Source organism: Scyliorhinus torazame, chromosome 15 (genome assembly GCF_047496885.1).
Source record: "Scyliorhinus torazame isolate Kashiwa2021f chromosome 15, sScyTor2.1, whole genome shotgun sequence".
In the NCBI taxonomy this organism is placed as follows: Eukaryota; Metazoa; Chordata; class Chondrichthyes; order Carcharhiniformes; family Scyliorhinidae; genus Scyliorhinus; species Scyliorhinus torazame.
Genome location: NC_092721.1, coordinates 207,176,884 through 207,455,570, shown reverse-complemented (window position 1 = coordinate 207,455,570; position 278,687 = coordinate 207,176,884). Strand labels below are relative to the sequence as shown.

The window sequence follows — 278,687 nt, the reverse complement described above, 5'->3', positions numbered from 1 at the left end:
ATAAGCAGCAAGTAATAGACAGAGCATGGGGCGGCACGGTGGCACAGTGGTTAGCACCGCTGCCCCAGGGTCACTGTCCGTGTGGAGTTTGCACATTCTCCCCGTGTCTGCGTGGGCCTCACCCTCACAACCCAATGATGTGCAGGGTAGATGGATTGGCCACGCTAAATTGTCCCTTCCCTCAGTTGCCGGTTACGAACAGGTCCTTGGAAAGGTTGGCCAACCTTGTCCACGCGTGGTGGAATCTCCTCGGACACCCTGATTGTCAGGCTTTTTCCCGCGAGCGTCAGGAATTCAGCCAGGTGCGAGAGCCATTTCGAGCCTCTGGGGGGGGGGGGGGGGGGGGGGCGCAGCCAACTTCTATCTTGGAACAGGTCTCCGGCAGACGATCAGAGAGGCGAAGGCTGGGGCATTCTGCCCCTTTCCCGATGAAGGGCTCTGGGTGCTCTGACAGCCCGAAGACCGCCACAAGCGGGCATGACTCCATCCTAACCCCACAACCCTGGACATGGTCTGGAAGACAACTGTCCAGAACCCAATGAATCTGTGGTTGGCCGGGCCTCCCTGACAGCACTCGCACTTGTCCTCCACCTCCGGGAAGAATCCACTCATGCGTTCCTTGGTGAGGTGCGCTCGGTGCACCACCTTGACCTGCACCAGGCTGAGCCCTGCGCATCCCAGCCCCTCCCCAATCTCCAGTCCCAGCCTCTCCCCCAATCTCCAGTCCCAGCCCCTCCCCCAATCTCCAGTCCCAGCCCCTCCCCCGATCTCCAGTCCCAGCCCCTCCCCAATCTCCAGTCCCAGCCTCTCCCCCAATCTCCAGTCCCAGCCCCTCCCCCAATCTCCAGTCCCAGCCCCTCCCCCAATCTCCAGTCCCAGCCCCTCCCCCAATCTCCAGTCCCAGCCCCTCCCCCAATCTCCAATCCCAGCCCTCCCCAATCTCCAGTCCCAGCCCCTCCCCCAATCTCCAGTCCCAGCCCCTCCCCCAATCTCCAGTCCCAGCCCCTCCCCCAATCTCCAGTCCCAGCTCCTCCCACAACCCCCAGTCCCAGCCCCTCCCCCAATCTCTAGTCCCAGCCCCTCCCCCAATCTCCAGTCCCAGCCCCTCCCCCAATCTCCTTCCCAGCCCCTCCCCCAATCTCCAGTCCCAGCCCCTCCCCAATCTCCAGTCCCAGCCCCTCCCCCAATCTCCAGTCCCAGCCCCTCCCCAATCTCCAGTCCCAGCCCCTCCCCCAATCTCCAGTCCCAGCCCCTCCCCCAATCTCCAGTCCCAGCCCCTCCCCCAATCTCCAGTCCCAGCCCCTCCCCCAATATCCAGTCCCAGCCCCTCCCCCAATCTCCAGTCCCAGCCCCTCCCCCAATCTCCAGTCCCAGCCCCTCCCCCAATCTCCAATCCCAGCCCTCCCCAATCTCCAGTCCCAGCCCCTCCCCCAATCTCCAGTCCCAGCCCCTCCCCCAATCTCCAGTCCCAGCCCCTCCCCCAATCCCTAGTCCCAGCTCCTCCCACAACCCCCAGTCCCAGCCCCTCCCCCAATCTCCAGTCCCAGCCCCTCCCCCAATCTCCAGTCCCAGCCCCTCCCCCAATCTCCTTCCCAGCCCCTCCCCCAATCTCCAGTCCCAGCCCCTCCCCCAATCTCCTTCCCAGCCCCTCCCCCAATCTCCTTCCCAGCCCCTCCCCCAATCTCCAGTCCCAGCCCCTCCCCCAATCTCCAGTCCCAGCCCCTCTCCCAATCTCCAGTCCCAGCCCCTCCCCCAATCTCCAGTCCCAGCCCCTCCCCCAATCTCCAGTCCCAGCCCCTCCCCAATCTCCAGTCCCAGCCCCTCCCCCAATCTCCAATCCCAGCCCTCCCAATCTCCAGTCCCAGCCCCTCCCCCAATCTCCAGTCCCAGCCCCTCCCCCAATCTCCAGTCCCAGCCCCTCCCCCAATCCCTAGTCCCAGCTCCTCCCACAACCCCCAGTCCCAGCCCCTCCCCCAATCTCCAGTCCCAGCCCCTCCCCCAATCTCCAGTCCCAGCCCCTCCCCCAATCTCCTTCCCAGCCCCTCCCCCAATCTCCAGTCCCAGCCCCTCCCCCAATCTCCTTCCCAGCCCCTCCCCCAATCTCCTTCCCAGCCCCTCCCCCAATCTCCAGTCCCAGCCCCTCCCCCAATCTCCAGTCCCAGCCCCTCCCCCAGTTCCATTGTGTTTTGTCTCGTGGAGTTTTAAAGGTATTTTATTCCAAACATGGCAACAGAGTATATAGTTGTACATTTTCCCCATTTACCCCCCCCCCCCCCATCCCACGACAAACAGCTCCTCAAACATAGTTATGAACGGCTTTCACCGTGATCAAAACCGCCCTCTGACCCTCTGATTTTCTCTAACCTGAGAAACGTACACAGGTCTCCCGACCACACCGCGACCCTGGGCGGCGTAGCCGACCTCCAATTCAGAAGTATCGGTCACTTGGCGACCAGAGGGGTGAAGGTGGCAACATCGGCCGCGTTCCCCTCCAGCCGCTCCGACCCCTCCCACGCCCCAAAGATCGGCACCATAAGCTCCGGTTTCATCTCCAACCCTACAATCCTCGATAGGTTCCTAAACACCGGAGTTCCACAAAGTTCCACAGAGTTCCACCCCTAGAGCATATGGGCATGTCCCTCCCACACCCCTCCCGTCCACTACCTCCGGGGAAAACCCAACTCATCCGGGCCGGAGTCATGTGGACCACTTTAAACTGGATCAGACTCATCGAGGAGGTTGAGGTCACTCGGTGCACTACTTTGCACCAAAGCCCCCATCCTATCTCCATCCCCAGCCCCTCCTCCCATGTCCGCTTGTAAGATCATGCCCTCCTCTCCCAACTACCCATCTGTCCCCAATCCCACCATCCCGCTTCATCCAGGGAGCAACATTTTCTCCAAAAGTGTAAATTCCGGTACTTGAGGGACTATCCTGATCTTTTCTATGAGTCGGCTGTGTATGTCGCCACATTTGTCTCCCCCTAGCCATTCCAGCCCCACCCATCGCGTCCAAAAGTGTGTGTCCGGGAAACTGGGCGAACTTCTTTGTCCCTCTTCAGAAAAAAATTGCACAGCTGCCGAAGCCCGTTGCCTTTCGGGAGTTGGGACGTCTCCGTTAGTTCCCCCAGGGCTGCTGCTTGACCGTCCACATTCTGGTCCCTCACCCTCAAGGCCCATCTGTCCTCTTTCCATGTCCTAACGCGGCGTCAATCCCAGGCGGTGTGAACATATGGCTGTTGCAGAATGGGACCTCTATAGACATACTGCCAAGCTTGGCACGGCGCCTGAACTGCGACCAGCTCTTTATTGTGCCCACTGCCACCGGGCACCTAGAGTATGTGTTAAGGTTAAGAAACTGCATGTAATCTGCTCGTGTTAGAGCTGAAGTACAAGTTTAAATATTGTTTTCTTTTCTTTTCTTTTTTAAAAATAAAGTTTGTTTGTAAAATAACCAAGCCCGGTTTCTTATATCATCACTCCTGGAATGAATTGATCTTCCGACATAAAACTTTTTAAAAGTTCTAGCTCTGGTCTAGTCTCTTAGCCTCTGCTGAGAGCTGACCAGGCGTCCGTAACATCAGATGTGTTGCTGACCCTGCACTCTGTCTCCCTCTGTTCCAGATGTGTTCCTGACCCTGTACTCTGCCTCTCTCTATTCCAGATGTGTTCCTGATCCTGTACTCTGTCTCTCTCTATTCCAGATGTGTTCCTGACCCTGTACTCTGCCTCTCTCTATTCCAGATGTGTTCCTGACCCTGTACTCTGTCTCTCTCTATTCCAGATGTGTTGCTGACCCTGTACTCTGTCTCCCTCTATTCCAGATGTGTTCCTGACCCTGTACTCTGCCCCTCTCTATTCCAGATGTGTTCCTGATCTTGTACTCTGTCTCTCTCTATTCCAGATGTGTTCCTGACCCTGTACTCTGCCTCTCTCTATTCCAGATGTGTTCCTGACCCTGTACTCTGCCTCTCTCTATTCCAGGTGTGTTCCTGACCCTGCACTCTGTCTCTCTATTCCAGATGTGTTCCTGATCCTGTACGCTGCCTCTCTCTATTCCAGATGTGTTCCTGGCCCTGTACTCGGTCTCTCTCTATTCCAGACGCGTTCCTGATCCTGTACTCTGTCTCTCTCTATTCCAGATGTGTTCCTGACCCTGTACTCTGTCTCTCTCTATTCCAGATTGGTTGCTGATCCTGTACTCTGTCTCTCTCTATTCCAGATGTGTTCCTGGCCCTGTACTCTGCCTCTCTCTATTCCAGATGTGTTCCTGACCCTGTACTCTGTCTCTCTCTATTCCAGATTGGTTGCTGATCCTGTACTCTGTCTCTATTCCAGATGTGTTCCTGGCCCTGTACTCTGCCTCTCTCTATTCCAGATGTGTTGCTGATCCTGTACTCTGCCTCTCTCTATTCCAGATGTGTTCCTGATCCTAGACACTCCCTCTCTCTATTCCAGATGTGATCTTGATTCCATACTCTGTCTCCCTTTATTCCAGGTGTTTTCCTACCCTGTGTTCTGCCTCTCTCTATTCCAGATGTGTTCCTGATCCTGTACTCTGTCTCTCTCGATTCCAGGTGTGTTCCTGATCCCATACTGCATCATGATGCTGTTCACGGGACTGCCACTCTTCCTGATGGAGCTGAGCCTGGGACAGTATGGAGGAGCTGGACCCATACAAGTGTGGAAATGCTGCCCCCTGCTGAAAGGTTCTATATATTGCAATCTATCAATCTTCATCCCAGTGTTGATGTTGCCTTCCAGATTTTTAAACCCTGAATTGTGAAGGAGCTGCCTCCTACTGAAGGCCAGGCAGAACCCCATCAGTAATGACAGGGCCAGGAGAAAGTCAGCTCAAGGTTCACTCCAGAGCCTTCAGTACTTAACCTGGACTGACACACCTCCTGTTGTACTGAGGGAGTGCTGCATTTTCAGAGAGTCAGTACTGAGCGAGTGCTGCACTGTCAGAGGGTCAGTACTGAGGGAGCGCTGCACTGTAAGAGGGTCAGTACTGAGGGAGTGCTGCGCTGTCAGAGGGTCAGTATTGAGAGAGTGCTGCACTGTCCGAGGGTCAGTACTGAGGGAGTGCTGCACTGTCAGAGGGTCAGTACTGAGGGAGTGCTGCACTGTCAGAGGGCCAGTACTGAGGGAGTGCTGCACTGTCAGAGGGTCAGTACTGAGGGAGTGCTGCACTGTCAGAGGGTCAGTACTAAGGGAGTGCCGCACTGTCAGAGGGTCAGTACTGAGGGAGTGCCGCACTGTCAGAGTGTCAGTACTGAGGGAGTGCTGCACTGTCAGAGGGTTAGTACTGAGGGAGTGCTGCACTGTCAGAGGGTCAGTGCTGAGGGAGTGCTGCACTGTCAGAGGGTCAGTACTGAGGGAGTGCCGCACTGTCAGAGGGTCAGTATTGAGGGAGTGCCGCACTGTCAGAGGGTCAGTACTGAGGGAGTGCTGCATTGTCAGAGGGTCAGTACTGAGGGAGTGCCGCACTGTCAGAGGGTCAGTACTGAGGGAGTGCCGCACTGTCAGAGGGTGGAGTTTGTACATTCTTCCTGTGTCTGCGTGGGTCTCACCCCCCCCACAACCCAAAGAGGTGCAGAGTAGGTAAATTGGCCATGATAAATTGCCCCTTAATGGGAATTTAAAAAAAAAGATTGATAATGACCAATTGCCCTCAGAAGATGGTGTTATCCAGTGTAGTTTTGAAGATGGTGTTATCCAGTGCAGTTTTGAAGACAGTGTTATCCAGTGTAGTTTTGAAGATGGTGGTATCCAGTGTAGTTTTGAAGACGGTGTTATCCAGTGTAGTTTTGAAGATGGTGATATCCAGTGTAGTTTTGAAGACAGTGTTATCCAGTGTAGTTTTGAAGACGGTGTTATCCAGTGTAGTTTTGAAGATGATGGTATCCAGTGTAGTTTTGATGATGGTGTTATCCAGTGTAGTTTTGAAGATGGTGATATCCTGTGTAGTTTTGAAGACAGTGTTATCCAGTGTAGTTTTGAAGATGGTGGTATCCAGTGTAGATTTGAAGACGGTGATATCCAGTGTAGTTTTGATGATGGTGTTATCCAGTGTAGTTTTGAAGACGGTGTTATCCAGTGTAGTTTTGAAGATGGTGGTATCCAGTGTAGTTTTGATGATGGTGTTATCCAGTGTAGTTTTGAAGACGGTGATATCCTGTGTAGTTTTGAAGATGGTGGTATCCAGTGTAGTTTTGAAGACGGTGTTATCCAGTGTAGTTTTGAAGACGGTGTTATCCAGTGTAGTTTTGAAGATGGTGTTATCCAGTGTAGTTTTGATGATGGTGGTATCCAGTGTAATTTTGAAGACAGTGTTCTCCAGTGTAGTTTTGAAGACGGTGTTATCCAGTGTAGTTTTGAAGATGGTGGTATCCAGTGTAGATTTGAAGATGGTGATATCCAGTGTAGTTTTGATGATGGTGTTATCCAGTGTAGTTTTGAAGATGGTGATATCCTGTGTAGTTTTGATGATGGTGTTATCCAGTGTAGTTTTGAAGATGGTGGTATCCAGTGTAGTTTTGATGATGGTGGTATCCAGTGTAGTTTTGAAGATGGTGTTATCCAGTGTAGTTTTGATGAAGGTGTTATCCAGTGTAGTTTTGAAGATGGTGGTATCCAGTGTAGTTTTGAAGATGGTGTTATCCAGTGTAGTTTTGAAGTCAGTGTTATCCAGTGTAGTTTTGATGATGGTGTTAACCAGTGTAGATTTGATGAAGGTGTTATCCAGTGTAGTTTTGAAGTCAGTGTTATCCAGTGTAGTTTTGATGATGGTGTTAACCAGTGTAGTTTTGATGAAGGTGTTATCCAGTGTAGTTTTGAAGATGGTGATAGCCAGTGTAGTTTTTCAGATGGTGTTATCCAGTGTAGTTTTGAAGATGGTGATATCCAGTGTAGTTTTGAAGATGGTGTTATCCAGTGTAGTTTTGATGAAGGTGTTATCCAGTGTAGTTTTGAAAATGGTGGTATCCAGTGTAGTTTTGAAAATGGTGTTATCCAGTGTAGTTTTGAAGTCAGTGTTATCCAGTGTAGTTTTGATGATGGTGTTAACCAGTGTAGTTTTGATGATGGTGTTATACAGTGTAGTTTTGAAGACAGTGTTATCCAGTGTAGTTTTGATGATGGTGTTATCCAGTGTAATTTTGAAGACAGTGTTATCCAATGTAGTTTTGAAGACAGTGTTATCCAGTGTAGTTTTGAAGACAGTGTTATCCAGTGTAGTTTTGATGATGGTGGTATCCAGTGTAGTTTTGAAGATGGTGTTATCCAGTGTAGTTTTGAAGATGGTAGTGTCCAGTGTAGTTTTGAAGACAGTGTTATCCAGTGTTGTTTTGAAGATGGTGTTATCCAGTGTAGTTTTGATGATGGTGTTATCCAGTGTAGTTTTGAAGATGGTGGTATCCAGTGTAGTTTTGAAGACAGTGTTATCCAGTGTAGTTTTGAAGACAGTGTTATCCAGTGTAGTTTTGAAGACAGTGTTATCCAGTGCAGTTTTGAAGATGGTGGTATCCAGTGTAGTTTTGAAGACAGTGTTATCCAATGTAGTTTTGAAGATGGTGTTATCCAGTGTAGTTTTGAAGTCAGTGTTATCCAGTGTAGTTTTGATGATGGTGTTATCCAGTGTAGTTTTGATGATGGTGTTATCCAGTGTAGTTTTAAAGACAGTGTTATCCAGTGTAGTTTTGATGATGGTGTTATCCAGTGTAGTTTTGAAGACAATGTTATCCAGTGCAGTTTTGAAGACAGTGTTATCCAGTGTAGCTTTGAAGACAATGTTATCCAGTGCAGTTTTGAAGATGGTGGTATCCAGTGTAGTTTTGAAGACAGTGTTATCCAGTGTAGCTTTGAAGATGGTGGTATCCAGTGTAGTTTTGAAGACAGTGTTATCCAGTGTAGTTTTGAAGATGGTGTTATCCAGTGTAGTTTTGAAGACAGTGTTATCCAGTGTAGTTTTGAAGATGGTGTTATCCAGTGCAGTTTTGAAGATGGTGGTATCCAGTGTAGTTTTGAAGATGGTGGTATCCAGTGTAGTTTTGAAGATGGTGGTATCCAGTGTAGTTTTGAAGATGGTGTTATCCAGTGTAGTTTTGAAGACAGTGTTATCCAGTGCAGTTTTGAAGATGGTGGTATCCAGTGTAGTTTTGAAGACAGTGTTATCCAGTGCAGTTTTGAAGATGGTGGTATCCAGTGTAGTTTTGAAGACAGTGTTATCCAGTGCAGTTTTGAAGATGGTGGTATCCAGTGTAGTTTTGAAGACAGTGTTATCCAGTGTAGTTTTGAAGACAGTGTTATCCAGTGTAGTTTTGAAGATGGTGGTATCCAGTGTAGTTTTGAAGACAGTGTTATCCAGTGTAGTTTTGAAGACAGTGTTATCCAGTGTAGTTTTGAAGACAGTGTTATCCAGTGTAGTTTTGAAGACAGTGTTATCCAGTGTAGTTTTGAAGACAGTGTTATCCAGTGTAGTTTTGAAGACAGTGTTATCCAGTGTAGTTTTGAAGATGGTGTTATCCAGTGTAGTTTTGAAGACGGTGTTATCCAGTGTAGTTTTGAAGATGGTGGTATCCAGTGTAGTTTTGAAGACGGTGTTATCCAGTGTAGTTTTGAAGATGGTGGTATCCAGTGTAGTTTTGAAGACAGTGTTATCCAGTGCAGTTTTGAAGATGGTGGTATCCAGTGTAGTTTTGAAGACGGTGTTATCCAGTGTAGTTTTGAAGACAGTGTTATCCAGTGTAGTTTTGAAGACAGTGTTATCCAGTGTAGTTTTGAAGACAGTGTTATCCAGTGTAGTTTTGAAGACAGTGTTATCCAGTGTAGTTTTGAAGACAGTGTTATCCAGTGTAGTTTTGAAGACAGTGTTATCCAGTGCAGTTTTTTCTTCTCAGGGATTGGGATCGGAATGCTTGTTGTCGCCTCTTTGGTTTCGCTTTACTACAACGTGATTATTGCGTGGACATTCTTCTACCTTGGAAACTCCTTCCAGAACCCTCTGCCTTGGTCCTGTGAGGCCCCAGCAAACTTTCACCTCTGTCAGGTAAGGGGAATTCCCTCTCAATCGATCCCAGGGGATTGGGATTATTTGTGGATGGTTGGGGTGCAATGAGGAACAGAGAGAACTTCTATCAATGGAGGCAGCACCCCTACACGGCACAGTCCTCACACAGCGATGGCGGCCATGGCCGTTCAACTTGCTTCTGTTGGTCGAAGGACAAATGTGAGCCAGGATACTGAGAGAGCTCCCAGTTTATGAAAAACACAGCTCTGGGATTGTTAATAATCACCAGGTCGTTCACAACTATTCACAATTAACATAGATGATTTGGAGTTGGGGACCAAGGGCAATGTGTCCAAGTTTGCAGACGACACTAAGATAAGTGGTAAAGCAAAAAGTGCAGAGGATACTGGAAGTCTGCAGAGGGATTTGGATAGGCTAAGTGAATGGGCTAGGGTCTGGCAGATGGAATACACTGTTGACAAATGTGAGGTTATCCATTTTGGTAGGAATAACAGCAAAAGGGATTATTATTTAAATGATAAAATATTAAAACATGCTGCTGTGCAGAGAGACCTGGGTGTGCTAGTGCATGAGTCGCAAAACGTTGGTTTACAGGTGCAACAGGTGATTAAGAAAGCAAATGGAATTGTGTCCTTCATTGCTAGAGGGATGGAGTTTAAGACTAGGGAGGTAATGCTGCAATTGTATAAGGTGTTAGTGAGGCCACACCTGGAGTATTGTGTTCAGTTTTGGTCTCCTTACTTGAGAAAGGACGTACTGGCACTGGAGGGTGTGCAGAGGAGATTCACTAGGTTAATCCCAGAGCTGAATGGGTTGGATTACGAGGAGAGGTTGAGTAGACTGGGACTGTACTTGTTGGAATTTAGAAGGATGAGAGGGCATCTTATAGAAACATATAAGATTATGAAGGGAATAGATAGGATAGATGCGGGCAGGTTGTTTCCACTGGCGGGTGAAAGCAGAACTAGGGGGCATAGCCTCAAAATAAGAGGAAGTAGATTTAGGACTGAGTTTAGGAGGAACTTCTTCACCCAAAGGGTTGTGAATCTATGGAATTCCTTGCCCAGTGAAGCAGTTGAGGCTCCTTCATTAAATGTTTTTAAGATAAAGAGAGATAGTTTTTTGAAGAATAAAGGGATTAAGGGGATTAAGGTGTTCGGGCTGGAAAGTGGAGCTGAGTCCACAAAAGATTAGCCATGATCTCATTGAATGGAGGAGCAGGCTCGAGGGGCCAGATGGCCGACTCCTGCTCCTAGTTTTTATGTTCTTATGTAGGTCATGTCGCTGAGATTACTGTTTAACTTCATATTAATGCCACATCCAGCAATGCGGGATGGAGACCTGGGTCAAAGTGCAGGAAATGGCCAAGGGTCACAGCGCAGGATAGGGCAAGGGTCACAGTGCAGGATATGGCCAAGGGTCACAGTGCAGGATAGGGCCAAGTGCCACAGCGCAGGATAGGGCCAAGGGTCACAGCGCAGCATAGGGCCAAGGGTCACAGCGCAGGATAGGACCAAGGGTCACAGCGCAGGATAGGGCCAAGGGTCACAGTGCAGGATAGGGCCAAGGGCCACAGCGCAGGATAGGGCCAAGGGTCACAGCGCAGAATAGGGCCAAGGGTCACAGCGCAGCATAGGGCCAAGGGTCACAGCGCAGGATAGGGCCAAGGGTCACAGTGCAGGATAGGGCCAAGGGCCACAGCGCAGGATAGGGCCAAGGGTCACAGCGCAGGACAAGGCCAAGGGTCACAGTGCAGGATAGGGCCAAGGGTCACAGTGCAGGATAGGGCCAAGGGTCACAGTGCAGGATAGGGCCAAGGGTCACAGCGCAGGACAGGGCCAAGGGTCACAGTGCAGGATAGGGCCAATGGTCACAGCGCAGGACAGGGCCAAGGGTCACAGTGCAGGACCGGTCTGAAATTCAGGGTAAACTAACCCTTTAACACTAACCTCAAGTTCTGAAATGATTTGAAGTGATACCTTTATTGGTGACAGTGATTTATTCAGTGGAAGCTGCTCCTGACACATACTGATGTGTGAGTGGCCCGCGTGTGTGTGACCCGCGGATGGAAAAGGCTAGCACGAGGGAACATAGCCTTAAACTGAGGGGTAATAGATATAGGACAGAGGTCAGAGGTAGGTTCTTTACGCAAAGAGTAGTGAGGCCGTGGAATGCCCTACCTGCTACAGTAGTGAACTCGCCAACATAGAGGGCATTTAAAAGTTTATTGGATAAACATATGGATGATAATGGCATAGTGTAGGTTAGATGGCTTTTGTTTTTTGACTTCCCATGTCGGTGCAACATTGTGGGCCGAAGGGCCTGTACTGCGCTGTATCGTTCTATGTTCTATGAGTCAGTAGTATCACAGTGACAACCGACGTCCTGGGTTGGAGCATGATCCCTGGTCGTGCCTCACGTAGTTAGCGGTGTGATACGCAAAATCTCAACCACTTCTGTCCTCATGCGACCCTTCCCTTCCATCCTTCACACAGTGAACATAGAACATACCGTGCCGAAGGAGGCCATTCGGCCCATCGAGTCTGCACCGACTCACTTAAGCCCTCACTTCCACCTTATCCCCTATCCCAATAACCCATCCTAACCTTTTTGGTCACTAAGGGCAATTTAGCACGGCCAATCCACCTAACCTGCACGTCTTTGGACTGTGGGAGGAAACCGGAGCACCCGGAGGAAACCCACGCACACACGGGGAGGACGTGCAGACTCCGCACAGACAGTGACCCAAGCCGGGAATCGAACCTGGGACCCTGGAGCTGTGAAACCACAGTGCTAACCACTGTGCTGCCGTGCCGCCCATGGTGCCATCCCACGGCATTCCGGGATCTGCGTTGCAACTGAAGGGGTGAGACAATCTCTCGGACAGGTCCCACATCTGAGATTGGCTGGGATGGCTGCCCAGTGGAGACCGATTCAACCCAATCATTACCTTGCTGTCATTGGAACTGCCCAATTCTAAAAGACCTTGGCCAGAATTCTCTATTCCCCGCCGCTAAAATCGGGATTCACGCCGGAAGGCAAACCAGATGCGGGACTCTGTGCCACCCCACCGGAGAGAGCGGATGCCCCAACATCCCAGACAGACGTACTGCCCCAACCTGGCAGGTTCATGCAGAGAGCTCATTCCAGCTGAGGGGTCTGAAAGCGGGAGGGGGGAATGAAGGTAGGGGGGCCCTAGGGCGGCGGGTGGTGAGGAGGGGCCTGAATGGGGATGCTGAAGGGGGGAGTCGGGGGCTGGAGTGGGGGGCTGGGGGCTGAATGGGGGAGGCCTTGCCGGTGGTTAGGGTGGTGCCCTGCCTGCGATCCAGGGTGGGGGTGGGGGTGGGGGGGGGGGGGGGGGGGGGGGGGGCTGCATCAGCTGATGGAGATTGGAACGCCCGATAAAAACGTCGCTCCAATCTCAGATGTGGGACCTGTCCGAGAGATTGTCTCACCCCTTCGAGTAGCAACGCTGATCCCGGAATGGGGTGGCACCGAAAACCCGATTTGCAGCAGATGTTTTTCTAAGTGCCGTGTAATGGCACGTTGAGGTCACTCAGAGCGCCAAGGGAGAACCAGTCCCCATTCTCCGCTGGCCGGAGCACTTAAACTCCCGATGGCTTACCCATCTGAACAAAGAACAAAGAAATGTATAGCACAGGAACAGGCCCTTCGGCCCTCAAAGACTGCGCCGACCATGCTGCCCGACTAAACTACAATCTTCTACACTTCCTGGGTCCGTATCCCTCTATTCCCATCCTATTCATGTATTTGTCAAGATGCCCCTTAAATGTCACTATCGTCCCTGCTTCCACCACCTCCTCCGGTAGCGAGTTCCAGGCACCCACTACCCTCTGTGTAAAAAACTTGCCTCGTACATCTACTCTAAACCTTGCCCCTCTCACCTTAAACCTATGCCCCCTAGTAATTGACCCCTCTACCCTGGGGAAAAGCCTCTGACTATCCACTCTGTCTATGCCCCTCATAATTTTGTAGACCTCTATCAGGTCGCCCCTCAACCTCCGTCGTTCCAGTGAGAACAAACCGAGTTTATTCAACTGCTGGGTGGAAATCAGGAATAGTAAGGCGAAAAGGTCACTGATAGGAGGAGTCTACAGGCCACCAAATAGTAACAGGATGGTAGGGCAGGCAATAAGCAAAGAAATAACGGATGCATGTAGAAATGGTACAGCGGTTATCATGGGAGATTTTAATCTGCATATCGATTGGTTTAACCAGGTTGGTAAAGGCAGCCTTGAGGAGGAGTTTATAGAATGTGCCCGGGATAATTTCCTGGAACAGTATGTAATGGAACCTACGAGGGAACAAGCGGTCCTAGATCTGGTCCTGTGTAATGAGGCAGGATTGATTAATGATCTCATAGTTCGGGATCCTCTTGGAAGGAGCGACCACAATATGGTGGAATTTAAAATACAGTTGGAGAATGACAAGGTAAAATCAAACACTAGTGTTTTGTGCTTAAACAAAGGCGATTACAATGGGATGAGAGAAGAACTAGCTAAGGTAGACTGGGAGCAAAGACTTCATGGTGAAGCAGTTGAGGAACAGTGGAGAACCTTCCGAGCGATCTTTCACAGTGTTCAGGAAAGGTTCATACCGACAAAAGAGAAAGACGGTAGAAAGGGGGAAAATCGACCGTGGATATCTAAGGAGGTGAGGGAGAGTATCAAATTGAAGGAAAAAACATACAAAGTGGCAAAAATTAGTGGGAGACTAGAGGACTGGGAAGTCTTTAGGGGACAACAGAAAGCTACTAAAAAAGCCATAAAGAAGAGTAAGGTAGACTATGAAAGTAAACTGGCTCAGAACATAAAAGCAGATAGTAAAAGCTTCTACAAATATATAAGACAAAAAAGAGTGGCTAAGGTAAATATTGGTCCTTTGGAAGAGGAGAAGGGAGATTTAATAATAGGAGACAGGGAAATGGCTGAGGAGCTGAACAGGTTTTTTGGGTCAGTCTTCACAGTGGAGGACACAAATAACATGCCAGTGAAAGATGGAAATAAGGATTTGATAGGTGAGGTCCTTGAGATGATTGTAATCACTAAGGAGGCAGTATTGGGCAAGCTAATGAGGCTAAAGGTAGACAAGTCTCCTGGCCCTGATGGGATGCATCCCAGAGTGTTAAAAGAGATGGTTAGGGAAATTGTAAACGCACTAGTGATAATTTATCAAAATTCACTAGACTCTGGGGTGGTCCCAGAGGATTGGAAAGTAGCAAACGTGACGCCACTGTTTAAAAAAGGAGACCGGCAGAAAGCGGGTAATTATAGGCCGGTAAGCTTAACTTCGGCTGTAGGGAAAATGCTGGAATCTATCATTAAGGAGGAAATAGCGGGGCACCTGGAGGGAAATTGTCTCATTGAGCAGACGCAGCATGGGTTCACAAAGGGTAGGTCGTGTCTGACTAATTTGGTAGAATTTTTTGAGGCCGTTACCAGTGCAGTAGATAACGGGGAGCCAATGGATGTGGTATATCTGGATTTCCAGAAAGCTTTTGACAAGGTGCCACACAAAAGGTTGCTGCATAAACTAAAGATGCATGGCATTGAGGGTAAAGTGGTAGCATGGGTAGAGGATTGGTTAACTAACAGAAAGCAGAGAGTGGGGATAAATGGGCGTTTCTCTGGTTGGCAACCTGTAACTAGTGGGGTCCCTCAAGGATCAGTGTTGGGCCCGCAGTTGTTCACAATTTACATAGACGATTTGGAGTTGGGGACCAAGTGCAATGTGTCAAAGTTTGCAGACGACACTAAGATGAGTAGTCAAGCAAAAAGTGCAGAGGATACCGGAAGTCTGCAGAAGGATTTGGATAGGTTAGGTGAATGGGCTAGGGTCTGGCAGATGGAATTCAATGTTGCCAAGTGTGAGGCTATCCATTTTGGGAGGAATAACAGCAGAATGGATTATTATTTAAACGGTAAGATGTTAAAACATGCTGCTGTGCAGAGGGACCTGGGTGTGCTGGTGCACGAGTCGCAAAAAGTTGGTGTGCAGGTGCAACAGGTGATTAAGAAGGCTAATCGAGTTTTGTCTTTCATTGCAAGAGGGATGGAGTTCAAGACTAATGAGGTTATGCTGCAATTGTATAGGGTGTTGGTGAGGCCGCATCTGGAGTATTGTGTTCAGTTTTGGTCTCCTTACCTGAGAAAGGACATATTGGCACTGGAGGGAGTGCAGAGGAGATTCACTAGGTTGATCCCAGAGTTGAGGGGATTAGATTATGACGAGAGGTTGAGTAGACTGGGACTGTACTGATTGGAGTTTAGATGGATGCGGGGGGATCTTATTGAGACATATAAAATTATGAAGGGAATAGATAGGATAGATGCAGGCAGGTTGTTTCCACTGGTCGGGGAAAGCAGAACTAGGGGGCATAGCCTCAAAATAAGGGGAGGTAGATTTAGGACGGAGTGTAGGAGGAACTTCTTCACCCAAAGGGTTGTGAATCTCTGGAATTCCTTGCCCAGTGAAGCAGTTGAGGCTCCTTCTTTAAACGTTTTTAAGAAAAAGATAGATGCCTTTCTAAAGAATAAAGGGATTCGGGGATATGGTGTACGGGCAGGAGAGTGGAGCTGAGTCCACAAAGATCAGCCATGATCTCATTAAATGGCGGAGCAGGCTCGAGGGGCCAGATGGCCTACTCCTGTTCCTAATTCTTATGTTCTTATGCTCCTCATAGCTAATGCCCTCCATACCAGGCAACATTCTGGTAAACCTCTTCTGCACCCTCTCTAAAGCCTCCCCATCCTTCTGGTAGTGTGGCGACCAGAATTGAACACTATACTCCAAGTGTGGCCTAACTAAGGTTCTATACAGATGCAACATGACTTGCCAATTCTTTTCTCAATGCTCCAGCCAATGAAGGCAAGCATGCCGTATGCCTTCTTGACTACCTTCTCCACCTGTGTTGCCCCTTTCAGTGACCTGTGGACCTGTACTCCTAGATCTCTCTGACTTTCAATACTCTTGAGGGTTCTACCATTCACTGTATATTCCCTACCTGCATTAGACCTTCCAAAATGCATTACCTCACATTTGTCCGGATTAAACTCCATCTGCCATCTCTCCGCCCAAGTCTCCAAACAATCTAAATCCTGCTGTATCCTCTGACAGTCCTCATCGCTATCCGCAATTCCACCAACCTTTGTGTCGTCTGCAAACTTACTAATCAGACCAGTTACATTTTCCTCCAAATCATTTATATATACTACAAACAGCAACGGTCCCAGCACTGATCCCAGCGGAACACCACTGGTCACAGCTCTCCAATTAGAAAAGCATCCTTCCATTGCTACTCTCTGCCTTCTATGACCTAGCCAGTTCTGTATCCACCTTGCCAGCTCACCCCTGATCCCGTGTGACTTCACCTTTTGTACTAGTCTACCATGAGGGACCTTGACAAAGGCCTTACTGAAGTCCATATAGACAACATCCACTGCCCTACCTGCATCAATCATCTTTGTGACCTCCTCGAAAAACTCTATCAAGTTAGTGAGACACGACCTCCCCTTCACAAAACCGTGCTGCCTCTCACTAATACGTCCATTTGCTTCCAAATGGGAGTAGATCCTGTCTCGAAGAATTCTCTCCAGTAATTTCCCTACCACTGAAGTAAGGCTCACCGGCCTGCAGTTCCCTGGATTATCCTTGCTACCCTTCTTAAACAGAGGAACAACGTTGGCTATTCTCCAGTCCTCCGGGACATCACCTGAAGTCAGTGAGGATCCAAAGATTTCTGTCAAGGCCTCAGCAATTTCCTCTCGAGCCTCCTTCAGTATTCTGGGGTAGATCCCATCAGGCCCTGGGGACTTATCTACCTTAATATTTTTTAATACGCCCAACACCTCGTCTTTTTGGATCTCAATGTGATCCAGGTTATCTACACACCCTTCTCCAGACTCAACATCTACCAATTTCTTCTCTTTGGTGAATACTGATGCAAAGTATTCATTTAGTACCTCGCCCATTTCCTCTGGCTCCACATATAGATTCCCTTGCCTATCCTTCAGTGGGCCAACCCTTTCCCTGGCTACCCTCTTGCTTTTTATGTATGTGTAAAAAGCCTTGGGATTTTCCTTACCCTATTTGCCAATGACTTTTCGTGACCCCTTCTAGCCCTCCTGACTCCTTGCTTAAGTTCCTTCCTACTTTCCTTATATACCACACAGGCTTCATCTGTTCCCAGCCTTTTAGCCCTGACAAATGCCTCCTTTTCTTTTTGACGAGGCCTACAATATCTCTCGTTATCCAAGGTTCCCAAAAATCGCCGTATTTATCCTTCTTCCTCACAGGAACATGCCGGTCCTGAATTCCTTTCAACTGACACTTGAACGCCTCCCACATGTCAGATGTTGATTTGCCCTCAAACATCCGCCCCCAATCTATGTTCTTCAGTTCCTGCCTAATATTGTTATAATTAGCCTTCCCCCAATTTAGCACATTCATCCTAGGACCACTCTTATCCTTGTCCACCAGCACTTTAAAACTTACTGAATTGTGGTCACTGTTCCCGAAATGCTCCCCTACTGAAACTTCTACCACCTGGCCGGGCTCATTCCCCAATACTAGGTCCTTTCCGCCCCTTCCCTAGTTGGACTGTCTACATATTGTTTTAAGAAGCCCTCCTGGATGCTCCTTACAAACTCTGCCCCGTCTAAGCCCCTGGCACAAAGTGAGTCCCAGTCAATATTGGGGAAGTTGAAGTCTCCCATCACCACAACCCTGTTGTTTTTACTCTTTTCCAAAATCTGTCTACCTGTCTGCTCCTCTATCTCCCTCTGGCTGTTGGGAGGCCTGTAGTAAACCCCCAACATTGTGACTGCACCCTTCTTATTCCTGATCTCTACCCATATAGCCTCACTGCCCTCTGAGGTGTCCTCCCGTAGTACAGCTGTGATATTCTCCCTAACCAGTAACGCAACTCCGCCACCCCATTTACATCCCCCTCTATCCCGCCTGAAACATCTAAATCCTGGAATGTTTAGCTGCCAATCCTGCCCTTCCCTCAACTAGGTCTCTGTAATGGCAACAACATCATAGTTCCAAGTACTAATCCAAGCTCTAAGTTCATCTGCCTTACCCGTAATACTTCTTGCATTAAAACATATGCACTTCAGGCCACCAGACCCGCTGTGTTCAGCAACTTCTCCCTGTCTGCTCTGCCTCAGAGCCACACTGTCCCTATTCCCTAGTTCTCCCTCAATGCTCTCACCTTCTGACCTATTGCTCCCGTGCCCACCCCCCTGCCATACTAGTTTAAACCCTCCCGTGTGACACTAGCACACCTCGCGGCCAGGATATTTATGCCTCTCCAGTTTAGATGCAACCCGTCCTTATATAGGTCACACCAGCCCCGGAAGAGCTCCCAGTGGTTCAGATAACGGAAACCCTCCCTCCTACACCAGCTGTTTAGCCACGTGTTTAGCTGCTCTATCTTCCTATTTCTAGCCTCACTGGCGCGTGGCACAGGGAGTAATCCCGAGATTACAACCCTCGAGGTCCTGTCTTTTAAATTTCTGCCTAGCTCCCTGAAATCCTGCTGCAGGACCTCATGCCCCTTCCTGCCTATGTCGTTAGTACCAATATGTACAACGACCTCTGCCTGTTTGCCCTCCACCTTCAGGATGCCCTCTACCCGTTCGGAGACATCCTGGACCCTGGCACCAGGGAGGCAACATACCATCCTGGAGTCTCTTTCACGTCCACAGAAGCGCCTATCTGTGCCCCTGACTATAGAGTCCCCTATTACTATTACTCTTCTGCGCTTTGACCCTCCCTTCTGAACATCAGAGCCAGCCGTGGTGCCACTGCTCTGGCTGCTGCTGTTTTCCCCTGATAGGCTATCCCTCCTGACAATATCCAAAGGGGTATACCTGTTCAAGAGGGGGACAACCACAGGGGATTCTTGCACTGACTGCCTGCCCTTTCTGGTGGTCACCCATTTCTCTGCCTGCACCTTGGGCGTGACCACATTTCTATAACTGCGATCTATGATGCTTTCCGCCACCTGCATGCTCCTAAGTGCATCCAATTGCTGCTCCAACCGAACCATGCGGTCTGTGAGGAGCTCCAGTTGGGTGCACTTTCTGCAGATGAAACCACCCGGGACGCTGGAAGCCTCCCGGACCTGCCACATCTCACAGTCAGTGCACTGCATCCCTCTAACTGACATTGCATCAATTAATTAGTAAATTAAAATTAAAAGTTAAAACATTTTTAAAAAAAAATGTTACTGTTAACTATCTGTTTCCTAGCACTAGATTTCTACTATCAATGTGAAAGCTAAATATAGTACTCTCCGATCTCTGGCTTAGATACCCCTCTAAATTATAATTAAGTAATGCTTTATTTTTTAAATTTAGTGTAGATTCCCAACCTTCTTACCTTCTGAGTGTCTTAGATGTTCTCAGGTTCTCTCCCTGACAGAGACTGCTCCTCCTCCTCCGAACGGCTCCCAAAACTAGGCTGCGATCTTTTTAAATCTCCGCTCCGACTCGCAGCTCCTGCTCTTTTTAAATCTCCGCTCCGACTCGCAGCTCCCGCTCTTTTTAAATCTCCGCTCGGACTCGCAGCTCCCGCTCTTTTTCAATCTCTGCTCCGACTCGCTGCTCCCGCGCTTTTTAAATCTCCGCTCCGACTCGCAGCTCCCGCTCTTTTTAAATCTCCGCTCCGACTCGCAGCTCCTGCTCTTTTTAAATCTCCGCTCCGACTCGCAGCTCCCGCTCTTTTTAAATCTCCGCTCCGACTCGCAGCTCCTGCTCTTTTTAAATCTCCGCTCCGACTCGCAGCTCCCGCTCTTTTTAAATCTCCGCTCGGACTCGCAGCTCCCGCTCTTTTTCAATCTCTGCTCCGACTCGCTGCTCCCGCGCTTTTTAAATCTCCGCTCCGACTCGCAGCTCCCGCTCTTTTTAAATCTCCCCTCCGACTCGCAGCTCCCGCTCTTTTTAAATCTCTGCTCCGACTCCCTGCTCCCGCGCTTTTTAAATCTCCGCTCCGACTCGCAGCTCCTGCTCTTTTTAAATCTCCGCTCCGACTCGCAGCTCCTGCTCTTTTTAAATCTCCGCTCCGACTCGCAGCTCCTGCTCTTTTTAAATCTCCGCTCCGACTCGCAGCTCCTGCTCTTTTTAAATCTCCGCTCCGACTCGCAGCTCCCGCTCTTTTTAAATCTCCCCTCCGACTCGCAGCTCCCGCTCTTTTTAAATCTCCCCTCCGACTCGCAGCTCCCGCGCTTTTTAAATCTCCGCTCCGACTCGCAGCTCCTGCTCTTTTTAAATCTCCGCTCCGACTCGCAGCTCCTGCTCTTTTTAAATCTCCGCTCCGACTCGCAGCTCCCGCTCTTTTTAAATCTCCCCTCCGACTCGCAGCTCCCGCTCTTTTTAAATCTCTGCTCCGACTCCCTGCTCCCGCGCTTTTTAAATCTCCGCTCCGACTCGCAGCTCCTGCTCTTTTTAAATCTCTGCTCCGACTCGCAGCTCCCGCTCTTTTTAAATCTCTGCTCCGACTCCCTGCTCCCGCGCTTTTTAAATCTCCGCTCCGACTCGCAGCTCCTGCTCTTTTTAAATCTCCCCTCCGACTCGCAGCTCCCGCTCTTTTTAAATCTCTGCTCCGACTCCCTGCTCCCGCGCTTTTTAAATCTCCGCTCCGACTCGCAGCTCCTGCTCTTTTTAAATCTCCGCTCCGACTCGCAGCTCCCGCGCTTTTTAAATCTCCGCTTCGACTCGCAGCTCCCGCTCTTTTTAAATCTCCACTCCGACTCGCAGCTCCCGCTCTTTTTAAATCTCCTGCCTCTACTGCCCTCTGCTGGATGTTTGTCTTCATTCGAACAGCTAGGGTCACTAGCTCAGGTACACCTTCAAATTAGGGTGACCACAACGGAGGTATGCAATTTCCCTTGCAACACCAATCAGCAGCTCCGCTCGACTGCCCTCTGCTGGATCTGCCTGCCCAGAGTCTCCACGATTGGACCCACACCAAATGTAAACATTCCATGCCAAGTCTGACTAAAGCAAAAATAAAAATAATCTTTATTGTCACAAGTATGCTTACATTAACCCTGCAATGAAGTTACTGTGAAAAGCCCCGAGTCGCCACATTCCGGCGCCTGTTTGGGTACACAGAGGGAGAATTCAGAATGTCCAATTCACCTAACAAGCACGTCTTTCGGGACTTGTGGGAGGAAACCGGAGCACCCGGAGGAAACCCACGCAGACACGGGGAGAACGTGCGGACTCCGCACAGTGACTCAAGTGGGAATCGAACCCGGGACCCTGGCGCTGTGAAGCAACAGTGCTAACCACTGTGCTACCCTGCTGCTCAAATCACATCCTCCGTCAAGCCACCTCTCAGCTGCACTTACGCAGGGCCTATCCCAAACAGGATTAAAGAAATAGTGCAGTATCAGATTCACCATCACAATAGGATTGAAGAAGTGTTTAGTCAGTCATGGTGTACAAGTTAATTTTTAATAATGAGCAAGAAAACTTGATGGAGTGATTCACCAAGATTCTTACAACGGGGAAGAATAAAAGTGTTGGGGTGAGCCGGATCAATGGCAATAAGCTTGGAATGTAAAACAAAGCTTTTCCTCCATCGTCATTGGGCCAAGATATTTGAACTGTTGACCTACCAGCACCGCGGGAACATCTTCACACACGGACACACACAGACACATTGCTGATTTAACTGCTGTCTCTCACTCCCTGCAGAATCGAACCGCTAACCGCACTCAGCAGGGCGCCAGTGAAGTTTTCTGGAAGTAAGTTGGCTCTCTCCTTCCGTTTTTTGCTCCAGTTTTATTGCCGATGGTGTTGTTGCCTGATTTCTAGGTCAGTGAATCCAACAAACCTGTTGGGCTTTAACCTGTTGTTGTAAAACTTCTTACTGTGCCCACCCCAGTCCAACGCCGGCATCTCCACATCACGATTTTTAGGTAGATAGATAGAGAGCCCGGCGTAAATCAGGACCTTCCAACATCTCAGAAACATCTGGGGTCCATAAGGATCCTCAGCAGCGACACAGGCCATTCAGCCCAACAGGTTTATACTAGCATTTTGCCCCACAAGAGGCTACATTAGCATGTCACAGGATGTTGGAACAGTAATGGTTGTGCATGATCCTGGCTCAGTGACTCTCTGTAAACATTGTGATTCTTTGCCTGTCTCCTGGAGCCGTTCCCTGCTGGGGGGGTCATGGCGCTGGGGGGGGGGGTCATGGCGCTGGCGGGGGTCATGTTGCTGGGGGGGTCATGGTGCTGGGGGGGTCATGGCGCTGGGGGGGTCATGTTGCTGGGGGGGTCATGGTGCTGGGGGGGTCATGGCGCTGGGGGGGGTCATGGCGCTGGGGGGGGTCATGGCGCTGGGGGGGGTCATGGTGCTGGGGGGGTCATGGTGCTGGGGGGGTCATGGCGCTGGGGGGATCATGGCGCTGGGGGGGTCATGGTTCTGGGGGGGTCATAGTGCTGGGGGGGTCATGGCGCTGGGGGGGGTCATGGCGCTGGGGGGGGTCATGGCGCTGGGGGGGTCATGGCGCTGGGGGGGGTCATGGTGTTGGGGGGATCATGGCGCTGGGGGGGTCATGGCCCTGGGGGGGTCATGGTGCTGGGGGGGGTCATGGCGCTGGGGGGGGGGGGGGGGGGGGGGTCATGGCACAAGCGTCTAATGCAGTGGGTTCCTTGTTCTGCAGTGAGCGGGTACTGGGATTGTCGAGGAGCTCAGGCCTACATGACCCAGGCCCTGTCCGTTGGGAGCTGGCGATTTGCCTTCTGGCTGCCTGGGCCATTATCTTCTTATGCTGCCTGAAAGGAATCCGCAGTTCAGGCAAGGTAAGGTGATCACAGAGGGTATTGATTCCCTGCAATTCATCCCAGTCACAGAACAAAAGATAAACATCGGATGAGAAAAGACCATTTGAATCATCAACGATTAACCCTTCCATCCAATCCCGATCCCACATTAACCCTTCCATCCAATCCCGATCCCACATTAACCCTTCCATCCAATCCCAATCCCACATTAACCCTTCTATCCAATCCCGATCCCACATTAACCCTTCCATCCAATCCCGATCCCACATTAACCCTTCCATCCAATCCCGATCCCACATTAACCCTTCCATCCAATCCCAATCCCACATTAACCCTTCTATCCAATCCCGATCCCACATTAACCCTTCCATCCAATCCCGATCCCACATTAGCCCTTCCATCCAATCCCGATCCCACATTAACCCTTCCATCCAATCCCGATCCCACATTAACCCTTCCATCCAATCCCGATCCCACATTAACCCTTCCATCCAATCCCGATCCCACATTAACCCTTCTATCCAATCCCGATCCCACATTAACCCTTCCATCCAATCCCGATCCCACATTAGCCCTTCCATCCAATCCCGATCCCACATTAACCCTTCCATCCAATCCCGATCCCACATTAACCCTTCCATCCAATCCCGATCCCACATTAACCCTTCCATCCAATCCCGATCCCACATTAGCCCTTCCATCCAATCCCGATCCCACATTAACCCCCCCCCCCACCCAGCCCCCAACTCCCATAAAACACAGGAGTAGAATTAGGCCACTCGGCCCATCGAGTCTGCTCCGCCATTCAATCATGGCTGATATTTTCTCATCCCCATTCTCCTGCCTTCTCCCCATAACCCCTGACCCCTTATTGATCAAGAACCTATCTATCTCTGTCTGAAAGACACTCAGTGATTTGGCCTCCACAGCCTTCTGCGGCAAAGAGTTCCACAGATTCACCGCCCTCTGGCTGAAGAAATTCCTCCTCATCTCTGTTTTAAAGGATCCCTTCAGTCTGAGATGGTGTCCTCTGCTTCTAGTCTTTCCTACAAGTGGAAACATCCTCTCCACGTCCACTCTATCCAGGCCTCGCAGTACCCTGTAAGTTTCAATAAGATCCCCCCTCATCCTTCTAAACTCCAACGAGTACAGACTCAGAGTCCTCAAACGTTCCTCAAACGACAAACTCCCGACCTTTCAAAGCAGTCAGCTGCTGTTTTAGGGTAATCTACCTCCATTCTTACCTCACAACGCGACATCCCCTACTATATCAGTGAGATTGTCAATTTAGTGCCAATTGGAGTTAGATTGTGCTGTGGGATTGAACGCAGTAAGAATTGGTTTGTGGTTGTCGTAAAGAGATTCTATGCAGACTTCTCACACTTTGCAAAACGACAAGACATTCATTCAGTCAGCCTGAGCTGGTTTGAACACTGCCCCCAGGTGTGAAAGGCTCACTCTGGGCTCCAGTTTCTGCGTACAGTGTAAACTGTGGGAGACACCCTCACCATGACCACGCGTGTTTGGGCAGACACCCTCACCCTGACCACGCGTGTTTGGGCAGACTCGCTCACCATGGCCACGCGTGTTTGGGCAGACACCCTCACCATGACCACGCGTGTTTGGGCAGATTCGCTCACCATGAACACAGGGGCTGGTTTAGTACAGGGCTAAATCGCTGGCTTTGAAAGCAGACCAAGGCAGGCCAGCAGCACGGTTCAATTCCCGTACCAGCCTCCCCGAACAGGCGCCGGAATGTGGCGACTAGGGGCTTTTCACAGTAACTTCATTTGAAGCCTACTTGTGACAATAAGCGATTTTCATTTTCATTTCATTTGGACAGACACCCTCACCCTGACCACGCGTGTTTGGGCAGACACCCTCACCATGACCACGCGTGTTTGGGCAGATTCGCTCACCATGACCACGCGTGTTTGGGCAGACACCCTCACCCTGACCACGCGTGTTTGGGCAGACACCCTCACCATGACCACGCGTGTTTGGGCAGACACCCTCACCATGACCACGCGTGTTTGGGCAGACTCGCTCACCATGACCACGCGTGTTTGGGCAGACACCCTCACCATGACCACGCGTGTTTGGGCAGACACCCTCACCATGACCACGTGTGTTTGGGCAGCCACCCTCACCCTGACCACGCGTGTTTGGGCAGATTCGCTCACCATGACCACGCGTGTTTGGGCAGACACCCTCACCATGACCACGCGTGTTTGGGCAGACACCCTCACCATGACCACGCGTGTTTGGGCAGACTCGCTCACCATGACCACGCGTGTTTGGGCAGACATCCTCACCATGATCACGCGTGTTTGGGCAGACTCGCTCACCATGACCACGCGTGTTTGGGCAGACGCCCTCACCATGACCACACATGTTTGGGCAGACTCGCTCACCATGACCACACGTGTTTGGGCAGACACCCTCACCATGACCACGCATGTTTGGGCAGACACCCTCACCATGACCACGCGTGTTTGGGCAGACGCCCTCACCATGACCACGCGTGTTTGGGCAGACGCCCTCACCATGACCACACATGTTTGGGCAGACTCGCTCACCATGACCACGCGTGTTTGGGCAGACTCGCTCACCATGACCACACGTGTTTGGGCAGACACCCTCACCATGACCACACATGTTTGGGCAGACTCGCTCACCATGACCACACGTGTTTGGGCAGACACCCTCACCATGACCACGCATGTTTGGGCAGACACCCTCACCATGACCACGCGTGTTTGGGCAGACGCCCTCACCATGACCACGCGTGTTTGGGCAGACGCCCTCACCATGACCACACGTGTTTGGGCAGACACCCTCACCATGACCACGCGTGTTTGGGCAGATTCGCTCACCATGACCACGCATGTTTGGGCAGACACCCTCACCATGACCACGCGTGTTTGGGCAGATTCGCTCACCATGACCACGCGTGTTTGGGCAGACACGCTCACCATGGCCACGCGTGTTTGACTTTCTGATGTTGGTTTCTCCTGACATGTTGCAATCTCTCTGTGCTTTCCAGATTGTTTATGTGACGGCGACATTCCCCTACCTGGTTCTCGTTGTGCTGATTATCCGGGGTGCGACTCTCAAAGGCTCCTTACAGGGAGTCCAGTTCTACCTCAGCACCAACTGGAAGCGCCTGGGTAGTGCTCAGGTACAGAGCGGATCACAACTTTACACAACTTTACACAACTTTACACACTTCCTCCTCCCCAACAGCACCACCCTGTCTTTTATCCAGACACTTTCTTCACCAAAGCTTGAAGAACAAAGAATCCTAACCCTGCCCGCTCTTCCCACTGGAATCCTCCCCTACCCGCTCTTCCCACTGGAATCCTCCCCCTACCCGCTCTTGCCACTGGAATCAGGAATCCTCCCCCTGCCCGCTCTTCCCACTGGAATCCTCCCCCCCCTGCCCGCTCTTCCTACTGGAATCAGTAATCCTCCCCCTGCCCGCACTTCCCACTGGAATCATGAATCCTCCCCCTTGCCCGCTCTTCCCACTGGAATCCTCCACCCTGCCCGCTCTTCCCACTGGAATGAGGAATCCTCCCCTTGCCCGCTCTTCCCACTGGAATCAGGAATCCTCCCCCCTGCCTGCTCTTCCCACTGGAATCAGGAATCCTCCCCCAGCCCGCTCTTCCCACTGGAATCCTCCCCCTTGCCCGCTCTTCCCACTGGAATCCTCCCCCTTGCCCGCTCTTCCCACTGGAATCAGGAATCCTCCCCCTTGCCCGCTCTTCCCACTGGAATCCTCCCCCTTGCCCGCTCTTCCCACTGGAATCAGGAATCCTCCCCTTGCCCACTCTTCCCACTGGAATCAGGAATCCTCCCCCCTGCCCGCTCTTCCCACTGGAATCAGGAATCCTCCCCTTGCCCGCTCTTCCCACTGGAATCCTCCCCTTGCCCGCTCTTCCCACTGGAATCAGGAATCTTCCCCGCTGCCCACTCTTCCCACTGGAATCAGGAATCCTGCCCCCTGCCAGCTCTTCCCACTGGAATCAGAAATGCTCTCCCTGCCCACTCTTCCCACTGGAATCAGAAATCCTCCCCCCTGCCCGCTCTTCCCACTGGAATCAGGAATCCTGCCCCCTGCCAGCTCTTCCCACTGGTATCAGGAATCCTCCCCCTGCCCACTCTTCCCACTGGAATCAGGAATCCTCCTCCTGCCCACTCTTACCACTGGAATCAGGAATCCTCCCCCTGCCCACTCTTCCCACTGGAATCAGGAAACCTCCCCCTACCCGCTCTTCCCCCTGGAATCCTCCCCCTGCTCGCTCTTCCCACTGGAATCAGGAATCTTTCCCCTGCCCACTCTTCCTACTGGAATCAGGAATCCTCCCCTGCCCACTCTTCCTACTGGAATCAGGAATCCTCCACCTGCCCACTCTTCCCACTGGAATCAGGAATCCTCCCCCTGCCCGCTCTTCCCACTGGAATCAGGAACCCTCCCCCTTGCCCACTCTTCCTAGTGGAATCAGGAATCCTAGCCCCTCCCGCTCTTCCCACTGGAATCAGGATTCCTCCCCCTGCCCACTCTTTTACTATCGGAATCAGGAATCCTGCCCCTCCTGCCCGCTCTTCCCACTGGAATTAGGAATCCTCCCCTTGCGCACTCTTCCCACTGGAATTAGGAATCCTCCCCCTGCCCGCTCTTCCCACTGGAATCCTCCCCCTGCCCGCTCTTCCCACTGGAATCAGGAATCCTCCCCCCGCCCGCTCTTTCTACAGGAATCAGGAATCCTCCCCCATCCCGCTCTTCCCACTGGAATCAGGAATCCTCCCCGTTCCCGCTTTTCCTATCGGAATCAGGAATCCTCCCCCTGCCCACTCTTTTAACTGGAATCAGTAATCCTCCCCTTCCCGCTTTTCCTATCAGAATCAGGAATCCTCCCCCTGTCCGCTCTTCCTACTGGAATCAGGAATCCCCCCCTTCCCGCTCTTCCCACTGGAATCAGGAATCCTCCCCTTCCCACTCTTCCTATCGGAATCAGGAATCCTCCCCCTTCCCACTCTTCCTATCGGAATCAGGAATCCTCCCCCTGCCCGCTCTTCCCACTGGAATCTGGAATCCCCCCCCTTCCTGCTTTTTCTATCGGAATCAGGACTCCTCCCCTTCCCACTCTTCCTACTGGAATCAGGAATCCTCCCCCTGCCCGCTCTTCCTACTGGAATCAGGAATCCTCCACCTTCCCGCTCTTCCCACTGGAATCAGAAATCCTCCCCCTTCCCGCTCTTCCCACTGGAATCAGGATTCCTCCCCCTTGCCCGCTCTTCCCACTGGAATCAGGAATCCTCCCCTCGACCGCTCTTCCCACTGGAACCAGGAATCCTCCCCCTTGCCCGCTCTTCCCACTGGAATCAGGAATCCTCCCCCTGCCCGCTCCTCCCACTGGAATCAGGAATCCTCCCCCTTCCCGCTCTTCCTACTTGAATCAGGAATCCTCCCCTTCCCGCTCTTCCCACTGGAATCAGGAATCTTCCCCCTTCCCGCTCTTCCTATCGGAATCCTCCCCCTGCCCGCTCTTCCTATCGGAATCAGGAATCCTCCCCCTGCCCGCTCTTCCTACTGGAATCAGGAATCCTCCCCCTGCCCACTCTTCCCACTGGAATTAGGAATCCTCCCCCTTCCCGCTCTTCCCACTGGAATCAGGAATCCTCCCCCCTGCCCGCTCTTCCCACTGGAATCAGGAATTCTCCCCCTGCCCGCTCTTCCCACTGGAATCAGGAATCCTCCCCCTGCCCGCTCTTCCCACTGGAATCAGGAATACTCCCCCTTGCCCACTCTTCCTATCGGAATCAGGAATCCTCCCCCTGCACGCTCTTCCCACTGGAATCAGGAATCCTCCCCCTGTCCGCTCTTCCCACTGGAATCAGGAATCCTCCCCCATCCCGCTCTTCCCACTGGAATCAGGAATCCTCCCCCCTGCCCGCTCTTCCCACTGGAATCAGGAATCCTCCCCCATCCCGCTCTTCCCACTGGAATCAGGAATCCTCCCTGTTCCCGCTTTTCCTATCGGAATCAGGAATCCTCCCCCTGCCCACTCTTTTAACTGGAATCAGTAATCCTCCCCTTCCCGCTTTTCCTATCAGAATCAGGAATCCTCCCCCTGTCCGCTCTTCCTACTGGAATCAGGAATCCCCCCCTTCCCGCTCTTCCCACTGGAATCAGGAATCCTCCCCTTCCCACTCTTCCTATCGGAATCAGGAATCCTCCCCCTTCCCACTCTTCCTATCGGAATCAGGAATCCTCTCCCTGTCCGCTCTTCCCACTGGAATCTGGAATCCCCCCCCTTCCTGCTTTTTCTATCGGAATCAGGACTCCTCCCCTTCCCACTCTTCCTACTGGAATCAGGAATCCTCCCCCTGCCCGCTCTTCCTACTGGAATCAGGAATCCTCCCCCTGCCCGCTCTTCCTACTGGAATCAGGAATCCTCCACCTTCCCGCTCTTCCCACTGGAATCAGAAATCCTCCCCTTCCCGCTCTTCCTACTGGAATCAGGAATCCTCCCCCTGCCCGCTCTTTCCACTGGAATCAGGAATCCTCCCCCTGCCCGCTCTTCCCACTGGAATCATGAATCCTCCCCCTTCCCGCTCTTCCTATCGGAATCAGGAAACCTCCCCCTTCCAGCTCTTCCCACTGGAATCAGGAATCCTCCCCCTTCCCGCTCTTCCCACTGGAATCAGGATTCCTCCCCCTTGCCCGCTCTTCCCACTGGAATCAGGAATCCTCCCCTCGACCGCTCTTCCCACTGGAACCAGGAATCCTCCCCCTTGCCCGCTCTTCCCACTGGAATCAGGAATCCTCCCCCTGCCCGCTCCTCCCACTGGAATCAGGAATCCTCCCCCTTCCCGCTCTTCCTACTTGAATCAGGAATCCTCCCCTTCCCGCTCTTCCCACTGGAATCAGGAATCTTCCCCCTTCCCGCTCTTCCTATCGGAATCCTCCCCCTGCCCGCTCTTCCTATCGGAATCAGGAATCCTCCCCCTGCCCGCTCTTCCTACTGGAATCAGGAATCCTCCCCCTGCCCACTCTTCCCACTGGAATCAGGAATCCTCCCGCTTCTCGCTCTTCCCACTGGAATCAGGAATCCTCCCTCCTGCACGCTCTTCCCACTGGAATCAGGAATCCTCCGCCTGCCCACTCTTCCCACTGGAATTAGGAATCCTCCCCTTGCCCACTCTTCCGACTGGAATCAGGAATCCTCCCCCCTGCCCGCTCTTCCCACTGGAATCAGGAATTCTCCCCCTGCCCGCTCTTCCCACTGGAATCAGGAATCCTCCCCCTGCCCGCTCTTCCCACTGGAATCAGGAATACTCCCCCTTGCCCGCTCTTCCTATCGGAATCAGGAATCCTCCCCCTGCCCGCTCTTCCCACTGGAATCAGGAATCCTCCCCCTGTCCGCTCTTCCCACTGGAATCAGGAATCCTCCCCCTGCCCGCTCTTCCCACTGGAATCAGGAATCCGCCCCCTGCCCGCTCTTCCCACTGGAATCAGGAATCCTCCCCCTGCCCGCTCTTCCACTGGAATCAGGAATACTCCCCCTTGCCCGCTCTTCCCACTGGAATCAGGAATACTCCCCCTTGCCCGCTCTTCCCACTGGAATCCTCCCCCTGCCCGCTCTTCCCACTGGAATCAGGAATACTCCCCCTTGCCCGCTCTTCCTATCGGAATCAGGAATCCTCCCCCTTGCCCACTCTTCCTATCGGAACCTCCTGGCTACAATTTAGCCATGGGTGAAATTCCCACGATGGCTGTAAAATCTCGCGTGATGCCGAAAGCGTGATTCTCGACGGTGATTTTTCAGTCTGCAATCCTCCCAGGCTCCTCCAATGACGGGATCAGGTTGACCTCTGATTTGCATGTATTACCGTCTCATTAACGGGCGTCCCGACTCATTGTCTGCCCTCAATGTCTCTTCCACTCAGCGTACATGATGATGTTTGTTCAAAACCCCCGTCTTGGAGGGGGGGAGGGGGGAATCGCCGACTGAAGATGAGGATTTGCTATCCAGTGATGTTTATTATGGGGCGTTGACAGCAGTGAGCTCCCTGATGGCTGCTGCTTGAGTTACCAGGGTGCCTATTGGCACAACCTGGCACCGAGTGAGAAACCACCCATGCCCAGTTAGTAAACTGAGATTTATGCCTGTGACAGAGATTGGCCCTCAGGAATTAACCCTTTGCATCATCAGCTCCTCACAGCTTTTGGCGAGAGGGCTGGCAGACCGAGTGCTTCGGAAAGAAGGGGTTCACCTCCCCCCCCCGCTACCCATCTTCCCAACACCCACCTCACCGTCCAAACGTGAGTGTTGAGGTGCACCCAAGAAACCCAAGTGCCACCTGAACGAGCCTTCAGTGGTCCCATGTACAAGGGCAGGAGGGCGAGAGATGCCCTCTTCGCAACTCAGATCCAGAAGGTCCAGGATTAGGGAGGACACTTGGGTGACCCTCCTGTGACCCCCTCCTATGCGCTCGGGGGGGAGGGGTCTCGCGAGGGCTAACACCTCGGGGAGGTGCCCATTCGACACAGGAAGGTGATGGCGACTGGCAGTGAGGAAAAGGCAGTGATGCTCCTCAGAGAGACTGCGAATGTCTGAATCCTGCCCCATCCTTGATGTGTTGGGTGTTCTGGATCACGTACAGGTCACCAAGACTTGAAATAGTGCAACACTATTTTATTGAATCATTAACTGTTTAAACATACTCAGACTGTGGGTAAATACGATACCAGCTTTAACTAAAGACCTTTGCCTTGTCCTAACCAGTCGATGCACTCAGCACATGGTGAATGTCTGTGTTGCAGGCTGTGAGCTCTGTGCTCCTAGCTAGCTGCAACTCGAATGAGCGGGAACTCTGATGCCCCCTGCCTTTATAGTGCGTGTGCTCTCACTGGTGATTGGCTGCGGTGTTGTGTATGTTGATTGGTCCCACTGCATGTCCATCAGCGTGTGTGTGTGTGTGTCTGCACCATGATATACTGGTGTATATTAGACAAGCCTGAAATACATTCGACGATGGATCCACAACGCCCCGGGGTCGGGAATTCCAAAGATTCACAACCCTCCGAGTGAGGAAATGTCTCCCCATCTCGGTCCTAAATGATCGGCCCCCAATCCTGAGACTGTGACCCCGTGTTTTCGATTCCCCGGCCAGCGAGAACAATCTCTCAGCCTCCCCCCTCTGTCAAACCCCCTCAGAATCCGGAATGTTCCACTCAGATCATCATCATTCTTCTAAACTCCACAGAATCTAAACCCCATTTACTCAGCCTCTCATCAAAGGACACCCCCCCTCACCCCAGGGTCCAACCTCGTGAACCTTATTGTCCTCCAATCACCCTGCAATAGAAGCCAAAATGCTGTTAGCCTCAGATTGTCGGGTTGGCAGTCTCTGCTGGGACTGTGCATTCACTCAGTTGTCAACACAAACCAGATGACCAGATCATAACATGCACCCCAATGTCTCAATATTATCAAACTTCCTTCTCCACAGGTAATGATGCGATTAGAATGTGTGCTGGAGCCTGCTCTACAGCTCGACAGCGACACGGTAGCACAGTGGTTAGCACTGCTCCTTCACAGCGCCAGGGTCCCGGGTTCGATTCCCGGCTTGGGTCACTGTCTGTGCGGAGTCTGCACGTTCTCCTCGTGTCTGCGTGGGTTTCCTCCGGGTGCTCCGGTTTCCCCCCACAAGTCCCGAAAGACGTGCTGTCAGGTGAATTGGACATTCTGAATTCTCCCTCTGTCTACCCGAACAGGCGCCGGAGTGTGGCGACTAGGGGCTTTTCACAGTAACCTCATGGCAGTGTTAATGTCAGCCTACTTCTGACAATAATAAAGATTATTATGCATAGAAAGACAGAGATATTACAACATCAAAACAGGCCATTCAGACAACCCCGTTCTCCTCCACATAAGCAGCACCTCAATCCATGGTCCCATATCCCCTTTATTCATCATTCCTTCAAGCTCCTATCTGAATGTACATGGGCATGTTGAGGTGCTCTTACAGACAGCCAGAATGGACTCTTTCTGTGCTGTAACCATCCTAGAATTGACATCGGCTCTGCTTCGAGGACGAAGAAGATGGAAGCCCTCTATAAAGAGAGTCCTCCTGCTCTGTGGACAATAATCTTGCATCAGCCTCCCCTTGTTCTAGGATCACCATCATCAGAACCAATTGGGTCTTTCTGTAAAACAAGTGAAGCAACACTCGATCAAACTTTTCTTTGGTCAGATTTACAACCGCTCTTGTTGCTTTGTTTGTTGTCCTGTCTAACTTATTCCTCATTCCGTTATCTTGCTCTCTCCCAATGTCTAAGTTATCAGTTTGATGTTTTCCCTTCATTCCTTCTGCACACGATCCTTTTTTGCTTCATTCTTCATCTGCCTGTCTGTCTTCCCTCTAGTTTTACCTTCGTAATTGCTGTTTTAATTTGATATATTTTTACTTTGCAATGGGAATGCTGGGTGAAAGGCAGATGGGACATCACGGTAGCATTGTGGATAGCACAATTGCTTCACAGCTCCAGGGTCCCAGGTTCGATTCCCGGCTTGGGACACTGTCTGTGCGGAGTCTGCACGTTCTCCCCGTGTCTGCGTGGGTTTCCTCCGGGTGCTCCGGTTTCCTCCCACAGTCCAAAGATGTGCAGGTTAGGTAGATTGGCCATGATAAATTCCCCTTAGTGTCCAAAATTGCCCTTAGTGTTGGGTGGGGTTACTGGGTTATGGGGATTGGATGGAGGTGTTGACCTTGGGTAGGGTGCTCTTTCCAAGAGCCGGTGCAGACTCGATGGGCCGAATGGCCTCCTTCTGCACTGTAAATTCTATGATAATTCTATGAAAATGACACAGGTCAGGATGAACGCTCATACACTGTGGCCCCGATTCTGTGACGTGGACCCACCAGTGAGTGCACTCGCTAGGTGTGAGAATGGCACCTGGATATTGCCATTGCTGCCAACCTGCTGCTGGTGCCCAGCCCCTGATGTTCAATCCGAGAATTGAATCTATGCTAATTTTCTCACTTTGCCCTAGGTGTGGAATGATGCAGCCTCCCAGATATTCTACTCCCTGGGGATCGGGTTTGGAGGTTTGCTGTCAATGGCATCTTACAACAAATTCGACAACAACGTTGTCAGGTAATACAGGCACAGGCTGAGGAAGGCACAGCCTCGCACAACACAGTTACTTAAAGATACGGGATTTGATGCAGAGTAAAGCTCCCTATACACTGTCTCAGCACTGACCCTCTGACAGAGCGGCACTCCCTCAGTACTGACCCTCTGACAGAGCGGCACTTCCTCAGTACTGACCCTCTGACAGGGCAGCACTCCCTCAGTACTGACCCTCTGACAGGGCAGCACTCCCTCAGTACTGACCCTCTGACAGGGCAGCACTCCCTCAGTACTGACCCTCTGACAGGGCAGCACTCTCTCAGTACTGACCCTCTGACAGTGCAGCGCTCCCTCAGCACTGACCCTCTGACAGGGCAGCACTCCCTCAGTACTGACCCTCTGACAAGGCAGCACTCCCTCAGTACTGACCCTCTGACAGTGCAGCACTCCCTCAGTACTGACTCTCTGACAGTGCAGCGCTCCCTCAGTACTGACCCTCTGACAGTGCAGCACTCTCTCAGTACTGACACTCTGACAGTGCGGCACTCCCTCAGTACTGACCCTCTGACAGTGCAGCACTCCCTCAGTACTGACTCTCTGACAGTGCAGCGCTCCCTCAGCACTGACCCTCTGACAGTGCAGCACTCCCTCAGTACTGACCCTCTGACAGTGCGGCACTCTCTCAGTACTGACCCTCTGACAGTGCAGCGCTCCCTCAGTACTGACCCTCTGACAGTGCGGCACTCCCTCAGTACTGACCCTCTGACAGAGTAGCACTCTCTCAGTACTGACCCTCTGACAGTGCAGCGCTCCCTCAGTACTGACCCTCTGACAGTGCAGCACTCCCTCAGTACTGTCCCTCTGACAGTGCAGCACTCCCTCAGTACTGACCCTCTGACAGTGCAGCACTCCCTCAGTACTTACCCTTTGACAGTGCAGCTCTCCCTCAGTAGTGACCCTCCGACAGTGCAGCACTCTCTCAGCACTGACCCTCTGACAATGCAGCACTCCCTCAGTACTGACCCTCTGACAGTGCAGCAGTCCCTCAGCACTGACCCTCTGACAGTGCAGCACTCCCTCAGTACTGACCCTCTGACAGTACAGCACTCCCTCAGTTCTGACCCTCTGACAGTGCAGCACTCCCTTAGTACTGACCCTCTGACAGTGCAGCACTCCCTCAGTACTGACCCTCTCACAGTGCAGCACTCCCTCAGTACTGACCCTCTGACAGTGAAGCATTCCATCAGTACTGACCCTCTGACAGTGTAGCGCTCCCTCAGTACTGACCCTCTCACAGTGCAGCACTCCCTCAGTACTGATCCTCTGACAGTGCAGCACTCACTCAGTACTGACCCTCTGACAGTGCAGCATTCCATCAGTACTGACCCTCTGACAGTGTAGCGCTCCCTCAGTACTGACCCTCTCACAGTGCAGCGCTCCCTCAGTACTGACCCTCTGACAGTGCAGCACTCCCTCAGTACTGACCCTCTGACAGAGCGGCACTCCCTCAGTACTGACCCTCTGACAGTGCAGCGCTCCCTCAGCACTGACCCTCTGACAGTGCAGCACTCCCTCAGTACTGACCCACTGACAGTGCGGCACTCCCTCAATACTGACCCTCTGACAGTGCAGCACTCCCTCAGTACTGACCCTCTGACAGTGCAGCGCTCCCTCAGTACTGACCCTCTGACAGTGCAGCACTCCCTCAGTACTGACCCTCTGACAGTGCAGCACTCTCTCAGTACTGACCCTCTGACAGTGTAGCGCTCCCTCAGTACTGACCCTCTGACAGTGCAGCACTCCCTCAGTACTGACCCTCTGACAGTGCAGCACTCTCTCAGTACTGACCCTCTGACAGTGAAGCATTCCATCAGTACTGACCCTCTGACAGTGTCGCGCTCCCTCAGTACTGACCCTCTGACAGTGCAGCACTCCCTCAGTACTGACCCTCTGACAGTGCAGCGCTGGCTCAGTACTTACCCTCTGACAGTGCGGCACTCCCTCAGTACTGACCCTCTGACAGTGCAGCGCTCCCTCAGTGCTGACCCTCTGACAGTGCAGCAATCCCTCAGTACTGACCCTCCGACAGTGCAGCAATCCCTCAGTACTGACCCTCCGACAGTGCAGCACTCCCTCAGTACTGACCCTCTGACAGTGCAGCACTCCCTCAGTACTGACCCTCTGACAGTGCAGCACTCCCTCAGTACTGACCCTCTGACAGTGCAGCAGTCCCTCAGCACTGACCCTCTGACAGTGCGGCACTCCCTCAGTACTGACCCTCTGACAGTGCGGCACTCCCTCAGTACTGACCCTCTGACAGTGCAGCACTCCCTCAGTACTGACCCTCTGACAGTACAGCACTCCCTCAGTTCTGACCCTCTGACAGTGCAGCACTCCCTTAGTACTGACCCTCTGACAGTGCAGCACTCCCTCAGTACTGACCCTCTCACAGTGCAGCACTCCCTCAGTACTGACCCTCTGACAGTGAAGCATTCCATCAGTACTGACCCTCTGACAGTGTAGCGCTCCCTCAGTACTGACCCTCTCACAGTGCAGCACTCCCTCAGTACTGACCCTCTGACAGGGCAGCACTCTCTCAGTACTGACCCTCTGACAGTGCAGCGCTCCCTCAGCACTGACCCTCTGACAGGGCAGCACTCCCTCAGTACTGACCCTCTGACAAGGCAGCACTCCCTCAGTACTGACCCTCTGACAGTGCAGCACTCCCTCAGTACTGACTCTCTGACAGTGCAGCGCTCCCTCAGTACTGACCCTCTGACAGTGCAGCACTCTCTCAGTACTGACACTCTGACAGTGCGGCACTCCCTCAGTACTGACCCTCTGACAGTGCAGCACTCCCTCAGTACTGACTCTCTGACAGTGCAGCGCTCCCTCAGCACTGACCCTCTGACAGTGCAGCACTCCCTCAGTACTGACCCTCTGACAGTGCGGCACTCTCTCAGTACTGACCCTCTGACAGTGCAGCGCTCCCTCAGTACTGACCCTCTGACAGTGCGGCACTCCCTCAGTACTGACCCTCTGACAGAGTAGCACTCTCTCAGTACTGACCCTCTGACAGTGCAGCGCTCCCTCAGTACTGACCCTCTGACAGTGCAGCACTCCCTCAGTACTGTCCCTCTGACAGTGCAGCACTCCCTCAGTACTGACCCTCTGACAGTGCAGCACTCCCTCAGTACTTACCCTTTGACAGTGCAGCTCTCCCTCAGTAGTGACCCTCCGACAGTGCAGCACTCTCTCAGCACTGACCCTCTGACAATGCAGCACTCCCTCAGTACTGACCCTCTGACAGTGCAGCAGTCCCTCAGCACTGACCCTCTGACAGTGCAGCACTCCCTCAGTACTGACCCTCTGACAGTACAGCACTCCCTCAGTTCTGACCCTCTGACAGTGCAGCACTCCCTTAGTACTGACCCTCTGACAGTGCAGCACTCCCTCAGTACTGACCCTCTCACAGTGCAGCACTCCCTCAGTACTGACCCTCTGACAGTGAAGCATTCCATCAGTACTGACCCTCTGACAGTGTAGCGCTCCCTCAGTACTGACCCTCTCACAGTGCAGCACTCCCTCAGTACTGATCCTCTGACAGTGCAGCACTCACTCAGTACTGACCCTCTGACAGTGCAGCATTCCATCAGTACTGACCCTCTGACAGTGTAGCGCTCCCTCAGTACTGACCCTCTCACAGTGCAGCGCTCCCTCAGTACTGACCCTCTGACAGTGCAGCACTCCCTCAGTACTGACCCTCTGACAGAGCGGCACTCCCTCAGTACTGACCCTCTGACAGTGCAGCGCTCCCTCAGCACTGACCCTCTGACAGTGCAGCACTCCCTCAGTACTGACCCACTGACAGTGCGGCACTCCCTCAATACTGACCCTCTGACAGTGCAGCACTCCCTCAGTACTGACCCTCTGACAGTGCAGCGCTCCCTCAGTACTGACCCTCTGACAGTGCAGCACTCCCTCAGTACTGACCCTCTGACAGTGCAGCACTCTCTCAGTACTGACCCTCTGACAGTGTAGCGCTCCCTCAGTACTGACCCTCTGACAGTGCAGCACTCCCTCAGTACTGACCCTCTGACAGTGCAGCACTCTCTCAGTACTGACCCTCTGACAGTGAAGCATTCCATCAGTACTGACCCTCTGACAGTGTAGCGCTCCCTCAGTACTGACCCTCTGACAGTGCAGCACTCCCTCAGTACTGACCCTCTGACAGTGCAGCGCTGGCTCAGTACTTACCCTCTGACAGTGCGGCACTCCCTCAGTACTGACCCTCTGACAGTGCAGCGCTCCCTCAGTGCTGACCCTCTGACAGTGCAGCAATCCCTCAGTACTGACCCTCCGACAGTGCAGCAATCCCTCAGTACTGACCCTCCGACAGTGCAGCACTCCCTCAGTACTGACCCTCTGACAGTGCAGCACTCCCTCAGTACTGACCCTCTGACAGTGCAGCACTCCCTCAGTACTGACCCTCTGACAGTGCAGCAGTCCCTCAGCACTGACCCTCTGACAGTGCGGCACTCCCTCAGTACTGACCCTCTGACAGTGCGGCACTCCCTCAGTACTGACCCTCTGACAGTGCAGCACTCCCTCAGTACTGACCCTCTGACAGTACAGCACTCCCTCAGTTCTGACCCTCTGACAGTGCAGCACTCCCTTAGTACTGACCCTCTGACAGTGCAGCGCTCCCTCAGTACTGACCCTCTCACAGTGCAGCACTCCCTCAGTACTGACCCTCTGACAGTGAAGCATTCCATCAGTACTGACCCTCTGACAGTGTAGCGCTCCCTCAGTTCTGACCCTCTCACAGTGCAGCACTCCCTCAGTACTGATCCTCTGACAGTGCAGCACTCCCTCAGTACTGATCCTCTGACAGTGCAGCACTCACTCAGTACTGACCCTCTGACAGTGCAGCATTCCATCAGTACTGACCCTCTGACAGTGTAGCGCTCCCTCAGTACTGACCCTCTCACAGTGCAGCGCTCCCTCAGTACTGACCCTCTGACAGTGCAGCACTCCCTCAGTACTGACCCTCTGACAGAGCGGCACTCCCTCAGTACTGACCCTCTGACAGTGCAGCGCTCCCTCAGCACTGACCCTCTGACAGTGCAGCACTCCCTCAGTACTGACCCACTGACAGTGCGGCACTCCCTCAATACTGACCCTCTGACAGTGCAGCACTCCCTCAGTACTGACCCTCTGACAGTGCAGCGCTCCCTCAGTACTGACCCTCTGACAGTGCAGCACTCCCTCAGTACTGACCCTCTGACAGTGCAGCACTCTCTCAGTACTGACCCTCTGACAGTGTAGCGCTCCCTCAGTACTGACCCTCTGACAGTGCAGCACTCCCTCAGTACTGACCCTCTGACAGTGCAGCACTCTCTCAGTACTGACCCTCTGACAGTGAAGCATTCCATCAGTACTGACCCTCTGACAGTGTAGCGCTCCCTCAGTACTGACCCTCTGACAGTGCAGCACTCCCTCAGTACTGACCCTCTGACAGTGCAGCGCTGGCTCAGTACTTACCCTCTGACAGTGCGGCACTCCCTCAGTACTGACCCTCTGACAGTGCAGCGCTCCCTCAGTGCTGACCCTCTGACAGTGCAGCAATCCCTCAGTACTGACCCTCCGACAGTGCAGCAATCCCTCAGTACTGACCCTCCGACAGTGCAGCACTCCCTCAGTACTGACCCTCTGACAGTGCAGCACTCCCTCAGTACTGACCCTCTGACAGTGCAGCACTCCCTCAGTACTGACCCTCTGACAGTGCAGCAGTCCCTCAGCACTGACCCTCTGACAGTGCGGCACTCCCTCAGTACTGACCCTCTGACAGTGCGGCACTCCCTCAGTACTGACCCTCTGACAGTGCAGCACTCCCTCAGTACTGACCCTCTGACAGTACAGCACTCCCTCAGTTCTGACCCTCTGACAGTGCAGCACTCCCTTAGTACTGACCCTCTGACAGTGCAGCACTCCCTCAGTACTGACCCTCTCACAGTGCAGCACTCCCTCAGTACTGACCCTCTGACAGTGAAGCATTCCATCAGTACTGACCCTCTGACAGTGTAGCGCTCCCTCAGTACTGACCCTCTCACAGTGCAGCACTCCCTCAGTACTGATCCTCTGACAGTGCAGCACTCACTCAGTACTGACCCTCTGACAGTGCAGCATTCCATCAGTACTGACCCTCTGACAGTGTAGCGCTCCCTCAGTACTGACCCTCTCACAGTGCAGCGCTCCCTCAGTACTGACCCTCTGACAGTGCAGCACTCCCTCAGTACTGACCCTCTGACAGAGCGGCACTCCCTCAGTACTGACCCTCTGACAGTGCAGCGCTCCCTCAGCACTGACCCTCTGACAGTGCAGCACTCCCTCAGTACTGACCCACTGACAGTGCGGCACTCCCTCAATACTGACCCTCTGACAGTGCAGCACTCCCTCAGTACTGACCCTCTGACAGTGCAGCGCTCCCTCAGTACTGACCCTCTGACAGTGCAGCACTCCCTCAGTACTGACCCTCTGACAGTGCAGCACTCTCTCAGTACTGACCCTCTGACAGTGTAGCGCTCCCTCAGTACTGACCCTCTGACAGTGCAGCACTCCCTCAGTACTGACCCTCTGACAGTGCAGCACTCTCTCAGTACTGACCCTCTGACAGTGAAGCATTCCATCAGTACTGACCCTCTGACAGTGTAGCGCTCCCTCAGTACTGACCCTCTGACAGTGCAGCACTCCCTCAGTACTGACCCTCTGACAGTGCAGCGCTGGCTCAGTACTTACCCTCTGACAGTGCGGCACTCCCTCAGTACTGACCCTCTGACAGTGCAGCGCTCCCTCAGTGCTGACCCTCTGACAGTGCAGCAATCCCTCAGTACTGACCCTCCGACAGTGCAGCAATCCCTCAGTACTGACCCTCCGACAGTGCAGCACTCCCTCAGTACTGACCCTCTGACAGTGCAGCACTCCCTCAGTACTGACCCTCTGACAGTGCAGCGCTCCCTCAGTACTGACCCTCTGACAGTGCGGCACTCCCTCAGTACTGACCCTCTGACAGTGCAGCAGTCCCTCAGTACTGACCCTCTGGCAGTGCAGCACTCCCTCAGTACTGACCCTCTGACAGTGCAGCACTTCCTCATTACTGACCCTCTGACAGTGCAGCACTCCCTCAGTACTGACCCACTGACAGCGCAGCACTCCCTCAGTACTGACCCTCTGACAGTGTAGCACTCCCTCAGTACTGACCCTCTGACAGTGCAGCACTCCCTCAGTACTGACCCTCTGACAGTGCAGCACTCCCTCAGTACTGACCCTCTGACAGTGCAGCACTCCCTCAGTACTGACCCTCTGACTGTGCGGCACTCCCTCAGTACTGACCCTCTGACAGTGCAGCACTCCCTCAGTACTGACCCTCTGACTGTGCGGCACTCCCTCAGTACTGACCCCCTGTCAGTGCGGCACTCCCTCAGTACTGACCCCCTGACAGTGCGGCACTCCCTCAGTACTGACCCCCTGACAGTGCAGCACTCCCTCAGTACTGACCCACTGACAGTGCAGCACTCCCTCAGTACTGACCCTCTGACAGTGCGGCTGGTATATACAAACTTTCAGATGATACGTTACACTGAGATCCTGCAACTCTGACTGCTGGACGTTTAATATTCGCGGACCACTGTTCGAAGAGTAGGGTAGTGTCCTGGTGCTTGCATTTCCAGATATTATGGAAACCATGTCTGCGGCCGTTATCATATTGCTGATTGTTGCATCTTGCTGTGCACACATTGGCAGCTGCCAAACAGAGACTACGCTGGCCGGACACACTCTGGGACGAAGTTCCTGTTCTCTGACTCACACTGCTTTGTAAATCTGCCCATGTGACAAATTGGGGGCAAAGACGTTTCCTGCGCAGTGCGGGAGATTTCTCCGTCAGTAACCGAGGTTTTCTCTCCTAGAGATACGCTGATCATAGTGACAGGCAACTGCATTACCAGCTTCTTCGCTGGATTCGCCATATTTTCAATCCTGGGTCACATGGCCTGGAAGAAGGGTGTCGCGGTGGAGGACGTCGCCGATTCTGGTGAGGCTACTGCACTACGGTTATCTGAAATCATCCGGGTAGTCACTCAGCTCAGCACTCAGGGCATTCCTCTCAGGGGCTTTTCGTTTCAACACTCCATCGCGGGGTTAGATACAGAGTAAAACTCCCTCTACACTGTCCCCATCAAACAATCCCAGGACAGGTACAGCACGGGGTTAGATACAGAGTAAAGCTCCCTCTAAGCTGTCCCCTCAAACACTCCCAGGACAGGTACAGCACGGGGTTAGACACAGAGTAAAGCTCCCTCTACACTGTCCCCATCAAACAATCCCAGGACAGGTACAGCACGGGGTTAGATACAGAGTAAAGCTCCCTCTACAGTGTCCCCATCAAACACTCCCAGGACAGGTACAGCACGGGGTTAGACACAGAGTAAAGCTCCCTCTACACTGTCCCCATCAAACACTCCCAGGACAGGTACAGCACGGGGTTAGATACAGAGTAAAGCTCCCTCTACACTGTCCCCATCAAACACTCCCAGGACAGGTACAGCACGGGGTTAGATACAGAGTAAAGCTCCCTCTACACTATCCCCATCAAACACTCCCAGGACAGGTACAGCACGGGGTTAGATACAGAGTAATGCTCCCTCTACACTGTCCCCACCAAACACTCCCTGGACAGGTACAGCACGGGGTTAGATACAGAGTAAAGCTCCCTCTACAGTGTCCCCATCAAACACTCCCAGGACAGGTACAGCACGGGGTTAGATACAGAGTAAAGCTCCCTCTACACTAACCCATCAAACACTCCCAGGACAGGTACAGCACGGGGTTAGATACAGAGTAATGCTCCCTCTACACTGTCCCCACCAAACACTCCCTGGACAGGTACAGCACGGGGTTAGATACAGAGTAAAGCTCCCTCTACAGTGTCCCCATCAAACACTCCCAGGACAGGTACAGCACGGGGTTAGATACAGAGTAAAGCTCCCTCTACACTGTCCCCAGCAAACACTCCCAGGACAGGTACAGCACGGGGTTAGATACAGAGTAAAGCTCCCTCTACACTGTCCCCAGCAAACACTCCCAGGACAGGTACAGCACGGGGTTAGATAAAGAGTAAAGCTCCCTCTACACTGTCCACATCAAACACTCCCAGGACAGGTACAGCACGGGGTTAGATACAGAGTAAAGCTCCCTCTACACTGTCCCCATCAAACACTCACAGGACAGGTACAGCACTGGGTTAGATACAGAGTGAAGCTCCCTCTACACTGTCCCCATCGAACACTCCCAGGACAGGTACAGCACGGGGTTAGATACAGAGTAAAGCTCCCTCTACACTGTCCCCATCAAACATTCCCAGGACAGGTACAGCACGGGGTTAGATACAGAGTAAAGCTCCCTCTACACTGTCCCCAGCAAACACTCCCAGGACAGGTACAGCACGTGGTTAGATACAGAGTAAAGCTCCCTCTACACTGTCCCCATCAAACATTCCCAGGACAGGTACAGCACGGGGTTAGATACAGAGTAAAGCTCCCTCTACACTGTCCCCAGCAAACACTCCCAGGACAGGTACAGCACGTGGTTAGATACAGAGTAAAGCTCCCTCTACACTGTCCCCAGCAAACACTCCCAGGACAGGTACAGCACGGGATTAGATACAGAGTAAAGCTCCCTCTACACTGTCCCCATCAAACACTCCCAGGACAGGTACAGCACTGGGTTAGATACAGAGTGAAGCTCCCTCTACACTGTCCCCATCGAACACTCCCAGGACAGGTACAGCACAGGGTTAGATACAGAGTAAAGATCCCTCTACACTATCCCCATCAAACACTCCCAGGACAGGTACAGCACGGGATTAGATACAGAGTAAAGCTCCCTCTACACTGTCCCCATCAAACACTCCCAGGACAGGTACAGCACTGGGTTAGATACAGAGTAAAGCTCCCTCTACACTGTCCCCAGCAAACACTCCCAGGACAGGTACAGCACGGGGTTAGATAAAGAGTAAAGCTCCCTCTACACTGTCCCCATCAAACACTCCCAGGACAGGTGCAGCACGGGGTTAGATACAGAGTAAAGCTCCCTCTACACTGTCCCCATCAAACACTCCCTCAGTCACTGAGTCTGTTCAACACTTAGATCAATTGATTTTGTTTGGATTTGAGTAGAATTAAGGGATTCCGGATAGAGCAGGAATGTGGAGGTGTGGTGGAGGGTTAGTCTTTTGAAAAGCGTGGCAGGATCGATGGGGCAAATGACCCATTCCTGCTCGTATTTCTCAAGTTCTTACATTCTTCGATCTACACCCTCTCCTGCGATCTCTTTCTGGATTTGAACTGTGTCCTTGAGGTGACGAGACAGAGTGTGACCAGCATCACTCAGCTCCTGTCTCTGGCTGGATATCCCGATAGCATGGCCAAGTGGGATGGGAGAAGTCTGGTTGTGAAGTCTAAAGATTGGAATGAGCTGAATGGGCCTAGTGAGCTGTCCTTGTGCTGTACTCTGGCTGTAACCCACTGTTTGTTCACTGTAGGTCCCGGGTTGGCGTTTGTTGCTTACCCAGAAGCCCTTGCCCTGCTGCCTGGTTCGTTTTTCTGGTCGATCCTGTTTTTCCTGATGCTCTTCACCCTGGGGATCGACACACTGGTAATTATGGCCTTCAGCACTGGCTGAAGGGGAGCTCCAACTCCCCACTGCCAATTGCAGTTGCCCACACAGCCACAGTTCCTGCAAGTCGGTGATTGATACGATGGTCCAGGAAATCATGGTGACGGCTGGGATGGTCTGGGAGCCATGGTGATTGCATGTCACCAATCTGACCATTGGTCACTGCAGAACTTGGCTTGTTGAGTGCAGACCCAGTTACACCACCGTTTCAAACTATTTCTGTGTATCCTTGTACTTTGGATTGGATTGTTTATTGTCACGTGTACCGAGGTACAGTGAAAAGTATTTTTCTGCGAGCAGCTCAACAGATCATTAAGTACATGGAAATAAAAGAAAATACATAATAGGACAACACAAGGTACACAATGTAACGACATAAACACCGGCATTGGGTGAAGCATACAGGGTGTAGTGTTAATGAGGTCAGTCCATAAGAGGGTCATTTAGGAGTCTGGTGACAGTGGGGAAGAAGCTGTATTTGAGTCTGTTCGTGCGTGTTCTCAGACTTCTGTATCTCCTGCCCGATGGAAGAAGTTGGAAGAGTGAGTAAGCCGGGTGGGAGGGATCTTTGATTATGCTGCCCGCTTTCCCCAGGCAGCGGGAGGTGTAGATGGAGTCAATGGATGGGAGGCAGATTCGTGTGATGGACTGGGCGGTGTTCACGACTCTCTGAAGTTTCTTGCGGTCCTGGGCCGAGCAGTTGCCATACCAGGCTGAGATGCAGACCGATAGGATGCTTTCTATGGTGCATCTGTAAAAGTTGGTAAGGGTTAATGTGGACATGCCGAATTTCCTTAGTTTCCTGAGGAAGTATAGGCGCTGTTGTGCTTTCTTGGTGGTAGCGTCAACGTGGGTGGACCAGGAGAGATTTTTGGAGATGTGCACCCCTAGGAATTTGAAACTGCTAACCATCTCCACCTCGGCCCCGTTGATGCTGACAGGGGTGTGTACAGTACTTTGCTTCCTGAAGCCAATGACCAGCTCCTTAGTTTTGCTGGCATTGAGGGAGAGATTGTCAGCTGGGTTTCCAACTGGGTTATTGGATAGCCATGGGAAGCAAAAACTGATTTTTCCTCCTCCATCACCCAGAGAGACTATTGCATGGTTATTATTGAAGCCACCAAAAGTCCTGTCAACAAGGTCAGTGTCTGAATAGCACTGTTGCTTCACAGCGCCAGGGTCCCAGGTTCGATTCCTGGCTTGGGTCATATGACAAGCACGGTAGCACAGTGGGTAGCACAGTTGCTTCACAGCTCCAGGGTCCCAGGTTCGATTCCCGGCTTGGGTCACTGTCTGTGCGGAGTCTGCACGCTCTCCCCGTGTCTGCGTGGGTTTCCTCCGGGTGCTCCGGTTTCCTCCCACAAGTCCCGAAAGACGTGCTGTTAGGTGAATTGGACATTCTGAATTCTCCCTCGGTGTACCCGAACAGGCGGCGGAATGTGGCGACTAGGGGATTTTCACAGTAACTTCATTGCAGTGTTAATGTAAGCCTACTTGTGACAATAAAGATTGTTTTAAAGATTATTATTATGGTGTGTGGGGGTGGGGACAGGAACACACACATTTATAGGTAATAACAAAGTTTCAGCAGAAGAGTTAATAATAATAATAACAAGATCAAAATCCGACATGGTCCATTCAACTCAACATCTTGTTTGAAATGGAGATTTTCCCAAAGTTCTGATTTCTTTGGGTGAACTGTTCCCTCTACCGGTGAGTCATTTCTAAAAAATGAATTTACGAGATGTGGGCATCGCCCTGCCCACCCCCTGCCCACCCCCTGCCCACCCCCTGCCCACCCCCTGCCCACCCCCTGGGCAGTCCGGGCTGCCAATGCCCAATACGAGGACTGTTCACCCTGACTCTGAGCAAATTCACCATCATCAGGCTGATTCCATAGAATAGAAAGAGGAGGAGAGCGCTCAGCCCCTCGGGCTTGTTCCATTCAATTAGATCAAGGCCGACCTGAATCTTAAGCACAAACTTTCTCTTTGGCATCTTTATTCGACAAAAATCTATTATTCTCAGTCTTCTAAGCTCCAATTGGCCCCAGCGAGCAAAGCTGTTTTGGAGGAAAGAATTGCAGATTTGCACTCCGCTCTGTATGGGGAAGTGCTCCTTGAAATCCCCTCCCCAAACAGCCTGTCCCCTTCATAGATTATCATAGAATTTACAGGGCAGAAGGAGGCCATTCGGCCCATCGAGTCTGCATCGACTCTTGGAAAGAGCACCCTACCCAAGCCCACACCTCCACCCTATCCCCATAACCCAATAACCCCATCCAACACTAAGGGCAATTTTGGACACTAAGGGCAATTTATCATGGCCAATCCACCTAACCTGCACATCTTTGGACTGTGGGAGGAAACCGGAGCACCCGGAGGAAACCCACGCACACACGGGGAGGACGTGCAGACTCCGCACAGACAGTGACCCAAGCCGGAATTGAACCTGGGATCCTGGAGCTGTGAAGCAATTGTGCTATCCACTATGCTACCGTGCTGCCCCTTGACCTGGCCTCCCCGCATCAGAGGAGATAGCTTCTCTCCATTGACCCTCTTGAATCCTTTCATCATCATTAACACCATTAGTGAGATCATCCTTTAATCTTCTTCAAGTGAATCCAAACCAAGCAACAAATATAAGTAGTTTAAGTAACTCGCTAACCTAGCAAGGGTTATATATTGTTATGTTATTTGAGTAACATAAGTTGCTACTAACCGTAGACAATGTTGAAAAATACTCCAGTCCTCGAAGTAAGTTATTTATTTAGTAACGAGAAAGCTATTAGTTGAGTTCGACACTCTGCTGATCTAACTCTAGTAACACAGTAAACCTGACTAGCTGTCCAAACTGTATCTCAGCCACATGTGGTGGCGTGATTGAGATCTATGCTACACTCCTGTTGTTACTCCAGTCTCTGCTGGGAGTGAGGCGGAGAGCCTGTGTGTGATGTGTTTTATAGTGGTTGTGTAATGCCCTCTAGTGGTGATGCCACAGCTGGCTGTTCTGATTACCCATTGGTTACATGTCTACATATCGCTCCAAGTAGTTGGACCGTGCCGTACCACCTGTCCCTCGTGGAAAGGTTTTTGAAGAAAAACACCTTTGACCACAAGGCAATGAAGCAGTGGTCAGCACGTAATGTCCTCGAGGCCCTCGGAAAAGGAGACTGTGGAGGACGTTGGATGGTTCCCTGAGCAGACTGTCCGAGTCATCTGGCAGAACGCCTCATCACCAGAACTGTCAAACAAGCACCAAGACCTAGCTTGGCTGGTGGTGAGAAGGGCCCTCCCTGTCAGATTCTTCATGCACACCCGAATGCTCAGCGCCAATGCACGCTGCCCTCGGAGTGGCTGCGGGGGAAATGAGACGGTCACCCACCTCCTTGTGGAATGTGCCTTTGCAAAGAAGGTCTGGAGAGAGATGCAGTGGTATTTGTCAAGGTTCATCCCGAACAGCTCTGTGACACAGGACTCTGTGCTCTACGGACTGTTTCCAGGGACACACATCAACTGCTGCTGGAAGGTCATCAACTCGGTGAAAGACGCTCTTTGGTCTGCCTGAAACTTGATGAACTTCGAGCGCAAAGAATTGTCCTCGACCGAGTGTTGCAGACTGGCACATTCCAAGGTCCAGGACTACGTGCTGAGGGACGCACTCAAGCTTGGGGCAGCTGCCGCCAAGGCGCAATGGGGAAAGACCACTGTGTAAGGTCTTTCCAGCAAATGCTTTTGGCTGGTTTGTGTGATTCTGGGAAGACTGTCCTGTGCTGCCGGTTATTGTCCGGGAGATTTAAGGTGTTACACACATCCATTAGCAGTAACTCTGCATTGTATAGGGTTAGAAGTGACAAGGGCCCCACTGTTGCTTTGTACGACCTTCCTGGGCATGAGAGTCTGCGTCTTAAGTATTTGGAGAAACACAAGGGCCATACCAGAGGCATTGTCTTTGTAGTGGACAGCGTGTCATTTCAAAAGAAGTGAAGGATGTAGCTGAGTTCCTCTACATGTTGCTAACCGATGCTGTGATCGCGAAGAATGCTCCTCCTCTCCTTATAGCCTGCAACAAACCAGATGTGACCATGGCCAAATCTGCAAAATTAATTCAGCAGCAGTTGGAAAAGGAACTAAGCACCCTGAGGATGATTCGCTCTGGAGCACCAAAGTCACTGGATGGACCTAGCACTGGGGCTGTGGGGCCTTTAGGGAAGAAGGGAAAGGAGTTTGATTTCTCCCAGGCACCGGTGAAAATTGAATTTGTCGAGTGCAGTGCACGAGGGAGCAAAGGGGACAAAGGCGAAGCAGACCTTGGAACTGTGGAAAGGTGGCCTGTCAAAGTAGCGTGAGCGATCAGACGGTGTAACAATGGAAGTCATGGTGCTGCCAATAGAAGGGAATTGATTCACATACATGATGGCAACAAAAGTGAGACTGGGACCAAAGATTATTAACGCTGAAGGTTCAAACAAATGCAAGAACCTTGGCTGCACAATGTTTGCTAAGAGCTGAGCCAGCGTGAAACCTTTGACGTTTACCTGTTCATGTTCCACAGCGAGCATGTTGTGTGACCAGTGCTTTTTCTGTTGTTTGTGTTGCTGACCTGGCAGGGCAGAACTTTGTCTGTTCCTGGGGAAATAAAATAATGGATCAAAATCAATCTTTATAGCAGTACAGGCTCTCTGTGGTGGTGCTGTTATTTATATGGAATATGTTGTATATTGTGGTAGATATTGAAAATGTAGCCCAATCTTTTTGTCCTGTGTGTTGCTGTATTATATCGCAAACAATTTTTTGGGTGCTATTTTGTGTGGTTCATTGAAAACAATTCCTCACTACAAATTGTCTGGTCATATGATAAGAAGTTGCATTTCCAAAAATGAATGTAAACTTGATTTGTTTATTGATTGCCTGTGCTCTGTCCTCTTGCGGGCTGAATGGTGATCAGGCGCTTCCCGCTCAAGGTGAGATGAAGCTATTCATAATCCCAGGCCTTCTGAAACTCCCATGATGGTCAATGTCACTAGTTTTAAATGGTGGGGTTAAAAAGAGAATTTTTAAAAATGTAACTACAAAAAAAAAAATAATAATTAACATTCCAATGTATAAAAGAAACATGACAATATAAATGTTTAAGAAGGAATTGTAACGTAAAGAGCGATATGTGTGTAAGGTTATCAAAATTGAATGGAAGTCAAGGCAATGTGTAACTCTGATGGAAATGTACAGTCAAGGCAACTCAAAATGTTCTGTAATGTTTATGATAGATTTTATGAATAAAGTATATTTTTTGGAAAAAAAAAAATATCATTACAGGTTATGGGGGACTAACCTTTCCCAGTCTGATTGGGGATGGGGGTCGGGCCAGCCACGCCCGCATCCCGTAAATGAATTTAACAAAAGGTCTAAAAGTTGGTGTTCAGGTCAGCAGTTCGTATCCCAGTTTCCGCAGCAGTGAGGGGTTTGCTGGAACACTGCACCTTGTCCTGTAGGTGGCAGCAAAGCTCCTCGTTCAATCGACAGTTGGGCGAATTGCACTTTTGACAAGACACAGAGAGATTTATTTTGTGACTTTAATTTATAGCCTTGGGCAGCACCTCAACCTTCTTACCAAAAGGAGGCACAGAAAGACTGGTTAACATTTTCAGGATTGGAGACGTCAGAGGAGAAATGTGTAGAACGTCTGAATGGGTCTGTGAGGAGAAAAGAGCACAGGCGTAGTGAGATGGCAGAAACATTTATTTGTTCTGAACGGACTGGTGAGATTTGGAATGGACAATTCTGCGCTTTCCCTCCATCAGGAGCTGGATTAGTGTCCCGCTGGAAATGGAAACTGAGTTTACAGGAAAAGGGGCCATACCGTCTGTACAGATCGGGGCAGGAAAAACAGGGTCATTCCGGAAGGAATGCTGGTCACAAGTGTGGGAGTGGGGAGGGAGGATCAATCAACGTTCCGATGGGTTCCTCAATTGCCTTTAGGGATCAATCAATATTCCTAACAGGACGTTTACTGAGATGATTAAATGAGGGGGGCGGGGGGGGTAGAGTCAGTGATAGGGGAGAGTGTACACGGGGGTGTGGGAGGGGAGTGAATGGGGGGTAGAGTCAGTGATAGGGGAGAGTGTACATGGGGGTGTGGGAGGGGAGTGAATGGGGGGGGTAGAGTCAGTGATAGGGGAGAGTGTCCATGGGGGTGTGGGAGGGGAGTGAATGGGGGGTAGAGTCAGTGATAGGGGAGAGTGTACATGGGGGTGAGGGAGGGGAGTGAATGGGGGGTAGAGTCAGTGATAGGGGAGAGTGTATATGGGGGTGTGGGAGGGGAGTGAATGGGGGGTAGAGTCAGTGATGGGGGAGAGTGTGAATGGGGGGTGTGGGAGGGGAGTGAATGGGGGTAGAGTCAGTGATAGGGGAGAGTGTACATGGGGGTGTGGGAGGGCAGTGAATGGGGGGTAGAGTCAGTGATAGGGGAGAGTGTACATGGGGGTGTGGGAGGGGAGTGAATGGGGGGTAGAGTCAGTGATGGGGGAGAGTGTGAATGGGGGGTAAAGTCAGTGATAGGGGAGAGTGTACATGGGGGTGCGGGAGGGGAGCGAATGGGGGTTAGAGTCAGTGATAGGGGAGAGTGTACATGGGGGTGTGGGAGGGGAGTGAATGGGGGGTAGAGTCAGTGATAGGGGAGAGTGTACATGGGATTGTGGGAGGGGAGTGAATGGGGGTTAGAGTCAGTGATAGGGGAGAGTGTACATGGGGGTGTGGGAGGGGAGTGAATGGGGGGTAGAGTCAGTGATAGGGGAGAGTGTACATGGGGGTGTGTACATGGGGGTGTGGGTGGGGAGTGAATGGGGGGTAGAATCAGTGATAGGGGAGAGTGTACATGGGGGTGTGTCCATGGGGGTGTGGGAGGGGAGTGAATGGGGGGTAGAGTCAGTGATAGGGGAGAGTGTACATGGGGGTGTGTACATGGGGGTGTGGGAGGGGAGTGAATGGGGGGTAGAATCAGTGATAGGGGAGAGTGTACATGGGGGTGTGGGAGGGGAGTGAATGGGGGGTAGAGTCAGTGATAGGGGAGAGTGTACATGGGGGTGTGGGAGGGGAGTGAATGGGGGGTAGAGTCAGTGATAGGGGAGAGTGTACATGGGGGGAGTGTACATGGGGGTGTGGGAGGGGAGTGAATGGGGGGTAGAGTCAGTGATAGGGGAGAGTGTACATGGGGGTGTGTACATGGGGGTGTGGGAGGGGAGTGAATGGGGGGTAGAGTCAGTGATAGGGGAGAGTGTACATGGGGGTGTGGGAGGGGAGTGAATGGGGGGTAGAGTCAGTGATAGGGGAGAGTGTACATGGGGGTGTGTACATGGGGGTGTGGGAGGGGAGTGAATGGGGGGTAGAGTCAGTGATAGGGGAGAGTGTACATGGGGGTGTGGGAGGGGAGTGAATGGGGGATAGAGTCAGTGATAGGGGAGAGTGTACATGGGGGTGTGGGAGGGGAGTGAATGGGGGATAGGGTCAGTGATAGGGGAGAGTGTACATGGGGATGTGGGAGGGGAGTGAATGGGGGGTAGAGTCAGTGATAGGGGAGAGTGTACATGGGGGTGTGGGAGGGGAGTGAATGGGGGGTAGAGTCAGTGAGAGGGGAGAGTGTACATGGGGGTGTGGAGGGGAGTGAATGGTGGGTAGAGTCAGTGATAGGGGAGAGTGTACATGGGGGTGTGGGAGGGGAGTGAATGGGGGGTAGAGTCAGTGATAGGGGAGAGTGTACATGGGGGTGTGAGAGGGGAGTGAATGGGGGGGAGAGTCAGTGATAGGGGAGAGTGTACATGGGGGTGTGGGAGGGGAGTGAATGGGGGGTAGAGTCAGTGATAGGGGAGAGTGTACATGGGGAGAGTGTACATGGGGGTGTGGGAGGGGAGTGAATGGGGGGTAGAGTCAGTGATAGGGGAGAGTGTACATGGGGGGAGTGTACATGGGGGTGTGGGAGGGGAGTGAATGGGGGGTAGAGTCAGTGATAGGGGAGAGTGTACATGGGGGTGTGTACATGGGGGTGTGGGAGGGGAGTGAATGGGGGGGTAGAGTCAGTGATGGGGGAGAGTGTACATGGGGGTGTGGGAGGGGAGTGAATGGGGGGTAGAGTCAGTGATAGGGGAGAGTGTACATGGGGATATGGGAGGGGAGTGAATGGGGGGTAGAGTCAGTGATAGGGGAGAGTGTACATGGGGGTGTGGGAGGGGAGTGAATGGGGGGGTAGAGTCAGTGATAGGGGAGAGTGTACATGGGGGTGTGGGAGGGGAGTGAATGGGGGGGTAGAGTCAGTGATAGGGGAGAGTGTACATGGGGGTGTGGGAGGGGAGTGAATGGGGGGTAGAGTCAGTGATAGGGGAGAGTGTATATGGGGGTGTGGGAGGGGAGTGAATGGGGGGTAGAGTCAGTGATAGGGGAAAGTGTACATGGGGGTGTGGGAGGGGAGTGAATGGGGGGTAGAGTCAGTGATAGGGGAGGGTGTACATGGGGGTGTGGGAGGGGAGCGAATGGGGGGTAGAGTCAGTGACAGGGGAGAGTGTACATGGGGGTGTGGGGGGGAGTGAATGGGGTGTTAGAGTCAGTGATAGGGGAGAGTGTACATGGGGATGTGGGAGGGGAGTGAATGGGGGGTAGAGTCAGTGACAGGGGAGAGTGTACATGGGGGTGTGGGGGGGAGTGAATGGGGGGTAAAGTCAGTGATAGGGGAGAGTGTACATGGGGATGTGGGAGGGGAGCGAATGGGGGGTAGAGTCAGTGACAGGGGAGAGTGTACATGGGGGTGTGGGGGGGAGTGAATGGGGGGTTAGAGTCAGTGATAGGGGAGAGTGTACATGGGGGTGTGGGAGGGGAGTGAATGGGGGGTAGAGTCAGTGATAGGGGAGAGTGTACATGGGGGTGTGGGAGGGGAGTGAATGGGGGGTAGAGTCAGTGATAGGGGAGAGTGTACATGGGGGTGTGGGAGGGGAGTGAATGGGGGGTAGAGTCAGTGATAGGGGAGAGTGTACATGGGGGTGTGGGAGGGGAGTGAATGGGGGGGAGAGTCAGTGATGGCGGAGAGTGTACATGGGGAGAGTGTACATGGGGGTGTGGGAGGGGAGTGAATGGGGGGGAGAGTCAGTGATGGCGGAGAGTGTACATGGGGGTGTGGGAGGGGAGTGAATGGGGGGGAGAGTCAGTGATGGGGGAGAGTGTACATGGGGAGAGTGTACATGGGAGTGTGGGAGGGGAGTGAAGGGGGGGTAGAGTCAGTGATAGGGGAGAGTGTACATGGGGGTGTGGGAGGGGAGTGAATGGGGAGTACAGTCAGTGATAGGGGAGAGTGTACACGGGGGTGTGGGAGGGGAGTGAATGGGTGGGTAGAGTCAGTGATAGGGGAGAGTGTACATTGGGGTGTGGGAGGGGAGTGAATGGGGGGTAGAGTCAGTGATAGGGGAGAGTGTACATGGGGAGAGTGTACATGGGGGTGTGGGAGGGGAGTGAATGGGGGGTAGAGTCAGTGATAGGGGAGAGTGTACATGGGGGGAGTGTACATGGGGGTGTGGGAGGGGAGTGAATGGGGGGTAGAGCCAGTGATAAGGGAGAGTGTACATGGGATGTGTACATGGGGGTGTGGGAGGGGAGTGAATGGGGGGGGTAGAGTCAGTGATGGGGAGAGTGTACATGGGGGTGTGGGAGGGGAGTGAATGGGGGGTAGAGTCAGTGATAGGGGAGAGTGTACATGGGGATGTGGGAGGGGAGTGAATGGGGGGTAGAGTCAGTGATAGGGGAGAGTGTACATGGGGGTGTGGGAGGGGAGTGAATGGGGGGTAGAATCAGTGATAGGGGAGAGTGTACATGGGGGTGTGGGAGGGGAGTGAATGGTGGGTAGAGTCAGTGATAGGGGAGAGTGTACATGGGGGTGTGGGAGGGGAGTGAATGGGGGGTAGAGTCAGTGATAGGGGAGAGTGTACATGGGGGTGTGGGAGGGGAGTGAATGGGGGGTAGAATCAGTGATAGGGGAGAGTGTACATGGGGGTGTGGGAGGGGAGTGAATGGTGGGTAGAGTCAGTGATAGGGGAGTGTGTACATGGGGGTGTGGGAGGGGAGTGAATGGGGGATAGAGTCAGTGATGGGGGAGAGTGTACATGGGGTTGTGGGAGGGGAGTGAATGGGGGGGAGAGTCAGTGATAGGGGAGAGTGTACATGGGGGTGTGGGAGGGGAGTGAATGGGGGGGAGAGTCAGTGATGGCGGAGAGTGTACATGGGGAGAGTGTACATGGGGGTGTGGAGGGGAGTGAATGGGGGGTAGAGTCAGTGATAGGGGAGAGTGTACATGGGGGTGTGGGAGGGGAGTGAATGGGGGGTAGAGTCAGTGATAGGGGAGAGTGTACATGGGGGTGTGGGAGGGGAGTGAATGGGGGGTAGAGTCAGTGATAGGGGAGAGTGTACATGGGGGTGTGGGAGGGGAGTGAATGGGGGGTAGAGTCAGTGATAGGGGAGAGTGTACATGGGGGTGTGGGAGGGGAGTGAATGGGGGGTAGAGTCAGTGATAGGGGAGAGTGTACATGGGGGTCTGGGAGGGGAGTAAATGGGGGGTAGAGTCAGTGATAGGGGAGAGTGTACATGGGGGTGTGGGAGGGGAGTGAATGGGGGGTAGAGTCAGTGATAGGGGAGAGTGTACATGGGGGTGTGGGAGGGGAGTGAATGGGGGGTAGAGTCAGTGATAGGGGAGAGTGTACATGGGGGTGTGGGAGGGGAGTGAATGGGGGGTAGAGTCAGTGATAGGGGAGAGTGTACATGGGGGTGTGGGAGGGGAGTGAATGGGGGGTAGAGTCAGTGATAGGGGAGAGTGTACATGGGGGTGTGGGAGGGGAGTGAATGGGGGGGAGAGTCAGTGATAGGGGAGGGTGTACATGGGGGTGTGGGAGGGGAGTGAATGGGGGGTAGAGTCAGTGATAGGGGAGAGTGTACATGGGGGTGTGGGAGGGGAGTGAATGGGGGGTAGAGTCAGTGATAGGGGAGAGTGTACATGGGGGTGTGGGAGGGGAGTGAATGGGGGGTAGAGTCAGTGATAGGGGAGAGTGTACATGGGGGTGTGGGAGGGGAGTGAATGGGGGGTAGAGTCGGTGATAGGGGAGAGTGTACATGGGGATGTGGGAGGGGAGTGAATGGGGGGTAGAGTCAGTGATAGGGGAAAGTGTACATGGGGGTGTGGGAGGGGAGTGAATGGGGGTAGAGTCAGTGATAGGGGAGAGTGTACATGGGGGTGTGGGAGGGGAGTGAATGGGGGGGAGAGTCAGTGATGGCGGAGAGTGTACATGGGGAGAGTGTACATGGGGGTGTGGAGGGGAGTGAATGGGGGGTAGAGTCAGTGATAGGGGAGAGTGTACATGGGGGTGTGGGAGGGGAGTGAATGGGGGGTAGAGTCAGTGATAGGGGAGAGTGTACATGGGGGTGTGGGAGGGGAGTGAATGGGGGGTAGAGTCAGTGATAGGGGAGAGTGTACATGGGGGTGTGGGAGGGGAGTGAATGGGGGGAAGAGTCAGTGATAGGGGAGAGTGTACATGGGGGTGTGGGAGGGGAGTGAATGGGGGGTAGAGTCAGTGATAGGGGAGAGTGTACATGGGGGTCTGGGAGGGGAGTAAATGGGGGGTAGAGTCAGTGATAGGGGAGAGTGTACATGGGGGTGTGGGAGGGGAGTGAATGGGGGGTAGAGTCAGTGATAGGGGAGAGTGTACATGGGGGTGTGGGAGGGGAGTGAATGGGGGGTAGAGTCAGTGATAGGGGAGAGTGTACATGGGGGTGTGGGAGGGGAGTGAATGGGGGGTAGAGTCAGTGATAGGGGAGAGTGTACATGGGGGTGTGGGAGGGGAGTGAATGGGGGGTAGAGTCAGTGATAGGGGAGAGTGTACATGGGGGTGTGGGAGGGGAGTGAATGGGGGGGAGAGTCAGTGATAGGGGAGGGTGTACATGGGGGTGTGGGAGGGGAGTGAATGGGGGGTAGAGTCAGTGATAGGGGAGAGTGTACATGGGGGTGTGGGAGGGGAGTGAATGGGGGGTAGAGTCAGTGATAGGGGAGAGTGTACATGGGGGTGTGGGAGGGGAGTGAATGGGGGGTAGAGTCAGTGATAGGGGAGAGTGTACATGGGGGTGTGGGAGGGGAGTGAATGGGGGGTAGAGTCGGTGATAGGGGAGAGTGTACATGGGGATGTGGGAGGGGAGTGAATGGGAGGTAGAGTCAGTGATAGGGGAAAGTGTACATGGGGGTGTGGGAGGGGAGTGAATGGGGGTAGAGTCAGTGATAGGGGAGAGTGTACATGGGGGTGTGGGAGGGGAGTGAATGGGGGGGAGAGTCAATGATGGCGGAGAGTGTACATGGGGGTGTGGGAGGGGAGTGAATGGGGGGGAGAGTCAGTGATGGGGGAGAGTGTACAAGGGGAGAGTGTACATGGGGTTGTGGGAGGGGAGTGAATGGGGGGAGAGTCAGTGATGGGGGAGAGTGTATATGGGGGTGTGGGAGGGGAGTGAATGGGGGGATTGTCAGTGATGGGGGAGGGTGTACATGGGGATGGGGAGGGGAGTGAATGGGGGGAGAGTCAGTGATGGGGGAGAGTGTACATGGAGTTGGCAATTCACATGGACATGTCGGTGTGTGAGTCAGTACCTGGGACCTAGCTTCCAGACTATTCCTGCTGAATTGTGGACCGTTGCTGTGTTTATTTCCTCTAGTTTGGCAACATGGAGGGAATCACCACAGCGTTCCTCGATGAGTTCCCAGTGTTACGGAACGGCAAGTGGAAAGTGATGTTCCTGGCTGCACTCTGCTTCGGATTCTACCTGCTGGGCCTGCTGCTTATTACTGAGGTACGGCACAGGGTGATCCCTCAACCGCTGGTCACATCCCAACCATCAGCAATGGAGGACCAAGCCCAATAGAGGAACCAATGGGAATGCAGGGGTAAAGCCCAACGTAGCAACCAATAAGAATATGAATAAGAGTTAGTCCAAAATAAAGATAAGCTATAGGATGAAAGGGGAGAGGACACAAACGCTACATCCCACAGAGACACAGAGATATTCCCAACAATATCACCTATCAAAATAAGAGTTTGATTCCAGCATAGAATCATAGAATTTACAGTGCCAAAGGAGGCCATTTAGCCCTCTGAAAGAGCACTACTTTCCAATTTAGAGTACCCAATTATTTGTTTTCCAATTAAGGGGCAGTTTAGCGTGGCCAATCCACCTAATCTTTGGGTTGTGGGGGTGAAACCCACACAGACACGGGGAGAATGTGCAAACTCTACACGGACAGTGACCCAGGGCCGGGATTCGAACCCTGGTCCTCAGTGCCATAGGCAGCAGTGCTAACCACTGTGCCATGTGCCGCCCTAGAGCACCCTACTCAAGCCCCCGCCTCCGCCCTATCCCTGTGACCAAGCAACCCCACATAACCTTTTTGGACATTGAGGGCAATTTATCATGGCCAACCCACCTAACCTGCACGTCTGTGGACTGTGGGAGGAAACCGGAGCACCCGGAGGAAACCCACGCACACACGGGGAGGATGTGCAGATTCCGCACAGACAGTGACCCAAGCCGGAATCGAACCTGGGACCCTGGCGCTGTGAAGCAACTGTGATAACCACTGCGCCACTGTGCTGCCCAATGGAACTGGGGCTGTTTAGCACAGGGCTAAATTGCTGGCTTTGAAAGCAGACCAAGGCAGGCCAGCAGCACGGTTCAATTCCCGTAACAGCCTCCCCGAACAGGCGCCGGAATGTGGCGTCTAGGGGCTTTTCACAGTAACTTCACTTGAAGCCTACTTGTGACAATAAGCGATTTTCATTTCATTTCATCTCATGGGAGATCGTTAATCACTCAGAACCCAGTGTGTCTCCCTGTTTGCCCACACTTGCTGACCACCTCGATCTTTGCTCTTTTACTAGGGTGGCATCTACTGGTTCACTCTGATCGATTCGTACAGCACCAGCTTCGGGCTCATCATTATCACTCTCTTCATGTGCCTGGGCATTGCGTTTTTCTACGGTAAGGCCCCCGCCACGTTTCCCAGCAACCGAGAGCGGCGGTGTTAGGTTTGGGGAAGGCCGAGCGTCAAGTCTGTCGAGCCGTTTATTCATTGTCCCTGTTGGGGGAAGGATGTTAGTGAGGAGGGAACAATATCCCTTACTGTGGTCTGGAAGGCACTGCCGGGGATGTGGTGGAAGCAGATTCAACAGGAACTTGCAAAAGAAATTTCGATAAATATTCGGAAGGGAAAACTGTTCAGGGCCCTGGGCAAGTACAAGGGAGTGGGATTAATTGGATAGCTCTGCCAGAGAGCTAGCACAGGTATGATGGGAAGAATGGCCTCCTATGTCGTGCTTTCCCACCCCTGCAGGAATCAACATTGAGAATTTGCAATTATTCAGAGCCTTTTTAAAAATCAATTTAAGAATACCCAATTCTATTTTTTCCAATTAAGGGGCACTATAGCGTGGCCAATCCACCTGCCCTGCACATCTTTGGGTTGTGGGGGCGAAACCCACACGGGGAAAATGTGCAAACTCCACACGGACAGTGACCCAGAGCCGGGATTGAACCTGGGACCACAGCGCAGTGAGGCAGTAGTGGTAACCACTGCGCCACCGCGCTGCCCCTTTATTCTGAGCCTTTGATGCCCCCCCCCCCCCCCCCCCGGCATTCTGCTTCTGCTGACATTTTAATTTTCCCCAAGAAAGTCGACGGACGGCTGCCCCCTCCGGGTGATCCCGACCATTGACCCTCTTAAGGCGAACTCTATTTTCTCGAGACTGAGAAACCCAGGTCTCCACACTCGGGGGCTTCGAGTCCCTCCACAGTAACAAGATCCGTCTCCGGGCTACCAGGGAGGCAAAGGCCAGGACGTCAGCCTCTTTCACCCCTGAACTCCCGGATCTTCCGACACCCCAAAGATGGGAACCGAGTTTTCGATGATCCCAATTGATGGAGAGTAGGTGATGCGAGGATGGGGTTTATACGACATTGTTTGGCTCGATTGATGTTAACCGTTGAGGGGCTTCCGTCGGCATGTTGCAGCACACTGGCACTGCGCCTGGAGGCTGCTGTTTCAAGCCCCACTCCAGAGAATTCACAACCTAAGCTGACACTCCCAGCGTGACACTGAGGAAGTGCCGCACTGTGGGAATGGCTGACTTTCTGGTTGCGGTGTTAAATCAAGGCCCTGCCTGCCCTCCCAGGTGGATGTGAACGGTCGCAGGGAGTCAGGAAGAATGCTCAGCCCAGTGTCCCGGGTGAATGTCTGTCCCTCAAACTCAAGTCAGTAATTTCTCTGGTCATTTATCACCTGGCTGGGATCTTGCTGTGCGCGGATTGGCTGCTCTGTTTGCTACATCCCAACACTTTGGATGTAAAGCACTTTGACGCACCGTGAGAGGGTGAAAGGTGCTAAAGAAATGAATGTTTTTTTCGATCTCCTCAATCTGCTGTCTCTCCCCCAGGTGTTAACCAGTTCTGTAATGACATTATCGACATGATCCAACTCTGCCCTCCCTGGTGCAGCAAGCTCTTGCTCTATTTCAAGGCATGTTGGGCCCTCTTTACACCCCTGCTGCTCCTGGTAAGTGTAGCTACTTACGTACCTACTTTTTAAAACGAGCCGTTCCCTTTCTTCACCCCCCCCCTCCTTCACCCTCCGTTCCTGACCACCTTGATGGGGCTCTGTCCTAATGACACTAGTCACTCTCCTCGTCTTTGAATAATCAGCCATTCTCAGTGTGCAGACCCAGCCAGCCAGTGCATTTATTCTCTGTCTGTCACAAACTCACACGAGCAGCAATGCTCACTGACTGGCAGTAATGAGTAACCCGGCCAGATTGTGTGAGTCCCCCCTTGTATTGAGAGCACGTTAATTCAGGCACAGCGGTCGCTGGGCTAGTAAACCAGAGGTGTTGACTTCCAATCCTGCCACAAAATCCAATTTGATGCCGTGCCAAGGAAAGCCTCATGCAACATCTGCCAATCGGGTGAAGTTGTTGGTAGGACTGGGCCGCACATACACAGCCTGGACCAACACGGGACCAGCCTGCGTTATCCTCTTACCCTTCAGAAGTGGCAAGCAAGCCGCTCAGTTGTCAGTGCTGGGCAATAAATGTGTTCACATTCAAAGAAAAGATTTTAAAGGACAACTTCCCTCCACTGCTGCCCCCGCTCAGACCTGTTAACTCAACAGAATCAAGTGTTAATCAAACATCAAATTGCCCCTTGTCTCCCTCACTCAGCTTCCCACAGCCTCCAGTCCCTGAGCCATGCACCGAGACTCATCCTCAAATAATCCATCACCTTTGCAAGTCCTGGTTTAATCCACCATCACAGCCTGGTTTAGAGCTGAGCAGATGTTCTGCTTTTCAGAGATGCAGGACTGAAGCAGCAGGGTAGCACAAGTGGCTAGCACTGTGGCTTCACAGGGCCAGGGTCCCAGGTTCGATTCCCCACTGGGTCTGTGCCGAGTCGGCACGTTCTCCCCGTGTCTGGGTGGGTTTCCTCTGGGTGAACATAAGAACTAGGAGCAGGAATAGGCCATCTGGCCCCTCGAGCCTGCTCCACTATTCAATGAGATCATGGCTGATCTTTTGTGGACTCAGCTCCACTTTCCGGCCTGAACACCATAACCCTTAATCCCTTTATTCTTCAAAAAACTATCTATCTTTATCTTAAAAACATTTAATGAAGGAGCCTCAACTGCTTCACTGGGCAAGGAATTCCATAAATTGACAACCCTTTGGGTGAAGAAGTTCCTCCTAAACTCAGTCCTAAATCTACTTCCCCTTATTTTGAGGCTATGCCCCCGAGTTCTGCTTTCACCCGCCAGTGGAAACAACCTGCCCACATCTATCCTATCTATTCCCTTCATAATTTTATATCTTTCTATAAGATTCCCCCCTCATCCTTCTAAATTCCAATAAGTACAGTCCCAGTCTACTCAACCTCTCCTTGTAATCCAACCCCTTCAGCTCTGGGATTAACCTAGTGAATCTCCTCTGCACACCCTCCAGTGCCAGTACGTCCTTTCTCAAGTAAGGAGACCAAAACTGAACACAATACTCTAGGTGTGGCCTCACTAACACCTTATACAATTGCAGCATAACCTCCCCAGTCTTAAACTCCATCCCTCTAGCAATGAAGGACAAAATTCCATTTGCCTTCTTAATCACCTGTTGCACCTGTAAACCAACTTTTTGCGACTCATACACTAGCACACCCAGGTCTCTCTGCACAGCAGCATGTTTTATGTTCTATGTTCTATTTTCTATGAAGGCGCCCATTCAGCCTCTGCTGGATCTTTGAAAAGAGTCAGTCAATTTGCCCCAGTCCCAATTCCTTCCCCCTTGAGCTTGCCATTGTTTCCTTTACCCAGCTGGCTTTGCTGCTGAAGCTGGTTCCTCCGCACTCTCTGTGCAAATAAATAAATTCCCAGCTCCTCAATGGTTCTTTTACCGATTCCCTTCAATCCGCGTCCCTCTGCTCGCTGATACCCCGTGCCACTGGAAACACTTTCTCCTGATGTATCAATGTGTGTGCTGATGTGGGGTCCGATCTGTTCCGTCAATTATATATCATCCCCGGTGACACTTATCTTTGTCTTTTTACAGTTCATCCTGATGTACGTATTTATTGAGATGTACAACGCTCCCCTGCACTACGGCCTCTATGAGTTCCCGCTGTGGGGCAAGGCGCTAGGAGTCTGTCTCGGGGTGCTCTGTTGTATACAGATACCATTCTGGGCGGTCGTTGCTGTACTGAAGGAGTCTGGAACATGGCGAGATGTAAGGGCCCCTTCTCATTCCTGCCTGTGACGTTTAGTTCTGTTTGGAGTGGGCTGCCACTGGATCTGTCACAAAGGAAGGACACACAAGGCTTTTATGGAATGTTTTATCACTTTGGAACCTCTCCTATACAATCCATTATTGCAGAGACACAATGATATAATAATAATAATCTGTATTGTCACAAGTACGCTTACATTAACACTGCAATGAAATTACTGTGAAAAGCCCCTAGTCGCCACACCCCGGCGCCTGTTTGGGTACACAGAGGGAGAATTCAGAATGTCCAATCCACCTAACAGCATGTCTTTCGGGACTTGTGGGAGGAAACCGGAGCACCCGGAGGAAACCCACGCAGACACGGGGAGAACTTGCAGACTCCGCACAGACAGTGACCCAAGCCGGGAATCGAACCTGGGACCCTGGCGCTGTGAAGCAACTGTGCTAACCACTGTGCTACCGAGCCGCCAATACCCGGTCATAGGTTAACTTGTTTGTGGCAAGTTCCTGTTGCCTGCCATTTTAGCAGAGACACTGACCACGTTTACAACACACTTAAGGACAAAGAAATAGGACCAGGAGTGGGCCATTCGGCCCCTCGAACCTGCTCCACTATCCAGCACCATCATAGCCGGTAAATTACCTGAATTCCAGTTTTTTGGTCTCCTCCCCGCATCTTTTAATTCCCTGAGAGACCTGTGTGTGCTGTGGTAGCAGAGGGGGAGCTGCTGGGTAGGATTCTGTGGTGGTGGTGACGGTGGTGTTGGATCCAGCTGACAGTTTTTATGTGTTCTCTGTTTATGTCCAGCGGTTTAGAAAAGCCATCCGACCCCTGAACTCCTGGAAGGTCACCGGGGGTGACCGGACATTCACGCACCAAACGGTCGATGTGCCATTCTCCGTGACGCTGACTGACCACGACATCAACGAGATGCAAGCCTGAGAGTCTGACCTCGGCCAACAACAGTGAAAGTCCTCGTACCGGGGAGAGAGGGCACGCGGGGGTCTGGGGGTGCCTGCCACAGACCATCCCCTTGAAGACAGAGACAGACTGTATACTGGCAGGGGCTTCTCCCCCCTCCCCGCACCCACCTCCGTGCTGAGCTGGACAGTACGCGACTGGTATGGTGCTGCCAATGCCAACCCCCCCCCGAGCGGGGTTTACCCGGACTGAGCAATATCACCCCCCTCCTTTCACCCTCACTCCCATCTTCCGGGGGATCCTCGTATCCGTGAAGGTGACGTTCCACCGTCAACATCTTACCTGCCGTCGGTGAACCAAAGGAATGGCTTTGAATGCCACAGCCTGGCGAGGAAATCGTCCCTTCACCGTGCCAGCGGCTAACCCGCCCCACGCCCGATTCCTGGCCGTGGAATTGTCCTGGACTTTACTGAAAATCATATTCCATTTCTCCCCACCCAGACTGTTAGTTCTTGCAACTGCCCCTTGGTGCTGGGGGTGTGGTTTATCTGGGCTCGTGTCCAAGCTCCCCCCTCCTGAAGCCACTGACTGCTGTAATGTAGAAAACGCAGCAGCAAATTTGCACACAGCAAGATCCCACACACACAGCAAAATAAATGACCAGATTATCGTGTTTTTGTCGTGACGTTGGTTGAGGGATTGATCCAGCCAATCCGGGACAATTCTGCTTCTTTACTTCCACTCATGGCCACGGGATGTTTTACAGCAGCTGAGAGGAGAGACAGAGTCTCGAGTTAACCTCTCACCCAAAACAATACACTTACAACACTGCAGCCCTCCCTCAGTACTGACCCTCTGACAGTGCGGCACTCCCTCAGTACTGACCCTCTGCCAGTGCAGCACTCCCTCAGTACTGACCCTCTGACAGTGCGGCACTCCCTCAGTACTGACCCTCTGACAGTGCGGCACTCCCCCAGTCCTGACCCTCTGACAGTGCAGCACTCCCTCAGTACTGACCCTCTGGCAGTGCGGCACTCCCTCAGTACTGACCCTCTGGCAGTGCGGCACTCCCTCAGTACTGACCCTCTGACAGTGCAGCACTCCCTCAGTACTGACCCTCTGACAGTGCAGCACTCCCTCAGTACTGACCTTCTGACAGTGCAGCACTCCCTCAGTACTGACCCTCTGACAGTGCAGCACTCCCTCAGTACTGACCCTCTGACAGTGCAGCACTCCCTCAGTACTGACCCTCTGACAGTGCGGCACTCCCTCAGTACTGACCCTCTGCCAGTGCAGCACTCCCTCAGTACTGACCCTCTGACAGTGCGGCACTCCCTCAGTACTGACCCTCTGACAGTGCGGCACTCCCCCAGTCCTGACCCTCTGACAGTGCAGCACTCCCTCAGTACTGACCCTCTGGCAGTGCGGCACTCCCTCAGTACTGACCCTCTGGCAGTGCGGCACTCCCTCAGTACTGACCCTCTGACAGTGCAGCACTCCCTCAGTACTGACCCTCTGACAGTGCAGCACTCCCTCAGTACTGACCTTCTGACAGTGCAGCACTCCCTCAGTACTGACCCTCTGACAGTGCAGCACTCCCTCAGTACTGACCCTCTGACAGTGCAGCACTCCCTCAGTACTGACCCTCTGACAGTGCGGCACTCCCCCAGTCCTGACTCTCTGACAGTGCAGCACTCCCTCAGTACTGACCCTCTGACTGTGCGGCACTCCCTCAGTACTGACCCTCTGACAGTGCGGCACTCCCTCAGTACTGATCCTCTGACAGTGCGGCACTCCCTCAGTACTGACCCTCTGACAGTGCAGCACTCCCTCAGTACTGACCCTCTGACCGTGCAGCACTCCCTCAGTCCTGACCCTCTGACCGTGCAGCACTCCCTCAGTCCTGACCCTCTGACAGTGCAACACACCCTCAGTACTGACCTTCTGACAGTGCAGCACTCCCTCAGTACTGACCCTCTGACAGTGCAGCTCTCCCTCAGTACTGACGCTCTGACAGTGCGGCACTCGCTCAGTACTGACCCTCTGACAGTGCGGCACTCCCTCAGTACTGACCTTCTGACAGTGCGGCACTCCCTCAGTACTGACCCTCTGACAGTGCAGCTCTCCCTCAGTACTGACCCTCTGACAGTGCGGCACTCCCTCAGTACTGACCCTCTGACAGTGCGGCACTCCCTCAGTACTGACACTCTGACAGTGCAGCACTCCCTCAGTACTGACCCTCTGACAGTGCAGCTCTCCCTCAGTACTGACCCTCTGACAGTGCGGCACTCCCTCAGTACTGACCCTCTGACCGTGCAGCACTCCCTCAGTCCTGACCCTCTGACCGTGCAGCACTCCCTCAGTCCTGACCCTCTGACAGTGCAACACACCCTCAGTACTGACCTTCTGACAGTGCAGCACTCCCTCAGTACTGACCCTCTGACAGTGCAGCTCTCCCTCAGTACTGACGCTCTGACAGTGCGGCACTCGCTCAGTACTGACCCTCTGACAGTGCGGCACTCCCTCAGTACTGACCTTCTGACAGTGCGGCACTCCCTCAGTACTGACCCTCTGACAGTGCAGCTCTCCCTCAGTACTGACCCTCTGACAGTGCAGCACTCCCTCAGTACTGACCCTCTGACAGTGCGGCACTCCCTCAGTACTGACCCTCTGACAGTGCGGCACTCCCTCAGTACTGACCCTCTGACAGTGCAGCACTCCCTCAGTACTGACCCTCTGACAGTGCAGCTCTCCCTCAGTACTGACCCTCTGACAGTGCAGCACTCCCTCAGTACTGACCCTCTGACAGTGCGGCACTCCCTCAGTCCTGACTCTCTGACAGTGCAGCACTCCCTCAGTACTGACCCTCTGACAGTGCAGCACTCCCCCAGTACTGACCCTCTGACAGTGCAGCTCTCCCTCAGTACTGACCCTCTGACAGTGCAGCACTCCCTCAGTATTGACCCTCTGACAGTGCAGCACTCTCTCAGTACTGACCCTCTGACAGTGCAGCACTCCCTCAGTCCTGACTCTCTGACAGTGCAGCTCTCCCTCAGTACTGACCCTCTGACAGTGTGGCACTCCCTCAGTGCTGACCCTCTGACAGTGCAGCACTCCCTCAGTCCTGACTCTCTGACAGTGCAGCTCTCCCTCAGTATTGACCCTCTGACAGTGCGGCACTTCCTCAGTACTGACCCTCTGACAGTGCAGCTCTCCCTCAGTACTGACTCTCCGACAGTGCGGCACTTCCTCAGTACTGACCCTCTGACAGTGCGGCACTCCCTCAGTACTGACTCTCTGACAGTGCGGCACTCCCTCAGTACTGACCCTCTGACAGTGTGGCACTCCCTCAGTACTGACCCTCTGACAGTGCAGCACTCCCTCAGTACTGACCCTCTGACAGTGCAGCACTCCCTCAGTACTGACCCTCTGACAGTGCAGCTCTCCCTCAGTACTGACCCTCTGACAGTGCAGCACTCCCTCAGTGGTGACCCTCTGACAGTGCAGCACTCCCTCAATACTGACCCTCTGACAGTGCAGCTCTCCCTCAGTACTGACCCTCTGACAGTGTGGCACTCCCTCAGTACTGACCCTCTGACAGTGCAGCACTCCCTCAATACTGACCCTCTGACAGTGCAGCACTCCCTCAGTACTGACCCTCTGACAGTGCGGCACTCCCTCAGTATAGCACTGGGATTGTCAGCTTGGTTTGCGTCCTGACGTCTCTGGTGTGGGATCTGAACACACAACGCTCAGTCTCAGGTTGAAGAGCCAGGTCTGCTCTCAGACCTGGGGTTGGTGCTGCTGGGAGTGCCGTCTGGGTCACCCTCGCCACCACCCCCATTGGTCAGTATCGCAGCACGGCCCAGTTAGACAGTGCGGCCAGGCCTCTGTCTGTGGACGGGCATCGCTGTCACTGCACTTGCCAGTGTATTGTTCATCTTAAAATTAATTTACAGGAGGTGGGCGTTACTGTCTGGGTCGCCATTTATTGCCCCTTCAGAAGGTGAAGATGAGCTGCCCTTTTTAACCACTGAAGTGCCTGGTGTGTAAATGTCACCACAATCGCAGTGGATCATAGGCTGCTTTCCCCTTTGAGGGGGTGAGCTGACTGGTGGCGATTTAACCTGAGGGTCACCACACCTCAGGCGAGGGGCAAGGTTGAGAAGGCGGGAGGGGAATTGAACCTGCACTGCTCACGTCCACATCACAAGCCATCCAGACAACTGAGCTAGACCTCCGCTTCCTTGACCTGTAGGTACACCCACTGTGCTGTTAGAGAGGGAGTTCCAGGATGTTGCCCCAGCGACGGTGAAGGAACGGCCGATATATTTCCCAGTCAGGGTGGTGAGTGACTCGGAGGGGAACCTCCAGGTGGTGGGGTTCCCAGGTATCTGCTGCTCTTGTCCTTCTAGATGGTAGTGGTCTGGGTTTGGAAGGTGTTGTCTAAGGAACCTTGGTGAGTTCCTGCAGTGCATCTTGTAGATGGTGCACACGGCTGCCACTGTTTGTTAGTGAGGGAGGGAAGTGTTTTTAATAACAAATTTAGAGGACTCAATTATTTTTTTCCAAATAAGGGGCAATTTAGGCTGATCAATCCACCTACTCTGCACAGGACTGGAGGATAGCAAATGTGGTCCCTTTGTTCAAAAAGGGGAGCAGAGACAACCCCGGCAACTATAGACCGGTGAGCCTCACGTCTGTAGTGGGTAAAGTCTTGGAGGGGATTATAAGGGACAAGATTTATAATCATCTAGATAGGAATAATATGATCAGAGATAGTCAGCATGGCTTTGTGAAGGGTAGGTCATGCCTCACAAACCTTATCGAGTTCTTTGAGAAGGTGACTGAACAGGTAGACGAGGGTAGAGCAGTTGATGTGGTGTATATGGATTTCAGCAAAGCGTTTGATAAGGTTCCCCACGGTAGGCTATTGCAGAAAATACAGAGGCTGGGGATTGAGGGTGATTTAGAGATGGGGATCAGAAATTGGCTAGCTGAAAGAAGACAGAGGGTGGTGGTTGATGGGAAATGTCCAGAATGGAGTTCAGTTACAAGTGGAGTACCACAAGGATCTGTTCTGGGGCCGTTGCTGTTTCTCATTTTTATCAATGACCTAGAGGAAGGCGCAGAAGGGTGGGTGAGTAAATTTGCAGACGATACTAAAGTCGGTGGTGCTGTCGATAGTGTGGAAGGATGTAGCAGGTTACAGAGGGATATAGATAAGCTGCAGAGCTGGGCTGAGAGGTGGCAAATGGAGTTTAATGTAGAGAAGTGTGAGGTGATTCACTTTGGAAGGAATAACAGGAATGCGGAATATTTGGCTAATGGTAAAGTTCTTGGAAATGTGGATGAGCAGAGGGATCTAGGTGTCCATGTACATAGATCCCTGAAAGTTGCCACCCAGGTTGATAGGGTTGTGAAGAAGGCCTATGGAGTGTTGGCCTTTATTGGTAGAGGGATTGAGTTCCGGAGTCAGGAGGTCATGTTGCAGCTGTACAGAACTCTGGTACGGCCACATTTGGAGTATTGCGTACAGTTCTGGTCACCGCATTATAGGAAGGACGTGGAAGCTTTGGAGCGGGTGCAGAGGAGATTTACCAGGATGTTGCCTGGTATGGAGGGAAAATCTTATGAGGAAAGGCTGATGGACTTGAGGTTGTTTTCGTTGGAGAGAAGAAGGTTAAGAGGAGACTTAATAGAGGCATACAAAATGATCAGGGGGTTGGATAGGGTGGACAGTGAGAGCCTTCTCCCGCGGATGGAAATGGCTGGCGCGAGGGGACATAGCTTTAAACTGAGGGGTAATAGATATAGGACAGAGGTCAGAGGTAGGTTCTTTACGCAAAGAGTAGTGAGGCCGTGGAATGCCCTACCTGCTACAGTAGTGAACTCGCCAACATTGAGGGCATTTAAAAGTTTATTGGATAAACATATGGATGATAATGGCATAGTGTAGGTTAGATGGCTTTTGTTTCGGTGCAACATCGTGGGCCGAAGGGCCTGTACTGCGCTGTATCGTTCTATGTTCTATGTTCTATGTTGAATGTTGGATTTGTTTATTGTCACGTGTACCGAGGTACAGTGAAAATTATTTTTCTGCGAGCAGCTCAAACAGATCATTTAGTACATGGAAAGAAAATACATAATAGGGCAACACAAGGTACACAATGTAACGACATAAACACCGGCATCGGGTGAAGCATACAGGGTGTAGTGTTACTGAGGTCAGTCCATAAGAGGGTCATTTAGGAGTCTGGTGACAGTGGGGAAGAAGCTGTTTTTGAGTCTGTTCATGCGTGTTCTCAGACTTCTGTATCTCCTGCCCGATGGAAGAAGTTGGAAGAGTGAGTAAGCCGGGTGGGAGGGGTCTTTGATTATGCTGCCCGCTTTCCCCAGGCAGCGGGAGGTGTAGATGGAGTCAATGGATGGGAGGCAGGTTCGTGTGATGGACTGGGCGGTGTTCACGACTCTCTGAAGTTTCTTGCGGTCCTGGGCCGAGCAGTTGCCATACCAGGCTGTGATGCAGCCGGGTAGGATGCTTTCTATGGTGCATCTGTAAAAGTTGGTAAGAGTCAATGTGGACATGCCGAATTTCCTTAGTTTCCTGAGGAAGTATAGGCGCTGTTGTGCTTTCTTGGTGGTAGCGTCGACGTGGGTGGACCAGGACAGATTTTTGGAGATGTGCACCACTAGGAATTTGAAGCTGTCAACCATCTCCACCACGGCCCCGTTGATGCTGACAGGGGCATGCACGATATTTTGCTTCCTGAAGTCAATGACCAGCTCTTTAGTTTTGCTGGCATTGAGGGAGAGATTGTTGTCTTTGCACTCCCTCCTGTATTCTGACTCGTCATTGCTCGAGATCCGACCCACTATGATCGTGTCATCAGAAACTTGTAGATGGAGTTGGAACCAAATTTTGCCACGCAGTCGTGTGTGTACAGGGAGTATAGTAGGGGGCACATATTTGGGTTGTGGGGGTGAGACCCACGCAGACCAGGGGAGAATGTGCAAACTCCACACGGCCAGTGATCCGGGGCCAGGATCGAACCCGGGCCCTCAGCATCGTGAGGCAGCAGTGCTAACCACTGTGCTGCCCCAGTGGCGGAGAGAGTGAATGTTTGTGGAAGGGGAGCAATCAAGCGGGCTGCTTTGTCCTGGATGGTGTCGAACTTCTTGAGTGTTGTTGGAGCTGCACTCATCCAGGCAAGTGGAGAGTATTCCATCACACTCCTGACTTGTGCCTTGTAGATGGTGGACAGGCTTTGGGGGGTCAGGAGGTGAGTTACTCGCTGTAGGATTCCCAGGCTCTGACCTGCTCTGGTAGCCACGGTATTAATGTGGCTGGGTCCAGTTCAGTTTCTGATCAATGGTAACCCCCAGGGTGTTGATTGTGGGGGATTCAGCGATGGTAATGCCATTGAATGTCAAGGGGCGATGGTTAGATCCTCTCCTGTTAGAGATAATCATTGCCTGGCACTTGTGTGGCGCGAATGTCAGTGATGGCTGTGAATGCCCAGGCAGCAGCTGACCCTGATCCACATCTGCTTGTAGATAGTCCACACCCTGAACAGAAACCCCCATTAACAATACCAGCTAGAGTGGCTGGCACAGATTACTGGGTAGCCTGCCCCTTGATCATCTAGTCATTGGTTATTCCATTGGACTGGCACTGAAAACATTGGCATACTATGCTTGCTTCCGAGGACAATGCTGTTTACCCATTTGTTCTGCCTTACTCACTGAGAATTGCGCCGACCAGTTGAGAATTGAGAGTATTTCCTTGCATTAGTCCTCATAATGAGGCACATTTACTCTGTACAGATGTGGTTATGTACAGAGCTCCTCGTGTAGAATCTGACCAGCCTGGGGTCCATCATTCTGCTCCCCGTTTTCCTCAGCCAAGGCAATTCTCATTTGAAAACCCACCGGTGTCAATAAGGGCCTGGAGACAAAATAATTATAACAAACAGGAAAAAGGGGAGCTCTGGGATCGCAACAGAGGGGTAAAGAAAAGCTCACCGGGCAGCACAGTGGGTTAACCCTGCTGCCTCACGGCGCCAAGATCCCAGGTTCGATCCCGGCTCTGGGTCACTGTCCGTGTGGAGTTTGCACATTCTCCCCGTGTTTGCGTGGGTCTCACCCCCACAACCCAAAGATGTGCAGGGCAGGTGGGTTGCCCCTTAATTGGAAAAAATTAATTGGGTACTCTAAATTAAAAAAAAAAGTTCAGAAATGGTTGCAAGATCATGCTTGGTAGTTAACAAATGTGCAAGTCTGAAAAGATACTCAGAACTCGAACCTGCATCATTTAATTTCAGAGATCAGTGCCAGTCGTAGAGCTCTGTGGCCATTTCCTTCATTGTACTTCACTGCCGATGAGGCTGGTTTACTTTGAGCAATCTCCCTTGTTGGGGATTTGGCTGCACATTAGCAAATTGAGAAGGCTGAACCTGTCCTTCTTCCCCCTTTACATTGCTGCCTATTCTCCAGGGTGAGAAGTGTGCGGCCACCGAGAGGCACTGTCACACCAGCAGGTTTACATTGCTCATGGCACGTGGGCAGTATTGACAAGGCCAGCATTTATTGCCCATTCTGAATTGCCCTTGAGAAGGTGGTGGTGAGCTGCCTGTTTAGACTGTTGCAAACCGCGGGGCTGGTTTAGCACGGGGCTCAATCGCTGGCTTTGAAAGCAGGCCAAGGCAGGCCAGCAGCGCGGGTTCAATTCCTGTACCAGCCTCCCCGAACAGGCGCCGGAATGTGGCGACTAGGGGCTTTTCACAGTAACTTCATTTGAAGCCTACTTGTGACAATAAGCGATTTTCATTTTTCAAACTCTGTGGTGTAGGTACACCCACATTGCTGTTAGGAAGGGAGTCACAACAGGAAATGACATGTCACTTGACTAGGCCCCCGAATTAATGTCTAAAGCTCAGTCACCTGATGTAAAATCTGGGTTTTATTGTTGCCAGGGCCTCTGGCCATCGGGCCTCAACCCATCCATCCTCGCACCCCGTCCACCCCCAATGCCAAGTGGAAAGTTACTAGATTCTTTTTCAGTCAAAGAGATATTTCCCGACAGCCAATCAAACAGCCATTGGTGCCCATTGCCAATATTTCTATAACTGATAACGGAGGTGCTCACAGGGACTGCAAGCGTGTTTTAATGTTTCTGTCTGAAGTATTAATTCCCAATGACTCCTGGCCAGTCCCGGGGAGCCCGGAACGGTGAGGCAGGAGGGGAGCGAACATTTCCTCGGCTTGCATCTTGAAAATGTCGACCATCGAGGAGACGGGGGCAGTTGTGTTGTAAGAGTTTAAATGGGACTCAGTGCGCAACTCCACACTGTCAGCACCTTGCACCTACTCCACAGGAATTGAGTTTCCCTTTGCTCTTTGCTGGGTGTGGTCTCAGTGTATACCACTCTCAGCAGCCAGGATCTCTCCCCAGACACCTGGCTCCGTAATCCTGCCTCTTCCTACTGCACACGAGCTCAGTGAACTCATCGCACAAAAACAATTTGTATTTGTACAGTGCCTTTCACATAATGGAATATCCCAAGGTGCTTCATTAGGAGTATTGAGAGCACAATGTGACACTCTGTAACAGAAGGAGATATTAAGACAGATGACCAAAGGTTTAAACATACAGGTGGTTTTTACAGAGCGTCTTAAAGGGAGAGAGTGAGGCCGGGAGGCAGAGAGGTTATGGGGAGGGAGTTTCAGAGATCGGAGCCCAGGCAGCTGAAGGCACAGCCGTCAATGTAGGGGGGGGGGGGGGGGGGGGCAATTAAAATTAGAGATGCTCAAGGAGCCAAAATTAGACGAGTGCAGAGATATCGGAGGGTTGTGGGTCGGAGGAGATTTCAGAGATAGAGAGGGCTGAGGCCATGGAGGGATTTGAAGGATGAGCGGGAGTTAATGTAGATGAGCGGACACAGGAGAGGATAGGTGAATGAGACTGGTTACCAGGAAGAGTGCCGGCCGCAGTGTTTTGGATGACCCCATGTTGACAAGGGTAGCATTGGGAAAGCAGGAGCGCTTTCGAATAGTCAAGTCCAGAGATAATGGGTGTAATCATAAACCGCCACCTTGGGCCTGTAAAGCAGCTCGCCGCGGCACAGCGTGGTCAATAGAAGCCGGGAGACCCCGTTCCCGGGATCTACCCAGCTCGCAACGCCGCGCGAGACTTTGCGATGTGAATGGCAAATCTGCACATTAGGGCAGACAGCTAGTCTCAGTGTAATGTGCAGATTCCCGGGGTACCCGAGACATGGCATCTATCCCCTTTGCCTCGGGGATCTAGGGTGAGAGCTGGTCAGTACTGGTCCCATAAACGGGGGACCAGATGGAACGACGCTCCTGGGGGGCTCCCCAGGGGATCGGAGGCCCCTAGGTGCTTACCCTGAGCTGCTGGGGGCACCTGGCAGTGCCATTGGGGTACCAGCCTGGCACTGCCAAGGTGCACTGCTAACTGACGGCGTGTTCCCTGCTGTGGCCTCTATCTAACCAGGGTGCGTTAAATAGCGGGGTATTTCTCGGTGCTGCCGGTGCGGCGAACACGCGGCTAAACCCGCTCGCTGTGCGACTTTGTTCCCATTTAAATCGGGCCCAATATGTACGGGCGAAGCGGCAGAGGAACCGAGACAGGCTGGGAGGTGGTTCACGTTCTGGAGGTGGAAACATGCCGCTGGTGATGGCGCGAGCATGTGGTTGACAGCGCCTCTCTTGAGCACCTGTAACATCAAGGTTGCAAACAGAACGGCTTAATCCCAAACTGATGCTGGGGAGAGGGAACAGAGTTTGGAACTGGACTGGAAACAAAAGCTTCGGTCTTCCCGATATTTGATTGGAGGAAATCTGTGTTAACCCAGTGCTGGATGGGAGATCAGCAGCCTGATAATTTAGCAAGTGGCATGTCATAATATACACATCAGTATATGATGGTGCAGAGACACACACTGACTGACACACTGCCAGACCAATCAACACACACAACACAGCAGCCAATCACCAGTTAGGGCACGGTCACTATAAAGGCAGAGGGCACTAGTTTTCCCGCTCATTCGGGATGCAGCCTCTGAGACAGACAGAGCCCGCAGTCAGTCGCACAAACATCCACCATGTGCTGGCTGTATAGGCTGGTCAGGTTAGGCATAGGTCTTCAGTCAATCTAACATGGTGTCGACCCACAGTGCAAGTATGTTTAACAGCTCTCAGTTAAATAAAATAGAGTTGTACTATTACAAGTGTCGGTAGCCTGTCTATGTTACTGCTAAGGTAAACGCAGTATCCACAGATCCAGAGTACCCAACACATCATGGCGGAGTCGGGAGAGGTGGTGGTGAGGTGGAGCTGAGTGTCGACAAAGTGAAAACTAACGCTCTGCATTCGGGTGGTGTCAGCAAGGGGCAACCTGTAGGTGAGAAATAGGAGGGGGTTCAGGATAGATCCTCAAGGGAGGCCAGAGGTAACAGAGCTGCCGCAGGAAGGGAAATTACAGAGAGGCAAATGTGCAGTCCTAGTCTTCGTGTGAAGAGAGGCCATTGCAGGTGATTCTCTAGTACTATCACCAAGGCCTCCTTCTCCCGGAAGGTTCTCTCCTCACTCTCCGAGCTCCCTCCAGCATCCTGCAAGCTGATGTGTTTTGGGGATGAAATTCAAGCTATTTCTCCGGGCAGGAGTCTGCTAACTGAGCAAGCACACAGTTTATCACCATGTCAACATTACATGGGATTGTATTATTCTGGGATGTGGGTGTTGGCAAGGCCAACATTTATTGCCCGTCCCTAATTGCCTTGAGAAGGTGGGGGTGAGTTGTGTTCTTGAACCGCTGCAGTCCTTGAGGTGTAGGTACGCCCCCTGTGCTGTTAGGGAGTAAGTTCCAGGATGTTCCAGGATAGTCAGAGGCTTTTCCCCAGGGTAGAGAGGTCAATTACTAGGGGGCATATGTTTAAGGTGCGAGGGGCAAGGTTTAGAGTAGATGTATGAGGCAAGTTTTTTACACAGAGGGTAGTGGATGCCTGGAACTCGCTACCGGAGGAGGTGGTGGAAGCAGGGACGATAGGGACATTTAAGGGGCATCTTGACAAATACATGAATAGGATGGGAATAGAGGGATATGGACCCAGGAAGTGTAGAAGATTTTAGTTTAGACGGGCAGCATGGTCGGCACGGGCCTGGAGGGCCGAAGGGCCTGTTCCTGTGCTGCACTTTTCTTTGTTCTTTGTTGGCCCAGCGACAGTGAAGGAACGGCCGATATATTTCCAATGCTGGGGAGTGACTTGGAGGGGAACCTCCAGGTGGTGGGTTCCCCAGGTATCTGCTGCTCTGGTCCTTCTAGATGGTAGGGGTCGTGGGTTTGGAAGGTGCTGCCTGAGGAACCTGGGTGAGTTCCTGCAGTGCATCTTGTAGATGGTACACACGGCTGCCACTGTTCGCTGGTGGTGGAGGGAATTAATTGAAGGGCTTTGGAGGGAAGGTGGGGGTGGGGTGATCATGAGATTTCTGGATCAATGGAGTTGGATTTTATATGGAGAAGATGATTGGATGGGGTTTGTTCTTCCAGTTCTAAGAACGGAATCGAGGGATTTGGGAATAGGCGCAGGAAAGAGATCATATTGAATGCTGGAGCAGGTCCAAGGGGACGTATAATCAATTCCTGGTGGTAGCTTCTCCGTATATTGGTGTAAATTTTACATATTCCCACCTGTAGTCCTGATTGGCCCCTCATGATACAAAACCAAACGTCTAACATCCATAGCTTTCATATTGACAGGGACTTTTCCATCAGAATCTCCAGTTTACTCTGAGCGGTTCAAAACCTTTCCCCAGAGAACGCTGTCACCATCCTCACAGGACAAGCGAGTGAGAACAACAGCTGCCGATTTAATAAATACATTTATATCAGGAAGACTGGGCCACGGGAGGGATGAACTGTGGTTTCTTGGTAATGAGCTGGTTCCTGTTGCTGCGTTTTCTCTGGGCATGGTTTGTGTCCACAGTTGGAAGAGTTTATTGCTGCATTGCAGGAGGCACAGTGCGGCCTGACACCCACCCCTGACCAAGGGTGAAAGGCTTTGCAGCGAAGGGGCCGTTCCTGATATCCTCGCCCAGTTACCGTGCAACGTGGAGGAACACTCGGGGGTCAGGATTGCCCACCCTGATTGGACAATGTTGCAGGATGTTCAATCACATGAGTACCAGAACACCCTGCCCCACTCTCCCACCACTGATCAACCAACATAACAATAATGGTGGCAACATAGAGCGCGCGAGCTACTGGCCGCGTCCCGCCGGAATGGGAGTGGGTCGCAGATGCTGGATTGAACCGGCTCCCGGCATCCATTGGCCTCCTCAAGGAGACCCCAGACGGGCACCGGTTGGCACAGCTCCACACAAACATGGGCCAGGCAGGACGGCATCTGGGGGTCTCTCAGGTCAATGGAGGGCCCTGGGTCGCCCGGGACAGGGCAGGGTGGCACCCTGGGCTCCCTCTGGCACCTGGGAACCTTAGCACTGCCAAGCTGGCACCTTGACAATGCCAAAGTGCCCGGGTGGCAGGAGCACTGCCAGGGTGGCGTCAGGGCCTGAGGGGGGCCATGCCCATGAATGGAGAGGAGGGGGTGTTAAAGGATGGGGAGGGGGTGAAGGGCAGATATGAAGGGGCCCCCCTGATGGTTGCGGGGGGGGGGTGAAGGACGGGGGTTCCGAAAGAGGAGGGGCCCGTAAGGGGGCGTGGGAAGGCCTGAAAAAGGACGGCCCTTATCAACCCCACTTGGGGTGATGTAGGATACTGCCCCTGTGTGTGTGTGTGTGGGGGGGGAGGGGGGGTGACATTGCCCATGGGTGGAGGGTGTGGAAAACTCTCAAGCTCACTTAGAGATCAGGGCCCCTTTCAAAATGGTGGTCTGATCTCGGAGGAGCCGGCCTAGCCGTCAGCTGCCCACGCATGAAACTAATTCGAAGAGCGCAATCTAACGGCGCGAGTCCGAGCGAGCCGGTTAGATCGAGGGAGTGTCCGAAAGCGGGAACTGCGCCAGGCGCCGATCGATTCACAATCCAACCAGCCCGCTCCTGTTGGCGAGACCCCGGATCCCGCCCCAGCGTGGCGAGAAACCAATAATCACCATTTAAGACCCACCCATTGATGGGAAGGACGCCCGATCGAACGGCCTCCGGGGATCTAACCGGGTCCCCAGCGAGCGGTTACGCGGGCGCCAATTAGCACTACTCCACGCAAATGTAGGCCAAGTGGCACGGCACCTGGGGGGGGGGTCTCCTGGGCCATCGGAGACCCCTGGGTGGTCAGGGATAGCGAACGGTGACCCCCTGGCCCTCCCCCTGGAACGTGAGCACACTGGCACTGCCAGGCTGGCACCGCAAAGCCGTTAGGAGCACTCCCAGGTCACCAGGGTGGCACTGCCAAGGGTCAGGGTCTGAGGGGGGTTGTGCCCATGAAAGGAGGGCAGAGGGGGGTATGAAGGGTAGGAGGGATGGTGCAGGGTGGGTATGAAGGGGCCATTGAACGGTTGAGGGGGGTGGTGAGGGGTGGGGGTCCTGGAAGGGGAGGGGCCCGAAAGGGGGCATGGGAAGTCCTGAAAAGGGGTGCCCTCAGCGACCCCATAGCGGGGTGACCTCAGTTGGGTGAATTCCGGCGAGCGGAGCTCCCCATTGTAAAACACGGGGATTGTGGGCCTCGGCCGCGCGGGCCCCGTTCAGGCCCCGGATTCAAAGAGACTCACATTGAATCGCCACATGTTTGTCGTCTTTGCGAGTGCCGGGAAACACGTGGCCAAACGCTCTCGCTCGGGGACTTTGTTCTGTAAGTGTGGATCTTCCCAGGGCCGCAAAAAGGAGTGACCACGTGTGGTTAGATAGCGGTGGAGAACTCGCCAACAGAGCTGGCGAAAACTCCCAGTAAAAACCCGCTACAAATGACACTGAGAAACGTTTCCGCTAAATCGCGCCCAGAGATCTTTATTTTTAAATTTAGAGTACCCAATGGGGCAATTTTGCGCGGCCAATCCACCTACCCTGCACATCTTTGGGTTGTGGGGGCGAAACCCACGCAAACACGGGGAGAATGTGCAAACTCCACACGGACAGTGACCCAGAGCCGGGATCGAACCTGGGACCTCGGCGCCGTGAGGCAGCAGTGCTAATCACTGTGCCACCGCGCTGCCCAAACCCAGAGATCTTTAAGATGATGGAAGGGTTTGATCGGGACGGCATAGAGAGAGTCTTTCCACTTGTGCGTGAAACCAGAACCGAATAGATCCCATTGGGAATTGTGGAGAAACTTCAGAGAGTGGTGGGTGTGGAACTCACTACCACAGGGAGTGGCTGAGGTGAAGAATGTAAATATAATTTACAGTGAAGTTGGATGAACACATGAGGGGGGAAGGAACAGGTGCGCCCCATGGAACATATACAGGGAGAGGGACCTGAGGCGAGATTCTCCGACCCCCGCCGGGTTGGAGAATCGCCGGGGGCTGGCGTGAATCCCGCCCCCGCCGGTTGCCAATTTCTCCACCACCGGATATTCGGCGGGGGCGGGAATCGCGCCGCGCCGGTTGGCGGGCCCCCCCCCCCCAGGAAATTCTCCGGCCCGGATGGGCCGAAGTCCCGCCACTAAAATGCCTGTCCCGCTGGCGTAAATTAAACCACCTCTCTTACCGGCGGGACAAGGCGGCGCGGGCGGGCTCCAGGGTCCTGGGGGGGGCGCGGGGCGATCTGGCCCAGGGGGTTGCCCCCACGGTGGCCTGGCCCGCGATCGGGGCCCACCGATCCGCGGGCGGGCCTGTGCCGTGGGGGCACTCTTTCCCTTCCGCCTTCGCCACGGTCTCCACCATGGCGGAGGCGGAAGAGACCCCGTCCACTGCGCATGCGCGGGAATGCCGTGAGCGGCCGCTAACGCTCCCGCGCATGCGCCGCCCGGAGATGTCATTTCCGCGCCAGCTGGCGGGGCACCAAAGGCCTTTTCCGCCAGCTGGCGGGGTGGAAATACGTCCGGCGCCGACCTAGCCCCTCAAGGTTGGGGCTCAGCCCCCAAAGATGTGGAGCATTCCGCACCTTTGGGGCGGCGCAATGCCCGACTGTTTTGCGCCATTTTGGGCGGCAGTCGGCGGACATCGCGCCGATACCGGAGTTATTTCGTCCCTGCTGTGAATTGCATTTCATACCTGAAGAAAGGGAACTGAAGAAAGGGATTAGGAGAGCTAAGAGAGGCCATGAACAATCTTTGGCGGGTAGGATCAAGGAAAACCCCAAGGCTTTTTACACATATGTGAGAAATATGAGAATGATTAGAGCGAGGGTAGGTCCGATCAAGGACTGTAGCGGGAGATTGTGTATTGAGTCTGAAGAGATAGGAGAGGTCTTGAACGAGTACTTTTCTTCTGTATTTACAAATGAGAGGGGCCATATTGTTGGAGAGGACAGCGTGAAACAGACTGGTAAGCTCGAGGAAATACTTGTTAGGAAGGAAAAACTTGAGGGTAGACAAGTCCCTCGGGCCTGACGGGATATATCCAAGGATTCTATGGGAAGCAAGAGATGAAATTGCAGAGCCGTTGGCAATGATCTTTTTGTCCTCACTGTCAACAGGGGTGGTACCAGGGGATTGGAGAGTTGCGAATGTCGTGCCCCTGTTCAAAAAAGGGACTAGGGATAACCCTGGGAATTACAGGCCAGTTAGTCTTACTTCGGTGGTAAGCAAAGTAATGGAAAGGGTACTGAAGGTTAGGATTTCTGAGCATCTGGAAAGACACTGCTTGATTAGGGATAGTCAGCACGGATTTGTGAGGGGTAGGTCTTGCCTTACAAGTCTTATTGAATTCTTTGAGGAGGTGACAAAGCATGTGGATGAAGGTAAAGCATTGGATGTAGTGTACATGGATTTTAGTAAGGCATTTGATAAGGTTCCCCATGGTAGGCTTCTGCAGAAAGTAAGGAGGCATGGGATAGTGGGAAATTTGGCCAGTTGGATAACGAACTGGCTAACCAATAGAAGTCAGAGAGTGGTGGTGGATGGCAAATATTCAGCCTGGATCCCAGTTACCAGTGGCGTACCGCAGGGATCAGTTCTGGGTCCTCTGCTGTTTGTGATTTTCATTAATGACTTGGATGAGGGAGTTGAAGGGTGGGTCAGTAAATTTGCAGACGATACGAAGATTGGTGGAGTTGTGGATAGTGAGGAGGGCTGTTGGCGGCTGCAAAGAGACATAGATAGGATGCAGAGCTGGGCTGAGAAGTGGCAGATGGAGTTTAACCCTGAATAGTGTGAGGTTGTCCATTTTGGAAGGACAAATATGAATGCGGAATACAGGGTTAACGGTAGGGTTCTTGGCAATGTGGAGGGGCAGAGAGATTTTGGGGTCTATGTTCATACATCTTTGAAAGTTGCCACTTAAGTGGATAGAGCTGTGAAGAAGGCCTATGGTGTGCTCGCGTTCATTAACAGAGGGATTGAATTTAAGAGCCGTGAGGTGATGATGCAGCTGTACAAAACCTTGGTAAGGCCACATTTGGAGTACTGTGTGCAGTTCTGGTCGCCTCATTTTAGGAAAGATGTGGAAGCTTTGGAAAAGGTGCAAAGGAGATTTACCAGGATGTTGCCTGGAATGGAGAGTAGGTTTTACGAGGAAAGGTTGAGGGTGCTAGGCCTTTTCTCATTAGAATGGAGAAGGATGAGGGGCGACTTGATAGAGGTTTATAAGATGATCAGGGGAATAGATAGAGTAGACAGTCAGAGACTTTTTCCCCGGGTGGAACAAACCATTACAAGGGAACATAAATTTAAGGTGAAAGGTGGAAGATATAGGAGGGATATCAGAGGTAGGTTCTTTACCCAGAGAGTAGTGGGGGCATGGAATGCACTGCCTGTGGAAGTAGTTGAGTCGGAAACATTAGGGACCTTCAAGCAGCTATTGGATAGGTACATGGATTACGGTAAAATGATATAGTGTAGATTTATTTGTTCTTAAGGGCAGCACGGTAGCATTGTGGATAGCACAATTGCTTCACAGCTCCAGGGTCCCAGGTTCGATTCCGGCTTGGATCACTGTCTGTGCGGAGTCTGCACATCTTTCCCGTGTCTGCGTGGGTTTCCTCCGGGTGCTCCGGTTTCCTCCCACAGTCCAAAGATGTGCAGGTTAGGTGGATTGGCCATGATAAATTGCCCTTAGTGTCCAAAATTGCCCTTGGTGTTGGGTGGAGGTGTTGAGTTTGGGTAGGGTGCTCTTTCCAAGAGCCGGTGCAGACTCAATGGGCCGAATGGCCTCCTCCTGCACTGTAAATTCAATGATAATCTATGATTAATCTAGGACAAAGGTTCGGCATAACATTGTGGGCCGAAGGGCCTGTTCTGTGCTGTATTTTCTATGTTCTATGTTTATATCGTCTCCCCACGTTCTGCCTCCCACGCCCGTCTGTAAACTTTAAGATTCAGGGGTCACAGATTACCCAAAATAGGTGCTCGAGGATTCATGATTGATTTTCAGGTAGTTTATTACGTTTTGTTCGGAATTGATACAAAGTCCTGTGTCGGGCATGTTCAGCTGGGTGTTTCCCGTGATGGAAGCTCAGGAAGAGTTTGCTCGGGACCCTCAACCACAGCCTCCAGATACCAACTCCCCCCCCCCCCATGCCCCTCCCCCCGCACCCCACCTCACAAGGGCAGGGCACCCCCAAGCCCGATCCCTGTCACTGGCAGACTGGCAGTGCCACGGGAACTCTGTAACACTAGCCACCTTTCTTAAACTGTGCCCCCCAAGTTCCAGTCCCCCCCCCCCCCAAGTGAATGTTTAATGTGGCGGAGGGGGTGCCGATCAAGCAGACTGTTTTGTCCTGGATGATGTCAAACTTCTTCAGCGTTGTTAGAAACATAGAAATATAAAAGTTAGGAGCAGAAGGAGGCCATTCGGCCCCTTGGCCTGCTTCACTGTTCATTATGATCATGACTGATCCTCCAGGCCAGCACGGTGGCACAGTGGTTAGCACTGCTGCCTCAAGGTGCTGAGGACCCGCACATTCTCCCCGTGTCTGCGTGGGTCTCAGCCCCACAACCCAAAGATGTGCAGGGTAGGTGGATTGGCCACGCTAAATTCCCCCTTAATTGGAAAAAAAGAATTGGGTACTCTAAATCTTTTTAAAATATGAAAGGAAAAAATGACTGGTCCTCTATTTCAAACCCAAACTGCTCTCTCTCCATGCCCCTCTCTCTCCATGCCCCTCTCTCTCCATGCCCCTCTCTCTCCATGCCCCTCTCTCTCCATGCCCCTCTCTCTCCATGCCCCTCTCTCTCCATGCCCCTCTCTCTCCATGCCCCTCGATGAATTAGTGACAGGAAATCTATCGATTTCCTTGTTGGAGCTGCACTCATCCAGGCGAGTGGAGAGTATTCCATCGCACTCCTGACGACCTGTGCCTTGTGGATGGTGGACAGGCTTTGGGGGGCCAGGAGGTGAGTTACTCGCTGTAGGATTCCCAGCCTTTAACCTGCCCTGGTAGCCACAGTATGAATGTGGCTGGGTCCAGTTCAGTTTCTGATCAATGGTAACCCCCAGGATGTTGATTATGGGGATTCAGCGATGGTAATGACATTGAATGTCACGGGGCGGTGGTTAGATCCTCTCTTGTAGGAGATGGCCATTGCCTGGCACTTGTGTGGCGCGAATGTAACTTTCCACTTGTCCAAGCCTGGATATTGTCCGGGTCTTGCTGCATTTGGACACGGACTGCTTTGGGACCTGGGTTTAATGACTGGGGCAGTGGGCCCAACCATCAGCCAGAAATCCAGTGACAACTCCACCGCCGCCAGACAGGATTCAACCCCAATCCAGGACTTACCTGCTGGCTGCTGGGGTTCCTGAGGATTTTGAAGCAACTCTACGGATCCTGGCGAGGGATGGGGATTGGTATGGATTGTGGGTGGGGGTCACCCCGTGGGGGTCACCCCGTGGGGGTCACCCCGTGGGGGGTGACACTTGCCGACAGCAGGCCTCTCCATGGGACACAGGGTGCCCAATCAGGAGGCCACCTTTCCCCTCAGCCCCCGGGGAGGCTCTGAGGGGATACCTGGTGTCCTGCCCCTGGGGCATGGCTTCCCCCCCTCTGCCCAACACTTGGAGAATAATTGGCCATTTAAGGACCTCAGTTGGCCTCTGGGGAGAATGTGCGACTTCCACCTTCCCTCTGACTTTACTGGGAGGGGGAATTGGAAAGATGTCCATCAGCTCTCCACCCGATTGTACAGCCCCCCCCCCCCCCAAGGGGCACAGTGTGACAGTGAGACACACAGTGAGACATGTTGAGGTATCGGACGTCTTGCCTGTTGGCCAGAGTCACGGCAAGGTCCCCAAGCTGCCTCGTTTCTGGAAGGCCTGCCAAACCAGACACCCATCAGACCGGCAGGGGGACATTCCCATGAACCTGGGGGGGGGGGGCAGGAGTCCTGCCTTCGCAGGGCTGCTGGCCAATCAGAGGCTGGCAGCTCTGGCGCTCGGCAGCGCCACAGGAACGGCAGTGGCCGCCGTCGGAAGGACAAGCACTGGTGTCCCAGGATGGCGGAGTGCTCGAGGCCACGGGCAAGTAACGTGGGGGAGGGGCTCGCGGGGTGAGGGGGGGGGGTCAGTAGTAAGGCCAAGGAGATGGCTGTCAACGGGCTCCCCCCCCCCCCCCCCCCCCCCCCCACTCCCATTGACAGACCTCTGTGCTCCCAGGAGGACTAGCCGGGTGGTTTTAGCTCGATTCAGAGCAATGGCAGTGCATTGAGGCTGTTGATTAATTGGCAGCTTAGGGCCTCAATAGGTATTGGGCCAGTGGGGTCGACCATGCTCCTTCCTGCCTGGAATTCTGGGAGAGACGAATGGTGATGGTGTCCCAGTCCCTCATTATCACACTTATCTGCCTACAGGCTCACTATTAATGAGAGCACAGGAGTGAGACAGAATCACAGAATACTGCAGCGCAGAAAACGCCCTTCGGCCCATCGAGCCTGCATCGACGCTTGAAAAACACCTGACCCCGTGGCACAGTGGTTCGCACTGCTGCCTCACAGCTCCAGGGTCCCAGGTTCGATTCCCGGCTTGGGTCACTGTCTGTGCGGAGTCTGCACGTTCTCCCCGTGTCTGCGTGGGTTTCCTCCGGGTGCTCCGGTTTCCTCCCACAGTCCAAAGACGCGCAGGTTAGGTGGATTGGCCATGATAAATTGCCCTTAGTGTCCAAAAGGTTAGGAGGAATTATTGGGTTATGGGGATAGGCTTAGTAGGGTGCTCTTTCCAAGAGCTGGTGCAGACTCGATGGGCCGAATGGTCTCTCGCTGCACTGTGAATTCTATGATTCTAATCCCATTTACCAACACTGGGCCCATTGCCCTGAATGTTAAGACGTGCCAAGTGCTCCTCCAGGTGAGGCAACCCGCCTCTACCACCCCCGCAGGCAGTGCCACCCCCCAGACAGTGCCACCCCCCCAGACAGTGCCCCCCCCAGGCAGTGCCACCCCCAGACAGTGCCACCCCCCAGACAGTGCCACCCCCCCAGACAGTGCCACCCCCCCAGACAGTGCCACCCCCCAGACAGTGCCACCCCCGCAGGCAGTGCCACCCCCCCAGACAGTGCCCCCCCACAGACAGTGCCACCCCCCCAGGCAGTGCCACCCCGACAGTGCCCCCCCAGACAGTGCCACCCCCAGGCAGTGCCACCCCCAGACAGTGCCACCCCCACCAGGCAGTGCCACCCCCCAGGCAGTGCCACCCCCCCAGACAGTGCCACCCCCCCCAGGCAGTGCCACCCCCCCAGACAGTGCCACCCCCCAGGCAGTGCCCCCCCAGACAGTGCCCCCCCCAGACAGTGCCACCCCCAGATAGTGCCACCCCCACCAGGCAGTGCCACCCCCCAGGCAGTGCCACCCCCCAGATAGTGCCACCCCCCCAGGCAGTGCCACCCTCCCAGACAGTGCCCCCCCCAGGCAGTGCCACCCCCAGACAGTGCCACCCCCCCAGGCAGTGCCACCCCAGACAGTGCCACCCCCCAGACAGTGCCACCCCCCCAGACAGTGCCACCCCCAGGCAGTGCCACCCCCGGACAGTGCCACCCCCCCAGACAATGCCACCCCCCCAGACAATGCCACCCCCCGGCAGTGGCAACCCCCACGCAGTGCCACCAGCCCAGGCAGTGCCACCCCCCAGGCAGTGACACCCCCCCAGGCAGTGCCACCCCCAGACAGTGCCACCCCTGCCAGGCAGTGCCACCCCAGGCAGTGCCACCCCCCCAGACAGTGCCACCCCCCAGACAGTGCCACCCCCAGACAGTGCAACCCCTGCCAGGCAATGCCATCCCCCCAGACAGTGCCACCCCCCAGATAGAGCCACCCCCTGTGGTAGTATGTACTGGGGGTCATGTGGGACTGGAAGCCCTAATGTCATTGGCTGACAGATCCCGGGTCCTGGTTGGCCGTTGACCTCAAGCTCCGCCCTGAAGGCGGAGTATAAGAAGCCGGAGTCTTCCCCCGCAGGCCAGTTTACTATCGAGCTGCGGGGGAACAGACACGCTTAATAAAGCCTCATCGACTTCACTCTATTCGTCTCATGGAGTCTTTGTGCGCTACACCCCCCAGACAGTGCCACCCCCCCAGACAGTGCCACCCCCCCAGACAGTGCCACCCTCCCAGGCAGTGCCACCTCCCCAGACAGTGCCACCCCCCAGACAGTGCCACCCCCCAGACAGTGCCACCCCCCAGATAGAGCCACCCCCCAGACAGTGCCACCTCCCCAGACAGTGCCACCCCCCAGGCAGTGCCACCCTGTCAGACAGTGCCACCCCCAGGCAGTGCCACCTCCCCAGGCAGTGCCACCTCCCCAGACAGTGCAGCCCCCCAGGCAGTGCCACCCCAGACAGGCTGTGCCACCCCCAGACAGTGCCACCCTCCCAGACGGTGCCACCCTCCCAGGCAGCGCGTTCCCGACCGTCACCATCCTCTGGGTAAAAAGATTTTCCTCAAATCCCCACGAACCTGAGACGGGGAGAAAGATTCTGCAACAACAACATCCATTTGAATTTATTTAGCACCTTCGCTGCGAATTAATCCCGGGCCACATCACAGTGAGATTGTGCCAGTTCACCTCTGATGGAATGTCTCACGTCCTGTTGTTCAAATGCTTGACTGGCACAACATAGCTGTTGAAAACAATATCTGATAAAAAACATGTTGATTTGTTTCGATCTCCGAGGGAGACTTTGGTCCCCGGAGACAGGAAAGGTCCAAGACTCGTTTCAGAGTCAGGATGACACGTCAGCCAGCTCCTCCAAGCAGAGACAGTAAACTGAATCCGTCTCTGGCAAGACATTGAGGAGTCACGAATAGAAGAGAAATGGGGAACAGACAGAGGAAGGAATGGGGAGGGCGAGGGAGAGAAAAAGGAGAGATGACTGATTCTTAGCTGCTCTCGTCTTCTCTTCCTTTCCCTTTCGTTCTGAGAACTCATCACCCCCCCCCCCCGCCTCCCCCGCCCCCCGCCTCCCTCTTTCTCTGTCTCTCTCTCTCTCTCTCTCTCTCTCTGTCTCTCTCTCTCTCTGTCCTCTCTCTCTCTCTATGGTCCTCTCTCACAAGTTTGGCGTCCTTTGGTCAATGGCCCATAAATATGATCCCTCTCTCCAGAGGAGCCTCCTGATTCATAGAATCCTAGAATTTATTTACAGTGCAGAAGAAGGCCATTCGGCCCATCGAGTCTGCACCAGCCCTTGGAACGAGCACCCTACCCAAGCCCGCACCTCCACCCTATCCCCACCTGACCTTTTTTTGGACACTAAGGGAAAATTTATCATGGCCAATCCACCTAACCCGCACATCTTTGGACCGTGGGAGGAAACCGGAGCACCCGGAGGAAACCCACACAGACCGCCCCGGAACGTGCAGACTCCGCACAGACAGTGGCCCGAGCCAGGAATCGAACTTCTGGGGACCCTGGCGCTGTGAAGCAACTGTGCTAACCACTGCGCCACCGTGCTGCCCTGGGAGAGGAGAAATTAATCACAGAGTTTGGAACACAGAGCAGGAGAGGAGAAATAGGGAAAATAAAGAATGAGAGGGAGTAAGTGAGAGAGATAGAGAAAGTATAGTATCTTGACTTTTGTACTGTCCAATATTTGATCAACGCGAGTGTCCAGGGTTATTGGGGGTCAGCAGGAGAGTGGGTTTGAGGCCACAGTCAATCAGTCAGACAGGCCGAAAGGCCTTTTTCTGTCCCTAATATTTGCAGACAGCTGTGTAAAGTGGCCGCTGAACACAATACCATCTGCTGTTGATAATCACACAGTTAGCTCTTAACCCAGGGAGAGATGGAAAGAGCGAAAATGTGAAATAGGGAGAGGAAGAAAGTGGAAGGACTGAGTGTCGTTCAGTGATTGATTGGAATAGCTAGCAGCAGAGTCAGAAAAACACCTTTCAATTTAATTTGCAACACTCAAGTGGTTAATTTCTGGTTACTGAATCCTTCTGGAATTTTCCGAGGCTGGATTAATGTGCTCTGTGGGGAGTCAGGCAGGTAACAAGCACCAATTACTAGCTGACAGGAGAGTCCCTGGGTGGATAACATGGCAACAGTCTCCACTGACTGCCAAACCTGAACCACTGGGCGAGGTGTAAACCATCAGCTCCCACATCTGGTGCTGTCGAGGTGACACAGGGATCTGTGAGAGACGGAATCAGAGGTGCGGGCGAACTACTGCGGGGAACACCGACCCAGCAAGGGGAGCAGGCTCGATACCCAACACATCGCCATGGAGACTCAGCTCCAGGTGTTCTGACCAGGAGATTACCTGAACGACACTTTGTGCGAGTGCGTGGTCAGCGTGTGTCCCGGGACAGTGTCACCGCTCCAGATTTCATTGAGCAGAGGAGTGACCAAGACAAAGAGTCAAACATGGAGCATCTAACGGTGAGTGAGAGAGAGTGGCACAGGGGCAGTGTTGGACACAGTCACAGTCAAGGCACCCATTGTAGATTATCACGCAGTGTAATTGGTAAAACTCTTTAATGCCTGACTGCGGAATCTGGGATTGTTGTCCTTCGCGTGGAGACGGTTAGCGGGAGATTTAGTCGAGACGTTCAAAATGCCGACTCAATAGTAACTTTCAAAAGGGAATTGAACAAATACTGGAACTAGAGGAACACGCGAGGATATGGGATCAGGCAGTTCAGACTAATAGATAGCTCTTTGAGAGAGCTGGCAGTGATAGAATAATAATCTTTATTATTGTCACAAGTAGGCTGACATTAACACTGCAACAAAGTTACAGTGAAAAGCCCCTAGTCGCCACACTCCGGCGCCTGTTCGGGTACACCGAGGGAGAATTCAGAATGTCCAATTCACCTAACAGCACGTCTTTCGGGACTTGTGGGAGGAACCCGGAGCACCCGGAGGAAACCCACGCAGACATGGGGAGAATGTGCAGACTCCGCACAGACAGTGACCCAAGCCGGGAATTGAACCTGGGACCCTGGAGCTGTGAAGCAACAGTGCTAACCACTGAGCTACCGTGCTGCCCCTATGATTGGCTGAATGGCTGCCTGCATTGTATTATTCTATGGTTTGCAGAGATGGATGGGAAATGTTGTTCTAATGCGGGGACTCAGGACTGGGACATGCCCCCTTTGACGTAACCCCTACCCCAATCAGGACATGGCTTAGCGCTGTTGCCCCATATCGATCTCTGCTGACCATTGTGCGGGTCAGTTTAGAGTCAGGGCACTTGTGAATTGGGTATCAACATGGAGGGGTTGGGCTGGGGGGGAGGTTGGAATTTCTGCTCAAACTCAAACTGGCAACAAACTGGGATCCCGACGCCCCGATTGTCCATGTAGCTGTGGTCCCTCCATACCCGAACCCTGGGCCCTAACCAGACCCTTCCCCGAATCCCAGAGACAATAGAATCTCCAGCCTGGCTTCAGCCAATGATCAGCACCTGATTCAGCTCCTTATCCCAGCCTCTGATCTCAACCTTCACTTTGAATAAACAGCGACTTGCATTTCACCCCCCCCCCCCCCGATCAATACCTAAACCACGGAGAATCCACACTGTCCCTCTCTCATCCCACACTGTAGCTCGGATGTAAAGAGGGAGAGGGAGTGGGAACTAGATCCAGCAGGAGGGAGCTGGGTGGGGCCAGCTGTCACCTGAATCTCCAGGGCTAAATTCTGAAGTCACTGACAGATCCTGACTTTGTGCAAAAAGAATAAAACTTCATTGGAAACACAAATCAGAAAAGATGCAAAGTAACATTAACTTGCATTTATATAGCACCTTCAATGTCGTAAAACATCCCATAATATTTCCCTGGAGCGATTATCAAACAAAATCTACCAAGGAGACACATAAGGAGATATTAGAACAAACGATCAAAGAGAGAGAGAGTGGGGGAGACGGAGGAGAGAGTGGGAACTTGGAGAGAGCGGGAGATGGAGAGAGGGCGGGGTGAGAGAGGGGGAGACGGAGCGGGAGGGGGAGAGAGTGAATGAGAGGAGAGTGAGGAGGAAAGGGGGAGAGAGAGGGGCGGAGAGGGAGGGAGGGAGGGAGGAGAGACAAAGAAAGGGAGGGGGAGATGGTGAGGGAGAGAGAGAGGGGAGAGAGAGGAGAGGGAACGAGGGGGGGAGCAGGAGGGAGAGGGGGAGAGGGAGAGGAAAAGAAAGGGGGGGAGAGAGGTGAGAGGAGGAGAAGGGGAGAGAGAGAGGGAAAGAGGGATAGAGAGAGGATAAGAGGGAAAGAAAATGAAATGAAATGAAAATCGCTTATTGTCACAAGTAGACTTCAAATGAAGTTACTGTGAAAAGCCCCTAGTCGCCACATTCCGGCGCCTGTTCGGGGAGGCTGGTATGGGAATTGAACCGTGCTGCTGGCCTGCCTTGGTCTGCTTTCAAAGCCAGCGATTTAGCACTGTGCTAAAAATGGGGAGAAAGAGAGGGAGAGGGATGCAACCAGTGGGTTGAGGTTGGATTACCAGGAGGTACCTGACCAGGGGGTGATGGGAGAATGTTTTTTTGTTAACGGAACAACTTCCAACTTTCCCTTACCTATTTAATCTGTGAAAGGGCCAGACTCACCCCGGGTGGCCCTGCGCTTTGAGAGAGTTCCAGTCCTTGGTCAGTCTGATAGTCAAATCCCAATTCCTCCTTACCTTAAACCCCCAGGGATCAGCCCATCCCAATAGAGCTGCAGGAAGATTGCCCGATCATCAGCACCGTGCTATCAATCAACACCCCATCCATCACCTAAAACATACACTCCCTCCACCACCGACACACAGTGACAGCCGTGTGCACCATCTACAAGATGCACTGCAGTAACTTACTAAGATCCTTTAGGCAACACCTTCCCAACCCTCTCCGTCTTCCAACGCTCTCTCTCCATCTCCCCCTCTCTCTCCCTGCCCTCTCTCCATCTCCCCCTCCTTCTCTCTCCGTCTCCCCCATTCTCTCCCTCCTTGACCAAGCTTTGATCATGGCACTGCCATCTAGAAGGACAAGAGCAGCAGATACCTGGGAACCCCACCACTTCCCCCCCAAGTCACTCACCACCCTGACTGGGAAATATATCGGCCGTTCCTTCACTGTCGCTGGGTCAACATCCTCCCTAACAGCACAGTGGGTGTACCTACACCACAAGGACTGCAGCGGTTCAAGAAGGCAGCTCACCCCCACCTTCTGAAGGGCAATTAGGACTGGGCGATAAATGCTGGCCTGACCAGCAACCCCCACATCCTGTAAACAAATGAAACAAACTCTCCCATTTATAACCCCTGGGATTAATTATTCCCACTCCTTAAATCCCGAGGAATGAACACTTTATTTAATCCCTCAGAGGTTAACCTCTCACCCTCTTTATATCCCCAGGGATTAACCCCTTGCTGGGATTAATCCCTCACCTTCTTTATTCCCCCAGGGATAAACCCCTCACCCTCCTTAAACCCCCAGAAATAAACACCTCACCCTCCATAAACCCCCAGAAATAAACCCCTCACCCTTCGTAAACCCCCAGAAATAAACCCCTCACCCTCCGTAAACCCCCAGAAATAAACCCCTCACCCTCCTTAAACCCCCAGAAATAAACCCCTCACCCTCCTTAAACCCCCAGAAATAAACCCCTCACCCTCCTTTAACCCCCAGAAATAAACCCCTCACTCTCTGCAAACCCCCAGAAATAAACCCCTCACCCTCCTTAAACCCCCAGAAATAAACCCCTCACCCTCCTTAAACCCCCAGAAATAAACCCCTCACCCTCCTTAAACCCCCAGAAATAAACCCCTCACCCTCCTTAAACCCCCAGAAATGAACCCCTCACCCTCCTTAAACCCCCAGAAATAAACCCCTCACCCTCCTTAAACCCCCAGAAATAAACCCCTCACCCTCCTTAAACCCCCAGAAATAAACCCCTCACCCTCCTTAAACCCCCAGAAATAAACCCCTCACTCTCTGTAAACCCCCAGAAATAAACCCCTCACCCTCCATAAACCCCCAGAAATAAACCCCTCGCCCTCCTTAAACCCCAGAAATAAACCCCTCACCCTCCTTAAACCCCCAGAAATAAACCCCTCACTCTCTGTAAACCTGCAGAAATAAACCCCTCACCCTCCGTAAACCCCCAGAAATAAACCCCTCACCCTCCGTAAACCCCCAGAAATAAACCCCTCACCCTCCTTAAACCCCCAGAAATAAACCCCTCACCATCCTTAAACCCCCAGAAATAAACCCCTCGCCCTCCATAAACCCCCAGAAATAAACCCCTCGCCCTCCATAAACCCCCAGAAATAAACCCCTCACCCTCCGTAAACCCCCAGAAATAAACCCCTCACCCTCCATAAACCCCCAGAAATAAACCCCTCGCCCTCCTTAAACCCCAGAAATAAACCACTCACCCTCCTTAAACCCCCAGAAATAAACCCCTCGCCCTCCTTAAACCCCAGAAATAAACCCTACAGCATCATTGACCCTCCAGAGTCCAGCACTCCACAGTAGACTGCGTAGGCACACATTCTAAACTCTCTCTCCCTCCTCCATTAGCAGATTATTTCTCCCACGGCTCCCCCCATCCCCCTCAGCACACACACGGATACAGAGAGTTAACTTCTTACCTGAATCATGGTGGGGAAAGAGATGTGTTTGAACTCATCAATGATGGTCCCTGGATAGGGGTGGGGGCGGGTGTGTTTTTGACCGTTTGACCCACTGTCCTCTAACTCCTTCACCTCCTGTGTCCAGGAAGACAACTGGAGGGAGATTGCTGGGAAGAAGATGAAATTCCCGACCAGTCTGATTGGAGCAATTTATGATGGGAATTTGGCCAAACTGTACAAGCTGTTGCAGACCAGCGATGGGATCCTGAGGCAGCTGGACGATTCTGAGGACCGGTCCTGGAGGGAAGCCCTCAACCTGGCCATCCGGATGAGCAATGACGAGATTATCATCAACCTCCTGCGACTGGTCAAGTTTGATTTCCGGCAGATCCACGAAGCACTGCTCGTGGCCGTGGACATGAACCTGATCAATGTGGTCAAGCTCCTGCTGGAGCAGCTCGACCAGCAGAAAGGAACAAGTCACAACAAGGTGGATATCATGTCTTTCTCACTGGCCCTGTTTGACCATTCCATCGACAGCTCCCGCTTCGCCCCGGGGGTGACCCCATTGACCCTGGCTTGCCAGAAGAACCTGTTTGAGATAGTGGACCTGCTGATGAAGAAGGGGCACATCATCCCCAACCCCCACAAGATCTCCTGCGCCTGCCCAGAGTGTCTCAATGCCAGACAGTATGACATGTTGAAGTTCTCCCTGTCACGCATGAATACCTACAAAGGCCTAGCCAGCAGGCCATACCTGGCCATCGCCAATGAAGATGCCATGTTGAGTGCCTTCAAACTGAGCAGAGAACTCAAACAGCTATCGAAGAAAGAGCCGGAGTTTAAGGTTGGTAATTTTACAACAGAACACTCGACGCACTGTGGCCGACAAACGAAAATCACACACTTTGGACAGTATTTAGCCCGTGAGGCACGGGGCAGAACACAGGGCCATAAAGGTGGGGGGCAGCGCTGCACCTATGCAGTCAGATACCAGCACCAATGGAACCAGGTCTCACAGGCCTCTGCTCAGGAGGGCAGGCCTACTCGTCCCCCGCCATGTCACACATGCTGCTCCGCACCACCACGCACTTCACCCCCAGATGGCCAGTACAATCGAGCCCTTTAACTCTCCCATTTACCCAGTGGCTACAAATCTGGTTGTTGAAGGTTCTACTCCCACCCCAGAGTCTGAAATATATAATCCAGGCTGACACACCCCTGCAGGAATGAGGGAGGGCTGCACTGTCAGAGGGTCAGTACTGAGGGAGTGCCGCACCGTCAGAGGGTCAGTACTGAGGGAGTGCTGCACTGTCAGAGGGTCAGTACTGAGGGAGTGCTGCACTGTCAGAGGGTCAGTACTGAGGGAGTGCTGCACTGTCAGAGGGTCAGTACTGAGGGAGTGCTGCACTGTCAGAGGGTCAGTACTGAGGGAGTGCTGCACTGTCAGAGGGTCAGTACTGAGGGAGTGCTGCACTGTCAGAGGGTCAGTACTGAGGGAGTGCTGCACTGTCAGAGGGTCAGTACTGAGGGAGTGCCGCACTGTCAGAGGGTCAGGACTGAGGGAGTGCTGCACTGTCAGAGGTTCAGTACTGAGGGAGCGCTACACTGTCAGAGGGTCAGTACTGATGGAGTGCTGCACTGTCAGAGGGTCAGAACTGAGGGAGCGCTGCACTGTCAGAGGGTCAGTACTGAGGGAGCACTGCACTGTCAGAGGGTCAGTACTGATGGAGTGCTGCACTGTCAGAGGGTCAGAACTGAGGGAGCGCTGCACTGTCAGAGGGTCAGTACTGAGGGAGCACTGCACTGTCAGAGGGTCAGTACTGAGGGAGTGCTGCACTGTCAGAGGGTCAGTACTGAGGGAGCACTGCACTGTCAGAGGGTCAGTATTGAGGGAGTGCTGCACTGTCAGTGGGTCAGTACTGAGGGAGTAATACACTGCCAGAGGGTCAGTACTCAGGGAGTACTGCACTGTCAGAGGGTCAGGACTGAGGGAGTGCTGCACTGTCAGAGGATCAGTACTGAGGGAGTGCCGCACTGTCAGAGAGTCAGTACTGAGGGAGTGCTGCACTGTCAGAGGGTCAGTACTGAGGGAGTGCTGCACTGTCAGAGGGTTAGTCCTGAGGGAGTGCCGCACTGTCAGAGGGTCAGTACTGAGGGAGTGCCGCACTGTCAGAGGGTCAGTAGTGAGGGAGTGCTGCACTGTCAGTGAGTCAGAACTGAGGGAGTTCTGCACTGTCAGAGGGTCAGTCCTGAGGGAGTGCTGCACTGTCAGAGGGTCAGTACTGAGGGAGTGCTGCACTGTCAGAGGGTCAGTACTGAGGGAGTGCCACACTGTCAGAGGGTCAGTAGTGAGGGAGTGCTGCACTGTCAGTGAGTCAGAACTGAGGGAGTTCTGCACTGTCAGAGGGTCAGTCCTGAGGGAGTGCTGCACTGTCAGAGGGCCAGTACTGAGGGAGTGCTGCACTGTCAGAGGGTCAGTACTGGGGGAGTGCTGCACTGTCAGAGGGTCAGTACTGAGGGAGTGCCGCACTGTCAGAGGGTCAGGACTGAGGGAGTGCTGCACTGTCAGAGGGTCAGTACTGAGGGAGTGCTGCACTGGCAGAGGGTTAGTCCTGAGGGAGTGCTGCACTGTCAGAGGGTCAGTACTGAGGGAGTGCCGCACTGTCAGAGGGTCAGTACTGAGGGAGTGCTGCACTGTCAGAGGGTCAGTACTGATGGAGTGCTGCACTGTCAGAGGGTCAGAACTGAGGGAGTGCTGCACTGGCAGAGGGTTAGTCCTGAGGGAGTGCTGCACTGTCAGAGGGTCAGTACTGAGGGAGTGCCGCACTGTCAGAGGGTCAGTACTGAGGGAGTGCTGCACTGTCAGAGGGTCAGTACTGAGGGAGCACTGCACTGTCAGAGGGTCAGTACTGAGGGAGTGCTGCACTGTCAGAGGGTCAGTACTGAGGGAGCACTGCACTGTCAGAGGGTCAGTACTGAGGGAGTGCTGCACTGTCAGTGGGTCAGTACTGAGGGAGTAATACACTGTCAGAGGGTCAGTACTCAGGGAGTACTGCACTGTCAGAGGGACAGGACTGAGGGAGTGCTGCACTGTCAGAGGGTCAGTACTGAGGGAGTGCCGCACTGTCAGAGAGTCAGTACTGAGGGAGTGCTGCACTGTCAGAGGGTCAGTACTGAGGGAGTGCTGCACTGTCAGAGGGTTAGTCCTGAGGGAGTGCCGCACTGTCAGAGGGTCAGTACTGAGGGAGTGCCGCACTGTCAGAGGGTCAGTAGTGAGGGAGTGCTGCACTGTCAGTGAGTCACAACTGAGGGTGTGTTGCACTGTCAGAGGGTCAGTACTGAGGGAGTGCTGTACTGTCAGAGGGTCAGTACTGAGGGAGTGCTGCACTGTCAGAGGGTCAGTACTCAGGGAGTACTGCACTGTCAGAGGGTCAGTACTGAGGGAGCGCTGCACTGTCAGAGGGTCAGTATTGAGGGAGTGCTGCATTGTCAGAGGGTCAGTGCTGAGGGAGTAATACACTGTCAGAGGGTCAGTACTGAGGGAGTGTTCCTCTGTCGGACGGTCAATACTGAGGGAGTGCTGCACTGTCAGAGGGTCAGTGCTGAGGGAGTACTGCACTGTCAGAGGGTCAGTGCTGAGGGAGTGCCGCACTGTCAGATGGTCAGTACTGAGGGAGTGCTGCACTGTCAGAAGGTCCGTACTGAGGGAGTGCCGCACTATCATAGAGTCAGAACAGAGAGAATCAGGGTGCCAGGCAGTGAGACTCTATCTACATCATTCCCCTATCACCCCCTGTACTCACTGATCTACATCATTCCCCTCTCACCCTGTAATCACTGATCTACATCATTCCCCTATCACCCTGTACTCACTGATCTACATCATTCCCCTATCACCCTGTACTCGCTGAACTACATCATTCCCCAATCACCCCCTGTACTCACTGATCTACATCATTCCTCTATCACCCCCTATACTCACTGATCTACATCATTCCCCTATCACCCCCTGTACTCACTGATCTACATCATTCCCCTATCACCCTGTACTCACTGATCTACATCATTCTCCTATCACCCCCTGTACTCACTGATCTACATCATTCCCCTATCACCCTGTACTCACTGATCTACATCATTCCCCTATCACCCTGTACTCGCTGATCTACATCATTCCCCTATCACCCCCTGTACTCACTGATCTACATCATTCCCCTATAACCCCCTGTACGGAGTGATCTACATCATTCCCCTATCACCCTGTACACGCTGACCTACATCATTCCCCTGTCACCCTGTACTCACTGATCTACGTCATTCCCCTATCACCCCTTGTACTCACTGATCTACATCATTCCCCTCTTACCCTGTACTCACTGATCTACATCATTCCCCTATCACCCTGTACTCACTGATCTACATCATTCCCCTATCACCCTGTAACCACTGATCTACATCATTCCCCTCTCACCCTGTACTCACTGATCTACATCATTCCCCTATCACCCTGTACTCACTGATCTACATCATTCCCCTATCACCCTGTACTCGCTGAACTACATCATTCCCCAATCACCCCCTGTACTCACTGATCTACATCATTCCTCTATCACCCCCTATACTCACTGATCTACATCATTCCCCTATCACCCCCTGTACTCACTGATCTACATCATTCCCCTATCACCCTGTACTCACTGATCTACATCATTCTCCTATCACCCCCTGTACTCACTGATCTACATCATTCCCCTATCACCCTGTACTCACTGATCTACATCATTCCCCTATCACCCTGTACTCGCTGATCTACATCATTCCCCTATCACCCCCTGTACACGCTGACCTACATCATTCCCCTATCACCCCCTGTACTCACTGATCTACATCATTCCCCTCTCACCCTGTACTCACTGATCTACATCATTCCCCTATCACCCTGTAACCACTGATCTACATCATTCCCCTCTCACCCTGTACTCACTGATCTACATCATTCCCCTCTCACCCTGTACTCACTGATCTACACCATTCCCCTATCAACCCCTGTACTCACTGATCTACATCATTCCCCTATCACCCACTGTACTCACTGATCTACATCATTCCCCTATCACCCTGTACTCACTGATCTACATCATTCCCCTATCACCCCCTGTACTCACTGATCTACATCCTTCCCCTATCACCCTCTACTCACTGATCCACATCATTCCCCTATCACCCCCTGTACTCACTGATCTACATCATTCCCCTATCACCCCCTGTACTCACTGATCTACATCATTCCCCTGTCACCCCCTGTACTCACTGATCTACATCATTCCCCTATCACCCCCCTGTACTCACTGATCTACATTATTCCCCTATCACCCTGTACTCACTGATCTACATCATTCCCCTATCACCCCTTGTACTCACTGATCGACATCATTCCCCTATCACCCCCTGTACTCACTGATCTACATCATTCCCCTATCACCCTGTACTCACTGATCTACATCATTCCCCTATCAACCTGTACACGCTGATCTACATCATTCCCCTATCACCCTGTACTCGCTGATCTACATCATTCCCCTATCACCCCCTGTACTCACTGATCTACATCATTCCCCTATCACCCCCTGTACGGACTGATCTACATCATTCCCCTATCACCCCCTGTACTCACTGATCTACATCATTCCCCTATCACCCTGTACTCACTGATCTACATCTTTCCCCTATCACCCTGTACTCACTGATCTACATCATTCCCCTATCACCCGGTACTCACTGATCTACATCATTCCCCTCTCACCCTGTACACGCTGATCTACATCATTCCCCTATCACCCTGTACTCACTGATCTACATAATTCCCCTATCACCCTGTACTCACTGATCTACATCATTACCCTATCACCCTGTACACACTGATCTACATTATTCCCCTATCACCCTGTACTCACTGATCTACATCATTCCCCTCTCACCCTGTACTCACTGATCTACATCATTCCCCTATCAACCCCTGTACTCACTGATCTACATCATTCCCCTATCAACCTGTACACGCTGATCTACATCATTCCCCTATCACCCTGTACTCGCTGATCTACATCATTCCCCAATCACCCCCTGTACTCACTGATCTACATCATTCCCCTATCATCCTGTACTCACTGATCTACATCATTCCCCTATCACCTTGTACTCACTGATCTACATCATTCCCCTAACACACCCTGTACTCACTGATCTACATCATTCCTCTATCACCCTGTACTCACTGATCTACATCATTCCCCTATCACCCCTTGTACTCACTGATCGACATCATTCGCCTATCACCCCCTGTACTCACTGATCTACATCATTCCCCTATCACCCTGTACTCACTGATCTACATCATTCCCCTATCAACCTGTACACGCTGATCTACATCATTCCCCTATCACCCTGTACTCGCTGATCTACATCATTCCCCTATCACCCCCTGTACTCACTGATCTACATCATTCCCCTATCACCCCCTGTACGGACTGATCTACATCATTCCCCTATCACCCCCTGTACTCACTGATCTACATCATTCCCCTATCACCCTGTACTCACTGATCTACATCTTTCCCCTATCACCCTGTACTCACTGATCTACATCATTCCCCTATCACCCGGAACTCACTGATCTACATCATTCCCCTCTCACCCTGTACATGCTGATCTACATCATTCCCCTATCACCCTGTACTCACTGATCTACATCATTCCCCTATCACCCTGTACTCACTGATCTACATTATTCCCCTATCACCCTGTACTCACTGATCTACATCATTCCCCTCTCACCCTGTACTCACTGATCTACATCATTCCCCTATCACCCCCTGTACTCACTGATCTACATCATTCCCCCCCTGTACTCACTGATCTACATCATTCACCTGTCATCCCCTGTACTCACTGAATTACATCATTCACCTATCACCCTGTAGTCACGGATCTACATCATTCCCCTATCACCCTGTACTCACTGATCTACATCATTCCCCTATCACCCCCTGTACTCACTGAATTACATCATTCCCCTATCACCCTGTACTCACTGATCTACATCATTCCCCTATCACCTTGTACTCAATGATCTACATCATTCCCCGATCACCCTGTACTCACTGATCTACATCATTCCCCTATCACCCTGTACTCACTGATCTACATCATTCCCCTATCACCCTGTACTCACTGATCTACATCATTCCCCTATCACCCCCTGTACTCACTGATCTACATCATTCCCCTCTCACCCTGTACTCACTGATCTACATCATTCCCCTATCACCCCTGTACTCACTGATCTACATCATTCCCCTACCAGCCTGTACTCACTGATCTACATCATTCCCCTATCACCCCCTGTACTCACTGATCTACATGATTCCCCTATCACCCCCAGTACTCACTGACCTACATCATTCCCCTATCACCCCCTGTACTCACTGATCTACATCATTCCCCTCTCACCCTGTACTCACTGATCTACATCATTCCCCTATCACCCCCTGTACTCACTGATCTACATCATTCCCCTATCACCCCTGTACTCACTGATCTACATCATTCCCCTACCAGCCTGTACTCACTGATCTACATCATTCCCCTATCACCCCCTGTACTCACTGATCTACATCATTCCCCTATCAACCCCTGTACTCACTGATCTACATCATTCCCCTATCACCCCCTGTACTCACTGATCTACATCATTCCCCTATCACCCTGTACTCACTGATCTACATCATTCCCCTATCACCCACTGTACTCACTGATCTACATCATTCCCCTATCACCCTCTACTCACTGATCCACATCATTCCCCTATCACCCTGTACTCACTGATCTACATCATTCCCCTATCACCCACTGTACTCACTGATCTACATCATTCCCCTATCACCCTCTACTCACTGATCTACATCATTCCCCTATCACCCACTGTACTCACTGATCTACATCATTCCCCTATCACCCCCTGTACTCACTGATCTACATCATTCTCCTCTCACCCTGTACTCACTGATCTACATCATTCCCCTGTCACCCCCTGTACTCACTGATCTACATCATTCCCCTATCACCCCCCTGTACTCACTGATCTACATCATTCCCCTATCACCCTGTACTCACTGATCTACATCATTCCCCTAACAACGCCTGTACTCACTGATCTGCATCATTCCCCTATCACCCTGTACTCACTGATCTACATCATTCCCCTATCACCCCTTGTACTCACTGATCGACATCATTCCCCTATCACCCCCTGTACTCACTGATCTACATCATTCCCCTATCACCCTGTACTCACTGATCTACATCATTCCCCTATCAACCTGTACACGCTGATCTACATCATTCCCCTATCACCCTGTACTCGCTGATCTACATCATTCCCCTATCACCCACTGTACTCACTGATCTACATCATTCCCCTATCACCCCCTGTACGGACTGATCTACATCATTCCCCTATCACCCCCTGTACTCACTGATCTACATCATTCCCCTATCACCCTGTACTCACTGATCTACATCATTCCCCTATCACCCTGTACTCACTGATCTACATCATTCCCCTCTCACCCTGTACTCACTGATCTACATCATTCCCCTATCACCCTGTACTCACTGATCTACATCTTTCACCTATCACCCTGTACTCACTGATCTACATCATTCCCCTATCACCCGGTACTCACTGATCTACATCATTCCCCTATCACCCTGTACACGCTGATCTACATCATTCCCCTATCACCCTGTACTCACTGATCTACATAATTCCCCTCTCACCCTGTACTCACTGAGCTACATCATTCCCCTATCACCCTGTACTCACTGATGTACATTATTCCCCTATCACCCTGTACTCACTGATCTACATCATTCCCCTCTCACCCTGTACTCACTGATCTACATCATTCCCCTATCAACCCCTGTACTCACTGATCTACATCATTCCCCTATCAACCTGTACACGCTGATCTACATCATTCCCGTATCACCCTGTACTCGCTGATCTACATCATTCCCCAATCACCCCTTGTACTCACTGATCTACATCATTCCCCTATCACCCCTGTACTCACTGATCTACATCATTCCCCCCCTGTACTCACTGATCTACATCATTCACCTGTCATCCCCTGTACTCACTGAATTACATCATTCCCCTATCACCCTGTAGTCACTGATCTACATCATTCCCCTATCACCCTGTACTCGCTGATCTACATCATTCCCCTATCACCCCCTGTACTCACTGAATTACATCATTCCCCTATCACCCTGTACTCACTGATCTACATCATTCCCCTATCACCTTGTACTCACTGATCTACATCATTCCCCGATCACCCTGTACTCACTGATCTACATCATTCCCCTATCACCCTGTACTCACTGATCTACATCATTCCCCTATCACCCTGTACTCACTGATCTACATCATTCCCCTATCACCCCCTGTACTCACTGATCTACATCATTCCCCTCTCACCCTGTACTCACTGATCTACATCATTCCCCTATCACCCCTGTACTCACTGATCTACATCATTCCCCTACCAGCCTGTACTCACTGATCTACATCATTCCCCTATCACCCCCTGTACTCACTGATCTACATGATTCCCCTATCACCCCCAGTACTCACTGACCTACATCATTCCCCTATCACCCCCTGTACTCACTGATCTACATCATTCCCCTCTCACCCTGTACTCACTGATCTACATCATTCCCCTATCACCCCTGTACTCACTGATCTACATCGTTCCCCTATCACCCCCTGTACTCACTGATCTACATCATTCCCCTATCACCCCCGTACTCACTGATCTACATCATTCCCCTATCACCCTGTACTCACTGATCTACATCATTCCCCTATCACCCCCTGTACTCACTGATCTACATCATTCCCCTATCACCCTCTACTCACTGATCCACATCATTCCCCTATCACCCCCTGTACTCACTGATCTACATCATTCCCCTATCACCCCCTGTACTCACTGATGTACATCATTCCCCTGTCACCCCCTGTACTCACTGATCTACATCATTCCCCTATCACCCCCTGTACTCACTGATCTACATCATTCCCCTATCACCCCCTGTACTCACTGATCTACATCATTCCCCTATCACCCCTTGTACTCACTGATCTACATCATTCCCCTATCACCCCCTGTACTCACTGATCTACATCATTCCCCTATCACCCTGTACTCACTGATCTACATCATTCCCCTATCACCCCCTGTACTCACTGATCTACATCATTCCCCTATCAACCTGTACTCACTGATCTACATCATTCCCCTATCACCCCTTGTTCTCACTGATCTACATCATTCCCCTCTCACCCTGTACTCACTGAACTACATCATTCCCCTATCACCCTGTGCACGCTGATCTACATCATTCCACTGTCACCCTGTACTCACTGATCTACGTCATTCCCCTATCACCCCTTGTACTCACTGATCTACATCATTCCCCTCTCACCCTGTACTCACTGATCTACATCATTCCCCTATCACCTTGTACTCACTGATCTACATCATTCCCCGATCACACTGTACTCACTGATCTACATCATTCCGCTATCACCCTGTACTCACTGATCTACATCATTCCCCTCTCACCCTGTACTCACTGATCTACATCATTCCCCTATCACCCCTGTACTCACTGATCTACATCATTCCCCTACCAGCCTGTACTCACTGATCTACATCATTCCCCTATCACCCCCTGTACTCACTGATCTACATGATTCCCCTATCACCCCCTGTACTCACTGACCTACATCATTCCCCTATCACCCCCTGTACTCACTGATCTACATCATTCCCCTCTCACCCTGTACTCACTGATCTACATCATTCCCCTATCACCCCTGTACTCACTGATCTACATCATTCCCCTATCACCCCCTGTACTCACTGATCTAAAGAACAAAGAACAAAGAACAAAGAAATGTACAGCACAGGAACAGGCCCTTCGGCCCTCCAAGCCCGTGCCGACCATACTGCCCGACTAAACTACAATCTTCTACACTTCCTGGGTCCGTATCCTTCTATTCCCATCCTATTCATATATTTGTCAAGATGCCCCTTAAATGTCCCTATCGTCCCTGCCTCCACTACCTCCTCCGGTAGTGAGTTCCAGGCACCCACTACCCTCTGCGTAAAAAACTTGCCTCGTACATCTACTCTAAACTTTGCCCCTCTCACCTTAAACCTATGCCCCCTAGTAATTGACCCCTCTACCCTGGGGAAAAGCCTCTGACTATCCACTCTGTCTATGCCCCTCATAATTTTGTATACCTCTATCAGGTCGCCCCTCAACCTCCTTCGTTCCAGTGAGAACAAACCGAGTTTATTCAATCGCTCCTCATAGCTTATGCCCTCCATACCAGGCAACATTCTGGTAAATCTCTTCTGCACCCTCTCTAAAGCCTCCACATCCTTCTGGTAGTGTGGCGACCAGAATTGAACACTATACTCCAAGTGTGGCCTAACTAAGGTTCTATACAGCTGCAACATGACTTGCCAATTCTTATACTCAATGCCCCGGCCAATGAAGGCAAGCATGCCGTATGCCTTCTTGACTACCTTCTCCACCTGTGTAGCCCCTTTCAGTGATCTGTGGACCTGTACTCCTAGATCTCTTTGACTTTCAATACTCTTGAGGGTTCTACCATTCACTGTATATTCCCTACCTGCATTAGCCCTTCCAAAATGCATTACCTCACATTTGTCCAGGTTAAACTCCATCTGCCATCTCTCCGCCCAAGTCTCCAGACAATCTAAATCCTGCTGTATCCTCAGACAGTCCTCATCGCTATCCGCAATTCCACCAACCTTTGTGTCGTCTGCAAACTTACTAATCAGACCAGTTACATTTTCCTCCAAATCATTTATATATACTACAAAGAGCAAAGGTCCCAGCACTGATCCCTGTGGAACACCACTGGTCACAGCCCTCCAATTAGAAAAGCATCCCTCCATTGCTACCCTCTGCCTTCTATGGCCTAGCCAGTTCTGTATCCACCTTGCCAGTTCACCCCTGATCCCGTGTGACTTCACCTTTTGTACTAGTCTACCATGAGGGACCTTGTCAAAGGCCTTACTGAAGTCCATATAGACAACATCTACTGCCCTACCTGCATCAATCATCTTAGTGACCTCCTCGAAAAACTCTATCAAGTTAGTGAGACACGACCTCCCCTTCACAAAACCGTGCTGCCTCTCACTAATACGTCCATTTGCTTCCAAATGGGAGTAGATCCTGTCTCGAAGAATTCTCTCCAGTAATTTCCCTACCACTGAAGTAAGGCTCACCGGCCTGTAGTTCCCGGGATTATCCCTGCCACCCTTCTTAAACAGAGGAACAACATTGGCTATTCTCCAGTCCTCCGGGACATCCCCTGAAGACAGCGAGGATCCAAAGATTTCTGTCAAGGCCTCAGCAATTTCCTCTCCAGCCTCCTTCAGTATTCTGGGGTAGATCCCATCCGGCCCTGGGGACTTATCTACCTTAATATTTTTTAAGACACCCAACACCTCGTCTTTTTGGATCACAATGTGACCCAGGCTATCTACACCCCCTTCTCCAGACTCAACATCTACCAATTCCTTCTCTTTGGTGAATACTGATGCAAAGTATTCATTTAGTACCTCGCCCATTTCCTCTGGCTCCACACATAGATTCCCTTGCCTATCCTTCAGTGGGCCAACCCTTTCCCTGGCTACCCTCTTACTTTTTATGTAAGTGTAAAAAGCCTTGGGATTTTCCTTAACCCTATTTGCCAATGCCTTTTCATGACCCCTTCTAGCCCTCCTGACTCCTTGCTTAAGTTCCTTCCTACTTTCCTTATATGCCACACAGGCTTCGTCTGTTCCCAGCCTTTTAGCCCTGACAAATGCCTCCTTTTTCTTTTTGACGAGGCCTACAATATCATTCGTCATCCAAGGTTCCCGAAAATTGCCGTATTTATCTTTCTTCCTCACAGGAACATGCCTGTCCTGTATTCCTTTCAACTGACACTTGAAAGCCTCCCACATGTCAGATGTTGATTTGCCCTCAAACATCCGCCCCCAATCTATGTTCTTCAGTTCCCGCCTAATATTGTTATAATTAACCTTCCCCCAATTTAGCACATTCATCCTCGGACCACTCTTATCCTTGTCCACCAGTACTTTAAAACTTACTGAATTGTGGTCACTGTTACCGAAATGCTCCCCTACTGAAACATCTACCACCTGGCCGGGCTCATTCCCCAATACCAGGTCCAGTACCGCCCCTTCCCTAGTTGGACTGTTTACATATTGTTTTAAGAAGCCCTCCTGGATGCTCCTTACAAACTCTGCCCCGTCTAAGCCCCTGGCACTAAGTGAGTCCCAGTCAATATTGGGGAAGTTGAAGTCTCCCATCACCACAACCCTGTTGTTTTTACTCTTTTCCAAAATCTGTCTACCTATCTGCTCCTCTATCTCCCGCTGGCTGTTGGGAGGCCTGTAGTATACCCCCAACATTGTGACTGCACCCTTCTTATTCCTGATCTCTACCCATATAGCCTCACTGCCCTCTGAGGTGTCCTCTCGCTGTATAGCTGTGATACTCTCCTGAACAAGTAGCGCAACTCCGCCTCCCCTTTTACATCCCCCTCTATCCCGCCTGAAACATCTAAATCCTGGAACGTTTAGCTGCCAATCCTGCCCTTCCCTCAACCAGGTCTCTGTAATGGCAACAACATCATAGTTCCAAGTAGTAATCCAAGCTCTAAGTTCATCTGCCTTACCCGTAATGCTCCTTGCATTAAAACATATGCACTTCAGGCCACCAGACCCGCTGTGTTCAGCAACTTCTCCCCGTCTGCGCTGCCTCAGAGCCACACTGTCCCTATTCCCTAGTTCTCCCTCAATGCTCTCACCTTCTGACCTATTGCTCCCGTGCCCACCCCCCTGCCATACTAGTTTAAACCCTCCCGTGTGACACTAGCAAACCTCACGGCCAGGATATTTATGCCTCTCCGGTTTAGATGCAACCCGTCCATCTTATACAGGTCACACCTGCCCCGGAAGAGCTCCCAGTGGTCCAGATAACAGAAACCCTCCCTCCTACACCAGCTGTTTAGCCACGTGTTTGTCTGCTCTATCTTCCTATTTCTAGCCTCACTGGCACGTGGCACAGGGAGTAATCCCGAGATTACAACCCTCGAGGTCCTGTCTTTTAACTTTCTGCCTAGCTCCCTGAACTCCTGCTGCAGGACCTCATGCCCCTTCCTGCCTATGTCGTTAGTACCAATATGTACAACGACCTCTGCCTGTTTGCCCTCCCCCTTCAGGATTCCCTCTACCCGTTCGGAGACATCCTGGACCCTGGCACCAGGGAGGCAACATACCATCCTGGAGTCTCTTTCACGTCCACAGAAGCGCCTATCTGTGCCCCTGACTATAGAGTCCCCTATAACTATTACTCTTCTGCGCTTTGACCCTCCCTTCTGAACATCAGAGCCAGCCGTGGTGCCACTGCTCTGGCTGCTGCTGTTTTCCCCTGATAGGCTATCCCCCCCGACAGTATCCAAAGGGGTATATCTGTTCGAGAGGGGGACAACCACAGGGGATTCCTGCACTGACTGCCTGCCCTTTCTGGTGGTCACCCATTTCTCTGCCTGCACCTTGGGTGTGACCACACTTACATAACTGCGATCTATGACGCTTTCCGCCACCTGCATGCTCCTAAGTGCATCCAATTGCTGCTCCAACCGAACCATGCGGTCTGTGAGGAGCTGCAGTTGGGTGCACTTTCTGCAGATGAAGCCATCCGGGACACTGGAAGCCTCCCGGACCTGCCACATCTCACAGTCAGAGCACAGCACCCCTCTAACTGACATTGCGTCAATTAATTAAAATTAAAATTTGTCTTTTTTTTTTTTTAATACTTTTTTAAATTTCAAAGTTACTGTCAACTATCTGTTTCCTAGCACTAAATCATTCCCCTATCACCCCCTGTACTCACTGATCTACATCATTCCCCTATCACCCTGTACTCACTGATCTACATCATTCCCCTGTCATCCCCTGTACTCACTGATCTACATCATTCCCCTATCACCCTCAACTCACTGATCCACATCATTCCCCTATCACCCCCTGTACTCACTCATCTACATCATTCCCCTATCACCCCCTGTACTCACTGATGTACATCATTCCCCTGTCACCCCCTGTACTCACTGATCTACATCATTCCCCTATCACCCCCTGTACTCACTGATCTACATCATTCCCCTATCACCCTGTACTCACTGATCTACATCATTCCCCTATCACCCCTTGTACTCACTGATATACATCATTCCCCTATCACCCCCTGTACTCACTGATCTACATCATTCCCCTATCACCCTGTACTCACTGATCTACATCATTCCCCTATCACCCTGTACTCACTGATCTACATCATTCCCCTATGACCCCCTGTACTCACTGATCTACATCATTCCCCTATCACCCTGTACTCACTGATCTACATCATTCCCCTATCACCCCCTGTACTCACTGATCTACATCATTCCCCTATCAACCTGTACTCACTGATCTACATCATTCCCCTATCACCCCTTGTTCCCACTGATCTACATCATTCCCCTCTCACCCTGTACTCACTGATCTACATCATTCCCCTATCACCCTGTACACGCTGATCTACATCATTCCCCTGTCACCATGTACTCACTGACCTACGTCATTCCCCTATCACCCCTTGTACTCACTGATCTACATCATTCCCCTCTCACCCTGTACTCACTGATCTACATCATTCCCCTATCAACCTGTACTCACTGATCTACATCATTCCCCTATCACCCCCTGTACTCACTGATCTACATCATTCCCCTATCACCCCCTGTACTCACTGATCTACATCATTCCCGTATCACCCTGTACTCACTGATCAACATCATTCCCCTATCACCCTGTACACGCTAATCTACATCATTCCCCTATCACCCCCTGTACTCACTGATCTGCATCATTCCCCTATCACCCCCTGTACTAACTGATCTACATCATTCCCCTATCAACCTGTACTCACTGATCTACATCATTCCCCTGTCATCCCCTGTACTCACTGAAATACATCATTCCCCTATCACCCTGTAGTCACTGATCTACATCATTCCCCTATCACCCTGTACTCACTGATCTACCTCATTCCCCTATCACCCCCTGTACTCACTGAGTTACATCATTCCCCTATCACCCTGTAGTCACTGATCTACATCATTCCCCTATCACCTTGTACTCACTGATCTACATCATTCCCCTATCACCCCCTGTACTCACTGATGTACATCATTCCCCTGTCACCCCCTGTACTCACTGATCTACATCATTCCCCTATCACCCCCTGTACTCACTGATCTACATCATTCCCCTATCACCCCCTGTACTCACTGATCTACATCATTCCCCTATCACCCCTTGTACTCACTGATCTACATCATTCCCCTATCACCCACTGTACTCACTGATCTACATCATTCCCCTATCACCCTGTACTCACTGATCTACATCATTCCCCTATCACCCCCTGTACTCACTGATCTACATCATTCCCCTATCAACCTGTACTCACTGATCTACATCATTCCCCTATCACCCCTTGTTCTCACTGATCTACATCATTCCCCTCTCACCCTGTACTCACTGATCTACATCATTCCCCTATCACCCTGTGCACGCTGATCTACATCATTCCCCTGTCACCCTGTACTCACTGATCTACGTCATTCCCCTATCACCCCTTGTACTCACTGATCTACATCATTCCCCTCTCACCCTGTACTCACTGATCTACATCATTCCCCTATCACCTTGTACTCACTGATCTACATCATTCCCCGATCACACTGTACTCACTGATCTACATCATTCCCCTATCACCCTGTACTCACTGATCTACATAATTCCCCTATCACCCTGTACTCACTGATCTACATCATTCCCCTATCACCCCCTGTACTCACTGATCTACATCATTCCCCTCTCACCCTGTACTCACTGATCTACATCATTCCCCTATCACCCCTGTACTCACTGATCTACATCATTCCCCTACCAGCCTGTACTCACTGATCTACATCATTCCCCTATCACCCCCTGTACTCACTGATCTACATGATTCCCCTATCACCCCCTGTACTCACTGACCTACATCATTCCCCTATCACCCCCTGTACTCACTGATCTACATCATTCCCCTCTCACCCTGTACTCACTGATCTACATCATTCCCCTATCACCCCTGTACTCACTGATCTACATCATTCCCCTATCGCCCCCTGTACTCACTGATCTAAATCATTCCCCTATCACCCCCTGTACTCACTGATCTACATCATTCCCCTATCACCCTGTACTCACTGATCTACATCATTCCCCTGTCACCCCCTGTACTCACTGATCTACATCATTCCCCTATCACCCTCTACTCACTGATCCACATCATTCCCCTATCACCCCCTGTACTCACTGATCTACATCATTCCCCTATCACCCCCTGTACTCACTGATGTACATCATTCCCCTGTCACCCCCTGTACTCACTGATCTACATCATTCCCCTATCACCCCCTGTACTCACTGATCTACATCATTCCCCTATCACCCTGTACTCACTGATCTACATCATTCCCCTATCACCCCTTGTACTCACTGATATACATCATTCCCCTATCACCCCCTGTACTCACTGATCTACATCATTCCCCTATCACCCTGTACTCACTGATCTACATCATTCCCCTATCACCCTGTACTCACTGATCTACATCATTCCCCTATCACCCCCTGTACTCACTGATCTACATCATTCCCCTATCAACCTGTACTCACTGATCTACATCATTCCCCTATCACCCCTTGTTCCCACTGATCTACATCATTCCCCTCTCACCCTGTACTCACTGATCTACATCATTCCCCTATCACCCTGTACACGCTGATCTACATCATTCCCCTGTCACCCTGTACTCACTGATCTACGTCATTCCCCTATCACCCCTTGTACTCACTGATCTACATCATTCCCCTCTCACCCTGTACTCACTGATCTACATCATTCCCCTATCAACCTGTACACGCTAATCTACATCATTCCCCTATCACCCCCTGTACTCACTGATCTGCATCATTCCCCTATCACCCCCTGTACTAACTGATCTACATCATTCCCCTATCAACCTGTACTCACTGATCTACATCATTCCCCTGTCATCCCCTGTAGTCACTGAAATACATCATTCCCCTATCACCCTGTAGTCACTGATCTACATCATTCCCCTATCACCCTGTACTCACTGATCTACATCATTCCCCTATCACCCCCTGTACTCACTGAATTACATCATTCCCCTATCACCCTGTAGTCACTGATCTACATCATTCCCCTATCACCTTGTACTCACTGATCTACATCATTCCACGATCACCCTGTACTCACTGATCTACATCATTCCCCTATCACCCCCTGTACTCACTGATCTACATCATTCCCCTATCACCCCCTGTACTCACTGATCTACATCATTCCCCTCTCACCCTGCACTCACTGATCTACATCATTCCCCTATCACTCACTGATCTACATCATTCCCCTATCACCCCCTGCACTCACTGATCTGCATCATTCCCCTATCACCCCCTGGACTCACTGATCTACATCATTCCCCTATCACCCTGTACTCACTGATCTACATCATTCCCCTATCACCCTGTACTCACTGATCTACATCATTCCCCTATCACCCCAGTACTCACTGATCCACATCATTCCCCTATCACCCTCTACTCACTGATCCACATCATTCCCCTATCACCCCTGTACTCACTGATCCATATCATTCCCCTATCACCCTCTACTCACTGATCCACATCATTCCCCTATCACCCCCTGTACTCACTGATCTACATCATTCCCCTATCACCCCCTGTACTCACTGATCTACATCATTCCCCTATCACCCTGTACTCACTGATCTACATCATTCCCCTATCACCCCTTGTACTCACTGATGTACATCATTCCGCTATCACCCCCTGTACTCACTGATCTGCATCATACCCCTATCACCCTGTACTCACTGATCCACATCATTCCCCTATCACCGCCTGTACTCACTGATCTACATCATTCCCCTATCACCCCTTGTTCTCACTGATCTACATCATTCCCCTCTCACCCTGTACTCACTGATCTCCATCATTCCCCTATCAACCTGTACTCACTGATCTACATCATTCCCCTATCACCCTGTACACGCTGATCTACATCATTCCCCTGTCACCCTGTACTCACTGATCTACATCATTCCCCTATCACCCCCTGTACTAACTGATCTACATCATTCCCCTATCAACCTGTACTCACTGATCTACATCATTCCCCTATCACCCTGTACACGCTGATCTACATCATTCCCCTATCACCCTGTACTCACTGATCTACATCCTTCCCCTATCACCCTGTACTCACTGATCTACATCATTCCCCTATCACCCTGTACTCACTGATCTACATCATTCCCCTACCACCCTGTACTCACTGATATACATCATTCCCCTATCACCCCCTGTACTCACTGATCTACATCATTCCCCTATCACCCTGTACTCACTGATCTACATCATTCCCCTATCACCCCCTGTACTCACTGATCAACATCATTCCCCTATCACCCCCTGTACTCACTGATCTACATCATTCCCCTCTCACCCTGTAGTAACTGATCTACATCATTCCCCTATCACGCTGTACTCACTGATCTACATCATTCCCCTATCACCCCTTGTACTCACTGATCTACATCATTCCCCTATCACCCCCTGTACTCACTGATCTACATCATTCCCCTATCACCCTGTACTCACTGATCTACATCATTCCTCTATCACCCCCTGTACTCACTGATCTACATCATTCCCCTATCACCCTGTACTCACTGATCTACATCATTCCCCTATCACCCCCTGTACTCACTGATCTACATCATTCCCCTATCACCCCCTGTACTCACTGATCTACATCATTCCCCTATCACCCTGTACTCACTGATCTACATCACTCCCCTATCACCCCCTGTACTCACTGATCTACATCATTCCCCTATCACCCTGTACTCACTGATCTACATCATTCCCCTACCACCCTGTACTCACTGATATACATCATTCCCCTATCACCCCCTGTACTCACAGATCTACATCATTCCCCTCTCACCCTGTAGTAACTGATCTACATCATTCCCCTATCACGCTGTACTCACTGATCTACATCATTCCCCTATCACCCCTTGTACTCACTGATCTTCATCATTCCCCTATCACCCCCTGTACTCACTGATCTACATCATTCCCCTATCACCCTGTACTCACTGATCTACATCATTCCCCTATCAACCTGTACTCACTGATCTACATCATTCCCCTATCACCCCTTGTACTCACTGATCTACATCATTCCCCTCTCACCCTGTACTCACTGATCTACATCATTCCCCATTCACCCTGTACACGCTGATCTACATCATTCCCCTCTCACCCTGTACTAACTGATCTACGTCATTCTCCTATCACCCCTTGTACTCACTGATCTACATCATTCCCCTCTTACCCTGTACTCACTGATCTACATCATTCCCCTATCAACCTGTACTCACTGATCTACATCATTCCCCTATCACCCTGTACACGCTAATCTACATCATTCCCCTATCACCCCCTGTACTCACTGATCTACATCATTCCCCTATCACCCTGTACACGCTAATCTACATCATTCCCCTATCACCCCCTGTACTCACTGATCTGCATCATTCCCCTATCACCCCCTGTACTAACTGATCTACATCATTCCCCTATCAACCTGTACTCACTGATCTACATCATTCCCCTATCATCCCCTGTACACGCTGATCTACATCATTCCCCTGTCACCCTGTACTCACTGATCTACATCATTCCCCTATCACCCCCTGTACTAACTGATCTACATCATTCCCCTATCAACCTGTACTCACTGATCTACATCATTCCCCTATCACACTGTACACGCTGATCTACATCATTCCCCTATCACCCTGTACTCACTGATCTACATCATTCCCCTATCACCCTGTACTCACTGATCTACATCATTCCCCTATCACCCTGTACTCACTGATCTACATCATTCCCCTACCACCCTGTACTCACTGATATACATCATTCCCCTATCACCCCCTGTACTCACTGATCTACATCATTCCCCTATCACCCCCTGTACTCACTGATCTACATCATTCCCCTATCACCCTGCACTCACTGATCCACATCATTCCCCTATCACCCTGTACTCACTGATATACATCATTCCCCTATCACCCCCTGTACTCACTGATCAACATCATTCCCCTATCACCCCCTGTACTCACTGATCTACATCATTCCCCTCTCACCCTGTAGTAACTGATCTACATTATTCCCCTATCACGCTGTACTCACTGATCTAAATCATTCCCCTATCACCCCCTGTACTCACTGATCTACATCATTCCCCTATCACCCTGTACTCACTGATCTACATCATTCCCCTGTCACCCCCTGTACTCACTGATCTACATCATTCCCCTATCACCCTCTACTCACTGATCCACATCATTCCCCTATCACCCCCTGTACTCACTGATCTACATCATTCCCCTATCACCCCCTGTACTCACTGATGTACATCATTCCCCTGTCACCCTCTGTACTCACTGATCTAAATCATTCCCCTATCACCCCCTGTACTCACTGATCTACATCATTCCCCTATCACCCTGTACTCACTGATCTACATCATTCCCCTATCACCCCTTGTACTCACTGATCTACATCATTCCCCTATCACCGCCTGTACTCACTGATCTACATCATTCCCCTATCACTCCTTGTTCTCACTGATCTACATCATTCCCCTCTCACCCTGTACTCACTGATCTCCATCATTCCCCTATCAACCTGTACTCACTGATCTACATCATTCCCCTATCACCCTGTACACGCTGATCTACATCATTCCCCTGTCACCCTGTACTCACTGATCTACATCATTCCCCTATCACCCCCTGTACTAACTGATCTACATCATTCCCCTATCAACCTGTACTCACTGATCTACATCATTCCCCTATCACCCTGTACACGCTGATCTACATCATTCCCCTATCACCCTGTACTCACTGATCTACGTCCTTCCCCTATCACCCTGTACTCACTGATCTACATCATTCCCCTATCACCCTGTACTCACTGATCTACATCATTCCCCTACCACCCTGTACTCACTGATATACATCATTCCCCTATCACCCCCTGTACTCACTGATCTACATCATTCCCCTATCACCCTGTACTCACTGATCTACATCATTCCCCTATCACCCCCTGTACTCACTGATGTACATCATTCCCCTGTCACCCTCTGTACTCACTGATCTAAATCATTCCCCTATCACCCCCTGTACTCACTGATCTACATCATTCCCCTATCACCCTGTACTCACTGATCTACATCATTCCCCTATCACCCCTTGTACTCACTGATCTACATCATTCCCCTATCACCGCCTGTACTCACTGATCTACATCATTCCCCTATCACCCCTTGTTCTCACTGATCTACATCATTCCCCTCTCACCCTGTACTCACTGATCTCCATCATTCCCCTATCAACCTGTACTCACTGATCTACATCATTCCCCTATCACCCTGTACACGCTGATCTACATCATTCCCCTGTCACCCTGTACTCACTGATCTACATCATTCCCCTATCACCCCCTGTACTAACTGATCTACATCATTCCCCTATCAACCTGTACTCACTGATCTACATCATTCCCCTATCACCCTGTACACGCTGATCTACATCATTCCCCTATCACCCTGTACTCACTGATCTACATCATTCCCCTATCACCCCCTGTACTCACTGATCTACATCCTTCCCCTATCACCCTGTACTCACTGATCTACATCATTCCCCTATCACCCTGTACTCACTGATCTACATCATTCCCCTACCACCCTGTACTCACTGATATACATCATTCCCCTATCACCCCCTGTACTCACTGATCTACATCATTCCCCTATCACCCTGTACTCACTGATCTACATCATTCCCCTATCACCCCCTGTACTCACTGATCAACATCATTCCCCTATCACCCCCTGTACTCACTGATCTACATCATTCCCCTCTCACCCTGTAGTAACTGATCTACATCATTCCCCTATCACGCTGTACTCACTGATCTACATCATTCCCCTATCACCCCTTGTACTCACTGATCTACATCATTCCCCTATCACCCCCTGTACTCACTGATCTACATCATTCCCCTATCACCCTGTACTCACTGATCTACATCATTCCTCTATCACCCCCTGTACTCACTGATCTACATCATTCCCCTATCACCCTGTACTCACTGATCTACATCATTCCCCTATCACCCCCTGTACTCACTGATCTACATCATTCCCCTATCACCCCCTGTACTCACTGATCTACATCATTCCCCTATCACCCTGTACTCACTGATCTACATCATTCCCCTATCACCCCCTGTACTCACTGATCTACATCATTCCCCTATCACCCTGTACTCACTGATCTACATCATTCCCCTACCACCCTGTACTCACTGATATACATCATTCCCCTATCACCCCCTGTACTCACAGATCTACATCATTCCCCTCTCACCCTGTAGTAACTGATCTACATCATTCCCCTATCACGCTGTACTCACTGATCTACATCATTCCCCTATCACCCTGTACTCACTGATCTTCATCATTCCCCTATCACCCCCTGTACTCACTGATCTACATCATTCCCCTATCACCCTGTACTCACTGATCTACATCATTCCCCTATCAACCTGTACTCACTGATCTACATCATTCCCCTATCACCCCTTGTACTCACTGATCTACATCATTCCCCTCTCACCCTGTACTCACTGATCTACATCATTCCCCTATCACCCTGTACACACTGATCTACATCATTCCCCTCTCACCCTGTACTAACTGATCTACGTCATTCTCCTATCACCCCTTGTACTCACTGATCTACATCATTCCCCTCTTACCCTGTACTCACTGATCTACATCATTCCCCTATCAACCTGTACTCACTGATCTACATCATTCCCCTATCACCCTGTACACGCTAATCTACATCATTCCCCTATCACCCCCTGTACTCACTGATCTACATCATTCCCCTATCACCCTGTACACGCTAATCTACATCATTCCCCTATCACCCCCTGTACTCACTGATCTGCATCATTCCCCTATCACCCCCTGTACTAACTGATCTACATCATTCCCCTATCAACCTGTACTCACTGATCTACATCATTCCCCTGTCATCCCCTGTACACGCTGATCTACATCATTCCCCTGTCACCCTGTACTCACTGATCTACATCATTCCCCTATCACCCCCTGTACTAACTGATCTACATCATTCCCCTATCAACCTGTACTCACTGATCTACATCATTCCCCTATCACCCTGTACTCACTGATCTACATCATTCCCCTATCACCCTGTACTCACTGATCTACATCATTCCCCTACCACCCTGTACTCACTGATATACATCATTCCCCTATCACCCCCTGTACACACTGATCTACATCATTCCCCTATCACCCCTTGTACTCACTGATCTACATCATTCCCTATCACCCTGCACTCACTGATCCACATCATTCCCCTATCACCCTGTACTCACTGATCTACATCATTCCCCTATCACCCCCTGTACTCACTGATCAACATCATTCCCCTATCACCCCCTGTACTCACTGATCTACATCATTCCCCTCTCACCCTGTAGTAACTGATCTACATTATTCCCCTATCACGCTGTACTCACTGATCTAAATCATTCCCCTATCACCCCCTGTACTCACTGATCTACATCATTCCCCTATCACCCTGTACTCACTGATCTACATCATTCCCCTGTCACCCCCTGTACTCACTGATCTACATCATTCCCCTATCACCCTCTACTCACTGATCCACATCATTCCCCTATCACCTCCTGTACTCACTGATCTACATCATTCCCCTATCACCCCCTGTACTCACTGATGTACATCATTCCCCTGTCACCCTCTGTACTCACTGATCTAAATCATTCCCCTATCACCCCCTGTACTCACTGATCTACATCATTCCCCTATCACCCTGTACTCACTGATCTACATCATTCCCCTATCACCCCTTGTACTCACTGATCTACATCATTCCCCTATCACCCCCTGTACTCACTGATCTACATCATTCCCCTATCACCCTGTACTCACTGATCTACATCATTCCCCTATCACCCTGTACTCACTGATCTACATCATTCCCCTGTCACCCCCTGTACTCACTGATCTACATCATTCCCCTATCACCCTGTACTCACTGATCTACATCATTCCCCTATCACCCTCTGTACTCACAGATCTACATCATTACCCTATCAACCTGTACTCACTGATCTACATCATTCCCCTATCACCCCTTGTTCCCACTGATCTACATCATTCCCCTCTCACCCTGTACTCACTGATCTACATCATTCCCCTATCACCCTGTACACGCTGATCTACATCCTTCCCCTGTCACCCTGTACTCACTGATCTACGTCATTCCCCTATCACCCCCTGTACTCACTGATCTACATCATTCCCCTATCACCCCCTGTACTCACTGATCTACATCATTCCCCTATCACCCTGTACTCACTGATCTATATCATTCCCCTATCACCCTGTACACGCTAATCTACATCATTCCCCTATCACCCCCTGTACTCACTGATCTGCATCATTCCCCTATCACCCCCTGTACTAACTGATCTACATCATTCCCCTATCAACCTGTACTCACTGATCTACATCATTCCCCTGTCATCCCCTGTACTCACTGAAATTCAACATTCCCCTATCACCCTGTAGTCACTGATCTACATCATTCCCCTATCACCCTGTACTCACTGATCTACATCATTCCCCTATCACCCCCTGTACTCACTGAATTACATCATTCCCCTATCACCCTGTAGTCACTGATCTACATCATTCCCCTATCACCTTGTACTCACTGATCTACATCATTCCCCGATCACCCTGTACTCACTGATCTACATCATTCCCCTATCACCCCCTGTACTCACTGATCTACATCATTCCCCTATCACCCCCTGTACTCACTGATCCACATCATTCCCCTCTCACCCTGCACTCACTGATCTACATCATTCCCCTATCACTCACTGATCTACATCATTCCCCTATCACCCTGTACTCACTGATCTACATCATTCCCCTATCACCCCCTGGACTCACTGATCTACATCATTCCCCTATCACCCTCTACTCAGTGATCCACATCATTCCCCTATCACCCCCTGTACTCACTGATCTACATCATTCCCCTATCACCCTGTACTCACTGATCTACATCATTCCCCTATCACCCCCTGTACTCACTGATCTACATCATTCCCCTATCACCCCCTGTGCTCACTGATCTACATAATTCCCCTATCACCCTGTACTCACTGATCTACATCATTCCCCTATCACCCCCTGTACTCACTGATCTACATCATTCCCCTATCACCCTCTACTCACTGATCCACATCATTCCCCTATCACCCCCTGTACTCACTGATCTACATCATTCCCCTATCACCCCCTGTACTCACTGATCTACATCATTCCCCTGTCACCCCCCGTACTCACTGATCTACATCATTCCCCTATCACCCTGTACTCACTGATCTACATCATTCCCCTATCACCCCTTGTACTCACTGATGTACATCATTCCGCTCTCACCCCCTGTACTCACTGATCTACATCATTCCCCTATCACCCTGTACTCACTGATCTACATCATTCCCCTATCACCGCCTGTACTCACTGATCTACATCATTCCCCTATCACCCCTTGTTCTCACTGATCTACATCATTCCCCTCTCACCCTGTACTCACTGATCTCCATCATTCCCCTATCAACCTGTACTCACTGATCTACATCATTCCCCTATCACCCTGTACACGCTGATCTACATCATTCCCCTGTCACCCTGTACTCACTGATCTACATCATTCCCCTATCACCCCCTGTATTAACTGATCTACATCATTCCCCTATCAACCTGTACTCACTGATCTACATCATTCCCCTATCACCCTGTACACGCTGATCTACATCATTCCCCTATCACCCTGTACTCACTGATCTACATCATTCCCCTATCACCCTGTACTCACTGATCTACATCATTCCCCTATCACCCTGTACTCACTGATCTACATCATTCCCCTACCACCCTGTACTCACTGATATACATCATTCCCCTATCACCCCCTGTACTCACTGATCTACATCATTCCCCTATCACCCCCTGTACTCACTGATCTACATCATTCCCCTATCACCCTGCACTCACTGATCCACATCATTCCCCTATCACCCTGTACTCACTGATCTACATCATTCCCCTATCACCCCCTGTACTCACTGATCTACATCATTCCCCTCTCACCCTGTAGTAACTGATCTACATTATTCCCCTATCACGCTGTACTCACTGATCTACATCATTCCCCTATCACCCCTGGTACTCACTAATCTACATCATTCCCCTATCACCCCCTGTACTCACTGATCTACATCATTCCCCTATCACCCTGTACTCACTGATCTACATCATTCCTCTATCACCCCCTGTACTCACTGATCTACATCATTCCCCTATCACCCTGTACTCACTGATCTACATCATTCCCCTATCACCCCCTGTACTCACTGATCTACATCATTCCCCTATCACCCCCTGTACTCACTGATCTACATCATTCCCCTATCACCCTGTACTCACTGATCTACATCATTCCCCTATCACCCCCTGTACTCACTGATCTACATCATTCCCCTATCACCCTGTACTCACTGATCTACATCATTCCCCTACCACCCTGTACTCACTGATATACATCATTCCCCTATCACCCCCTGTACTCACTGATCTACATCATTCCCCTATCACCCCCTGTACTCACTGATCTACATCATTCCCCTATCACCCCCTGTACTCACTGATCAACATCATTCCCCTATCACCCCCTGTACTCACTGATCTACATCATTCCCCTCTCACCCTGTGGTAACTGATCTACATCATTCCCCTATCACGCTGTACTCACTGATCTACATCATTCCCCTATCACCCCTTGTACTCACTGATCTACATCATTCCCCTATCACCCCCTGTACTCACTGATCTACATCATTCCCCTATCACCCTGTACTCACTGATCTACATCATTCCCCTATCCACCTGTACTCACTGATCTACATCATTCCCCTATCACCCCTTGTACTCACTGATCTACATCATTCCCCTCTCACCCTGTACTCACTGATCTACATCATTCCCCTATCACCCTGTACACGCTGATCTACATCATTCCCCTGTCACCCTGTACTCACTGATCTACGTCATTCTCCTATCACCCCTTGTACTCACTGATCTACATCATTCCCCTCTTACCCTGTACTCACTGATCTACATCATTCCCCTATCAACCTGTACTCACTGATCTACATCATTCCCCTGTCACCCTGTACTCACTGATCTACATCATTCCCCTATCACCCTGTACACGCTAATCTACATCATTCCCCTATCACCCCCTGTACTCACTGATCAACATCATTCCCCTCTCACCCTGTACTCACTGATCTACATCATTCCCCTATCACCCCCTGTACTCACTGATCTACATCATTCCCCTATCACCCCCTGTATCCACTGATCTACATCATTCCCCTATCAACCTGTACTCACTGATCTACATCATTCCCCTATCTCCCTGTACACGCTAATCTACATCATTCCCCTATCACCCCCTGTACTCACTGATCTACATCATTCCCCTATCACCCCCTGTACTCACTGATCTACATCATTCCCCTGTCGCCCTGTACCCACTGATCTACATCATTCCCCTATCACCCCCTGTACTCACTGATCTACATCATTCCCCTATCACCCCCTGTACTCACTGATCTACATTATTTCCCCTATCACCCTGTACTCACTGATCTACATCATTCCACTATCACCCCCTGTACTCACTGATCTACATCATTTCCCCTATCACCCTGTACTCACTGATCTACATCATTCCCCTATCGCCCCCTGTACTCACTGATCTACATCATTCCCCTATCACCCTGTACTCACTGATGTACATCATTCCCCTATCACCCCCTGTACTCACTGATCTACATCATTCCCCTATCACCCCCTGTACTCACTGATCTACATCATTCCCCTATCACCCCCTGTACTCACTGATCTACATCATTCCCTTATCACCCTGTACTCACTGATCTATGTCATTCCCCTATCACCCCTGTACTCACTGATCTACATCATTTCCCCTATCACCCTGTACTCACTGATCTACATCATTCCCCTATCACCCCCTGTACTCACTGATCTACATCATTCCCCTATCACCCCCTGTACTCACTGATCTACATCATTCCCCTCTCACCCTGTAGTAACTGATCTACATCATTCCCCTATCACGCTGTACTCACTGATCTACATCATTCCCCTATCACCCCTTGTACTCACTGATCTACATCATTCCCCTATCACCCCCTGTACTCACTGATCTACATCATTCCCCTATCACCCTGTACTCACTGATCTACATCATTCCCCTATCAACCTGTACTCACTGATCTACATCATTCCCCTATCACCCCTTGTACTCACTGATCTACATCATTCCCCTCTCACCCTGTACTCACTGATCTACATCATTCCCCTATCACCCTGTACACGCTGATCTACATCATTCCCCTGTCACCCTGTACTCACTGATCTACGTCATTCTCCTATCACCCCTTGTACTCACTGATCTACATCATTCCCCTCTTACCCTGTACTCACTGATCTACATCATTCCCCTATCAACCTGTACTCACTGATCTACATCATTCCCCTATCACCCTGTACACGCTAATCTACATCATTCCCCTGTCACCCTGTACTCACTGATCTACATCATTCCCCTATCACCCTGTACACGCTAATCTACATCATTCCCCTATCACCCCCTGTACTCACTGATCAACATCATTCCCCTCTGACCCTGTACTCACTGATCTACATCATTCCCCTATCACCCCCTGTACTCACTGATCTACATCATTCCCCTATCACCCCCTGTACCCACTGATCTACATCATTCCCCTATCAACCTGTACTCACTGATCTACATCATTCCCCTATCACCCTGTACACGCTAATCTACATCATTCCCCTATCACCCCCTGTACTCACTGATCTACATCATTCCCCTATCACCCCCTGTACTCACTGATCTACATCATTCCCCTATCGCCCTGTACCCACTGATCTACATCATTCCCCTATCACCCCCTGTACTCACTGATCTACATCATTCCCCTATCACCCCCTGTACTCACTGATCTACATTATTTCCCCTATCACCCTGTACTCACTGATCTACATCATTCCCCTATCACCCCCTGTACTCACTGATCTACATCATTCCCCTATCACCCCCTGTACTCACTGATCTACATTATTTCCCCTATCACCCTGTACTCACTGATCTACATCATTCCCCTATCACCCTGTACTCACTGATCTACATCATTCCCCTATCACCCCCTGTACTCACTGATCTACATCATTCCCCTATCACCCTGTACTCACTGATGTACATCATTCCCCTTTCACCCCCTGTACTCACTGATCTACATCATTCCCCTATCACCCCCTGTACTCACTGATCTACATCATTCCACTATCACCCCCTGTACTCACTGATCTACATCATTCCCTTATCACCCTGTACTCACTGATCTATATCATTTCCCCTATCACCCTGTACTCACTGATCTACATCATTCCCTTATCACCCTGTACTCACTGATCTATATCATTCCCCTATCACCCCCTGTACTCACTGATCTACATCATTTCCCCTATCACCCTGTACTCACTGATCTACATCATTCCCCTATCACCCCCTGTACTCACTGATCTACATCATTCCCCTATCACCCTGTACTCACTGATCTACATCATTCCCCTATCGCCCCCTGTACTCGCTGATCTACATCATTGCCCTATCACCCTGTACTCACTGATCTACATCATTCCCCTATCGCCCTGTACCCACTGATCTACATCATTCCCCTATCACCCTGTACCCACTGATCTACATCATTCCCCTATCACCCCCTGTACTCACTGATCTACATCATTCCCCTATCACCCTGTACTCACTGATCTACATCATTCCCCTATCGCCCTGTACTCACTGATCTACATCATTCCCCTCTCACCCTGTACTCACTGATCTACATCATTCCCCTATCACCCTGCACTCACTGATCTACATCATTCCCCTATCACCCCCTGTACTCACTGATCTACATCATTCCCCTATCACCCTGTACTCACTGATCTACATCATTCCCCTATCACCCCTTGTACTCACTGATCTACATCATTCCCCTATCGCCCTGTACCCACTGATCTACATCATTCCCCTATCACCCCCTGTACTCACTGATCTACATCATTCCCCTATCACCCCCTGTACTCACTGATCTACATTATTTCCCCTATCACCCTGTACTCACTGATCTACATAATTCGCCTGTCACCCCCTGTACTCACTGATCTACATCATTCCCCTATCACCCTGTACTCACTGATCTACATCATTCCCCTATCACCCTGTACTCACTGATCTACATCATTCCCCTATCACCCCCTGTACTCACTGATCTACATCATTCCCCTATCACCCCCTGTACTCACTGATCTACATCATTCCCCTATCACCCTGTACTCACTGATCTACATCATTTCCCTATCACCCCCTGTACTCACTGATCTACATCATTCCCCTATCACCCCCTGTACTCACTGATCTACATCATTCCCCTATCACCTCCTGTACTCACTGATCTACATCATTCCCTTATCACCCTGTACTCACTGATCTATATCATTCCCCTATCACCCCCTGTACTCACTGATCTACATCATTTCCCCTATCACCCTGTACTCACTGATCTACATCATTCCCCTATCACCCCCTGTACTCACTGATCTACATCATTCCCCTATCACCCTGTACTCACTGATCTACATCATTTCCCCTATCACCCTGTACTCACTGATCTACATCATTCCCCTATCACCCCCTGTACTCACTGATCTACATCATTCTCCTATCACCCTGTACTCACTGATCTACATCATTCCCCTATCGCCCTGTACCCACTGATCTACATCATTCCCCTATCACCCTGTACCCACTGATCTACATCATTCCCCTATCACCCCCTGTACTCACTGATCTACATCATTCCCCTATCACCCTGTACTCACTGATCTACATCATTCCCCTATCACCCTGTGCTCACTGATCTACATCATTCCCCTATCACCCCCTGTACTCACTGATCTACATCATACCCCTATCACCCCCTGTACTCACTGATCTACATCATTCCCCTATCACCCCCTGTACTCACTGATCTACATCATTCCCCTCTCACCCCCTGTACTCACTGATCTACATCATTTCCCCTATCACCCCCTGTACTCACTGATCTACATCATTCCCCTATCACCCCCTGTACTCACTGATCTACATCATTCCCCTATCATCCCCTGTACTCACTGATCTACATCATTCCCCTATCACCCTGTACTCACTGATCTACATCATTCCCCTATCACCCCCTGTACTCACTGATCTACATCAATTCCCCTCTCACCCTGTACTCACTGATCTACATCATTCCCCTATCACCCCCTGTACTCACTGATCTACATCATTCCCCTATCACCCTGTACTCACTGATCTACATCATTCCCCTATCACCCCCTGTACTCACTGATCTACATCATTTCCCCTCTCACCCTGTACTCACTGATCTACATCATTTCCCTATCACCCCCTGTACTCACTGATCTACATCATTTCCCTATCACCCTGTACTCACTGATCTACATCATTCCCCTATCACCCTGTACTCACTGATCTACATTATTCCCCTATCACCCTGTACTCACTGATCTACATCATTCCCCTATCACCCTGTACTCACTGATCTACATCATTCCCCTCTCACCCTGTACTCACTGATCTACATCATTCCCCTATCACCCCCTGTACTCACTGATCTACATCATTCCCCTATCACCCCCTGTACTCACTGATCTACATCATTCCCCTATCACCCTGTACTCACTGATCTACATCATTCCCCTATCACCCTGTACTCACTGATCTACATCATTCCCCTATCGCCCTGTACTCACTGATCTACATCATTCCCCTATCACCTTGTTCTCACTGATCTACATCATTCCCCTATCACCCTCTACTCACTGATCTACATCATTCCCCGATCACCCTGATCTCACTGAGCTGGCTGCAGATGAGAACTGGAGAATAACTTTAGTTGGTAAATTGTTTAAGAAAGGTAGCAAGGATATTCCCGCAAATTACAGGCCGGTGAGCCTTACCTCAGTGGCCGGGAAATTATTGGTGAGGATTCTTTGATGCACGATTTACCCCCACTTGGAAATAATTGGACACATTAGTGAGAGACAGCGTTGTTTTGTGAAGGGGAGATTGTGTCTCACTAACTTCAACGAGCTTTTAGAGTTCGTGATGAAGGAAGGGCAGTGAATGTCGTCTACATTGACTTTAATAAGGCCTTTGACCCAAGGTACCTCATGGCAGACTGGTGTAGAACATCAAATTACGTGGGATCAGAAGTGGTAAGATGATTTAGAACTGGCTCGATCATAGAAGGCAGAGAGTCGCAATGGAAGGGTGCTTTTCTGATTGGAGGGCTGTGACTAACGGTGTACCACAGGGATCAGTGCTGGGACCTTTGCTGTTCACATACAAATGATTTGGAGGAAAATGTAACTGGTCTGATTAGTAAGTTTGCGGATGACACAAAGGTTGGTGGAATTGCGGATAACGATGAGGACTGTCAGAGGATACAGCAGGATATAAATCGTTTGGAGACTTGGGCGGCGAGATGGCAGATGGAGTTTCATCCGGACAAATGTGAGGTAATGCATTTTGGAAGGTCTAATGCAGGTAGGGAATATACAGTGAATGGTGGAACACTTTTCACAGGCAGAGGAATCTGGGTGCACAGATTGTTAGGGGCCAGGGTTTAGAGAACCCCAAAGTGTATCATGGAGTTCACCCGACCCACAACTTTTACTAGATTGTAGTATGGGGAGCGCACGGCCCATTCTGCAGGTGTGATGCAACATAGTTTTACAGTACTTTTAAATTAAAACAATGTTTATTTATGAAACCAGTTCACACTTTATAAACCCACAGTAAACATCTTAACAACTATCAACACCAATAAATCCCCAAAGAATACAGTACTCTATAGATAACCCTTAATGAATTCCCAAACAACATCCGGAAGACAAAATACCCTTTTAAACACAAAGATCAGGTTTAAATTCACTATTGAGAGCAGTCAGCACTTTGCAATCACCCAGTTGATTTGGAGACAGTCTTTAGTTTGCAGAGAGAGATCCTCATGCAGCTCCTTGCTTTGCCTGCAGCTATGCAGCTCTCAAAACGAAACTAAACACACTCTGTAGCAAACAGCCTAAAACGAAAGTAAAGCAGACAGACAGCCCAGCTGCACCCACTCTCTGACATCACTGCAGCTCTCTAATAAACTCCCATTTCTTCAAGGTACACCCACTACAGCTATTTTATAAACCCCCACAGAAGTGGCTAGGTCATAGAAGGCAGAGAGTAGCAATGGAAGGATGCTTTTCTAATTGGAGGGCTGTAACTAGTGGTGTTCCACAGGGATCAGTGCTGGGACCTTTGCTGTTTGTAGTATATTTAAACGATTTGAAGCAAAATGTAACTGGTCTGATTAGTAAGTTTGCAGACGACACAAAGGTTGGTGGAATTGCGGATAGCGATGAGGACTGTCAGAGGATACAGCAGGATTTAGATCGTTTGGAGACTTGGGCGGAGAGATGGCAGATGGAGTTTAATCTGGACAAATGTGAGGTCATGCATTTTGGAAGGTCTAATGCAGGTAGGGAATATACAGTGAATGGTAGAACCCTTAAGAGTATTGAAAGTCAGAGAGATCTAGGTATACAGGGCCACAGGTCACTGAAAGGGGCTACACAGGTGGAGAAGGTAGTCAAGAAGGCATACGGCATGCTTTCCTTCATTGGCCGGGGCATTGAGTATAAGAACAGGGCAGCTCGGTAGCATGGTGGTTAGCACAATCGCTTCACAGCTCCAGGGTCCCAGGTTCGATTCCCGGCTTGGGTCACTGTCTGTGCGGAGTCTGCACGTTCTCCCCATGTGTGCGTGGGTTTCCTCCGGGTGCTCCGGTTTCCTCCCACAGTCCAAAGATGTGCAGGTTAGGTGGATTGGCCATGCTAAATTGCCCTTAGTGTCCAAAATTGCCCTTAGTGTTGGGTGGGGTTACTGGGTTATGGGGATAGGCTGGAGGTGTGGGCTTGGGTAGGGTGCTCTTTCCAAGAGTCAGTGCAGGCTCGATGGGCCGAATGGCCTCCTTCTGCATTGTAAATTCTATGAAATTGGCAAGTCATGTTGCAGCTGTATAGACCCTTAGTTAGGCCACACTTGGAGTATAGTGTTCAATTCTGGTCGCCACACTACCAGAAGGATGTGGAGGCTTTAGAGAGGGTGCAGAAGAGATTTACCAGAATGTTGCCTGGTATTGGGGGGAATTAGATATGAGGAGCGGTTGAATAAACTCGGTTTGTTCTCACTGGAACGACGGAGGTTGAGGGGCCACCTGATAAAGGTCTACAAAATTATGAGGGGCACAGACAGAGTGGATAGTCCGAGGCTTTTCCCCGGGGTAGAGGGTTCAATTACTAGGGGGCATAGGTTTAAGGTGCGAGGGGCAAGGTTTAGAGTAGATGTACGAGGCAAGTTTTTTACACAGAGGGTAGTGGGTGCCTGGAACTCGCTGCCGGAGGAGGTGGTGGAAGCAGGGACGATAGTGACATTTAAGGGGCATCTTGACAAATACATGAATAGGATGGGAATAGAGGGATACGGACCCAGGAAGTGTAGAAGATTGTAGTTTAGACGGGCAGTATGGTCGGCACGGGCTTGGAGGGCCGAAGGGCCTGTTCCTGTGCTGCACATTTCTTTGTTCTTTGGTCATTTCTTAAAAGGTACTCTCACGTGTCACCTCCCTCCAAGAAAAAATTAATAAACCATCAACGTCAAGATGGTTTCATTTTTCACCTTTTCACATTCCTTTAAGAAATATGGACGATGAATATACGTTTTTTTAAACAAAACAAAACAAAACACGCAAACATTTAATAATAACAGTCATTTTTTTGTTCTTCTTCCTCTAACTGGAATCCTTCTCGATTGACAGTCTCTTTGAACAAAAAGGTCTCTGCATGATCCATCCATTTCTCTACGCCTCGGCATTTCTCTTTAAAGTCAGATACTTTAGTTCAATCTGATCACAGAGTCCCTTGTAATTCTCCAACACAGGAGCATTGGTTATCACAGCTTTCAGGCAGTTAAATGCCTGTTGAAACTCTGCTGTCCACTGAAATGTTCAACGTTTCTTCAGCAAGTCCATCAGTGGAGCGACCACGCTACAAAGATTTGGCACAAATGTTCGATCAAATCCATTCATGCCAAGAACTCACATTATTTCCCTTCGTCTTGAGGGTATCGGAAACTCGTCAATAACTGTTTTTTTCACATCCCGTGTGACCATCCGACCCTGTCCGATTGTATGGCCAAGGAAAGTGACTTGAGCTATTCCAAATTCACTTTTGGCTAGGTTTATCACCAAACCCGCCTCCTGAAGTCGATCGAATAACTCCATCAGATGCTTTAAATGCTCTTTCCATGTCTGGCTGAAAATTACCAGATCGTCGATGTATACCGCACAATTGGGTAATCCTGAAACAACTTTGTTAGTTAACCGTTGAAATGTGGCTGGGGCGTTTTTCATGCCAAATGGCATCACTTTGAATTGGTATGTACCATCTGGAGTCACAAAAGCTGAAATCCCCTTCGCCCTTTCGAATAAAGGTCCCTGCCAGTAACCTTTAATTAAATCCAGTTTGGAAATACAAGCTGATTGTCCCACTTTCTCAATGCAATCCTCCAAACGTGGAATATGATAAGAGTCCATTCTTGTAACTGCATTCACCTTTCTATAGCCCACAAACAACCGTTGGGTACCGTCTGGTTTAGGTACCATCACTGTGGGTGAGCTCCATTGGCTGCAACCCCTTTCAATTATGCCATTTTTAAGCATACTCTCAATCTCTTTGTTAACCTGTGCCAATTTTAAAGGATTAAGTCTATATGGATGTTGTTTGATTGGAACAGCATTTCCCACATCTACATCATGTATAGCCATTTTAGTACTTGAAAATGAAAAATGAAAATCGCTTATTGTCACAAGTAGGCTTCAAATGAAGTTACTGTGAAAAGCCCCTAGTCGCCACATTCCGGCGCCTGTTCGAGGGGGCTGTTACAGGATTCGAACCGTGCTGCTGGCCTGCCTTGATCTGCTTTCAAAGCCAGCGATTTAGCCCTGTGCTAAACAGCCCCCAATTTACTTCCCAATTTATCTCCACAAACTTGCCCATGTGATATCAATAACTCCTTCAGGTCAGTTTGTTTTTCCTCTGGAAGGTAACTCAACAATTTATCCCAATTTTTAAGAACATCCCCGTTTTCCAATTTAATTTGAGGTATGTCAAATTCAAAGTCATCTGGATTTGGTTCATCACTTTGAGTTAGAATCATTAAAACCTCCTCCTTTTCCTCTCCTTCCCTTTCAAAGTACCTTTTAAGCATATTCACATGACACACTCGGTGAGTTTTCCTTCTATCTGGCGTTCTTACCACATAATTCACCTCACTTAATTTCCTTTCAATCTGATAAGGTCCACAAAACCTTGCTTTTAAAGGTTCACCCACCACTGGTAACAATACTAAAACTTTATCTCCACTGGCAAAACTACAAACTTTGGATTTGGATTTCTTACCTGCTACCCGTTTCATCACATGTTGTGCACCTTTTAAATGTTGTGTAGCCAATTCACCTGCTCTATTTAATCGCTCCTTAAAATTTGGCACGTAATCCAATAATGTATGTTCCGACTGCTCACTCACCAATTTCTCCTTAATCAATTTAAGTGGTCCTCTTACCTCATGACCAAAAATAAGTTCAAAAGGACTGAATTTGGTTGACTCATTAGGTGCATCCCTAATTGCAAACAATACGAATGGGATTCCTTTATCCCGATCCTCTGGATAATCCTGACAATAAGCCCTCAACATTGTCTTTAATGTCTGATGTCACCTTTCTAATGCTCCCTGCGATTCTGGATGGTACGCCGTTGATTTAAATTGTTTCATTCCTAAGCTATCCATAACTTCTTTGAATAACTTTAAGGTAAATTTGATCCTTGATCCGATTGTATTTCTGTGGGTAGTCCATATCGAGGAAAGAATTTAAGTAATTCCTCCACAATCTTTTTAGCAGTAATATTACGTACTGGAATGGCCTCTGGAAACCTAGTAGACACATCCATTATAGTCAAAAGATATTGATTCCCACTTTTCGTTTTAGGAAGCGGTCCTACGCAATCAATTAGGACCCTTGTAAAAGGTTCCTCAAATGCTGGAATGGGTATTAAGGGCGCTGGTTTTATCACTGCTTGAGGTTTCCCTATCACTTAACATGTGTGGCATGATCAACAACATTTAATTACATCTTTATGTAGACCAGACTAATAAAAATGTTTTTGGATTTTAGCTTGAGTTTTCCTTATTCCCAAATGACCTCCCACTGGTACCTCATGTGCTACTCGCAACACCTCCTTTCTATACCCTACCGGCAATACTACTTGATGAACTTCTGCCCACTTTTCATCTGCCTGCATATGTAAAGGTCTCCATTTTCTCATCAAGCCATCACTTTTACGGTAATAACACTCTGGTATACTCGCAGATTCCTCTTCCGTGTATGCTTTCTGATACATCCGGTTTATTTCTACATCTTTCTGTTGTAACTCCGCCAATTTTCCTGAACTAAAAATATCCACCTCATCCTCCACCTGTTCTTGTTCTTTTCCAACCATCTGATCAAAAATCGTTTCTGATAATTGCACTTCAACTTCATCTTCACTCTTTGATTTCTCCTCTTGTCTTAACCTGTGACTTTGCGACTTTGTTACTACACAATCCAGGAAAATCCCAGGATATTCGTCCTTCAACACTTTAATTGTGTGATTTTCCACTGGCTTATCAACCACAATAGGCATCACTCCCACCTGCGATCCAGCAATATCATTACCCAAGATAAACTATTCCTGGACAAGATAGTTTCTCTATTACTCCGACTACCACTTCACCACTCTTCACTGGACTTTCCAACTTTACCGTATATAAATGGAACACTACTCTTCTCACCCTGAATTCCACATATTACCACCTTTTCTGGCAATATTCTTCTCAAACTATATAATTCCTCATCTCTTACCATCAAAGATTAACTAGCTCCTGCATCTCTTAAAATTGTGACTTCTTTACCTGCTCCTTCTGATACACATGAGTAAACTTTACCCACACAAGTAAATTCTTTAAAGAGATCTGGCACCTTCTTATCAATCACCTCTTGATCAGGCTGTGCAATCTTTTGCACCTCCTTCGCTTCCCTTGGGCTTTCCTTTACCACTTTAACAAATCCCACTGTCTTATCCTGTTTTACCACATCAGCCTTCCCAGTACTTTTCTTCAACCACCAAGTTTACATGGCCTAGTTTATTACAGTGAAAACATTTTAAACTTTTCATTTCTTTTCCACCCTCCTGGAGTTCCTTTTTAATCTGAGGTACACTCTCCTTATTATCTCCCATCAGATCACCTTTACCTCTACCACTTGAGTATTTCTCTTTTCCCCAGTTTCTATCCCTCACAGGCTGAAACTGATGTTGTAAACCAAACTTTGATTTATGAACTAATTCATAATCATCTGCCATTCCTGCTGCTAATCTCGCAGTTTTAATCCTCTGTTCTTCCACATGAGTTCTCACTACATCAGGAATTAAATTTTTAAACTCCTCCAAAAGTATAATTTCTCTGAGAACTTCATTCGTTTGGTCTATTTTCAAAGCCCTTATCCACCTATCAAAATTACTCTGTTTGATCCTTTCAAACTCCATGTATGTTTGACCCAATTCTTTCCTTAAATTTCTAAACCTTTGTCTGTAGGCTTCAAGCACTAGTTCATATGCACTAAAGATGGATTTTTGCACCTCCTCATACGTCCCAGACACCTCCTCCGGTAGTGATGCAAACACTTCACTAGCCCTATCTACCAGCTTTGTTTGAATCAGTAACACCCACATGTCCTGTGGCCATTTCATTTGTTTAGCCACCTTCTCAAATGAAATGAAAAAGGCTTCTACCTCCTTCTCATCAAACCTTGACAATGCTTGGACATATTTAAATAGATCCACACCAAGCCTTTGACTATGAAGCTCTTTCGCTTCATCCTCATCACTATCCTCCAACTGTACGTTTTTCTTTCCAGCCGCCAATCTTAACTGACTGTCATGTTTCATGGCCATTTTCTGAAGTTCAAACTCTCTCTCTTTTTCCCTTTCCTCTCTTTCTTTTTCCCTTTCTTCTCTCTCTTTTCCCTTTCCTCTCTTTCTTTTTAATTTTCCCTGATCTGTATCTCCCTTTCTCTTTCTTTTTGTTCTGCTAGGGCTATTCTTTCTTTTTCTCTCATTGCATATTCAAGTTGCTTTAATTCTTTTTCATGTTCAAGTTGCTTAATCTGCAACTGGATCTTTGCCATTTCCAATGAGTTAGACTGTATCTCAGGCAAAGTTAAATGCTCAGCGACCGCGGTAAGCACCTCATCTTTTCGCATTTTGTCAGGTAATGTTCACTGTAATGTTTTTGCCAAATCTAAAAGTCTGTTTTTAGTCTCTGCCCGTAAGGTACTGCGTGTGACCGTCTCCACCCCTAAAAACTTCAGAGTCTCTGAAAGAGCCATTGTCCACAACACACCCCCTACTTAAACTGGAATACCACACCTGAAAAGCAACCAATATGCTCACCCCTCACTGTCTTTAAGTTCACTAAGCCAATCCAATAGGTAGACTTTTATCCCCCTCGAGCCCCAATTTGTTATGGGCCAGGGTTTAGAGAACTCCAAAGTGTATCATGGAGTTCACCTGACCCACAACTTATAATAGATTGTGGTGTGGGGAGCACACGGCCCACTCTACAGGTGTGGTGCAACATAGTTTTACAGTACTTTTAAATTAAAACAATGTTTCTTTATGAAACTAGTTAACATTTTATAAACCCACAGTAAACATCTTAACAACTATCATCACCAATAAATCCCCAAAGAATACAGTACTCTATAGATAACCCTTAATAAATTCCCAAACAACATCCGGAAAACAAAATACCCTTTTTAACACAGAGATCAGGTTTAAATTCACTATTGAGAGCAGTCAGCACTTTGCAATCACCCAATTGATTTGGAGACAGTCTTTAGTTTGCAGAGAGAGATCCTCATGCAGCTCCTTGCTTTGCCTGCAACTATGCAGCTCTCAAAATGAAACTAAACACACCCTGTAGCAAACAGCCTAATACAAAAGTAAAACAGACAGCCAGCCCAGCGCCACCCACTCTCTGACATCACTGCAGCTCTCTAATAAACACCCATTTCTTCAAGGTACATCCATTACAGCTATTTTATAAACCCCCATTTCTTAAAACGTACTCTCACATGACAAGGTCCACAGGTCACTGAAAGGGGCAACGCAGGTGGAGAAGGTAGTCAAGAAGGCGTACGGCATGCTTGCCTTCATTGGCTGGGGCACAGTGAGGATACAAAGGTTCTGTCAAGAGCTCTCTGGTGGGGGTCTCTATAATGGGGGGGGGGGGCATGTTTCTGGCCGAGGTCTCTGTAATGGGGGTCCTCTGGCGGGAGTTAATGCGGGGGATTCCAGTCACTCTTGTACTGTACAGTCCTAACTATCAGGTCGACCACTCAAAATGACAGCGGGATTCGCAACGGAATCTCTTGCAATACCCCCCATGCGCAAATGTGCATGTATTGGGGGAGTGAATTGCCTCTGATTTGCAAGCAGTGGAATGTATTCCTAATAACACAATCAGTTTCCATTGCAAATCAATAAACTCGATTGCAAAAATAATTTTCTGTAATGTGGGATCGTTTCCCTTCGAGCAGAGAAGGTTCAGGGGAGCATTGTCGAGACATTGAAAATGATGAAGGGTTCGGATAGAGTCAATAAGGAGAAAGTGTTTCCAGTGGCAGGTGAGTGGGGAATCAGAAGGAGACAGATTGAGGAAAATCGGTAAAGGAACCAGAGGAGAATGATTTTCAAAAAAAATTTAGAGTACCCAATTATTTTTTACAATTGCAGGTTAATTTAACGTAGCCAATCCACCTAACCTGCACATCTTTGGGTTGTGGGGGTGAAACCCACGCAGACACGGGGAGAATGTGCAAACTCCACACGGACGGTGACCCAGAGCCGGGATTCGAACCCGGGTCCTCAGCGCCGTGAGGCAGTAATGCTAACCACTGCGCCACTGTGCTGCCAATCACAGTGAAACCATTTTATAGAATTGAGAATTAAAACTGGGTTTATAATGAGAGGGCCCTGTCTCATTTTAAGAATGTATGCAATTCTCCCCAAACACCTATTGATCAGCTATTCATGGTCTGATAATTGTTTCCGACGCAGAGTAAAGCGCATTGATTGATTGGATACCCTGAGAACAAATAAGGAACACTGTTTCCACGACCAATGGGCTTTTCGGGGGCTGGAGTGCTTCATTACCTCCGGGAATGATATTTTGATTCAATTGGTTAAGTTCCTTTCACATTTTTGTTTTATTTACAGGGACTTGCACCCCTGGCATTTTTGAGTTTGGTTTTTAATGTATTGATTTTTTTGTTCAACAGAAAAAAACCGGGTATGAACAGGGGATTTCTGGGACACTGGGTTATCTAGGGAAGGGTTATAAGAAACATTGCTGCCGTGACCATGTGGCCATGGGGGCTGGAGTGGATTATCAGCCACGGGAACAATTGGGTGCAATCAAATGGCAACTCCCGACTCAGGATGTGACGAGGCCGGTAAGTCTCACGAGAGGCTTCTCGTGGGATTTCCCCAGCTGGTTACGCCTGGTGAGATCTAAAGGGATCTCGCGAGGTGTTTTGATCTGGATCCCGCCCACACTGAGATCCAGATTTGCATATTCAAGTGAGTAGTTAGCCTCCCTTGAATAGTAAGTCGCCAGAGTCCCAGGTGACCAGAGGCTGCTTTCCCCTTTGAGGGGGGAGCTGACTGGTGGTGATTTAACCCGAGGGTCACCACACCTCGGGCGAGGGTCAAGGTTGAGAAGGCGGGGCTTCATGGGTAACCTCAGCCGGGATGGGGATTGGCCCACGCTGCCAGCCTCGCTCCGCATCACAAACCAGCTGTCCAGCCCACTGAGCTAAACCGGCCCCCACTTGAATATTGAAACTTACGGGATACTGCGAGGCCTGGATAGAGTGGACGTGGAGAGGATGTTTCCTCTTGTAGGAAAAACTAGAAGCAGAGGTCACAGGGCGTCATTCTCCGACCCCCCAGAGGGTCGGAGAATGGCCGTTGGCCACCGTGAATCCCGCCCCCGCCGGTTGCCGAAGTCTCCGAAGGGAGAAAAGTTGGCGGGGCGTTAATGGCGCCGCAGACGTCGGAGAATGGCACGGGTCTACGCAAGGCAGCCGATTTTGGGCCTGCCGATATTCTCCCGTCTGGATGGGCCGAAGTCCCGTCGACGTGATGACCGTTCACGTCGACGTAAATCAAAACTCCTTTTCATCGGCGTGACCCTGTGCTCCAGGTTCACGCTGACCAGCGTGGAGGTGAGTGATGGCCTGGGGGGTTGGCCGCTGGGCAGGCGATGGCGTGGCCGCAGTCTGAATGTGTGGGGAGAGGTGTGTCTCGGGTTGTGTGTGTGTGTGTGCGGCGGGGGGTGTGGTTAGTGTGGGCTGGGCTCCGGGGGAGTGCCAGGAGGGGGATCAGTGCCGGGGAGGGGGATGGGGGTCCGTGCCGGGGAGGAGGATGGGGGGTCCGTGCCGGGGAGGGGGATGGGGGGGTCCGTGCCGGGGAGGAGGATGGGGGGTCCATGCCGGGGAGGAAGATGGGGGGTCCGTGCCGGGGAGGGGGATGGGGGGGGGCCTGTGCCGGGGAGGAGGATGGGGGGTCCGTGGCGGGGAGGGGGGGCCTGTGCCGGTGAGGAGGATGGGGTCTGTGCCGGGGAGGGGGTGGGGGGGGGCGTGCCGGGGAGGAGGATGGGGTCCGTGCCGGGGAGGGGGATGGGGGGGGCCATGCCGGGGAGGAGGATGGGGGGCCCGTGCCGGGGAGGGGGGGTGCGAGGGCAAGTGAGTTGGTCCACCTGGCCAGGTGCCAGCCTCCAACAGTTGGACCCATGCGGTCCATGCCACCTGGCTGGGGGGAGGAGGGGATATGGGCAATGATGACATGTCGTCGTTTCCCCCCCCCCCCCCAAACCAGGCCGTCATGTTTTCCGATCATCCAGCGATGTTGGCCGCCGTGGTGGCAGCCGCTCATGTCTATGTTGCCCTGGATGAGGAGGAGGAGGAGGAGGAGGAGGAGCGTGCCAGAGAGGCGGCGCAGGCTGCCGCAGAGGGGCAGGCGGCAGCCGCCCAGGCTGGAGGGACACCTGACCGACAGGACGAGGAGGGGGAGGAGGACGTCGCGGCCCCACAGCAACGGAGGCACCCGAGGGCGCCCCATGTGTACCGGCCCCGGCAGTCATACCAGGACCTCACGGACCGGGAATGCAGGAGGAGACTCCGGATGAGGCGGGAAACCGTAGCACACATCTGCCACCTGCTGGCACACCTGTCACCGCGTGGCACTGGCGGGGGACACCCTCTCCCCGTGTCCGTCAAGGTTACGGTTGCCCTGAACTTTTATGCAACGGGGTCATTCCAGGCATCGAGTGGGGACCTGTCCGGCATATCGCAGACATCGGTGCATCGGTGCATCCGGGCAGTGACAGACGCTCTATATGCCATGGCGCACCGCTACATCCGCTTCCCCGTGGACCAGGCCAGCCAAGATGCCCGGGCCGTGGGCTTCTCTGCCGTGGCCGGGTTCCCCATGGTCCAGGGCGCGATCGATGGGATGCACGTCGCCGTGCGGCCACCTGCAGAGAACAGGGCCGTGTTCACCAATAGGAAGGGGACCTATTCGATGAACATACAGGTGGTCTGCGACCACCGCATGATGATCCTGCACGTCTGCGCCCGTTACCCGGGCAGTGTACACGACTCATACGTGTTGTCGCGGTCATCCATCACCGGCATGTACGAGGGATGCCATCCCCGGCTGAGGGGCTGGTTGCTGGGCGACAGGGGCTACCCATTGCGATCGTGGCTGATGACGCCTATACGGAGGCCACGCAATGAGGCGGAGAACCGCTACAATGATGCCCATGTAGCGACAAGGGGAGTGATCAAGAGGTGCTTTGGCGTGCTGAAGATGCGTTTCAGGTGCCTGGACCTCTCTGGGGGCGCCCTCCAGTATCGGTCAGATAGGGTCGGCCGCATCCTTGTGGTGTGCTGCGTCCTGCACAACATAGCCCAGCAGAGGGGCGATGTGCCGCAGGCAGAGGAGGGCGGAGTGGAGGAGCAGCAGGAAGAGGCGCAGTCCTCCCCAGATGAGGGGGATGGGGGTAATGGTCAGGGCAGACGGGGTAGACACAGGCGGGTGGCTGTCCACCGTTACCGGCTGGCCCAGCGGGCACGGGACAGGCTGATAGCTGCCCGCTTCACTGACTAGATGGGCGTGGGAATCGGGTAGTATGGCCACAGACCGCACACCATGACAACAGCCGACCACCCACGCCCCCCACCCATCCACCCACCCAGCACCCTCACCCTCCTCCCCAACCCCACCCACCCCACCCGCATGCACACCACCCCCCCCATTGCCGATCCACCTGCGGCACAACGGGCCGGGCTCACACAGTTGCGGGTGGACGCGTGTCTATTGCAGGCCATGGAGAAATGATGACAACCCGCCCTGCGATGAGCTCCTGGCTCCACATCGTTGGACTATGTCTGACCCATGGCCACAGTACCACCATCCACCCGGACCATCCCTGCATGCGGCTGTGACACTGCAGCGCACGGTCCCGTCCTCTGCCCGGGGGGATGTTGATGGCGGCCCAGGGGGAAGGGGCAGACTCACTTGGGGCTGAGGTAAGACCACCCCTCACACACACACTTGCGCTCAACGTACATGACACCCCCGCACGCTTTGGACAGAGCACAAAGGCAGCTTCTGTAGGTGTAACATTGACTTTAATAACCAAAGGAGTTCATGCACGTGCCCTAGCCCCTAAAACTCATCTGTGCCCTGCACTCGTGCCAACTTACTCAGTGTCTAATTGTTTGGCCTTACGGGCCCTTTGACTACGTCTACGTGGTTCCCCAGACGGTACAGCAGAACTGGAGGTGGACTCCTGTGATTCCTGCCCTCTGACACGGGATCCCTTTGGCGGCCGTTTCCTGGGGCGTCCTGGCCTAGATGGGCCAGGCTGCAGCCCGGGCGACTGGGATGGCGAGCTGCCAGCCTGTCCTGCCCGTTGCCCACCCGATGCACCTGGGACGGAAGGGGGGGAGTCCGAGGTGTCGCGGTGTTCCGGGACCTCCCCTACAGGGGGAGCCGGGACGGACCACACCACCTCCTCCTCCCTCGGGGTGCCCGATGGCCCCCAGGCCTCTACATGGGTGGGGGATGCGAACGGACTGGCCATCCGACGCCCCCCCGACATCTGGCGCTGCCAGTCCTGGAGGCCCGTGCTGGTATCGACAGGGGTCTGCAGGTTTGCAGCCATGGAGCCCAGGGGATTGGCAAACCCTGTCTGTGACTGTGCGACCCTAACTGTCTGTAACTGTGCGACGCCGGCTCGCACATGGCCAATGGCGCAGATGCCCTCAGCGATGGCCTGCAGAGACTGGGCCATGGCCTGCAGAGACTGGGCCATGGCTTGCAGAGACTGGGCCATGGCCTGCAGAGACTGGGCCATGGCCTGCAGAGACTGGGCTATGGCCTGCTGAGACTGGGCCATGGCCTGCAGAGACTGGGCTATGGCCTGCTGAGACTGGGCCATGGCCTGCTGAGACTGGGCCATGGTGTTGAGCGCCTCTGCCATCTGGCGCTGGCACTGGCTCATGGCCTCCTGTGAGAGGGCAGCCATGTCCTGGGCCACAGACGCGGCCTGCACGGAAAGTCCCAGGCCTTGCAAACCGTTCCCCATGTCTGACACCGTCGCACCCATTGCCTCCACCGCGGACGCCCACCCGTGCGGTGTCAGCCTGGGTGGCACGTATGACCGGCACCACTCCCAGCTCCTGGACGCGGGTGGACTCCTCCACCTGCGACTGCAGCCGCCGCAAGCCGGCCGTCACCCTCTTCGCTCGTCTCCGGGTCGGTGGTTGCATCGGATCTATGTGTGGGTGTGGTAACTCCAGGAACCCGGGATCCATCTGGGCGGTAGATGTTCGCTTGGGCTGGGCTGCCCTCCGACCGCCCGGCCCCTCTGCTGCTCCTACCTCCACCTGCTGTACCGGGACAGCTGTGTTGTGCGCACCAGTGAGTGTACCAGACGCCTCATCACGAAAGTGCCCAACCGAGGTGAGTGTTTCTGCGATGGTGGAGGGTGTTGGTGACAGCAGTGGCGTTGTGTCGTGCTCTTCGTCCCACTCTGAGTCCATGGCACTTTGGGGTGGGGGTTCGTCTCCACCCATCCACTCTGTGTCACTGTCCGGTATTTCGTCTTCCTGGGTAGTGCTGTCCCGGGTAGGGGTGTCCCGGGTAGGGGTGTCCCGGGTAGGGGTGTCCTGGGTAGTGGTGTCCTGGATAGTGGTGTCCTGGGTAGTGGTGTCCTGGCTCGGCTGTGACGGGGGCCTGTGGCTGCCCCTCTCGTCGCTGGGTGGCACACGCCTGCATCGTCGCTCCCGCACGTGACAGGGGTGTCGTCTCCCTGTTGCTCCAGGTCTCTCCGTCTCCCGTGGTCTCCAAGGGACATCCTGCGGGCGTCGCATGCCGGAGGGTCCGGGTCTCTCCGTCTCCCGTGGTGTGCGAGGGGCATCCTGTGGGCGTCGCATGCCGGAGGGTCCGGGTCTCTCCGTCTCCCGTGACCTCCGAGGGGCATCCTGCGGGCGTCGCATGTCGGAGGGTCCGGGTCTCTCCATCTCCCGTGGTGTGCGAGGGGCATCCTGTGGGCGTCGCATGCCGGAGGGTCCGGGTCTCTCCGTCTCCCGTGGCCTCCGAGGGGCATCCTGCGGGCGGTCTGCATCTGCGGGGATGGGTGCCTGGACGTTTGCTCCTGCGATACACAATGAAGCATGCATGGTTAGACATCAGGCAGTGATCAGGTGATACGGGGAGGGGGATATCGAGGAGGGGGATATAGGGGAGGGGGGATATGGGGACGGGCTGTCGGTGGCTCACTTGCTAGTACGCCCCCGACCTCTGCATCAGCAACCTCCCGGTCCTCAGGTCCGCCAGCCAGTTCCAGGGCCCTTTCCTCGTGTTCGGTCAATGGCCTCTCATCAGCGGGGCCTCCTCCAGTCCTCACATGCTCCCTTTTGTTGTGTGCGCGTTTCTCCTGTGGCGGGGGTGGTGGCAGGGGTAAAAGGCAACAGTGTTAGGCAGGTATATGAATGCACGCCATCGGTTGCGTGTGCATTGCAGAGGTTAAGGTTAGGGCTGGATTCACTTGGGGATATGGGGGATATGGGGGAGGGGGGATATGGGGGAGGGGGGATATGGGGGAGGGGGTTATGGAGGAGGGGGGATATGGGAGAGGGGGGATATGGGGGAGGGGGCATATGGGGGAGGGGGCATATGGGGGAGGAGAGCTATGGGGGACATGGGGGAGGGGGGATATGGGGGAGGGGGATATGGGGAGGCAGGATATGGGGGAGGGGGGATATGGGGGAGGGGGGATATGGGGGAGGGGGATATAGGGGATATGGGGGAGGGGAGATATGGGGGATAGGGGGGATATGGGGAGGGGGAATATAGGGGATATGGGGGAGGGGGTTATGGAGGAGGGGGGATATGGGGGAGGGGGGATATGGGGGAGGGGGGATATGGGGGAGGAGAGCTATGGGGGACATGGGGGAGGGGGTATATGGGGGAGGGGGGATATGGGAGGCGGGATATGGGGGAGGGGGGATATGGGGGAGGGGGGTATGGGGGAGGGGGATATGGGGAGGGGGATATGGGGGAGGGGGATATGGGGGAGGGGAGATATGGGGGAGGGGAGATATGGGGTATATGGGGGAGGGGGGATATGGGGGAGGGGGGATATGTGGGAGGGGGGATATGGGGGAGGGGGGATATGGGGGAGGCTCACCCTGCCTGCTCTGACGAGGTTGTTCACCTTCTTGTGGCACTGGGTGCCTGTCCGTGGTGTTAGGGCCACAGCGGTGACGGCCTCTGCCACTTCCCTCCACAGACGCCGGCTGTGACGTGGGGCAACTCTGCGGCCGTGCCCGGGATACAGGGCCTCCCTCCTCTGCTCCACCGCGTCCAGGAGCGCCTCCACATCCCGTGACTCGAACCTCGGGGCTGAGCGACGGCCAGCCATCCAGTCGGGTGTTCCGGTTGGGTGGGGGGGAGCAGCGCGGCCTTATGAGCCGTCACGCCGTGCGGCGTGTATGACGCTGCACGGCGTGAACCACGTGAGCAAGCGCGGATCCAGTCACGTCGCTGCTAGCCCATTTCGGGCCGGAGACTTCACGACGATTTTTGTGGCGTGACGCAGGTCGGATTTGCGCTGTTTTTTGCGCCGATCGGCGGAATTTGCGCCGATAACGGAGAATTTCGCCCACAATCTCAGACTGAAGGGCCGATCCTTTAAAACAGAGATGAGGAGGAATTTCTTCAGCCAGAGGGTGGGGAATCTGTGGAACTCTTTGCCGCAGAAGGCTGTGGAGGCCAATTCACTGAGTGTCTTTAAGACAGAGATAGAAAAGTTCTTGATCAATAAGGGGATCAGGGGTTATGGGGAGAAGGCAGGAGAATGGGGATGAGAGAATATCAGCCATGATTGAATGGCGGAGCAGACTCGATGGGCCGAGTGGCCTAATTCTGCTCCTGTGCCTTATGGTCTAGAATGTCTACGCTGCATCTATGCCTCAAATCTCACCTCAGAGACTCTGGCTGGGCACCATTTAGCACGGGTTCCCGCAAACATGGACCAGGCGGAATGGCATTTGGGGAGGGGTTCTCACAGGCGATGAGAGGTCCCCAAGTCATCGGCCTCTGGGCGGGATGGCACCTTGGCACTGCCCCCTAGGAATCCTGGAAGTACGTGTGCCCAGGTGGCATCTTGCCCGTGCCAGGGATGGGCCCGGGGTTGCCCTGCCCTTATGTGGTGGGGTGAGGGGAACTCGAGGTATTGTTGAGGGGGGCGGGGGGGGGGGGTTGTCAAGAGATCTAAATGGTGGCCCAATCCCTTTCTGTACTGGCAAGCTGAGCCCCTCAGTGTAGGATTGGAGGTAAGTGCAGCCTCGGTAGGGTCTCTGTGCCAAGACCCGAAACAGAACAGAGTCCCGTTTAATAGCGGGGCCGTTCTCGTCACTGCTCGTGCTGGGAAACACCCCACTAAACACGCCCACAACAGGGTTCTGTGGGTCTTTTCCTTTAAATCGCTCCCATTATTTTGATTTGATAAATTTCCTTTCTAGTTTTTGTTTATGGGCCAATGTTCCATTAAGGGATGATTAGGCCGAGACTTTTTAAATCCAGACCAGACCGAGATGTCAAGTCCCCCTCCCTCCAACAGGTGGTCAGTGACCAGTTATAAACCTCCAGATGATCCCCTCTGTATCTTGTATTCAAAACCAGCCCAAAGGGAAAAGGGCAATTCTCGCTGCGAGAGGACCACCCAATAGCTAGTGTGGAGAGTGTGGAGACAATTCATCCCCTGCTCCCCATAGCGACACTCATCAGGAATTCACCCCCTGCTCCCCACAGAGACACTCATCAGGAATTCACCCCCTGCTCCCGACAGAGACACTCATCAGGAATTCACCCCCTGCTCCCCACAGAGACACTCATCAGGAATTCACCCCCTGCTCCCGACAGAGACACTCATCAGGAATTTGGGGCTCAGGAATGTTTTGGGGAATCGAAAGAATCCAACCAGGAAACTGGTTGGGGTTGAGAAGAATGGTGGGGGATCTCCAAGAACCCTATAAAATTCTAACAGGACTGGACAGGGTAGATGCAGGAAGGATGTTCCCGATGGTGGGTGTGTCCAGAACCAGGGGTCACAGTCTGAGGATACGGGGCAGACCATTTCGGACAGAGATGAGGAGAGATTTCTTCACCCAGAGAGCGGTGAGTCTGTGGAATTCATTACCACAGGAAGTAGTTGAGTCCAAAACATTGTATGTTTACAAGAAGCAGTTTGATAGAGCACTTGGGGTGATGGGGTTCAAAGGATATGGGGGGAAAGCGGGATTAGGCTATTGAGTTGGATGATCAGCCATGATCATAATGAATGGGGGAGCGGGCTCGAAGGGCAGAATGGCCTCCTGCTGCTTCTAGTTTTTATGTTTCTATGGATGTCGATTGGAATTTCATCATTCGTCCTTCAATTGCCCCACTCAACAAAGTAACCCCTTCCCACTTTTTGTTTTCTGATATTTTTATAACTAATAAACAAAAGCAAAAATAAATTGCAGAGCTGCATGGACAGGCCATGGGATGGAGTGAGTGAGACCATTTAGTTGTTCTGTTAAAGATCCAGCAGGGAGCTGATGAGCTGATTGGCCTCCATCATTGTATCATTGAAATTGTCCATTCGTGACTTGGGTGATGGCATAGCAAGCCATATCCAAATTTGCTGATGATGCAGAGATAGGCGGCATTGTAGACAGTCGAGATGGTGGCATAAACTTGCATGGAGACACTGACAGACAAGGTGAATGGGCAAAATGCAGCAGATGGAATTTAATGTCAGCAAGTGTGAGGTTATCCATTTTGGACCAAAAAAGGATCGAGCAGAATACTTTCTAAATGGAAAGAGGTTGGGTACAGCGGGTGTCCAAATAGACTTGGGGGGAGGGGGGGGGGGCGGAGACAGGTGCAAAGGTCCTTAAAATGCCAGGAACAAATGCAGAAAATAATCAAGAAGGCTAATGGAATGCTAGTCTTTATAGCTGGAGGATTGGAGTATAAAGCCACAGGGGTTATTCTGTAGCTATACAAAACCCTGGTTAGACCCCACTGGGAGTCACTGTCAGCAGTGGTTCAGGGCACCACACCTTAGGAAGGATATTTTTGGAGAGAGTGCAACGTAGGTTTAGAAAAATGTTACCTGGACTACAGGAGTTAGGAGGAGAGATTATTCAAATTAGACCGGTTTTCTCTAGAATTTAGAAGGTTAAAGGGTGATCTGATCGAAGTCTTCAAGATATTAACAGGAAAAGACAGATAAAGACAAAACTATTTCCATTGGTTGGAGATTCTAAAACTAGGGGCATAGTCCAAAAATAATAAAGATTATTATTATTATTATTATAAATTAGGGCCAGACCGTTCAGGAGAGATGTTCGGAAGAACTTCGACACTCAAAGGGTGGTAGAGGTTTGGAACTCTCTCCCACACACAGCAGGTGAAGCAAGGTCTGTTCTTTTTTCTTTCCTTTTTTTAAAATTTAGAGTACCCAATTATTTTTTTCCAATTAAGGGGCAATTTAGCGTGGCCAATCCACCTACCCTGCACATCCTTGGGTTGTGGGGGGAAACCCACGCAGACACGGGGAGAATGTGCAAACTCCACCCGGACAGTGACTCAGGGCCGGGATTCGAACCCGGGTCCTCAGCGCCGTAGGCTGCAGTGCTATCCACTGTGCAGCATGCTGCCGTGAACAATTGTTAATTTTAAATCTGAGATAGATGGATTTTTGTTCAGCAAAGATTGGATTGGATTTTGTTTATTGTCACGTGTACCGAGGTACAGTGAAAAGTATTTTTCTGCGAGCAGCTCAAACAGATCATTTAGTACATGGAAAGAAAATACATAATAGGGCAACACAACATATACAATGTAACAACATGAGCACCGGCATCGGATGAAGCATACAGGGTGTAGTGTTAACGAGGTCAGTCCATAAGAGGGTAATTTAGGAGTCTGGTGACAGTGGGGAAGAAGCTGTTTTTGAGTCTGTTCGTGCGTGTTCTCAGACTTCTGTATCTCCTGCCCGATGGAAGAAGATATTAAGGGATTTGGGCCAAAAGCAGGTACATAGAGTTAGATCACAGATCAGCCATGATCTCACTGAGTGGCGGGGCAGGTTTGAGGGGCTGAATGGTCTACTCCTCTTCCTATGTAGAACATGAAGATAAATACACATTTCCCTGAGTTTCTTCCGAGATTTATCTTTAATTCCTGGAGCCTTCAGCCCTAAAACCCTACCTGAGCTGGATTGGAAACTGTTTTGTTTCCCTTGATATTGGGACGTGGAAACAAAAAGAGGCCATTCAGCCCCTTGGGCCTGTTCCACCATTCAATGGAATCATGGCTGATCTGAAATCTAACTCCAAATACCCATCGTTGACCCACAATAACAATTTACCTTTGCATAGCGCCTTTACCAAATTGAAATGTCCCAAGACACCTCACAAGGACATTACAAACCAAAATTTCACACCTGGACTCACAAGAAGATGTTAGATCAGGTGACCAAAATCTTGGCCGAAGAGGTGGGTTTTAAGGAGGAGAAAGGCGCAGAGGGTGTGGGGGGGGGGGGGAATGCTGGGCAGCTGAAGGCATGGCCGCCAATCGTGGAGCAATTAAACTCAAGGATGCTCAAAAAGACAGAATTAGAGGAGCTCAGAGACCTTGGAAGGTTGTAGAGCTGGAGGATGTAGTGATCTCTATATGTGTTAATACATGATTAGTTAATGTGCAGTCAGTACAGACAGATGATCACTAGATGGCAACACTAACAAGGACTATGTAAGGAGTTTCCCGCTCTTTCTGTAGGTTAGTGTGTGTAGTGCAGCTAGAGTGAAGACGTGACCAGATCAGAGTGTAGTGTATTATCATAATTGTTAGTTTAATATAATCTTAGTTAGTTATCTTACTCGTCAAAGTATTAAAGTGAAAGAACTCACAATTATATTATTTTATTACTCAATAAATAATTTGTCATGAACTGGAAGACTTTGACTGTTTATCACCAAATTCAATGCAACGCGGCAAGACAAATGAGTAATATTGATATTACATCTCTGCAATATGACAGAGGAGATTCCAGTGGTGGGCAGGGGTTGAAACCATGGGGGGGATTAATAAACAAGGATGAGAATTTTAAGGTGCTGCTTGATCAGGAAGCCAGGGTAGGCCAGGGTGATGGGTGATGGGGACTTGGTGCAAGTTAAGACATGAGCAGTAGAGTTTTAGATCATCTTTTATTCGTTCATGGGATGTGGGCGTCGCTGGCTGGGCCAGTATTTATTGCCCATCCATGAGGGCATTTAGGAGTCGACCACATAGCTGTGGGTCTGAGGTCACATGTAGGCCAGACCGGGTCAGGACGGCAGACCTCCTTCCCTAAAGGACATTAGTGAACCAGATGGGTTTTTACCACAATAGTTTCACGGTTAATATTAGACTTTTAATTCCAGACTTTCTTTTTTTTTATTGAATTTGAATTCCACCAACTGCCCTGGTGGGATTCGTACCCAGGTCCGCCCAGAGCACTACCCTGGGTCTCTGCATTACTAGTTCAGTGACAATACTCATTCTTCCAGCGGAGCGGGCAGAAAGGGGAGCGATTTTTGGAGGGGAGAGCTGGAAGGTAAGCTGAGTTTTTTATTGTTAACTTACTTTTCGGAGCAGGAGATCGGAAGTCGGTCGTGGGGAGACCTGGGAAGGTTGTATTACCCAATAAATTTGAACCCAATAAACCCAAGACACTACACGTGTAAAGTCTCCCACCCTCTCTCCTCCTCTAACCTAAAAAAAAAGACTGAGTGCTGTCAGCAGGTGAGCTATTTACTTTTCTTTTTCTCTTTTACTGGGAGACTAAGTAGAGGGGATGGCAGCTAGGGCAGTGGAATGTTCCTCCTGCAGAATGTCCGAGGTAAGGGAGACCACCGGTGTCCTTGCTGGCTTCACCTGTGGGAAGTACAGGCATCTCCAGCTCCTCACAGACCGTGTTAGGGAACTGGAGCTGGAGGAACTGAGGATCATTCGGGAAGCTGAGGGGGTGATAGATAGAAGCTACAGGGACATAGTTACACCTGAGAACAAAGGTAGCTGGGTAACAGTTAGAGGTGGGAAGTGGAGGAAGCAGTCAGTGCAGGGATCCCTGTGGTTGTTCCTCTCAACAATAAGTATACCGCCTTGGATACTGTTGGGGGGGATTACCCAGCAGGGGTAGGCTGCAGTGACCGGGTCTCTGGCTCGAGGTCTGGTTCTGGGGCTCAGAAGGGAAGGTGGGAGATTAGGAGAGCAGTAGTTATAGGGGACTCAATAGTTAGAGGTACAAACAGGCGGTTCTGTGGGCACGGACGAGACTCTCGGATGGTTTGTTGCCTCCCGGGTGCCAGGGCCAGGGATGTCTCGGATCGTGTTTTCAGGATCCTTAAGGGGGAGGGGGAGCAGCCAGAAGTCGTGGTGCACATTGGTACCAACGATGTAAGTAGGAAAAAGGGTGTGGATGTAATAAATGAGTTTAGGGAGTTAGGCTGGAAGTTGAAAGCCAGGACAGACAGAGTTGTCATCTCTGGTCTGTTGCCGGTGCCACGTGATAGCGAGGCTAGGAATAGGGAGAGAGTGCAGCTGAACACGTGGCTGCAGGAATGGTGTAGGAGGGAGGGCTTCAGGTATTTGGATAATTGGAGCGCATTCTGGCACTGTTAATTAGAGATAGTATAACAGCTGCAGAAAGGCAGTTCGAGGAGTATCACCCTATTGAGGTAGTATGGGTTGAAGTCAGAAATAGAAAAGGAGCAGTCGCCTTGTTGGGAGTTTTCTATTGGCCCCCCAATAGTAGCAGAGATGTGGAGGAACAGATTGGGAAACAGATTTTGGAAAGGTGCAGAAGTCACAGGGTAGTAGTCATGGGTGACTTCAACTTCCCAAATATTGAGTGGTAACTCTTTAGATCAAATAGTTTGGATGGGGTGGTGTTTGTGCAGTGTGTCCAGGAAGCTTTTTTAACACAGTATGTAGATTGTCCGACCAGAGGAGAGGCCATATTGGATTTGGTACTTGGTAATGAACCAGGGCAAGTGATAGATTTGTTAGTGGGGGAGCATTTTGGAGATAGTGACCACAACTCTGTGACTTTCACTTTAGTAATGGAGAGGGATAGGTGCGTGCAACAGGGCAAGGTTTACAATTGGGGGAAGGGTAAGTACGATGTTGTCAGACAAGAATTGAAGTGCATAAGTTGGGAACATAGGCTGTCAGGGAAGGACACAAGTGAAATGTGGAACTTGTTCAAGGAACAGACACTACGTGTCCTTGATATGTATGTCCCTGTCAGGCAGGGAAGAGATGGTCGAGTGAGGGAACCATGGTTGATAAGAGAGGTTGAATGTCTTGTTAAGAGGAAGAAGGAGACTTATGTAAGGCTGAGGAAACAAGGTTCAGACAGGGCGTTGGAGGGATACAAGATAGCCAGGAGGGAACTGAAGAAAGGGATTAGGAGAGCTAAGAGAGGGCATGAAAAATCTTTGGCGGATAGGATCAAGGAAAACCCCAAGGCATTTGATAAAGTTCCCCATGGTAGGCTTATGCAGAAAGTAAGGAGGCATGGGATAGTGGGGAATTTGGCCAGTTGGATAACGAACTGGCTAACCGATAGAAGTCAGAGAGTGGTGGTGGATGGCAAATATTCAGCCTGGATCCCAGTTACCAGTGGCGTACCGCAGGGATCAGTTCTGGGTCCTCTGCTGTTTGTGATTTTCATTAATGACTTGGATGAGGGAGTTGAAGGGTTGGTCAGTAAATTTGCAGACGATACAAAGATTGGTGGAGTTGTGGATAATGAGGAGGGCTGTTGTCGACTGCAAAGAGGCATAGATAGGATGCAGAGCTGGGCTGAGAAGTGGCAGATGGAGTTTAACCCTGAAAAGTGTGAGGTTGTCCATTTTGGAAGGACAAATATGAATGCGGAATACAGAGTTAACGGTAGGATTCTTGGCAATGTGGAGGGGCAGAGAGATCTTGGGGTCTATGTTCATACATCTTTGAAAGTTGCCACTCAAGTGGATAGAGCTGTGAAGAAGGCCTATGGTGTGATAGCGTTCATTAACAGAGGGATTGAATTTAAGAGCCGAGAGGTGATGATGCAGCTGTACAGAACTTTGGTAAGGCCACATTTGGAGTACTGTGTACAGTTCTGGTCGCCTCATTTTAGGAAGGATGTGGAAGCTTTGGAAAAGGTGCAAAGGAGATTTACCAGGATGTTGCCTGGAATGGAGAGTAGGTCTTACGAGGAAAGGTTGAGGGTGCTAGGCCTTTTCTCATTAGAACGGAGAAGGATGAGGGGCGACTTGATAGAGGTTTATAAGATGATCAGGGGAATAGATAGAGTAGACAGTCAGAGACTTTTTCCCCGGGTGGAACAAACCATTACAAGGGGACATAAATTTAAGGTGAATGGTGGAAGATATAGGGGGGATGTCAGAGGTAGGTTCTGAGGTACCCTCAATAACGACGCTTAGAGTGTAAACGGTAAAGAAGGCTTTATTAGACTAAGAACTATGCTAGAGCTGAGACAAGTGCTGACTGCTGCACAGCCCATGAGGCAGCCCTTTATGTACGGCTCACAGATGGGCGGAGCCAGAGGCGGAGTCCCCAGGGTTCCAAGCCCGGTCTTAAAGGGGACATCACCTTACATGATGATAAGGCAGTAACCGTTCATCACATTCACCCCCTGTTTAAAAAGAGTCCGGCGGGGGTGAAGTGCCATCATAGGTCCATCCGTCTCGGTGGCCGGATCGTCCTCATCGACCTCCTCAATTCGGGCGGTGGTGCAGCGGGCACGGACGTCCCGGTTGAGGGCACATCCGGGAGCACAGCGGTCGGAGCTTCAGTCCGGGTCGGGGCGGGGGGACTAGACAGGGCCGGGGGTAGCGGTGCCGGCGCCGGTGGGGTGTGTAAAGGGGGAGGCGCAAGGGGGGGCACGCGGTAGGTGTAGGGCCGAAAGGGGATGTGTTATAGGGGGCACTGGGTCTTGCAGGGGAGCGGCGTGGGAAGGGGCGTCTGTGGTGGAGGATCCAGCGGGTGCCAGATCCCGGAGGGAAACCGTATCTTGCCTGCCGTCGGGGTACTCAACGTAGGTGTAACTGGGGTTGGCGTGGAGCAGTCGGGCCTTTTTGATCAGGGGGTCCGTTTTATGGCTCCTCGCGTGCCTCCGGAGAAGAACAGGTCCCGGAGCCATCAGCCAAGGTGGAAGCGAGACCCCGGAGGTAGACTTCCTGGGGAAGACAAACAAGCGGTTGTGAGGGCTTTCATTCGTGGCCGTGCAGAGGAGCGACCTAATGGAGTGTAGGGCATCGGGTAGGACCTCCTGCCAGCGGGTGGTTGGGAGATTTCTCGACCGTAGGGCCAGAAGGACAGCCTTCCACACGGTCGCGTTCTCCCTCTCCACCTGCCCGTTTCCCCGTGGGTTATAGCTGGTCGTTCTGCTCGAGGCAATGCCTTTGCTGAGCAGATACTGACGCAGTTCATCGCTCATGAACGATGTACCCCGGTCGCTGTGGATATAAGCGGGGAAACCGAACAGGGTGAAGGTGCTGTGCAGTGCCTTAATCACCGTGGCTGAGGTCATGTCGGGGCAGGGAATGCCGAATGGAAAACTGGAGAACTCATCGATCACGGTGAGGAAATAGACATAACGATTGGTGGACGGGAGGGGCCCCTTGAAGTCCACGCTCAGTCGCTCAAAGGGACCCGAGGCCTTCACGAGCCGAACCTTGTCTGGCCGATAGAAGTGCGGTTTGCACTCCGCACAGACCTGGCAGGCCCTGACCATGGCCTTGACCTCCTTGGTTGAGTAAGGTAGGTTGCGGGACTTGATGAAATGGACGAGCCGGGTAACCCCCGGGTGGCAGAGGTCATTGTGGATGGCTTGCAGGCGGTCCTCCTGCGCGTTGGCGCATGTGCCGCGGGACAGGGCATCTGGGGGCTCGTTGAGCTCCCCTGGACGATACTTGATATCGTACGAGTAGGTGGAGAGTTCGATCCTCCACCTCAAAATTTTATAGTTTTTTATTTTGCCCCGTTGCGTGTTATCGAACATATAGGCGACCGACCGTTGGTCGGTGACGAGGGTAAACCTCCTACCGACGAGGTAGTGTCTCCAGCGCCGCACAGCCTCCACAATGGCTTGTGCCTCCTTTTCGACTGCAGAGTGTCGAACCTCGGAGGCGGTGAGGGTTCGGGAGAAGAACGCTACTGGTCTGCCTCCTTGATTGAGGGTAGCAGCCAGGGCGATGTCTGATGCATCGCTCTCTACCTGGAAAGGGATGGTTTCATCCACCGCGTGCATAGCGGCCTTGATGATGTCGGCCTTGATGCGGTTGAAGGCCAATTGAGCCTCAGCCGAGAGGGGAAAAGTGGTGGTCTTTAGGAGTGGGCGGGCTTTGTCCGCATACTTGGGGACCTACTGGGCGTAATAAGAGAAAAGCCCCAAGCACCGTTTGAGGGCCTTGAGGCTGCGGGGGAGAGGGAGTTCCTTAAGGGGGCGCATGCGGTTGGGGTCGGGACCTAGGACCCCGTCTTCCACGACATAGCCGAGGATGGCCAGCCGGGCGGTGTGGAAAACGCATTTGCCCTCGTTATAGGTCAAGTTAAGGACTCGGGCGGTCTGGAGGAACTTTTCGAGGTTTGCGTCATGGTCCTGCTGATCATGGCCGCAGATTGTGACATTGTCCAAGTACGGGTATGTAGCCCTCAAACCATACTGGTCCACCATTTGGTCCCTCGCCCTTTGAAAGACGGAGACCCCATTTGTGACACCAAAGGGGACCCTGAGGAAGTGGAAGAGCCGGCCGGCTGCTTCGAAGGCAGTATACGGGCAGTCTTTTGGTCGGATGGGGAGCTGGTGGTTGGCGGATCTGAGGTCGGCCATGGAAAAGACTTGGTATTGGGCGATCCGATTTACCATTTCCGCGATGCGAGGAAGGGGGTACGCATCAAGCTGCGTGAATCGGTTTATGGTCTGGCTATAATCCACGACCATCTGTTTCTTCTCCCCGACCGGACTACCACCACTTGCGCTCTCCAAGGGCTGTTGCTAGCCTCGATGACCCCCTCTCCCAGTAAACGCTGGACCTCTGACTTGATAAAAGCCATATCTTGGGCACTGTAGCGCCGGCTCCTGGTGGCGACGGGCTTACAGTCGGGAGTGAGGTTAGCGAATAGCGAGGGGGGTGCGCCTTTCAGTGTCGCAAGGCAGCACACCGTGAGGGGGGCAAGGGTCCGCCGAACTTCAGTGTCAGGCTTCGGTGGCTGCACTGGAAATCCAGTCCGAGCTGCGGGGGGCACAGAGGTGAGGGAGGATATAAAATTTGAAACGGGTGTATTTGGCGCCCTGGATTGAGAGATCCACAATACAGTACCCCTTGATTTGTACCGAGTGGGACCCGGATGCGAGGGCTATGGTTTGGGATGCGGGATGGGTGCGTAGGGAGCAGCGCCTTATCGTTTCAGGGTGGATAAAGCTCTCCGTGCTCCCGGAGTCGAAGAGGCATGCAGTGTCGTGCCCGTTGACCTGGACCTGCATCACAGAGTTCTGTAGGTGTTTTGGCCGAGTTTAGCCAAGGGTGATCGCTCCCACTCGCGGGTAGTCAGAGTCCTTAGCCGAGTCGGACTCGTAAAATGGCCGCCGCCGTCGGTCGCACGTGTCGGGTCGAAAAGATGGCCGCCGACAAGATGGCCGCTCCCATGATTCGCACGAGGCTGATGACGCGTCAGAAGGGGGCGTGTCGGGTCGGTGCGCAGCAGCATTGCGAGGCCTGCCGGCCAGAGAGCCTGATTTTCGGGCCGGCTGTTTTGTTTTTCTGGCCCCTGGGTCTGGCCAGGCAGACCCTCGCAAAATGCCCTTTCTTCCCGCAGTCGCTGCAGATCGCGGAGCGGGCTGGGCAGCATGGGCGTGGGTGCTGGCCCTGCCCGCAGAAGTAGCACGGTGTGCCCCCATGGTGAGCGGGTCGCCGTGTGGCGCAGGCCTGTAATACGTCTGAGTCTGAGGAAGTCCGGGGGGGGGGCTCGCAGAGTCCGCGGGGTACGTACCCAAGTTATGTCGGGCCACCTCCAGCGAGGAGGCGAGCATTAGCGTGTCCTGGATGTCTTTTGCCCCGTTTTCGAGCAGCCGCTGCCAGATGTAGGTCGAGCGGATGCCGGACACGAAAGCGTCTCTGATGTGCAGGTTCATATGGACTTCCCCTGTCACATCCTGATGGTCACAGTCCCTGGCAAGCGCGATGAGTTTCTCGACGAATTCGTCTAGCGATTGCCCCGAGCGCTGCCGGCAGGTAGAGAGCAGATGCCGGGCGTGTACCTCGTTGATGGGTTTGACAAACCGCTTGCGGAGTAACTCGACCGCCTCTTCATAAGTCGTCGCCTTTTCGAGCGTGGCGGAGATTCTGTGACTCACCTGGGCATGGAGTAGATGCAGCTTGCGTGGCCCCAGGATGGGAGTCTCTGCGGAGTCCAGGTAGGCCTCGAAGCACCGCAGCCAGTATTAAAAAATTTCCTTTGCCTCCGGTGTTCGTGTTTCCAGATTGAGCTTCTCTGGTTTTAGGCCTGCGTCCATCCTGAATCTAGTTTAGTCTAATAAATTGAGGTACCCTCAATAACGACACTTAGAGTATAAACGGTAAAGAAGGCTTTATTAGACTAAGAACTATGTTAGAGCTGAGACAAGTGCTGACTGCTACACAGCCCACAAGGCAGCCCTTTATATATGGCTCACAGATGGGCGGAGCCAGAGGCAGCGTCCCCAGGGTTCCAAGCCCGGTCGTAAAGGGGACATCACCTTACGTGATGATAAGGCAGTAACCGTTCATCACAGGTTCTTTACCCAGAGAGTAGTGGGGGCATGGAATGCACTGCCTGTGGAAGTAGTTGAGTCGGAAACATTAGGGACCTTCAAGCAGCTATTGGATAGGTACATGGATTACGGTAGAATGATTTAGTGTAGATTAATTTGTTCTTAATCTAGGACAAAAGTTCGGCACAGCATCGTGGGCCGAAGGGCCCGTTCTGTGCTGTATTTTCTATGTTCTATGTTCTTAATACCACTAAGCATCTCTCCTCATGGCCCAGGTATCATTCTGGTAAATCTGTGTTGCGCTGCTTCCGCCCGGACAGACACACTCTGACCCTGAGTTGACGTCTTCTCTTCCAGCCTGAGTACCTGAATCTGGAGGAACTCTGCGAGGACCTGGCCGTGGAATTGCTCGGAATGTGCCGGAATCAGAGTGAAGTGAACGCTGTGCTGAACGACTGCGGTGATGACGATGTGGAAGATGTGGACAACCAGACCTTTGAAGAAGGGATTCCCAACCTGGGAAGGCTTCGCCTTGCTGTCAACTACAATCAGAAGAGGGTGAGTCTAATTGGGCTGCCTGCTCTGGGTGGGGGGGGGGGGGGGGGGGGGCGCCTCCGGTTTCCTCCCACACGTCCCGAAAGACGAGCTGTTAGGTGAATTGGACATTCTGAATTCTCCCTCAGTGTACCCGAACAGGCGCCGGAATGTCGGCGACTAGGGGATTTTCACAGTAACTTCATTGCAGTGTTAATGTCAGCCTACTTGTGACACTAATAAAGATGATTAAAAAATAAGAATTTTATTTGTTTCAATTACATCACCACTCCTTTTGAAATGAAATGAAATGAAAATGGCTTATTGTCACAAGTAGGCTTCAAATGAAGTTACTGTGAAAAGCCCCTAGTCGCCACATTCCGGCGCCTGTTTCGGGGAGGCCGGTACGGGAATTTTTCAGCCAATCAGCTTGTCGAATGGTGGGGCAGGCTCGAGGGGCCGAGTTCCTTCCTGTGATTTAATTCCATCTTTACCTCCCAGCCAAGGTTGGGCCTTTTTTTGGGCTGTGGGGAATTTGTGTCTTTCACGAATGTATAATTGTTGCAAATTATGTCTTAAATCTTTACATGCTAGCGATTGTTTATATGCCAACATATCAGAGCTTGCCAGTGTCTTCAGCGTTGATTAGTTTTCTCTAATTGCCGCTGATGTCACCTTCGCCTCGACGGCCCCATTCTCTTCCCTACTCCCACTCTCTCTCCCTGACTCACTCTAATTATTTTTAACCCCAATCACAGACCCGCTCCAGAACCTTAATGTCACTCTTGCCACTTTCGAATCGACCCTTTCCCGAACCAAGGCCCACATCTAAAGCCCCGGAGGGTGACGGAGGGAGGGGGGGATTCCTGGGACAGTATTGCCGAGGGCTCAGTAACATTCTCACTTTGCCGCTGGCCTTTTCACATCTTACCGGGTGTCTTTCTTTCCTCCAGTTTGTGGCTCACCCCATTAGCCAGCAGGTACTCACCTCCATCTGGTGTGGCAAGCTGACCTGGTGGCGAGGCAGCAAAACCATCTCACTCATCGGTGTCTCCCTCGGGATGTTCCTCACCATGCCCCTGATCTGCATGTGCTACTGGGTTGCTCCCAAATCCAAGGTACGATTGGGGGAGGGAGATGGGGGATGTGTACTCTGGGGGGGAGGGTGTTGCTGTGGGAGGGGTATTGCTGTGGGAGGGGGTGTTGATGGGGGAGGGGGTGTTGATGGGGGAGGGGGTGTTGATGGGGGAGGGGGTGTTGCTGAGGGAGGGGGTGTTGATGGGGGAGGGGGTGTTGATGGGGGAGGGGGTGTTGATGGGGGAGGGGGTGTTGTTGGGGGAGGGGGTGTTGTTGGGGGAGGGGGTGTTGATGGAGGAGGGGGTGTTGATGGAGGAGGGGGGTGTTGCTGGGGGAGGGGGTGTTGCTGGGGGAGGGGGTATTGCTGGAGGAGGGGTATTGCTGAGGGAGGGGGTGTTGAGGGGGGAGGGGGTGTTGTTGGGGAGTGGGTGTTGTTGGGGAGTGGGTGTTGTTGGGGAGGGGTTTGTTGGGGAGGGGGCTGTTGCGGGTGATTGGGGGTGGGGAGGGGGATTGTTGGGGAGGGGGTTTGTTGGGAGGGGGGATGTTGGGGAGGGGGTTGGTGGGGAGGGAGGATGTTGGGGAGGGGATTGTTGGGTGTGATTGGGGTTGGGGAGGGGGTGGGGAGGGGTTTTTTGGGGAGGGGGTTGGTGGGGAGGGGTTTGTTGGGGAGGCGTTTGTTGGGGAGGGGGTTGTTGGGGGTGGGGTAGGGGGTTGTTGGGGGTGGGGTGGGGGATTGTTGGGCAGGGGGATTGTTGGGTAAGGGGGTTGTTGGGGAGGGGGAATGTTGGGGAGGGGATTGTTGGGGAAGGGGATTGTTGGGGAGGGGATTGTTGCGTAGGGGGATTGTTGGGGAAGGGGGTTGTTGGGAGGGGGAATGTTGGGGAGGGGATTGTTGGGCATGATTGGGGGTGGGGAGGGGTTTGTTAGGGACGGGGTTGGTGGGGAGGGGGGTTGTTGGGGAGGTTTTTTGGGGGGTTGATTGGGGTGGGGAGGGGGATTGATGGGGAAGGGGGTTGTTGGGAGGGGGATTGTTGGGGAGGGGGATTGTTGGGGAAGGGGATTGTTGGGGAGGGGGATTGTTGGGGAGGAGGATTGTTGGGGAGGAGGATTATTGGGGAAGGGGGTTGTTGGGGAGGGGGATTGTTGGGAGGGGGATTGTTGGGGAGGGGATTGTTGCGTAGGGGGATTGTTGGGGAAGGGGGTTGTTGGGAGGGGGATTGTTGGGGAGGGGATTGTTGGGCGTGATTGGGGGTGGGGTGTGGGTGGGGAGGGGTTTGTTAGGGAGGGGGCTGGTGCGGAGGGGGGTTGTTGGGGTGGGGTTTGTTGGGGGTGATTGGGGGTGGGGTGGGGAGGGTTTGTATTGGGGAAGAGGGGACGGATCCAGTGATGAGCTGCATTTCGATACCAACTTCCTGTCCTCCGCTGTCCCAGCCAATTACACACTTTGAAGTGTGGTTGCTGTTGAATTGTGGGGAAGACTAGTTGTTACCAGCAGATCCCACAAACAGCAACGTGACTATTGCAAGATAATCTGTGATGTGATATTGGCAGGTGGCATGGTGGCACTAGGGTTAGCACTGCTGCCTCACAGCTCCAGGTCCCAGGTTCAATTCCGGCCTCAGGTAATAATAATCACTTATTGTCACAAGTCGGCTTCAATTAAGGTACTATGAAAAGCCCCTAGTCGCCACATTCCGCCACATTCTGGCGCCTGTTCGGGGAGGCTGGTACAGGAATTGAACCCGTGCTGCTGGCCTTGTTCTGCATTACAAGCCAGCTGTTTAGCCCACTGTGCTAAACCATCTCCTGTCTGTGTGGAGTCTGCACGTTCTCCCCGTGTGTGCGTGGGTTTCCTCCGGGTGCTCCGGTTTCCTCCCACAGTCCAAAGATGTGCAGGTTAGGTGGATTGGCCAATGATAAATTGCCCTTAGTGTCCAAAAGGTTGGGTGGGGTTACTGGGTTACAGGAAACGGTGGAGGTGTGGGCTTGGGTAGGGTGCTCTTTCCAAGGGCCAATGCAGACTCGATGGGCCGAATGGCCTCCTTCTGCACTGTAAATTCTATGATTGTTCTAGGATTAGTTGAGGCACAGTTGGGGAAAATTCCTGCTCTTCTTCCAGCACTGACCGGGCGAATATATTCCACGAGGGGCTGGTTTAGCACAGGGCTAAATCGCTGGCTTTGAAAGCAAACCAAGGCAGGCCAGCAGCACGGTTCAATTCCTGTACCAGCCTCCCCGAACAGGCGCCGGAATGTGGCGACTAGGGGCTTTTCACAGTAACTTCACTTGAAGCCGACTTGTGACAATAAGGGATTTTCATTCATTTCAGTCACTAGAGAGGCCAGGTTCCTGACAACTTCTTTTCCAAAATCAATGATGAATCAGCTTCCTCCACCTCTGCAGGTCGAGTCTTTCTGATCCCAACAATTCTGAATGAAAATATATCTCCTCCTGTCCCCTTGAGATCTTCACCCAATGATGTGAAATCTCTGCCCTCTGGCTACTCACCCACTCCCCACGTGGTGAGTTTCTGCTCTCTCAACCCAATCAAAACTCATCGTTTTACAAGCTTCTGCTGGGTCCCCTCTAAACCTTCACCATTCAGAAAGATTCAGAAAGAATGTTCCCGATGGTGGGGGAGTCCAGAACTAGGGGTCGTAGTTTGAGGATAAGGGGTTAACCTTTAGGACTGAGGTGAGGAGAAATTTCTTCACCCAGAGAGCGGTGAATCTGTGGCATTCACTACCACAGAAAGTAGTTGAGACCAAAACATTGTGATTTCAAGAAGGAATTAGCTATAGCTCTTGGGGCTAACGGGATCGAGGGATATGGGGGGAAGGCGGGATCAGGGTATGGAACTTGATGATCAGCCATGATCAGAATGAATGGCGGAGCAGGTTCGAAGGGCCGAATGGCCTCCTCCTGCTTCTATGTTCCACGGAGAACAGGCCCAATTTTCACAACCGGTCTTCAAAACTGAGGTCCCTCATCCTTGTTGTTGAAAATAAATTCTTTGATGGGACGTGGGCCTCGCTGGCTTGAACCGATTGGTTTTCTCCGCCCTTTAGGGGGCATTTCAGAGTCAACCACATTGCTGTGGGTCTGGAGTCACGTGTGGGCCAGACCGGGTTAGGACAGCAGATTTCCTTCCCTAAAGGTCATGAGTGAACCAGATAGCAACGGTACTGGTCACCATTACTGAGACTAGATTTTCCACTCCAGATTTTATTCATTAGATTCCACCAGCGCCCCAGGTGGAATTGGAGCCCATGTCCTTCGAGCATTAGCCTGGGTTCCCTGGATTGGTAGGGCAGCGACGTTACCGCTACACTACCATCTGCCCCAGTTACATACAAGTCTGGGCAAAGTGAAGATAGGAATAGGCCAAGAACTCTTTAGTTGTCGGTGCTGTGGGGTTCGAAATCTATCTTTAGCCCCAAGCTGCATTGCTCTCTTGGTTTTCCAATGTCTCTGTTTTGCTGGTTATGTTGCAGCTGGGACAGTTCGTTCGGACTCCGGTTATAAAGTTCCTCCTTCACTCCTCTTCCTACATCTGGTTCCTGGTCTTGCTCCTGGTGGAATCAATAGTCGCTCAACAATTCCGGGACCTGGCCTCCTCCAGGAATGAGCCGATCTACCTCAACTCTTTCCACATGATTTGGGTCGTGGGTGAGTTCCAGCTTGAAGGGACTGTGGCCGGCCGGTGTCTCAGAGATGGCAGTTGTGGCAGTGGGTGTAGCGGGGGAATGGCCCGAGAGGTTCAGTGTTTCTCACGAGCAAAGTGAAAAACAGACCCGCATATTCTGAACAAGCCAGTCTGGATTTGAAACCGGCCAATTCAGTGCTATTTAAAATGAGTTAGCGTTGCCGGACAGGAAACACTATTTGTGCACAGCAAGATCCCAATGTGATAATAACCAGAGAATCCGTTTCTGAGTAAGGATCACAGTATCTCACCATGCGGAAAAGGAGGCCATTCAGTCTATTGCTCCTGCGCCAGCTCTTCGAAGGAGCAATCTGATTAGCCCCACTCTCCCGTGATTTGAACCCCTTCAAGTATTTGTTCAATTCTCTTTAGAAAGTTATTATATGGAACATAGAACATACAGTGCAGAAGGAGGCCATTCGGCCCATCGAGTCTGTACCGACCCACTTCCACCCTATCCCCAATAACCCCTCCTAACCTTTTTGGTCACAAAGGGCAATTTATCATGGCCAATCCACCTAACCTGCACGTCTTTGGACTGTGGGAGGAAACCGGAGCACCCGGAGGAAACCCACGCAGACACGGGGAGAACGTGCAGACTCCGCACAGGCAGTGACCCAGCGGGGAATCGAACCTGGGACCCTGGCGCTGTGAAGCCACAGTGCTATCCACTTGTGCTACCGTGCTGCCCACCATTCGTGTTGTGGTGCATTCCGCATCACAACACCTCGCTGTGTTCATCTTTGCCCCCATATCGCCTCTGGGTCTTTTACCGATTCTCTACAAACTGTGTCCCGCCAGTCACCAACCCTCCTCACTTACTCCATCAAAACCCCACCTTATTTATTAAACTTATTAATTGATTGGCTAACATGATTTATGAAATCTCCCTTTCACCTTCCCCTCTCTAAGGAAAACAATCCCATCTTCTCCAATCTCTCAGCCTCTTCCGGAAGAGGATTGGGCAGTGCAGGGAACGCAGAACGGAAATCCTTCTGGAATATGTACAGACGGGAAGAGTTTGGAAGGATTCAGGAAGGGGGTCTGTACCCCAGCTACAATGTTCTAACCATCTTGTGCTCTCTCCAAAAGGGTTTTTCTGGTACGAATGCAAAGAGGTGTGGATTGAGGGTTTGCGCAGTTACCTGTTGGATTGGTGGAATTTCCTGGATATTGTCATTCTGAGTATGTACCTGGCTTCCTTCGCACTCCGGATAGTGGTTTATCTGAGCGGAAAACTCTACTGTGCGGAGGACGATGGCTCGTACTACTGCCACTATTTCACAGACGCTGGTGAGTGTAAAACATCGAACAGCACCATCATCGTAAAGACACTGGGAGATATTAGGGGCAGTACGGTGGCACAGTGGTTAGCACTGCTGCCTCACAGCTCCAGGGGCCCGGGTTCAATTCCAGCCGCGGGGGACAGCCTGTGTGGAGTTTGCACGTCCTCCCCGTGTCTGCGTGAGTTTCCTCCGGGTGCTCCGGTTTCCTCCCACAGTCCAAAGATGTGCAGGTGAGGTGGATTGACCGTGATAAATTGCCCCTCAGTATCCAAAAGGTTAGGTCGGATTACTGGGTTACGGGGATAGGGTGGAGGCTTAAGTAGGGTGCTCTTTCCAAGAGCTGGTGCAGACTTGATGGGCCGAATGGCCTCCTTCTGCACTGTGAATTCTTTGATTACCCCCATCGATTCCCTGAATCCTCAATCACTGCAGTCCATGTAGTGTAGGTATACCCATACTGCTGTTAGGGAGATGGGGGCGTAGTGGTTATGTCTCACTGGTAATAGCCAAGCCCCAGGCTAACGCTCTGAGTACAAAGGTTCAAACCCCATCAGGCCAATTGGTGAACTTTCACTTTATTAAATCTGGAATTGAACTAAAAAAATAGCAGCAGGAGGAGACCATTCAGCCCTTCGAGCCTGCTCCGTCATTCGTTATGATTATCATCATAGAATTTACAGTGCAGAAGGAGGCCATTCGGCCCATCGAGTCTGCACCGGCACTTGGAAAGAGCACCCTACCCAAGGTCCACACCTCCACCCTATCCCCATAGCCCAGTAACCCCACCCAACACTAAGGGCAATTTTGGACACTAAGGGCAATTTATGTTGGCCAATCCACCTAACCTGCACATCTTTGGACTGTGGGAGGAAACCAGAGCACCCGGAGGAAACCCACGCAGACACGGGGAGGACGTGCAGACTCCGCACAGACAGTGACCCAAGCCGGAATCGAACCTGGGACCCTGGAGCTGTGAAGCAATTGTGCTATCCACAAGGCTACCATGATCATGGCTGATCATCCAACTCAATAGCCTAATCCCGCTTTTCCCCCATATCCTTTGATCCCCTTCACCCTATGTGCTCCATCTAACTGCTCCTTGAAAACACACAGGGCTCAATCTAAACCTGCCCACAATTGCTTTCTAATCATCGATTGTTGTAAAATGTGGTTCACTAATGTCCTTGGGGAAGGAAATCTGCCGTCCTTACCCGGTCTGGCCTACATGTGACTCCAGACCTACAGCGATGTGATTGACTGTTAACTGCCCCTCTGAAATAGCCGAGCGAGACACTCAGTTCAAGGGCAATTAGGGACGTGTACATAGAACATACAGTGCAGAAGGAGGCCATTCGGCCCATCGAGTCTGCATCGACCCACATTAAGCCCTCACTTCCACGCTATCCCCATAACTCAATAACCGCTCCTAACTTTTTTGGTCACTAAGGGACAATTTATCGTGGCCAATCCACCTAACCTGCACGTCTTTGGACTGTGGGAGGAAACCGGAGCACCCGGAGGAAACCCACGCACACACGGGAAGAACGTGCAGACTCCGCACAGTCAGTGGTCCAGCGGGGAATCGAACCTGGGACCCTGGCGCTGTGAAGCCACAGTGCTAACCACCTGTGCTACCGTGCTGCCCCGTAACAAACGTTGACCCAACGACACACACATTTAAGAAAAAACAGGGGATCTTTATGAATGTTTCTGTTGAGTTGTGTAAAGTTGCCATAGTGCCACAGGCTGCTCTTCCCTTTGAGGGAGGGAGGTGACTGGTGGAGATTTAAACCCAGGATCAGGTTGAGCCCAGGCAAGGGGTAAGGTTGAGAAGGTGAGGCCCTCATGGATAACCTCAGTCGGTGCGGGAATTGAACCCACGTTGCTGGCCTCGCTCTGCATCGCAAACCAGCCGTCTAGCCCACTGGGCTAAGCCAGTGTTGTTTACAGCTAATGGAATGGGTGTGGTTCCGTTTACAGATCGGCACAAGTGGAACCAAGAGGACCCGCAGATGGTGGCAGAGGTATTATTTGCAGTCACCAGTATGCTGAGTTTAGCCCGACTGACATCCATCTTACCAGCACACGAGACCCTGGGAACTCTGCAGATTTCCATCGGGAGGATGATCGATGATATGATGAGGTTCGGAACCCAATGCCCCACAATATCCTGGGATTCACAATTGTTCCTGTGTCAGGAGCAGCAACTATTAATGTTGTGCACGGGGAGAGATTCATCTTCGGAATATATAAAAGAGTCCCTCCCTTCAAAATCTTTTCATCCACCGTGTCCTCTCGGGCGTGTTACTGTCCGGGAACTTCATATTCCTTAACCTCATCCACCTTCTCCCCGTACCCCTCAATCCCTCCTACCCACCTTCTCCCCGTACCCCTCAATCCCATCTACCCACCTTCTCCCCGTATCCCTCAATCCCACCCGCCCACCTTCTCCCCGTATCCCTCAATCCCACCTACCCACCTTCTCCCCGTATCCCTCAATCCCACCTACCCACCTTCTCCCCGTATCCCTCAATCCCACCTCCCCACCTTCTCCCCGTATCCCTCAATCTTCATTTACCCACATTCTCCCCGTATCCCTCAATTCCACCTACCCACCTTCTCCCCGTATCCCTCAATCCCACCTACCCACCTTCTCCCCGTATCCCTCAATCCCACCTCCCCACCTTCTCCCCATATCCCTCAATCCGACCTACCCACCTTCTCCCCGTATCCCTCAATCTCACCTACCCACCTTCTCCCCATATCCCTCAATCTCCACTTACCCACCTTCTCCCCGTATCCCTCAATCCCACCTACCCACCTTCTCCCCGTATCCCTCAATCCCACCTACCGACCTTCTCCCCGTATCCCTCAATCCCACCTACCCACCTTCTCCCCGTATCCCTCAATCCCACCTACCCACCTTCTCCCCGTATCCCTCAATCCCACCTCCCCACCTTCACCCCATATCCCTCAATCCCACCTACCCACCTTCTCCCCGTATCCCTCAATCTCACCTACCCACCTTCTCCCCGTATCCCTCAATCCCACCTACCCACGTTCGCCCCGTATCCCTCAATCCCACCTACCCACCTTCTCCCCGTACCCCTCAATCCCATCTACCCACCTTCTCCCCGTACCCCTTAATCCCATCTACCCACCTTCTCCCCGTATCCCTCAATCCCACCCGCCCACCTTCTCCCCGTATCCCTCAATCCCACCTTCTCCCCGTATCCCTCAATCCCACCTACCCACCTTCTCCCCGTACCCCCCAATCCCACCCGCCCACCTTCTCCCCGTATCCCTCAATCTCCATTTACCCACATTCTCCCCGTATTCCTCAATCCCACCTACCCACCTTCTCCCCGTATCCCTCAATCCCACCTACACACCTTCTCCCCGTATCCCTCAATCCCACCTCCCCACCATCTCCCCGTATCCCTCAATCCCACCTACCCACATTCTCCCCGTATCCCTCAATCCCACCCGCCCACCTTCTCCCCATATCCCTCAATCTCCAGTTACCCACCTTCTCCCCGCATCCCTCAATCCCACTGACCCACATTCTCCCCGTATCCCTCAATCCCACCTACCCACCTTCTCCCCTTATCCCTCAATCCTACCTACCCATCTTCTCCCCGTATCCCTCAATCCCACCTACCCACCTTCTCCCCGTATCCCTCAATCTCTACTTACCCACCTTCTCCCCGCATCCCTCAATCCCACCTACCCACCTTCTCCCCGTATCCCTCAATCCCACCTACCCACCTTCTCCCCGTATCCCTCAATCCCACCTACCCACCTTCTCCCCGTATCCCTCAATCCCACCCGCCCACCTTCTCCCCGTATCCCTCAATCTCCACTTACCCACATTCTCCCCGTATCCCTCAATCCCACCTACCCACCTTCTCCCAGTATCCCTCGATCCCACCTACCCACCTTCTCCCCGTATCCCTCAATTCCACCTACCCACATTCTCCCCGTATCCCTCAATCCCACCTACCCATCTTCTCCCCATATCCCTCAATCCCACCTACCCACCTTCTCCCCGCATCCCTCAATCCCATCTACCCACCTTCTCCCCGTACCCCTCAATCCCATCCAACCACCTTCTCCCAATATCCCTCAATCCCACCCGCCCACCTTCTCCCCGTATCCCTCAATCCCACCTACCCACATTCTCCCCGTATCCCTCAATCCCACCTACCCACCTTCTCCCCGTATCCCTCAATCCCACCTACCCACATTCTCCCCGTATCCCTCAATCCCACTGACCCACATTCTCCCCATATCCCTCAATCTCCACTTACCCACCTTCTCCCCGCATCCCTCAATCCCACTGACCCACATTCTCCCCGTATCCCTCAATCCCACCTACCCACCTTCTCCCCTTATCCCTCAATCCCACCTACCCACCTTCTCCCCGTATCCCTCAATCCCACCTACCCACCTTCTCCCCGTATCCCTCAATCTCCACTTACCCACCTTCTCCCCGCATCCCTCAATCCCACCTACCCACCTTCTCCCCGTATCCCTCAATCCCACCTACCCACCTTCTCCCCGTATCCCTCAATCCCACCTGCCCACCTTCTCCCCGTATCCCTCAATCCCACCCGCCCACCTTCTCCCCGTATCCCTCAATCTCCACTTACCCACATTCTCCCCGTATCCCTCAATCCCACATACCCACATACCCACCTTCTCCCAGTATCCCTCGATCTCACCTACCCACCTTCTCCCCGTATCCCTCAATCCCACCTACCCATCTTCTCCCCATATCCCTCAATCCCACCTACCCACCTTCTCCCCGCATCCCTCAATCCCATCTACCCACCTTCTCCCCGTACCCCTCAATCCCATCTACCCACCTTCTCCCCGTATCCCTCAATCCCACCCGCCCACCTTCTCCCCGTCTCCCTCAATCCCACCTACCCACCTTCTCCCTGTATCCCTCAATCCCACCTACCCACCTTCTCCCCGTACCCCTCAATCCCATCTACCCACCTTCTCCCCGTATCCCTCAATCCCACCTCCCCACCTTCTCCCCATATCCCTCAATCCCACCTACCCACCTTCTCCCCGTATCCCTCAATCCCACCTACCCACCTTCTCCCCGTATCCCTCAATCCCACCTACCCACCTTCTCCCTGTACCCCTCAATCCCATCTACCCACCTTCTCCCCATACCCCTCAATCCCATCTACCCACCTTCTCCCAGTTTCCCTCAATCCCACCCGCCCACCTTCTCCCCGTATGCCTCAATCCCACCTACCCACCTTCTCCACGTATCCCTCAATCCCACCTACCCACCTTCTCCCCGTACCCCTCAATCCCATCTACCCACCTTCTCCCCGTATCCCTCAATCCCACCCGCCCACCTTCTCCCCGTATCCCTCAATCACCACTTACCCACATTCTCCCCGTATCCCTCAATCCCACCTACCCACCTTCTCCCCGTATCCCTCAATCCCACCTACCCACCTTCTCCCCGTATCCCTCAATCCCACCTCCCCACCTTCTCCCCGTATCCCTCAATCCCACCTACCCACATTCTCCCCGTATCCCTCAATCCCATCCGCCCACCTTCTCCCCATATCCCTCAATCTCCACTTACCCACCTTCTCCCCGCATCCCTCAATCCCACTGACCCACATTCTCCCCGTATCCCTCAATCCCACCTACCCACCTTCTCCCCGTATCCCTCAATCCCACCTACCCACCTTCTCCCCGTATCCCTCAATCCCACCTCCCCACCTTCTCCCCATATCGCTCAATCCCACCTACCCACCTTCTCCCCGTATCCCTCAATCCCACCTACCCACCTTCTCCCCGTATCCCTCAATCCCACCTACCCACCTTCTCCCCGCATCCCTCAATCCCATCTACCCACCTTCTCCCCGTACCCCTCAATCCCATCTACCCACCTTCTCCCCGTATCCCTCAATCCCACCCGCCCACCTTCTCCCCGTATCCCTCAATCCCACCTACCCACATTCTCCCTGTATCCCTCAATCCCACCTACCCACCTTCTCCCCGTACCCCTCAATCCCATCTACCCACCTTCTCCCCGTATCCCTCAATCCCACCCGCCCACCTTCTCCCCGTATCCCTCAATCTCCACTTACCCACATTCTCCCCGTATCCCTCAATCCCACCTACCCACCTTCTCCCCGTATCCCTCAATCCCACCTCCCCACCTTCTCCCCGTATCCCTCAATCCCACCTACCCACATTCTCCCCGTATCCCTCAATCCCACCCGCCCACTTTCTCCCCATATCCCTCAATCTCCACTTACCCACCTTCTCCCCGCATCCCTCAATCCCACTGACCCACCTTCTCCCCGTATCCCTCAATCCCACCCGCCCACCTTCTCCCCGTATCCCTCAATCCCACCTTCTCCCCGTATCCCTCAATCCCACCTACCCACCTTCTCCCCGTACCCCTCAATCCCATCTACCCACCTTCTCCCCATATCCCTCAATCCCACCCGCCCACCTTCTCCCCGTATCCCTCAATCACCACTTACCCACATTCTCCCCGTATCCCTCAATCCCACCTACCCACCTTCTCCCCATATCCCTCAATCCCACCTACCCACCTTCTCCCCGTATCCCTCAATCCCACCTACCCACCTTCTCCCCGTATCCCTCAATCCCACCTACCCACATTCTCCCCGTATCCCTCAATCCCACCCGCCCACCTTCTCCCCATATCCCTCAATCTCCACTTACCCACCTTCTCCCCGCATCCCTCAATCCCACTGACCCACATTCTCCCCGTATCCCTCAATCCCACCTACCCACCTTCTCCCCGTATCCCTCAATCCCACCTACCCACCTTCTCCCCATATCCCTCAATCCCACCTCCCCACCTTCTCCCCATATCCCTCAATCCCACCTACCCACCTTCTCCCCGTATCCCTCAATCCCACCTACCCACCTTCTCCCCGTATCCCTCAATCCCACCTACCCACCTTCTCCCAGTATCCCTCAATCCCACCCGCCCACCTTCTCCCCGTATCCCTCAATCTCCACTTTCCCACATTCTCCCCGTATCCCTCAATCCCACCTACCCACCTTCTCCCCGTATCCCTCAATCCCACCTACCCGTCTTCTCCCCATATCCCTCAATCCCACCCGCCCACCTTCTTCCCGTATCCCTCAATCTCCACTTACCCACATTCTCCCCGTATCCCTCAATCCCACCTACCCACCTTATCCCCGTATCCCTCAATCCCACCTCCCCACCTTCTCCCCGTACCCCTCAATCCCACCCGCCCACCTTCTCCCAGTATCCCTCAATCACCACTTACCCACATTCTCCCCGTATCCCTCAATCCCACCTACCCACCTTCTCCCCATATCCCTCAATCCCACCTACCCACCTTCTCCCCGTATCCCTCAATCCCACCTACCCACCTTCTCCCCGCATCCCTCAATCCCACTGACCCACCTTCTCCCCGTATCCCTCAATCCCACCCACCCACCTTCTCCCCGTATCCCTCAATCCCACCTACCCACCTTCTCCCCGTATCCCTCAATCCCACCTACCCACCTTCTCCCCGTACCCCTCAATCCCATCTACCCACCTTCTCCCCATATCCCTCAATCCCACCCGCCCACCTTCTCCCCGTATCCCTCAATCACCACTTACCCACATTCTCCCCGTATCCCTCAATCCCACCTACCCACCTTCTCCCCATATCCCTCAATCCCACCTACCCACCTTCTCCCCATATCCCTCAATCCCACCTACCCACCTTCTCCCCGTATCCCTCAATCCCACCTACCCACATTCTCCCCGTATCCCTCAATCCCACCCGCCCACCTTCTCCCCATATCCCTCAATCTCCACTTACCCACCTTCTCCCCGCATCCCTCAATCCCACTGACCCACATTCTCCCCGTATCCCTCAATCCCACCTACCCACCTTCTCCCCATATCCCTCAATCCCACCTCCCCACCTTCTCCCCATATCCCTCAATCCCACCTACCCACCTTCTCCCCGTATCCCTCAAACCCACCTACCCACCTTCTCCCCGTATCCCTCAATCCCACCTACCCATCTTCTCCCCATATCCCTCAATCCCACCCGCCCACCTTCTCCCCGTATCCCTCAATCTCCACTTACCCACATTCTCCCCGTATCCCTCAATCCCACCTACCCACCTTCTCCCCGTATCCCTCAATCCCACCTCCCCACCTTCTCCCCGTACCCCTCAATCCCACCTACCCACATTCTCCCCGTATCCCTCAATCCCCCACCTACCCACATTCTCCCCGTATCCCTCAATCCCCCACCTACCCATCTTCTCCCCATATCCCTCAATCCCACCTACCCATCTTCTCCCCGTACCCCTCAATCCCACCTACCCACCTTCTCCCCGTACCCCTCAATCCCACCTACCCACCTTCTCCCTGTATACCTCAATCCCACCTACTCACCTCCTCTCCATTTCACTCAATCCTACCTATCCACTTTCTCTCCATACCTCTTAATCCCACCTATCAACCTTGTCATTATCAGTGTGGATACCGGTTCCCTGTTTGCTGGGTTTGTTGCTACATTTTGGACCATCTCCTCTTTGTGAAGGATATGAAAATATTTCTTCTTTTCCCTGCTCCAGGTTCATGTTTTTGCTGATGATCATCCTGACTGCCTTCCTCTGTGGAATCAACAACATCTACGTCCATTACGTCGATCTGGAACGCCTTGGAAAGTACGGGAACTCCAAGAACTTTCTAGAACCCTCTCCGGTGCTCATTTGGCCCCATTCGCAGCTACTTTGTAATTTCTCAATACAGATCCCGGTTGTGTGAACACCTCGCGTTCCTCAGTAATGGACAATAGAAATAATCTGGTGGTCCCATCGCCACAGAGGGCCACAGGGTCACAGATGCAGCAATCATTGAAAATAGTAACACAGGTTAATGGGCCATTCTTCAAATTCTGAAAGGGGTGTAGGGCATCCTCCTGAAAAGAGAAGACTGAGCTGATGGAGGTTTTTGAAATGATGAAAGGGTTTTTAGGAGGGTAGACATGAAAAAGATGATTTCACTCGTCAGGGGTGGGGGGTGGGGGAGGGGGGGATGCGGTTCTGCAAAACTAGTGGTAGTCCATATATGACAGTCATTAATAAATCCAATTCGGGATTCAGGAGCAAGGTTTTTTACCCAGGGAGTAGAGCTCACTCCCACAGGGAGTGGTTGAGGTGAAGAGTGTAGACGTGTTTGAGGGGGGAAGCTGGACTGAGACAGGATTAGAAGGGTTTGTTAATAGGGTGAGATGAGGAGGGGTTTAGAGGGAGATTGTCTGGAGCAGAGACACCAGTACAGGTCTGAGGGGCTGACTGGCCTTTTGGGTGTTCTGCCTGTCAGTCTCTGCATTGTGTTGTCGGTGCGTGTCAGATGCCAAATCGAGATTCACCCTAAAAATGGCGTAAATGCGTCGCTCGCCCCACGACGTTTAAGCACCGTTTACATATCATTCGCGGGCCTGGCCCTCTATTCTCCGGGGCCGCCGCGGTTCACCGACTCCGATGGACCGAGTTCCAGACGGCGCGGTTCAAGTGTGGTCAGGAACCCGGCCTGGCGGCTGTGGACTGTGTCCAGTGCCGCCGCTGCTGGCCTGGGGTGGGGGCTTCCCCAAGGCCTGGGGCTTCCCTGAAGGGCAGGGGGGATTCCTCGAGGCCTAGGGGGGGGCTTCCCTGAGGCCTGGGGGGGGGGGCTTCCCCGAGGGCGGGGGCTTCCCTGAAGGGCAGGGGGGATTCCTCGAGGCCTAGGGGGGGGCTTCCCTGAGGGGCAGGGGGGCTTCCCCGAGGCCTAGAGGTGGGCTTCCCTGATGCCTGGGGGGGGGCTTCCCGAGGCCTGTGCGGGGGTCTTCCGAGGCCTGGGGGGGGGGGGCTTCCCCGAGGGGCGGGGGGCTTCCCTGAGGCCTGGGCGGGGGGCTTCCCCGAGGCCTGGGCGGGGGGGGGTGGGGGTGTCCCTGAGGGGCGGGGGGCTTTCCCAAGGTCCGGGGGAGGTCTTCCCCGAGGCCTGTGGGGGGGCTTCCCCGAGGGGCAGGGGGCTTCCACGAGGGGCAGGGGGCGTCCACGAGGGGCAGGGGCTTCCCCGAGGGCTGGGTGGGGAGTTTCCCTGAGGGGCAGGGGGCTTCCCCGAGGCCTGGGGGGGGGGGGGGGCTTCCCCGAGGCTTGGGCGAACTGGTGGGGGTGGCCAGCGGGTGATTATTTGGCAGGGAGGGTCCGCGGGAACAAACTCTCCCCTCCATGCTGCCTAACCTCCCCTCCATGCTGCCTAACCTCCCCTCCATCCTGCCGAACCTCCCCTCCATCCTGTCTAACCTCCCCTCCATGCTGCCTAACCTCCCCTCCATCCAGCCTAACTTCCCCTCCATCCTGCCTAACTTCCCCTCCATGCTGCCTAACCTCCCCTCCATCCTGCCTAACCTCCCCTCCATGCTGCCTAACCTCCCCTCCATGCTGCCTAACCTCCCCTCCATCCAGCCTAACTTCCCCTCCATCCAGCCTAACCTCCCCTCCATCCTGCCGAACCTCCTCAGAATCTGGAATTGGAAGCTGAGATGAAGCGAATGGGCTTCGATGTGAGGAAGTAAATCCACTTTAGACTCGAGAAAGATAAATCCATGTATTCTCCCAATGGCGGGGAGCTGGGGACTGAGAAGAGGCTGGAAGATGTGTGGTTCACAAAATGATTAAAAACTGGATAACTGGGGAAGGAATAACTTTATAAAAGGCGAATGGAATATAAGTTTTTCTGGAGGGGGCTGGAATACAAAGGAGTGGAAATGATCAGTTTATAGAAAGTTGTGGTCAGACACCCTCCATAATAATTGGGCTCAGTTTCGGGCCCACATCTCACGAAGGAGATGCTGGTCTCGGAGGGGAATCGTTCAGATTGAGCACAATGATCCCGGGGAGGAAAGGGTTAAATTCCGCAGGTTGCACAGACAAGGTTCAGTTTAGCCGATTAAGGGATGATCTAATTTTAAAAATAAATAAATTTAGAGTACCCCATTCATTTTTTCCAATTAAGGGGCAATTCAGCGCGGCCAACCCCCCCCCCCCAGCACATCTTTGGGCTGTGGGGACGAAACCCACGCCAACACGGGGAGAATGTGCAAACTCCACACAGACAGTGACCCAGAGCCAGGACCGAACCTGGGACCTCAGCGCCGTGAGGCAGCAGGGCTAACCCACTGCGTCGCCATGATGCCCCAAGGGATGATCTCATTGAGGTATTCAGGATGATTAAAGGATTTGATAGGGTCGATAGGGAGAAACTTGGTGGTGGAGGTCCAGATAAAAGGGGGCAGAAGGTGAATTAGCGGGATGGTTCAGTGGGCTGGTGTAGGGACCTCCTCAGGGAAAGGGGAGTGGGAGTCTGGGGCTGTCGCCCCTGCACATTCTGATCTGTTGTAATCTCACTGTTGCTCAGTCCATTCAGATGTGGAGCAGCGGCATCTCCTCTCTTACCGGTTTAACGGACACTTCTCCTTTCCTCCAGCTTTAACGGAACTCTACAATTCCTCTTCTGGACCATGTTCGGGATGGAGGAACCCACCTCAGTTGATCTGTCAAACTTTGTGGTGGCTGAATTTGTGGGACGTGTTCTGTACGGAATTTTCACCATCGTCATGGTCATAGTGCTACTAAACATGTTAGTCGCTATGATCACAAACTCATTTCAGAAGATTGAGGTGAGTTTCAGCAACGACATGGAGCTAGGAGCTTTACTCTGTCTCTAACCCCGTGCTGTACCTGCCCTGGGAGTGTTTGATGGGGACAGTGTAGAGGGAGCTTTACTCTGTCTCTAACCCCGTGCTGTACCTGCCCTGGGAGTGTTTGATGGGGACAGTGTAGAGGGAGCTTTACTCTGTCTCTAACCCCGTGCTGTACCTGCCCTGGGAGTGTTTGATGGGGACAGTGTAGAGGGAGCTTTACTCTGTCTCTAACCCCGTGCTGTACCTGCCCTGGGAGTGTTTGATGGGGACAGTGTAGAGGGAGCTTTACTCTGTATCTAACCCCGTGCTGTACCTGTCCTGGGAATGTTTGATGGGGACAGTGTAGAGGGAGCTTTACTCTGTCTCTAACCCCGTGCTGTACCTGCCCTGGGAGTGTTTGATGGGGACAGTGTAGAGGGAGCTTTACTCTGTCTCTAACCCCGTGCTGTACCTGCCCTGGGAGTGTTTGATGGGGACAGTGTAGAGGGAGCTTTACTCTGTATCTAACCGAGTGCTGTACCTGTCCTGGGAATGTTTGATGGGGGCAGTGTAGAGGGAGCTTTACTCTGTATCTAACCCCGTGCTGTACCTGTCCTGGGAGTGTTTGATGGGGACAGTGTAGAGGGAGCTTTACTCTGTATCTAACCGAGTGCTGTACCTGTCCTGGGAGTGTTTGATGGGGGCAGTGTAGAGGGAGCTTTACTCTGTATCTAACCGAGTGCTGTACCTGTCCTGGGAATGTTTGATGGGGGCAGTGTAGAGGGAGCTTTACTCTGTATCTAACCCCGTGCTGTACCTGTCCTGGGAGTGTTTGATGGGGACAGTGTAGAGGGAGCTTTACTCTGTATCTAACCGAGTGCTGTACCTGTCCTGGGAGTGTTTGATGGGGGCAGTGTAGAGGGAGCTTTACTCTGTATCTAACCCCGTGCTGTACCTGTCCTGGGAGTGTTTGATGGGGGCAGTGTAGAGGGAGATTTACTCTGTATCTAACCCCGTGCTGTACCTGTCCTGGGAGTGTTTGATGGGGACAGTGCAGAGGGAGCTTTACTCTGTATCTAACCCCGTGCTGTACCTGTCCTGGGAGTGTTTGATGGGGGCAGTGTAGAGGGAGCTTTACTCTGTATCTAACCCCGTGCTGTACCTGTCCTGGGAGTGTTTGATGGGGATAGTGTAGAGGGAGCTTTACTCTGTATCTAACCCCGTGCTGTACCTGTCCTGGGAGTGTTTGATGGGGACAGTGTAGAGGGAGCTTTACTCTGTATCTAACCGAGTGCTGTACCTGTCCTGGGAGTGTTTGATGGGGGCAGTGTAGAGGGAGCTTTACTCTGTATCTAACCCCGTGCTGTACCTGTCCTGGGAGTGTTTGATGGGGGCAGTGTAGAGGGAGCTTTACTGTGTATCTAACCCCGTGCTGTACTTGTCCTGGGAGTGTTTGATGGGGACAGTGCAGAGGGAGCTTTACTCTGTATCTAACCCCGTGCTGTACCTGTCCTGGGAGTGTTTGATGGGGGCAGTGTAGAGGGAGCTTTACTCTGTATCTAACCCCGTGCTGTACCTGTCCTGGGAGTGTTTGATGGGGATAGTGTAGAGGGAGCTTTACTCTGTATCTAACACCGTGCTGTACCTGTCCTGGGAGTGTTTGATGGGGGCAGTGTAGAGGGAGCTTTACTCTGTATCTAACCCCGTGCTGGACCTGTCCTGGGAGTGTTTGATGGGGATAGTGTAGAGGGAGCTTTACTCTGTATCTAACCCCGTGCTGTACCTGTTCTGGGAGTGTTTGATGGGGACAGTGTAGAGGGAGCTTTACTCTGTATCTAACCCTGTGCTGTACCTGTCCTGGGAGTGTTTGATGGGGATAGTGTAGAGGGAGCTTTACTCTGTATCTAACCCCGTGCTGTACCTGTCCTGGGAGTGTTTGATGGGGGCAGTGTAGAGGGAGCTTTACTCTGTATCTAACCCCGTGCTGTACCTGTCCTGGGAGTGTTTGATGGGGATAGTGTAGAGGGAGCTTTACTCTGTATCTAACCCCGTGCTGTACCTGTTCTGGGAGTGTTTGATGGGGACAGTGTAGAGGGAGCTTTACTCTGTATCTAACCCCGTGCTGTACCTGTCCTGGGAGTGTTTGATGGGGACAGTGTAGAGGGAGCTTTACTCTGTATCTAACCCCGTGCTGTACATGTCCTGGGAGTGTTTGATGGGGACAGTGTAGAGGGAGCTTTACTCTGTATCTAGCCCCGTGCTGTACCTGTCCTGGGAGTGTTTGATGGGGATAGTGTAGAGGGAGCTTTACTCTGTATCTAACCCCGTGCTGTTCCTTCCTGAGAGTGTTTGATGGGGATTGCGTAGAGGGATCTTTACTCTGTATCTAACCCCGTGCTGTACATGTTATGAGAGTGTTTGATGGGGATAGTGTAGAGGGAGCTTTACTCTGTATCCAACCCCGTGCTGTACCTGTCCTGGGTGTGTTTGATGGGGACAGTGTAGAGGGAGTTTTACTCTGTATCTAACCCCGTGCTGTACCTGTCCTGGGAGTGTTTGATGGGGACAGTGTAGAGGGTGCTTTACTCTGTATCTAACCCCGTGCTGTACCTGTCCTGGGAGTGTTTGATGGGGACAGTGTAGAGGGAGCTTTACTCTGTATCTAACACCGTGCTGTACCTGGCCTGGGAGTGTTTGATGGGGATAGTGTAGAGGGAGCTTTACTCTGTATCTAACCCCGTGCTGTACCTGTTCTGGGAGTGTTTGATGGGGACAGTGTAGAGGGAGCTTTACTCTGTATCTAACCCTGTGCTGTACCTGTCCTGGGAGTGTTTGATGGGGATAGTGTAGAGGGAGCTTTACTCTGTATCTAACCCTGTGCTGTACCTGTCCTGGGAGTGTTTGATGGGGACAGTGTAGAGGGAGTTTTACTCTGTATCTAACCCCGTGCTGTACCTGTCCTGGGAGTGTTTGATGGGGACAGTGTAGAGGGAGCTTTACTCTGTATCTAACCCCGTGCTGTACATGTCCTGGGAGTGTTTGATGGGGACAGTGTAGAGGGAGCTTTACTCTGTATCTAGCCCCGTGCTGTACCTGTCCTGGGAGTGTTTGATGGGGATAGTGTAGAGGGAGCTTTACTCTGTATCTAACCCCGTGCTGTTCCTTCCTGAGAGTGTTTGATGGGGATTGCGTAGAGGGATCTTTACTCTGTATCTAACCCCGTGCTGTACATGTCCTGAGAGTGTTTGATGGGGATAGTGTAGAGGGAGCTTTACTCTGTATCCAACCCCGTGCTGTACCTGTCCTGGGTGTGTTTGATGGGGACAGTGTAGAGGGAGCTTTACTCTGTATCTAACACCGTGCTGTACCTGTCCTGGGAGTGTTTGATGGGGACAGTGTAGAGGGTGCTTTACTCTGTATCTAACCCCGTGCTGTACCTGTCCTGGGAGTGTTTGATGGGGACAGTGTAGAGGGAGCTTTACTCTGTATCTAACACCGTGCTGTACCTGGCCTGGGAGTGTTTGATGGGGATAGTGTAGAGGGAGCTTTACTCTGTATCTAACCCCGTGCTGTACCTGTCCTGGGAGTGTTTGATGGGGATAGTGTAGAGGGAGCTTTACTCTGTATCTAACCCCGTGCTGTACCTGTCCTGGGAGTGTTTGATGGGGATAGTGTAGAGCGAGCTTTACTCTGTATCTAACCCCGTGCTGTTCCTTCCTGAGAGTGTTTGATGGGGATTGCGTAGAGGGAGCTTTACTCTGTATCTAGCCCCGTGCTGTACCTGTCCTGGGAGTGTTTGATGGGGTCAGTGTAGAGGGAGCTTTACTCTGTATCGAACCCCATGCTGTACCTGTCCTGGGAGCGTTTGATGGGGACAGTGTAGAGGGTGCTTTACTCTGTATCTAACCCTGTGCTGTACCTGTCCTGGGAGTGTTTGATGGGGACAGTGTAGAGGGAGCTTTACTCTGTATCTAACCCTGTGCTGTACCTGTCCTGGGAGTGTTTGATGGGGACAGTATGCAGGGAGCTTTACTCTGTATCTAACCCCGTGCTGTACCTGTCCTGGGAGTGTTTGATGGGACAGTGTAGAGGGAGCTTTACTCTGTATCTAACCCCGTGCTGTACCTGTCCTGGGAGTGTTTGATGGGGACAGTGTAGAGGGAGCTTTACTCTGTATCTAACCCCTTGCTGTACCTGTCCTGGGAGTGTTTGATGGGGACAGTGTAGAGGGAGCTTTACTCTGTATCTAACCCCGTGCTGTACCTGTCCTGAGAGTGTTTGATGGGGATTGCGTAGAGGGATCTTTACTCTGTATCTAACCCCGTGCTGTACCTGTCCTGAGAGTGTTTGATGGGGATAGTGTAGAGGGAGCTTTACTCTGTATCCAACCCCGTGCTGTACCTGTCCTGGGTGTGTTTGATGGGGACAGTGTAGAGGGAGCTTTACTCTGTATCTAACCCCGTGCTGTACCTGTCCTGGGAGTGTTTGATGGGGACAGTGTAGAGGGTGCTTTACTCTGTATCTAACCCCGTGCTGTACCTGTCCTGGGAGTGTTTGATGGGGACAGTGTAGAGGGAGCTTTATTCTGTATCTAACACCGTGCTGTACCTGGCCTGGGAGTGTTTGATGGGGATAGTGTAGAGGGAGCTTTACTCTGTATCTAACCCCGTGCTGTACCTGCCCTGGGAGTGTTTGATGGGGATAGTGTAGAGGGAGCTTTACTCTGTATCTAACCCCGTGCTGTACCTGTCCTGGGAGTGTTTGATGGGGATAGTGTAGAGCGAGCTTTACTCTGTATCTAACCCCGTGCTGTTCCTTCCTGAGAGTGTTTGATGGGGATTGCGTAGAGGGAGCTTTACTCTGTATCTAGCCCCGTGCTGTACCTGTCCTGGGAGTGCTTGATGGGGACAGTGTAGAGGGAGCTTTACTCTGTATCTCACCCCGTGCTGTACCTGTCCTGGGAGTGTTTGATGGGGACAGTATAGCAGGAGCTTTACTCTGTATCTAACCCCGTGCTGTACCTGTCCTGGGAGTGTTTGATGGGGACAGTGTAGAGGGAGCTTTACTCTGTATCTAGCCCCGTGCTGTACCTGTCCTGGCAGTGTTTGATGGGGACAGTGTAGAGGGAGTTTTACTCTGTATCTAACCGCGTGCTGTACCTGTCCTGGGAGTGTTTGATGGGGACAGTGTTGAGGGAGCTTTACTCTGTATCTAGCCCCGTGCTGTACCTGTCCTGGCAGTGTTTGATGGCGACAGTGCAGAGGGAGCTTTACTGTGTATCTAACCCCGTGCTGTACCTGTCCTGGGAGTGTTTGATGGGGACCGTGTAGAGGGAGCTTTACTCTGAATCTAACCCTGTGCTGAACTGGTAGAGAATCTGGGTACAAGGTGTTGGGATGTTGTCTAATTGCCGTTTCCTGTTTTTGAAAAGCTTTTCAGTTTGGAGATTCTTGCTCCCTGTGGCATGATCGATTTCCTGTGGCCAGAAGCAGTTTTACTCACCTTGACTCTTCTCTTGGTTTTAGGATGATGCGGACGTTGAGTGGAAGTTTGCCAGATCTAGGCTTTATCTTTGTTATTTCCGGGAAGGCCTCACGCTTCCCGTTCCCTTCAACATCATGATCACACCCAAATCCTTCTTCTATATGATCAGGTACGTACGTCCCATTCACACCAGAAGGTGCCCCATGACCAGGACATCCACATTTAGCAGCACCATCTCATATTTCCAGACCACTGTAACACAGTAACCCACATTAAAGTATTTCAGAGGAGTAATGATCTCCAAAAGTGAACACTGAGCCCAGAAGGAGATATGGGGGGTCACACCTTCAAAACCGCAGTCACAGAGCCACAGGGGAGGAGGTGAGACCGGCAGCGGTCAGCCAAAGGCGAGGCAGGCTTGAAGGGCCTGGTGCCTACACCCCCCCCCCCCCCCAGCTTCTCCCCCCCCACCCCCCCCCCCCCCCCCCCACCACTTCTAATTCTTGTGGTCTTATGTTCTTAAGGAGCCACTTGAAGGGAGAAAGTGATCCCGATTGGGAGGCGAAGGGGTTCAGGGAGAAAGTTCCAGAGCTCACGGCCCAGGCAGCTGGAAACGTGGCCGCCAAGGTGGAGCGAATGAAAATGGGGATTTTAGAGGCCAGAATTAGAGGAGCGCAGAGATCTCGGAGAGTTGTGGGGTTGGAGGAGATTCCAGAGACAGGGAGCTGTGAGGCCCGGAAGGGTTTTGAAAACACGGATGAGAATTTTTAGATTGAGATATGATCGGATCAGGAGCCGGTGCAGGTCAGCGAGCTCAGGGGTGATGGTGAAAGGGTTCGGCATGGATAAGGATACTGGCAGCAGAGGTTTGTATGACCTCAGCTTCAGAGAGGATGGAATAGTCAGGCCCAGAGGTAACAAAGGTCTGGATGAGGCTTTCAACATGTTACGGTTCCAGTTGCTGTTACTACTGGATGCGAAGGTCTCAGACTGGAACCCCGGCTCAGAAGACCTGGGGCGGGATTCCCCGACCGGCCCCGCCAGGTCGGAGAACCGCCAAGGGGCGGCGTGAATCCCTCCCCCTCCGGCTGCCGAATTCTCCGGCGCCGGGGATTTGGCGGGGGCGGGAATTGCGCCGCGCCGGCGGGGGTCGTTGGCAGCGCCCCCCCACCCCCCGGCAATTCTCCGGCCCGCGATGGGCCGGGTGGCCGCCCGTTTTCGGTCGGTCCCGCCGGCGTATGTTACGACAGGAATTCCAGCAGGACCTGGCTCGGCGGGCGGCCTCCGGGGGTCCTCGGGGGGGGGGGGGGGGTGGGCGTGGGGGGATCTGGCCCCGGGGGGTGCCCCCATGGTGGCCTGGCCCGCGATCGGAGCCCACCGATCCGCGGGCGGGCCTGTGCCGTGGGCGTACTCTATTCCTCTGTGCCAGCTCGTGCAACAGTCCGTCATGGCCGGCGCGGAGAAGGACCCCCACCACCCATGCGCTGGGATGACGGCAGCACACGCTGGCGCTCCCGCGCATGCGCCAACTCGCGCCGGCCGGCTGAGGCCCTTCGGCGCTGGTTGGCGTGGCGCCAAGCCCCTTCCGTGCCGGCCAGTGCGGCACAAACCACTCCGGCGCTGGCCTTGCCCCCGAAGGTGCAGAGTGGTTCAGCCCACTCCTTCCCGCCGGAATTGCCCACCCCACCGGTTTCCAAAGAATCCCGCCCCTGTTTTTTAAACAACATACAAAACATTTATTAAGCTTGAAATGTTTGACTATAATGCAATACTCACTCACTCCCGCTTATCCTCACAAATGTATGCAGATTTTAAGGATAACACAGGTTGCAAATATATCTTATGCTTCAACGTTCTCAGTAAACACACAGTCCCTGTAAACCAACAGGCTAACTGTGGTCAGGCCCACTCCACTCTGCAACCAAGTGGTAGATGTTATCCAATCAAACTTCTGTGGATTTCTCCTCACTATCCCCTCAGATGCTTGTCACGCAAATGTTTCCAAGCTCCACTCTCAAAAATACACGTCTTTGAATCTTCTGTCAAATGATACTTACTGTTTCCTACAAGGATCCACTTCCAGGGTGTCCAACTATCCTTTCAGTATTCCTTTGTCTTATATGGGTTGGCGTAATGCCCCCCTGTGGTCGTGTCACCTCCGTGTGTATCGTGAATGTCCATTGGTCGTCTCCTATCTAACTGATCTATTGGCTGAGTGTGTGTGTGTGATGTTTCTGGTGCATTTACATTGATGCACATCACCACATCCCCCCCTTTTTATATGTTCATATTTTCTGTACACTTTAAGAAAATTGAACAAAGAACAGGTAGATAAGGTAAGGTATATACAAGTCATGGGAACAGTGATCAAACAATCAGTTCAAATCATTCGTGTGAGTCCATAAACCATCAATCATCATGGTCAAATGTCTCTCTTGGTTATGAACGCCATCAACGTCCCTGTGCCACAGGAACCAAGAAGTGGTCAAATCACTTCGCTGTCTGATTTGGAATCTTTTTCTTTTTTCGATGTTTGTGATGTTGCTGTCGGATGGCATCTTGTAGTTGATAAGGTGTTGACGTTGAAGAGGTACCATCAACAGCATCAGTCGAGGTCATGGATGTGCCATATGTTAAAGTTGGATAAGACTGTACATACTGGTTCTGGCCACGTGCTGTGCAGGAAGGGTGATCCTGCTGAGAACCGTTGAAGCTTGTCGAATTGGAAACAGAATTGCTGCTCGCATAAATACCTGGTGATGGTGTGAAACTAGAACCTTGCATCTGATAGGAATATGCCGTCTGGCCAGGCTGGGGTGCAGCAAATCCTGGGCTGTAACTAAGGCATCCAGACTGTAGTGCAGATTGCGCTTGTGGTAGTCCTCCTTCGGTCTTGATTCCATTAGTGGGCAATCCGTAGTGCTGGCCTGTTTGAGAATATGCTGCATAGACTGCTGGCTGCTGTATACCTGAATACTGGGTTTGTCCAGCATGAGCTGTCATTGGCCGCACTGCTGGTGTGGAAAAAATGTGTGGATATAGCTGTGGTGAATATTGGTGTATTCCTCTTGGACTGTAGCCGCTGCTTGTTATTACTGACCCAGTGTAATTGTTAAGTGATCCATCTCCTGTCATTGTGGCATCTGCTAACACCCTGAGCGTGCCATCACTGAGGTTGCGGCACTCCCTGTCTGGAGTAAAGTCCGGCTTACGTGAATCAGTGTCGGCGTTTGTTTGCTCCCCATCTGGAGTCTGGTCTGTTTTAACTGAGTCAGTGTTGGTTTGTTGATGCTCCCCGTCCGGAGTCTTAGCAGGTTCACTGGAGTCAGCTGAGATTTCTTGAAGCTGCAGGTCTGGAGTCGGAACATGCAGTAATGCATTGACTTGTGGAGAGGTTCGAGCGAATGAGGGTGAAGTATCATGGTGTCACCGGAGTCACCAGTGGTCTCACAGTGATCGTCGAGTGCCTCTGTACACACTAGCTGTCACTTTGCACATCTTGCATGGGAAGTGGGATGCTGTCGTCACTCATCTCACTTACCGTGGATAGAGACTCAGTAGCTGCTTGTTGTTCACTTGGGTTGGGTAAATTGTCAGAGTCTTCATCTGGTGGTGCAAACAATGTGGGTGGACTGTCATTGTCTTGCTGTTGTCCTTCATTTGGGCTTGGATTGTCATCGTCGCTGTGTTCTTCACTGTAGCATGATAGACCGTCATGGTCGTCCTGCTGTGCACTGGAGCGTGGTAGACAGTCATAGTCTTCTTGCGGTTTACTTGAGCATGGCCGACTTGCATCGTCTGCCGCTAGTTGGTCAGAGGAGGTTGCTAGACCCTCATGGCCTTGTTCCTGCAAGGACTACGCGTCGGAGTCTTGCGTTTCTGCAATTGTGGAGTCTGTCCACGAGCTCGCTGTGGAGGCTTGTGACACTGGAGTCACTTCTTGTTCATGCAAGGACTGCGGTGTGGAGTCTTGCGTGTCTTCTTTCGTAGAGTCGGGAACCCTGAGCGGTGCGTGGACCACGCTCTGTGTGGCAGCAGGCCGCTCTCTGTGGGCGTGTACCGCTCTCTGTCTCTTGGTTTCAGGCTTCAGCATCATCCTGCACTCACGAGTCGGGATGCCGTAGATGCTGGGCTGAAGATCTTCAAATCCAAAGAACGAATCCGTGTCTGCGTCGGATTCAATACGGGGGTCGTCAAAGTGCAACACGTCTAGTTGCGGTTCGGATTTGGTACTGGGATAGCCTCCCAAGGTGAAAGGTTCGTCCGAGTCGCAGTCTTCTAGGACCATATCATCACTGTTTGCGTCGGAGCTGGCATTGGGCTCGCAAGGTCCAGAGAAAATGTAACGGTCGGTATCAAAGTATTCAAGGTCGGAATCATCGGTTTGGGCGTAGGTAACTGCTTGTTGCAGGGTTCTTCGGAGGTTAATTTCATTTCCTGTTTCAATTTGAGACATTGTGCTGTCATTCCAGGTGAAAGAAGGTTGTTTTACAGCTTTAAAAGATTTTTTCTTTGATTTGGGACGTTTCCCCTTTGAATAGGCTTGGTCCGGGGCCTCTGATGTCATGACACGCGTGACGTAGCACGTAGGAAGCGTTTGCGCATGAGCAGATCACTGTTCCTTTACCGATGGCTGTTTTCGTGCTTGCGCATGTGCGGTGTCACGCGCATGCGCAAACGGACCTTCCAATTCTGCGCGCTTCTCGTGCAACTGCGGAAGTGCAGTCCCTTTAGAAAGATGGCCGCCGATCAAAATTGTTCTCTGCTCCGGGATCTCGGCCTCGTGGTGAGTACTGGCGCTTCTCTTACCTTTTCTTGCTGGTTGGAGTGTGTTTTCCTCAGTATTTGCCGAATTTGTCCAGGACTGCCTGGAAGTCGCTCCTGTTTTGCCCCTTGGAGATATTGAATTTTTAAAAGATTTCTTCTGCTCTGGCACCGGCGATGGTGAAGAGAAGCTCTGTCTTTTCAGCATCAGCCAGGTCTTCTAGTTCGGCTGCTACCAGGGAGATTTCAAACTTTTGCCGCAATACCCGCCAGCCCTCGCAGAGATCGCCGTGGCACTGGAGCCGCTGCGGAACCCGGATCCCGAACATTTTGCCTGGGTATTGTTGCTGGTTGTCACTGTATGCTGAGGTATGGTTATCTGGATTGAAACAGTTCACTGCTGGTACCATGTCTTGTTATGTTCTCGATGTAACATAAGCGGCTTCCTGGTGGTGCACTTGACAAAGGAAGGTTCAGACGTGGAGATAACTTCAACACGTTTATTAAACTATGTACACTTCTATTACTCGGGTTCGACACTACTGCTAATCCTACTGTAGCTACCCAGATTGAGTAACCAGTTGCTGCAATCCACGTGGTGGGTGTAATATTGAATCAACCCTGTGTCTGTACTCACTGACTGTCTCCACTGGAAAGAGACAGATCATGTGTGTGGTGTCCTTTATATATGGGTTGGTGTAATGCCCCCCTGTGGTCGTGTCACCTCCGTGTGTATCGTTAATGTCCATTGGTCGTCTCCTATCTAACTGATCTATTGGTTGAGTGTGTGTGATGTTTCTGGTGCTCCCTCTAGTGTCTGGCTAGCCTACATGCATTTACATTGATGCACATCACCACAATTCCAGTTCCTGTTTTCGTGTTTACTTCAATCTTCCTGGAAACTTCTCTTTTTATTCTCTAGTTTCAATAACTAGCTGTTCTTTAGTTTCTGGTGTTCTTTTTACCCTCCCCAACTCTCCTCCAGCATCACCCCAACCCCACCATGGAAACTCTCCTCCAGCATCACCCACAACCCCTCCATGGAAACTCTCCCCCAGCACCCCCCAACCCCTCCATGGACACCCTCTCCAACTCTCCCCCAGCATCACCCCCAACCCCTCCATGGACACCCTCTCCAACTCTCCCCCAACACCCCCAACCCCTCCATGGACACCCTCTCCAACTCTCCTCCAGCACCCCCGAACCCCACCATGGAAACTCTCCTCTAGCATCACCCACAACCCCTCCATGGAAACTCTCCCCCAGCACCCCCCAACCCCTCCATGGACACCCTCTCCAACTCTCCCCCAGCATCACCCCCAACCCCTCCATGGACACCCTCTCCAACTCTCCCCCAACACCCCCCAACCCCTCCATGGACACCCTCTCCAACTCTCCCCCAGCACCACCCCCAACCCCTCCATGGAAACTCTCCTCCAGCACCACCCCCAACCCCTCCATGGACACCCTCTCCAACTCTCCCCCAGCACCCCCCCCAACCCCTCCATGGACACCCTCTCCAACTCTCCCCCAGCACCACCCCCAACCCCTCCATGGACACCCTCTCCAACTCTCCCCCAGCACCACCCCCAACCCCTCCATGGACACCCTCTCCAACTCTCCCCCAGCATCACCCCCAACCCCTCCATGGACACCCTCTCCAACTCTCCCCCAACACCCCCAACCCCTCCATGGACACACTCTCCAACTCTCCTCCAGCACCCCCGAACCCCACCATGGAAACTCTCCCCCAGCATCACCCCCAACCCCTCCATGGACACCCTCTCCAACTCTCCCCCAACACCCCCCAACCCCTCCATGGACACCCTCTCCAACTCTCCCCCAGCACCACCCCCAACCCCACCATGGAAACTCTCCTCTAGCATCACCCACAACCCCTCCATGGAAACTCTCCCCCAGCACCCCCCAACCCCTCCATGGACACCCTCTCCAACTCTCCCCCAGCATCACCCCCAACCCCTCCATGGACACCCTCTCCAACTCTCCCCCAACACCCCCCAACCCCTCCATGGACACCCTCTCCAACTCTCCCCCAGCACCACCCCCAACCCCTCCATGGAAACTCTCCTCCAGCACCACCCCCAACCCCTCCATGGACACCCTCTCCAACTCTCCTCCAGCACCCCCCCCAACCCCTCCACGGACACCCTCTCCAACTCTCCCCCAGCACCACCCCCAACCCCTCCATGGACACCCTCTCCAACTCTCCCCCAGCACCACCCCCAACCCCTCCATGGACACCCTCTCCAACTCTCCCCCAGCATCACCCCCAACCCCTCCATGGACACCCTCTCCAACTCTCCCCCAACACCCCCAACCCCTCCATGGACACACTCTCCAACTCTCCTCCAGCACCCCCGAACCCCACCATGGAAACTCTCCCCCAGCATCACCCCCAACCCCTCCATGGACACCCTCTCCAACTCTCCCCCAACACCCCCCAACCCCTCCATGGACACCCTCTCCAACTCTCCCCCAGCACCACCCCCAACCCCTCCATGGACACCCTCTCCAACTCTCCCCCAGCATCACCCCCAACACCTCCATGGACACCCTCTCCAACTCTCCCCCAGCACCACCCCCAACCCCTCCATGGACACCCTCTCCAACTCTCCCCCAGCACCACCCCCAACCCCTCCATGGACACCCTCTCCAACTCTCCCCCAGCATCACCCCCAACCCCTCCATGGACACCCTCTCCAACTCTCCCCCAGCACCACCCCCAACCCCTCCATGGACACCCTCTCCAACTCTCCCCCAGCATCACCCCCAACCCCTCCATGGACGCCCCCTCCAACTCTCCCCCGCATCACCCCCAACCCCTCCATGGACGCCCTCTCCAACTCTCCACCAGCACACCCCCCCCCCCAACCCCTCCATGGACACCCTCTCCAACTCTCCCCGCATCACCCCCAACCCCTCCATGGACACCTTCTCCAACTCTCTTCCAGCACCACCCCCAACCCTATTCACCATAACCCCCTCCATGGACAGCCTATCAGCCTCCAAACTCCTCCTGTAAATCGCCGTGACAACCGCCCCCCCCCCCCTCTCCAGCCCTCCCACTGACAGACCCGCCTCCAACAACGAGGAGGAAGGTGTTATTCGGAGGACCGCACCTGCCTATACCTGAAACTGTGGCCCTGCATCAGGCCAAACTTCTCAATCAGCAACTCCAAACTCGCAAATCTCCCTCCCAGAAACAGAACCTTCATCTCCCTGATCCCCTTCTCTTCTCACCCCCGGAACCGTACGCCCACCCTGCCCCGGCTCAAACCCACGATTCCCCCTAATCGGCATCCCCCCCAACCCAGCTCCCAATCGAAAATGCTGCTGAAGCTGCCTCCAGTCCTTCAGCGTGGTCAACACCACCGGACTCACTGAACCCTTCCCCAGGGCCATCGGGAGCAGCGGCATTGCCAGTGCCCGCAACCCTCTGCAAGAGCCCGCCTCCACCCTCACCCACAAAGCCCCACCTCCCTACCCCGCCTCCACCCTCACCCACAAACACCACCTCCCTACCCCGCCTCCACCCTCACCCACAAACACCACCTCCCTACCCACCTCCACCCTCACCCACAAACACCACCTCCCTACCCCGCCTCCACCCTCACCCACAAAGCCCCACCTCCCTACCCCGCCTTCACCCTCACCCACAAAGCCCCACCTCCCTACCCCGCCTCCACCCTCACCCACAAACACCACCTCCCTACCCCGCCTCCACCCTCACCCACAAACATCACCTCCCTACCCCGCCTCCACCCTCACCCACAAACACCACCTCCCTACCCCGCCTCCACCCTCACCCACAAACACCACCTCCCTACCCCGCCTTCACCCTCACCCACAAACACCGCCTCCCTACCCACCTCCACCCTCACCCACAAACACCACCTCCCTACTCCGCCTCCACCCTCACCCACAAACACCACCTCCCTACCCACCTCCACCCTCACCCACAAACACCACCTCCCTACCCCGCCTCCACCCTCACCCACAAACACCACCTCCCTACCCACCTCCACCCTCACCCACAAACACCACCTCCCTACCCCGCCTCCACCCTCACCCACAAACACCGCCTCCCTACCCACCTCCACCCTCACCCACAAACACCACCTCCCTACTCCGCCTCCACCCTCACCCACAAACACCACCTCCCTACCCACCTCCACCCTCACCCACAAACACCACCTCCCTACCCCGCCTCCACCCTCACCCACAAACACCACCTCCCTACCCGCCTCCACCCTCACCCACAAACACCACCTCCCTACCCCGCCTTCACCCTCACCCACAAACACCGCCTCCCTACCCACCTCCACCCTCACCCACAAACACCACCTCCCTACTCCGCCTCCACCCTCACCCACAAACACCACCTCCCTACCCACCTCCACCCTCACCCACAAACACCACCTCCCTACCCCGCCTCCACCCTCACCCACAAACACCACCTCCCTACCCACCTCCACCCTCACCCACAAACACCACCTCCCTACCCCGCCTCCACCCTCACCCACAAACACCACCTCCCTACCCCGCCTCCACCCTCACCCACAAACACCACCTCCCTACCCACCTCCACCCTCACCCACAAACACCACCTCCCTACCCCGCCTCCACCCTCACCCACAAACACCACCTCCCTACCCACCTCCACCCTCACCCACAAACACCACATCCCTACCCACCTCCACCCTCACCCACAAATCCCCACCTCCCTACCCCGCCTCCACCCTCACCCTCACCCACAAACACCAACTCCCTACCCCGCCTCCACCCTCACCCACAAATCCCCACCTCCCTACCCCGCCTCCACCCTCACCCACAAATCCCCACCTCCCTACCCCGCCTCCACCCTCACCCTCACCCACAAACACCAACTCCCTACCCCGCCTCCACCCTCACCCACAAACACCACCTCCCTACCCACCTCCACCCTCACCCACAAACACCACCTCCCTACCCTGCCCCCACCCTCACCCACAAAGCCCTACCTCCCTTCCCCGCCTTCACCCTCACCCACAAACACCACCTCCCTACCCCGCCTTCACCCTCACCCACAAACACCACCTCCCTACCCACCTCCACCCTCACCCACAAACACCACCTCCCTACCCCGCCTCCACACTCACCCACAAATCCCCACCTCCCTACCCCGCCTCCACCCTCACCCACAAACACCACCTCCCTGCCCCGCCTCCACACTCACCCACAAAGCCCCACCTCCCTACCCACCTCCACCCTCACCTACAAACACCACCTCCCTACCCTGCCCCCACCCTCACCCACAAAGCCCTACCTCCCTACCCGCCTTCACCCTCACCCACAAACACCACCTCCCTACCCACCTCCACCCTCACCCACAAACACAACCTCCCTACCCACCTCCACCCTCACCCACAAACACCACCTCCCTACCCTGCCTCCACCCTCACCCACAAACACCACCTCCCTACCCCGCCTCCACCCTCACCCACAAACACCACCTCCCTACCCGCCTCCACCCTCACCCACAAACACCACCTCCGTACCCCACCTCCACCCTCACCCACAAACACCACCTCCCTACCCCGCCTTCACCCTCACCCACAAACACCACCTCCCTACCCTGCCTCCACCCTCACCCACAAACACCACCTCCCTACCCCACCTCCACCCTCACCCACAAACACCACCTCCCTACCCCGCCTTCACCCTCACCCACAAACACCACCTCCCTACCCCGCCTTCACCCTCACCCACAAACACCACCTCCCTACCCCGCCTTCACCCTCACCCACAAACACCACCTCCCTACCCTGCCTCCACCCACACCCACAAACACCACCTCCCTACCCCGCCTTCACCCTCACCCACAAACACCACCTCCGTACCCCACCTCCACCCTCACCCACAAACACCACCTCCCTACCACGCCTTCACCCTCACCCACAAACACCACCTCCCTACCCCGCCTTCACCCTCACCCACAAACACCACCTCCCTACCCCGCCTTCACCCTCACCCACAAACACAACCTCCCTACCCACCTCCACCCTCACCCACAAAGCCCCACCTCCCTACCCGCCTTCACCCTCACCCAGAAACACCACCTCCCTACCCTGCCTCCACCCTCACCCACAAACACCACCTCCCTACCCTGCCTCCACCCTCACCCACAAACACCACCTCCCTACGCTGCCTCCACCCTCACCCACAAACACCACCTCCCTACCCTGCCTCCACCCTCACCCACAAACACCACCTCCCTACCCCGCCTCCACCCTCACCCACAAAGCCCCACCTCCCTACCCACCTCCACCCTCACCCACAAACACCACCTCCCTACCCTGCCTCCACCCTCACCCACAAACACCACCTCCCTACCCCGCCTCCACCCTCACCCACAAACACCACCTCCCTACCCTGCCTCCACCCTCACCCACAAACACCACCTCCCTACCCACCTCCACCCTCACCCACAAAGCCCCACCTCCCTACCCACCTCCACCCTCACTCACAAACACCACCTCCCTACCCTGCCTCCACCCTCACCCACAAACACCACCTCCCTACCCACCTCCACCCTCACCCACAAACACCACCTCCCTACCCTGCCTCCACCCTCACCCACAAACACCACCTCCCTACCCCACCTCCACCCTCACCCACAAACACCACCTCCCTACCCCGCCTTCACCCTCACCCACAAACACCACCTCCCTACCCCGCCTTCACCCTCACCCACAAACACCACCTCCCTACCCCGCCTTCACCCTCACCCACAAACACCACCTCCCTACCCTGCCTCCACCCACACCCACAAACACCACCTCCCTACCCCGCCTTCACCCTCACCCACAAACACCACCTCCGTACCCCACCTCCACCCTCACCCACAAACACCACCTCCCTACCACGCCTTCACCCTCACCCACAAACACCACCTCCCTACCCCGCCTTCACCCTCACCCACAAACACCACCTCCCTACCCCGCCTTCACCCTCACCCACAAACACAACCTCCCTACCCACCTCCACCCTCACCCACAAAGCCCCACCTCCCTACCCGCCTTCACCCTCACCCAGAAACACCACCTCCCTACCCTGCCTCCACCCTCACCCACAAACACCACCTCCCTACCCTGCCTCCACCCTCACCCACAAACACCACCTCCCTACGCTGCCTCCACCCTCACCCACAAACACCACCTCCCTACCCTGCCTCCACCCTCACCCACAAACACCACCTCCCTACCCCGCCTCCACCCTCACCCACAAAGCCCCACCTCCCTACCCACCTCCACCCTCACCCACAAACACCACCTCCCTACCCTGCCTCCACCCTCACCCACAAACACCACCTCCCTACCCCGCCTCCACCCTCACCCACAAACACCACCTCCCTACCCTGCCTCCACCCTCACCCACAAACACCACCTCCCTACCCACCTCCACCCTCACCCACAAAGCCCCACCTCCCTACCCACCTCCACCCTCACTCACAAACACCACCTCCCTACCCTGCCTCCACCCTCACCCACAAACACCACCTCCCTACCCACCTCCACCCTCACCCACAAACACCACCTCCCTACCCTGCCTCCACCCTCACCCACAAACACCACCTCCCTACCCCGCCTCCGCACTCACCCACAAATCCCCACCTCCCTACCCTGCCTCCACCCTCACCCACAAACACCACCTCCCTACCCCGCCTCCACCCTCACCCACAAACACCACCTCCCTACCCTGCCTCCACCCTCACCCACAAACACCACCTCCCTACCCCGCCTCCACCCTCACCCACAAACACCACCTCCCTACCCTGCCCCCACCCTCACCCACAAAGCCCCACCTCCCTACCCCGCCTTCACCCTCACCTACAAACACCACCTCCCTACCCTGCCCCCACCCTCACCCACAAAGCCCTACCTCCCTACCCGCCTTCACCCTCACCCACAAACACCACCTCCCTACCCACCTCCACCCTCACCCACAAACACAACCTCCCTACCCACCTCCACCCTCACCCACAAACACCACCTCCCTACCCTGCCTCCACCCTCACCCACAAACACCACCTCCCTACCCCGCCTCCACCCTCACCCACAAACACCACCTCCCTACCCACCTCCACCCTCACCCACAAACACCACCTCCGTACCCCACCTCCACCCTCACCCACAAACACCACCTCCCTACCCCGCCTTCACCCTCACCCACAAACACCACCTCCCTACCCTGCCTCCACCCTCACCCACAAACACCACCTCCCTACCCCACCTCCACCCTCACCCACAAACACCACCTCCCTACCCCGCCTTCACCCTCACCCACAAACACCACCTCCCTACCCCGCCTTCACCCTCACCCACAAACACCACCTCCCTACCCCGCCTTCACCCTCACCCACAAACACCACCTCCCTACCCTGCCTTCACCCTCACCCACAAACACCACCTCCGTACCCCACCTCCACCCTCACCCACAAACACCACCTCCCTACCCCGCCTTCACCCTCACCCACAAACACCACCTCCCTACCCCGCCTTCACCCTCACCCACAAACACCACCTCCCTACCCCGCCTTCACCCTCACCCACAAACACAACCTCCCTACCCACCTCCACCCTCACCCACAAAGCCCCACCTCCCTACCCACCTTCACCCTCACCCAGAAACACCACCTCCCTACCCTGCCTCCACCCTCACCCACAAACACCACCTCCCTACCCTGCCTCCACCCTCACCCACAAACACCACCTCCCTACCCCGCCTCCACCCTCACCCACAAACACCACCTCCCTACCCTGCCTCCACCCTCACCCACAAACACCACCTCCCTACCCACCTCCACCCTCACCCACAAAGCCCCACCTCCCTACCCACCTCCACCCTCACCCACAAACACCACCTCCCTACCCTGCCTCCACCCTCACCCACAAACACCACCTCCCTACCCACCTCCACCCTCACCCACAAACACCACCTCCCTACCCTGCCTCCACCCTCACCCACAAACACCACCTCCCTACCCCGCCTCCGCACTCACCCACAAATCCCCACCTCCCTACCCTGCCTCCACCCTCACCCACAAACACCACCTCCCTACCCCGCCTCCACCCTCACCCACAAACACCACCTCCCTACCCTGCCTCCACCCTCACCCACAAACACCACCTCCCTACCCCGCCTCCACCCTCACCCACAAACACCACCTCCCTACCCTGCCCCCACCCTCACCCACAAAGCCCCACCTCCCTACCCCGCCTTCACCCTCACCCACAAACACCACCTCCCTACCCCGCCTTCACCCTCACCCACAAACACCACCTCCCTACCCCGCCTTCACCCTCACCCACAAACACCACCTCCCTACCCACCTCCACCCTCACCCACAAAGCCCCACCTCCCTACCCACCTCCACCCTCACCCACAAAGCCCCACCTCCCTACCCCGCCTTCACCCTCACCCACAAACACCACCTCCCTACCCCGCCTCCACCCTCACCCACAAACACAACCTCCCTACCCACCTCCACCCTCACCCACAAAGCCCCACCTCCCTACCCCGCCTCCACCCTCACCCACAAACACCACCTCCCTACCCTGCCTCCATCCTCACCCACAAATCCCCACCTCCCTACCCCGCCTTCACCCTCACCCACAAACACCACCTCCCTACCCCGCCTTCACCCTCACCCACAAACACCACCTCCCTACCCCGCCTTCACCCTCACCCACAAACACCACCTCCCTACCCTCCTCCACCCTCACCCACAAACACCACCTCCCTACCCCGCCTCCACCCTCACCCACAAACACCACCTCCCTACCCCGCCTTCACCCTCACCCACAAACACCACCTCCCTACCCCGCCTCCACCCTCACCCACAAACACCACCTCCCTACCCCGCCTTCACCCTCACCCACAAACACCACCTCCCTACCTCGCCTCCACCCTCACCCACAAACACAACCTCCCTACCCACCTCCACCCTCACCCACAAAGCCCCACCTCCCTACCCCGCCTCCACCCTCACCCACAAACACCACCTCCCTACCCACATCCACCCTCACCCACAAAGCCCCACCTCCCTACCCCGCCTCCACCCTCACCCACAAACACCACCTCCCTACCCTGCCTCCAAGCTCACCCACAAACACCACCTCCCTACCCCGCCTCCACCCTCACCCACAAAGCCCCACCTCCCTACCCCGCCTCCACCCTCACCCACAAAGCCCCACCTCCCTACCCCGCCTCCACCCTCACCCACAAAACCCCACCTCCCTACCCCGCCTTCACCCTCACCCACAAAGCCCCACCTCCCTACCCCGCCTCCACCCTCACCCACAAACACCACCTCCCTACCCCGCCTTCACCCTCACCCACAAACACCACCTCCCTACCCACCTCCACCCTCACCCACAAACACCACCTCCGTACCCCACCTTCACCCTCACCCACAAACACCACCTCCCTACCCACCTCCACCCTCACCCACAAACACCACCTCCGTACCCCGCCTTCACCCTCACCCACAAACACCACCTCCCTACCCACCTCCACCCTCACCCACAAACACCACCTCCGTACCCCACCTCCACCCTCACCCACAAACACCACCTCCCTACCCCGCCTTCACCCTCACCCACAAACACCACCTCCCTACCCCGCCTCCACCCTCACCCACAAACACAACCTCCCTACCCACCTCCACCCTCACCCACAAAGCCCCACCTCCCTACCCGCCTTCACCCTCACCCAGAAACACCACCTCCCTACCCCGCCTCCACCCTCACCCACAAACACCACCTCCCTACCCTGCCTCCACCCTCACCCACAAACACCACCTCCCTACCCTGCCTCCAAGCTCACCCACAAACACCACCTCCCTACCCTGCCTCCACCCTCACCCACAAAGCCCCACCTCCCTACCCTGCCTCCACCCTCACCCACAAAGCCCCACCTCCCTACCCGCCTTCACCCTCACCCAGAAACACCACCTCCCTACCCCGCCTCCACCCTCACCCACAAACACCACCTCCCTACCCTGCCTCCACCCTCACCCACAAATCCCCACCTCCCTACCCCGCCTCCACCCTCACCCACAAAACCCCACCTCCCTACACCGCCTTCACCCTCACCCACAAAGCCCCACCCCCCTACCCCGCCCCCACCCTCACCCACAAACACCACCTCCCTACCCCGCCTCCACCCTCACCCACAAACACCACCTCCCTACCCCGCCTTCACCCTCACCCACAAACACCACATCCCTACCCACCTCCACCCTCACCCACAAACACCACCCCCCTACCCTGCCTCCAAGCTCACCCACAAACACCACCTCCCTACCCTGCCTCCACCCTCACCCACAAATCCCCACCTCCCTACCCCGCCTCCACCCTCACCCACAAAACCCCACCTCCCTACCCCGCCTTCACCCTCACCCACAAAGCCCCACCCCCCTACCCCGCCCCCACCCTCACCCACAAACACCACCTCCCTACCCCGCCTCCACCCTCACCCACAAACACCACCTCCCTACCCCGCCTCCACCCTCACCCACAAACACCACCTCCCTACCCACCTCCACCCTCACCCACAAACACCACCTCCGTACCCCACCTTCACCCTCACCCACAAACACCACCTCCCTACCCACCTCCACCCTCACCCACAAACCCCCACCTCCCTACCCCGCCTCCACCCTCACCCACAAACACCACCTCCCTACCCACCTCCACCCTCACCCACAAAGCCCCACCTCCCTACCCGCCTTCACCCTCACCCACAAACACCACCTCCCTACTCCGCCTCCACCCTCACCCACAAACACCACCTCCCTACCCTGCCTCCACCCTCACCCACAAACACCACCTCCCTACCCACCTCCACCCTCACCCACAAACACCACCTCCCTACCCCGCCTCCAATCTCACCCACAAACACCACCTCCCTACCCTGCCTCCACCCTCACCCACAAATCCCCACCTCCCTACCCCGCCTCCACCCTCACCCACAAACACCACCTCCCTACCCCGCCTCCACCCTCACCCACAAAGCCCCACCTCCCTACCCCGCCTCCACCCTCACCCACAAAGCCCCGCCTCCCTACCCTGCCTCCACCCTCACCCACAAACACCACCTCCCTACCCCACCTCCACCCTCACCCACAAACACCACCTCCCTACCCACCTCCACCCTCACCCACAAACACCACCTCCCTACCCCGCCTTCACCCTCACCCACAAACACCACCTCCCTACCCCACCTCCACCCTCACCCACAAACACCACCTCCCTACCCCGCCTTCACCCTCACCCACAAACACCACCTCCCTACCCTGCCTCCAGCCTCACCCACAAACACCACCTCCCTACCCCGCCTTCACCCTCACCCACAAACACCACCTCCGTACCCCACCTCCACCCTCACCCACAAACACCACCTCCCTACCCCGCCTTCACCCTCACCCACAAACACCACCTCCCTACCCCGCCTTCACCCTCACCCACAAACACCACCTCCCTACCCCGCCTTCACCCTCACCCACAAACACAACCTCCCTACCCACCTCCACCCTCACCCACAAAGCCCCACCTCCCTACCCGCCTTCACCCTCACCCAGAAACACCACCTCCCTACCCCGCCTCCACCCTCACCCACAAACACCACCTCCCTACCCTGCCTCCACCCTCACCCACAAACACCACCTCCCTACCCTGCCTCCACCCTCACCCACAAACACCACCTCCCTACCCTGCCTCCACCCTCACCCACAAACACCACCTCACTACCCTGCCTCCACCCTCACCCACAAACACCACCTCCCTACCCTGCCTCCACCCTCACCCACAAACACCACCTCCCTACCCCGCCTCCACCCTCACCCACAAAGCCCCACCTCCCTACCCACCTCCACCCTCACCCACAAACACCACCTCCCTACCCTGCCTCCACCCTCACCCACAAACACCACCTCCCTACCCCGCCTCCACCCTCACCCACAAACACCACCTCCCTACCCTGCCTCCACCCTCACCCACAAACACCACCTCCCTACCCACCTCCACCCTCACCCACAAAGCCCCACCTCCCTACCCACCTCCACCCTCACCCACAAACACCACCTCCCTACCCTGCCTCCACCCTCACCCACAAACACCACCTCCCTACCCACCTCCACCCTCACCCACAAACACCACCTCCCTACCCTGCCTCCACCCTCGCCCACAAACACCACCTCCCTACCCCGCCTCCGCACTCACCCACAAATCCCCACCTCCCTACCCACCTCCACCCTCACCCACAAACACCACCTCCCTACCCCGCCTCCACCCTCACCCACAAACACCACCTCCCTACCCCGCCTCCACCCTCACCCACAAACACCACCTCCCTACCCTGCCCCCACCCTCACCCACAAAGCCCCACCTCCCTACCCCGCCTCCACCCTCACCCACAAACACCACCTCCCTACCCCGCCTTCACCCTCACCCACAAACACCACCTCCCTACCCCGCCTTCACCCTCACCCACATTACACCACCTCCCTACCCCGCCTTCACCCTCACCCACAAACACCACCTCCCTACCCACCTCCACCCTCACCCACAAAGCCCCACCTCCCTACCCACCTCCACCCTCACCCACAAAGCCCCACCTCCCTACCCCGCCTTCACCCTCACCCACAAACACCACCTCCCTACCCCGCCTCCACCCTCACCCACAAACACAACCTCCCTACCCACCTCCACCCTCACCCACAAAGCCCCACCTCCCTAGCCCGCCTCCACCCTCACCCACAAACACCACCTCCCTACCCTGCCTCCACCCTCACCCACAAACACCACCTCCCTACCCTGCCTCCATCCTCACCCACAAATCCCCACCTCCCTACCCCGCCTTCACCCTCACCCACAAACACCACCTCCCTACCCCGCCTTCACCCTCAACCACAAACACCACCTGCCTACCCCGCCTTCACCCTCACCCACAAACACCACCTCCCTACCCACCTCCACCCTCACCCACAAACACCACCTCCCTACCCCGCCTTCACCCTCACCCACAAACACCACCTCCCTACCCCGCCTCCACCCTCACCCACAAACACAACCTCCCTACCCACCTCCACCCTCACCCACAAAGCCCCACCTCCCTACCCCGCCTCCACCCTCACCCACAAACACCACCTCCCTACCCCGCCTTCACCCTCACCCACAAACACCACCTCCCTACCCCGCCTCCACCCTCACCCACAAACACCACCTCCCTACCCACATCCACCCTCACCCACAAAGCCCCACCTCCCTACCCCGCCTCCACCCTCACCCACAAACACCACCTCCCTACCCTGCCTCCAAGCTCACCCACAAACACCACCTCCCTACCCCGCCTCCACCCTCACCCACAAAGCCCCACCTCCCTACCCCGCCTCCACCCTCACCCACAAAGCCCCACCTCCCTACCCCGCCTCCACCCTCACCCACAAAACCCCACCTCCCTACCCCGCCTTCACCCTCACCCACAAAGCCCCACCTCCCTACCCCGCCTCCACCCTCACCCACAAACACCACCTCCCTACCCCGCCATCACCCTCACCCACAAACACCACCTCCCTACCCACCTCCACCCTCACCCACAAACACCACCTCCGTACCCCACCTTCACCCTCACCCACAAACACCACCTCCCTACCCACCTCCACCCTCACCCACAAACACCACCTCCGTACCCCGCCTTCACCCTCACCCACAAACACCACCTCCCTACCCACCTCCACCCTCACCCACAAAGCCCCACCTCCCTACCCGCCTTCACCCTCACCCAGAAACACCACCTCCCTACCCCGCCTCCACCCTCACCCACAAACACCACCTCCCTACCCTGCCTCCACCCTCACCCACAAACACCACCTCCCTACCCTGCCTCCACTCTCACCCACAAACACCACCTCCCTAGCCTGCCTCCACCCTCACCCACAAACACCACCTCCCTACCCTGCCTCCACCCTCACCCACAAACACCACCTCCCTACCCTGCCTCCAACCTCACCCACAAACACCACCTCCCTACCCCGCCTCCACCCTCACCCACAAAGCCCCACCTCCCTACCCACCTCCACCCTCACCCACAAACACCACCTCCCTACCCTGCCTCCACCCTCACCCACAAACACCACCTCCCTACCCCGCCTCCACCCTCACCCACAAACACCACCTCCCTACCCTGCCTCCACCCTCACCCACAAACACCACCTCCCTACCCACCTCCACCCTCACCCACAAAGCCCCACCTCCCTACCCACCTCCACCCTCACCCACAAACACCACCTCCCTACCCTGCCTCCACCCTCACCCACAAACACCACCTCCCTACCCACCTCCACCCTCACCCACAAACACCACCTCCCTACCCTGCCTCCACCCTCGCCCACAAACACCACCTCCCTACCCCGCCTCCGCACTCACCCACAAATCCCCACCTCCCTACCCACCTCCACCCTCACCCACAAACACCACCTCCCTACCCCGCCTCCACCCTCACCCACAAACACCACCTCCCTACCCCGCCTCCACCCTCACCCACAAACACCACCTCCCTACCCTGCCCCCACCCTCACCCACAAAGCCCCACCTCCCTACCCCGCCTCCACCCTCACCCACAAACACCACCTCCCTACCCCGCCTTCACCCTCACCCACAAACACCACCTCCCTACCCCGCCTTCACCCTCACCCACAAACACCACCTCCCTACCCACCTCCACCCTCACCCACAAAGTCCCACCTCCCTACCCACCTCCACCCTCACCCACAAAGCCCCACCTCCCTACCCCGCCTTCACCCTCACCCACAAACACCACCTCCCTACCCCGCCTCCACCCTCACCCACAAACACAACCTCCCTACCCACCTCCACCCTCACCCACAAAGCCCCACCTCCCTACCCTGCCTCCACCCTCACCCACAAACACCACCTCCCTACCCTGCCTCCATCCTCACCCACAAATCCCCACCTCCCTACCCCGCCTTCACCCTCACCCACAAACACCACCTCCCTACCCCGCCTTCACCCTCACCCACAAACACCACCTCCCTACCCCGCCTCCACCCTCACCCACAAACACAACCTCCCTACCCACCTCCACCCTCACCCACAAAGCCCCACCTCCCTACCCCGCCTCCACCCTCACCCACAAACACCACCTCCCTACCCACATCCACCCTCACCCACAAAGCCCCACCTCCCTACCCCGCCTCCACCCTCACCCACAAACACCACCTCCCTACCCTGCCTCCAAGCTCACCCACAAACACCACCTCCCTACCCCGCCTCCACCCTCACCCACAAAGCCCCACCTCCCTACCCCGCCTCCACCCTCACCCACAAAGCCCCACCTCCCTACCCCGCCTCCACCCTCACCCACAAAACCCCACCTCCCTACCCCGCCTTCACCCTCACCCACAAAGCCCCACCTCCCTACCCCGCCTCCACCCTCACCCACAAACACCACCTCCCTACCCCGCCATCACCCTCACCCACAAACACCACCTCCCTACCCACCTCCACCCTCACCCACAAACACCACCTCCGTACCCCACCTTCACCCTCACCCACAAACACCACCTCCCTACCCACCTCCACCCTCACCCACAAACACCACCTCCGTACCCCGCCTTCACCCTCACCCACAAACACCACCTCCCTACCCACCTCCACCCTCACCCACAAACACCACCTCCGTACCCCACCTCCACCCTCACCCACAAACACCACCTCCCTACCCCGCCTTCACCCTCACCCACAAACACCACCTCCCTACCCCGCCTCCACCCTCACCCACAAACACAACCTCCCTACCCACCTCCACCCTCACCCACAAAGCCCCACCTCCCTACCCGCCTTCACCCTCACCCAGAAACACCACCTCCCTACCCCGCCTCCACCCTCACCCACAAACACCACCTCCCTACCCTGCCTCCACCCTCACCCACAAATACCACCTCCCTACCCTGCCTCCAAGCTCACCCACAAACACCACCTCCCTACCCTGCCTCCACCCTCACCCACAAAGCCCCACCTCCCTACCCTGCCTCCACCCTCACCCACAAAGCCCCACCTCCCTACCCGCCTTCACCCTCACCCAGAAACACCACCTCCCTACCCTGCCTCCACCCTCACCCACAAAGCCCCACCTCCCTACTCCGCCTCCACCCTCACCCACAAACACCACCTCCCTACCCTGCCTCCAAGCTCACCCACAAACACCACCTCCCTACCCTGCCTCCACCCTCACCCACAAATCCCCACCTCCCTACCCCGCCTCCACCCTCACCCACAAAACCCCACCTCCCTACCCCGCCTTCACCCTCACCCACAAAGCCCCACCCCCCTACCCCGCCCCCACCCTCACCCACAAACACCACCTCCCTACCCCGCCTCCACCCTCACCCACAAACACCACCTCCCTACCCCGCCTTCACCCTCACCCACAAACACCACCTCCCTACCCACCTCCACCCTCACCCACAAACACCACCCCCCTACCCTGCCTCCAAGCTCACCCACAAACACCACCTCCCTACCCCGCCTTCACCCTCACCCACAAAGCCCCACCCCCCTACCCCGCCCCCACCCTCACCCACAAACACCACCTCCCTACCCCGCCTCCACCCTCACCCACAAACACCACCTCCCTACCCCGCCTCCACCCTCACCCACAAACACCACCTCCCTTCCCACCTCCACCCTCACCCACAAACACCACCTCCGTACCCCACCTTCACCCTCACCCACAAACACCACCTCCCTACCCACCTCCACCCTCAACCCACAAACACCACCTCCCTACCCTGCCTCCACCCTCACCCACAAACACCACCTCCCTACCCACCTCCACCCTCACCCACAAACACCACCTCCCTACCCACCTCCACCCTCACCCACAAATCCCCACCTCCCTACCCCGCCTCCACCCTCACCCACAAACACCACCTCCCTACCCACCTCCACCCTCACCCACAAAGCCCCACCTCCCTACCCGCCTTCACCCTCACCCACAAACACCACCTCCCTACTCCGCCTCCACCCTCACCCACAAACACCACCTCCCTACCCTGCCTCCACCCTCACCCACAAACACCACCTCCCTACCCACCTCCACCCTCACCCACAAACACCACCTCCCTACCCCGCCTCCAATCTCACCCATAAACACCACCTCCCTACCCTGCCTCCACCCTCACCCACAAATCCCCACCTCCCTACCCCGCCTCCACCCTCACCCACAAAGCCCCACCTCCCTACCCTGCCTCCACCCTCACCCACAAACACCACCTCCCGACCCCACCTTCAAACTCACCCACGAACACCACCTCCCTACCCCGCCTCCACCCTCACCCACAAAGCCCCACCTCCCTACCCCGCCTTCACCCTCACCCACAAAGCCCCACCCCCCTACCCCGCCCCCACCCTCACCCACAAACACCACCTCCCTACCCCGCCTTCACCCTCACCCACAAAGCCCCACCCCCCTACCCCACCCCCACCCTCACCCACAAACACCACCTCCCTACCCCGCCTCCACCCTCACCCACAAACACCACCTCCCTACCCCGCCTTCACCCTCACCCACAAACACCACCTCCCTACCGCTCCTTCACCCTCACCCACAAACACCACCTCCCTACCCACCTCCACCCTCACCCACAAACACCACCCCCCTACCCTGCCTCCAAGCTCACCCACAAACACCACCTCCCTACCCTGCCTCCACCCTCACCCACAAATCCCCACCTCCCTACCCCGCCTCCACCCTCACCCACAAAACCCCACCTCCCTACCCCGCCTTCACCCTCACCCACAAAGCCCCACCCCCCTACCCCGCCCCCACCCTCACCCACAAACACCACCTCCCTACCCCGCCTCCACCCCCACCCACAAACACCACCTCCCTACCCACCTCCACCCTCACCCACAAACACCACCTCCGTACCCCACCTTCACCCTCACCCACAAACACCACCTCCCTACCCACCTCGACCCTCAACCCACAAACACCACCTCCCTACCCTGCCTCCACCCTCACCCACAAACACCACCTCCCTACCCTGCCTCCACCCTCACCCACAAACACCACCTCCCTACCCACCTCCACCCTCAACCCACAAACACCACCTCCCTACCCTGCCTCCACCCTCACCCACAAACACCACCTCCCTACCCCACCTTCACCCTCACCCACAAACACCACCTCCCTACCCACCTCCACCCTCACCCACAAACACCACCTCCCTACCCACCTCCACCCTCACCCACAAATCCCCACCTCCCTACCCCGCCTCCACCCTCACCCACAAACACCTCCACCCTCACCCACAAAGCCCCACCTCCCTACCCGCCTTCACCCTCACCCACAAACACCACCTCCCTACTCCGCCTCCACCCTCACCCACAAACACCACCTCCCTACCCCGCCTCCACCCTCACCCACAAACACCACCTCCCTACCCACCTCCACCCTCACCCACAAACACCACCTCCCTACCCCGCCTCCAATCTCACCCACAAACACCACCTCCCTACCCCGCCTCCACCCTCACCCACAAATCCCCACCTCCCTACCCTGCCTCCAATCTCACCCACAAACACCACCTCCCTACCCCGCCTCCACCCTCACCCACAAACACCACCTCCCTACCCACCTCCACCCTCACCCACAAACACCACCTCTCTACCCACCTCCACCCTCACCCACAAACACCACCTCCCTACCCTGCCTCCACCCTCACCCACAAACACCACCTCCCTACCCTGCCTCCACCCTCACCCACAAACACCACCTCCCTACCCCGCCTCCAATCTCACCCACAAACACCACCTCCCTACCCTGCCTCCACCCTCACCCACAAATCCCCACCTCCCTACCCCGCCTCCACCCTCACCCACAAACACCACCTCCCTACCGACCTCCACCCTCACCCACAAACACCACCTCCGTACCCCACCTTCACCCTCACCCACAAACACCACCTCCCTACCCACCTCCACCCTCAACCCACAAACACCACCTCCCTACCCTGCCTCCACCCTCACCCACAAACACCACCTCCCTACCCGCCTCCACCCTCACCCACAAACACCACCTCCCTACCCACCTCCACCCTCACCCACAAACACCACCTCCCTACCCACCTCCACCCTCACCCACAAATCCCCACCTCCCTACCCCACCTTCACCCTCACCCACAAACACCACCTCCCTACCCTGCCTCCACCCTCACACACAAACACCACCTCCCTACCCACCTCCACCCTCACCCACAAACACCACCTCCCTACCCTGCCTTCACCCTCACCCACAAACACCACCTCCCTACTCCGCCTCCACCCTCACCCACAAACACCACCTCCCTACCCCGCCTCCAATCTCACCCACAAACACCACCTCCCTACCCTGCCTCCACCCTCACCCACAAATCCCCACCTCCCTACCCCGCCTCCACCCTCACCCACAAATCCCCACCTCCCTACCCTGCCTCCAATCTCACCCACAAACACGACCTCCCTACCCCGCCTCCACCCTCACCCACAAAGCCCCACCTCCCTACCCCGCCTGCACCCTCACCCACAAAGCCCCACCTCCCTACCCTGCCTCCACCCTCACCCACAAATCCCCACCCAGAAAGCCCCACCTCCCTACCCTGCCTCCACCCTCACCCACAAACACCACCTCCCGACCCCACCTTCAACCTCACCCACAAACACAACCTCCCTACCCACCTCCACCCTCACCCACAAAGCCCCACCTCCCTACCCTGCCTCCACCCTCACCCACAAACACCACCTCCCTACCCTGCCTCCATCCTCACCCACAAATCCCCACCTCCCTACCCCGCCTTCACCCTCACCCACAAACACCACCTCCCTACCCCGCCTTCACCCTCACCCACAAACACCACCTCCCTACCCCGCCTCCACCCTCACCCACAAACACAACCTCCCTACCCACCTCCACCCTCACCCACAAAGCCCCACCTCCCTACCCCGCCTCCACCCTCACCCACAAACACCACCTCCCTACCCACATCCACCCTCACCCACAAAGCCCCACCTCCCTACCCCGCCTCCACCCTCACCCACAAACACCACCTCCCTACCCTGCCTCCAAGCTCACCCACAAACACCACCTCCCTACCCCGCCTCCACCCTCACCCACAAAGCCCCACCTCCCTACCCCGCCTCCACCCTCACCCACAAAGCCCCACCTCCCTACCCCGCCTCCACCCTCACCCACAAAACCCCACCTCCCTACCCCGCCTTCACCCTCACCCACAAAGCCCCACCTCCCTACCCCGCCTCCACCCTCACCCACAAACACCACCTCCCTACCCCGCCATCACCCTCACCCACAAACACCACCTCCCTACCCACCTCCACCCTCACCCACAAACACCACCTCCGTACCCCACCTTCACCCTCACCCACAAACACCACCTCCCTACCCACCTCCACCCTCACCCACAAACACCACCTCCGTACCCCGCCTTCACCCTCACCCACAAACACCACCTCCCTACCCACCTCCACCCTCACCCACAAACACCACCTCCGTACCCCACCTCCACCCTCACCCACAAACACCACCTCCCTACCCCGCCTTCACCCTCACCCACAAACACCACCTCCCTACCCCGCCTCCACCCTCACCCACAAACACAACCTCCCTACCCACCTCCACCCTCACCCACAAAGCCCCACCTCCCTACCCGCCTTCACCCTCACCCAGAAACACCACCTCCCTACCCCGCCTCCACCCTCACCCACAAACACCACCTCCCTACCCTGCCTCCACCCTCACCCACAAACACCACCTCCCTACCCTGCCTCCAAGCTCACCCACAAACACCACCTCCCTACCCTGCCTCCACCCTCACCCACAAAGCCCCACCTCCCTACCCTGCCTCCACCCTCACCCACAAAGCCCCACCTCCCTACCCGCCTTCACCCTCACCCAGAAACACCACCTCCCTACCCTGCCTCCACCCTCACCCACAAAGCCCCACCTCCCTACTCCGCCTCCACCCTCACCCACAAACACCACCTCCCTACCCTGCCTCCAAGCTCACCCACAAACACCACCTCCCTACCCTGCCTCCACCCTCACCCACAAATCCCCACCTCCCTACCCCGCCTCCACCCTCACCCACAAAACCCCACCTCCCTACCCCGCCTTCACCCTCACCCACAAAGCCCCACCCCCCTACCCCGCCCCCACCCTCACCCACAAACACCACCTCCCTACCCCGCCTCCACCCTCACCCACAAACACCACCTCCCTACCCCGCCTTCACCCTCACCCACAAACACCACCTCCCTACCCACCTCCACCCTCACCCACAAACACCACCCCCCTACCCTGCCTCCAAGCTCACCCACAAACACCACCTCCCTACCCCGCCTTCACCCTCACCCACAAAGCCCCACCCCCCTACCCCGCCCCCACCCTCACCCACAAACACCACCTCCCTACCCCGCCTCCACCCTCACCCACAAACACCACCTCCCTACCCCGCCTCCACCCTCACCCACAAACACCACCTCCCTACCCACCTCCACCCTCACCCACAAACACCACCTCCGTACCCCACCTTCACCCTCACCCACAAACACCACCTCCCTACCCACCTCCACCCTCAACCCACAAACACCACCTCCCTACCCTGCCTCCACCCTCACCCACAAACACCACCTCCCTACCCACCTCCACCCTCACCCACAAACACCACCTCCCTACCCACCTCCACCCTCACCCACAAATCCCCACCTCCCTACCCCGCCTCCACCCTCACCCACAAACACCACCTCCCTACCCACCTCCACCCTCACCCACAAAGCCCCACCTCCCTACCCGCCTTCACCCTCACCCACAAACACCACCTCCCTACTCCGCCTCCACCCTCACCCACAAACACCACCTCCCTACCCTGCCTCCACCCTCACCCACAAACACCACCTCCCTACCCACCTCCACCCTCACCCACAAACACCACCTCCCTACCCCGCCTCCAATCTCACCCACAAACACCACCTCCCTACCCTGCCTCCACCCTCACCCACAAATCCCCACCTCCCTACCCCGCCTCCACCCTCACCCACAAAGCCCCACCTCCCTACCCTGCCTCCACCCTCACCCACAAACACCACCTCCCGACCCCACCTTCAACCTCACCCACGAACACCACCTCCCTACCCCGCCTCCACCCTCACCCACAAAGCCCCACCTCCCTACCCCGCCTTCACCCTCACCCACAAAGCCCCACCCCCCTACCCCGCCCCCACCCTCACCCACAAACACCACCTCCCTACCCCGCCTTCACCCTCACCCACAAAGCCCCACCCCCCTACCCCGCCCCCACCCTCACCCACAAACACCACCTCCCTACCCCGCCTCCACCCTCACCCACAAACACCACCTCCCTACCCCGCCTTCACCCTCACCCACAAACACCACCTCCCTACCGCTCCTTCACCCTCACCCACAAACACCACCTCCCTACCCACCTCCACCCTCACCCACAAACACCACCCCCCTACCCTGCCTCCAAGCTCACCCACAAACACCACCTCCCTACCCTGCCTCCACCCTCACCCACAAATCCCCACCTCCCTACCCCGCCTCCACCCTCACCCACAAAACCCCACCTCCCTACCCCGCCTTCACCCTCACCCACAAAGCCCCACCCCCCTACCCCGCCCCCACCCTCACCCACAAACACCACCTCCCTACCCCGCCTCCACCCCCACCCACAAACACCACCTCCCTACCCACCTCCACCCTCACCCACAAACACCACCTCCGTACCCCACCTTCACCCTCACCCACAAACACCACCTCCCTACCCACCTCGACCCTCAACCCACAAACACCACCTCCCTACCCTGCCTCCACCCTCACCCACAAACACCACCTCCCTACCCTGCCTCCACCCTCACCCACAAACACCACCTCCCTACCCACCTCCACCCTCAACCCACAAACACCACCTCCCTACCCTGCCTCCACCCTCACCCACAAACACCACCTCCCTACCCCACCTTCACCCTCACCCACAAACACCACCTCCCTACCCACCTCCACCCTCACCCACAAACACCACCTCCCTACCCACCTCCACCCTCACCCACAAATCCCCACCTCCCTACCCCGCCTCCACCCTCACCCACAAACACCTCCACCCTCACCCACAAAGCCCCACCTCCCTACCCGCCTTCACCCTCACCCACAAACACCACCTCCCTACTCCGCCTCCACCCTCACCCACAAACACCACCTCCCTACCCCGCCTCCACCCTCACCCACAAACACCACCTCCCTACCCACCTCCACCCTCACCCACAAACACCACCTCCCTACCCCGCCTCCAATCTCACCCACAAACACCACCTCCCTACCCCGCCTCCACCCTCACCCACAAATCCCCACCTCCCTACCCTGCCTCCAATCTCACCCACAAACACCACCTCCCTACCCCGCCTCCACCCTCACCCACAAACACCACCTCCCTACCCACCTCCACCCTCACCCACAAACACCACCTCTCTACCCACCTCCACCCTCACCCACAAACACCACCTCCCTACCCTGCCTCCACCCTCACCCACAAACACCACCTCCCTACCCTGCCTCCACCCTCACCCACAAACACCACCTCCCTACCCCGCCTCCAATCTCACCCACAAACACCACCTCCCTACCCTGCCTCCACCCTCACCCACAAATCCCCACCTCCCTACCCCGCCTCCACCCTCACCCACAAACACCACCTCCCTACCGACCTCCACCCTCACCCACAAACACCACCTCCGTACCCCACCTTCACCCTCACCCACAAACACCACCTCCCTACCCACCTCCACCCTCAACCCACAAACACCACCTCCCTACCCTGCCTCCACCCTCACCCACAAACACCACCTCCCTACCCGCCTCCACCCTCACCCACAAACACCACCTCCCTACCCACCTCCACCCTCACCCACAAACACCACCTCCCTACCCACCTCCACCCTCACCCACAAATCCCCACCTCCCTACCCCACCTTCACCCTCACCCACAAACACCACCTCCCTACCCTGCCTCCACCCTCACACACAAACACCACCTCCCTACCCACCTCCACCCTCACCCACAAACACCACCTCCCTACCCTGCCTTCACCCTCACCCACAAACACCACCTCCCTACTCCGCCTCCACCCTCACCCACAAACACCACCTCCCTACCCCGCCTCCAATCTCACCCACAAACACCACCTCCCTACCCTGCCTCCACCCTCACCCACAAATCCCCACCTCCCTACCCCGCCTCCACCCTCACCCACAAATCCCCACCTCCCTACCCTGCCTCCAATCTCACCCACAAACACGACCTCCCTACCCCGCCTCCACCCTCACCCACAAAGCCCCACCTCCCTACCCCGCCTGCACCCTCACCCACAAAGCCCCACCTCCCTACCCTGCCTCCACCCTCACCCACAAATCCCCACCCAGAAAGCCCCACCTCCCTACCCTGCCTCCACCCTCACCCACAAACACCACCTCCCGACCCCACCTTCAACCTCACCCACGAACACCACCTCCCTACCCCGCCTCCACCCTCACCCACAAAGCCCCACCTCCCTACCCCGCCTTCACCCTCACCCACAAAGCCCCACCCCCCTACCCCGCCCCCACCCTCACCCACAAACACCACCTCCCTACCCCGCCTCCACCCTCACCCACAAACACCCCCTCCCTACCCCGCCTCCACCCTCACCCACAAACACCACCTCCCTACCCGCCTTCACCCTCACCCAGAAACACCACCTCCCTACCCCGCCTCCACCCTCACCCACAAACACCACCTCCCTACCCTGCCTCCAAGCTCACCCACAAACACCACCTCCCTACCCTGCCTCCACCCTCACCCACAAATCCCCACCTCCCTACCCCGCCTCCACCCTCACCCACAAAACCCCACCTCCCTACCCCGCCTTCACCCTCACCCACAAAGCCCCACCCCCCTACCCCGCCCCCACCCTCACCCACAAACACCACCTCCCTACCCCGCCTCCACCCTCACCCACAAACACCACCTCCCTACCCCGCCTCCACCCTCACCCACAAACACCACCTCCCTACCCACCTCCACCCTCACCCACAAACACCACCTCCGTACCCCACCTTCACCCTCACCCACAAACACCACCTCCCTACCCACCTCCACCCTCAACCCACAAACACCACCTCCCTACCCTGCCTCCACCCTCACCCACAAATCCCCACCTCCCTACCCCGCCCCCACCCTCACCCACAAACACCACCTCCCTACCCCGCCCCAACCCTCACCCACAAACACCACCTCCCTTCCCACCTCCACCCTCACCCACAAACACCACCTCCCTACCCCGCCTCCACCCTCACCCACAAACACCACCTCCCTACCCCGCCTCCACCCTCACCCACAAACACCACCTCCCTACCCACCTCCACCCTCACCCACAAACACCACCCCCCTACCCTGCCTCCAAGCTCACCCACAAACACCACCTCCCTACCCTGCCTCCACCCTCACCCACAAAACCCCACCTCCCTACCCCGCCTTCACCCTCACCCACAAAGCCCCACCCCCCTACCCCGCCCCCACCCTCACCCACAAACACCACCTCCCTACCCCGCCTCCACCCTCACCCACAAACACCACCTCCCTACCCACCTCCACCCTCACCCACAAACACCACCTCCCTACCCTGCCTCCACCCTCACCCACAAAACCCCACCTCCCTACCCCGCCTTCACCCTCACCCACAAAGCCCCACCCCCCTACCCCGCCCCCACCCTCACCCACAAACACCACCCCCCTACCCCGCCTCCACCCTCACCCACAAACACCACCTCCCTACCCACCTCCACCCTCACCCACAAACACCACCTCCGTACCCCACCTTCACCCTCACCCACAAACACCACCTCCCTACCCACCTCCACCCTCAACCCACAAACACCACCTCTCTACCCACCTCCACCCTCACCCACAAACACCACCTCCCTACCCTGCCTCCACCCTCACCCACAAACACCACCTCCCTACCCTGCCTCCACCCTCACCCACAAACACCACCTCCCTACCCACCTCCACCCTCAACCCACAAACACCACCTCCCTACCCTGCCTCCACCCTCACCCACAAACACCACCTCCCTACCCCACCTTCACCCTCACCCACAAACACCACCTCCCTACCCACCTCCACCCTCACCCACAAACACCACCTCCCTACCCACCTCCACCCTCACCCACAAATCCCCACCTCCCTACCCCGCCTCCACCCTCACCCACAAACACCTCCACCCTCACCCACAAAGCCCCACCTCCCTACCCGCCTTCACCCTCACCCACAAACACCACCTCCCTACTCCGCCTCCACCCTCACCCACAAACACCACCTCCCTACCCACCTCCACCCTCACCCACAAACACCACCTCCCTACCCTGCCTCCAATCTCACCCACAAACACCACCTCCCTACCCCGCCTCCACCCTCACCCACAAAGCCCCACCTCCCTACCCCGCCTCCACCCTCACCCACAAAGCCCCACCTCCCTACCCTGCCTCCACCCTCACCCACAAATCCCCACCCACAAAGCCCCACCTCCCTACCCTGCCTCCACCCTCACCCACAAACACCACCTCCCGACCCCACCTTCAACCTCACCCACGAACACCACCTCCCTACCCCGCCTCCACCCTCACCCACAAAGCCCCACCTCCCTACCCCGCCTTCACCCTCACCCACAAAGCCCCACCCTCCTACCCCGCCCCCACCCTCACCCACAAACACCACCTCCCTACCCGGCCTCCACCCTCACCCACAAACACCACCTCCCTACCCCGCCTCCACCCTCACCCACAAACACCACCTCCCTACCCCGCCTCCACCCTCACCCACAAACACCACCTCCCTACCCCGCCTCCACCCTCACCCACAAAGCCCCACCTCCCTACCCCGCCTTCACCCTCACGCACAAATCCCCACCTCCCTACCCTGCCTCCACCCTCACCCACAAACACCACCTCCCTACCCTGCCTCCACCCTCACCCACAATGCCCCACCTCCCTACCCCGCCTCCACCCTCACCCACAAACACCACCTCCCTACCCGCCTTCACCCTCACCCACAATGCCCCACCTCCCTACCCCGCCTCCACCCTCACCCACAAACACCACCTCCCTACCCTGCCTCCACCCTCACCCACAATGCCCCACCTCCCTACCCCGCCTCCACCCTCACCCACAAACACCACCTCCCTACCCTGCCCCCACCCTCACCCACAAACACCACCTCCCTACCCCGCCTCCACCCTCACCCACAAACACCACCTCCCTACCCCGCCTTCACCCTCACCCACAAAGCCCCACCCCCCGCATTCAGCCCTGTAATTTCTCTACATTCGCTGCCCAAAAAGACCGACGGGCATTGAAATTACAGTGCAAAAGGAGGCCATTCGGCCCATCGAGTCTGCACCGTCCCTTAGAAAAGAGCACCCTACCCAAGCCCACACCTCCACCCTATCCCCGTAACCCCAACTAACCCAACCTTTTTGGCCATTAAGGGCAATTTATCATGGCCAATTCACCTAACAAGCACGTCTTTGGACTGTGGGAGGAAACCGGAGCACCCGGAGGAAACCCACGCAGACACGGGGAGAACGTGCAGACTCCGCACAGACAGTGACCCAGCGGGGAATCGAACCTGGGACCCTGGCGCTGTGAAGCAACAGTGCTAACCACCGTGCTACCGTGCTACCCACAAGAACAAAATTTTGGGTAAAATATTAATCTTTACTGCCTGCACCCGGCCTGCCAACGACAGAGGGAGAGTGTCCAACTCCACCAAACCAGCCCCCACCCACTCACCAACCAGCCCCCCACTCACAAACCAGCCCCCACCCCCACACAAACCAGCCCCCACCCACTCACAAACCAGCCCCCCCTAACAAACCAGCCCCCACCCCCTCACAAACCAGCCCCCACCCCCTCACAAACCAGCACCCACCCCCTCACAAACCAGCCCCCACCCCCTCACAAACCAGCCCCACCCCCTCACAAACCAGCCCCCACCCCCTCACAAACCAGCCCCCACCCCCTCACAAACCAGCCCCCCCTAACAAACCAGCCCCCACCCCCTCACAAACCAGCACCCACCCCCTCACAAACCAGCCCCCCCTAACAAACCAGCCCCCACCCCCTCACAAACCAGCACCCACCCCCTCACAAACCAGCCCCCACCCCCACACAAACCAGCCCCCACCACCTCACAAACCAGCCCCCACCCCCTCACAAACCAGCCCCCACCCTCTCACAAAGAAGCCCCCACCCTCTCACAAAGAAGCCCCCACACCCTCACAAACCAGCCCCCAACCCCTCACAAACCAACCCCCAACCCCTCACAAACCAACCCCACCCCCTCACAAACCAACCCCACCCCCTCACAAACAAGTCCCCACCCCCTCACAAACCAGCCCCCCTCACGAACCAGCCCCCACCCCCACCCCCACACGAACCAGCCCCCATCCCCTCACAAACCAGCCCCCACCCCCACACAAACCAGCCCCCGCCCACTCACAAAGAAGCCCCCATCCCCTCACAAACAAGTCACCACCCCCTCACAAACCAGCCCCCCCCAACCAGCCCCCACCCGCTCACAAACCAGCCCCCGCCCACTCACAAAGAAGCCCCCATCCCCTCACAAACCAGCCCCCACCCCCACACAAACCAGCCCCCACCCCCTCACAAACCAGCCCCCAACCCCTCACAAACCAACCCCCAACCCCTCACAAACCAGCCCCCACCCCCTCACAAACCAGCCCCCAACCCCTCACAAACCAACTCCACCCCCTCACAAACCAACCCCCACCCCCTCACAAACCAGCCCCCACCCCCTCACAAACCAACCCCCAACCCCTCACAAACCAACTCCACCCCCTCACAAACCAACCCCCACCCCCTCACAAACCAGCCCCCAACCCCTCACAAACCAACCCCCACCCCCTCACAAACCAGTCCCCACCCCCTCACAAACCAGCCCCCCTCACGAACCAGCCCCCACCCCCACCCCCACACGAACCAGCCCCCACCCCCTCACAAACCAGCCCCCGCCCACTCACAAAGAAGCCCCCATCCCCTCACAAACAAGTCACCACCCTCACAAACCAGCCCCCAACCCTCACAAACCAGCCCCCACCCCCACACAAAGAAGCCCCCACCCCCTCAAAAACCAGCCCCCACCCCCTCACAAACCAGCCCCCCCAACCAGCCCCCACCCGCTCACAAACCAGCCCCCACCCCCTCACAAACCAGCCACCAACCCTCAGAAACCAGCCCCACCCCCTCACAAAGAAGCCCCCACCCCCTCAAAAACCAGCCCCCACCCCCTCACAAACCAGCCTCCACCCTCAAAAAACAGCCCCCACCCTCTCACAAACCAGCCCCCACACCCTCACACACCAGCCCCCACCCTCACAAACCAACCCCCACCCCACACAAACCAGCCCCCACCCTCACGAACCAGCCCCCACCCCCTCACAAACCAGCCCCCACCCTCACAAACCAGCCCCCACCCTCACAAACCAGCCCCCAACCCTCACAAACCAGCCCCCACCCCCACACAAAGAAGCCCCCACCCCCTCAAAAACCAGCCCCCACCCCCTCACAAACCAGCCCCCCCCAACCAGCCCCCACCCGCTCACAAACCAGCCCCCACCCCCTCACAAACCAGCCACCAACCCTCAGAAACCAGCCCCACCCCCTCACAAAGAAGCCCCCACCCCCTCAAAAACCAGCCCCCACCCCCTCACAAACCAGCCTCCACCCTCAAAAAACAGCCCCCACCCCCTCACACACCAGCCCCCACCCTCACAAACCAACCCCCACCCCACACAAACCAGCCCCCACCCCCTCACAAACCAGCCCCCACCCTCACAAACCAGCCCCCACCCTCACAAACCAGCCCCCACCCTCACAAATCAGCCCCCAACCCTCAGAAACCAGCACCCACCCCCTCACAAAGAAGCCCCCACCCCCTCAAAAACCAGCCCCCACCCCCTCACAAACCAGCCTCCACCCTCAAAAAACAGCCCCCACCCTCTCACAAACCAGCCCCCACCCCCACAAACCAGCCCCCACCCCACACAAACCAGCCCCCACCCCACACAAACCAGCCCCCACCCCCTCACAAACCAGCCCCCACCCCCTCACAAACCAGCCCCCACCCCCTCACAAACCAGCCCCCACACCCTCACAAACCAGCCCCCACACCCTCACAAACCAGCCCCCCACACCCTCACAAACCAGCCCCCGCACCCTCACAAACCAGCCCCCGCCCCCCTCACAAACCAGCCCCCGCCCCCCTCACAAACCAGCCCCCGCCCCCCTCACAAACCAGCCCCCGCCCCCCTCACAAACCAGCCCCCACCCCCTCACAAACCAGCCCCCACCCCACACAAACCAGCCCCCACCCCCTCACAAACCAGCCCCCACCCCCTCACAAACCAGCCCCCACCCCCTCACAAACCAGCCCCCACACCCTCACAAACCAGCCCCCACCCCCTCACAAAGAAGCCCCCACCCCCTCACAAACCAGCCACCCCTCACAAACCAGCCCCCACCCCCTCACAAACCAACCCCCACCCCCTCACAAACCAGCCCCCACCCCCTCACAAACCAGCCCCGACCCCTCCCACAAACCACCCCCCCACAAACCAGCCCCCACCACCCGCACAAACCAGCCCCCACCACCCGCACAAACCAGCCCCCACCCCTCACAAACCAGCCCCCACCCCTCACAAACCAGCCCCCACCCCTCACAAACCAGCCCCCACCCCCACACAAACCAGCCCCCGCCACCCTCACAAACCAGCCCCCACCCCCTCACAAACCAGCCCCCACCCCCTCACAAACCAGCCCCCACCCCCTCACAAACCAGCCCCCACCCCCTCACAAACCAACCCCCACCCCCTCACAAACCAGCCCCCACCCCCTCACAAACCAGCCCCCACCCTCCCACAAAACAGCCCGACCCCTCCCACAAACCACCCCCTCACAAAGAAGCCCCCACCCCCTCAAAAACCAGCCCCCACCCCCTCACAAACCAGCCTCCACCCTCAAAAAACAGCCCCCACCCTCTCACAAACCAGCCCCCACCCCCTCACACACCAGCCCCCACCCTCACAAACCAACCCCCACCCCACACAAACCAGCCCCCACCCTCACGAACCAGCCCCCACCCCCTCACAAACCAGCCCCCACCCCCTCACAAACCAGCCCCCACCCTCACAAACCAGCCCCCACCCTCACAAACCAGCCCCCAACCCTCAGAAACCAGCCCCCACCCCCTCACAAAGAAGCCCCCACCCCCTCACAAAGAAGCCCCCACCCCCTCAAAAACCAGCCCCCACCCCCTCACAAACCAGCTCCCCCCAACCAGCCCCCACCCGCTCACAAACCAGCCCCCACCCCCTCACAAACCAGCCACCAACCCTCAGAAACCAGCCCCACCCCCTCACAAAGAAGCCCCCACCCCCTCAAAAACCAGCCCCCACCCCCTCACAAACCAGCCTCCACCCTCAAAAAACAGCCCCCACCCCCTCACACACCAGCCCCCACCCTCACAAACCAACCCCCACCCCACACAAACCAGCCCCCACCCCCTCACAAACCAGCCCCCACCCTCACAAATCAGCCCCCAACCCTCAGAAACCAGCCCCCACCCCCTCACAAAGAAGCCCCCACCCCCTCAAAAACCAGCCCCCACCCCCTCACAAACCAGCCTCCACCCTCAAAAAACAGCCCCCACCCTCTCACAAACCAGCCCCCACCCCCACAAACCAGCCCCCACCCCACACAAACCAGCCCCCACCCCACACAAACCAGCCCCACCCCACACAAACCAGCCCCCACCCCCTCACAAACCAGCCCCCACCCCCTCACAAACCAGCCCCCACACCCTCACAAACCAGCCCCCACACCCTCACAAACCAGCCCCCCACACCCTCACAAACCAGCCCCCGCACCCTCACAAACCAGCCCCCGCCCCCCTCACAAACCAGCCCCCGCCCCCCTCACAAACCAGCCCCCGCCCCCCTCACAAACCAGCCCCCGCCCCCCTCACAAACCAGCCCCCACCCCCTCACAAACCAGCCTCCACCCTCAAAAAACAGCCCCCACCCTCTCACAAACCAGCCCCCACCCCCTCACACACCAGCCCCCACCCTCACAAACCAACCCCCGCCCCACACAAACCAGCCCCCACCCTCACGAACCAGCCCCCACCCCCTCACAAACCAGCCCCCACCCTCACAAACCAGCCCCCACCCTCACAAACCAGCCCCCAACCCTCAGAAACCAGCCCCCACCCCCTCACAAAGAAGCCCCCACCCCCTCAAAAACCAGCCCCCACCCCCTCACAAACCAGCCCCCCCCAACCAGCCCCCACCCGCTCACAAACCAGCCCCCACCCCCTCACAAACCAGCCATGAACCCTCAGAAACCAGCCCCACCCCCTCACAAAGAAGCCCCCACCCCCTCAAAAACCAGCCCCCACCCCCTCACAAACCAGCCTCCACCCTCAAAAAACAGCCCCCACCCCCTCACACACCAGCCCCCACCCTCACAAACCAACCCCCACCCCACAAAAACCAGCCCCCACCCCCTCACAAACCAGCCCCCACCCTCACAAACCAGCCCCCACCCTCACAAACCAGCCCCCACCCTCACAAACCAGCCCCCAACCCTCAGAAACCAGCCCCCACCCCCTCACAAAGAAGCCCCCACCCCCTCAAAAACCAGCCCCCACCCCCTCACAAACCAGCCTCCACCCTCAAAAAACAGCCCCCACCCTCTCACAAACCAGCCCCCACCCCCACAAACCAGCCTCCACCCCACACAAACCAGCCCCCACCCCCTCACAAACCAGCCCCCACCCCCTCACAAACCAGCCCCCACCCCCTCACAAACCAGCCCCCGCCCCCTCACAAACCAGCCCCCGCACCCTCACAAACCAGCCCCCGCACCCTCACAAACCAGCCCCCGCACCCTCACAAACCAGCCCCCGCACCCTCACAAACCAGCCCCCGCCCCCCTCACAAACCAGCCCCCGCCCCCCTCACAAACCAGCCCCCGCCCCCCTCACAAACCAGCCCCCGCCCCCCTCACAAACCAGCCCCCCACACCCTCACAAACCAGCCCCCGCACCCTCACAAACCAGCCCCCGCCCCCCTCACAAACCAGCCCCCGCCCCCCTCACAAACCAGCCCCCGCCCCCCTCACAAACCAGCCCCCGCCCCCCTCACAAACCAGCCCCCGCCCCCCTCACAAACCAGCCCCCGCCCCCCTCACAAACCAGCCCCCGCCCCCCTCACAAACCAGCCCCCACCCCCCTCACAAACCAGCCCCCACCCCCTCACAAACTAGCCCCCACCCTACACAAACCAGCCCCCACCCCACACAAACCAGCCCCCACCCCCTCACAAACCAGCCCCCACCCCCTCACAAACCAGCCCCCACCCCCTCACAAACCAGCCCCCACCCCCTCACAAACCAGCCCCCACACCCTCACAAACCAGCCCCCACCCCCTCACAAAGAAGCCCCCACCCCCTCACAAACCAGCCTCCCCTCACAAACCAGCCCCCACCCCCTCACAAACCAACCCCCACCCCCTCACAAACCAGCCCCCACCCCCTCACAAACCACCCCCCCACAAACCAGCCCCCACCACCCGCACAAACCAGCCCCCACCACCCTCACAAACCAGCCCCCACCCCTCACAAACCAGCCCCCACCCCTCACAAACCAGCCCCCACCCCTCACAAACCAGCCCCCACCCCTCACAAACCAGCCCCCACCCCTCACAAACCAGCCCCCACCCCTCACAAACCAGCCCCCACCCCCACACAAACCAGCCCCCGCCACCCTCACAAACCAGCCCCCACCCCCTCACAAACCAACCCCCACCCCCTCACAAACCAGCCCCCACCCCCTCACAAACCAACCCCCACCCCCTCACAAACCAGCCCCCACCCTCCCACAAAACAGCCCGACCCCTCCCACAAACCACCCCCTCACAAACCAGCCCCCACCCCCTCACAAACCAGCCCCCGCCCCCCTCACAAACCAGCCCCCGCCCCCCTCACAAACCAGCCCCCGCCCCCGCCCCCCTCACAAACCAGCCCCCGCCCCCGCCCCCCTCACAAACCAGCCCCCGCCCCCCTCACAAACCAGCCCCCACCCCCTCACAAACCAGCCCCCACCCCCTCACAAACCAGCCTCCCCTCACAAACCAGCCCCCACCCCCTCACAAACCAACCCCCACCTCCTCACAAACCAGCCCCGACCCCTCCCACAAACCACCCCCCACAAACCAGCCCCCACCACCCGCACAAACCAGCCCCCACCACCCGCACAAACCAGCTCCCACCCTCCCCACAAACCAGCTCCCACCCCCCCCCACAAACCAGCCCCCACCCCCCCTCACAAACCAGCCCCCCCTCACAAACCAGCCCCCACCCCCCCACAAACCAATCCCCACCCTCCCCACAAACCAGCCCCCACCCTCCCCACAAACCAGCCCCCACCCTCCCCACAAACCAGCCCCCACCCTCCCCACAAACCAGCCCCCACCCTCCCCACAAACCAGCCCCCACCCTCCCCACAAACCAGCCCCCACCCTCCCCACAAACCAGCCCCACCACCCCACAAACCAGCCCCCCCTCACAAACCAGCCCCCACCCCCCCACAAACCAATCCCCACCCTCCCCACAAACCAGCCCCCACCCTCACCCTCACCACAAACCAGCCCCCACCTTCCACAAACCAGCCCCACCACCCCACAAACCAGCCCCCACCACCCCACAAACCAGCCCCCACCCTCCCACAAACCAGCCCGCACCCTCCCACAAACCAGCCCCCACTCCCCCCACAAACCAGCTCCCACCCTCCCCGCAAACCAGCCCCCACTCCCTCCGCAAACCAGCCCCCACTCCCCCCGCAAACCAGCCCCCAGACACCACAAACCAGCTCCCACCCTCCCCACAAACCAGCCCCCACTCCCTCCACAAACCAGCCCCCACTCCCTCCACAAATCAGCCCCCACCCTCCCCACAAACCAGCCCCCACTCCCTCCACAAACCAGCCCCCACTCCCTCCCCACAAACCAGCCCCCGCTCCCCCCACAAACCAGCCCCCGCTCCCCCCACAAACCAGCCCCCGCTCCCCCACAAACCAGCCCCCGCTCCCCCACAAACCAGCCCCCGCTCCCCCACAAACCAGCCCCCGCTCCCCCACAAACCAGCCCCCGCTCCCCCACAAACCAGCCCCCGCTCCCCCACAAACCAGCCCCCGCTCCCCCACAAACCAGCCCCCACACTCCCTCAAACCAGCCCTCACTCCCCCCACAAACCAGCCACCACCCCCACACAAACCAGCCCCCACCCCCTCACAAACCAGCCCCCCCTCACATACCAGCCCCCACCCCCTCACAAAGAAGCCCCCACCCCCTCACAAACCAGCCCCCCCTCACAAACCAGCCGCCACCCTCCCACAAAACAGACCCGACCCCTCCCACAAACCACCCCCCCACAAACCAGCCCCCACCCCCGCACAAACCAGCCCCCACCCCCGCACAAACCAGCCCCCACCCCCGCACAAACCAGCCCCCACCCCCTCACAAACCAGCCCCTCCCCTCCCCTCCCCACAAACCATCCCCCACCCTCCCCACAAACCAGCCCCCCCTCACAAACCAGCCCCCGCCCCCCTCACAAACCAGCCCCCGCCCCCCTCACAAACCAGCCCCCACCCCCCTCACAAACCAGCCCCCACCCCCTCACAAACTAGCCCCCACCCTACACAAACCAGCCCCCACCCCACACAAACCAGCCCCCACCCCCTCACAAACCAGCCCCCACCCCCTCACAAACCAGCCCCCACCCCCTCACAAACCAGCCCCCACCCCCTCACAAACCAGCCCCCACACCCTCACAAACAAGCCCCCACCCCCTCACAAACCAGCCTCCCCTCACAAACCAGCCCCCACCCCCTCACAAACCAACCCCCACCCCCTCACAAACCAGCCCCCACCCCCTCACAAACCACCCCCCCACAAACCAGCCCCCACCACCCGCACAAACCAGCCCCCACCACCCGCACAAACCAGCCCCCACCCCTCACAAACCAGCCCCCACCCCTCACAAACCAGCCCCCACCCCTCACAAACCAGCCCCCACCCCTCACAAACCAGCCCCCACCCCTCACAAACCAGCCCCCACCCCTCACAAACCAGCCCCCACCCCTCACAAACCAGCCCCCACCCCCACACAAACCAGCCCCCGCCACCCTCACAAACCAGCCCCCACCCCCTCACAAACCAACCCCCACCCCCTCACAAACCAGCCCCCACCCCCTCACAAACCAACCCCCACCCCCTCACAAACCAGCCCCCACCCCCTCACAAACCAGCCCCCACCCTCCCACAAAACAGCCCGACCCCTCCCACAAACCACCCCCTCACAAACCAGCCCCCACCCCCTCACAAACCAGCCCCCGCCCCCCTCACAAACCAGCCCCCGCCCCCCTCACAAACCAGCCCCCGCCCCCGCCCCCCTCACAAACCAGCCCCCGCCCCCCTCACAAACCAGCCCCCACCCCCTCACAAACCAGCCCCCACCCCCTCACAAACCAGCCTCCCCTCACAAACCAGCCCCCACCCCCTCACAAACCAACCCCCACCTCCTCACAAACCAGCCCCGACCCCTCCCACAAACCACCCCCCACAAACCAGCCCCCACCACCCGCACAAACCAGCCCCCACCACCCGCACAAACCAGCTCCCACCCTCCCCACAAACCAGCTCCCACCCCCCCCCACAAACCAGCCCCCACCCCCCCTCACAAACCAGCCCCCCCTCACAAACCAGCCCCCACCCCCCCACAAACCAATCCCCACCCTCCCCACAAACCAGCCCCCACCCTCCCCACAAACCAGCCCCCACCCTCCCCACAAACCAGCCCCCACCCTCCCCACAAACCAGCCCCCACCCTCCCCACAAACCAGCCCCCACCCTCCCCACAAACCAGCCCCCACCCTCCCCACAAACCAGCCCCCACCCTCCCCACAAACCAGCCCCACCACCCCACAAACCAGCCCCCCCTCACAAACCAGCCCCCACCCCCCCACAAACCAATCCCCACCCTCCCCACAAACCAGCCCCCACCCTCACCCTCACCCTCACCACAAACCAGCCCCCACCTTCCACAAACCAGCCCCCACCACCCCACAAACCAGCCCCCACCACCCCACAAACCAGCCCCCACCCTCCCACAAACCAGCCCCCACTCCCCCCACAAACCAGCTCCCACCCTCCCCGCAAACCAGCCCCCACTCCCTCCGCAAACCAGCCCCCACTCCCCCCGCAAACCAGCCCCCAGACACCACAAACCAGCCCCCACTCCCTCCACAAACCAGCCCCCACTCCCTCCACAAATCAGCCCCCACCCTCCCCACAAACCAGCCCCCACTCCCTCCACAAACCAGCCCCCACTCCCCCCACAAACCAGCTCCCACCCTCCCCGCAAACCAGCCCCCACTCCCTCCGCAAACCAGCCCCCACTCCCCCCGCAAACCAGCCCCCAGACACCACAAACCAGCCCCCACTCCCTCCACAAACCAGCCCCCACTCCCTCCACAAATCAGCCCCCACCCTCCCCACAAACCAGCCCCCACTCCCTCCACAAACCAGCCCCCACTCCCTCCCCACAAACCAGCCCCCACTCCCTCCCCACAAACCAGCCCCCGCTCCCCCCACAAACCAGCCCCCGCTCCCCCACAAACCAGCCCCCGCTCCCCCACAAACCAGCCCCCGCTCCCCCACAAACCAGCCCCCGCTCCCCCACAAACCAGCCCCCGCTCCCCCACAAACCAGCCCCCGCTCCCCCACAAACCAGCCCCCGCTCCCCCACAAACCAGCCCCCGCTCCCCCACAAACCAGCCCCCGCTCCCCCACAAACCAGCCCCCACACTCCCTCAAACCAGCCCTCACTCCCCCCACAAACCAGCCACCACCCCCACACAAACCAGCCCCCACCCCCTCACAAACCAGCCCCCCCTCACATACCAGCCCCCACCCCCTCACAAAGAAGCCCCCACCCCCTCACAAACCAGCCCCCCCTCACAAACCAGCCCCCACCCCCTCACAAACCAGCCGCCACCCTCCCACAAAACAGACCCGACCCCTCCCACAAACCACCCCCCCACAAACCAGCCCCCACCCCCGCACAAACCAGCCCCCACCCCCGCACAAACCAGCCCCCACCCCCTCACAAACCAGCCCCCACCCCCTCACAAACCAGCCCCTCCCCTCCCCTCCCCACAAACCATCCCCCACCCTCCCCACAAACCAGCCCCCCCTCACAAACCAGCCCCCACTCCCCCACAAACCAATCCCCACCCTCCCCACAAACCAGCCCCCATCCCCCCAAAAACCAATCCCCACCCTCCCCACAAACCAGCCCCCACCCTCACCACAAACCAGCCCCCACCCTCACCACAAACCAGCCCCCCTCACAAACCAGCCCCCACTCCCCCACAAACCAATCCCCACCCTCCCCACAAACCAGCCCCCATCCTCCCAAAAACCAATCCCCACCCTCCCCACAAACCAGCCCCCACCCTCCCCACAAACCAGCCCCCACCCTCCCCACAAACCAGCCCCCACCCTCCCCACAAACCAGCCCCCACCCCCCAACAAACCAGCCCCCACCCTCCCACAAAACAGCCCCAACCCCTCCCACAAACCAGCCCCCACCCCCCGCACAAACCAGCCCCCACCCCCACACAAACCAGCCCCCACCCTCCCCACAAACCAGCCCCCACACCCTCACAAACCAGCCCCCCTCACAAACCAGCCCCCACTCCCCCACAAACCAATCCCCACCCTCCCCACAAACCAGCCCCCACCCCCTCACAAACCAGCCCCCACCCTCCCCACAAACCAGCCCCCACCCTCCCCACAAACCAGCCCCCACCCTCCCCACAAACCAGCCCCCACCCTCCCCACAAACCAGCCCCCACTCCCCCCACAAACCAGCCCCGACCCCCCCACAAACCAGCCCCCACTCCCCCCACAAACCAGCCCCCACCCTCCTACAAACCAGCCCCCACTCCCCCCACAAACCAGCCCCCAGCCCCCACAAACCAGCCCCCAGCCCCCACAAACCAGCTCCCAGCCCCCACAAACCAGCTCCCACCCTCCCCACAAACCAGCTCCCACCCTCCCCACAAACCAGCCCCCACCCTCCCCACAAACCAGCCCCCACTCCCCCCACAAACCAGCTCCCACTCCCCCCACAAACCAGCTCCCACCCTCCCCACAAACCAGCCCCCACTCCCCCCACAAACCAGCCCCCACCCTCCTACAAACCAGCCCCCACTCCCCCCACAAACCAGCCCCCACTCCCCCCACAAACCAGCCCCCAGCCCCCACAAACCAGCTCCCACCCTCCCCACAAACCAGCCCCCACTCCCCCCACAAACCAGCCCCCACCCTCCCCAAAAACCAGCCCCCACTCCCTCCACAAATCAGCCCCCGCTCCCCCCACAAACCAGCCCCCGCTCCCCCCACAAACCAGCCCCCACTCCCCCCACAAACCAGCCCCCACCCTCCTACAAACCAGCCCCCACTCCCCCCACAAACCAGCCCCCACTCCCCCCACAAACCAGCCCCCAGCCCCCACAAACCAGCTCCCACCCTCCCCACAAACCAGCCCCCACTCCCCCCACAAACCAGCCCCCACCCTCCCCAAAAACCAGCCCCCGCTCCCTCCACAAACCAGCCCCCGCTCCCCCCACAAACCAGCCCCCGCTCCCCCCACAAACCAGCCCCCGCTCCCCCCACAAACCAGCCCCCGCTCCCCCCACAAACCAGCCCCCGCTCCCCCCACAAACCAGCCCCCGCTCCCCCCACAAACCAGCCCCCGCTCCCCCCACAAACCAGCCCCCGCTCCCCCCACAAACCAGCCCCCGCTCCCCCCACAAACCAGCCCCCGCTCCCCCCACAAACCAGCCCCCGCTCCCCCCACAAACCAGCCCCCGCTCCCCCCACAAACCAGCCCCCGCTCCCCCCACAAACCAGCCCCCGCTCCCCCCACAAACCAGCCCCCGCTCCCCCCACAAACCAGCCCCCGCTCCCCCCACAAACCAGCCCCCGCTCCCCCCACAAACCAGCCCCCGCTCCCCCCACAAACCAGCCCCCGCTCCCCCACAAACCAGCCCCCGCTCCCCCCACAAACCAGCCCCCGCTCCCCCACAAACCAGCCCCCGCTCCCCCACAAACCAGCCCCCGCTCCCCCACAAACCAGCCCCCGCTCCCCCACAAACCAGCCCCCGCTCCCCCACAAACCAGCCCCCGCTCCCCCACAAACCAGCCCCCGCTCCCCCACAAACCAGCCCCCGCTCCCCCACAAACCAGCCCCCGCTCCCCCACAAACCAGCCCCCGCTCCCCCACAAACCAGCCCCCGCTCCCCACAAACCAGCCCCCGCTCCCCCACAAACCAGCCCCCGCTCCCCCACAAACCAGCCCCCGCTCCCCCACAAACCAGCCCCCGCTCCCCCACAAACCAGCCCCCGCTCCCCCACAAACCAGCCCCCACACTCCCTCAAACCAGCCCTCACTCCCCCCACAAACCAGCCACCACCCCCACACAAACCAGCCCCCACCCCCTCACAAACCAGCCCCCACCCCCTCACAAACCAGCCCCCCCTCACATACCAGCCCCCACCCCCTCACAAAGAAGCCCCCACCCCCTCACAAACCAGCCCCCCCTCACAAACCAGCCCCCACCCCCTCACAAACCAGCCGCCACCCTCCCACAAAACAGACCCGACCCCTCCCACAAACCACCCCCCCACAAACCAGCCCCCACCCCCGCACAAACCAGCCCCCACCCCCTCACAAACCAGCCCCCACCCTCCCCTCCCCTCCCCTCCCCTCCCCTCCCCACAAACCATCCCCCACCCTCCCCACAAACCAGCCCCCCCTCACAAACCAGCCCCCACTCCCCCACAAACCAATCCCCACCCTCCCCACAAACCAGCCCCCATCCCCCCAAAAACCAATCCCCACCCTCCCCACAAACCAGCCCCCACCCTCACCACAAACCAGCCCCCACCCTCACCACAAACCAGCCCCCCTCACAAACCAGCCCCCACTCCCCCACAAACCAATCCCCACCCTCCCCACAAACCAGCCCCCATCCTCCCAAAAACCAATCCCCACCCTCCCCACAAACCAGCCCCCACCCTCCCCACAAACCAGCCCCCACCCTCCCCACAAACCAGCCCCCACCCTCCCCACAAACCAGCCCCCACCCCCCAACAAACCAGCCCCCACCCTCCCACAAAACAGCCCCGACCCCTCCCACAAACCACCCCCCCACAAACCAGCCCCCACCCCCCGCACAAACCAGCCCCCACCCCCACACAAACCAGCCCCCACCCCCCCCACAAACCAGCCCCCACCCTCCCCACAAACCAGCCCCCACACCCTCACAAACCAGCCCCCACACCCTCACAAACCAGCCCCCCTCACAAACCAGCCTCCACTCCCCCACAAACCAATCCCCACCCTCCCCACAAACCAGCCCCCACCCCCTCACAAACCAGCCCCCACCCTCCCCACAAACCAGCCCCCACCCTCCCCACAAACCAGCCCCCACCCTCCCCACAAACCAGCCCCCACTCCCCCCACAAACCAGCCCCCACTCCCCCCACAAACCAGCCCCCACTACCTCACAAACCAGCCCCGACCCCCCCACAAACCAGCCCCCACTCCCCCCACAAACCAGCTCCCACCCTCCCCACAAACCAGCCCCCACTCCCCCCACAAACCAGCCCCCACCCTCCTACAAACCAGCCCCCACTCCCCCCACAAACCAGCCCCCAGCCCCCACAAACCAGCTCCCACCCTCCCCACAAACCAGCCCCCACTCCCCCCACAAACCAGCCCCCACCCTCCCCAAAAACCAGCCCCCACTCCCCCCACAAACCAGCCCCCACCCCCCACAAACCAGCCCCCACTCCCCCCACAAACCAGCCCCCACTACCTCACAAACCAGCCCCGACCCCCCCACAAACCAGCCCCCACTCCCCCCACAAACCAGCTCCCACCCTCCCCACAAACCAGCCCCCACTCCCCCCACAAACCAGCCCCCACCCTCCTACAAACCAGCCCCCACTCCCCCCACAAACCAGCCCCCAGCCCCCACAAACCAGCTCCCACCCTCCCCACAAACCAGCCCCCACTCCCCCCACAAACCAGCCCCCACCCTCCCCACAAACCAGCCCCCACTCCCCCCACAAACCAGCCCCCACTCCCCCCACAAACCAGCCCCCACCCCCCACAAACCAGCCCCTACTCCCCCACAAACCAGCCCCCCCCCCCCCACACAAACCTGCCCCCCGCCGCCACAAACCAGCCCCCACCCTCTTGATGCACCGTCAATTCCCACAGGACGAGAATGGTGGAACAATCGAGGGTTTATTGAACAAGATGTTGTGCCTCCTGTAGCTGGAACCAGAATGGCTGCAGCACCGGAGAGCACACACTTTTATACTCCGCCTACTGGGCGGAGCCAGCAGGCAGAGATTTACCATTGTACCTCTAATATACGGGCAGTGCCGTAACACATATAATATATCACTAGTCGTGACTACCACATCTCTCCACCAAGATAGTGAAGTTGAATTCCGGAGTCCCGCCCAATCCCGGGTCACCAGCACCCCCAGATACCTAAAGTGAGACAGCGCCAAGCAGAACAGCCGCATCCCCCCCTTCCCCCACATCCCCCCCATTGGCACTCCTGGAGAGGAGGCAATAAAGTTCTCAGTTCTCCCTTCATTCGATTTATACAATGACAACGTCCGAAATCTTTGAAGCAACCCCCACTGTGCTCCGAAGAGCTCGGCTCCGAAATTGTTAACAAGGCGTCCGCGAGCAAGGAGACCCTGGGCGGGATTGTCCGGCCTCCGACGCCGAAATCGGAGAATCCCCGTTGGCGCTGGAATCGGGGACGGCACTGCTTTTGCAATTCTCCGTCCCCTCAGAAGCGGCGTACTTGCAGAGTAGGCCGCACGCCGTATGGACGGCCTCGGGACGTGACCTGAGGCCCTTCCCCGATGCTCCGCTCCCGATGGGATGAGTCCCGACGGCGTGGGACACGTGTCCTATGTTGTTTCGGGAACCCGGCGTGACGGCTGCGGACTGAGCCCAGCTCCGCCTCAGTCAGGGGGGAGCCGGTCCGCGGTCAGGGGGGGTTTTGGCGGGGGCTGGGGGGCACTGGTGGGGGGCGGTGCGGCGGGTGGCGAGCCTGGTTAAAGGAGGACATTAGTTGGCAGGCCGGGTTCGCGTGCGGCGGGTGCCATGTCGCACGGCGCGGCCGCTGCAGGCTGGTGCACTGTCAATTACAACGAGACGAGAGTAGAATGTAATCGAGGCTTTATTACACTGAGATGTGTGGCCTCCTACAGCAGCTGACAAAATGGCTGCTGTATGGAGAGCCCACATATTTATACTCCGCCTCCTGGGCGGAGCCAGCAGGCAGGGAAATACCCCCGTACCTGTAGTACAGGGGCCTTACCATAATACCCACATATACAATATAATACAACAGTGGTGACTACCACACAGGCCTCTGCTGTGAGACTGCAAGGCCACGGACCTGGCAATTCTCCGGCCGTATCCGCAGCTAAAGCGGGGGTCTCTACGCTGCGCCGCAGCTAGCTGCCCCCGCCCCCGCCCCCCACCACCTGACAGCGGATCAGTGCAGCTTTTGTGCCGTTTTTAGTATTCGTGCCCACGCTCGCCAACGGCGCCTTATATAGCAGCTGCTCCCGCTCCACAAACTCCGGCCCAGTCCCCAAATTCTCCATAACCGCCATCAAATAACTCCACCCAATCGAATGCCTCCTCCGCATCCAACGCCACCACCACCTCCGTCTCCCATCCCTCTGCCGGAGGAAGCACCACATTCAGCGGCCTCCTCACATTCAGCGGCCTCCTCACATTCAATGACAGCTGTCTGCCCCTTGATGAACACTGTCCCATTTATTCCTGACTCTAACATTGCTCACAAACCAATTATGTGGTACCGTAACAGACATCTATTGTTAGCCCAATACAGCACATCAGCTGCATTGCCCCTATCAACCTCTCTGTTGCCTTCTCAAAGAATTGAATCACTTTAGTGAAACATTATTTTTCTTTAACAAAGGTAATCTGCATTTGTCCAGGTGACTGTTAATTTTGTCCCAGATTATAATTCATAGAAACCACAGACTTTAAACTAACTGGCCTTTTCTGACCAAAGGAATAACAGTTGTGATTCTCCAATTCTCTGGCACCACCATTGTATAAGACAATAAGACCATAAGACATAGGAGCAGAATTAGGCCACTCGGCCCATCGAGTCTGCTCCACCATTCAATCATGGCTGATATTTTCTCATCCCCCTTCTCCCCATAACCCCTGACCCCCTTATTCATCAAGAACTTTTCTATCTCTGTCTTAAAGACACTCAGCGATTTGGCCTCCACAGCCTTCAGCGGCAAAGAGATCCACAGATTCACCACCCTCTGGCTGAAGAAATTCCTCCTCATCTCTGTTTTAAAGGATCGGCCCTTTAGTCTGAGATTGTCTCCTCTGCTTCTAGTTTCTCCTACAAGTGGAAATATTCTCTCCACGTCCACTCTATCCAGACCTCGCAGTACCCGTAAGTTTCAATAAGATCTCCCCTCAGCCTTCTAAACTCCAACGAGTACAGACCCAGAGTCCTCAACCGCTCCTCAAACGACAAGTATCTAAGAAGGATGTGGAGATTATGGCCAGTGTCTCCGCTATTACATTTTTAACAATAATAATCTTGATTGTCACGAGTAGGCTTACATTAACACTGCAATAAAGTTACTGTGAAAAGCCCCTAGTCGCCACATTCCGGCGCCTGTTCGGGTACACCGAGAATTCAGAATGTCCCATTCACCGAACAGCACGTCTTGGGGCTTTACCCACTACAAGAGCAGAAAGGCCAACAAACTCATCCAAGCACAAAGTTAACTATTGTCATTGATGGGATTTCACTCGATGGGCAGTCACCAGTCTCCATTTCTCACTCTAGGTGGTTTTTTCGAAAGTTGTGTTGTTGTTTCAACTTGAAGAAAAATAACGATTATCCACCACTACCATCATCAATTGTAAGTGAAAGAGTTATTCCTCACTTTGCCACATTTTATTTAAGAGACCGACTTTCACTGGGGTACGGGTCCCACACACACTGACTCTCACTGGGGTACGGGTCCCGCACACACTGACTCTCACTGGGGTACGGGTCCCACACACACTGACTCTCACTGGGGTACGGGTTCCACACACACTGACTCTCACTGGGGTACGGGTCCCACACACACTGACTCTCACTGGGGTACGGGTCCCACACACACTGACTCTCACTGGGGTTTGGGTTCCATACACACTGACCCTCACTGGGGTACGGGTTCCACACACACTGACTCTCACTGGAGTACGGGTCCCACACACACTGAATCTCACTGGGGTACGGGTTCCACACACACTGACTCTCACTGGGGTACGGGTCCCACACACACTGAATCTCACTGGGGTACGGGTCCCACACACACTGAATCTCACTGGGGTACGGGTTCCACACACACTGAATCTCACTGGGGTACGGGTCCCACACACACTGAATCTCACTGGGGTACGGGTTCCACACACACTGACTCTCACTGGGGTACGGGTCCCACACACACTGACACTCACTGGGGTACGGGTCCCACACACACTGACTCTCACTGGGGTACGGGTCCCACACACACTGACTCTCACTGGGGTACGGGTCCCACACACACTGAATCTCACTGGGGTACGGGTCCCACACACACTGACTCTCACTGGGGTACGGGTCCCACACACACTGACACTCACTGGGGTACGGGTCCCACACATAGAACATAGAACATAGAACATACAGCGCAGTACAGGCCCTTCGGCCCACGATGTTGCACCGAAACAAAAGCCATCTAACCTACACTATGCCATTATCATCCATATGTTTATCCAATAAACTTTTAAATGCCCTCAATGTTGGCGAGTTCACTACTGTAGCAGGTAGGGCATTCCACGGCCTCACTACTCTTTGCGTAAAGAACCTACCTCTGACCTCTGTCCTATATCTATTACCCGTCAGTTTAAAGTTATGTCCCCTCGTGCCAGCCATTTCCATCCGCGGGAGAAGGCTCTCACTGTCCACCCTATCCAACCCCCTGATCATTTTGTATGCCTCTATTAAGTCTCCTCTTAACCTTCTTCTCTCCAACAAAAACAACCTCAAGTCCATCAGCCTTTCCTCATAAGATTTTCCCTCCATACCAGGCAACATCCTGGTAAATCTCCTCTGCACCCGCTCCAAAGCCTCCACGTCCTTCCTATAATGCGGTGACCAGAACTGTACGCAATACTCCAAATGCGGCCGTACCAGAGTTCTGTACAGCTGCAACATGACCTCCCGACTCCGGAACTCAATCCCTCTACCAATAAAGGCCAACACTCCATAGGCCTTCTTCACAACCCTATCAACCTGGGTGGCAACTTTCAGGGATCTATGTACATGGACACCTAGATCCCTCTGCTCATCCACACTTTCAAGAACTTTACCATTAGCCAAATATTCCGCATTCCTGTTATTCCTTCCAAAGTGAATCACCTCACACTTCTCTACATTAAACTCCATTTGCCACCTCTCAGCCCAGCTCTGCAGCTTATCTATATCCCTCTGTAACCTGCTACATCCTTCCACACTATCGACACCACCGACTTTAGTATCGTCTGCAAATTTACTCACCCACCCTTCTGCGCCTTCCTCTAGGTCATTGATAAAAATGACAAACAGCAACGGCCCCAGAACAGATCCTTGTGGTACTCCACTTGTGACTGTACTCCATTCTGAACATTTCCCATCAACCACCACCCTCTGTCTTCTTTCAGCTAGCCAATTTCTGATCCACATCTCTAAATCACCCTCAATCCCCAGCCTCCGTATTTTCTGCAATAGCCTACTGTGGGGAACCTTATCAAACGCTTTGCTGAAATCCATATACACCACATCAACTGCTCTACCCTCATCTACGTGTTCAGTCACCTTCTCAAAGAACTCAATAAGGTTTGTGAGGCATGACCTACCCTTCACAAAGCCATGCTGACTATCCCTGATCATATTATTCCTATCTAGATGATTATAAATCTTGTCTCTTATAATCCCCTCCAAGACTTTACCCACTACAGACGTGAGGCTCACCGGTCTATAGTTGCCGGGGTTGTCTCTGCTCCCCTTTTTGAACAAAGGGACCACATTTGCTGTCCTCCAGTCCTCTGGCACTATTCCTGTAGCCAATGATGACATAAAAATCAAAGCCAAAGGTCCAGCAATCTCTTCCCTGACCTCCCAGAGAATCCTAGGATAAATCCCATCAGGTCCCGGGGACTTATCTATTTTCAGCCTGTCCAGAATTGCCAACACCTCTTCCCTACGTACCTCAATGCCATCTATTCTATTAGCCTGGGGCTCAGCATTCTCCTCCACAACATTATCTTTTTCCTGAGTGAATACTGACGAAAAATATTCATTTAGTATCTCGCCTATCTCTTCAGACTCCACACACAATTTCCCATCCCTGTCCTTGACTGGTCCTACTCTTTCCCTAGTCATTCGCTTATTCCTGACATACCTATAGAAAGCTTTTGGGTTTTCCTTGATCCTTCCTGCCAAATACTTCTCATGTCCCCTCCTTGCTCGTCTTAGCTCTCTCTTTAGATCCTTCCTCGCTACCTTGTAACTCTCCATCGCCCCAACCGAAACTTCACACCTCATCTTCACATAGGCCTCCTTCTTCCTCTTAACAAGAGATTCCACTTCCTTGGTAAACCACGGTTCCCTCGCTCGACGCCTTCCTCCCTGCCTGACCGGTACATACTTATCAAGAACACGCAGTAGCTGATCCTTGAACAAGTCCCACTTATCCAGTGTGCCCAACACTTGCAGCCTACTTCTCCACCTTATCCCCCCCAAGTCACGTCTAATGGCATCATAATTGCCCTTCCCCCAGCTATAACTCTTGCCCTGCGGTGTATACTTATCCCTTTCCATCATTAACGTAAACGTCACCGAATTGTGGTCACTGTCCCCAAAGTGCTCTCCTACCTCCAAATCCAACACCTGGCCTGGTTCATAACCCAAAACCAAATCCAGCGTGGCCTCGCCTCTTGTTGGTCTGTCAACATATTGTGTCAGGAAACCCTCCTGCACACACTGTACAAAAAACGACCCATCTATTGTACTCGAACTATATCTTTTCCAGTCAATATTTGGAAAGTTAAAATCTCCCATAATAACTACCCTGTTACTTTCGCTCTTATCCAGAATCATCTTCGCCATCCTTTCCTCTACATCCCTAGAACTATTAGGAGGCCTATAAAAAACTCCCAACAGGGTGACCTCTCCTTTCCTGTTTCTAACTTCAGCCAATACTACCTCGGAAGAAGAGTCCCCATCTAGCATCCTCTCCGCCACCGTAATACTGCTCTTGACTAGCAGCGCCACACCTCCCCCTCTTTTGTCTCCTTCTCTGAGCTTACTAAAACACCTAAACCCCGGAACCTGCAACATCCATTCCTGTCCCTGCTCTATCCATGTCTCCTAAATGGCCACAACATCGAAGTCCCAGGTACCAACCCATGCTGCCAGTTCCCCTACCTTGTTTCGTATACTCCTGGCATTGAAGTAGACACACTTCAAACCACCTACCTGAACACTGGCCCCCTCCTGCGACGTCAAATCTGTGCTCCTGACCTCTATACTCTCATTCTCACTTACCCTAAAACTACAATCCAGGTTCCCATGCCCCTGCTGCATTAGTTTAAACCCCCCCAAAGAGCACTAACAAATCTCCCCCCCAGGATATTTGTGCCCCTCAGGTTCAGATGTAGACCATCCTGTCTGTAGAGGTCCCACCTTCCCCAGAAAGAGCCCCAGTTATCCAGAAATCTGAATCCCTCCCACCTGCACCATCCCTGTAGCCACGTGTATAAATGCTCTCTCTCCCTATTCCTCATCTCACTATCACGTGGCACGGGCAACAACCCAGAGATAACAACTCTGTTTGTTCTAGTTCTGAGCTTCCATCCTAGCTCCCTGAAAGCCTGCCTGACATCCTTGTCCCCTTTCCTACCTATGTCGTTAGTGCCAATGTGGACCACGACTTGGGGCTGCTCCCCCTCCCCCTAAGGACCCGGAAAACACGATCCGAGACATCACGTACCCTTGCACCTGGGAGGCAACATACCAAACGTGAGTCTCTCACGCTCCCACAAAATCTCCTATCTGTGCCCCTGACTATAGAGTCCCCAATTACTAATGCTCTGCTCTTCTCCCCCCTTCCCTTCTGAGCAACAGGGACAGACTCCGTGCCAGAGGCCCGTACCCATGGCTTACCCCTGGTACACACTGACTCTCACTGGGGTACGGGTCCCGCACACACTGACTCTCACTGGGGTACGGGTCCCACACACACTGACTCTCACTGGGGTACGGGTCCCACACACACTGACTCTCACTGGGGTACGGGTCCCACACACACTGACTCTCACTGGGGTACGGGTTCCACACACACTGACTCTCACTGGGGTACGGGTCCCACACACACTGACTCTCACTGGGGTACGGGTCCCACACACACTGACTCTCACTGGGGTACGGGTCCCACACACACTGACTCTCACTGGGGTACGGGTCCCACACACACTGACTCTCACTGGGGTACGGGTCCCACACACATTGACTCTCACTGGGGTACGGGTCCCACACACATTGACTCTCAGTGGGTAAGTTAAAGGTGCTATACAAATGTAAGATGTTGTTATTCTCAGGCTAATTCAGCCGTGTGCTGTGACGGGGGCATGTCTGGCAGCCGAGCCGCCTATCGCCTGCAGGTGATCAGAACGCTGGTGCAGAGATATATTGAAACCTCACGGCAGGAGTTTGCAGAGAAACAGCGGAAAGGTGAGTGAGGGAGGCGGTAATCAGGGGGGGTGCCCAGGCGGGGGGCAGATTTGGAAAGGTTAGAATTGGATCAGCTACCTGACCTGTTCGCATTTCTTGTACATTCTCCACACGGTGCGTCTGCGTTGGAATGACCCTCTGTCCAGCCGGGGGAATTGGTGACAATAAACACACCTTTGGAGGCAATTTGTGACGTTGCTGGGATTCTCCTGACAGCCAATCACCCTCCGCCTCAGGCACACATACAAAGATATGGGGCGGGATTCTCTCCTACGCGGCGGGGGCGGGGAGTCCCGGCGGGACGGAATGGCGTGAACCACGGCAGCTGCTGACGTCATCCACGCGCATGCGCGGGGGGGAGGGGGGGTCACCTACACGTCGGCCATGGTGGAGGCTGATGGTCGGAGCGTAGGAAAAGAGTGCCCCCACGGCACAGGCCCGCCCGCGGATCGGTGAGCCCCGATCCCGGGCACCCCCCGGGTCCAGATCGCCCCACGCCCCCCCCAGGACCCCGGAGCCCGCCCGCGCCGCCAGGTTCCGCCGGTGAGGGACCTGCTTCAATTTACGCCGGCGGGACCGGCATTGTAGCAGTGGGACTGCGGCCCATCGTGGGCCGGAGAATCGCCGGGGGGGGGGGCGGGGGGTCTCGCCGACCGGCGCGGGGCGATTCCCGCCCCTGCCGAATCTCCGGTACCGGAGAATTCGGAGGCCGGCGGGGGCGGGATTCACGCCCCCTCCCCCCCCCCCCCCCCCCCGCCCCGGCGATTCTCCGACCCGGCGGGGGGGGGTCGGAGAATCCCGCCCATGAATTAGGAGCAAAAGGAGGCCATTCAGCCCCTCGAGTTTGTTTCACCATTCAATATCATCCCGGCTGATTAGATTGTGGCCCCACAATCTTCACACTCCGCCAACTCCCCCCGACAACCTTTGACTCTCTCATTAGTCAAGAATATATCTACCTCTGCCTGAACCTCATGCAAGGACCTCACTGAGGAAGAGAGTTCCAAAGATTCACTACCACCGGGAGAAGACGTCCCTCCTCACCTCCATCAATGGGAAACCCCTGATTTCTAAAAGGTGTCCCCCTCGTTCGAGTCTCTCCCCCGAGGGGAAACACCCTCACGGATCCACCCAGTCAAATCCCCGCGGGATCTTATATATTTCAATAAGATCACCTCTCATTCTTCTAAACCCCAATGGATACATGTCCTCATAAGGTAACACCAGCCCCCCCCCGCCCCCCCCCCCCCCGCCCACTCAGTCATGTGAACATACTCTGAACTGCCTCTGAAACACTTAAATCTTTTGATTTAAAAAAAAAATCTTCCTGCTAAAGTGAGGTATTGACATTTTCCCACATTATACTAGTTCTGCCAAATTTTTGCCCAATCGCTTAACTTCATTTAAAGATGTTATAACAGGGCACTTAGACAAATGCAGGCAGAGTCAACATGGTTTTGTGAAAGGGAAATCATGTTTAACCAGTTTGTTGGAGTTTTTTGAGGAAGTAACATGAGCCGTGGATAAAGGGGAACCGGTAGGTGTGCTGTACTTAGATTCCCAGAAGGCATTTGATAAAGTGCCACATCAAAGGTTACTGTGGAGAATAAAAGCTCATGGTGTAGGGGTAACATAGTGGCGCGGATAGAAGCTTGGTTGGCTAATGGGAAACTGAGAGTAGGCATAAATGGGTCATGTTCCGGTTGGCAGGATGTGAGTGATGTACCACAGGGATCAGTGCCGGGACCTCAACTGTTTACAATTTATATAAATGACCTGGACGAAGGGAGTGAAGATATTGTTGCCGAGTTTGGTGATGACACAAAGATGGGTGGGGAAGTTAGTTGTGAAGAGGACATAAGAAGGCGTCAAAAATATAGACATGGGTTATGTGAGTGGGCAAAGATCTGGAAAATGCAGCATAATGTGGGCATTTGTATAGTTATCCATTTTGGCAGGAAGAATAAAAAAGCTTAATTTCTAAATGGTGAGAGATTGCAGAGCTCAGATGCAAAGGGTCCTGGATGTTCCTGTGTATCAATCACAAAATGTTAACATGCAGGTTGCAAATAATTAGGACAGTTAATAGAGGGAATAAGGGAATTGAATATGCTAGTAAGGAGGTTGTACTTCAGTTAGACAGGATATTGCTGAGACCACACCTGAAGAGTGGTGTCGTGTCGGTTTCCTTATTTAAGGAATGTGTTAGAAACAGTCGAGGGTCATACAGCTCCCCTTCTCATCACAATCAAAAAACAATGTCCACTTCTGATACATTCAACACAAATGCAGAGCCAGGCGTTACTCACAAACCAAACAGTTGATTTTCAGTTTCCTGAGCTCCACATTAAACACATCGTTATCTATAAGACCATAAGACCATAAGACATAGGAGCGGAATAAGGCCATTCGGCCCATCGAGTCCACTCCACCATTCAATCATGGCTGATTTCAACTCCATTTACCCGCTCTCTCTCCATAGCCCTTAATTCCTCGAGAAATCAAGAATTTATCAACTTCTGTCTTAAAGAAACTCCACGTCCCGGCCTCCACCGCCCTCTGTGGCAATGAATTCCACAGACCCACCACTCTCTGGCTGAAGAAATTTCTCCTCATCTCTGTTCTAAAGTGACTCCCTTTTATTCTCAGGCTGTGCCCCCGGGTCCTAGTCTCCCCTGCTAATGGAAACAACTTCCCTACATCCACCCTATCTAAGCCATTCATTATCTTGTAAGTTTCTATTAGATCTCCCCTCAGCCTCCTAAACTCCAATGAATATAATCCCAGGATCCTCAGACGTTCATTGTATGTTAGGCCTACCATTCCTGGGATCATCCGTGTGAATCTCCGCTGGACCCGCTCCAGTGCCAGTATGTCCTTCCTGAGGTGTGGGGCCCAAAATTGCTCACAGTATTCTAAATGGGGCCTAACTAATGCTTTATAAAGCTTCAGAAGTACATCCCTGCTTTTATATTCCAAGCCTCTTGAGATGAATGACAACATTGCATTTGCTTTCTTAATTACGGACTCAACCTGCAAGTTTACCTTTAGAGAATCCTGGACTAGGACTCCCAAGTCCCTTTGCACTTCAGCAATATGAATTTTGTCACCGTTTAGAAAATAGTCCACGCCTCTATTCTTTTTTCCAAAGTGCAAGACCTCGCACTTGCCCACGTTGAATTTCATCAGCCATTTCTTGGACCACTCTCCTAAACTGTCTAAATCTTTCTGCAGCCTCCCCACCTCCTCCGTACTACCTGCCCCTCCACCTATCTTTGTATCATCGGCAAACTTAGCCAGAATGCCCTCAGTCCCGTCATCTAGATCGTTAATATGTAAAGAGAACAGTTGTGGCCCCAACACTGAACCCTGCGGGACACCACTCGTCACCGGTTGCCATTCCGAAAAAGAACCTTTTATCCCAACTCTCTGCCTTCTGCCTGACAGCCAATCGTCAATCCATGTTAGTATCTTGCCTCGAATACCATGGACCCTTATTTTACTCAGCAGTCTCCCGTGAGGCACCTTATCAAAGGCCTTTTGGAAGTCAAGATAGATAACATCCATTGGCTCTCCTTGGTCTAACCTATTTGTTATCTTTTCAAAGAACTCTAACAGGTTTGTCAGGCACGACCCCCCCTTACTAAATCCATGCTAACTTGTCCTAATCCGACCCTGCACTTCCAAGAATTTAGAAATCTCATCCTTAACAATGGATTCTAGAATCTTGCCAACAACCGAGGTTAGGCTAATTGGCCTATAATTTACCATCTTTTTCCTTGTTCCCTTCTTGAACAGGGGGGTTACAACAGCGATTTTCCAATCCTCTGGGACTTTCCCTGACTCCAGTGACTTTTGAAAGATCATAACTAACGCCTCCACTATTTCTTCAGCTATCTCCTTTAGAACTCTAGGATGTAGCCCATCTGGGCCGGAGATTTGTCAATTTTTAGACCTCTTAGCTTCTCTCGAACTTTCTCCTTTGTGATGGCTACCATATTCAACTCTGTCCCCTGACTCTCCGGAATTGTTGGGATATTACTCATGTCTTCTACTGTGAAGACTGACGCAAAGTACTTATTCAGTTCCTCGGCTATTTCCATGTCTCCCATCACAAAATTACCAGCGTCATTTTGGAGCGGCCCAATGTCAACTTTTGCCTCCCGTTTGTTTTTGATGTATTTAAAGAAACTTTTACTATCATTCCTAATGTTACTGGCTAGCCTACCTTCAAATTTTATCCTCGCTTTCCTTATTTCTCTCTTTGTTATCCTCTATTTGTTTTTGTAGCCTTCCCAATCTTCTGACTTCCCACTACTCTTTGCCACATTATAGGCTTTCTCTTTTGCTTTGATGCATTCCCTAACTTCCTTTGTCAGCCATGGCTGCCTAATCCCCCCTCTGATAACCTTTCTTTTCTTTGGGATGAACCTCTATAGTGTGTCCTCAATTACTCCCAGAAACTCCTGCCATTGCTGTTCTACTGTCTTTCCCACTAGGCTCTGCTCCCAGTCGATTTTCGTCAGTTCCTCACTCATGCCCCTGTAGTTACCTTTATTTAACTGTCACACCTTTACATCTGATTCTACCTTCTTTCTTTCAAATTGGAGATTGAATTCGACCATATTATGATCACTGCCTCCTAAGTGCTCCCTTACTTTAAGATCTTTAATCAAGTCTGGCTCATTACATAACACTAAGTCCAGAATGGCCTGTTCCCTCGTGGGCTCCATCACAAGCTGTTCCAAAAAGCCCTCCTGTAAACATTCAATGAATTCCCTTTCCTTGGGTCCACTGGCAGCATTATTTACCCAGTCCACCTGCATAACACCAATCTAAACACCAATCCTGGATGGATTTTAGTTTTCTATCTTCTTTTTAAAAAATATATATTTATTCAAATTTTCAACGATTTCCAACAAACCTCCAACCAGAAAAAAAGAATAAAGCACAAAACAAGCAAAAATTATACATGAGATTTCCAACAAAATACAATAACCCCCATTTAGCAAATAAACACACCAGTAAGGAAAACGGCCCACTCTAACCGAAACAAAACAGGAAAACCAAACGCCCCCCCCCCCCCTCGGGTTGCTGCTGCTCTTGACCCCCCCCCGGTTGCCCCCCCCCCCGGTTGCTGCTGCTCTTGACCCCCCCCCCCCCACCTCCACTTAACGTTCCGCGAGAAAGTCTAGGAACGGTTGCCACTGCCTGGAGAACCCCTGCACAGACCCTCGCAAGGCAAACTTTATCCTTTCCAGCTTGATGAACCCTGCCATATCGTTAATCCAAGCTTCCACACTTGGGGGCTTCGCATCCCTCCACATTAGTAGGATCCTCCGCCGGGCTACCAGGGACGCAAAGGCCAGAACACCGGCCTCTTTCGGCTCCTGCACTCCCGGCTCGTCCGATACCTCAAATAATGCCAATCCCCCAGCTCGGCTTGACCCGGGTGTTCACCACCTTGGACGTGGTCCTCGCAAAGCCCCTCCAGAACCCCTCCAACGCCGGGCACGTCCACAACATATGGGTGTGATTTGCTGGGCTCCCCGAGCACCTCACACACCTGTCCTCCACCCCAAAAAACCTACTCATCCTCGCCCCTGTCATATGCGCCCTATGGACAACTTTGAACTGTATTAGGCTGAGCCTGGCGCAAGAGGAAGAATTAACCCCACTCAGGGCATCAGCCCACAGATCCTCATCCAGCTCCTCCTCCTACTTACCCTGTAACTCCTGCACTGAGGCCTCCTCCGCCTCCTGCAGTTCCTGATAGATCGCCGAGACCTTGCCTTCTCCAACCCATACACCCGAAATCACCCTGCCCTGAATCCTTTGTGCTGGGAGCAGCGGAAATTCCCTCACCTGCCGTCTCACAAACGTCCTCACTTGCATGTACCTAAAAGCATTCCCGGGAGGTAACCCAAATTTCTCCTCTAGCGCCCCTAGGCTCGCTAAAGTCCCGTCGATGAATAGGTCCCCCATTCTTTTAATCCCTGCCCGATGCCAGCTCAGAAACCCCCCATCCATCCGACCCGGAACGAACCTGTGGTTCTCTCGTATCGGGGACCAGACCGAGGCCCCCACCTCGCCCCTATGTTGCCTCCAGTGCCCCCAGATCTTCAGCGTCGCCTCCACCACCGAACTCGTGGTGTACCTTGTCGGTGGAAGCGGCAACGATGCCGTCACCAGCGCCCCCAGACTCGTACCCACACAAGACGCCACCTCTAGCCTCTTCCACGCCTCCCCCTCTCCCTCCATTACCCACTTACGAATCATCACCAGATTGGCTGCCCAATAATAGCCACATAGATTCGGCAGCGCCAGCAAACCCCCCCCCCCCCCCCCCCCTGTCCCTGCTACGCTCCAAAAACACCCTCTTCACCCTCGGGGTCTTTTTCGCCCATACGAATCCCATAATACTCCTGCTTACCCGTTACAAAAGGCCTTGGGGATTAGGATGGGCAGGCACCGGAACACAAACAGGAACCTTGGGAGGACCGTGATCTTGACCGACTGCACCCTACCCGCCAGGGTGAGTGGTAGCATTTCCCATCTCTTGAAGTCCTCCTCCATCTGTTCCACCAACCTAGTCAAATTGAGCTTGTGCAGGGCCCCCCAGCTCCTAGCGACCTGGATACCCAGGTATCGGTAGCTCCTCTCCGCCCTCTTCAGCGGTAGCTCGTCTATCCCCCTTCCCTGGTCCCCCGCAAGCACCACGAAGAGCTCACTCTTCCCTACGTTGAGCTTATAGCCCGAGAAGTCCCCAAACTCCCTAAGGATCCGCATGACCTCCGCCATCCCCTCCACTGGATCCGCAACATACAACAACAGGTCATCAGCATATAACGACACCCAGTGTTCCTCCCCCCCCCCCACCGGACCAATCCCCTCCAGTTCCTAGACTCCTTCAGTGCCATGGCCAGCTGCTCAATTGCCACTGCAAACAACAAGGGGGATAAGGGGCACCCCTGCCTCGTCCCGCGGTACAACCTAAAGTACTCCTACCTCCGCCGGTTCGTAGCCACACTCGCCACTGGGGTCCTATATAACAGCCTGACCCATCTTACGAACCCTTCCCCGAACCCAAACCTCCCAGCATTTCCCAGAGATACTCCCACTTCACCCGATCAAAGGCCTTCTCCGCGTCCATAGCCGCCACTACCTCCACTTCCCCCTCCACTGAGGGCATCACGATCATATTTAAGACCCTCCACACATTCGTGTTTAACTGCCTGCCCTTCACAAACCCCGTCTGGTCCTCATGGATCACCCCCGGGACACAGTCCTCAATCCCCATAGCCAGCACCTTCGCCAAAAGCTTAGCATCTACATTGAGGAGCAAAATCGGCCTGTACGATCCACATTGCAATTGATCCTTATCCCGCTTCAAAATCAACAAGATCAGCGCCCGGGACATTGTCGGGGGCAGGGTCCCCTCCTCCCTCTACTCATTGAAAGTTCTCACCAGCAACGGGCCAGCAGGTCCACATACTTTCTGTAAAATTCAACCGGGAACCCATCCGGTCCCGGGGCCTTCCCCGCATGCATGCTCCCCAATCCTTTAACCCGCTCCTCCAGCCCAATCAGCGCCCCCAAACCAGCCACCTGCTCCTCCTCCACCCTTGGGAACCTCAGTTGGTCCAAGAATCGCCGCATCCCCCCCCCCCTCCGGGGGCTCAGACCTGTACAGATCCCCATAGAAGTCCCGAAATACCTCGTTTATTCTCACCGCACTGCGCACCGTATTCCCCCCTCTATCTCTAATTCACCTATCTCCCTCGCTGCCTCCCTCTTACGAAGCTGATGTGCCAGCATCCGGCTCGCCTTCTCCCCATACTCATATACCGCCCCCTGCATTTTCCTCCACTGCGCCTCTGCTTTTCCCGTGGTCAATAGATCAAATTCCATTTGGAGGTTTTGTAGCTCCCTAAGCAGTCCCTCCTCGGGGGCCTCTGCGTAGCTCCTGTCCACCCTTAATATCTCCCCCACCAACCTCTCCCTCTCCCTCCTCTCTCTCTTCTCCCTGTGAGCCCGAATGGAAATTAGCTCTCCCCTGACCACCGCCTTCAGAGCCTCCCAGACTACCCCCACCTGCACCTCCCCATTGTCGTTGGCCTCCATGTATCTTTCAATACACCCCCGGATCCGCCCGCACACCTCCTCATCCGCCAACAGTCCCACATCGAGGGGCCACAGCGGTCGCTGGTCCCTCTCCTCCCCCAACTCCAGCTCCACCCAGTGCGGGGCGTGGTCCGAGATGGCTATGGCCGAATATTCCGTTCCCTCCACTTTCGGGATTAGCGCCCTACTCAAAATGAAAAAATCTATCCGGGAGTAGGCTCTATGGACGTGGGAGAAAAAAGAAAATTCTCTGCCCACCGGCCTGGCAAACCTCCACGGATCCACTCCCCCCATCTGGTCCATAAACCCCCTGAGCACCTTGGCCGCAGCCGGCCTCTTACCCGTCCTGGACCTAGAGCGGTCCAGTGCTGGGTCCAGCACCGTGTTGAAGTCCCCCCCCCCCCCACCATTATCAAGCTCCCTACCTCCAGATCCGTGATTCGACCCAACATACGTTTCATAAATCCGGCATCATCCCAGTTCGGGGCATACACATTCACCAGTACCACCCGCGTCCCCTGCAACCTAATACTCACCATCACGTAGCGACCTCCATTATCCTCCACAATATTCATCGCCTCGAACAACACCCGCTTCCCCACCAGTATTGCAACCCCTCTATTCTTCACATCCAGCTCTGAGTGAAAGACCTGCCCTACCCATCCCTTTCTCAGCCTGACCTGATCTGCCACCTTCAGATGTGTCTCCTGGAGCATAACCATGTCTGCCTTCTTGTGTCAGTCCCTTTAAGTGCGCGAACACCCGGGCACTCTTGACCGGCCCGGTCAGGCCCCTCACAATCCATGTTATGAGCCGGATCAGGGGGCTACCCGAACCCCCCCCCCCCCCTACCGACTAGCCATCCCCTTTTTTAGGCCAGCCACGTGCCCGCGCCTCCCACACCCTCCAGCCCCCAGGCGGCGGACCCCCGCCCCGACTCCCTCTTCTACCTCCAGCTCCCCTCTGGCCAATACAGCAGCAACCCAGTCTCTCTCTCTCCCCCCCCCCCCCCCCCCCCTCCCCCCCTGTGCTGCACTGTCAGAGGGTCAGTACTGAGGGAGTGCTGCACTGTCAGAGGGACAGGACTGAGGGAGTGCTGCACTGTCAGAGGGTCAGTACTGAGGGAGTGCTGCACTGTCAGAGGGTCAGTACTGAGGGAGTGCTGCACTGTCAGAGGGTCAGTACTGAGGGAGTGCTGCACTGTCAGAGGGTCAGTACTGAGGGAGTGCTGCACTGTCAGAGGGTCAGTACTGAGGGAGTGCTGCACTGTCAGAGGGTCAGTACTGAGGGAGTGCCGCACTGTCAGAGGGTCAGTACTGAGGGAGTGCCGCACTGTCAGAGGGTCAGTACTGAGGGAGTGCTGCACTGTCAGAGGGTCAGTACTGAGGGAGTGCCGCACTGTCAGAGGGGCAGTACTGAGGGAGTGCTGCACTGTCAGAGGGTCAGTGCTGAGGGAGCGCTGCACTGCCAGAGGGTCAGTACTGAGGGAGCGCTGCACTGTCAGAGGGTCAGTACTGAGGGAGTGCTGCACTGTCAGAGGGTCAGTACTGAGGGAGTGCCGCACTGTCAGAGGGTCAGTACTGAGGGAGCGCTGCACTGTCAGAGGGTCAGTACTGAGGGAGTGCTGCATTGTCAGAGGGTCAGTGCTGAGGGAGTGCTGCACTCTCAGTGGGTCAGTACTGAGGGAGTGCTGCACTGTCAGAGGGTCAGTACTGAGGGAGTGCTAGTGCTGCACTGTTCAGAGGGTCAGTACTGAGGGAGTGCTGCACTGTCAGAGGGTCAGTGCTGAGGGAGTGCTGCACTGTCAGAGGGTCAGTACTGAGGGAGTGCCGCACTGTCAGAGGGTCAGTACTGAGGGAGCGCTGCACTGTCAGAGGGTCAGTACTGAGGGAGTGCCGCACTGTCAGAGGGTCAGTACTGAGGGAGTGCTGCACTGTCAGTGGGTCAGTACTGAGGGAGTGCCACACTGTCAGAGGGTCAGTACTGAGGGAGTGCTGCACTGTCGGAGGGTCAGTACTGAGGGAGTGCCACACTGTCAGAGGGTCAGTACTGAGGGAGTGCTGCACTGTCAGAGGGTCAGTGAGGTGGATATAAGATCACACCGCCACTATATGAAGAGGAGAAGTGGTGTTATCTCAAGCATTCTGGGTAATAGTTATTGCTCAATTGCCATCACTAACAATTGATCACCTGGTCATTGAAGTATAGCTCTTAATGGGATCTTGCTATGCACACATTTGCCAGCACATTTCCCCATGGGAACAGTGTGCAGGGTTTGGGTGTATTTTATTGGGTGTGAAGCCCGTTGTGGGGGGACGTCCGGGACTTGGGAAAGTTGTCGAATTACAATTTCCCTCTTTCTCTTACAGACCTCGGCAATCGAATCACGGATTTGGGCAAGTTTGTGGGCCGTCTGCAGTCGGAGATTAAACGGTTACGGTACAGCATGGGTGCGGCTGGCACCACCACCAAATCCGGCGATGCCACCGCCGTGCTGGGAAAATACATCCTCGGCGCCCGCAACCGCTTCCAGGAGACGGACCAGGGGTCAGAGTCCGGCTCGCCCAAGGGGTCGTTCAAGGCCGCCGTCCACCAGAACTCAGACGACAGGTTTGAGCGGGCACCGGTCAGCAAGGCGGCCGCGGTGGAGGAGGATGACGAGGATTGCCCACCCTACCCCAGCGAGGGAGCAGGCGCCGGCCCTGCCACCGATCCGGAGGCGAAGCCCGAGGCGGGCGAGGCCTCTTCGGCGGGGAAAAGGGCACTCTGCAGCAAGGCCGGGGAGGAGAAAGACTGAAAGGAGGAGAATTAATCGGCATTAACAGAGAACTTGGATCGGGAATATGAGTGTTCCCGGTGGACCTGTTGAAAATTAAAACACTTAGCACGCCTTTGCAGCAGCTTAACTCCAGTTTAATTTGCTAAACTGGTCACTAGTATCTAATGTAAAGAAAGCAGCAAATTCTCTTGGAGTAAATGTGAGAGCATTGTAACTGAAACAAGCTTTTTTTAAAATCACAAAGCAAAATATTACAGATGCCGGAATTCTGAAATAAAGGCAGAGAGTGCTGGAAAAACACAGCAAGGCGGACAGCGACTGTGGAGAGGGAGTCAGCGCCAACCTTTCGGGGAGAGTGACGCACGAGGGGGGAGGCTGGGCAAGAACGGAGGAAGATCTGTGATTGGCTGGAGAGATTGGGAGGCTGACTTTCCAACCTCCCCTGTCTTCCAGCGAATCACAGGCCTTCCTTGGTCCTTGCCCCGCCCACCTGCCTCTTGCTCGGAGCCTATCACATCTCTCGCTCTTCCCAGCCCCAGGGAAAGATCACTGACCCCCCCCCCGAAACGTTAACCCTACCCCTCTCTCTCTCTCTCTCTCCCTCTCTTTCTGCACCCGTCAGGCCTGCTGGACTTTCCCAGCACGTTCTGCTTCTGTCTATTACGTTCAACGTCTAGTTTTCTGTGGGGATTGAATCGTTAGAAGGAATGGAGTGTCAAGATGTAATCTACTTGGATTTCTTTGACCCATGGGAAAGCTCAGAGCGTTTGACGTTGGAACAAGGGGCAGAAAGATAGCACACTGGCTCCCAAAGCAGAACTCGGAGGCCATAGCGATCGAATGAAGGTTAATATAGGTATAAAGTGGTACATTCTGGTAAGGAGTCTAAATGGTTAAACGGGGGAAACCAACAGCAAGATCCAAGGGTGCAGATACACAAACCTGTACAAATAATGACACAGTTTACTGAGGCCATACAGACAGCTAAAGCACTGGGATTTATCTCGAGAGCATTAGGTTAAATCTATATTGAACCTTGTTGGGCCACACTTGGAGTAACTGCACTAATCCAGTCTCGACATTATTAAACACGCCGAGGGGCAATGGAAAGTTTCAGTAAAGGTTTACAATGATGATCCCAGAACCGACAAGGTTATAAAGATCAGGAAAGCTTGAACAGGCCCAGAAGAGAGAAGATCGAGGGGTGAGCTGATAGCTGGCTTTAAGATTATGAAGAACTCCAATTGGGCAGATGTAGATATTTCCATTTGTGGGAGGGACCCAGGATTAGGGGCCATCAAGGGTCAAATCCAATCGGGAATTGTGGGGACATTTTCTCCTGGCGATGAGGGTGGAATTCGCTCCCCCAGGCAGTGGTTGAGGTGGATAGTGTTGAAGAGGGAGCTGAGCACAAGCAGGCGAGGGAAAGGAATTGAAGGCCATGGTGATGGGGAGATGAAGAGGGGGTGGGGTGGGGGGGGCAGAAATATCAGCTCGATCCAGCTGGGCCCGATGGCCTGTGTCTGTGTCGTAAACTTGATGTGTAGGAGATTGGGTTGGGCAGTGAACGTGGCATCAGCCTTTGATCTCTGGGAACTGCTATTCTAATGCTATCCAGGGGGAGGCGATGAAGATCTCTGCTGTGATTCATCAAATGAGTTTGGAAGGTTCTGAACTCAGCTCCAAACCTTCTCTAATCTGGAGCTAACTTCACAAACGCTCAGTTAAAAAGACAGTGTCCAGGGAGCTTTACTCTGTATCTAACCCCGTGCTGTACCTGTCCTGGGAGTGTTTGATGGGGACAGTGTAGAGGGCGATTTACTCTGTATCTAACTCCGTGCTGTACCTGTCCTGGGAGTGTTTGATGGGACAGTGTAGAGGGAGCTTTACTCTGTATCTAACCCCGTGCTGTACCTGTCCTGGGAGTGTTTGATAGGGACAGTGTAGAGGGCGATTTACTCTGTATCTAACTCCGTGCTGTACCTGTCCTGGGAGTGTTTGATGTGACAGTGTAAAGGGCGATTTACTCTGTATCTAACTCCGTGCTGTACCTGTCCTGGGAGTGTTTGATGGGACAGTGTAGAGGGAGCTTTACTCTGTATCTAACCCCGTGCTGTACCTGTCCTGGGTGTGTTTGATGGGGACAGTGTAGAGGGAGCTTTACTCTGTATCTAACCCCGTGCTGCACTGTCCTAGGAGTGTTTGATGGGGACAGTGTAGAGGGAGCTTTACTCTGTATCTAACCCCGTGCTGTACCTGTCCTGGGAGTGTTTGATGGGGACAGTGTAGAGGGAGCTTTACTCTGTATCTAACCCCGTGCTGTACCTGTCCTGGGAGTGTTTGATGGGGACAGTGTAGAGGACACTCACTCTGTATCTTCCCAGTGTTTAATGCTGGGATTAATGTCTGAAATGCTGTTCTATTTTTCTGCACTGTCACCCCTCAACTTCAACACAAACCTAACACAAAGATTGAAGTGACTCCTCGCTCTCAGGATTTGAGCTTCGCTGTTCTGTTCCCCCACAGCCTCAATGTGTTTGGGGATGTGAGGGGTGAATGTTCACCCATTGCTGGCGTGTGTCAGGACTCTGGGTTTGGCTCAGTAACTGGACTCTGACAGTGTCGATCCTGAGGGGGCTGTAAAGCAGGAGGAGAGGAGATTGCAGTATTAAACCCTGAACACAGCAGCGATTGGGCCTTGATGGATGGAGTGTAACTGCATGTTAACCAATTGTAACAGCATTAGAATTAAAGAATGAGTCTCACTATCAAAGGCCAATGACTGTCTCGTGTGAAATTTGTTCTCTCTCCTAACTTTCGCTATTACACGTTGACGTGGTTCCGTTCTCCAATTGTCTGGCAGGAGGTCATCTTATTACTGTGGCTCGGTGGGATTAACCCGAATCCTAACCCCTGTCTCTGAGTCTGAAAGTTCTGAGTTTAAGACCAACTCCAGAGATTTGAAAATAAAATACAGACTGGCACTCCCAACACAGTGTTAATTTGGAGGCTGTCACTTCCATAGGATCATAAGAACATAAGAACTAGGAGCAGGAGTCGGCCATCTGGCCCCTCGAGCCTGCTCCACCATTCAATGAGATCATGGCTGATCGTTTGTGGACTCAGCTCCACTTTCCGGCCCGAACACCATATCCCTTAATCCCTTTATTCTTTAGAAAGGCATCTATCTTTTTCTTAAAAACGTTTAAAGAAGGATTGGGCAGCATGGTAGCACAGTGGTTAGCACAATTGCTTCACAGCTCCAGGGTCCCAGGTTCGATTCCCGGCTTGGGTCTCTGTCTATGCGGAGTCTGCACGTCCTCCCCGTGTCTGCGTGGGTTTCCTCCGGGTGCTCCAGTTTCCTCCCACAGTCCAAAGATGTGCAGGTTAGGTGGATTGGCCGTGATAAATTGCCCTTAGTGTCCAAAATTGCCCTTAGTGTTGGGTGGGGTTGCTGGGTTGTGGGGATAGGGTGGAGGTGTTGACCTTGGATAGGGTGCTCTTTCCAAGAGCCGGTGCAGACTCGATGGGCCAAATGGCCTCCTTCTATGATGAGCCTCAACTGCTTCACTGGGCAAGGAATTCCAGAGATTCACAACCCTTTGGGTGAAGAAGTTCCTCCTACACTCCGTCCTAAATCTACCTCCCCTTATTTTGAGTCTATGCCCCCTAGTTCTGCTTTCCCCGACCAGTGGAAACAACCTGCCCGCATCTATCCTATCTATTCCCTTCATAATTTTATATGTTTCTATAAGATCCCCCCTCATCCTTCTAAACTCCAATGAGTACAGTCCCAGTCTACTCAACCTCTCGTCATAATCTAATCCCCTCAACTCTGGGATCAACCTAGTGAATCTCCTCTACACTCCCTCCAGTGCCGATATGTCCTTTCTCAGGTAAGGAGACCAAAACTGAACACAATACTCCAGATGTGGCCTCACCAACACCCTATACAATTGCAGCATAACCTCACTAGTCTTGAACTCCATCCCTCTAGCAATGAAAGACAAAACTCGATTAGCCTTCTTAATCACCTGTTGCACCTGCACACCAACTTTTTGCGACTCAGTACTGAGGGAGTGCAGCACTGTCAGAGGGTCAGTACTGAGGCAGTGCTACCCTGTCAGAGGGTCAGTACTGAGGGCACGCTGCACTGTCAGGGGGTCAGTACTGAGGGCACACTGCACTGTCAGAGGGTCAGTACTGAGGGAGTGCTGCACTGTCAGAGGGTCAGTACTGAGGGAGTGCTGCACCGTCAGAGGGCCAGTACTGAGGGAGTGCTGCACTGTCAGAGGGTCAGTACTGAGGGAGTGCCGCACTGTCAGAGGGCCAGTACTGAGGGAGTGCTGCACTGTCAGAGGGCCAGTACTGAGGGAGTGCTGCACTGTCAGAGGGTCATTACTGAGGGGGTGCCGCACTGTCAGAGGGCCAGTACTGAGGGAGTGCTGCACTGTCAGAGGGCCAGTACTGAGGGAGTGCTGCACTGTCAGAGGGTCAGTACTGAGGGGGTGCTGCACTGTCAGAGGGCCAGTACTGAGGGAGTGCTGCACTGTCAGAGGGTCAGTACTGAGGGGGTGCTGCACAGTCAGAGGATCAGTACTGAGAGAGTGCTGCACTGTCAGAGGGTCAGTACTGAGGGGGTGCTGCACTGTCAGAGGGACAGTACTGAGGGAGTGCTGCACTGTCAGAGGGTCAGTACTGAGGGAGTGCTGCACTGTCAGAGGGCCAGTACTGAGGGAGTGCTGCACTGTCAGAGGGTCAGTACTGAGGGGGTGCTGCACTGTCAGAGGGTCAGTACTGAGAGAGTGCTGCACTGTCAGAAGGTCAGTACTGAGGGAGTGCCGCACTGCCAGAGGGTCAGTACTGAGGGAGTGCTGCACTGTCAGAGGGCCAGTACTGAGGGAATGCTGCACTGTCAGAGGGTCAGTACTGAGGGGGCGCTGCACTGTCAGAGGGTCAGTACTGAGGGAGTGCCGCACTGTCAGAGGGTCAGTACTGAGGGAGTGCCGCACTGTCAGAGGGTCAGTACTGAGGGAGTGCCGCACTGTCAGAGGGTCAGTACTGAGGGAGTGCCGCACCGTCAGAGGGTCAGTACTGAGGGAGTGCTGCACTGTCAGAGGGTCAGTACTGAGGGGGTGCCGCACTGTCAGAGGGTCAGTGCTGAGGGAGTGCTGCACTGTCAGAGGGTCAGTACTGAGGGAGTGCCGCACTGTCAGAGGGTCAGTACTGAGGGAGTGCCGCACTGTCAGAGGGTCAGTACTGAGGGAGTGCCGCACTGTCAGAGGGTCAGTACTGAAGGAGTGCTGCACTGTTAGAGGGTCAGTACTGAGGGAGTGCCGCACTGTCAGAGGGTCAGTACTGAGTGAGCGCTGCACTGTCAGAGGGTCAGTGCTGAGGGAGTGCTGCACTGTCAGAGGGTCAGTACTGAGGGAGTGCTGCACTGTCAGAGGGTCTGTACTGAGGGAGTGCTGCACTGTCAGAGGGTCAGTACTGAGGGAGTGCCGCACTGTCAGAGGGTCAGTGCTGAGGGAGTGCCGCACTGTCAGAGGGTCAGTACTGAGGGAGTGCCGCACTGTCAGAGGTATCCCAGGCATTATTTCAGTGAGGAGTATGAGAGCTTTCCAGAATACTATTTATCGAACTTCAGCAATACCACTTCTGGCTGTGCTCAACATGAAGTTAGCCTTGTGCCATTCAAATTGATCGATGGGTTGTGAAGGGTATTGAGGCATTACTGTGATTGGTGTGGGAGTGAGGGGTGGAGTACAGAAACGCACCCCCCTGTTCCGCTGAGACCCGAAGGTCAGAATGTGCTGTGACCCAGAGGCTGGCCCTGACAGTGAGTGGCAGGCGAGAGGAGGGGTTGGTATTGAGGGAACAGAGATCAGCACCATTCTAATGTGTCAGGAGTGTTTTTCTGATGAGCTCACGAGAAGCTCTCCCTGGGGATTGTGGTTAGCAAATTGACTGACTGAAAGAGGCCAATTTGAGATTGTTTATTGCAACCCATCGCCATTGGGAATCAAACTACAAGAATAGCTCATTGGCTTTCCCCCCGAGGGGCAGATCAATCACACCAGAACCCAGAGACTCACGCACATTTGAAAGCACAATCAATTCAATAACAACCGGATGCATTTACCTAACGCCTTTCGAATCATCATCTGTCTGAGTGAGTGACACAGGGACAATCAGAAAACAAAATTTGACATCGAGTTAAATCAGAAATTCTTGGGCCGGGTTTCGGAAAGCTTGCCTAAGGAGCATCTTAAAGGAAAGCGGTGCGGAGAGGTTTAGGGATTGAAATCGAGAGCTCGGGTCCCTGGCAGCTGAAGGCACGACCGTCAATGGCGGAGCGATTAAAATTGGGGTGTTCAAGAGGCTGGAATTAGAGGGGAGCTGAGATCTCGTGGGGTTGTTCGGTTGGAGGAGATTCCAGAGATAGGGAAGGGTGGGGCCCTGGGGGCGGCTAGGTAGCTCAGTGGTGAGCACTGCTGTCTCACAGTGCCAGGGACTAGGGTTAACACTGCTGTCTCACAGCGCCAGGGACCCGGGTTAACACTGCTGTCTCACAGCGCCAGGGACCCGGGTTAACACTGCTGTCTCACAGTGCCAGGGACCCGGGTTAACACTGCTGTCTCACAGTGCCAGGGACCCGGGTTAACACTGCTGTCTCACAGTGCCAGGGACCCGGGTTAACACTGCTGTCTCACAGTGCCAGGGACCCGGGTTAACACTGCTGTCTCACAGCGCCAGGGACCCGGGTTAACACTGCTGTCTCACAGTGCCAGGGACCCTGGTTAATACTGCTGTCTCACAGTGCCAGGGACCCGGGTTAACACTGCTTATCAGATTGAAAGAAAATTAAGTGCAGGTAAAGAAGTCACAATTTTAAGAGATACAGGGGCTAGTCAATCTTTAATGGTAAGAGATGAGGAATTATATAGTTTGGGAATGATGTTGCCAGAAAGATGGTGATATATGGAATTCGGGTTAACACTGCTGTCTCACAGTGCCAGGGACCCGGGTTAACACTGCTGTCTCACATTGCCAGGGACCCGGGTTAACACTGCTGTCTCTCAGTGCCAGGGACCCGGGTTAACACTGCTGTCTCACAGTGCCAGGAACCCGGGTTAACACTGCTGTCTGACAGTGCCAGGGACCCGGGTTAACACTGCTGTCTCACAGTGCCAGGAACCCGGGTTAACACTGCTGTCTGACAGTGCCAGGGACCCGGGTTAACACTGCTGTCTCACAGTGCCAGGAACCCGGGTTAACACTGCTGTCTGACAGTGCCAGGGACCTGGGTTAACACTGCTGTCTCACAGTGCCAGGGACCCGGGTTAACATTGCTGACTCACAGTGCCAGGGACCCAGGTCAGCACTGCTGTCTTACAGTGCCAGGGACCCGGGTTAACACTGCTGTCTCACAGTGCCAGGAACCCGGGATAACACTGCGGTATCACAGTGCCAGGGACTCGGGTTAACACTGCTGTCTCACAGCGCCAGGGCCCCGGGTTAACACTGCCACCTCCCAGTGCCTGGGACCTGGGTTAACACTGCTGTCTCACAGTGCCAGGGACCCAGGTCAGCACTGCTGTCTCACAGTGCCAGGGACCCGGGTTAACACTGCTGTCTCACAGTGCCAGGAACCCGGGATAACACTGCGGTATCACAGTGCCAGGGACTCGGGTTAACACTGCTGTCTCACAGCGCCAGGGCCCCGGGTTAACACTGCCACCTCCCAGTGCCAGGGACCTGGGTTAACACTGCTGTCTCACAGTGCCAGGGACCCGGGTTAACACTGCTGTCTCACAGTGCCAGGGACTCGGGTTAACACTGCTGTCTCACAGTGCCAGGGACTCGGGTTAACACTGCTGTCTCACAGTGCCAGGGACCCGGCTTAACACTGCTGTCTCACAGTGCCAGGAACCCGGGATAACACTGCGGTATCACAGTGCCAGGGACTCGGGTTAACACTGCTGTCTCACAGCGCCAGGGCCCCGGGTTAACACTGCCACCTCCCAGTGCCAGGGACCTGGGTTAACACTGCTGTCTCACAGTGCCAGGGACCCGGGTTAACACTGCTGTCTCACAGTGCCAGGGACTCGGGTTAACACTGCTGTCTCACAGTGCCAGGGACTCGGGTTAACACTGCTGTCTCACAGTGCCAGGGACCCGGCTTAACACTGCTGCCTCACAGTGCCTGGGACCCGGGTTAACACTGCTGTCTCACAGTGCCAGGGACCCGGGTTAACACTGCTGCCACACAGTGCCTGGGACCCGGGTTAACACTGCTGTCACACGTGCCAGGGACCCGGGTTAACACTGCTGTCTCACAGTGCCAGGGACCCGGGTTAACACTGCTGTCTCACAGTGCCAGGGACCCGGGTTAACACTGCTGTCTCACAGTGCCAGGGACCTGGGTTAGCACTGCTGTCTCACAGTGCCAGGGACCTGAGTTAACACTGCTGTCTCACAGTGCCAGGAACCCGGGTTAACACTGCTGTCTCACAGTGCCAGGGACCCGGGTTAACACTGCTGTCTCACAGTGCCAGGAACCCGGGATAACACTGCGGTATCACAGTGCCAGGGACTCGGGTTAACACTGCTGTCTCACAGCGCCAGGGCCCCGGGTTAACACTGCCACCTCCCAGTGCCAGGGACCTGGGTTAACACTGCTGTCTCACAGTGCCAGGGACCCGGGTTAACACTGCTGTCTCACAGTGCCAGGGACTCGGGTTAACACTGCTGTCTCACAGTGCCAGGGACTCGGGTTAACACTGCTGTCTCACAGTGCCAGGGACCCGGCTTAACACTGCTGCCTCACAGTGCCTGGGACCCGGGTTAACACTGCTGTCTCACAGTGCCAGGGACCCGGGTTAACACTGCTGCCACACAGTGCCTGGGACCCGGGTTAACACTGCTGTCACACGTGCCAGGGACCCGGGTTAACACTGCTGTCTCACAGTGCCAGGGACCCGGGTTAACACTGCTGTCTCACAGTGCCAGGGACCCGGGTTAACACTGCTGTCTCACAGTGCCAGGGACCTGGGTTAGCACTGCTGTCTCACAGTGCCAGGGACCTGAGTTAACACTGCTGTCTCACAGTGCCAGGAACCCGGGTTAACACTGCTGTCTCACAGTGCCAGGGACCCGGGTTAACACTGCTGTCTCACTGCGCCAGGTACCCGGGTCAGCACTGCTGCCTCACATTGCCAGGGACCCTGTTTAACACTGCTGTCTCACAGCGCCAGGGACCCGGGTTAACACTGCTGTCTCACAGCACCAGGGACCCGGGTTAGCACTGCTGTCTCACAGCGCCAGGGACCCGGGTTAACACTGCTGTCTCACAGTGCCAGGGACCCGGGTTAGCACTGCTGTCTCACAGTGCCAGGGACCCGGGTTAACACTGCTGTCTCACAGTGCCAGGGACCCGGGTTAACACTGCTGTCTCACAGTGCCAGGGACCCGGGTTAGCACTGCTGTCTCACAGTGCCAAGGACCTGGGTTAGCACTGCTGCCAAACAGTGCCAGGGACCCGGGTTAACACTGCTGTCTCACAGTGCCAGGAACCCGGGTTAACACTGCTGTCTCACAGTTCCAGGGACCCAGGTTAACACTGCTATCTCACAGCGCCAGGGACCCGGGTTAACACTGCTGTCTCACAGTGCCAGGGACCCAGGTTAACACTGCTGTCTCACAGTGCCAGGGACTCGGGTTGACACTGCTGACTCACAGTGCCAGGGACCCGGGTTAACACTGCTGTCTCACAGTGCCAGGGATCCGGGTTAACACTGCTGCCTCACAGTGCCAGGGACCCGGGTCAGCACTGCTGTCTCACAGTGCCAGGGACCCGGGTTAACACTGCTGTCTCACAGTGCCAGGGACCCGGGTTAACACTGCTGTCTCACAGTGCCAGGGACTCAGGTTAGTACTGCTGTCTCACAGTGCCAGGGACCCGGGTTAACACTGCTGTCTCACATTGCCAGGGACCCGGGTTAACACTGCTGTCTCTCAGTGCCAGGGACCCGGGTTAACACTGCTGTCTCACAGTGCCAGGAACCCGGGTTAACACTGCTGTCTGACAGTGCCAGGGACCTGGGTTAACACTGCTGTCTCACAGTGCCAGGAACCCGGGTTAACACTGCTGTCTGACAGTGCCAGGGACCCGGGTTAATACTGCTGTCTCACAGTGCCAGGGACCTAGGTTAACACTGCTGTCTCACAGTGCCAGGGACCCAGGTCAGCACTGCTGTCTCAAAGTGCCAGGGACCCGGGTTAACACTGCTGTCTCACAGTGCCAGGAACCCGGGATAACACTGCTGTATCACAGCGCCAGGGCCCCGGGTTAACACTGCCACCTCCCAGTGCCAGGGACCTGGATTAACACTGCTGTCTCACAGTGCTAGGGACCCAGGTTAACACTGCTGTCTCACAGTGCCAGGGACCCGGGTTAACACTGCTGTCTCACAGTGCCAGGGACTCGGGTTAACACTGCTGTCTCACAGTGCCAGGGACCCGGGTTAACACTGCTGCCTCACAGTGCCTGGGACCCGGGTTAACACTGCTGTCTCACAGTGCCAGGGACCCGGGTTAACACTGCTGCCTCACAGTGCCTGGGACCCGGGTTAACACTGGTGTCACACGTGCCAGGGACCCGGGTTAACACTGCTGTCTCACAGTGCCAGGGACCCGGGTTAACACTGCTGTCTCACAGTGCCAGGGACCCTGGTTAATACTGCTGTCTCACAGTGCCAGGGACCCGGGTTAACACTGCTTATCAGATTGAAAGAAAATTAAGTGCAGGTAAAGAAGTCACAATTTTAAGAGATACAGGGGCTAGTCAATCTTTAATGGTAAGAAATGAGGAATTATATAGTTTGGGAATGATGTTGCCAGAAAGGTGGTGATATGTGGAATTCAGGGTGAGAGGAGTAGTGTTCAACTATATAAGGTAAGGTTGGAAAGTCCAGTGAAGAGTGGTGAAGTGGTAGTAGGAGTAATAGAGAAACTATCTTGTCCAGGAATACAGTTTATCTTGGGTAATGATATAGCTGGATTGCAGGTGGGAGTGATGCCTACTGTGGTTGATAAGCCAGTGGAAAATCGACATCCGAAGTGTTGAAGGACGAATATCCTGGTATTTTTCCGGATTGTGTAGTAACAAGGTCGCAAAGTCACAGGTTAAGACAAGAGGAGAAATCAAAGAGTGAAGATGAAGTTGAAGTGCAATTATCAGAAACGATTTTTGATCAGATGGTTGAAATAGAACAAGAACAGGTGGAGGATGAGGCGGATATTTTTAGTTCAGGAAAATTGGCGGAGTTACAACAGAAAGCTGTAGAAATAAAACGGATATATCATAAAGCATATACGGAAGAGGAATCTGAGAGTATACCAGAGTGTTATTACCGTAAAAGTAATGTCTTGATGAGAAAATGGAAACCTGTACATATGCAGGCGGGTAAAAAGTTGGCAGAAGTTTATCAAGTAGTATTGCCGGTAGGGTATAGAAAGGAGGTGTTGCGAGTTACACATGAGGTATCAGTGGGAGGTCATTTGGGAAGAAGGAAAAATCAAGCTAAAATCCAGAAACATTTTTATTGGCTGGACTACATAAAGATGTAGTTAAATTTTGTCAATCATGTCACACCTGTCAAGTGATAGGGAAACCTCAAGCAGTGATAAAACCAGCGCCCTTAATACCCATTCCAGCATTTGAGGAACCTTTTACAAGGGTCCTAATTGATTGTGTAGGACCGCTTCTTAAAACAAAAAGTGGGAATCAGTTTCTTTTGACGGTAATGGATGTGTCTACTAGGTTTCCAGAGGCCATTCCAGTACGTAATATTACAGCTAAAAGGATTGTGGAGGAGTTACTTAAATTCTTTACTAGATATGGACTACCCATAGAAATTCAATCGGATCAAGGATCAAATTTTACTTCAAAGTTATTCAAAGAAGTTATGGATAGCTTAGGAATAAAACAATTTAAATCAACTGCGTACCATCCAGAATCGCAGGGAGCTTTAGAAAGGTGGCATCAGACATTAAAGACAATGTTGAGGGCGTATTGTCAAGATTATCCAGAGGATTGGGATAAAGGAATTCCATTCGTACTGTTTACAATTAGGGATGCACCTAATGAGTCAACCAAATTTAAGTCCTTTTGAACTAATTTTTGGTCATGAGGTAAGAGGACCACTTAAATTAATTAAGGAAAAATTGGTGGGTGAGAAATCAGAAATTACATTATTGGATTACGTGTCAAATTTTAGGGAGCGATTAAATAGAACAGGTGAATTGGCAAGACAACATTTGAAAGTTGCACAAAATGTGACGAAACGGGTAGCGGACAAGAAATCCAAAGTTTGTAGTTTTGCCAGTGGAGATAAAGGTTTAGTATTGTTACCAGTGGTAGGGGAGCCTTTGAAAACAAGGTTTTGTGGACTGTATCAGATTGAAAGGAAATTAAGTAAGGTGAATTATGTGGTAAAAACATCAGATAGAAGGAAAACTCACCAAGTGTGTCATGTGAATATGCTAAAAGGATACTTTGAAAGGGAAGGAGAGAAAAAGGAGGAGGTTTTAGTGATTCTAACTCAAAGTGATGAACCAAATCCAGATAACTGTGAATTTGACATACCTCAAATTAAATTGGAAAATGAGGATGTTCTTAAAAATTGGGATAAATTATTGAGTTATCTTCCAGAGGAAAAACAAACTGACCTGAAAGAGTTATTGATATCACATGGGCAAGTTTGTAGAGATAAATTGGGAAGTACTAAAATGGCGATACATGATGTAGATGTGGGAAATGCTGTTCCAATCAAACAACATCCATACAGACTTAACCCTTTAAAATTGGCACAGGTTAACAAAGAGATTGAGAGTATGCTTAATAATGGCATAATTGAAGTGGGTTGCAGCCAATGGAGCTGACCCATAGTGATGGTGCCGAAACCAGACGGTACCCAACGGTTAACTAATACAGTTGTTTCAGGATTACCCAATTGTGCGGTACACATCGACGATCTGGTAGTTTTCAGCCAGACACGGAAAGAACATTTAAAACATCTGATGGAGTTATTCGATCGACTTCAGGAGGCGGGCTTGGTGATAAACCTAGCCAAAAGTGAATTTGGAAAAGCCCAAGTTACTTTCCTTGAGGAGTTTTCGATACTCTCGAGACGAAGGGAAATAATGCGATTTCTTGGCATGAGTGGATTTGATCGAACATGTGTGCAAAACCTTTGTAGCGTGATTGCTCCACTGATGGACTTACTGAAGAAACGTCGGAAATTTCAGTGGACAGCTTCGACAGGCATTTGACTGCCTGAAAGCTGAACTTTTTGTTTATTAAAATAATTTTTATTAAAGGTTTTCATAAAATATCAGTAACAAAATGAAAAAGAAACTCAACAGGGTTAAGTACAAAACACAGTCAAGAACAGCAACCCTCCCTACCCCCCTCCTCCACCTGTACATAAATAATATATTAACATTTACACCCCGATTTAATACAACAAGTATATACACCCCCTCAGACCCTCCAGTGTAAATAACAAAAACAAAATATATAACGTGACCCCCCCCCACCGAGTTGCTGCTGCCATTGACCAATGTCTACCGCTCTGCCAGGAAGTCTAAGAACGGTTGCCACCGCCTAAAGAACCCTTGTACCGACCCTCTCAAGGCGAATTTCACCCTCTCCAACTTAATAAACCCCGCCATATCGCTGATCCAGGATTCCACGCTTGGGGGCCTCGCATCCTTCCATTGAAGGAGAATCCTCCGCCGGGCTACCAGGGACGCAAAGGCCAGAATACCGGCCTCTTTCGCCTCCTGCACTCCCGGCTCCTCTGCCACCCCAAATATAGCGAGTCCCCAGCCCGGTTTGACTCTGGATCCTACCACCCTCGACACCGTCCTCACTACGCCCTTCCAAAGTTCCTCCAGCGCTGGGCATGCCCAGAACATATGGGTGTGATTTGCTGGGCTCCCTGAGCACCTAACACACCTGTCCTCACTCCCAAAAAACCGACTCATCCTTGTCCCAGTCATGTGTGCCCTGTGCAGCACCTTAAACTGTATGAGGCTGAGCCTCGCACATGAAGAGGAAGAGTTCACCCTCCCTAGGGCATCTGCCCACGTCCCTTCCTCAATCTCCTCTCCCAACTCCTCCTCCCACTTACCTTTCACCTCCACCACCGAGGCCTCCTCCTCCTCCTGCATCACCTGGTAAGTTTCCGAGATCTCCCCCCCCCCCCCCCCCCCCCCCGAGAGTACTCTGTCCTGTACTGTGTGTGGCCGTAGCCGCAGGAATTCCACCACCTGCCGTCTGGCAAACGCCCTTACCTGTAAGTACTTAAGGTGTTCCCCGGGGGAGAGCCCATACTTCTCCTCCAACTCACCCAAGCTCGCGAACTTCTCGTCCACAGGTCTCCCAACTTTCGTATCCCTGCCCTGTGCCACTCCGAAAACCCTCCACCTGTTCTTCCTGGGGCGAACCAGTGGTTCCCCCGTAATGGGGTCCCCACTTCCCCCCTGTGCCGCCTCCACTGCCCCAAAATTTTGAGGGCAGCCACCACCACCGGGCTCGTGGTATACCTCCTTGGAGGGAGCGGCAGCGGCGCCGTTGCCAGTGCCCCCAGACTCGTACCCACACAAGACGCCGTCTCCAGCCTCTTCCATGCAGCCCCCTCCCCCTCCATCACCCACTTGTGCACCATTGTCACATTGGCGGCCCAGTAGTACCCACAGAGGTTGGGCAGCGCCAGTTCCCCCCTATCTGTACTCCGCTCCAGGAACACCCTTCTCACCCTCGGAGTCCCTCGCGCCCACACAAACCCCATTATACTCCTGTTAACCCGCCTAAAAAAAGCCTTCGGGATAAACACGGGGAGGCACTGGAACAGGAACAAAAACCTTGGGAGCACCGTCATTTTGATTGACTGCACCCTACCCGCCAAGGACAGCGGCAACGCGTCCCACCTCTTGAACTCCCCTCCATTTGCTCCACCAGCCTTGTAAAGTTAAGCCTATGCAGGGCCCCCCAGCTCCTGGCCACCTGGACTCCCAAATATCTGAAGCTCCTCGCCGCCTTTTTTACTGGGAGCTCGCCAATCGCCCTCTCCTGGTCCCCTGGATGAACTACGAACAGCTCGCTCTTCCCCATGTTGAGCTTGTACCCCGAGAAATCCCCGAATTTCCTGAGGATCCCCATTACCTCTGGCATTCCTCCCACCGGGTCCGCCACATACAGCAGCAGGTCGTCCGCATAGAGTGACACCCTCTGCTCCTCCCCACCCCGCACCAACCCCCTCCAGTTCCTCGACTCCCTCAGTGCCATAGCCAGGGGTTCAATCGCCAGTGCGAAGAGCAGGGGGGACAAGGGACACCCCTGTCTCGTCCCTCGGTGCAACCGAAAGTACTCGGACCTCCTCCTGTTCGTGGCCACACTCGCCATCGGGACCTCATACAACAGCCTAACCCACCTGACAAACCCCTCCCCAAACCCGAACCTCTTCAGCACCTCCCACAGGTACCCCCATTCTACCCTATCGAAGGCTTTCTCAGCGTCCATCGCCACCACTATCTCCGCCTCCTCCTCCCTCGCCGGCATCATGATAACGTTCAGGAGCCTCCGCACATTCGCGTTCAACTGCCTCCCCCTCACAAACCCCGTCTCGTCTTCATGGATGATCTGCGGCACACAATCCTCAATTCTCGTGGCTAAGACCTTCGCCAGCACCTTGGCATCTACATTTAGCAACGAAATCGGCCTGTAAGACCCACACTGCAGGGGATCCTTGTCCCGCTTCAGGATCAAGGAGATCAGTGCACGGGACATCGTCGGGGGCAAAACCCCCCCCTCCTTTGCCTCATTGAAGGTCCTAACTAACAGCGGGCCCAACAGGTCCATATATTTTTTATAAAATTCAACCGGGAAACCGTCCGGCCCCGGTGCCTTCCCCACCTGCATGCTTCCTATCCCTTTGATCAGCTCCTCCAGCCCAATCGGGGCCCCCAGTCCCTCTTCCACCTTTGGAAACCTCAATTGGTCCAGGAAGCGACCCATCTCTCCCTCCTCCCGTGGGGGCTCGGATCGGTACAATTCCTCGTAGAAGTCCCTGAAGACCCCATTGATGCCAACCCCATTCCGCACCACACTCCCTCCCCTGTTCTTAACTCCCCCGATCTCCCTAGCTGCGCCCCGCTTCCGAAGCTGATGCGCCAGCATCCGGCTTGCCTTTTCCCCATACTCGTAGACCGCCCCCTGGGCCTTCCTCCACTGCACCTCCGCCTTCCTGGTGGTCACCAGGTCGAATTCGGCCTGGAGGTTACGCCTCTTCCTCAACAGTCCTTCCTCAGGCACCTCTGCGTACCTCCTGTCTACCCTCACCATCTCCCCCACCAGCCTCTCCCTCTCCCCCCGCTCCCTCCGCTCCTTGTGGGCCCTGATGGAGATCAGCTCTCCCCTCACCACCGCCTTCAGTGCCTCCCATACCATCCCCACTCGGACCTCCCCATTGTCGTTGGTCTCCAAGTACCTCTCTATACTTCTTCGGACCTGCTCGCTCACCTCCTCGTCCGCCAACAGCCCCACCTCCAAGCGCCACAGCGGGCGCTGGTCCCTCTCCTCCCCCAGCTCTAGGTCTACCCAATGCGGGGCGTGATCCGAAATGGCTATCGCCGAGTACTCAGTATCCTCTACTCTCGCTATCAGCGCCCTGCTCAAAATGAAAAAGTTGATTCGGGAATAAGCCTTATGGACGTGTGAGAAGAATGAAAATTCCCTAGCCCCTGGCCTTGCAAATCTCCAAGTGTCCACCCCTCCCATTTGGTCCATAAATCCCCTCAACACTCTAGCCGCCGCCGGCTTCCTATCCGTCCTAGACCGGGAGCGATCCAGTGCCGGATCCAGCACCGTGTTCAAGTCTCCCCCCATTATCAGGCCCCCCACTTCCAAGTCTGGGATCCGACCCAACATACACCGCATAAAACCCGCATCATCCCAATTCGGGGCATACACATTGACCAGTACCACCCTCTCTCCCTGCAACTTACCACTTACCATTACGTACCTACCGCCATTATCTGCCACAATGCTCGACGCCTCGAATAACACCTTCTTTCCCACCAAGATCACCACCCCTCGATTTTTGGCATCCAGCCCCGAGTGAAACACCTGACCTACTGTGGTAGTACCAGGTATTGCGGTACCTGAGAGGTGGATGACCATTGGCTGATGTACATAGCTCCACCCTGAGAGGCGGAGTATAAGAACCGATGCCGTCCCAGCAGCCTTCACTTTCTGTATCGAAGCTGCTGGGGTACAGTTCTAGCTGATTAAAGCCGATTAGTTATGACTCACCTTGTCTCGAGAGTAATTGATTGCGCATCAATTTAATCTGCTACAACTTCAGTTGAAAGGATGGATCTCCGTATCAAACCGGAGTGCCTTCAGCTCAGTCCCCAGGCTGACGCCATCTTGGATGGGGCCCCAGGCCCCCAGCACAGCCGACTACATGCTGCCCGACCAGAACTCTCCATTACTGTAGCTGGCCTCGGTGACTCTGGACCAGAGTCGGCCCTGACGCTTGCGACACTACCACGACGATCTCCATCAACGGCCATGTGACGTCGTGCTTGATCAACTCTGGGAGCACGGAAAGCTTTGTTCACCCCGACACGTAAGGCGCTGTTGTCTTGTCACCCATCCCGTAAACAAACGGATCTCCCTGGCCTCCAGGTCACACGCGGTGGAGATAAAGGGGTTCTGCCTAGCGAACCTCACTGTCCAAGGCAGGGAATTCCGCAATTTCCGCCTGTACGTCCTGCCGCACCTCTGCGCAGCCACCATTCTTGGGCTGGACTTCCAATGCCATCTGCAAAGCCTGACCTTTAAATTTGGCGGCCCTATACCCCCCCTTACTGTCTGTGGCCTCGCGACCCTTAAGGTCGACCCGCCTTCCCTGTTTGCGAACCTCACCCCGGATTGCAAACCCGTCGCCACCAGGATCAGACGGTACAGTGCCCAGGACCGGACCTTCATCAGGCCAGAGGTCCAAAGGCTGCTGGGGGAAGGGGTCATCGAAGCTAGCAACAGCCCCTGGAGGGCTCAAGTAGTGGTGGTAAAGACCGGGGAGAAGCATAGGATGGTCATCGACTATAGCCAGACCATCAACAGGGTTACGCAACTGGACACGTACCCTCTCCCCGTATAGTCAACCTGGTAAACAGGATTGCGCAGTACAAGGTCTTCTCCACGGTGGATCTCAAGTCTGCCTACCACCAGCTACCCCTCCGTAATGGTGACCGCCAGTACACTGCCTTCGAAGCAGATGGGCGGCTCTACCACTTTTTAAGGGTTCCCTTCGGTGTCACGAACGGGGTCTCGGTCTTCCAGCATGAGATGGACCGAATGGTTGACCGGTACGGCTTATGCGCAATGCTCCCGTATCTGGATAACGTCACCATCTGCGGCCATGACCAGCAGGACCACGACACCAACCTCCGAAAATCTCTCCAGACCGCGAATATCCTTAATCTGACTTACAATAAGGAGAAATGCGTGTTTAACACCGACCGTCTAGCCATCCTAGGCTACGTAGTGCGAAATGGAGTCATAGGCCCCGACCCTGAACGCATGCGCCCCGTCATGGAGTTTCCCCTCCCTCACTGCCCCAAGGCCCTGAAGTGCTGCCTCGGGTTCTTTAGCTATTATGCACAGTGGGTCCCCAATTACACCGACAAGGCTCGACCCCTGATCCAGTCCACAACCTTCCCCCTGTCGACGCAGGCCCGCCAGTCCTTCTGCCGCATCAAAGCGGATATCGCAAAAGCCATGATGCGCGCCATCGACGAGTCCCTCCCCTTCCAGGTCGAGAGCGATGCGTCTGACGTAGCTCTGGCGGCCACCCTCAACCAAGCGGGCAGGCCCGTGGCCTTCTTCTCCCGCACTCTCCACGCTTCCGAAATTCGCCATTCCTCGGTCGAAAAAGAGGCCCAGGCCACAGTAGAAGCTGTGCGACACTGGAGGTATTACCTGGCCAGCAGGAGATTCACTCTCCTCACGGACCAACGGTCGGTTGCCTTCATGTTCGATAATGCGCAGCGGGGCAAGATTAAGAACGACAAGATCTTGCGATGGAGGATAGAACTCTCCACCTACAATTACGAGATCTTGTATCGTCCCGGGAAGCTGAACGAGCCTCCTGATGCCCTGTCCCGCGGCACTTGTGCCACCGCACAAGTAGACCGCCTCCGAGCCCTCCACGAGGACCTCTGCCAGCCGGGGGTCACTCGTTTCTTTCATTTTATCAAGACCCGCAACCTGCCCTATTCCATCAAGGAGGTCAGAACAGTCACCAGGGACTGCCAAATCTGCGCGGAGTGCAAATCGCACTTCTACCGCCCAGAGAGGGCGCATCTGATAAAGGCTTCCCGTCCCTTTGAACGCCTCAGCATGGATTTCAAAGGCCCCCTCGCCCCCACCGACCGCAACACGTACTTCCTGAACGTGGTTGACGAGTACTCCCGGTTCCCATTCGCCATCCCCTGCCCCGACATGACCACAACCACCGTCATCAAGGCCCTCCAGGGTATCTTTACACTGTTCGGTTTCCCCGCCTACATACACAGTGATAGGGGGTCCTCCTTTATGAGCGACGAACTGCGTCAATTCCTGCTCAGCAAAGGCATCGCCTCGAGCAGGACGACCAGTTACAACCCCCGGGGAAACGGGCAGGTAGAAAGGGAGAATGGCACGGTCTGGAAGATCGTCCTGCTGGCCCTACGGTCCAGGAATCTCCCAGTCTCCCGCTGGCAGGACGTCCTCCCAGTGGCCCTTCACGCCATCCTGTCGCTGCTCTGTATTACCACAAATCAGACACCTCATGAACGTCTCCTTGTTTTCCCCAGGAAGTCCTCCTCCGGGACCTCGCTCCCAACCTGGCTAGCGACACCCGGACCCGTCCTGCTGCGGAAACATGCGAGGGCGCACAAGTCGGACCCGTTGGTCGAGAGGGTCCACCTGCTGCATGCCAACCCCCAGTACGCCTACGTAGCGATCCCCGACGGCCGCCAAGACACGGTCTCCCTTCGGGACCTGGCGCCCGCCGGAGCCCCATGCGCACCCGCACCATTGCCCCCACCCCCACCCTCCCCGCAGCACCTGACCGGAGGGTCAGTACTCCCGCCGCCCCTGCATAGGCCTGAACAAGCCCCGATGCCCCCTACAGGTGCCCCCTCCCACCCACTTTTCGCCCCAACAGCGCCGCCTAGGGGTGACGAAGCTGCCTGGGCGGACGACACCACGTTCCCGGAGTCGCACCCGCCGGGACCCCCGTCAGGATCACCGCCGAGGCCCAGACGCTCCAGAAGGACGACCAGGCCACCCAATCAACTGATTGCTGCACCATGAACACTTTGCTATTACCCTCGACATCAGCTTATCAATAGACGCCTTCATCGGCTCAAGCAGGTCCGTTTTAATCTCTCTGAAACAGCGCTGGATACCCTCCTGTTGCTCCTCCGCCCACTGCCTCCACGCTGCCTGGTCTCCGCCCGCCGCCATTTTGTCCTTCTTCCCTCGCACCTTCTTCGGGTCCACCACCACCTTTTTTGTCGCCCCGCTCCTAGTTGTGGGGAACTGTTGTAGACGCCTTCCCACACCGGGAAACGTCGAATAAGTGCCATTGGGGGCCCGCAAAAGAGCCCAGAGGTCCGTTTTTGCGGGAGCCGCCGAATGTGCGACTTAGCTCCGCATAGCTGCAACCGGAAGTCCTGAAAGCTGAGATAACCAATGCTCCTGTGTTGGAGAATTACAAAGGGCTCTGTGATCAGATTGAACTAAAGTATCTGACTTCAAAGAGAGATGCCGAGGTGTAGAGCAATGGATGGATCGGCGTAGAGCAATGGATGGATCGTGTGGAGACCTTCTTGTTCAAAGTGACTGTTAATTGAGCAGGATTTCAGTTGGAGGAAGGAGAACAAAAATGGACTATATTATTATACCTGTTTGAGTGTGTTGTTTTTTTGAAACGTTAAAGTATATTTACTGTGTGCATTTCTTAAAGGATGGTGAAAAATGAAACCATCTTGAAGTTGATGGTTTCTTTTTTTTCTTGAGGGGGAGGTGTCATGTGAGAGTACCCTTTAAGAAATGGGTGTTTAAGAAATGTACCTTTAAGAAATGGAGCTGCTCATGTTTCTGCAGTGATGTCAGAGTGTGGGTGGAGCTGAGCTCTACTTCTGCTTTTTTGGTTTCAGTTTGAGAGAGAGCTTGGGGTGTGTCTGTGTTTTCAGTGAGCTGCACTGCTGTTGATCTCTGTCACCCAAAAACTATCTATGGATCATTTGGTGAATTCAGAATTATAAATGTTCTCAGTAGTGAATGAAAACCTAATGTGCTTCTGTTAAAAGGTGTTTCTTCTGTCTTCTGGATGTTGTTTGGGAAGTAATTGAGGATTACTTAGTGTTGTATTCTTTGGGGGTTGTATTTGAATTAATGGTTGCTAAGATGTTCACTGTTTGGTTTAAAAAGGTTAACTCGAGTTCATAGAATAAACATTGTTTTGTTTTTAAAAAACGCTGGCCCATTTCTGCTGTCCCACACCTGTAGAATGGGCCGTGTGCTCCCCACGCCACAATCTATTAAAAGTTGTGGGTCAGGTGAACTCCATGCTACACTTTGGGGTTCTCTAAACCCTGGCCCATGACAATACAACAGCAGCTAAACGTCTAACACACATTACACTCCCCACACACACACATCCCAGCCAACAAAGGTTGTGCTGGAGCGCGCCCACACAGCTGATGGGTCGGCTGAGGCTAGAGGGCACCGGGGGGGCTGGGGGGGCGGGGGGGGGGTGGCCTGGGGGAGGGAGGGGGCATACAACCGGCAATGGGGTGGAGGGTTATGGAGAACAGGCAGGACGGTGGAGCTGAGGCCAGGTTGGGATCAGCCATGCTCACATTGAGGGTGTGAGGCTCGGGAGGCTACATTGCCGACTCCCGCTCCTGGGTCGTGTGTTCCAGGGAGGAGACGCTCTGGCTGGTTTCACAATCCAGCTCTTGGTCTGTAACACTGTAGGTAGCAGGTGAGGAACGTATCAGCCAGGATAGAATGGCGGAGCAGACTCGATGGGCTGAATGGCCTAATCCTGTCCCTATACCTTATGGACCTGTGACCCTAAGTTCACAGTGGGCAGTCAGCAGTGTGCGCAGCTACAAGGCCTGTCCACCCCGACCCCACAATCCCACCTCCTGGCCACCCCCCGCTACTCCCCCCGGGCTGGCCGACGCCCCCCCCGGCCAACAGCACGACTGTCAGCTCACTATGGCGATGTTGGACACTTTCCGTGCCCCCCTCTCCCTCCCTCAGCAGCCATGACGCCGGTTCTCGATTTTTCAAAGCACAAGTGAACCGTGCCGTCGGGAATACCCCTGTGGAGGGGGAGAATCGCGGAGGCCCGGGAGAATACCGGGTCCGGCTCGCTGACGGCAAGCCAATGGCGTTTACTGCACCGGCGAGCGGAATGCATTGACGCCGCTGTCTCAGCCCGGCCAGGATTTCAGCATCAAAACCGATTCTCCACCCGATCGCGTTCAGCCACCCCGGCATCAGCAGGTCGAGAAACCTGCCGAAGAATGTTGGGCTGGATTGTCTGGTCGCCGGCGGCGAAATCGCATCCGGCAATCAGCCGAGAATCAAGGTTCCCGACCAAACCGGGGGCGGCGCTGCTTTTGCAATGCTCCACCCCCTCCAAAGCGACGTACTGGGAGAGTACGCCGCGCGGCGTAGCGACGGCCTCAGGACGTTGCCTGAGCCCCCCCCCCCCCCGATGCTCCTCCCCCGACAGGCCGAATTCCCGACGGCGTGGGTCTCTCATGGTCTCACCCGTCGGGGGCGTGGCGTCCCGGCAATTCTCCGGGACGTACTGGCAGCAAGAGCCGGGACCCACACGGAGGATCGGTGGCCGTTTGGTGCCGTATTTTCGGGGGGGTAAAACGGCACAGTTCCCACTCCGGCGTCGCCACGTACTCCCACAATCGGAGAATCCAGCCCGAGGAATGGCTTACCTAGCGGCCAATGGAAGTCAGCGAATGGAGGGAGTGATGAGTGAACGGAACTTGGTATGAATTAGGATTCTGATTGCTGAGTCTCAGATCTCACCCTACATCACATCAAATATAACCGCTCAACAATAAAAACAGACAATGCTGGACCAGCTCAGCAGCAGCTCTATACAGAGATAAAAACAGAGTTAATGCTTTGAGCCCAAAGTGACTGTTCTTCAGAACTGAAGGGAGGCAAGAATGTGAAGGGTTTTAAAATAATTTGACAGGATGTGGGTGCCGCTGGCTGGGCCACTATTCGTTGCCCATTCCCAATTGCCCTTTGGAAGTTGGTGGTGAGCTGCCTCCTTGAACTGCTGCAGTCCTTCAGGTGTCAGTACTGTGGTAGTCACCACTGATGTATATATTGTATATATAGGATGTTGATATAGGTGCTTTACGGTAAGGCCCCTGTACTACAGGTACGGGGGTAGTTCCCTGCCTGCTGGCTCCGCCCAGTAGGTGGAGTATAAATATGTGTGTTCCTCGTACAGCAGCCATTTCACCAGCTGCTGAAGGAGGCCACACATCTCTGTGTAATAAAGCCTCGATTGCATCCAACTCTCGTCTTTGTGTAATTGATAGTGCATCAATTTATTACTCTGAGTTTTTCAGAAGTTGGACCTCCGCATCAAGCCGGATCGCCGACAGCTGCATCCGCAAGCAGACAGCGCCAAACAGGACTTTGAACGTTGGCGAGCCTGTTTTGAAGCGTACGTCAGGTCTGCGCCAGACGACATTCCAGAAGATCAGAAGATTCAGATCCTTTACACGCGGCGGAGCTCCAGCGTCTTTCCACTTATCCAGGGCGATACTGAAGGAAAACTACGCTCAGCGGACTAACACACTCTACGCCAGGCACCTCCTCGCCACGCGGTGAGTCGGTGGAAGATTTCTGGCGCGCCCTGCTCCCCCTAGTCAGAGACGGCGACTGTCAGGCCGTTTCGGCCACGGAACACTCGAACTTTTGTTACGGGGATAGGGTCCGATTACATCCGCCAGCGCCTCTTAGAGGGGGCCTCGCTCGACCTCGCGGAAACCAAAAAGCTATCGCTCTCGCTTACGGTCGATTCTCTCAACATCCAGGCCCACGCCTCCGACCGCACGGCCCACCCCTCCTGTGCATCGTAGACCCAGCAGACAGCCGCCCCATCGTGGACCCCACCAGCGACCGCCCTCAGCCAATCCCACACCTGTGCCGCGCGGCAGCCAACCAACCCCAGGGGCCCCAAATGTTACTTCTGTGGGGAGTCCAAACACCCACGACAGCGCTGCCCGGCCCGGAACGCCCTTTGCAAGGCCTGTGGCAAGAAGGGGCACCTCGCTGCGGTGTGCCAGACCCGCACAGTCACCGCTATTGTTCCAGCTCCCCCCACGTGTGGCCAGTGGGCGCCGCCATCTTCCCCTCCCCGGACCACGTGTGGCCCGTGGGAGCCGCCATCTTACCAGGACCCATGCCTCCGAGGCACCTCATCTGGCCGCGCGCTGCCCGCAACCGCCGACGACCAGCCGCGTCTCGCCTCTGTCACGATTGACCAGTCTCGCCCACACACCCTGGCAACGGCTTCTACCAATGTGAAGATCGATGGGCACGAGATGTCCTGTCTGCTGGACTCCGGGAGCACCGAGAGCTTCATTCACCCCGATACGGTGAAGCGCTGCTCCCTCGCGGTACACCACGCTAACCAGAGAATCTCCCTGGCCTCCGGGTCCCACTCCGTGGCGATGCGGGGGTACTGCATCGCCACCCTCACCGTCCAGGGCATGGAGTTCCGCCTCTACGTCCTCCCCAACCTCTGCGCTGCGCTGCTACTCGGCCTGGGCTTCCAGTGCAACCTCCAGAGCTTAACACTGAAATTCGGCGGGCCCCTACCACCCCTTACTATGTGCGGCCTCGCGACCCTAAAGGTCGACCCACCTTCCCTATTTGCAAACTTAACCCCGGATTGCAATCCCGTCGCCACTAGGAGCTGACGGTCAGCACCCAGGACAGGACCTTCATCAGGTCCGAGGTCCAGCGACTGCTTTGAGAAGGCATCATCGAGGCCAGCGACAGCCCCTGGAGAGCCCAGGTGGTAGTTGTGAAAACTGGGGAGAAACACAGGATGGTCGTTGACTACAGTCAGACCATCAATCGGTACACGCAGCTCGACGCGTACCCCCTCCCACGCATATCTGATATGGTCAATCAGATTGCACAGTACCGGGTCTTCTCAACTGTGGACCTGAAATCCGCCTACCACCAGCTCCCCATCCGTAAGGTGGACCCGCCCGTACACCGCGCTTGAAGCAGACGGCCGCCTTTACCACTTTCATTAATGACTTGGATGAGGGAGTTGAAGGGTGGGTTAGTAAATTTGCAGACGATACGAAGATTGGTGGAGTTGTGGATAGTAAGGAGGGCTGTTGTCAGCTGCAAAGAGGCATAGATAGGATGCAGAGCTGGGCTGAGAAGTGGCAGATGGAGTTTAACCCTGAAAAGTGTGAGGTTGTCCATTTTGGAAGGACAAATATGAATGCGGAATACAGGGTTAACGGTAGAGTTCTTGGCAATGGGGAGGAGCAGAGAGATCTTGGGGTCTATGTTCATAAAACTTTGAAAGTTGCCACTCTAGTGGATAGAGCTGTGAAGAAGGCCTATGGTGTGCTCGCGTTCATTAACAGAGGGATTGAATTTAAGAGCCGTGGGGTGATGATGCAGCTGTACAAAACTTTGGTATGGCCACATTTGGAGTACTGTGTACAGTTCTGGTCGCCTCATTTTAGGAAGGATGTGGAAGCTTTGGAAAAGGTGCAAAGAAGATTTACCAGGATGTTGCCTGGAATGGAGAGTAGGTCTTACGAGGAAAGGTTGAGGGTGCTAGGCCTTTTCACATTAGAACAGAGAAGGATGAGGGGCGACTTGATAGAGGTTTATAAGATGATCAGGGGAATAGATAGAGTAGACAGTCAGAGACTTTTTCCCTGGGTGGAACAAACCATTACAAGGGGACATAAATTTAAGGTGAAAGGTGGAAGATATAGGCGGGATATCAGAGGTAGGTTCTTTACCCAGAGAGTAGTGGGGGCATGGAATGCACTGCCTGTGGAAGTAGTTGAGTCGGAAACATTAGGGACCTTCAAGCAGCTATTGGATAGGTACATGGATTACGGTAAAATGATATAGTGTAGATTTATTTGTTCTTAAGGGCAGCACGGTAGCATTGTGGATAGCACAATTGCTTCACAGCTCCAGGGTCTCAGGTTCGATTCCGGCTTGGGTCACTGTCTGTGCGGAGTCTGCACGTCCTCCCCGTGTCTGTGTTGGTTTCCTCCGGGTGCTCCGGTTTCCTCCCACAGTCCAAAGATGTGCAGGTTAGGTGGATTGGCCATGATAAATTGTCCTTAGTGTCCAAAATTGCCCTTGGTGTTGGGTGGAGGTGTTGAGTTTGGGTAGGGTGCTCTTTCCAAGAGCCAGTGTAGACTCAAAGGGCCGAATGGCCTCCTTCTGCACTGTAAATTCCATGATAATCTATGATTAATCTCGGACAAAGGTTCGGCACAACATCGTGGGCCGAAGGGCCTGTTCTGTGCTGTATTTTCTATGTTCTATGTTAGGGTTCCCTTTGGCGTCACCAACGGGGTCTCGGTTTTCCAACGGGAAATGGACCGAATGGTTGACCGGTACGGGCTGCGAGCCACTTTCCCGTACCTGGACAATGTCACCATCTGCGGCCACGATCAGCAGGACCATGACGCCAACCTTGCCAAATTTCTCCACACTGCCACTCTCCTCAACCTCACATACAAGGAGAATTGCGTGTTCAGCACGACCCGGTTAGCCATTCTCGGCTATGTGGTTCAGAACGGAGTTCTGGGGCCTGATCCTGACCGCATGCGCCCCCTCATGGAACTCCCCCTCCCCCACTGCCCCAAGGCCCTCAAACGTTGCCTGGGGTTCTTTTCGTATTGCGCCCAGTGAGTCCCTAACTATGCGGACAAGACTGCCCACTCATTCAATCCACTCTTTTTCCCTTAACGGCCGAGGCTCACCAGGCCTTCAACCATATCAAGGCCGACATCGCCAAGGCCGCGATGCACGCGGTCGACGAGATGTTACCATTCCAAGTGGAGAGCGATGCGTCAGACGTCTCTCTGGCCGCCACCCTCAACCAGGCAGGCAGGCCCGTGGCATTCTTTTCCCGCACCCTCCATGCCTCCGAAATTCGGTATTCCTCCTTTGAGAAAGAGGCCCAAGAAATCGTTGAAGCTGTGCGGCATTGGAGACATTACCCGTCCGGCAGGAGATTCACTCTCCTCACTGACCAACGGTCGGTTGCCTTCATGTTTAACAACTTCTCCACTTCATGTTTAACAACAGTGGGGTAAGACCAAAAATGATAAAATCTTGAGGTGGAGGATCGAGCTCTCCACCTACAATTACGAGATTTTGTATCGTCCCACTAAGCTCAACGAGCCCCCAGACGCCCTAACCCGAGGTACATGTGCCAGCGCACAAGTGGACCAACTCCGGACCCTGCACGACGATCTCTGTCACCCGGGGGTCACACGTTTTTACCATTTCATCAAGGCCCGCAATCTGCCCTACTCCATCGAGGAAGTCAGGGCGATCACCAGAGACTGCCAGGTGTGCGCGGAGTGTAAACCGCACTTCTACCGGCCAGACCGTGCGCGCCTGGTGAAGGCCTCCCGCCCCTTTGAACGCCTCAGCGTGGACTTCAAAGGGCCCCTCCCCTCCACCGAGCGCAACACGTACTTTCTCAGTGTGGTCGATGAATATTCCCGATTCCCCTTCGCCGTCCCTTGCCCCGACATGACGTCTGCCACCGTCATCAAAGCCCTCAACATCATCTTCACTCTGTTTGGCTTCCCCGCCTACATCCACAGCGACAGGGGATCCTCATTCATGAGCGATGAGATGCATCAGTTCCTACTCAACAGGGGTATCGCCTCGAGCAGGACGACCAGCTACAACCCCCGGGGAAATGGGCAGGTGGAGAGGGAGAATGGGACGGTCTGGAGGGCCGTCCAGCTGGCCCTACGGTCCAGATATCTCCCGGCCTCCCTGATGCACAATCAATTACTCTCGAGACAAGGTGAGTCATAACTAATCGGCTTTAAGCAGCTAGAACTGTACCCAGCAGCTTCGATACAGAAAGTGAAGGCTGCTGGGACGGCATTGGTTCTTATACCTCGCCTCTCAGGGCGGAGCTATGTACGTTAGCCAATGGTAGCCTCCTAGGTCTAGCCAATGGTCATCCACCTCTCAGGTACTGCAATACCTGGTATTACCACACTCCCACCCTGCACTCTATTCGGTCGCTCCTGTGCACCGCGACTAATGAAACCCCCCATGAACGTCTCTTTGCCGTCCCCAGGAAGTCCACCTCCGGGGTGTCGCTCCCGACTTGGCTCGCAGCTCCAGGACCCGCACTCTTCCGTAAACATGTATGACTCCACAAGGCGGACCCGTTGGTTGAGAGGGTACAGCTACTCCACGCCAACCCGCAGTACGCCTACGTAGCGTACCCCGACGGCCGCCAAGATACAGTCTCCCTCAGGGACCTGGCACCAGCTGGTTCCACACACTCACCCCCCCCCCCGGCCCGGCGCCACCCCCCTCCCCCGGCGCACCCAGCCGCAACCCCCGCCCCAGGACAATCCGTCCTCCCCCTGCCCACACCCGGGGATGAAGAGGACTTCGACACGCTCCTGGAGCCACTGAGGACCAGACCAACACCGGAATCGCCGCCAGCACTGCGGCGCTCCCAACGGCAGATCAAATCTCCGGACCGACTGAATCCGTAACATGACCTGGACTTTTAAAACATCATCACTCTGTGTATAATTTTCCCCTCCACCCCGCTGGACTCAATTTTTTTTCTCTCTGTACTTTAAAATGTCTACCTGTGTATAGATCTCCACCACCCCCGCCGGGCTCAATTTTTAACAGGGGGTGAATGTGGTAGTCACCACTGATGTATATATTGTATATATAGGATGTTGATATATGTGCTTTACGGTAAGGCCCCTGTACTACAGGTACGGGGGTAGTTCCCTGCCTGCTGGCTCCGCCCAGTAGGCGGAGTATAAATATGTGTGCTCCCAGTACAGCAGCCATTTCGCCAGCTGCTGTAGGAGGCCACACATCTTAGTGTAATAAAGCCTCGATTGCATCCAACTCTCGTCTTTGTGTAATTGATCGTGCATCAGGTACACCCACTGTGCTGTTAGGGAGGGAGTTCCAGGATGTTGCCCCAGCGACAGTGAAGGAACAGCCTATATATTTCCAAGTCAGGAAATCATCAATACATATCCATTGATGGCTTGGGTGACATCCTTTTGCAGCCTCCATGGGGGGTGCTGGGCCTGGCCGACTCCAATCTCATCCACGTAGTGTGGAGCGCCCTCAGAGATGACGATTACGGAGTATTCCACCCCTGGAAGCAGTGATTTACCCATTCCAAAGATACGATCCAGGAATATACTTTGTGGACTTGGGAGAAGAGAACTTCTCCCTTGTGTGGTTGAAGCTCCAGCCACCGCCCCCTCCCCCCCCCCCCCCCCCCCTCCCCCTCTCTCATCTGCTACCTGAAGATGTTCAGTTCCTCTGCCATCACCGATTCATTCTCTGATTTGGGGCTGGATGTGTCCCTCGTTAGGTCCTCTACACAATCGAAGTCTCCACCCAGGATAAGGAGCCTCAATCAGGGATCTCCGCTATGGTATTTTTAATGAAGTCCACGTCACCCCAGTTAGGGGCGTTTATATTTACAAACACCACCAGTGCCCCTTCCAGGACACCGCTGACCATTACGTACCATCCCTCTGGGTCTGTCACCATGTTTCTCACTGGGAAAGTCGTCCTTTTGCTAAACAGTATGGCCGCTCCCCTCACCCTCGTACCAATGGGGTGTGTTGTGTTCTGCTTCTTCACGTAGCATAAGCTGCTTCCTTGATGTGCACTCTGACAAAGGAAGGTTCAGACTTGGAGATCGGTTTAACACATTTATTGAACAGTTGACAATTCTCCTACTTGAGTTCGACTCTCCTGCTGATCTTGTTATAGTAACTTAGTCTAACTAACCAGTCTGCTCTAAGCCATGCGGTGGGTGTGATGCTTCCTGATCTGCCCCTGTCTCTCTGAGTGTCGCCTATGGAAAGAGCAAGAGCATGTGTGCTGTGTCCTATTATATGGGTAGCCCCCTTGTGGTAGTGTCACCTCTGGGTGTGTCTTGACTGCCCATTGGTCGTGTCCCATCTTACAGACCTATTGGTTGAATGTGTGTCATGGGGTGAGATTCTCCGACCCCCCGCCGGGTTTGGGGTTAGTTTGGGTGAGGGGGTTAGTTTGAGTGAGGGGGTTAGTTTGGGGTTAGTTTGGGTGAGGAGGTTAATTTGGGGTTAGTTTGGGTGAGGGGGGTTAGTTTGGGGTTAGTTTGGGTGAGGGGGGTTAGTTTGGGGTTAGTTTAGGTGAGGGGGTTAGTTTGGGGTTAGTTTGGGTGAGGGGGGTTAGTTTGGGGTTAGTTTGGGTCAGGGGGTTAGTTTGGGGTTAGATTGGGTGAGGGGGGTTAGTTTGGGGTTAGTTTGGGTGAGGGGGTTTAGTTTGGGGTTAGTTTGGGTGAGGGGGGTTAGTTTGGGGTTAGTTTGGGTGAGGGAGGTTAGTTTGGGGTTAGTTTGGGCGAGGGGGTTAGTTTGGGTGAGGGGGGGTTAGTTCGGGTGAGGTGGGTTAGTTTGGGGTTAGTTTGGGTGAAGGGGGTTAGTTTGGGGTTAGTTTGGGGAGGGGGGTTAGTTTGGGGTTAGTTTGGGTGAGGGGGTTAGTTTGGGGTTAGTTTGGGTGAGGGGGTTAGTTTGGGGTTAGTTTGGGTGAGGGGGGTTAGTTTGGGGTTAGTTTGGGTGAGGGGGTTAGTTTGGGGTTAGTTTGGGTGAGGGGGGTCAGTTTGGGGTTAGTTTGGGTTAGGGGGTTAGTTTGGGTGAGAGGGGTTAGTTTGGGGTTAGTTTGGGTGAGGGGGTTAGTTTTGGGTTAGTTTGGGTGAGGGGGGTTAGTTTGGGGGTAGTTTTGGGTGAGGGGGGTTAGTTTGGGGTTAGTTTGGGTGAGGGAGTTAGTTTGGGGTTAGTTTGGGTGAGGGGGTTAGTTTGGGGTTAGTTTGGGTGAGGGGGTTAGTTTGGGGTTAGTTTGGGTGAGGGGGTTAGTTTGTGTGAGGGGGGTTAGTTTGGGGTTAGTTTGGGTGAGGGGGGTTAGTTTGGGGTTAGTTTGGGTGAGGGGGGTTAGTTTGGGGTTAGTTTGGATGAGGGGGGTTAGTTTGGGTGAGGGGGGTTAGTTTGGGGTTAGTTTGGGTGAGGGGGGTTAGTTTAGGGTTAGTTTGGGTGAGGGGGGTTAGTTTGGGGTTAGTTTGGGTGAGGGGGGTTAGTTTGGGGTTAGTTTGGGTGAGGGGGGTTAGTTTGGGGTTAGTTTGGGGTTAGTTTGGGTGAGGGGGATTAGTCTGGGGTTAGTTTGGGTGAGGCGGGTTAGTTTGGGGTTAGTTTGGGTGAGGGGGTGTAGTTTGGGGTTAGTTTGGGTGAGGGGGTTTAGTTTGGGGTTAGTTTGGGTGAGGGGGTTAGTTTGGGGTTGGTATGGGTGAGGGGGTTAGTTTGGGTGAGGGGGGTTAGTTTGGGGTCAGTTTGGGTGAGGGGGTTTACTTTGGGGTTAGTTTGGGTGAGGGGGGTTAGTTTGGGGTTAGTTTGGGTGAGGGGGGTTAGTTTGGGGTTGGTTTGGGCGAGGGGGTTAGTTTGGGTGAGGGGGGTTAGTTTGGGTGAGGTGGGTTAGTTTGGGGTTAGTTTGGGTGAGGAGGGTTAGTTTGGGGTTAGTTTGGGTGAGGGGGGTTAGTTTGGGGTTAGTTTGGGTGAGGGGGGTTAGTTCGGGTGAGGTGGGTTAGTTTGGGGTTAGTTTGGGGAGGGGGTTAGTTTGGGGTTAGTTTGGGTGAGGGGGTTAGTTTGGGGTTAGTTTGGGTGAGGGGGTTAGTTTGGAGTTAGTTTGGGTGAGGGGGGTTAGTTTGGGGTCAGTTTGGGTGAGGTGTGTTAGTTTGGGGTTAGTTTGGGGTTAGTTTGGGTGAGGGGGGTTAGTTTGGGGTTAGTTTGGGTGAGGGGGGTTAGTTTAGGTGAGGGGGCTTAGTTTGGGTGAGGGGGTTAGTGTGGGGTTAGTTTGGGTGAGGGGGGTTAGATTGGGGTTAGTTTGGGTGAGGGGGGTTAGTTTGGGGTTAGTTTGGGTGAGGGGGGTTAGTTTGGGGTTAGTTTTGGGTGAGGGGGGTTAGTTTGGGTGAAGGGGTTAGTTTGGGGTTAGTTTGGGTGAGGGGGTTAGTTTGGTGTTAGTTTGGGAGAGGGGGGTTAGTTTGGGGTTAGTTTGGGTGAGGGGGGTTAGTTTGGGTTTAGTTTGGGTGAGGGGGGTTAGTTTGGGGTTAGTTTGGGTGAGGGGGGTTAGTTTGGGGTTAGTTTGGGTGAGGGGGGTTAGTTTGGGTGAGGGGGGTTAGTTTGGGATTAGTTTGGGTGAGGGGGGTTAGTTTGGGGTTAGTTTGGGTGAGGGGGGTTAGTTTGGGGTTAATTTGGATGAGGTGTGTTAGTTTGGGGTTAGTTTGGGGTTAGTTTGGGTGAGGGGGATTAGTTTGGGGTTAGTTTGGGTGAGGGGTGTTAGTTTGGGTGAGGGGGGTTAGTTTGGGTGAGGGGGTTAGTGTGGGGTTAGTTTGGGTGATGGGGGTTAGATTGGGGTTAGTTTGGGTGAGGGGGGTTAGTTTGGGGTTAGTTTGGGTGAGGGGGGTTAGTTTGGGGTTAGTT

The 278,687-nt window shown here is 54.1% G+C and overlaps 2 protein-coding genes and 1 pseudogene across 3 annotated transcripts in view; all 3 read left to right on the top strand.

Annotated features, from left to right (window-relative positions):
* The window catches only part of slc6a7 (solute carrier family 6 member 7), a 138,865-nt gene extending 74,717 nt beyond the window's left edge, over positions 1-64,148 (top strand). For both annotated transcript variants that reach the window (XM_072477526.1, XM_072477527.1), the window contains 13 exons: positions 4,577-4,708; positions 8,900-9,048; positions 21,759-21,808; positions 22,735-22,873; positions 25,902-26,036; positions 33,922-34,025; positions 41,969-42,093; positions 44,602-44,714; positions 57,458-57,592; positions 58,678-58,777; positions 60,229-60,347; positions 62,380-62,553; positions 63,362-64,148. In XM_072477526.1, coding sequence (XP_072333627.1) covers positions 4,577-4,708; positions 8,900-9,048; positions 21,759-21,808; positions 22,735-22,873; positions 25,902-26,036; positions 33,922-34,025; positions 41,969-42,093; positions 44,602-44,714; positions 57,458-57,592; positions 58,678-58,777; positions 60,229-60,347; positions 62,380-62,553; positions 63,362-63,496 — 1,610 coding nt within the window. In that variant the 3' untranslated portion in view covers positions 63,497-64,148. The remainder of the gene's footprint in view (positions 1-4,576; positions 4,709-8,899; positions 9,049-21,758; positions 21,809-22,734; positions 22,874-25,901; positions 26,037-33,921; positions 34,026-41,968; positions 42,094-44,601; positions 44,715-57,457; positions 57,593-58,677; positions 58,778-60,228; positions 60,348-62,379; positions 62,554-63,361) is intronic.
* LOC140391473 (signal recognition particle receptor subunit beta pseudogene) lies at positions 48,462-49,975 on the top strand (annotated as a pseudogene).
* Positions 64,149-87,755: 23,607 nt separating the features above from the next.
* On the top strand, positions 87,756-247,213 carry trpc2b (transient receptor potential cation channel subfamily C member 2b). The gene is made up of 13 exons (XM_072477525.1): positions 87,756-88,416; positions 92,734-93,435; positions 155,404-155,604; positions 156,534-156,698; positions 160,152-160,326; positions 161,456-161,656; positions 163,630-163,792; positions 170,278-170,370; positions 173,174-173,366; positions 178,895-179,022; positions 229,895-229,970; positions 234,718-234,850; positions 245,344-247,213. The coding sequence occupies exons 1-13, from the start codon at positions 88,402-88,404 to the stop codon at positions 245,769-245,771; spliced, it is 2,673 nt and encodes an 890-aa protein (XP_072333626.1). The 5' UTR covers positions 87,756-88,401; the 3' UTR covers positions 245,772-247,213.
* The last annotated feature ends 31,474 nt before the right edge of the window (positions 247,214-278,687 follow it).

Coding starts and splice junctions, on each gene's coding strand:
- trpc2b (XM_072477525.1), top strand. Junction 173,367..178,894: donor ACTCATTTCAGAAGATTGAG/GTGAGTTTCAGC, acceptor TCTTGGTTTTAG/GATGATGCGGACGTTGAGTG. Junction 229,971..234,717: donor CACCACTACCATCATCAATT/GTAAGTGAAAGA, acceptor TGTTATTCTCAG/GCTAATTCAGCCGTGTGCTG.